The sequence below is a fragment of the Lissotriton vulgaris genome, chromosome 1_1 (assembly GCF_964263255.1).
Source record: "Lissotriton vulgaris chromosome 1_1, aLisVul1.2, whole genome shotgun sequence".
NCBI lineage: Eukaryota > Metazoa > Chordata > Amphibia > Caudata > Salamandridae > Lissotriton > Lissotriton vulgaris.
Window position 1 is genome coordinate 293,683,199 of NC_141685.1, and position 288,358 is coordinate 293,971,556.

The window sequence follows — 288,358 nt, forward strand, 5'->3', positions numbered from 1 at the left end:
AGCTTGGCTCGGCCGACACGTGTTTCGCCCTCTGGGGGCTTTTTCAAGGCTATTAGTTAAGATGCTGACAGTAGGGTGATACAGGTGTAAGTTCCGGTTTGATGGTTAGAAAAATCGCGTAAGTCACTTTGTGGAGATCAGTTCTTTGTGTTCATAGAGTTGAGAGTCCCGTAGACCATGATAAGTCTTGTTTGTTCCGCTCGTGTGGCAACGATCTCCACTGCTCGGCGCTACCCGAGCAGTGGAGATCGTTGCCACACGAGCGGAACAAACAAGACTTATCATGGTCTACGGGACTCTCAACTCTATGAACACAAAGAACTGATCTCCACAAAGTGACTTACGCGATTTTTCTAACCATCAAACCGGAACTTACACCTGTATCACCCTACTGTCAGCATCTTAACTAATAGCCTTGAAAAAGCCCCCAGAGGGCGAAACACGTGTCGGCCGAGCCAAGCTGGATAAAACTTTTTAATGTGTTTGAAATAAAGATCTTGAAAGAACTACATACGGTTTTGGATCCATGCTTTGAAGCCTCCCTATTACTCATGAACTGACTGTTGAAATTGGTGAAAAAGAACCATAATATTAACTTTGCACTTGGAAACAAAAAAAAGAATGGTTGTTCCTTGACTCTGAACTTCAAAGAGGGTGCTTGGTGTAACTTGATCTTCCTTTGAGTATTGATACGAGCATTTAGTTGCTCTGTGTAACACCCCGGGTGGTGGGTGTCTTATCAGGTTCCCAGTGCACCTCTTCTTATGACACTCTACACACGACTTGCCCAGAGGAAATAGTCTCTGACAGAAGGTGCGGACGCTTTCTCTCACTGAGAAACACTACCACCAACATCATTGTTTTAGATTGCCAGAGGTTCCAGGACTTCTTTGTGAATAAGATCTCCGATATTCTGGGAGAAATTGCTGCAACTACACCCCTCGAATGTCCTTGTCCACCTGACCATACTGCCCCGCCGGATATTATACCGTTAGTTGAGTTTGCCCCAATTTCAAAACAGGAACTATTTACGATCACGGACCGAGTCAAATCCGGTTCCCTGGTGGATCCATGCCCTCCTGATGTGTTCAAGTTGGCATTGCCAGGCATTGAGGAAGAAGTTTTGCATCTGCTGAACACTTCCCTTCACACAGGACAGGTCCCTCTAGCTTTTAAAGAGGCTCGCCTGATTCCTCTACTAAAAAAACCCGGATCGGACACGAAGTGTTTGAAGAACTTCCGACCCATCTCCCAGTTGCCTTTTCTGGCTAAGGTGATTGAGCAGCATGTGTTGGCATTGCTCTCAGGACATCTAGAGAGCAACAACCTGCTGGAGTCCAATCAGGCAGGGTTCCGCGCTAACCATAGCACGGAATTAGTCATGCTATCAATCCTGGATGAATTGAGGAGTCGGGCTGATATAAAAACACCGAGCGCCCTGGTACTACTGGATCTCTCCGCGGCCTTTGATACCGTGTGTCATGAACAACTTTTGTCGCGGTTGAGGTCTTTTGGTATCAGGGGTACAGCACATGCATGGCTTACATCATTCCTGCAGGGCAGGACACAAAGAGTACAGTTGGGGGATCTACTTTCCACCTCTGCTCCCATTACTTGCGGGGTTCCACAGGGCTCTGCCCTGTCACCCCTACTCTTTAATATTTACTTGCAGCCATTAATTGCACTTCTGAATAGGACGGACTGCCTAGTATACAACTACGCCGATGACACCCAGATAATCATCCGGCTGGATGATGGCCCGGGAGCATCTACCAGGTTGCAGGACATACTCAAAGCCACGGTTAATTGGATGTCCGAGAACTCCTTAAAAATCAACCCGGACAAGACGGAAGTGTTGCCCATTTCCATCACGGGCAACCCCTGGAGCGAGAAATTCTGGCCTGTGGAGCTGGGTGTGCCACCGAAACCGGCGACCGCAGTCAAAAGTCTGGGCCTGTATGTGGACGATAAACTCTCCATGAAAAAACAAGTCACTACGGTAGTGGGTACCTGTATAGGCCTGATGCGACAACTGAGGAAGATCTCTGCATTACTCTCATTTTCCACCTTGAGACACGTGGTCTCAGCCACAATCCTGGCTAGGCTGGACTACGGAAACTCCCTGTATATAGGTCTACCCCAGTGGTTGCTGGATAAGCTACAGGGGGTTATGAATGATGCAGCCAGGCTGATCTATAAGAAACCCAGGACTGCCCACTCTTCCCCACTGATGCGGGAGCTACATTGGCTCCCGATTCGGCAGAGGGTTGAATATCGTACATAAGGCGCTGTATGGTAATGCACCAAGATATTTGAAATCCCGCCTATCCCCATATACACCGAGCAGGACTTTGCGCTCGTCGGACGCTACCCTCTTGTCCCAATCCCGTTTCAAACTGGCCACGGTGGGGGGACGTGCTTTTTCCAACACACTCCCAGCTTTGTGGAACAAACTGGCCCCAGAACTAAGGAAGGAATGCAATCTGTTATCCTTTAGGAAAAAGTTAAAAACTGTATTGTTCAAGCAAGCATGGAGCAGCCTCTAGGCGCACTGCTAAGATCAAGTAAATGCCAAACCCTACTACATAATCTGGACAAACAGCGCTTAGAGACCCCGGTGGTTATAACGCGCTATACAAGTTAAATAAATAAATAAATAAATAAATAAAGGGTCAGTCGCCGACATAAGACGCCCACACGACGTGAAAGTCTTGTAGCCCAAAGGCATTCGCACACTGAACCACAAGAATATAGTACAATGAGGAAAGAAAAAAGGGCCCAAACAGAGACCGGATCTGGTTACACGCGGAAAAGGACAAAAACTGACGTGGGTGGGACTTATGTGACCTCGCTGACGTCACATACGCAGGCAACGCCTGGGCAGAGCCGCGCGATGCCGCCCCCCCCCCGGCGTGCAGGGATGTCCAGAGGCACAGAGCCTCCTGACCTAGGGTTTAGGACCCCACCCCGCCCTGTTTGTGGCGGTGGTGTTGTCCGTGAACACCTGCACTACACTTCCCCAGACAGAGGGAAGGAATGCCTTCAGTGAAAGTCGGATCGCCAGAAGCTCCAAAAGGTTGATATGGAGCCAGGACTCCGCCGGAGACCAGAGGCCTCTGATCTCCGCCTCTCCCAAGCGGCCACCCCATCCCAGGAGGGAAGCATCAGTCACTACTGTGTGCTCCGGTTGGGGAAGGGAGAGGGATCTGCCATTGACCCAATCGCCATTCGTGAGCCACCACTGCAAGTGTCGTGCAGTGCCCTCCGAGATCTGGACATGATCGGACGGGTTGCCATGATGCTGCGCCTACTGGAACTTCAGGTCCCACTGCAGAGTCCGCATATGCCATCTGACATGTTGCACTAACAGGATGCAGAAGGCCATCAGGCCCAGGAGCCGGAGGGTCATCCTGACTGAAACCTGGAATAGAGGCTGAAAGATTGGAATCATAGCCTGAATATCCCAGACTCGCTGCTCGGGAGGATAGACCCGAAACTGCGTCGAATCTAGAACCGCTCCGACGAAGGGGAACTTCTGGGTGGGGCTCAGGTGCGATTTTGGCAAGTTGATGGAGAAATCCAGCAAATGCAGGAGGTCGCCGTAGTCAGAAGGTGGGTGACGACTGCCTGGGGCGAGCCCGCCATCAACAACCAGTCGTCGAGGTAGGGGAAGACTGATACCCCTGACCTGCGCAGATGAGCTGCGACCACCGCCAACACCTTCGTGAACACCCGAGGGGTGCTGGTAAGGCCAAAGGGGAGCACAGTAAACTGAAAATGCTCCTTGCCTACCGTGTACCGCAGGTAACGCCGGTGGGCCGGCAGGACGGGGATGTGAAAATATGCATTCCAACACCTGAAGGATTGCGGAGGGGATCGCTTGCCACATCTGTGTTCCCTGACAGCGCTGGGTCCCTGAGGCTGTCTGTTCACCCGCCGCCGAGTAGGTTCCATCACTCGGCTGCGGACAGGGGCGAACTACAGCTCCCAGCCTGCCCTGCGGCAGAACCACGCCCACTTCCGGCGGAGCGCGACCGGAGGCGCTGAAAAGGAGAGAGCTCCCACTGAGGAGCGGGAGGCATTCCAACACCTGAAGGATTGCGGAGGGGATCGCTTGCCACATCTGTGTTCCCTGACAGCGCTGGGTCCCTGAGGCTGTCTGTTCACCCGCCGCCGAGTAGGTTCCATCACTCGGCCGCGGACAGGGGCGAACTACAGCTCCCAGCCTGCCCTGCGGCAGAACCACGCCCACTTCCGGCGGAGCGCGACCGGAGGCGCTGAAAAGGAGAGAGCTCCCTCCGCGTCGCGGACGCGCGCGGACAGCGCCGGGCGGAGCCCGGGCAGAGGGCGGGCCGTCTGTGGCCGTCAGGGGCTGTCAAAGGCTGGGCTGGGCCACCCCCCTGTGATCTGCTACCCGGTTTTGGACCTGTGATTTCTCTACCCGTAGCGTGAGTATACGCCCTACCCCTGCCTCCTGGACCATGACAACCTGTTCAGGAAAGAACTTAAGGGGAGTAAGTGGAGGGTGCTCAATTGGTGCAATAGGCACTATGGACAAATTCATAACCCGGGTTGCTGCCGTCATTGAGAAGGAGATAGTCATGACGGAGCGGCGGCTTTCGATGGACTTAAATCAGTCAAGAGATCATCCCTGGGCTCCATAGCTCGAGCCGAATCCCCCATGAGCTCCTCGGCCCAATTGTCAACCCTACCTTGCACACACGAGGAACCTCGACTTGTTTCACTAAGGGCTAGTATAGACAGGCTGGAAAACTTGGCTGCTCTATCTATTCCCCACTCCGAGGTTGCTGATTCCGAGGTAATGCTTCCAACACAAACACATGCAGTTGCTCTTTCAGCATCAGCAACAGACCTTGGGCCCCCAGACAACCCAATACCGGACCCTAAGACTCTGACCTCAGGGGAAACAAAAAGGAAAAGGACTGCCAGCACGTCCAAAACGAATTTCATGAAACGTTACAGGACTCTGCGGAAAAGGGGTCCAAAGCGCTTAGCCTCCAAGCATCAATCCAATGCCCCTTTTGTTTTTAAGGGAGCAGACTCCATTGCTGATACTGCTAGTGCTATTCCCTTCATAGCCCCCCAGCCTGTGCCTCCCTGTGCCCCGGTTACTTTTGTCCAGATGGAGGGGCTGCTGAAATCTCTTTTGGCCCCGATTGTTGATAAAGTGGCAGGGATGGGAGAAAGGCTTGACAGGCTCGAACAATCGACCCTCGACAGCTTTTTCTCACTGAAAGCATTGATTAAACTACACTTTAAGATAGGGGAGGAGGTGAAGGGAGGGACCCCCTCTAATGGTTCCACCCAGGTACCACAGCATGCTCCTCTCGACATGACATCCACGCCCAACGTAATATCTTCGGACCCACCTAATATTATACTAGTGGAGCAAGGGAGGACCTCTTCCTCTGCGGGTAGCACTGGTCAAGCAGCGAAAGCTGCTCCAAGTACTTCCAAGCACTCAAAACCAGCGGGTGGGGCAGAGCCCCCGGGGAGGAAAAACCAAGCATCAACTAAGGGAACAAGCAAAAACATCCCGAATGCCCAGTCAGTGACTACCTCACATACTAGCAATGTCCCAACGCGACCGCAAATTCCAACCCCTAAGGCTAATCATGAGGCCACTCGGTCCAAATCTGCGCCGAAACCTCCCCCAGTCAATTTGCCGCCAGGTTGCCACCCTTATGTTGCCGTCCTGATTAACGTACCCACACTAAAGGCCGAAACCAACGAAACCCCCCAGGCACTGATTAATAAAACTATGTATTGGCTTAATTCCAACAAACCCTTAGCAAGGGGCCTAGATGGCCACATCATAGGAGCAAGAAGGGTGAACTGGGTGGGCTATGGGCACAAGAAAGTGGAAGGTGATTGTGTGGTGGTAAACTTTAGAGACAGTAGAGTAGCACAATCCATCTGCGACTCCAATCCCAATCTTGATGGGCAGGGAATCAGAATAGTGGATCTAACATTCTTCTACCCAAGAACAACCCCACTTATGAATGGTCGAGATTTTGCTTTTGGGTGGAATACCAACATAAACTACTTTGACTTCCCTACCAAACATCTGTCCTATCCTCAGCCAGCCTGGCAATCAACCGGCCGGAACCCTTTGGGATATTGAACCGAACCAAATTCTGAGAAGTTGGTGGTAGATGACACTGCTGCGGGAGACCCCGATCTGAGCAGTCTGATGGCTGTCTCTGATACTCCCTTTACGTGCAGTACAACCCCCACACCCACGCATGAGAGAAGCCAGGGCCAAGCTGAGCAAGATGGGGTTAGTACCCTAGTGATACATGAACCTGTGGCGGGTGAGAATGACCCTATTCCCGGCGCTGCTCCAGCTGTGACAGATCCAGTTCTTAGGATTTTCAGCTGGAACATCGCGGGAATTGATAGGAAGATGGAGTTGCCAGAATGGAGTGCCCTCGTGGAGGGCTACTCCATCTGTATATTCCAAGAGACATGGGCCAGGGAGGCCCGTCACAAGGTGGGATACTCATCACATTTTATCCCTGCAGTCATGCCCCTGACAGGGAGGGGGCGCCCTTCAGGGGGTCTCCTCATCTGGGTTGCAGTTTCCCTGGACTGCAGGGTGGAGGAGCACTCTACAAACTCCCCTGATATACTCAATATCATGCTTAAGGATTCCCGGGGTCGTATACAGCTAGACATTTACAACGTCTATGCCAGAGGCACCAGGGGGGGGGTTCAATCGGCCACCATAGCACTTCTGGAGGACCTTCTAAGAAAACGGCCTAGGCACTTGAACACCATGGTGACAGGTGACTTTAATTGCACGTTCGAGCCCCTTGGTCTTGATGATGTGCTGGGCGTGGAGGAGGAGGATGCGAAAAGAGGGATCCCGGCCCTGGCCCTGCCCCCCATCAAGAAATGGGCCCAAGTGGCACTCCAGATCAATGCACTTAATTTGGAATTTGACCTAAGGGCGGTAAACGGGAGGTCAAAATCGGATGTGCAGGGTGCACACACATACAATAGGCCCAATCATACATCGAGAATTGATTATATTCTTCTTGATGTATGCCTGTGGAGTACCCTGCGTGACATGAGGATCATTGAAAGTATTGACAGCGATCACAACCTGCTGTCACTTGATCTAACCGCAGGGTGGCTGGGGGACAAGGACAGGCTCAAACGTTCACTGCCGGCACCAAATATCCAGACATTCACGGTATCTAACTGTGAGAGACGGTTAAAATGGTCCAAAATCGCCCTGTCCACCGAGAAACTCTCCACTATAGGGGTCCTGTTGGTCGAGGCCCAGAGCAAGCTGAGTCTATTGCGTAGTGCACCGGAGGAGGCAACGCAGGTTTTTTGTGCCCTAACTGGCGCGCTGGGCAAACTCTTTGTTTTACCCAGCGGTGCCCGGACCACGTCCAACAGGAAAGACTCCGGGAACAAACAGGGCTGGTATACAGCAAAATGCAGGCACAAGAAAAGGGCCCTGATACAGGCAGTTAAAGCTAAGTCCCCAACTGCTGTTAGATCAGCCAGGAAAGAATATTCCCTGACCATAAAGGCGGCCAAAATCGAGTGGGAGGAAAAGTTTTGGGATGATCTTCTGATCGCAAGCAGGGGTAAGGACGCAAGGAGCTTCTGGAGTATGATTAAGAACAAGAATAGGCCAGATGGGTTGCTTATAACTTGTAACATCCCCGCCCAGCTCTGGTATACTCATTTTGAGGCTCTCTATTCTCAAACTTTAGGGGCTCTTAGCGATTCCTTTTCTCAGGCGAATGACCTAATGGTTAGTAATACGGTTGACTTCACTGAGAGTGAGGTAGAAGCAGTAATCAAGTCCGTAGTCCCACTAAAAGCTGCGGGGCCTGATGGGTTACCCGGTGATTTGCTCCGTGCCAATCCCAAGGTATGGGGCAAATTGGTTGCCACTTTACTAAATGCAATTATGAGGGGTGCATCAGTACCTGATTCCTGGAAGGGGGCGGAGGTTGTCCCGATTTACAAGAAGGGATGTCGGGACAGCCCGCCAACTACAGGCCAATCAGCCTGATTGACTCTTCTCAAAAGGTGGCAGGGAAGGCTATCCTGGGGAGGATCCTACAATGGGCTGAGGAACACAAGATATTGTCAGACTTCCAGGCGGGCTTTCGTACAGGCACGGGTACGATAGAACAAGCTTTTAGGCTGACCCTCCTGTACTGGAAGGTGGTGGTGCTGGGCAAGGGCAGTCTTTACTTGGCCTTTATAGACCTAAAGACTGCCTTTGACCTAGTACCAAGGGAGGAGCTTTGGAGGGTCCTGCAGGGGTTGGGATTACCCGCCTACATCCTGTCGCTTCTTGTCAAACTCCACTCAGATAACTATGCACAGGTGCGGTGGGGTAAGGATGGAGAGAAAACCAACAGAATCCCAGTGCAAAGGGGTGTCCACCAGGGCTGTGTGCTGGCCCCCACACTATTCTCATTATATGTCAATGGTGTGGTTGAACATCTGCTTAAGGAGCCAGTAGACGCCCCGTCCCTGGCGGGCACCCGGATACCAACTTTGCTCTTTGCCGATGACACTTTGCTCATCGCCAAAACACCGCAGGGTCTCCAAAAGCTCCTCACTCGTTTCCAGGAGTTCTGCTCCCTCAGGGGCCTCATAATTAATGTGGATAAGACCAAATTTCTATCTATGAATCCCCCAAAAAACCCTGGTCCTCCACCGGTCCTAAATTCAGTTGCACTCGAAAGGGTCCTCGAGTTTGATTACTTGGGGATTCGCCTTAGTAACACTATGAGCTGGACCCCACACATCAATAAGATGTTACTTAATCACAAAAGGGTGGCGGGTGCTATACTCAGGGAACACCGTTCTTCCCCCAAACATTGCATCTCCCCAGCAATAGACATTTACAAAGCCAGAGGGGTTCCAGCGGCTTTGTATGGGGCGGAGTTGTGGGGCTCTAATAATTTAGAAGCACTGGGGAAAGCAGAAAACAAATTTTTGAAAGACCTTTTGCTACTCCCAACCAGCACACCTACTATCCCAGTGCTCCTCGACACGGGCTGCAATTCAATCATGGACCAGGCACGATTGCGGCCACTGCTCCTTTGGGGCCGTTTATGGAGGGTACCGGAACTAGCCTCCTATGCAGCTGGTCTGTCCGAAGTACTTGCAATGGACGGATGGCATCGGATAAAATGGTTAAGAGACATCAAGAGTCTCCTGGTGGAGTTGGGTTTGGTAAATTGTTGGGTTACCTGTTCTGCCCCACCAAAAGTCACCCTGAAGAAGATATATTGGGACTGGGTAACCAACAAACGCATTTGCTACCCCCGTCACTGCAACTCAACCACTGCATTTTTACAAATTAAAGACGCTGTAGCATTCGAGCCCTACCTGGATTTAATCTCCATCTCCATGGACAGGGCCCTCTATTTCAAATTTCGAGTGGGCACTTTACCCCTGGCCGACCTGGTGTCCAGGTGGAGATCAACAACGGCTCAGCCCTCTGCTTTTTGTGCGGCGTGTCCTACAAGGGTCGAGTCAGTGGCACACTTTCTGTTCGAATGCCCCGAGTACCGTGCCCCAAGGAAGCGATGGTTGGCACCCCTGTGCAGGCTCCTTGGCACCAGACAACATTTGGTGGCACTCCGCATTTTACTAACTGACACTTCCCCTTCTACAGTTTGCGCTGTCTCCAAATTTCTAAAATGGGCTTGGATAATTAGAACAAAAAGGCTTTCCAGTTCAATTTATTATTTTTAACTATTTATTGCATTTTTTATCTGAATGGTTTATGAAATTATAACTGTAAGCCCCTTTTTTTTAATGCTTGATATTGCATGTTTGTAATGTATTGCTTTTAAGATATTTACTTATCGAAATAAAGCCTTTTTCACTTTCAAAGAAAATATGCATCCTGCAAGTCCAACACTACCATCCAGTCTCCAGGGTCGAGGGCAGCCAAGACCTGACACAGAGTCAGCATCTTGAACTTCTCCTTGCGGAGGAAACAATTGACGCCCCGGAGGTCCAAGACAGGACACAGACTCCCTTTGTCCTTCTTGGGGACCAGAAAGTAATGGGAATAACAACCACTCCGAACTTCTGGCCCAGGAACCCACTCGATGGCCCCCTTGGCCAGGAGGGCCGTGACTTCCTGTCAGAGAAGAACCAAATGATCCACCGACATGCGTGGCACCGAGCTGGCATGGCTGGAGAGGAGGTCTGAAAGGGAAGGGAGTAATCTTGGCAGATTATCCGCAGCACCCACTTGTCTGATGTAATCTCGCGCCAGCGGGGAGGTGGTGGTGGATCCTACCACTCACCAGCATGGGGTGCACCCCGAAGCTCAGATTAGGAAGGTTTGGAGGTGGAAGCAGCGGGGGTGGAGGTGGACGGACCCGCAACCTGGTTCCCAGACCCACCCCTGCGGAAACCACAACCACGGCCGCGCTGAGGCTGGTTCTGCACAGGCCTGGTGGAGGGGCATGCCTGGGTGCCTCAACCCTGGCCACGAAAGGAACGAAAACCAGGAGTGGCCGGGTTTTTAGTAGAAAGACCCAAGGACTTGGCCAGAGTCCCTAAAGCGCTCCAGGGCACCATCAGCCTTGACACGAAACAGGCGGGTGCCATCAATAGGCATGTCCAAGAGTGAGCTCTGGACATCAGACGAGAACCCAGTCGAACGCAACCAGGCATGGTGCCGCAATGCCACAGTCGTAGAAATCGCCCTGCCTAATGAGTTGGCGGTGTCCAACCCACACTGGCTGGCGAACTTAGCCGCATCCTTACCCTCAGCAATCGCCTGAGAAAGGGCAGCCTGCACCACCTCAGGACACTGAGGTAACACCTGAGCAACGGTATCCCACACCGCTTGGGAGTAGCCGCCCAACAAGCAGGCTGTGTTCACCGACCGCAGCCCCAGGCAGGCCGAAGAGAACAACCGCTTTCCAAACTGGTCCAGTCTTTTAGAGTCCTTATCAAGCGGGCCGTGGGAAAGGCACTCCGCGATGTCGAGGCCTGAATGACCAAGCTCTCAGGCATAGGGTGAATGGTAAATGTAAAAAAATGTAAATTGATACTTGTATAGCGCACTACTCACCCGCAAGGGTCTCAAGGCGCTTGTACGAATACCGCTGTGGAACCCATCCTGGCTTTCCCTGTGAGGCGTCCACTCCTGGGCACCCCCAAGGTGGAGGCCAGGCATCCTTAGCGTTGTGCGGGGCCATTGTGGAGATTAAGCAAGCTATTGCCCAGAGTTGCAGAGTGGGATCCCATGATTAGAATTGGCACCGAGGCAAGAATTAGGTAGAGGGCCTCAGCAGCCAGACAAAGCACCATCAGATAGGAGGCACCCTCTTCCATCGTAGGTGGGGGAGAGGCAAACCCCGGGTCAGAGGAGACATCGAGGTCATCTGCATCCTCCAAGTCGTCCACCCAATTTTGCTCGGAGTCACATTGCCGGGCAAGCAGGTCTTCGGACCCTTCTCAGTCTTCGTCTGCCTCTGGTGTAGAGGGGGCCGGTCGCGGTGGCAGAGCCGGAGAAGGGACGAATGGTGTCGGAAACGGCGCAGAGAACGGCGCCGGCAGGGGCCGGACCAGCGCCACCTCCCAATGCGGATCCCAGGTCGGAACAAAATTGTCTAGGAACCAGGGCAAGGGTGGGATAAACAGCACCCAGTGTGGCACAGAGGGTGGAGCCAGAGCCGGCAACGCCGCACCTCGTGGCGCTGACGGCGTAGGATCCTGTGGCGCCGGGGCTGGAGCCGGTAGGCCAACAGGATCTGGACACGGGACCGCAGGGCCCAAAGGCGTGCCTGCGGGAGCTGAGGCCTAAAAAGGCAGTCCATGGCAGCAAGGAAATCTTGCATCTGTTCGGGAGCCACCGATGGACCCGGGTATAGCGGGTAGGCCACGGGACTCCAAGGCTCAAGAGGAGCCGCCCGTCGTCCGCCTTCGAGGAGCGACAGGGAGACGTCGGAGAGTGAACACGCTTCTTCGACTTCTTTTTATGGTGTCGCTTACCGGAATCCGAAGGCGAAGACTTAGAGTCCGAGCAGAGACGGCTCCGGTCCACGAGCAGTATGGGAACGGCCCCTAGACCCAGAGCAGCAATGTGACAAATGCTGGACCTCCAGCAATTTCCGGCGCTGCTCCCGCAAGACCTTGGGGGCCATGGCACCACAGTCCCGGGAGTCGTGATCTGTCTCCAGGCAGTAGAAGCAAACATCGTGGGGGTCCGCCACAACATATTCAGGCTACAGGCCCCGCAAGACTTAAAGCCGGGCATCCCTACATGCATCAGGACAAAAGTGGGGAGACAAAAAGTCTCAAAATAGCAGTCAAAAAGTGACCAAGGCACGTGCTCAATCCGGATCTGTGATTACGGGCGCAGAAAAAGAAAGAACTGAAGTAGTCTCCGTGATGTCACCTTGGCGCTTACGACGCCAGTGCCGGATGCGGAGCCGCAGGACGCCACCTACTGATGTGCAGGGGTACTGCTAAGCAAAAACTTTCCGGATCCTGTACGATGCCTGGGGATATTCTAAGGTAAAGAATCTATCACTAATGTGTCTTTTTCAGATACAGGACGCCAGAGGTGTGTTGAATGCTGGTTGTGCCTGCTGTTTGGCTAAGAGGATGCATGTTTAGTTTTGATGTTATGTGCATCCCAAAAATAAGGTACTATCCACAAACTGAGATGAGCTATGTGGACGTGTAATGGGAGGCATGAGCTCCTCAATGATGGGGAGTCAGTCTTAAAGAGGAGGAGCAAGGCAAGTATAACAGACACACACTGCACAGTTTAGTTTTTAGAATCATAGCAACCTGGATCAAAGAGGTGGAGCAATTGTTATGAACAATAACATGACTGAGATGGATGAGTAAAGTGATAAGGATGCTCCAGACTCTACCGCTGAGAGCAGGCCAATCCGAAGAGAGGATTCACAAGGAGAGGCAGAGCCAGCCCTATATATAGCTAGACTATAAGGCAGTTTCATAGTCCTACCCCATGACCACATCAGCTTCCATTACAGGCCACTCCCAGCAAGTATCATATCTTTGGCTTACTTGCCAACCAGAGAGGGGGGAATTCAGGAGTGAAGAACAGGATAGCCGATCGACGTGCAATTGGCCCTGAGCCTAATTTAATAAATTGCCCTGCTTATCATAACTTGTGTAGAATTTTTTGGGTGTTTAATAAAGTGCTTTTCTTTTTAAAAGTCATCACTAAATTGGACAATCTGTTATTGCACTCCTGTATAATTGAGGAGTTCTGAGCTTGAGCACCCCCACATTATATCCAGAAAGCTAGGACTACTCGCCATCACAACCAATGTGAGTCAAGTGCTGTAGTGGTTTTACTTGGTCCAGTTTGCAGACCAATAGCAGGAAGGATCCCGGGACATAAGAGTACCCCTCCCCCCCAACTCTCTTTCACCCACCCAGGGTTGAAGCTCAGTGGCCCCTGCTCGCCCCAGATCAGTATTTTTCCCGAAGGTTGTCGGGGACACACACGTGTACATATTTTCTTTCAAACAAGGATTCCCGTTGCCGCAGAGTCTTGCCCTCTTGAGGTGGTGCGGCTAGAGTGGTCGACCTCGAAGCTGGGGAACCGGGTTCGAGTCTCGGGACAGACGCTAAACATCCTGTGATTCTGGGCAAATAACGTAATCTCCCCGTGCCTAACAAAATGAATGTATCCATCTGTAAGGCAACTGGTGCTCAAGTAAAACTGACACTCTCGGGTTGAGTTTGCGCTATATAAAACTAAAAAGAAAGTTACTGTGCAAGGCTCTCTGATTACTCTGCAGAAACAAAACCCTAATACACCTGATGCCTGTGATAAAAGGGATTTAATGTGTCCGCTAGTGACATACACAACATATGAGTTGAACGTCTTTTTTCTCATTAGATTTCATTTACTCAACAGTGACGAAATACTTGAGTCTAACTTTCATTATTTTTCAAATACATGTAATGACAAAAAATATGCTCACTGTTTGTAAACATACCGTACATGTGTATATTCCCTTTATCCACAAACAAGGGTAGTTCCATGGTTGCTGTATATTGTCCCAACCATGGATTTACCACAGGAGACTTCATCCGTACTGCATACTCCAATGTGGAAAAAGGCAGCGCTCAACTGCTTCCTATACATCAGTAGCGTGTGCCAGTTCTCTTCTAACCAGACCGTATTCCTTGCAGGTCCTGCTTATTCAGTACTTCGACTCACATGGAGCAAATGAGAAAGGTATTGCCGCTCATGTTCAGATGTACGGCCATTTCATTTTGCAAGTTTCTAATTGCAATTTTTTGCAACTCGAAAAATGAAATGTACCAATGTGTCTCAGACACATTAGCGATTTCCAATTGGGGTCGCAATGGACCTGCCTCATCAGTCGCAACCCATTGGGAGTGGGCAAAAACCCAGGGATGGTGGCCTACTGGGGACAACAGACCACCAGGTCGGTTTTCTTTTCAATAAATCAACTATCTTTTTTTTTTAATGCAGGCTGTTTTCCATACTTTCCAACTGCGATTGTTTTGCAACTGCATTCCGGTCACAAAACAATCGTACATCCTCCCGCGACTCGCTATTGGGCAGGGACGCCCCCCTTCCCAAAAGTGACTAGCAAACTCTATTTTGTGAGTCGATAATGGGTTACTGACTCATATGATAGGATTTTTACATAGATAAATGCATTTTACCGATCGCAATCAGCTCCTAAATTGCGTCATACATCTGGCCCTATGTCCATTGTTGGCTCAAAGGGCTGTCTTCCGTGTGGCAAAAAGGGCTGGCTTAGTCGTAGATTAGTTATAATCTCTCACACAAGGATTCTCGTTGCCACCAGCTCTTGTCCTTTCGAGGTAGTGTGGATTAGTGTAAAGCTGTATCAACATATGTAACTCAACACTGCCCGCTCTGCAGGAATAAAACACCCACACGCAAATTGCAGAGAGCGAAGTTACTGAGTCACTGCATCTCCTGAGGGCAGCAAGTCAAAGTTACCGTACATGCTTCCTTCGAGGAAGGCAGGCAGCATGACTACATGGTATTAATACACTAAAACAGACTCGGATGGCTAGTGCTACAGTCTGAACTTACTACAGCGCCAATTGCGGTTTTGCCGCCCGCCTCCTGAGTCCTCCAGAGTCTAGGCTGCTTTAAGGTTCACACTCAGTCTCCCTCACCTCAAGGCCAATTGAATTGGCAGGCGAGGGGAGGGGACAGAGGTGGCATCGGTTTTAATTTTGCAGCACAGCTGAACCATGACCCGGCCGGTGGAAGCACTGAGGCAGCACCAGGAGCGCCATGTGCAAACTAAGCCAGCCACAACAAACTCTGGCACTGCTGCCTGCAGGACGTGACATCGTCTCAGTGGCGCCAGAGTCAATACCACACAAATTGACTGGACTTGGTCATATCTCAGTAGTAGCCATTGGGCCCTACCTCGACATGGCGTCACAGAGAGCCGGGTCGCAGGAACACGATCATAAATTAACATTGTAGAATTTGAAGGGAGGGGTTAAGGTGGGGAGGAATGTGTTAATGGGGCCGTTGCAAAGGGCCGAGCCGCTGAAAGCATGTCTTTTTCAAACATTGGGGACTTATCTGGAGGGCTTGTTCATGGGAAGCGAGGCGGAGTGTCGCCTGTGATGCACTTGGTGATGTATCGGTACCGGGAATATCAACATGTTCTTGGTCTCCTGTCAGGGCGAGATGGCCATGCTGTTGGAACTCTCGGCCACAGTGCCGAAAACCGCTTCCTTCAGCTCCGTTGTTTATGCCTTTCAAGCGGTATGCAGCCGAAGCCAGACCACAGGCGAGGATGTCTCTTATGCTACAGGCAAAGGGATGTTCTAAGTAATGTGAAAAGTCACCTATAATGTGAAAAGTCTGAGCTGACAAGAGTTTTGCTTTACTAAATGTATCTAACACGTTAAAATCCCTAACCTCAACTCGTATGTTCGTCCCAAAGTACCATCCCCTTGGACATATGAGCGGCTTTACCAGGGCACAAGTCCTATAAACAAAAGGGCTTCTTTCCTTCGTGGCAAGGAGAGATCTCAGTCGTTCTTTAAAGCAGTTTTGCAAACGTGAAAAACGCAAACCAAACCGGGAGTGGTGCGCGCGCTGTAAGGAATGCAGCTGCCATCGAAACCTGACCCAGAACAGATGGAACCCTGCACGCTCCCGAGACCCCTAGGCCATGGGAGTGCAAGTTTTGAGGAGAGGCAGGACATACTCGAGCCTTTGACCATTTGCATGCTTTTTTGTGGAGCCATACGCAAATGGCCAATCAAGTGCGTGGAGGGGGAAAATAAACATGAGGAAAAGATGTGTGAGATGGAAGTCCTTACTAGAAGCCTCGCAGGGCGGCGCATGCACGTGGGCTCAGGCGAGACGTAAAAATGCCTACCAGTATGGATGACATGCGAATCCTACACCTTGTAGTCCCCTTTGCCTTATGTAACATTTTCTTTACACTGATTTACACACTTATGATTCATTGTCTCGGTATGTGTGTGATGTAAAGTGCTCCAACACCTTACACGGCTTGAGAGGTGCTATGAAACAAATGAAATACATGTCACGGAGACACTATGGAGAGATGAGAAGCACTGTTGGAGGGTGATAGCGAGGTAATCATTGAAGAACAAAGATTGTCGTATTCTGGTGCATAGCAAGATCATTTACTATTCTTGAATAGCGAATCCAACTAATATATAATTACAAACGGTTTGCACAATGACAATTTTACCCCCAGATTTTCTTGAGGGCATCGGGGGAGAAGCGGGAGTGGGGTGGGGGGGGTGTTGAGCTAGGCAAATTGCTTGAAGCTAAAAAAAAAAAAAAAGTTGATTTGGAGCTGGCTTTTTGCTGGAGATCAGAGGCCCCTGATCACCATCACCGAGCGCAGCGGGAGCGCCGTTTGCGCGCCGAAGGCGCGCCTAGGGCAAGCCCGTCTGCGCCCGTCCGCGACGGGACCGCGACCAGCGCCAGCCACGCTGCAGGTAAGAGTAGGGACGCTACGCGGATCGTTTGGTCTAGGTCTGCATTACTAGCTCTGAATTCAGACAATCACTGTCATTCGCTCAGGTATGACCTGGCCAACGATACACCACCGCGATCATGTCCGGTGTGCTACAAGACACTTCGCGACGCTCCGCCCCCTAAAACAGCATTTTTAAATTCCAAAACAGGCTCCCCGATCAACCACCCTGATATCACTATTAAAGCCGCCCTACTTAATTGCAGATCCCTCCCTAGGCATGCGGATGATATCTGGCTGCTACTGGAGGACTCCGATTGGGACGCCCTATTTCTTACAGAAACATGGCTGTCTGTGGATAGTGTAGCTTCTATCTCACTGGCTGTCCCACCAGGCTACAAAATGAGCTTCTCAAACAGAGAAAATGATAAAAAGGGCGGTGGGGTAGCGATTATTTTTAAGGACAAATATACACTGTCATCCTCAACGCCTACCACCATCCCAGGCATTGAGGGGCTTCATTTCTGCTTTCAAATAAACCCCCATTTGTCCCTAGCCGGCCTGATTATCTATCGGCCTCCGGACTGCCATACCAACTATACCTCTGAACTGATGGACCTTATAGTCCAAAGCTCAATAGTTCACCCCCATTTTATTGCAGTCGGCGATTTTAATGTTCACGTTGACAGTCCAGACTGCCCCCTAGCCACCCAACTTATTTCTACACTGGAAGCTGCGAACCTATTCCAAATTATCTCGGAACCAACGCACAAGGCAGGCCACACGTTGGACCTGATATTTTCCAATATCCCAGACTGGTCAGCTAAAACCGCACAACCATTGCTTTGGACGGATCACTTTTTAATCCCTTTTTCTTTCTCCCTCCCCTCCCACCACCAGACAAAAGGGAGACGATCCTATGTTCGCAGAAACTGGGTTAATATATCACCAGAGACTCTCTGCCCTGCTCTCTCAGCTACTACTCCAACTCTGTCATTAGATGTGAACACGGACGCTGTGGCTCTAAATCTCTGGATAGGTAATACGTTGGATACCATCGCGCCTGCAAAAATCGCTACATCACGCAGAGAATCCCCTTCTGCCCCATGGTTCTCGACTGAGCTATTGGCTGAAAAAAGTCATTGCAAAAAACTAGAACGTCTCTGGCGGATAAACTATTCCATATCAGCAAAAATTTGCTATAAAGAAGCCCTGCGTGATTTCCACAAATCCATAAAAAAAGCAAAACAATTGTTCTTTGTGTCCTCCATTCAGCAAGCTGAGCAATCTAGCAAAGAAGTTTTTAAAATTGTTCAATCCTTCTTTAAACCTCGGGCAATTGAAACTGAAGTGACTCAGTCGGAGAAACTCTGCGAGGACATCTCGGTCTTTTTTGATAAAAAGATCGAGAAAGTCTACGACACCTTCACCAGTCCCGAGCCCACAATCATGTCCGACACAAATGATAATGTGGCACCCCTCCCCGCCTTAGCTCAATTCCATCTTATTTCCCTCGCCGAGGCCAAAAGGGAACTACAAAAATGTAAATCAGGGGCTCCTGATGACCCATGCCCGCCCAAGCTCTGGAAAATGATGTCGGACTCAATTACCACCTCACTGTTACATATCTGGAACACATCCATTGCAACAGGTCTATTCCCTGAATGTTGGAAACATGCCACACTCCTGCCTTTAAAAAAGAAACCAAACGGTGCCCCGGATGATCTTAGCAATCTCCGCCCAATCTCCCTGTTGGCAGCCCCCGGCAAAATGCTCGAAAAACTGATACAACGCCAACTAAACAGGTTCATAGAAGAAAGAGACATACTGCATGAAACCCAGTCAGGTTTCAGGGCGGGCTTTAGCACCGAGACCGCTCTGATAGAAGTGGCTGAGTCGATCAGGTGGTCCTTAGATTCAGGAGCATCGGCTATGTTGGTGCTCCTGGATCTATCTGCCGCTTTCGATACTGTGGATCATGGGAGGCTACTGTTACGGCTAAAAAACACAGGCCTGGAAGATAAGGCTCTGGGCTGGCTACAGTCTTATCTCACTGATCGTACCCAGAAAGTAGCCTTGGGCCCCCTTTCCTCAAAACCCAAACCCCTCTGGTGTGGTGTCCCTCAGGGCTCGGCCCTCAGTCCATTACTTTTTAATATTTATCTGGCTCCACTCTTTTCTCTTATTGCTAAATGGGGCGTCAAGGCGATTTCATACGCCGATGACACGCAACTAATTTTTCCCTTCTCGGATGTTTCAGAGGCAGCCTTCAGCAATATGAAGGGATGCTTGCGGGATGTTGCCAATTGGATGAATGCAAACAAACTCAAACTGAATGCGAGTAAGACGGAGGTCGTCTTCTTTGGCAAACATACTCGGCCCCCCCCAAGCCTGTGGTGGCCCTCCGAAATGGGTTTCCCTCCTCTACCCAGCACCAATGCGAAAAATCTGGGAGTAAGATGGGATGAGAGTCTTTCCTTCTCTTCACATATACAGCAGGTCTCTGCGTGCTGTCTCCATAAACTAAGAAACCTACGCAAATTTCTGTCCCTTCTGCCTGAAGACTGTCGCAAGACGGTGGTCCATGCTACAGTCACTTCCAGACTGGACTACGCAAACGGCCTCTACCTTGGCCTACCCAAATATCTGGTGCAACGATTGCAGATCGTGCAGAAGGCGGCTGCGAGACTGCTAAAAAACATCCCTTTTAAACAGCATGTCTCTCCGCACCTGCGCGATCTGCATTGGCTCCCTGTAGCCTGCAGAATCAAGTTTAAAGCTCTAACTCTGGCGTTTAGAGCTCAAAAGGGGACCTGTCCCTACTATTTAAAGCTCAGACTCCCCCGATACTATCAGGAGAGATGCTTGCGCTCTAATTCACGACACCAGCTTTCTATCCCCCGCGCCAGGAGAGCCAGACTTGGAGGCAGGTCCTTCTCTGCCTGCACGGCGACACTCTGGAACGCCTTACCGGCCAACATCCAATTGGCTACAACGGAAGCCAGTTTTAAGAGGCAGCTAAAGACTTGGCTCTTTTCCCAGAATAACTAAGCACTCCCTCCCCTTTTTTCCGCCCATTCTGCCTGGAAAAATGATCACTCAGCGCCGGGACACCTCCTTGCGAGGTAGCTGTTCGCGCTATACAAATATCGGTATTATTATTATTATTATTATCTACAAAAATGTCCTTCTCAACCCAGTAACAATGCACCCATTAGAACTGACATCCAGGTGGCAAATCTGTTCTTAAGAACTAAAACCAGCCACAGCAGGCTTAGGGAATTATGCTTGCCCAGATGATACAACACTGAATCAAAGGGAAAAGAACATCCTAACTCACTGGAAACAAGCAAGGAAATTATGCAGAAAAATGTAGTTGCTTGGGATTTGTATTTCTATAAATTGTGAAACAAAGACATGGGGCTAGATTTACAAGGCATTTTAATCGTTACAAATGCTTTAATTCTGCGTTTGCGATTGTCAAAATGATTTTTGTATGTATGAGGTATTTCAATAGCATGAACCTAGCAAAGGGACCAGGACAAGCAAAAACTTAAGTGATAAGGAAGGTACCTGGTCTGTGGACGGTTAATCATACGGATTGTGAAAGTGGTTAGTCTCCAACTCTTTCACAAATTAAAGCAGCACTGAGGCGGTCCTTACAGGTACAGAGAGGTTATTCAGGTCCTGGGTGTATAGACTGAAACGTCCTGCAGCATAGTTTTTTCCTTTCTTACACTTTTTAGTTTTCAGTCCGATTCTCCTCTGGCTGCAGGTATGTCGAAAACCAACTGAGATTGTGAGAGAGTTTGTACGTTAAGCCGAGGTGCTTGTCATGATGGCCTTGTAAATGATGCAGCCGGTATTTAGGATCATGTGGTCCAGCAAGGGGACCTGATGGAGTTCTATCATGATGGGGGTGATATGATAAAAATGTCTTCAGGCCCTGAATGAAACGTACTGAGGCATATCAAATGCAATACGGTGTGCTATTATGAAGTCTGGGAGACCATGTAGCAGGGCGTTACCACCACATAGAGGAGAGTAGGAGGGCTTTAACAGTAGAAAACAGTTACTTATGTATGTAGTATTTGCTATGCACTAATCTAGTTTTATAAGTCTAGAAAGATTTTCGGACTCCTAAAAAGGAAGTCCGAATGGAGAATGATTCATATCTGGAAGGGCATGTTGTAGGTGTCCTCTCCAAATACCAAATTTGTATCATATATATATATATATATATCATTGTTTTGCAACCGAAATCCATTTGCAAAATACCGAAATGTTAGCTTGTACGCAAAAAGGGTCCTTTTTAGAACCTTGTTAGTCTCAATGAAGGCATGAAGAGCATGGCAGCCTGGATGAAGAACAGCTGCCTGAAATTAAACTCAGAGAAAACCGAGGTCCTCATCCTGGGTCCCTGCACCTCCGCCTGGGACAACACCTGGTGGCTCCCTGCCCTCGGAAACCCACCCACCCCTACAGACTACGCTCGGAACCTTGGCATCATCCTCGACTACTCCCTCACCATGAACCGCCAGATCAACTCCGTCGCCTCCACTAGTTTCAACTGCCTATGCATACTCCGGACTGCAGAAGGACCGTCACTCACGCACTCATCACCAGCCGACTGGACTACGGCAACTCCCTCTACGCCGGTATCAACAAGACCCTCCTACGCCGACTACAAACGATACAGAACACCGCAGCCAGACTGGTCCTCGGGACTCCGCACCATAAACACATGACCAACACCTACGAGGCCTCCACTGGCTCCCAGTTGAGAAGAGGGTCACATTCAAACCCCTCACCCACGCCTACAAAGAGTATCATTCCACATACCCAAGAGAAACCTCCGCTCCGCCGACCTCGCCTTGGCAGAGGTCCCCCGCATCCGCAGAAACAGAACCGGCGGGAGAGCGTTCTCCTACATCACAGCCAAAACCTGGAATGAGCTTCCTACTAACATCAGACACTTCCAGACTGCACACATTCAGGAAGGACCTCAAGCTCAGGCTCTTAGACTGATCTGGAGCAGCCCCCACTCCCCCCAGCGCCTTGAGACCCTCACAGGTGAGTAGCGCGCTTTACAACCCCCTGATTGATTGAATGAAATAAAAAAGTTTATTGGCAAACAGGCAGTGGTCCACAGGACCACTACCAAAAAAAAAAAAAACTTTTTTTAAAAGCATCCCTTTTACAAATCATTAAAAATGGTTACTTTACTGAAAGGCAATCAGAGGCATTGTGGTCACCTTCCATGTGGTGGTTCCAATCTGAGTAGTTGCAATTTGCGACCTACCTTATGAATACTGATGCTGTAGGTAGGGTTGCGGCCCACTCAGAATCTAAATTTTCCAAACTGACCTCTTGACTGACCAGTGGAGAAGTGTGGCTCAATGATTAGAGCGGCAGACCCCGATGCAGAGGTCTAGCCCAGGACCAGGGTTCAATTCCCCGCCCCGGCGGGTCTTGGGCTCAAAAATTCCCCGGACCTGATAATTCTCGCCTCGGTGCCTATTCCAATCATGGAGTCCCACTCTGCAACTCTGGGCAGTAGATTGCTTAATCTCCACAACGGCCCCCACAACGCTAAGGATGCCTGGCCTCCACCTTGGGGGTGCCCAGGAGTGGACGCCTCACAGGGAAAGCCAGGATGGGTTCCACAGCGGTATTCGTACAAGCGCCTTGAGACCCTTGCGGGTGAGTAGTGCGCTATACAAGTATCAATTTACATTTACATTTTACCTCTTTCTATATAGGCTGGTTTGGAAAATGATGTACTGATTGTAAGCTGCAACCAGTATTTTGCGAGCAATAAATAGTACATCTGGCCCTTAAATAGTAACAGACAACTATAAGACAGTTTCAACAATTAAGGGCAGACACTAACCCCATAGATCGTACCTTTCATTTAACCCTTTTTATATTTAAATTTCACTCACCTGAAACTTAATATAGTCCACATTACTGAAAAAAAAATCCACCAAATTGACCTCTGCCCCAACTGTTCAGCTTTATCTGGGGCTACATACAGGCAATTTATCTTCTTTGGCACCTCATCAAAAGTCTTGCAAGTTTATTCAAATGCCAAACATTTTCTAATTACTAAACACTCAATAAAAAAATTTGAACCAAGAGAAAAGGCCAGGTATTTTTATTGTGGAAGTGTTTGTTCACTCAATTCGCTCTCTCCATGTTCAGGATGTTGCAGACTGTACTAGCACTGGTGTAGGTTATCATCACCTTCAGATTGATAACCATATGGTCTCGGTCCTCAGAGTAGAATTACCCATGCAGTTCCAGATACGCCAGAGTTACATGAAGCAAACACTGATATGCCCATTGCCCACCATCATTATGTAAAGACCACATCTGCATGTTAGCATCCACATAGTCCCTAGGTTTGTAGAACACATGCTGGCAGCCAACGCAATGTAACTGCACCGTATGTAATGGTAGATCTCAACAACTATGTGTGCTGCATTCACCTACCAATGGCTGTGAGGGGAGTACCGGAGGAAATGAAACTGGGAAGAGTGGCAACTGCTAGAAGAGTGTAGGATTCTATACGAGTGTGAGCTTCTCTCCAGTACAAAGTATTAAATACCTCAGCAGGCATATCTCTTCCTTCGAGATACACATCTTCCACACTCATTCACTCCAACAGCATTGTGGGGCATACAAACGAGCCACTGATTTGCAAGTCTCGCTAGAGAATATCTGGTTGCCCAATTCAGAGGCGGTAGGCAGATTAAGAAGATCTCCACATTAACGGACACTCCTCTGCGGAGATATTCCCTCCTAGCAAACCAGTGGACCATCAAAAGGAAATGGGCAGGAGGAGCCCAATGGGATACTCTACCACTGCTACGAAGCATACGGCAAAGAGGCTTTATACCGGTTACTTCCCATCCACGGATGACTGATGAACTCTTCGGTCTTCCCTGTGCTGCTTAAATTACATAAGGTTAATGATGAAAGAATGACAGGAACACCTCTCAAAAAAAAACGCTCCCAGAAACAGTCCTGTAATAACAGCTGCTCCGGCACAGTTAAATAGTAAACACGACCGATGACAGGCAGTTCAGTGGCATTTTTATTTCAACAACTAAAGAAAACTCTCTCAGGAAAGTGATGCAAAATTTCACAGACAAAAGAACCACACATTTTCATAACAAATTGTACCAGTAGTGCATACCTCCCCTGTGTGATCCGGTCTCCTCCCTCCCATGTGCCCCACTAACCCCATCCCAATTGCAAACACACAGCAGAAATGTACCAAAGAGTGATGCACACTTTTAAAAGCATGTCCAAGTCTGAAACGACTGGTCATTATTAATCGGAGGCCTTTGGGACTGAAAATCCACCCGGACAAACAATACACATTGGATTTCTAGGCATGGTGGTGCATTCATCATTGCATGTGTCTAGCCAACCTTTAAAGGAATGCTAATTGTAATGGAAAACATAAAAATAAGACCACAAGCTGCTTAATATCACATAAAGCAGAAAAAGCACAATTCCCCAGGACACGTGTTCAATGTACATTAGGGTTCAACAGTGGGTTTACAGCATCTGAACCCAGCGAAGCACCATGAAAAATCGAGTTTATTAAATGTCAGATAGATCTGCTTTTAACAAAACATTTGCTTGCTTTTCAACCATCTTTGAAAGTGCACTGGTGCTCCACAAAGTACCGCACAATCTGCAGATGTACAATTCTTAGGGAGCTCCAACTACTTCCTAAACTGATCATATATTGCTTAAAAAGACAAACTTGCATTTATTATTGCTTACATATGCTACCAAAAGCAGACCTAAAATACCTTAATACGGTGTAATACTTCATATTTTTATTTAGAAGAGCAGAAATATATGAATGTGTTTTGTAGGTTTTTAAATTGAAGATTTATGTAGTACATGCATTAATCACAGTTTAATCCTCATATAAAGTGTTCCAATTCAGAAAAACAGAAATCAAGTTTGCAACAATAGCTTAATGCCATTTTTTAACAAATTTCCTTTCACAATCTTAATTCAAACCATAATGACACGTCAGGATTTCGGCAGCGAACCACTACATAGTTAGACATTACCAGAATAACTTTTTAAGGAATCTTAACAAACCTCCCTTTGCATCTCCAATTGGAGTTCAACTTCCATTTCTTTTGCAGCAGAATTTAAGAAGGGCAATCCAAAATGGTGAGTGAAATTGTGGACGTCAGAACTGCGTTGAAAACCTTTATGAGGTATGTTCGGTCAAAGACACCATATAAACCCCAAGAGGCATCAGGATTACACATGAAGAGCTTATGATACGAAACTGCACAGCAGAACTGTTTCCAGTAGAGAACTGGATAAGTGGCCATGGGCGAGCTGAACAGACTGAGAAACTGACAAGTTCATCAATCCTATGGGGGTAAAATATCGAATGGGAGCAAAATGTAGAAGTGGCCCATATTTTGGGTAGATGGCAAATAAACAAAGAGCCAGATGGATGAGTAAATTCAATTGTAATATTGCCAAGGCTTTTTTTCTGTACTCTTCCAACACTTGATCTTTAAAGCATCATTTATTTCAAAAACAGACATGCAACTTAGGAACAGTGATAAATAAGTGTGAAGTTCCTTTTTTGACCTTAGATGGGAATGCAAGTCAGTTTCGTACTATTCTGCCTAGAGGATATGATCCATCAAATGGGTGACTGCATGGAAGTCTGACGATCTCTTTATAGGATCTGCCATAACGCTCTTTGGCACTACATGACGTTTTGTAGGAACATGCAAGATCTTGCCTTAAGATATCAAACAACTTTAAATACAGACAATCTTTTTTATTTGATGATTTTGCGTGATGGTTTTTCTCTACACAGTTAGTATGAAACTTGAGTACAGAAGAGATTAGTGGAAGGCATGATACTATGTCTGCCGACCTGAGACACGGGGATGGGTGGCAGACTTTAGCTTGGTCATTGTCTGGAGGAGGAAGCTTCCCTGCCCAGGACAAGGAATGACTCCATATGGAAAGAAACCCACTTGCAGGGCATCTTGCTTGATGTACACTCATTGCTTCCATTTATCTAAAGCCAAAAGCAAAATTTACATATGGGCAGCCATGCACTTTAAAAATCCCAAAGAAACATACATCTGCACGGAGGATGGCTGTCTGGGGCACCATCAAATGCATAAGTAACACACTCCAGCAGCAAAAGTGGTTTGCAATATTTGAACATTAATAGCGCTTCCTAGTTTCCACTACAGAGAAGCAGGGAAACTACATATACTTTACTTAAGATAGGAGAGGCAGCCGACCACAAGAAAAAAAAAAAAAATAGAATGACCTTAATAGAAAAATGAGTGGAAGTGTATTCTTTGCAAGGACAATTAATTTTCAGATTTAAAATGTAAGGTCACTCTACAAAATATTTCTAAACTCGCTGTTAGATGTTGGTATAATAGCCTGTTTCTAGGACACCTTTTGAAAGAACAATGTCTGATCAAGCATGCTCTGTATTTCCTAGTGCTGAATGACACAAATGGAATATTTTTGAATGTCAATGAAAAAGAAACGTTGCCTCCACGTCATGCTATCAGGATGGGCTAATTGAAGCCGGGAGCAGCTATCTTTTAGCTTTGTCTTGCTCAGTGTGCGTTTGCAAATGTCGAGGAAGACAAGGTTATCGTGTTGGAACAGGCTACAGTAAACACTCCAAAAGTGATAAACCAGGAGCCAAAACAAGTTCCCCACTGCCATGGCCAGTGCAGATAAGGTAATGCCAAGGGGCTAACAGCAGGAAAGACCACCATCTACATTTCACAGATGCACAAGCCACAGATCTAAGGATCCAAAAAGCAAATTTAGTTGTGACAAACATAATACCGCTTCATCTCGCTCGCAAATTATATGACGAGAAATTAGGAGGGTGGGGAATGGAATTGTGTTCTGCTTACTCCCCCAAATGATGCCAGAACGAATTTGCCTTTGAGAATGGCTAACAGCTTTCCAAGCACAAGATACTATATACAGCCAATGGCAGATAGACTTAAACAATAATAATCTGTGCACCCATCGATCAGAAAGTGCTTTGGAAGCGCTCCCAAAAGACAGTGTTAAACTTTCGATCATGACCGCACCAAAATAGCTGGCATGCTCTCCTGTATTATAGAGAAATCCAATTTTAAATCTGCGATGTCTAGCTGGTCCAGTGTCACGTTCTCACAGATTCAGGCTCAGCGGCAAATGAAAGGCCACCAAAGTGAAACGATATGTTTTTCCATAAGTAGCCCCTTATCCAAGCAAATAAAAAAAAAAAGGGGGGGCCATTGCTGTTAAAAATAAGGGTCTCTGAACACTTTCATCAGCAGTGTCTCCTGCCAACAGTGGAGGCTTTTAAGTCTTTCTTGCAATAGGGGAAGAGAAAACCCTTTTTTCTCTATGTATGAACAGAGCATCATTTCACAGTACAAAATAAAGGAAACTGCCGAAAGTAGCTCAAAGGCAGCGCGCTGCCTCCATGCAGTGCCAAAGGCCAGGCTTTCATCCTTTCAACACAAAAGGCAAGCCGCGGCTTCCGGTTAGTGTATTCTCCAATGCTTGCTGATAAACTCGCGGAACATAGGTATGGAAATGGCTCCTGAATGTCACACCATGGCTGGGTAGACAGGCAACGTCTGTGTCATTCTACAGACGGAAGAATGTCCTGCAGATGCGCACAAACCGAGACTCATCTAAGAAGTTTTAGGTGTTCCAACAACTGGACAGGAGGGCTTCAAAAATAGCCAAAAAGTCAAAGGGGTAAAATAAGACAATGACTAAAAATCACTGCCAGAAGCGGTGAAAGGAGACTGAAAATCATCATGCGAGGTTCCTTCCACCCAGAGAAAGACAGCTACACTCCCTAACAGCTCGAGTAGGCAAACAGCCAACCTGCTACAGTACGACAGCAGAACCCCAAAGAACCATCAAAAGCTGGTCAGAGACGCGTTAATAATATTGCAAAATGTGAGTCACCTTCATAGCGGTATACATGTATTCGGATGAGAAGGGTATGCACAGTTTATACCCTTCACGCAGAGAACATCTACGAAGCACTACATCATGAAGTCAAATTTCGGTCTTTAAAAACATTTATATGTGCTTGGGAAGTTTCTTCAAAACATATTTAGTCCACTCACGCTCTGGAATAAATGAAAAAGCTGTCCCAGGCCTGCATGTATCATCCTAGCGACTTTCAAGGTCACCTTTGGCGCCCAACAACTGCATTTCTGAGATGTATGTGTAGGTAGTAGCGTTGCTATCAGGAAGCAGTGGGAGGAAAGACGAAGGATGTGATGGCATGCGCCGATAGAAAGATAAATCCATTTATTATATACACATACAAGGTTTTGTGGTATGTCAAACTGCAAAACAAAGGGGTGCAAAGGATCTCAGCGGGAAGAAATTACACTAGACAGTCCAAGAGCTAGAAACAAACATCTCCCCTGATTGCAGAACAGCAAGTCTATTCGTGAGGGAGGAGGCTGGAGGAGGGATGCTGCTGTCATATGGAAATTAAACTTGGCCCAACCTTGGCATCTGTCTTTGAAGAAAGTTCAGACAAACTGCCCACTTCGTAGTACTGGCAGCTTGCTTAATGCCCTCCAACCCGCCCTTCGAAGAGTGGTGGTCAATGGTCAACATGACTTGAAAGCTTTGCGTGTGTTCTGTACGGGCGCGTGAAACAGTCCACAACCGACAATGATCCAGGTCCACTGAACACGCAAGCCCAGAATGGCCACCTCATTTTAATTCACTTTACAGGTCCGATCACATTTCAGACAAACATTATTTTAACACGCAAACTGTGTTCGTTTATCACACTATCCATTTAAAACTTATCAAGGAAATGCCATACACTTTTTACAGCTGAAAAGGAAGCTAAAATTCACAAAAAAGAGATATATATACATATATATTATTTCTTCTCTCACAAAGGCCACCAAAAAGGTGCCTGTGGAATCACACAGGATGAATAAAATTATATACACCATTTTTACATCACTCTTCAGCAATGGAGGGAGTTAAAAAAGAAACAGACTGGGACGAAAGGAATAGAGAACATTCAATAAATACAAGTCATCTTTCTCCTTCTGGTCTCCAGGACGTGAGAGGGAGGAGGGAGAGCCGGAGCCTGAGTGGATCTCACACATTGCACATGGCTTTTGCAAGGTGCATTTTTAATCTCCCATTTTTACTTTGGAAGTCTGAAAAAGAAAGAAACATTTAGAATTAGAAGATCCTTTCTCATCAGTTTAGGTTAGTTTATTTTAAAATGCTTACTCTGCAAAGGGCATGGCTAAACTAACCTTGCACAAACACGAGCAGGACATGCGATTTTGGACATATCCACTCAGAGCATGAAAACACTTATCCACCCAGCATTTGAGCTTTCTGCCTGCAGTGATTCAATCCCTAAGGCGCTTAGACACAGCAGGAGACCTCATTACCCCCCCCCATTGTCGGCTAACGGGTAACAAACTTCATGGAGACACAAGCAAAAGAGGGTTAGTCCTTGCATTGAATTGCCATGCTGATATTACCACCAGTCTCGCAGCTTTCCTCTTTATCCTCTCCTCTGTCCTCCAGCTCTCTCCACACCTCAGTCTCTACCCTCTGATCCCAAATACTCATTGAATCTCAGGCCAGGAATCTCCCTTAGCTACCCCACCTAGCTTCCCTGACCCCATCTTCTAACCTTCCTAAGTTAACTAAATGATCCCAACAAAGGCTGTGATCAGAGAGAGGCAGGGGTTCTGGGCAGTAATAGTGTTCTTTTCCCAAGCTCTCTCACCAACCCTCAGATGATCACAGTATTTGAAGCAGCAGCATAAGTAGGAATAGGATTACATATCTCACACACACTCACCCACACATTCCCCCCTCTCTACCCCCTATGCCCCCACCCGTCCCGCCACCCCCTCGAGAACCCCTAAAGCATATCACAGCACAAGAGGAAATTGCCTACCTTCGATAACGTTCTTTCTATGAATACTCTAACCACAGATTACTCCCCTTGCGCACATCTCCAAGAACTAGACCTGATCCGGAGTGTGTAAAACATGGTGCGCCCGCATGCCTGTAGGTGCCACTATGTCCATACATGCAGACTTTGTTCTGCTCTGAAAGTGAGAAACAGACCCATGTAAGCGTCACTCCTGCGTGCTGTCAGTTTCTGTCATAGGTTTGGTCTCGCCCTCATATGCAGAATCCAGCAGCAGTGTGCGGTTTCCTAAACTGACTATTTAGATGGAAAAGGCCATTCCATAGAATGAGGAGGTGAGATGGTGATAAGGAATCTGCAGTTCGAGTACCCACCAGAAAGAGCGTTGCAGAAGATAAGTAACTTGTTCTTCTCACAGATACTTTTAACCACAGATACCTCAGCCTTGTGAATAGATACCAAAGCAGTACCACCCAAGGTGTGTGGTCTGTGAAGTACTTCAGATCAAAAAGTACTGCCCTTACCATCAGACCTGGCTGTCACAGTAGTACTGCTTGATGAACATGTGCACTGATGCCCACCCAACAGTCTGACAGATAACCTGTACAGGCACTCCATATGCAAACTCAGTGTTAGCAGCCTCAGCTCTGGTGGAATAAGCTTTCAGGCCTTCTGAAGGGTGAATTATAGCCAGTGCATAACAGATCTTAACAAAGAGAACTATCCATAGAGAGGTGGTCAGTTTCTGCAACACCTTGCCCTTCTTTGCACCAGAGAACACTACAATGAGCTGATCGGTTACTTGGTGTTCCTTGCTACAATCAATGTAAAAGCATATACCTATCCCAAGCAGCGGTCTCTCTTCCTCTTTCGAAGCATAAAGTGACACAAAGAAAGTCAGAAGAGTAATGGATTGTCTGACATGAAAAAGCATCACCACGTTCAGTAAGAATTCTGCTCAAGTCCATAACACCAGTTTGTTCGGAAAAAAGGGGATATAAGGAGGCTGGACAGAGCAGGACTGCATCTCGCTCAAACACGGACTATGTCATCACAAATATAAAAGGTTTTTAATGTGAGGAGGCACAATGGACAACTGTGCACTTGTTTGGAAGAGATACACGAGGACTGTAAGGACCATGTCATCACATAGGAATTTGATGGAAACAAATGATGTAAACTTTTTAGAAAAAGTATCACATAAGGTTGATTTGAACAAGGGCGGCTTGACCTTTACCGGTAAAAAGGCCATAACACTGGCAAATAACCTTTCATCGTGCCCACAGCAAATCCTTGCTGGGCCAAAGACAAAACAAAAAGCACCACATCTGACACTTTGGCATGCAACGAGTAGATCTAGCGGGAGTTACACCAAGCCACAAACTTATTCGACTGTCCACAATACACTGATTTAGTTGATGGGACACTCGGCTGCCAAGATCCCATCAACAACTTTAGAAGTAAGGTGGAAGGAGGTCAGATGCGGCCTCTCAATCTCCGTGCATGGAAGTGCATATTGCACCAACCTGAGTGCAAGTCTCTGGCCTGCTTCTGCCTGCTTCTGCGACAGAAGATCCTCGTGTAGCAGCAGCCCGATTGGAGGACAAATGCAGAGACTCAGACGTTCCAGGTAAAACATTCTCCTGTTCTAATCTAGAGCCACGATGGTGAATTGGTCCCAGTCATTCCTCATCTTCTTCACCACTCGGGCTGAAGAGGCAGGAGCAGTAAGGAGTACAGGAGTCCTGTAATTCACTGCATGTGGAATGCGCCTCCAAGAACAGCTTCCTTGGATCTTCAACATGCAAAACTGGTGACACTCCGCATTCTCGATGGTCGCAAAGAGATCGAGCCAGGATTTGCCCTATTACTGGAAGATGCCCTATGTCACCTGCAGAAATAACTACCATTTGTGATCCTCTAGGTGTCAGTGGCTAAGCTCATCCGCCTTGGCATTTAACCTCATGCGTGCTAGCGGAATTCCGCTCCTGCGCTGAGATTTTTTAAAACGCATGTTACGTGACGAGCTGGGCTCGTCATCAGCGTGCGAGGAGGCTACGCCATGACGAGCCCAGCTCGTCATCAGCGTGGAAGGGGTTAAAGATCCTACCATGTGCTGTGTCACCAGAGAAATGCACCGATGGCTCAGCCAGCTCCAGGGGTGCAGAACCTCATGAGACAGGTCCCACAACCCCACCTGCCCTGCTTTTTGCAGAACCACATGACAATTGTGTTGTGCGTGAAAACCTGAACCAGCAAGAAGGTCTTCAACGTCAAACAAATCACCCACAGCTCCAACAGATTTATTTGGAGTTGAGACTCTGCCGGACACCAGAGTCCCCTGATGTCCACCACTCACAGATGGCCTCCCCAACCCAGCAGTGATGTGTTTGGCACCACCGTAAAATCTTGTTGGGCTAGAGAGAGGGGCCCGCTGCTGTTCCAATTGCAGTCGAGCAACCATCACTTCAGGTCTTTTGCAGTCTCATCCAACACTGGGATAGAATTCAACTGGTTTCCTAAGTCCTGGGACCACTGAGACTTCAAATTCCACTGCAGATAGGGCATATGCCACTGGGCATGGTCAGCAAGCAGGATCCAGGAAGGAAGCTGACCAAGAAGCCTCAGAACCATTTTCTCTGAGACCAGGCTGAACTTGGTGGGTTTCAGGACCAAAGGCCGAATCAGCTCCTCAGTGTAACGAGAACGATGTCTGGAGACACAGTACACCTTGGTGCCTTCTCTGGAGTGGCAGGATAGTGCTGAGCTACTCTTGTGCTTATGTTTTAATCTTTAACTTATCAAAACTTTGATGGCAAAGAAATAAGATCTGCTTTGGGAACGACTTCAGTAGTAGATCTGCACTCATGACTTCGATCTGAAATAAGCATTGTGTGGAGTCTTGCAGTGCTTTGCCACACAAAGCTTTCCCTTTTATTCACGAATGGCATGAGGATTCGTCTGGGTGCAGTTGTCACAGCTCTTCAGAGTTGTGCGCCGAACCCAACCACCTGAGACAATTTGTGGGGCTGTCACAGACATCTGTTAACAACTGTCCCTACAAGGCTTAAACAATGCAGTGTTAAGGGGGCAACATGTTCCCTTGCATACTAGAATTTTTTTGGGGAAAAAAATGACTTCACAAAGTGAAGGAAAAAAAAAAGAAAATTAAGAGCAGAGCTCCGATTCAGTGTTTTAAAGGCACAGAAATGTAGGAACTGAAGTCAGCATCCTTCGGGGGTGCTTATATGCAGCTCCATGTGTCACTTCCGTAGCAGGGCAGCTTTGGCGAGAGCTCGCATGGCAACACCTACCGGTCTGTAGGAACACTGCTTTTTGAGTTTCCAGATCAGACTGGCACCTGGAGATACTCGCATCGGGAGGAGTCTGCAGTTAGAAGTGTTATATTTACACAACGCAAGGCATTTATTCTTTGCATGTTGGAAGGATGAATAAGCAAGAATGGCTCGGTCAGTATTGGAACATTTTATTTCATGCATAGGTTGCAATCCATATGTGATCTTAGTCGACTTTCATACTGCCTCCAAGTAAATCCTGGTAAAGGCGCTGTGCCTCTAAATAAATAGGAGAATTTATTGAGGGCCCTGTTCTACAACCCCTACTTTCATGGGTGGTATATGATCTAATTCTTGATCACTCAGCCCATCTGAAAGGGTACACACAAGTCATGAGATTCCATCAGAACATATGTGCTAGACTCGAATGGTCGAAGTGCCAGCAGAGAATGCATAGCAAAGCTCTTTTTGTCTGGCCATGAAAATATCCATCTACAATATGAAATTGTATGGAGTAACTTAAACCAGGAGCAAGGGTATTAGTAAACACCTCTCGCTGTGTGAATCTGTGCACCAGTCACTGGATAAAGGAATCTGTGCACCAGTCACTGGATAAAGGAATCTGTGCACCAGTCACTGGATAAAGGAATCTGTGCACCAGTCACTGAATAAAGACTAGATGGATAAAGACTTCAGAAGGGCTAAAAAGCAAGTACCTTGAACGAGGAAGGAGCTTCAGATTGTAATAAGTAAACAACATTTAAAACTAATGTCTATGCTCCGAACGAATGATTAGTAGAGTTGGGTTGACTAGTATGGAGAAGATAGTAGTAAACTCTGTGTGTACTAACCTTGAACTGCCTAAGTAAACAAGCATTTACAATGCTATGGTCTCGGCATTATTAAAGGTAGAGCTATTGGCATTGCTCATTACATTTTTGTTTAACATTTTCTTTTAAATCATAAATAAATGGCATTGTCATTTACATTGCCAACAGTTTAATCGTTAAATAAATGGCATTGTCATTTACAATGTCAATAGGGGCGGGTTCAAACCCCCTAACTAAGAAACATTAATAGATTATTACTCTTTTCCTACGCCTAGTTTCTCCTTTTCCTCAATTGTACAAATGGAGCTCGAGATACCCCCCCACACTCACACACCCAACAACCGAGGCTCATCTTTCACTCTCCTCCTTATGCATTTATGCTATTAGGACTTATTTCTCGAGTGCGCACTGGGTCGGCACATTAGTAATGTTTGTCATGTTATTCACAAAACATTGATCTAAAGTGTGAGAAAAATGAAACGTGCTCGTGTAACCTGAGAGCCGGTTAACTAACTAAGAGAGCTGGTGTGCACGAAACAAACAGAGAAAGAAGGAAAGAGAGAGAAGAAAGTAAGTAGGATGAGAAAGCAGGACAAAGACTGAGGAAAGCCTCAGAGAAAAGGAAGAGCGGAGGGAATTGGGGAAGCTAGCAGAGTAATGCGGGAGATGGGAAGGGGAAAAGAAGACAAAAGGAGGTAGTGGCAGTTACAGCAGGACCGGTTTATATTTGTTGCATCACACGTACAACAGCAGACTCTCACTCTGTGCTCTGGGCACAATGTTGAATGTATGTCGGTCTAATTCGGCCATCTGAGTGAGTCATACAAAATTATAACGCGCCCTGTCACCCCCAGGCTCCCCCCGTACCTATAGATATGCTCTGAAGTGAAGGACAGACACAGGAAGTGAAGGAAGACACAGGTACCGAAGCCAGGTTTTGGTTTTTACTGACGTGATGCACTGCAAAGAGAATACAGGGCTTCGAATCTCATTCATGTAGAACGGTTCCCTATGAAAGTCATAAAGAGCACTTCAAGAGCAGCTGGGAGTCATGCTGTCAATACAAACTGCGGGACTCGCGGGGGGGGGGGGGGATGTGGGGTGGGGGGAACAATTCCACGAACCATGAACAAGCCGTAACCCAAGTCTCTCGGGACACAAGGGAGGGACAGGTGTTAGGACAGTACTTTCATCGCTTATGTTAAATAGCTGAGGTACAGAAAGGCATTCTGCAGAAGAGAAAACCGATACAAAGCCTTACACAGTCACATGAAGAGTGAAGTAGATTTCGAAGAGCAAAACATTGTAGACTAGGCAAACCCGGACCATAAACCCACGCTAGTACACGAAAGATTCAAATGTAAATTTATTACCAAACATATTGGAAACAAGGAGGGTAATGGGGGGGCATGGAAGGAACTAGGCGGTGCAAACACGACACTCAAATGAAAGATGAAGGAGAGGGAAGCGGAGGAGGCGCGTGTAAGGGCACAGAGGAGCAGGGGGGAGCAGCGGGGGGGATAGCAGAGGGGGGGGGGGGGGAGCACAGATCATGCGTTTAACCCTCACTCAAGATGAGCAGTAAATGTGCCACCACAGAAGGGCAGGGGTAACCCTGGCCTAGTGCGGATTCAGCGCGCACAATCAGCGCATGCAGGGACCATTACTGAGGGACAAAGAGAGTCAGTCAGCAGCAGGCCCGGGCTCCGTAAATCCCTAGACTAGCTCTGTGTGTGTGTGGCATTTAATGCAAAAAAAAAAAAAAGACGCTACACAGCTTCCCTTAGCGCCTCAGCTCTGTACACGAGGTGAGGAAGTAAGATTTGCGAAATGCCCCCTGTAAGCAGGCTCCGGTACCAGACGCCTGTAATGGCGTGCATGTGACCCGGCCAACCCAGCTCCCAAATCAGCAGGACATGGCCCGCCGGCAGCGCTACCCTCCACAATGGTCTCAGGCTCAGGTTCCGACTTCACTGAGGGCGCTGCATGGGAGCCCGGAGGCGAGGGAGAGCTGAGCCAGGAGTGGAGGAAGTAGGCAGGGGGCAATGTATGTTGGCAGAGCGCCGGATACCAGCTGCTACCCGCACTCCAGTCTAGCACCCCCCCTCCCCGATGCTGAGATCCTGTGCGGGCGGGCATAGACACCAGACTATCAGGAGCTCAGGCTCGTGTTCCAGAGCTCAGCTGAGAACAGAGCAGGCTGGGACAGGCAGCGAGTGGAGCGGACTGTGCCTCTGAGAGCACGCTCAGCAGGCAAGAGGCAAATTAGAGAACCTACCACAAGGGAAGCCATGGGGCACATCAACCGGAGCAGGAGGAATCCGGAGCAGGGGCCTGCATCGCCCAGCCCTGGGAGCAGCCTAATGCGGCTCCTCTGGCCTCGGGCAGTCGGCGGTGAATTTAAAGCACTTCTGGAGATCGACGGCCGGTGTCGATACAATACCGGCCCTCGGGGCTTCACTTTGATCACGGACCGGCCTTCATTTAAGACACTCGCAGGGGGGACGGGACTGGCGCGCGGGGGGGGGGGGGGGGCAACGGGACTGGCGGGGGGAGGGGCCGGGCCTGGCGCGGGGCATTAAAAAATACAATTAAAAAAAAAGAAAACTTACCTGACTGCCCGTGTCAGAGCAGAGGAAGCGGCACTAGTGTGGGTGGAAAGCGGCAGCATCACCGTACTCGGCGCCGGCTGGGCAACAATGGCTGCCTCGAGCTTCTAAAATTTTTCGGATTTGGGGGCGTGTTTTGCTGTCCTGAGTAACGGACAACGTCACGAGCTAAAGAACAGCAAAAATGACGCCCCCAAATCCGAAAAAGACGGGGCTTGTTTGGAATGACTCACTTCTCTTTCAATGGCTGGCCTCTGTTTAGGAAGCCAGCCAATGGAAGCGAACGGAGCTGAGAGGCGGGACTAAACTGTCTACTACACAGCATACGATCTCCTCCCGGAAGCTGGCAAGCCAGCATTTCCGGTCCTCGACCGAAAAAAGCAGACTTTGAAGCATACATTCAGCAGTGCTGCTACTCGGCTAGGATAACAACGTCCATCAAAGTAACTCACACTGTGTACACACACTTAAAATAAATGTAGACTGTCAGTCAAAACCCCTCTACAACATCCAACTGCTATTTAAGAACAGCAGCTCCATTTTGTGCATACCTTTATCATGATATAGACTGGCCAAGAAAGGAAGCGGTGTGCTTTTCTATAGGTCGCTGCCACCAGACCGTCTCTAGATGCTTTGTCAACCTGCAAACTACAAACCCTGAGTAGCAACTTCTATTGTTGATTTTGAAAGTTCTCGCCACCTCAAAACAGGACGTCTCTTGTGAATGCACAGATTCGTAAGAGTTTTAGGTCAGCATACGATACGTCGAGGAAGAGATTTGCCTGCTCAAAGAGAGTCCATGTTTAAGGTAAGCTTGTCAACAGCAAACACCACTTGCAAGTAGTCCTGGATGAGCCAGTCAATCAAATGTAGGCCTACTGGCATGTGGACTTGTCCCAATCTCCCTAAACCAGCATTCTGGGCGACCTCCTGTTTTTCTTTTTATAAAATTCTTTTTATTTTATTTTCACATGTTCATCTAACATTGATGGACACAACATACTGCAGGCATAGGTCAACCTATTCATGCAACTCCAACGCTTCTTTCAATACAGTACACTGATCTCAAGGGCTGGCTGACAAAGTCCATTGTATAGCAGGAGGATTAACCCAGCAGACTCTTAATATATTACAATCTCATCATAACTCAACTAGATACCTATGTTATCTAATGTTGACTACCTGCAGTTTAAACTTGCACTTTGCTGTGGTTCTCCATTCAATTGGCATCACAGTAGTCAAGCCTGCAACCCTACTGGCTCAAACGATTACTTTAATGCTTGAATGAGAGCACTTGCATGGTGCGTTTCAAAGTGCCCATTGACACTTTTTGAATACTTCAGGTATTTGGGCCGAAGAGACATGTTTAAGTGATGGGTCATGCCTGGATTACTTGTCAGTTTGCTCAATTAATTGAGGCGATGAGGAGCCAAGGGCACAATTCGATGCTACTATAAGGATCAAGTAGAAAAGAACTTGCAGTACAAACTCAGAGGTCAGATGGCACTTACACCACTTACAGAACAAAGAGGTCTGAGGGTGAACACAATGACCGGCCCAGCTGCTCCTACACACAGGAAGGGATGAGGAGAATTGGAGGGACTAGTTACACACACCTGGGAGAGAAGCCAATCTACTTTATAATGGGAGGGTAAGGAGAAACCACACACACTCCAATTTGGGAGACTCTACACTAAACCAAGGGATCAGGGCAAAAGCTACAGACATGAGGTGTAGAGCAGGTGACAAGCTTTTATGACCGTTTTTTGGTAGGGTAACTAAGTATTGCGCAAAATCAGGGGTAAAGACAAGGTACAAAACAGTAAAGCGGGTACAAAACAGGTAGGGCATAAGAGACACCAGGTACCTGGTAGGGTCATAGTGACCCGTGAAAGAGAATTTCAAAAGGCACCTTATACCACATCAAACAAGAAAATCTCAGTACTAGTAATCTGGAAAAAGAGAGCGCAGAGAAGAACATGGACGTCACGGTGAAATAAAGGGAAGCAGGGATCCAAAACTGTGTGACGTGACTGGTATTCCACAGCAGTTGAGGAACAGTGAAACCATCCATCTGTTACACAGTAGACGGCAGGAGACACATGCTTCACCAAAACTGGATTAAAAAAAAAAAAAAGAGGATACAAAAGACCAAGTGCAAAATAAATGGGAAGGAAACTAACAATCCACAGAAAGAGAAGGGGCTTAAGTAAGCAAAGTGTTACAGAACATGGAAAAGAGGCCAGACGAGACTACACAGCTTAAAAACAGGGGAGAACAGGCACTCTTGAAACTCTTAAAAGAATGTGGTTTGCAAACGTTTGACCCAAAAGGCAAGTATTGGAGTGGGAGAAGGGGAAGAGAACAAGGGCAACATGAAGAGGAGGTACTGTGTGCAGCATTTAAAAGATGAGCTACAAAGTATGTAGAAAGCATATCACACGCCTCAGAGTTGAAGCTAACAGAGGTGCCATAATGTATAGAACGTGTGGGATAAGTGTCTACCATTGATTCTGATAGCAGTATCACACACTGGTAGAACACCCGAACAGACAAACGATTATAGTAATAAGATCGCTGCTAGCTATTTAAGTTTTTTGTTCAAACCAAAAGTGGATCGTGCTGCTAAAGTTTGAAACCTAATAAAACGAAAAGACTGGCAAGTTAGTAAAAGAAGTGAAAGGGCATAACTAATGGATAGCCATGTTGACAGACTTACCTGTAGAATGGCCACAATGACCCCAAACAAACCGATGGCACTGCCAAAGATTTCTACAATTAGAATCTTCACAAAGAGGCTGGCGTTCTGGGCATCGGCCAAGGCAGCACCACTCCCGACAATGCCCACACACACTCCGCAGAAGAGGTTGGATAACCCTACAGTGAGACCTGCTCCAAACATCGAGAAGCCTAAAAAAAGAAAACAAGGGTGAGTCTAAAGTAAGTTGTGTTTCATAAAGCTACAATTTTACCATAGACTTATTTACCTATTTTAACGAGAGTATTACACAGAATGGTATATACAATATTTTACAAGAATAGTAAGCTGCTGATGCAGCTGAATAAGGCTCAACAGATTTCAGCTGTCTCCCTTCTCATCAGGTTACATGTAGAGGTAACTTTATGATCTAGCGCAGATTGTTTTCAAAGATTATCAACGCTTTCAGAACTACAAACAGGGCTGCAAGTCCTAAACGTTTTTCAGAACAGTTTTAATTTACAATAACCGAGCACAGCCACTAACTCAAAGTTTAACATGTCCCCTAGCACATACTTCTTGCAAACGCACCAGCATTCCTAAGGCATGGACACAAACTAGTCAGCATTCCTCAAGCGTTGAAGCAAACTAGCCCAGGTAAACAGAGGACAGGTGCTGGTAACAGGAGAAAACACAGAATATGGAAACCTAAGTTACACAACAGGGAAGGAAGTTAGTCACTAGTAATCTAAAAACCCCATCCATGTATCTTTAAGAAATTAATAAACACTTGGTTATATGTTATTTGCGATATTGGTTATCAATTATACTTGTGATGGAAGACCTAAAATATTCTCCACCCCAGGTCCTGCAGCACTTCACGAAGATCTCTTGAATTGTAATTAGATATACTACAAAGGCAGAATCAGAGTCTGGACAAGTAAGGGCAAGTAGAGTAGCGGGCAGCCTGGAACTGTCGGAGATTCCATGCTTTTACACCTCAAGAAAATTTCCCCCACACCGGTAGCAGCAGGGACCAAGGAAAAACGAAAAGGAAACACTAGGCCCACCCCCAGGGACTCATGATGGGTCTATGTGGCCAGAACAGCCTCCCCGAATAGGCTTGGAGAGAGGCGGCCTCAGAAAAAGGAGGTACCATTTGCCACAGATGACGGCAACGAAGGTGAGAAGCCCTGGTAGACTGAAAGTCAAAGTACCACCGAGAAGAGACTAGGAGGATAAAAGCAGAGCTCTGGCCATACAGAAAAATAAAGTACAGGCATCAAGATAGTCTAAGGAGGAGAAGCCGGCGTAGAAGATTTTTGGGGGTTTATATTTTATTTGTGCACCAGTAATATAGTACTGATGCTTTTCAAAATAATTCCGTATACTCCGTAGAAGTGTTTTTTCTGATGTATGTTAACTAGGCCTCAGTTTAATTATAAACATTACCTATCTCAAAATAGAAGTCACCCATCACTTACACTTCTCCGCCCCTGCCACTTCTCTCGGCAGCACAGAATAAAGCCGAGAGGATTGGTTTGTTTTCACTGGTATTGTTGTCCTGCACTCGACGACCTTTCAGTCACACCCAGAAACATCCCAGGGTCCTTCTGATAATTCATTGTAGCCCATTCATTCAAAACACATTATTATTCATATACCTGGTTATGTTCTAGAATCTCCGAATGACAGTAGCATAAAAGGTGCTAAATAATTAACCATGTATTGGGGATAGTTCTTAGGTGTTTATGCAATGTGATGTGCTCTGATTTGCTGGTGAAATACTACATTTGGTCACACCACAGTGATTCTACAGATTATGAAATTTCATATGCAAAAATAATGTATAAAAGTCCTTTTCTGTTTTATTATGGTGTCTTTACCAATTTTGCTGCCCACTTGGGTTATAGAATAATTTGTGATTTTTGCTTTATAATTCTGCATGAGGAGCATTAATGGCATCGAGTCTGTACCGCTTTAGTCAATTCAAACAGGTCTTGCACCGGGGCTTGAGGAAGGAGTAGTTTTTAGTGGGGTCCTTCTTCTAAGTCAGTGTTATAGGGTCCCTGCTTCCCTTGGAGTATGACGTAGAGAATGTTCTGTCTCTTGGTTGTGAGAGCATCAGTTATTAAATCAGGCTTTCCTAGAGGTAGATGTGAAGTACGCTACAATTGCTTGTGGTATCTACAAGGTAGTCAAATGTTCTACATAAACATTTAATTGCGGAATAAAAGGATGTAAAAACATTCCTCCAGTAATCATTCAGCATGCGGCTACAGAAGGTATCAGTATGTCAAATGCTTTAGAGACAACAATTTCTAAAAGAAGGACAGTGACAAACTTAACTTACACAAATTCAAGACAAATGAAGCTAGGATTGCAACAGAGCACAGGTATGTGACCGGCTGCTATAAAAGCGGGAAGAAAGAGCTATAAAACACCACCATAACATATGTATATTTGGTCAATGTCGCACAATTAATTAATTTGTAAAATAAATACAATTGTGAAACAGTTTCTGAACATTAAATTACTATATTACACTAGAACATTAAACATTTGGTAAATCATGCTTATTTAAAGGCTAATGCACTTGGTGGCCCAAAATCTGATTGTGTGTATGCTTACCAGTGGGAGCACTTGAAACCAGATTCCTAAAGGACTTTTCACAAGTCAGTGAATCCAACTATTGTATATGTACCAGTGTAACAACACTCTGCAGAGCGAGATAGTGAAACATTTACAACAAATGTATTATAAAGGCAGTTGTTTTTCAAGCAGATGGTGGAAACAACACCATCTCTGGAGAACATCTCTAACACACTAAATGCAACGGGATCCTATGATTTTCCCTCTGCAATGGAAATCCATCGACTTTGAACGGTTTCAAGTCTCAAACAGAGTTCTTACTTTGCTCTTATGATCGGAAAAAATGGATTGGACAGGGCACCTGCAGAGTCCGAATGGTATGTTTTTAAAACATTCGTGACTGGATGAATGTTAACTTTGATGCAAAGAGGAAAGCAACAATGTGCATTATTTCTCATAAGAGATACTGGTCAAACTAGGGGCTCCAACTCATAATTTTGTTTTATTCAGATTCACCTCTTGGTTCCAAAATCTCTGCTCTTTAAACATTTGTGGCATCAGTGACCACTCCAAACTCCGATATGCAATGTGAATGGTTTTGCAATGAGACAATTCAGAGAACTTCAACCTCTAATTCTTCCAAAAGGCCTCACATACATAGATAGTGAGTCAACCTACTGGCAGAGGCGGATGTGCAGAGACCAAGTTAGAGGTTATGGAGACCCCGATACAGATTCTGAAGGTTGTTATAAGATGGCAATCAACGCGGTCACAGGCTTCAATACCAGGTGAGCCAGACCCCAACTCTGTAGGCATAAACATTGCAGATGTATGTGTAGTGGCAACCTTTCTAAGGGTTGTGGAAAATGATATCTTCTAACCAAATAGCATCCCAGTCTGTGCATCTAAAACCTTGTGAGAGGAGAGTTGACCGGTTCAGAGCAGAAAGTGCTCTGACAAGCGGATGGCCTCGAGATCAATACAAAATTTACAAGAGATCAAGTAGCTGTTCTTTTCAGAATCAATCATTACATAAATTGGTCAGGGTCAATTACTTTAGTATGCAAGAACTGCATAACTAGGAACCTAGATTACTTAGAAGCTGCATTCAGATTCCAGATGTGCATAATGGTTATATAAAACCAACAGTGTTTGTGACGTCCCTTGACTGTACATGTGTGCTTTCTAAGCCATTCACAGATGCGAGCCCTCTGATAGCATAATGGGAGCCATGAGTGCCTGAAACCCAGAGAGTGGGCTATTCTTTTGAAGGAAATTGCTTGGTGGTAGTGCGGCTCTGCAGAATACTGAGCAAGTATTACAATTACTCTGCCACTCCAACTGCATTTATTGGCACTTGCAAACGGATTTGGCCACTACACAAGACAATCACCATTTTACTGATTCTGTAGCAAGTAGAAGAAATCTGGCCACATGACCCAAATGAATTCACAAGCCAGGGTGAATGTAGTATTACTGACCAGTGAGACAATCACTACCGTTCCTGCACCTAATCATCCAAAATATGGACCAGTGCCACAGGGATTGGTGCATAAAGAGTGTAATACAATAACTAAAGTTATTGACTGGCTGCAAGAGCAGTAAAGCGATCAGTCCATAAATGTGGTGAACCCTGTTTTCCATCCTCTGAAAAAAGCACTTTCATATTGTGAACGTACTAGCTATTTTATTAACAATTGTTTTATGAGGAATACATATGGTTATGACATTAATATTTCAATGAACGTTCAAATAATTACCCAATAAATAGCTTTGAAAAAGTAGTGGTGCAGAGCATTAACATACTACATAGCTCTAAAATGATGGAGCCGCTAACGCCGTAGCTAAACTCCTAACCTGTTAGAGAATATCCCTCACTCATTACACAAACAATAAAAACAGAGCCACATGCCAACAGAGCAGACTGTTCTAGGCTAGACTACCTCAAGCCACCTTCCTTTTGATAATACTATTACCACTTTCCAAGCACACAACCACTGCAGACTTACTGAAATATTTGCTCATGGGGCCATCTATAAATACTGTACCTACCTGCATGGTAGTTTTTAGCTCCAATTGTCTCCGGAGTAGTTCCCGAGAAGTTCTGAAAGAAAGAAAAAACACATATCCGGTATAAGCACGTGGGCCAAGCATAATTAAACACTAAATTCACTTTAATTAAAACAGACCTTGATAATTCACCACCCCCAAATACCTCAAACCACATGGAGAAGGAGTGTGTCAAAGTTAACCCATGGAGCGTAACTTTTCACGTTGGATGCCATCAAACCAAAATGCATAACTCCTTGCAACTCCTCTGCAGGATTTGCAAACAGAGAAATGTTTGAGACATCGTGCCATTAAGACCCCTTACCCCAACGGAAGCGGAAATAATAACATGATAAAGAAAAATACTAATAGAAAGTGGGAATAGAAGAATAAACGCTAATATCAAAACAAAAAATGGACCCCATTAAATGAAGTAAGACCCATCATTCTGTTTCACAGCTATCATTTTGGCGTTGGTGGTCTGCACACAGAAGCCTTGAGAGTTTCTGTCATGGCAATACTTTAGCAGTGTTAAATGGCACAGCAAATTATAGCAGAATAATCCTAAACTGAAAGGCATCTAAGCACTTTTAAATACAGTAAAGTTACTGGGCCGGTTTCAATGTTGTGTTTGTACTGATAAAACAAATCTAAAAGTGAGTTGTAAAATTTGGGCCGTGTCACAGGAACAATAATCCTATGATATTTCAAGACCTAAAATATGCACTGGCTGTTCCTTCAGACTTGCCAAACCAGTCCAGTTGGTCACAATGTAGACGCTTGCATGTCTGGCCAAAGTGTTGGGGATACTGCAGAATTGCTGCAGGAAGCAGCTGTAGTAGTCATGGCTTGCATCCACTACAGGAGGAAGTCAAAATCGAGAACCACTAATCTGATCCCATCAATGACCACATCGTACCCCAGGCATCTACAGGTCCACCAGCCCTGTATGCTAAGGAATCCAGCAGCAATCCCCTGCCACTTACCACTCTCATCATCCAAGAAAACTATCTTGAACTACAGACTCCTTCTACTCACTCCAACAAGGGTTTAAAACTCTTTAGGGACTTGAGCATCAAGAAATAGATTACCCTGATGCGCTTTTCTTTTCCAAAATCCTGAACACTGTGTAGCATTATCAGCAAACCAACGTATTCCAAAGGGAACACCCACGGCCTGATCAAAAGATCCTCTCGATCATTAGAATCTAACTTACAACAACCCTGAAAAGAACTATCTTGTTAGATAATTCTCCCACACATATGCTACCAACCAATACGCATGCCTCCCATGTGTGTAATGCTGGGCAAAGCACGTGGAGCAGATCCACTCCACCCACAGCAGCGTCTGTCCGGTGAAAACAGATTTATGTTGGCAGGTGTTAGGTATGCTCCATGTACGATATAAAACTGTATGAAACGAAACTTCACATTCTGTGGGATGTGTGTGGGTCCAGCCAGGATTGTTGTCCATTCCCTATCTGTCCAAGAATGATCGTGGTCTTCATCCCATTTGGTTCGTAAGAGTGTGAGTGGAAGGTTTTGTGTGTGCCAGTAAAGTAGCAGTTAACCATTGTACAATGTGACTACCTGTCCCCCTGACCTGTAATACTGTACTACTAAGTGTGAGTGTGGTTCCACTGCCAGGTCGACCCATGCTCGTATCAGCATGGCAAGTAACGAGTTGTGCATCAGAAAATGTCCCAGAGGGAGGTCTGCACCCCCACCAGGCCTGGGTCCAGGTCGAAAGGAAAGAGGCAGGACTTCCTCCAGTTAACCCGAAGGCCAGACAGCCTCGCAAAGTGATGTAGTATTTCGGCTATCACGCACAGTGGAGAAGTGTGGCTCACTGGTTAGAGGAGGCAGACCTGGAAGCAGAGGTCAGCCCGGGACCAGGGTTCAATTCCCGGCTCGGCGGGGTCTTGAGTCCAAAAATGTTCATGGACTCGACAATTCTCGCTCCGGTGCCTACTCTATTCACGGGTTCACACTCTGCAACTCTGGGCAATAGCTTGCTTAATCTCCACAACGGCCCCTCGCGGCGGGATGCCTGGCTTTCACCTTGCGGATACCCTGCAGGGGTTATCTCACAGGGGAATACCAGGACGGGTTCCGTAAGCAAGCGCTTAGAAACCGCTCGGTGATTTGCGCTATATAAATTCCTGTACATTTACATTTCATTTACACTGCGGACATCCTGGAGGTGTACAAGTAAATCATCTGCATACAGAGAGATACAGCAAGCAATCGCCCCAGTTAGTGCCCCTCCTGCGGAATTCTGCAGCTAGCAGTCGAATAGCCAGAGAGAATGCCAGAGAAAGGGCATCCTCGTCAGGTGCCGCGGCCAATCTGTACCAATTCAGATATTAGCAGGCCAGTTTTTACCCTAATGAGGGGCTGTGCATATACTAGTTTTATTAATTGTGTGAAAAGCACTTTGAGACCATATGTATGTGGTGTTTTGTATAAGAACGGCCATTCCAACAAATCAAAAGCCTTCTTAAGATCCAACACTAGGCATCTGGTTCGAGCCCAGGAGGAAGAAGTAACTGAGACTGAAGGCGGTGCCCCGAGCTGGCACAAATCTGTTTTGATCTGGATGTACCAAAAACGGAACAAATGGAGCTCGACAGGCCACCAAAATCCTCACCAGGATTTTGTGACCCGTTTTGATCAATGCAAGCATTCAGAAAGATCCAAGTTCCATCGGGTCTTTGTCAGGTTTAGGGAGGGAGACAAGCAGGGCCTCACGTTGGGATCCGGAAATGGTGAAAATAAGTCGATAATGCTTCTTCATACAAACGTTTTAACTGTGATGCAAGCAATGTAGCATACGATTTATAAAATTCAGTTGGCAGCCCGTCAGGGCCCGGAGTCTTCCCAGTAGCGAGGGCCCGGAGTCTTCCCAGTAGCGAGGGCCCGGACACTGGACAGAATTTCTTCTTGAGTGATCAGCTCATCCAGCTCCAATTGTTGCTCAGGGGTGAGCCACGGTATCTCTAGTGAAGATAGGAATTAACAAATTTGGTCTGGGGTGGCCTCAGTTGACGATCGATATATAGAACTCTGAACAGTATTGCGTTAGTTCTGCATGTATCTACTTTTGCACGTAGAGTAACAGGCCACTGGATGAGTGGAGCGTCACAATGGGTCTCCGGAATTCTTCCTGACGCACGATCCAGTCCAGTAGTCGCCAAGTTCGGTCAGCTGTAGCGTACGTGCGGAATGCTCAGTGTAATTTAAAGTACTTAAGCCTTTCCAATGGGGATTTATGTTCCGCCAGTTGTTTCGCTAGCTGGCATATTGCAGCTGCAGCATCTACAGCTCAGGTTCCTTCCGTGAGAAGCTGTTTTCTACTCACTTAAGGTCTGCTTCGATAGATATGCGTAAACCAGATTGTGTACTTAAGCAGTGCCCCTAAATCACTATTTTAAAAGCATCCTACTCTAAGAGGCGCAAGGGCGCTGTGACATAGTTGTCCTTAAAAATAGGGGATTACGGCAGATCTCAAAGCTTCTCACAACAGAGAGGCTTCCGTTATCTCTGGTTGCAGACCATCAGCATCCTATGTTATTTTCAAAAATTGTGGGTTGAGGTCAGAGTGGGTCCTGCCCATATATTCGGTCCTAGTCACAGACAAGGCAATAGGATAAGTGTACACTAATTTGTTGAGCCTAACATGCATTTGGTGTGAGCCCGAGTAGTAAGAGTATATTCCATCTGTGGGGTGATAATGTCACCAGACGTCTACCAACTGCCAGTGCTCCAGCCATTCGTAGAGCGCCTTTGCTGCTAGAACCATGGGTGTCCCTGAGAGCGGAGGAAACTAGCGATCCAGTGCTGGATCAACAACGCAGTTAAAATATACACCTATTAACCACGGTAACCCATACCAGCAGGATACTTTATTAGATATGGTATCAAGAAATGTGGCTTGGCCAAAGTTTGGTGCATATATTGAGCCCAAGAGTATATGTAGTCAGTCCAGATGACCTTTCACTAGGACGTATCACCCCTCTATGTCTATGGCAGTTTCTTCCACTGCAAAGGGTGTCCCCAGTTTAACACATTTGAGCACCCCGTGCACATAGTGTATATAGCAGGTGGCGAACAGCTGCCCCGCCAACGTCTTTGGAGTCTGGCTTCTGGCTACTACGGGGAGTGTCAAGTGTGTTTCTTGCAGGAAAGCAATGTGGGCTCAATGGCTCTTAAGGCAGGAGTAAATAGAACATCTGCGTGCAAGTGTGTGAAGGCCCCGGTGTATATATTAGTGGAGATCATTAGTATATTGGGAGATGATCTTGGGGAGTGGTGCATAGTGGTGAATGGAGAGTTTGCATGTAGGCTTGTGCCTGGTGCGGGTAAGGGAACCTTTTCAATCGCAGATTCACGCACACAACATGACAGAAGAACTCAGTTAAACAATCAAAAAAAACAATAGGCAACAGACTCCAATAATTCCATAAGAGCGGGCGTACAACACATATCTGTCCAAACTGTTAACCAAATGATTATGCCTCATTTGGCGAGTAGGGGCACGCCCTTGGGTATGGCAGGGTGATGTGGTACATGAGTGTAGTCGCCCAAGATGTAATGTAATGTATCGAGCAATAGAGTAATTGGGAATTAGTCAGAGGCACTCTAACACCCCTCTCCACGCTATCTCACCTTTCCTTCGCCAGCCTAGCCGCTTTGATTGATTGCAGGCGGCGGCGGGCGCCATCTTGGGTGTGGGCTGGGGCTGCGCTCTAGTCGCGCTGGCCTCCCGCCCTCCCAGACTACTTAGCTGGCCGTTTCTCAGTCGTTCGCTGCCTTTCTGAGCTCTCCCTGTGTGAGCACTAGGGCTGCGAGCTACCTGAGACCAGTACCTTTCATTGCTGTTTTTAAATGTGACTGCACTCGTTTTTAACGTAATTTTTAAATCGTGCTGAAAAATCTTTCTGGGGGCATTTTAATTCTATCAGAGTAATTGGGAATTAGTCAGAGGCACTCTAACACCCCTCTCCACGCTATCTCACCTTTCCTTCGCCAGCCTAGCCGCTTTGATTGATTGCAGGCGGCGGCGGGCGCCATCTTGGGTGTGGGCTGGGGCTGCGCTCTAGTCGCGCTGGCCTCCCACCCTCCTCACAGCCTATAAATGAGCACTAATAACAGACGGCGCAGCGGGCTGGCGCAGCGGGCGCGCGCCGAAGCCGCGCCAAAGCCAAGCCCGTCTGCGCCCGTCCGCGGCCGGACACGGCCCTGGGCCATAACCCCTGGCTCCCGACTGCTGTACTCATCCCTCCACTTAAGAGAGCTGAATCCTGGTAAAACTCATCAGGATTGTACCCCCGTCTCTCTCACTGCTGGGAGGGACACTAGTCCCCCCCCCCTGTCCAGGCTGCTGCTACCAACTTCCTCATTCCCACCCTCTAGCCCATCTAGATCCTAATTATGTCTCGTCACACGCTCCAGACAATGCTCCTCCGCATGGCTGTCGAGCCGCGCTTATCAACACGCGCTCACTTTCTTGCCACAGTTTTCACATCAAGGAGTTTATCATCGCTCATAACCTAGATTTACTGTTCGCTACTGAGACATGGGCAGATGCCGGCTCAGGTCCGGATTTTTGCGACGCTATCCCAGATGGATATAGCGTTGCTAGACATGATAGGCCCATAGGAAGAGGTGGTGGCCTTGCAATTATTTACAAGGACAAATACCGGACCACACTCGACCCTATAAATTCTGCTAATTGTGAGTCAGCTGCCTTTGCGATTAACATTAACCCCAAGCAAGCCCTAAAGGGTATAATATTATACCGACCCCCTGGCCCTCGTAGCGCCTTTCTCTCCACTCTCTCTGACCTAAATGACAATGTTGTCGGCTCAGAAAACTACACGATACTTGGAGATTTTAATTTCCATTTGGAAGAGAAGGATAATTCTGATACAATTCAACTAACGACTGACCTCTCTAATCTAGGACTTCACCAATTAGTTAAGGGCATTACACATCGAGCTGGACATACCCTTGATGGTCTGTTCACCAATGATCCTGACATTTCTGTGCTGGACATTATTCCCATCACGTGGTCAGACCACAGGGCTATTATATTTCAGCAAAATATACGGGCCCTACATCCTTCACTTCCGAGACCCCGAACTAGGGTGGGGACGCGTGCTTGGAAAGACGCTGACATTCCTCAGATGCTAGATTCCCTTGCCTCCTCCCATCCTCAGGGAGGAAATCCTTCAGCATTATCAGCTACAGATTTCCAAGATTGGATCCGAAGTGCCGCCGATCTAGTGGCCCCGGAGAAACTCACGAGACCCAACAGAGCATCTCCTCGGCTGCCTGGTATAATGAAGACTTAAGACTCCATCGCCAACATTGTAGGAATCTAGAAAGGCGCTGGAGGAAAGCTTACTGCCCCGTAGCCAGACAAATTTATAAAGATGCCCTTATGACTTACAAAAAGGCAATTGTGGCCCAAAAAACGGTCTTTTTTTCGGCACAAATTGAAACCGCTGCCAACTCTGCCAGAGAGCTGTTCTCCGTTGTTACGACCCTGTCCACCCCCCCCTCTGGCCCTGGGGTAGAGCCCTCACAGACCTTTTGTAATGATTTATCCACCTTCTTCACCACTAAGGTGGCAGATATATATGCTTCATTTGAAGGGGATATCAAAACTGAACACAGAGGTGGTAATGTGAAAGAGGCACCTTCTCATTACAATTACGACTTTCTTATGTTTTACACCTGCCTCACTTGATGACGTTATCACTCATCTCAACCACTAAATCGGGTTCCCCTTTGGACCCTTGCCCTCCTTCTGTGATGCAAAAACTCACAGAGGTGATCTCACGCCCCCTTATGGAGATCTGCAACACTGCATTTCAGACAGGCCAATTTCCTAGTATATGGAAGAAGGCGGTTATAAAACCCCTTCTGAAAAAACCCTCCCTAGACCCCACAGCCGTCGTCAGCTATAGACCCATTGCGTGTCTACCCTTCGCCGCCAAAGTATGCGAATCTATGATGAATAGACAGCTTTCAGAGTTCGTTGATACCTACCAACTTCGATGAAACGCAGTTTGGCTTCAGGAAAGGGCATGGGACAGAGCCCGCCCTGATTAAGGCCTCTGACGAGATCAGGGCGATCATGGATCGGGGGGGGGCGGCTGTCCTCATCCTTTTGGATTTGTCAGCGGCTTTTGACACGGTCGACCATGCCACCCTAGTCGACCGTGTCACAGCTCTGGGCATAAGCGGTCTGGCCAAGGTTCTCATCTCATCTTTCCTGGCAGACCGTACCCAGACTAAGGCTGGGAGATTTCTATTCACCCACTTCTGCACTCCCTTGTGGAGTTCCACAAGGTTCCTCGCTAAGTCCCATGCTATTTAACATTTATGTAGCGGACTTAGCGAGGGTAATAAAGGCACATGGAATACGGCTAACATCTTATGCAGATGATACCCAGCTGGTCCTGGGCATCCACAAGGATGGCTGCACTGTTGCAGCCAACTTCCAGAGAGCTATGCTTGAGGTCAGTACCTGGATGGCCTCTAATTGTCTTAGACTCAACTCGGACAAGACCGAGGTTATGACCTTTGGAAAACTCTCTCCAGAATGGTCTTCTAACTGGTGGCCGGAAAAGCTCGGCCATCCACCTGTCCCAGTGGAAAAAGCCAGAAACCTGGGAGTCAGCTTTGACAGCAAGTTGGCCTTTGACCTTCATACAAACAAGGTTGTGTCGTATTCATTCTTTATCCTGAAAAAGATTAAGAAGCTGCTGCCTTATCTCCCTCCCTCAGCTGGGAAGACTTTGGTTTCCACCTTAGTCTTCTCCAAAATGGATTATGGAAACGCTCTCTTTCTCCATACCCAGAAGCGTGCCATAACAAAGCTGCAATCCATCCAGAATGCGGCAGTCAGGATTCTCCTGAGCATTCCTCGCCGCAACTCCACCACTCTTGGCATTCGTCAACTCCACTGGCTGAGAGTTGAGAGCCGCATTAAATTCAAGGCCCTCTGCATTGCATACAAGGCAGTACACGGCATAGGACCCAGGTTCCTGACAGAAGCCTTTCAGCCATATACTCCTAGACGGCAACTAAGATCGGCCAATACCAACCTCCTCACTGTGCCACGCACAAGAACGGCTACCTGGGGAGATAGACGTTTCTTGGTGGCCACCCCAAAACTCTGGAATCTTTTGCCACATTCCATCAAATCTGCCCCGAACCTGATGAGCTTCCGCAGGCTCCTAAAAACGTGGTTATTTAACCAGTAAAAGGATGACTGACCCCAGTAGCTCCACAGCGCCGAGACACCCCAGGGTATTTGTTGCGCTATAAAAATTACGTAAATAAATAAATAAATAAAATAAATAAATATCAGGTGACAACCATGCCCCTTCCAACCCACATATGAGTTCCAGCATAGCAGCAGAGTTTGACCCTTACAGGGGGGACAAAAGCATAGGAATTGTGTGATACACATTACACAATGAGAAAATTATTATTCTGCTAAACATTGCTACTAGATGTTCACTGTAATGTACTCATTTAGCTACTTGCATGGGCCTGGCAAGGGATAGACAGCGGGCCACGCAGTCCCCTTCCAGCCATGTAAGGTCTGCGGTTTCTCGGGTTACTTCAGGTGGTGCAGAGGAACATGGAAGGAAGAGGTGGCATCAACAGAGTCCTCGGCACAGCCACGTTTTGCGGGGCTATCGCTCGATTGAAAGACCTGCTTGGAATCCCCCATAGGGCCCTACTTTGGTCCATATCATTTGCTCTATGTCAGGTGCATGTCCCTGTTTCGCTTTGTGCATCATTTCCCTCTGCAGTTTCCACAGGATGATACGACCCGTGTTTCTCCATAAAGTCCCAAGGATGGAGGTACTTGCCTCAAGCATACAGAGTCCAACCACTCCCAGGCTGCAGGAGGGTGTCAAAGCAGTGTGTCTTTCCATGTGCAACAATTCTCAGACATGCTGGAAACAACAAGGAATATTTGAGATCAAGATTACATAGGTGGTGCTTCAACGCTACAAATTAGTTTTTGTACTGCAATGGTGTACTCTGGGAAGAGCATAACACCGGCATGATCGCCTTTTATAGAATGAAGCTCACGAGTTTCCCGTAGCCCCAGTCTTTATAGGTAGTAAGCGAAACAGAAAGGGCCTCGGGCTTGAGCCCGGTGGGGTGAAGGGGTGTGTTAGAACTTTATGCGCCCTCTCCACCGAAAAGTATTGTGACAGTGCCTCTGGCAGGATCATGCCTCAAATCCATCGCTTAACAATCTGTGGTTTCCTTTCCTTCCACTCCCTCTGGCAATCTGCCACTCGTATATTATTTTGCATGGAGCGCTCCTCCGCATCGTCCCCTCTGCAATCGAGGGCATGCACCCGGGCCGTTAGTTCCGGCAGGGAGGTCTCCGATTCACAGGTTTTCGGGACTACTTCCCGAAAATGATCCTCCATTGAGCGAGTTTTGTCTGCTAACTTACGATTGTCTGTGTACAGTAAGCGAACACCTTGTCTGCTCCAACAATGTCCCCAGCGTTTCCACCGCCGCAAGTACTGCGTCCAGTTTACTGCCACTTGAGTCGGTGGGCTCAATGTCTGTAGGTTTGTCTAGTGGAGTTCACGAGGCCTGCACCTGAGTGGGCACCCGCTAGTCCCAGAGCACAGGCAGACATGGGCTCAAACACTGTCTAACAGGAGAATACCCCAAAGGGTCCCGTCGATAGTCACCACTGGGTCAGTCCCTGTGGCTTAGTAGGAGCTGCAGTGGTCGGGAGCGGAGGTATCATGAGAAGAATTGGAGGGTGAGGGGAAGCAGTGAAGACTTATGGCCATAAATATTGAAGGGTTCACTCAGATGAGTCTTTTGAGTAGCAGTGGGCTGGTTGTGACAGTGGTGTTCTGTAATAAAGGTGCCTGTAGTTGTGGCGAGGAGCTGGGTGTTATACAGTAGCGTACCTCGCCCCTTTACTTCCAGGCTTTAATATGCGATCTTTAGTTACACAGGGTCGGTGCATCTTAGACTCTCCATATATGAAATTACAGGCAGGGCCAGATTTTAGACCAGAGGTGGGGAAGCAGCAGGAGGTAACACGGGACTACACGTATATATTGCTCAGACTTGCCCCCATTGCCTATCCCACTCAGTCTCATCGCAGTAGACAACTGTTTTGCCTCCTACCAGGTGCAATACGTCGACAGGCAGGAGCCTGTTCAAGGCTTGGGAAGTTGGGCCTCACAGTAGCTCACTCCCATCTGAGATCGCCAGTTAGCGGAGGACAGGGTCGCATCTTCCAGTTCCAGTGCGTCCAGGTAACAAACCAGTTTTTCTGAGTCAAAACCAGGTTCACCTGTGTCCGTAACCAACACCAGTGGGTTGGGACATCGCAGTAGCTTCCCTGCCGCTCAACTGCTAGATGCGACAGGCCCATTCGCCTCCTCCAGCCCCAGCAGTGTAGGCCTCACAGGTGCCTGATGACGCGGACTCTCAATGCTCGGGAGCACAGCAGTGATCAGTTCAAACTTCTGCAGCGATCAGCGGTCCCATGCAGGGATCGGGCAGGCATGCCCAGTGCTGCTCCGCAAGGTCACATTGCCGAGATCGCCTAGTCATTCTGGGGCTAGCCTCTGTAGTTTTTCCCAGTCCTAGACTGCGGCAGTTAACTCTCCCCAATGCCGGGTTCATCAGTCTCCTTCGGCCTCAGTATTGTGGGCAGCACCGGGCCTGGTGATGCCAACATCCCTCCCCTTACCCCCCCCCCCCTCCCTTAGGCCCAGGGGTGCAGCAGTGCTTTGTTGCGCCTCTTCTGTGCCCGGTGGTCCCCTGCGGGCCGCGTACGTCCACTCAGCACCGTCCCGCAGGGTCGAGTTGTTGGGATTTCACAACTTCGGTCAGGGCCGGTAGCAGTAAAGCTCTGTCCATATCACTATGCGCCGTTCAATACTCTCTCTAGGCCAGTGCAGTGCATCTCGGGCCCGGCCTCAGTTTCCATAGCCACTGAGGCAGATAATGATCCCATCAAGAGCGGATATTGGGGCTCTCATCTGCTCAGCGGTATGCAAGAGGAGGATAGGTGCATTCTGTGTATAATAATTAACAGATTATGGGGGATAGATAGCGGAACTTCAGAGAAGTTTGTCCGCCATCTTGCCTCCCCTGCCCCAAGGAGGAGTGCATTTCATTAACTCTTCTGGCTGTCTACATGGTTTAGACCTGCGATGACCATTCATAAAAAAAAAAACGCTCTCTCTCTCGAAACATTGATGCGTAATCAAGTTCATGTCCTGAGTCACTTCACCTCTCATCAATAATAATGTCGAAACAAGGTGGTTGGGGAACTCCATACACTTAAAAAGGATGGATTTCTATTTATGTGCATTATTTATGTTTTATTGAATTTTGTGTTCATTAGCAAATTTGTACAGAACGTTTTGTCACATTAGTCACTTAATTTGTATTGCTTGTCCTTTGATTTATTTGTGTAAGCCATTTATAATAGCAGACATTTAAATGAAATATGTATATTAAGTATCAAGTGCGTCTATTGTGTGATGTGCTTGGACTTACATTTCTGCTTAAAAAAAGATTGAGTAAATAAGTTTCCGCTAAACGTTCATTAATTGTGATCAATTGTCATTTATACTGAGCAACTGTATGACCCAACAGAATACACTGTAGACTTTACTCCTCAGACCACACAGACTGGAACCTTTCAGGTAGCTTACAATGCTCACCGTATCTCCACCTAGAACGATTCATGTTTCAACCTTTACAGTCTTTGACACAGGGGAACCTCAAGCATTGATTCATACATGCTCCTGCAGTGGATCACCTCCTACCTTACCAACTTCTGCCAATTATTCCAGATAAGAACCTCAAGATGCCAGAGACTATCCATCTCCAGAGGCGAACAAGGGCTCCATCATTTTCTATATTCATTTTCAACACTTGCATCTTGCACTTGCATCAAGATCACCCAAATTAAGGATTAAGTACTACTCTACCTGAACGGATCCACTACACTAACATTTAGTAACTGAAAGCCCGCCTCAGTCTCATTCAATACTGGATATCCAATTACTACCTGAAATACAACCTCCACAAAATATAAATTCTACTGTTCACCAACACAGACAAGCAACAAATTCCATTATGTCGCACAGAAATATAGTTGGACAGCTGCATCTCCAAGCTGACACCCAGCAATAAATCATGTGGATGCTCCATTAACACCACCTCTGCATATAGTGAAGAAAATAGAATGGTAACAACTCGTGTAGACAATGAAGCGTTTCTTTTCTAAAACAGACTTGATAATAAAAGTACAAGCCCAACTTCTCTTGTAACTGCATGGTCCATTTGCAGCTCCCTGCATCCAGGCTGGGTCCCCTGAAATTGCGGAGTTTGAGCCTCTAAATGCCAAATAACAGCTAAAAGACCTAACAAAGGTCTACATATCACCTAAACTCTGAAGGAGCTTCCCGGGCCAAGGAAACTGGAAATGGTGGTACTGCATACCTACCTGGGAAACTAACCCACAGGTACATAGTACTAAACTAGAAGCGAGAACAGCAGCCGCCTCCTGGCAGTACCACCATGTCTACTGTCCTTGGCTAGCACCAAAAACCTGCAAAAATAGTAAAACAGAAGGCTAGCCATCGTCTATGCTTCCATGAACCAGAAGAAACTCTGAGTCAGCATTAGAAGTGCCCAATTCCTCTTGCACATTCAGAAAGGAGTTGAAGACCCACCTTTTCAGAAAATACTACATCTCTCCACAAATAAGTGACTTCCCATGAACGATCTGCCTCGTTGTAAAACTCTGCTTAATTGGATCTCTGGGCTTCCACCCATTATCAGTGTGTTCCCTAGCTAGGTTTACAAATTTGAAGACACATATGCATAAATATATAAACATATTTGCATACATATGTTCACTAGAAAAAAAAAACAACAGTTACAGGGATGTTATCTTTAGGAAACTGCAAACAAAAAAAAAAGGAGAAATTCACTAAACAAGAGTTACAGGGACGTTACAGTTAGGTTCAGTTTACACACGCAAAACCACAGAAATGCAACAGTTAAAGTGACTTAAGCTAACTATAAGTTATGTCCCCGCAATACACTGCCTGACCTCGCATAATACATCTCATAACATGAACCGAGACATCAATGATGGCATCATCCAGCAAATTAAACTTCAAAATACTTCATAAAACACCATTAGGATAGATATATGTGTGTGTGTATATAGGTTACCCCTCGTGGGACTCGTGCCTTCAGGAAAGTATCAGCTCCTGTTGGAGGCAGTAAGCAAAGGCATTGTTCCGCATTTCCATTCAGTTATCATCACCAGTCCTACGCGTTTCAGGCCACCGCCCTTAATCTTGGACTGCATTGTAGAAAAGCACGACATGCAGACATACTAGCGTTTTCCCTTTTTATTATTCAATTGGTCAAGTGTCACTCTTGAGACATTTGCATTATGGGGCTAGTAGTGTCAATATTCTATCCCATGTGGGACGCTGTAGCGAGTTTAAATAAGTCATATTTAGTTCAAGGAAGCTGAATGTCTTTGATAATTGCTCACCCGTGAAAGAGCTCTTCCTGTTCCATTTGTAATCCGCTACTGTGAGCAGACTCGGACTCGCACTTAATGCGGTGGCGTTCGTCCCGTGGCCAGGGCTAGCCCCATAATGCAAAGGTCTCAAGAGTGACACGTGACCAATTCAATAATTAAAAGGGAAACGCTAGTATGTCTGCATGTCGCGCTTTTCTTCAGTGCAGTCCATGATTAAGGGCGGTGGCCTTAAACACGTAGGACTGGTGATAACTGAATGGAAATGCGTTAAAAGCCTAAGGTGAAATTACTGCAAGAGAACATACAAGAGAAAAGCCAGTAAAATAGTAGGACATGGCTCCATGCTGTTTATTAAGATTACTATTTGGCTTACCAAATCCTGCCGTATAGGCCCAGATCGGGCTCAAATATATTCTTACAAACAAACTCAGGCGAGGGAAACCAGCTTACTCCAGACTCAGTTTAGGATTCCCAGTGCTGGATACTTTAAAACCAATGCACTGGTCAGAACGTCAAAAGCGGAATTGCATTAGGTCTCATTCAAGGACCTCTATTTTGACGAGGGCACTGAAAAGTCTAATAAGGTTACGACTAGAAATCATTGCGTTTTTAAAACTATACAAAAATATCACAGTTCACATGAGAAAGATTCTATAATATTCACAATGAAAATAAAATCTAATATTGTATTAGACTTTTAGTTCAACTCCAAGTCAGAACTACATGCATGAACCTCTCTCAATGTCATTATTTCATGCTAAAAGAAATACTTGTGTGCTTTTAGCATTAAATAATGACCGCGTAAGGTTGAAATAAAAATAATAAAAAATAATGATAGTCTACACGCACAGCCTTAGGACACTTCTTGCTGTACGAACGGTGGTGCCCCATAGCTGGAAAGCAGATATCTTACATAATGGGTACAATTTTAAGATCGTGTAAAAGATGTTTAAATTACAGTAGTTAAGATAGTTTACATAAATATAGTTCAGGGACTGCCTAACAGAAAAGCCATCTCGTGATTATCAATTTGAAGGTTCTACATTGAGGCCAAATGAATTGGTCAGTACTCTGTAATCGTTTTAAATAACTACACAAACACAATCTTTGAACCAGCTGTCCCTGAAAAGTATATCCAACATTCAAAGTAATCAAGTTCAGCATCTGTTTCGGACAACCGCCTATCAACCAAGAATGTCAAAGTTTCAGTGATAGTACTTTTTTAAACAACTATTCACATTCTAAAATTAATGTTTATTCTTTCTTTGCTAGCAACCCAAAATGCAAGTATGTTGGAGCAACATGCCTTTTTAGGTCTCGCCTGTCGATGCGCATGCGCATCGAGCAAGGCGAGAGTATTGCGAGTTATCAACTCTTTATCTGCACTGCAAGGAATCGTGGCGATTCCTTGCAGTGCCCGTGACTTTTAAGGTCAATGCGCATGCGCATTAAGCTTATGCGCATGCGCATTGACCTTAAAAGTCACGGGCGCGTGCATGTCCGTCTTTGTTTACCCGCTCCGCCCCCTCCCCTTCCCGCCGTGTCGCATTTCTCCTCCCCTCTCCCCTCCGTCTTGTTTATTTTACCCGCTCCGCCCCCTCCCCTTCCCGCCGTGTCGCATTTCTCCTCCCCCCTCCCCTCCGTCTTGTTTTTTTTTTTAGCTACTTGTTTTCTGTGGGCCCTTAACGCTCTGTCAGTGGGGGAAAGTCTTTGTTGTCAGTTGTGCTCATTAATCATCAATGCCGCCGGTTGCGCCAAATCCCCTGGTTCTACGCTCTATGGGGGTCCCCCAGACACCCTGACAATGGGGTCGCACGACCCATAAGACTTCGCCCTCGAGGGCTCCCACCGGGTCTTCTCAGCAGCACCAGGTCTTTCTTCCACCCTGCGTCCGCGGCACCCAGCAATGTCGGCCGCCAACTTTAAGTTGTCCTCACCAATAGGGCAACCCGGGGCAGTGAAGAGTCGCAGGCGCCGGTGCGTTCAGCAGGCGCTCCCACTACACCAGCCCTTAAGCGCCAGCGCCTTCTCTGCAGCGATGTCCGGTTGTGAGCTTGGCGCTCTGACTATTCACCAAACTCTAGTCCGCCGTATGGTTAGGCCACTCCGCACCAGGCCGGTCCTCCACACCGAGTTTACTCTATTCGCCCCAGCACGCTGATCAGCAGACTTACTCGCTATCTTTGTCCCCAGGCATCAGCACTTTCTCGGCAGCGGTTTCAGGCAGCTGGCTCTTCACTCGGCAGGTTGGCAAACTTTAGTCCGCTGCTTCATCCGCCGATGTAGGCCGCCCCTCGTTGCACATCACACCTGGCGTTCAGCTCGGCAGAGAAACACCGGAGTCAGTCCAATCTGCTTTGCTAACCTTCAACTGGTAATACACGCCATCTGGGTACAATTCAATGAACGGATTATGGGGAGAAGGTCTCACCCTCGGAGCTCCGTCAGACTGGACGTCGGCAGCAAGGCACGACCCCCCCCCATGCTATTTTCAAGATATTTCTGGTGAGTGCCATTCCCCCGTTGTAAGTTGATTTAGTTCCAGACTAAATTAGCCAGGGTGTTTGCAGCTGCTGCTTGTAGATTGACAGAGCTTTACGAACGCCTCTGGCCTGGCAGTCACCTTACGATTCTCCATAAGCGTTCTTTCCGAGGTGGCAGGTCATATAAAGCCTTCCATAACTGTTTTTTATTGATGTTTAACTTCTAGTAGTGCAAGATAGGGAATCTTGGTGCCATTATTACTAGTAGTGCAAGCTAGTTTGTTCACCTCTGCTTAACTGTTTCCCTGCTCATACCGCGTATTTCAGAAGATTCAGTGAACACGAAAACGAGAGCTTTGTGTATTTGTTTTTGAGTTTGCTATCCCTACTTAATGTTGGAATATATTCATTGTAATCACAAGCATTGCATGGCTTATTTAATTTATTTATTTATAAAGCGCCAACTAATACCCAAAGGCCCCCTCACTACTTGATTGCACGGCCGCTAGGCCGTGCCTCCCCTACTCTCCTCCCCCCTCCTCCTCTCCTCCCCTGCCTGCCTGCCGCTAGGCCGTGCCTCCCCTACTCTCCTCCCCCCTCCTCCTCTCCTCCCCTGCCTGCCTGCCGCTAGGCCGTGCCTCCCCTACTCTCCTCCCCCCTCCTCCTCCTACTCTCCTCCCCTGCCTGCCTGCCGTGTCGCACCTCTCCCCTCTCCGCCCCCTCCCCTGCCCGCCCCCTCCCCTGCCCGCCGTGTTACGGTGAAAGGCTTGTTTATTCTGGTTTTTATTTTTTCTCCCATTTCTTCGGCATTTGTTTAAATCTATCCTTCGTCCTATGCTTTTTTCATTGTTTTGTTAATTTTGCGCTTTTGTGATGTTATGTTTTGCTGTCGCGCTACATTGGAAATAAGGTTACGCTTTTATGTCTGCTACAGGGTGTCCCACAGCTTGATTAACACAGAGCCCAGTGTATTGTGCAGTAGATAGCAGAGCCAGGTCTCTACATACTCAGAACAGATGTTTAGTCCTCAGATAGCTGAAGTAGTCCCCCGGGAACAGACCGCGTTCACGGTCAGGCCTCAGTCACTAGAGCTGTCTCACAGGCTACCCCGCAGATGTCACTGTTGTGACTGCCTTGGACTCTAAAGTTTCACTGCACTTACATGGCCGAATAAACATAACGTGGATCAATCAAAATAATTGTCAAGGGTCACACGTGCCAGCAAGGAACAGTGATCTCATAAAGCAAAGCGCAACCTCTGCGCTGCCTGTCTGCTGTCCACCCTGCAGAGCCCCCTCCTTCCTTGGGCAGTAGGATGAATGTTCTGTATTCCGAGTTCATTTCGATTGTTTTGATTTCGCCTTTTGTTTTCATTTATGAAGCAGCTGTCACCACCATTCCCTTCAGTACAAACTGTCGCACTCAGCCTCTAGTTGATATTTCCTCTGTCTCTCCGTCTTACTTTGCTTCTTACTGTTTGCATCTCTCTCACTGACTGCCGTTAAACCTAAAGGTGTTTGGAAGGGGTTGCGGGTCTTTACACAAAATGCTCCTACTAAATACGTCTCCCGCCTTTTCTCCCCCTCTTTTCTTTCTCCCCTCTTTTCTTCCCCTCCTCTCTTCCCCTCCTCTCTTTTCTTCACCCTCCTTTCTTTCTCCTCTCTTTTCTTCTCTCCTTTCTTTTCTTCCCCCGTTTTTTCTTTCTCCTATTGTTCTTTCTCCCCGCTCTTCCTTTCCTCTCTTTTCTACCTCCCTCTTTTCTTCCCTCCCCTCCCCTCTTTCTTTCTTCCCTCTTTTTCTCCCCTCTTTCTCCCCTTTATTTCCTTCTTTTCTCCCCTCTCTTTTCCTCCCTCCCCTACTTTCTCACCCTCTCTTTCCCTCCCCCCCTTTCTTTCCTTTCCCCCTCTCTTTTCTTTCCCCTCTCTTTTCTTTCCCCTCACTTTTCTTTCCCCTCTTTTCTTTCCCCATCACTTTCCTTTCCTGAGGAAATGCGATGCAGCTGCTGGAACATACATTTGTTTTCTGCAGTTGTGTATGGAACTGGCTAAGAGCGGTATTTCTTATTAGGGAGTTCACTCTTTGCTATGGTGATACCTGTACGACTATCTATATGGCATTAATAACCCCCATTGCTTGTCCTTTCCAATCCCGGAGAGCTCATATTTCAGTATGACATCTTCACTTTGAGTTAAGAAGGTTATAGCTCACTTGGTTAATGTACCTAAAGTTAGAATTTCATTAAGTTATCACCAGGAATGTTTATAACACTTATGTGACATAAAAAAAAGCATTGGCATAGCCAATAGGTCTCGCCCTTGGGACCTTATAAGTGTTTAGTTATCTAGCACAATATCCTTGGTGCAACAATATCAAGTGTTGCATGGCTAAACACTTATAAGGTCCCAAGACCTATTGGCTTTGCCAATGCTTGTTTAGTTTTTTTTTTCTAAAAGCAAAAGCACATGTGCTAAATGTTATAGTTGGTAAAGACACCGGAAGTTCCTCAAATGACGGAGAAGCAGAAAAATGTACCATCAGCCAACCATCTCTGACAATTAAAGGTCATCAGCCAACATTGAAGTTTAAATAGTGGTTTTTCCAAACACCCACACTCACCCACACTCACCCTCACTCACCTTCACCCTCACTCACCTTCAACCCTCACCCTCACTCACCCCCACTCACCCTCAACCCCTCACCCTCCCTCACCCTCAACCCCTCACCCTCACTCACCCTCAACCCCTCACCCTCACTCACCCTCAACCCCTCACCCTCAATCCCTCACACTCACCCACCCTCACTCACACTCACACTCACCCACCCTCACTCACCCTCACTCACCCTCACCCTCACTCACCCTCACCCTCATGCTAAAGATTTACAAAAAAAACCCATTAACAATTCTAAAAGCACTAACTCTAATGCTGCGAGACCTATTGCATTTCTAATGCTTGTTATCTTTCCGGCTATTTACCATAACTAACTCTGGTAAATGCAGAAAGGTGACAAGATTTTCAGCAAAGCTCCATGCTGTTGGTCAAAAACTCTGGCATAAGTTACCACTGAATTGGAAAGCAACTGGGGCTATGCTTGCTGATTTCTTGAATTTAGTGAGATTTTCTCTAATATGCATGGGGTACATGTTCATGTATTGAATTTCAATGAAAGTTTTATTTTTGGACATTCTGAATGCTGGATCAGGTTTTACTATTTGGCGAATGGACAATACAACCCTATTAGTAATTAACTATGGAAAACTAAGCATTACAAACACCTAGTTAACTACAAACAATTTAAATAAGTCAATGTAACTGTGGTAGCTAATCCATTGTGCAGATACTTTATATGCTTTGTGTCCTTAAAGCATTGGGCACACAAACACTTTTGTTGTCAGATCATTCTGGGTTATAGGGAGCACACACACACATTTGGTGAGGCCCATCAGGGAGAACAGTCCTGCTAAAGCACATTTCCATAATGAATTGGGACCATCCAAACCTCAAAGAAAATATTCCAAAAGACGAAATCAAAGATGGTGGAAATTCGAACCTACCTCTGCCATGTTGCTGATAACTATGGCCATAATAATTCCGTAGATTGCCACAGCCTCACAGAAAATGATACTGCAAAGAGAGAAAAAATGTTGATGGGCAGCACAAAGAAAAACAATGCAACATTGTGTAATTTCTGAAGTGGTTAGTCGTCCAAGGAAGCTACATAGCTTGCAATATACCAGAATTCAAAGGTTGCTCCTTACCATAAGAAAGTGTAGTATATGGAATAAAATACAATTTGAAATGGACTGATCACAACAGCAGAAAAATATAGCTAACCAAAAATCAAGCCTTAGTTAAGTGATGTACAGTTTAATTCTCGAGGACAACTTAAGAACAAACACCTGTGCACAGTTGAAAGGAGTACCCTTTTTTTCTCTTGTTTACCCCATCTAACAAAGAGATGGAGAGTGGACTTTGCTTTTACAGATTCCAGCCAGGAAAGTACCTGAAAAATAAGTTACTTAACATTCCTTCTGATGGATGTGAGCGGTCCTCAAAGTGACCAGGTGAACTATAATCTCAGGCATCAGACTGGATCTGAAAACTTTTCATACTAGTTCAGTTCACTGTTGCATGATGATGTTGGGCACTTCCAGCAATAGGTTTGTGTGGCCCCCAAAGGGATGCTGTCCCGTCAAGAAAAGTCTAGAACTGTTTTTCTGAGCTTCACAGACCAAAACAAGTCACAGCCAAAGAAATAAAAACACAAATCAATATATTCGAATATTAACAATTCGCATAGAGGTGGTGGGCGAGTGATGAGCAACACGTTTTGCATCCATTGGAAAGCAAATTGATAAAACTATTCTCCAAACTGTTCTCCAAAGGAATACTGCAAACGGCATGCTAAAGGGCCTTCATCTGTGCATATGGAAAAGTGTCAACATAGCCATCCAATTAGCCAAATCTGACCAAGGGAAAGGTCCCTTGACGTTGTTGCATATCATAAGACAAGTGGAGGTGCTCCCTATGAATTGTCCCATATTTTCTCTTACACTCCTGATGGGAAAAGGAAGATTTTTTATAAACCTTTTTTCCGGGGACCACAGTCTCATGGGCATCCGAATTTAGATCAAGACTTGGAGCTCTTGTTCTTTAGAGCTGCCGCGAAAAACCTGGCTTTCTTTTCCCAGGTTTCCTAGGTCAGAGCTCAGAAGTGCCTGTGAATGCTGCCACACCACAGGCATCTTGAATACCAGACCCATCCGTCAACAGTTCCCACAAGGCTGGTGCCCTGAAAATATCAAATGACTTGGCACCCAAGGTATTACACAAAATCTGATTATATAGTTTTTGATCTGTTTAAGAAACTTGGCAGCTCCGTATCCTACATATGTGGTGCAAGAAAAAAGGAATCAGTTTTAAGTTCTTGCTTCATCGTCTAAAGATCCATCACATCACTTTTTATGTCACTTTGTGGAACAGCCATTAAAGTCTCATAGTACCATCCTCCATTAGTGGATGGTTATTGCTAGAAAGGAATATTCATGCTCTGTGATACATGAACTGGGGGTTCAAATGAGGAACATGCAGTTAGTAGTACCAAGTTCTTTCATCCCAGAAGTTGTTATTCAGTGGGCCACATATCGATCCCGATCATGTGTGTAATGAGCAGTGAGCATTTAAAACAGTCTAGCCACCAGCTTTCATTTTACATGTGACTAGGTCTACACAGACATTTAGAAACAAACTAAATGCTGGCTCAGTGGATGGTGTTCATCTTGTATCTACCCCATCCAAAGGAAACAAGGCACTGGTAGACTTCACAAAAATCCTACTCTGAGTCTCAAGGTGGACACATCAATTCTAAACTACAGTGAGCATTTCTGTAAGATCAGAACAATGCCAGACAAGAGTAGGGACTATATCTTAGGAAGGGGTTGGAAAAGATGATAACCCACAATGTGATAGAGGGGTCACCTACACCTTTGAGCAGGCCAATGGTTCTTATGTAAGCATTGACAGGTAGCACAGTTTGTGTATGAATTAGAGGATCGAATGCAGTCATCAAGGCCAATGACCACCCAATAGCTAGCGCAGATAATTTGAGCAGCAGGATGGGAAAAGCCAACTACTGAGAACCTACTACCACCACCATGTTTGACTTACAGAATTGAAGAAAATGTCAACATTCTACAGCTAAAAGGGCATATTTAAGTTCATGACGATACCCTTTGTTATTGTCACCAGTTGAGGAAAAAACCTTCAACCTCGTCAAGGTTGCCTTCAGTGCTCGAAGCATCCTGCCAGACTCCCAACATGACTTGGGATCAGTGACATACATTGGACACAGGTTTGTGGGACTGGCATACATGTTGCATCTACCTTTCTGATCCAATATTTTCCAGCAGCAGATTAGTGTGTACACGCTGAGAAATGGAATTGCAAAAATGCATTAACAAGGAAGACCCACATCAGAGTTGTACATGTTTGAATTCAAATGTTGGTTATTAGATGTCTGGATTGTGTGATTAGGCTACATGGAAATTCTAGAAAACACACAGGTTGAATTAAAAATAAACTATACATGGATAAACTTACCTGACCAGATTCTTAGTTTTAATCCTGGGAGCTTTCACACCACCTCCAAGGATACTTGAGCCGGTCACATATATTCCCCTAAAGAAGACAAAAATTATTGCATTTTATAACATGGTTCTATTTCACATGAATGAATAACCATTTACATGCCTTCCTGGAAGCGCTAACAGTACTTCTTTAAACAACTTTCACACTTTTAAATTAATGTTTATTCTTTCTTTACAAGAACCCAAAATGCAAGTCTGCTGGAGAAACAGACATTTTTATCTTTCTGGCTATTTACCATAACTAACTCTTGTAAGTGCAGAAAGGTGGCAGGAGTTTCAGCAAAGCTCCATGCTGTTGATCAAAAACTCTAGCATAAGTTACCACTGAATTGGATAGCCCCTGGGCTACGCTTGTTGATTTCTTAAATTTAGTGAGATATTCTCGAATATGCTGGGGGATACATGTTCATGTATTGAATTTCAATTAAAGTTTTATTTTTGGACATTTTGAATGCGGATCAGGTTGTACTATTTGGCGAGTAGACCAATATTATTAGTAATTAACTAAGGAAAACCAAGCATTACAAACACCTAGTTAACTATGAATAATTTAAATTTAAAATGGATTAACGTCCAGATAAATTTAATAAACAATGACAATGCATTGATATATTAATGCCCCTCCAAGTCATTCAATAGCTTGTAATTCGAGGTGCACCTAATGAGCTGCAAAATGGCTCTGGGCTATCTTTCCAACAGCAAACCGTACAGTCTATATACGGGCACCACTCCACACAAACAACTGCACTGAAACTGCTGCATGCATAGAGGTCAGTGGTCCAATACGTAAACATCAGTTTACAAACCTTGAAGTATTCCACTTAAAAGACCACATATGTATATGAGCTCTTTTAAAGGGGAAAGTCAGTAGAAAACAAACCACCTGCAAGCCGCACCATTACTGAATTCCACCTATTCAAACAATGAAAGTCCCTACACGCAGCCCCTTAGCAGTACTGGTCTTTTCTTTCAACTCACTGTGGTTTGTAAAAAGATTAGATTGGTTACTGCGGACTATGGTCTGGAGAGCTGCTGGGCTCTCGCCAAAATAAAAAAATAAATATTGGCTAAAAGCAAAAATATTTTTGACCTCACAAAGTACCATACAGCCACTAATTCTGAAGGGAACTACTTTGATCAAAACACGTTGATGACAACAAACCAATGGACAAAAGAATGCAGACTGGAAGGGCCTACAAGTAAGTAAAATAAATACTTACATACAAATAATCATTTTTGTATATTCAATTGGTATTGAATAATGAGACATAAAAAGATGGACCAAAACTTTGCAACGCAAACTACAATCTCAGAAGGAAGTTTCACTCTAGGTGCCTGGAAGCACCCAATGAAAGTCATTGAGTGCAGAGAAATATTTATCCCCAAAAACGGTTTTTCTTTGGGTAACTATCAACAGTTAAGAAAAGGACAGAAAAATGACAGACTGAAAATAGGTCAACAGGATTCATTTTTTAAATATTATTGTTTTTAAGTTTTTTACAATCAACTCCATTCTGCGGTCATTACGCGGGGCAGAAAAAAAAAAGTGCCAAAATTTATAAATGCAATAAACACAACAATCATATTACAATCAAGATGAAAGGAGTAGAATCCAAGCACAAACATGTAATGTGGCAAAGCTGTGACAAACTAACCACCGAAATGTACTGCTGAGGCGATATCAGATATATACAAAATGCACATAGAAGCTCAGAGTGTAATAAGCAATTTATTACCCTTGTGAATGGTGGGAGAGGCCATTACTCAAACGAGGTGGAGTCTAAAGTGGTGTCTTTAATTTAAAGCCGTGTGCAAGGAGGCACTTTATCCCCAGTGCAAAATCACTGTATCATGCAAGCCAGTTCATAGTTTTTCTCGTGTAGGTTTTGCTATACTGTGTGGTATTCATTCAAAATTGGACCTCTTTTGTACTGTAGAAGTAAATGTGTGAATGTGCATTGTTTATTAGTACAGTTCTAAACAGTATGTGCTACATTTCTCCTCACTTCCATAGCATAAATACATATGCAAAACCCTCATATTTCACGGGGGGAGGGAAAACTGTGGAATATGGAAATATTTCATGGTTCCTATGAAATATGGATTTCATCATGACATCCTGACGAAACTGCAGAACTTTAGGATTGTCAGCCCTACTAGAATAATGTCGCTTTTAGGGACTACATTATGCAGTGAGGTTGGGTAAATTATGTGGCAAAAACACACAAATTATGAAGTACCTTCTCTGGAAGTACACTTTTCATCCATTTTAGCCTGAAACAACAGTTTGTGAAATCGACAAATTAAATAGAAACTGAAGTGGAATATACAGAATTATGCGGTCACAGAATTCCATATATCCATTTCACCGCTGTCCATTGTTTTATCAACAATTTATTCATGATAAGTAAAGAAACCCTAAATATTCTGATTCAGTACCCACTGTTTGCATCCCTTTGAAGATAACAGCTTTTTCAAGCATTCTCCCCTCCCTTCTTCAAGTCTCAACCTTGAGTCTTACCTCGTTTTTGCACCAGAGACTACTTAAGTCAATAAAGGGGAAAAGGGCAGCTCCTTTGGTTCCTTTATCCAATGGCGCTCTCAGTGGATCCCATATATACAACTCTTTCAGGTATTCAGGTCAGTTAGGCTTTCACTGCAAGCAACTGACCTGCAGACAAGGGCTCATCCACTCCCCCCGCCACAACTGGTCACCTCTATGCCCGGCATCCATCACCAACAGTGGATCCTAAAGCTCCCCCACTTACTCTGTTTGCTCAGAGTAGGGTAACAGCAGGCCTTCATTTTAGTGGGGCATAAAATCATTTAGAAACATGCCAGCAACAATCACTCTTACTTGGGGTGTGGCTTTGCCGCGAAGCGGAATGGCTGCCTGCTAAGGGAGATCCGTGCGCCGGAAATATTATTCGCTTAAGACCATCCTGAAAAGGCCCCCTGCGTGCCAAGGAACACTCGCAGGGCACTGCCCAAGGGTTCAGGTGTGTATTGGTGTGTCAGTCATCGTACCTAGGAAGCTGTAATTATACTGAGCCAATATTTGCATCGCGGCTAGGGGGAGAAAATGGTGCAGACTTGGTGAGCGCAGCCCGTAGACTGCGGTATGCGCCTGTCGGACTGGACCTGCCTTCCAGCGGCTAGATAATCACCGGGACATCTTTTCTGCTGCGAGAGGTGAGCTGGGCTGTGGATCGGTGTTGGCGGTGGACGAATATCTGAGACAGTGAAGGCAGAGGAGCGTCCTGTATTTCTGCGCACTGAGTAGGCCCGCATAGACACGGAGCGCGGCCCCCTCCTGGTCCGGCCGGCTGGTCGCGGCATAGTGCGGAGGAGCACACCAAGGAGAGGCCTGCATTCGATCCTGCGAGTGGCGCTGAGAAAAGGAGGAGGCAGCGCCGGGGTTGCGATTGAAGCAAAACAAATTGAGCCAGCATCACAGGACAACGCTTGAGACGGCCTGGCAGGGTAAGAGAAACGCCAGAGCGGGCAGGGCCTGGGCTGCTAGGGCGGCGAGGCCAACATCGGGCGCTGCAGTCGAGTGTGTGGTGGCGCTTGGTGGGGTTTGAGCTGTTGGGCAGAGGGGCACAGGATCGAGGTGGTGTCTTCGGGGTGCTCTGGGCAATGGCTGAACTGCCCCTCGGGGGCTAGGGGGCGCCACCCGGGAGGCTCCTGGACTTCCGCTGGCCCGGATTTGTGGACTGGCGGGGTTGGGGGGCCCCGGGAGACCACTCGGCTAGAGGGGGGCAGTAGTAGCGCTACCTTGTGTGCACAGTGAGACTGCCCATATCTGGTGACCTGCTGAGGAGCGGAGACAGGCCTTGGAGTTATCGAAGGGGCCTGGGAAACTATCGAACAGTGGGTCAGCGAGGAAGTGCGGTCGGCTGCAGAAGGGGCGCGTGAGGATCGGCAAGAGCACCTTCTGGATTTGACGTGCTATCAACCCTAACTAGCTTCAAGAGGTGCATAGCTGCACATGAGCAGTGGAGCTGCCCTGCTGGTCTCAATCCTCTGCATAGCTAAGTGCGGACGCGGTGCGAGAGACTGCTACTGTAGGACGGCTTGCTGACCAGATCGTCGGTGTAGGCACGGAGCTGGGCGGTTTGTGCCAATCAGTGTCTCTGACTTTCAGCATGGGCAAATCGGAGCCCAAGCAGGCCAAGTTGCAATTTGAAAATAAACGTGCTACTCGTGCTGCTGACAGAACGGGCGACTCAAACGAGTAGCGGAGTGCCTCTGGACTTGCAGTGGGTGCGGAGGAGGACACCAGGACCATTTTGCTGGAATTGCGTACTGGCATGAAAACCATAGACAGCAAGATCGACATGGTCAAAAAGAAGGTGGATAAACAGGAGTAAAAATTGGACGTCCTAGAGAATCGTATGTCTGACACGCACGATGCACAGGCTGAATCACGAACACAGATCCTTCAGATGGAGAAGATCTTGGAGGTCATAAGAGCGAAAAATGAAGAATTGGAAGGGCGCTCGAGGCGCAATAATCTTCGCATTATTGTGCTATCGGAATCAATGCCTATATCTAAAATGGAGACGTTAATAGATGGGCTACTGCCAGAACTCTTTGGGTCTGTACTTTCCACCGTGGTGATTGTAGAGCGAGCTCATCGATCGCTGGGACCAAGGCCTAAACCTGGCGTACCACCATGCCAGATTATAGCACGTCTCGTAAATTATGCGGACAGAGACGCTGTGCTGAGAGCGGCTAGGGCCAAAGATCCGGTTGTCTATAAAGGAGACAAGCTATCTTTCTTTCCGGATTATACCCCCCGGTGGTTCAGGCGGCACGAAAGGAATTTGTGCCAGTAAAGAAACTGCTGAGAGTGGCCTCAGTACCCTACGCCATGCTATACCCGGCCAAGTTGAAAATCACTCATGAGTAACAGTCACATTTTTTCACGGACGCAAAGTCAGCTTTGAAGTTCACTAAGCATATTTGCAAGACCAGGCCGCGGCAGAATATACAGGAGGAAGCGATGGTGGAATCGGGACTGGATGACGCAGACTAATGACTGGGCAGCTGATCTGATAATGTTACATGCTGATACAGATGGCTTGTCTGCAGCTGGGCTGGGTCTGACGGCAGAGGATGATTGCTTTATTGTCTGGGTGGCATGATGGGTGGGGGGCAAGGACTCACTGACACTGAACACTGTTTGTTCTGGGTGGGTAGTTGTTCCATACTGACTGCAACATGTTGTCATGAGGTACGCAAGGGGGCTGAATAGTGATATTCAGACGACCGCATTTCGGTGCAGGTATCCGTCGCTGAACCTCTTCCCCTGGCGGGTGTTCCCCGAATGTTGAAATGGATGGATCGGGGTGATGTTCGAAGGGTGGGTGGTGGGATTCGGTCTCGACCTGATTGGGAGGTTGGAGTGGGAGGCAGGAGGGGGGATTTCTGTGTGGTTTCTGATTTTGTTTTGTAGCACATCTATCAGGATGCACACAGGTGAATATTGGGTGATCACTTGGGTGGAAATGTGCTATTATGGTATAGTCAATGCTCCTCTGAGACAGGCTGGGAAGAAATTGGACGTAGAAATCAGGTAACTGATGGAGGATAGATGCAGGTTGTTGACCTAGAATGTTCGTGGCCTCAATTCGCCTAAAAAAGTGAGACCGGTATTGGCATATCTGAATCGCCACATAATACATGTTGCCTTATTGCAGGAAACGCATTTAACGAAGCATACAGAATGTGGTATTGCGGGCAGGTTTTCGGTTGTCTACATCATACTCTTGTTATGCGAGGGGAGTTGTGATCTTTGTCAAGAGAGGCGTGGAGTTTCAGCCTATTCATACATATGCAGGTGAGGAAGGTAGATGCGTAATGGTGTGTGGCAGAATGAGTGGTAGATTGATTACTATAGTCCATATGTCCATATGACCCTTCTTGTGTTGCCCGCATGTGTGGGGTTCTGAGAGGCTGGCCGGAGACATCTGTTCTATAAGGGGGTGGGGGGGGGGGGGGGGGGGGGGATCTGAATACGTATCTGAACGCGGAGTTGGATAAGTCTAATCCCATTTCTCACTGTACCCCTAAGGTTGCTAAGAGTGTTACATGTGTCATGGAGGAATTTGGTCGGTGTGATGCTTGGCGAGTGCGGAAGGTACGCATTCGACACCACTGCATGGAAGTTGGTCACGATTGAACTATTGGCTAGTAGGGACAGAGATGATGGATCGGGTGGAAGGGGTAATGCCTCTTGCTCGAAAATAATTGGATATTACCCCGATGCAGTTGGATGTGGTGTTTCCGACGGCTGTACGTCCCCCTTTACATGGCGATTGCGATCTGAGGCGCTACTTGACCTGACATATGAGTCGGTGGTGAGGGAGGCCATCGTACAATATTTTGAGCTCAATAAGGGCATTGTGGATGAGGCTTCTACACTCTGGGAGGCCTTTATGGTCACAATCAGAGGGGTGTGTATTAGCACTGCAGCGGGTATACTGAGGGATATACGTACTCAACTAAAAAACACTGAGGAAGTGCTACAGGAGTTGGAAAGAGGGTACGAGGATGAGCCGGCAGCGGACAAGTTAGCTCGTCTGCAGGATTATGACGAGCTCGCCGACACAGATAAAATACCTGTCGCGCAGACACACAGCCAGACGATATGAGGAGGGGGGAAGGCGGGACGTACACTAGCGTGCAATATTAAGGAACGTCTTGAGCAACCGCGAATAGATAGAATAGTAGATGGGCAGGGGAGAGACTATCATAATCCAATCAACATTACAAAACAGTTTCGTCGTTTTTACACTGATTTATATACGTCGAGGGGAGTTGTTCCGGAGGTAGAACTTGAAAAATATCTGGAAAACGTAGCGTGTGCCTGGCTTTTTGATGTGCATCAAGAGTATTTAAGTGTGCCTATTGATGAACCGGATGTTAAGACAGTGATTGCGTCGTTGTCGAATGGTAAGGCACCAGGACTCGACAGGCTCACGGTGGAGTTCTATAAGAAATACGCAGATCTCCTTGCACCGCATCTTTTGGAGATGTACGCGGAGGCGTATGACTCAGGGAAGCTACCGCCGTCCTTGAGAGAGGCAATGATAATTACCTTGCTCAAAAAAGACAAACCCCGGACAGATGTGACTCTTACCGTCTGCTGTCATTGATCAACATGGACGCCAAAATCCTGGCTAAAATTCTTGCGACCAGACTACAACCCCTGATGCAATGTCTAGTACTGCCGGATCAATCGGGATTTATACCTGAAAGATCCACAGCGTACAATCTTCAAACTGTTTTCTCCATGTTCCACATTCTCAAGCCGACTTCACCAGTGGCGGCAGTATTATTAGATGCTGCCAAAGCGTTCGACTCGGTTGAATGGCAATATATGTATTAAGTGTTACGGCGTATGGGGTTTCCACCTTTGTTCCTGCAGTGGATAACGGTGCTATATACGGAACCGTCTGCGCGAGTGCGTGTTGGGGGTCTTACATCTGAACAGTTTCAAATAGAGAGGGGTACACGCCAGGGGTGTCCTCTTTCATCCCTATTGTTTGCAATTGTGTTGGAGCCCTTTGCTTGTGTAATTCGGCAACAACATAGGGCGACCGCGCTTAATTTCGATTATCGACCAGTAGCCATTTCACTTAATGCGGATGACATGGTCCTTTTCGTCCGTGACCCATCTAGATACCTCATTGAAAACAATGGGGTAGACACAATAAGTCAAAGGACCTGGGTAATCGTATATATAAGAAAGTGGTCCTAGACAAAAATTCAGTTAATCAGATTAAATCTGAACCCAAAAGGAGATGTATTACTAGCATATTATGCTATGAATGCAATAAACCCAACACAACAATATCAAAGAAAAACATTTATATTGCAATTTTATTTACATACTCATAAAATGAATGAAAAGGAGGATAGAAAAGGGGTGCTCAGGTGATATGGAAAGAAAACTCAAGGCACAAGATTTAGAATAATTCTGTACAACACGAAAACAATTTAAGTTGCACAAACAAAGCCTACCCATACAATTCTATGTACATTATTTTACAAAGGGACAGGGGAATAATGGTATAGGCTTTAGGAAAAATAAAAGGGGCGTAATCGTCGACGTTTCGACCCTGACGCAATACGGGAAAGTCACGACCTCTGCTGCGGGTCTTCTTCAGGACAATAGTGGGGAGGGGGAGAGGAGCACCTGAAAAGTAAGTTTAAACGCGATTTAGATATAATTACAGTCTAAAAGGTTTCTTATTAATGAATTAGGAAGGTGTTGGGTACATTACCACGGGAAATTGGTGGAGGTGTGTCAGGCCAGATCTGTTGGGCGGGCCACCTGAAGAAAGTAAAGACAAGGGGGAGACTGTCAGCCCATCTCCAAAGGCGCAGTCATCCCACTTCAATTGGACCAGATATCAAATATTCAACCCAGTTCAGACTCACCTCTGACTGGTGCGTCCGTTGTATTTCAATTAGAAGGGATGATTAAATTGGATATCAAGATGAATCGTTCTGCATGATTGAAAGGGCCAAAATCAATCACAGTGCACAAGGGCCTTTAATGCAGTCGAATACAAAAACCTAGGATGTGAAACACAAGTGTAACTCACCCTGGTCTGTTGACACGATGGACGTATGGCCGGTCGCTCACGAAAGGAGAATTCTTCAACATTCCATTTAGAAATGTACCTTTAGTCAAATAGAACCGAGTGGCTGTCTATTCCAGCAATGTTGTGCTTTATGTAACCAATGTTCTTCCTATCGGGTAATCTAGTCCCTCTTTTACCTCTACCCGGTATTCTCTAGACTTGGTATACAAGGGAATTAGTCCTTTGTTTAGTTTCACAAGTCAATTCTTCTACTAATGGATGTAATTGGCGGCGTCTATCACGTGGTTTCCTCTTACGTGAGAGACGGGACGTGCCGCACATTCATTGCAATACCGCGAAATTGACCCGGTTTGAGTGTGCACTTTGTTGCCTAACCTCCCGGTGGAATTATCAAGCAACTGACGATTTGACTAAAGGTAAATTTCTAAATGGAATGTTGAAGAATTTTGGCTGGCTGGTTTCCGGATTGTTGGACTCAAACTTCGGTTTGTGTGTTCCGGCACAGGTCCTTAAATAGAACTCCTTTCGTGAGCGACCGGCCATACGTCCATCGTGTCAACAGACCAGGGTGAGTTACACTTGTGTTTCACATCCTAGGTTTTTGTATTTGACTGCATTAAAGGCCCTTGTGCACTGTGATTGATTTTGGCCCTTTCAATCATGCAGAACGATTCATCTCGATATCCAATTTAATCATCCCTTCTAATTGAAATACAACGGACGCACCAGTCAGAGGTGATTTTGAACTGGGTTGAATATTTGATATCTGGTCCAATTGAATTAGGATGACTGCGCCTTTGGAGATGGGCTGACAGTCTCCCCACTTTCTTCAGGTGGCCCGCCCAACAGATCTGGCCTGACACACCTCCACCAATTTCCCGTGGTAATGTACCCAACACCTTCCTAATTCATTGATAAGAAACCTTTTAGACTGTAATTATATCTAAATCGCGTTTAAACTTACTTTTCAGGTGCTCCTCTCCCCCTCCCCTCCCCACTATTGTCCTGAAGAAGACCCGCAGCAGAGGTCCTGACTTTCCCGTATTGCGTCAGGGTCGAAACGTCGACGATTACGCCCCTTTTATTTTTCCTAAAGCCTATACCATTATTCCCCTGTCCCTTTGTAAAATAATGTACATAGAATTGTATGGGTAGGCTTTGTTTTTGCAACTTAAATTGTTTTCGTGTTGTACAGAATTATTCTAAATCTTGTGCCTTGAGTTTCCTTTCCATATCACCTCAGCGCCCCTTTTCTATCCTCCTTTTCATTCATTTTATGAGTATGTAAATACAATTGCAATATAAATGTTTTTCTTTGATATTGTTGTGTTGGGTTTATTGCATTCATAGCATAATATGCTAGTAATACATCTCCTTTCGGGTTCAGATTTAATCTGATTAACTGTTGTGTGAAAAACTAAGATTCACATTAATTGACTTTCAGAATTCCATCTAGATACCTGGCACAACTGCTCAGGGAGTACGTTAGGTTTGGTCGCCTGTCGGGTCTTTATATAAACTGGGATAAATTGTTTATAATCCCACTGAAGACATCTACTACATGTCCTGACTTGGAGTTCCCGCTGGTGTGGTCGACAGACCCGGTAAAGTACTTAGGAGTCTGTGTACATCGGGATCCGAATATAGTAGTCAGGGAGAATTATGGGAGGGCATATTTGAAGTTAGAGAGCCAGGTAGATATCAGGATTTCGCTACCATTATCGTTAGCAGGTCGTATTGCACTTATCAAGATGGTGGTACTGCCGCAGTTCCTCGACCTTTTTCTAAACATCCCAATAGTACTAACAGTGGGGTTCTTCAAGAATCTTCGAAGTCAGTTGATTCGATTAGTGTGGGGGGCAAAAACGCTAGTGTACAATGGTCGGTCCTCACTAGGGGGTACGAGAAAGGATGGTTCGGAGCCCCAGACGAATGTGTTTTTGAGCGCACAGGCTCAGTACATATTCCACTGGTACGGAACACATGCATTCACCCCCTCATGTTGCGGTGGAGGGAGGAGATGCTGCCTCAATTCTGCTACACAGTGAGATTACTCAAACACGCTGTACTTCGAGAACAGAAATTAATACAGTTGATACTACCATTGCCGCCTGGCGGAAGATAGGAAATCTAGCACAGAAGCTTCGGCTGTATGCACCATGTATGTATCTGGAGCATCATGGAGCCATGTCTGTGATGCACGAGGCACCATCAATGCGTTTGCTACACGAGGCAGGTCTTAGACGCATGATGGATGTTTATCCAGATGGCTTGTTTAAACACAGGCTGACCTGCAATATGTTAGTAACCAATCATTACTCTTCAGATTTGCAATCCATCGCCTAGGACAGGCGACCAGGTTACACTACACCACTTATCCGCAAGAACCTCCCACATTGCTGTCCTTACAATTTGCACTCACTACCCCTACTAATAAAAGGATAATATCGATGCTCTATAAGATGATTAAAGATGAAAGTGTGGATGTTTCGGACAGGAGCTGGGGACGATGGAATGAATGTCTGCCTGAGCCGATTTCGGAGGAAGATTGGAAATATGTCTATGGATTGACAGGGACGCTTAGCATGAATGGTAACCTGAGGATCATACACTTTAAATACATACGTCAAGTGTATTATACTCCTGTACGATTGCACAGGTACAGATTGCGTGCATCAGACCGCTGTGAGCGTTGTTGGCTTGGGGGTGTCAGAGGGTGTTTGAGTTCTGGGAGGAGGTGGTGAGATGTTTGAAGGATATGGTATCTGCAGATCTTCAGTGCACTCCACTTATATGTTTGTTATGCTGCGTGCCACATATCAAGGGAGTCAGAGGTAAATTTGTGCATCTGGCTTTGTTACTAGCGGCACGGAGAGTGGCGGTTACGTGGGGAGGCAGATGCAGACCGAAAGCAGATATGTGGATAAAAGATTTGGTATACTGTAGGGACAATCTGGGAACGTATGCGGAAGAGTTGCCAGCTATTTCGAGGCCAAGAGACATTTGGGAGCCACTGCGAATATATTAGCTTAATAAAAGGGATTCAGGTTACGCATAGAGGAGAGTTCAGGTGGGCGGAAGATATATCGAGAAATGTTTGATGTACTGCCAAGTTATGATAGCACAACCCAGGATCGTACAACGTCAATGATGTGAATTGTTTGTTTTTATTTTAATTTCTATTTTTGGATGGTTTGTTACTTTCATTTAATGTGGATTATTTTACACCAGGAATACGGTGGTCTGCACTCTGGGAATTGGTGGACTGTGGGTACTCTTCTGTCATATGATACTAGCAGATTCACTGGTACAATATTATGTATGACTATTTTATTTGTCTTTTGTATTGAAATAAAATTTTACAAAAAAAAAAACCAATCACTCTTACTTAGGCTGCATAAGAGGGTCAACAAAATCTGTTTGTCACATATGCAATGCTGAAATAGCCATGGAGGGATGCCACTTGTCATTGAATAATGCGTGCCACTTGATTTTATTTATTTTTAGGGGGAACATCACAAACCCAATTAGCTCTAAGCACAATTGATTAAGTCCTGAATAGGCAACATCAGGAAAGTGTACAATGCTGTTGGCCAAGAGTGACAGAACGAGAAAGGCTAGGCAATCTAGCCCCTTTCTGAAACAAGGTGGTTTCTACTTCTTTCCTACAGTAGAGTGATGTTTGTTTCTCTCCGTTATCCAAGGGTAAATAGCTCTAGAGACACAGATCGAATATAGAGAACCTCTCATCTCCCATCCATCATGTGGAGTAGCCAGCAGAGTTTTTTGGACTGCACTGCTAATGTAGATATGTAGCAGACTACTTTTTCACAGATATGATCGGGCTGCTCCTGAGAAACACTTGAAATGAGGTATATGCTTTAAAGACAATCTGTTTGCCAACAGGCTGCAGTCTCCAGCCCATGAACAATTTGTCAGACTTCCCAGGATTTAGAATTAAGAACCTTCTGCAATAGTCTAAGGCAACCAATCTAACTTTGGGTAATACAATCATCAATCCATTTCTATAATCTAATTTTGTAATATAATCGATGTGTGGGAGGAGCTGATTTAGTTGCCTCAGGTAAAATAAAACCTGACCACACTACTGGCAACTGTGGGCCCCAAGAGGACTCGCCCTGACCGACCACACACGGAACCGTGGCATCATCCTGGACAGTAAGCTCACCATGAGAAGACAGCTCAACACAGTGGCATCCACCTGCTTCCTCACCCTCGGCGTGTTGTGCAAGAACTTCAACTAGCTCCCCATCGACACCAGACAAACCATCACACAAGCCCTTGTCACCAGCCGACTGGACTACGGGAACTCTCTCTACGCAGGAATCACTTCTCACCTCCTCAAGAGACTGCAAACAATACATTACTCAGAGGCCAGGCTCATTCTGGACCTCACAAACGGACCCACATCAAACACCAACTCCATGAGCTCCACTGGCTCTCCATTCAGAAGAGATGCCAGTTCAAGTTGCTGAGCCATAACTTCAAGGCACTTCTCAACCTGGGACCAGCCTACATCAACCACCAACTGAACTTTCACCTCCCCTCCAGACAGCCCACTCTCCGCCTCACACCGTCCCCTCGCATTAACCGCAGCAACAGTGGAGGATGCTCCTTCTTCCTCACCGCAAGATCCTTGAACGTCCTCTCATCACCACCATCAGATTGCTTCCTCACTGCTGGAATTCAGAAAAGGACTTAAGACCTGGCTATTCAACGGAGTCCTCTACAGCAGCACTCCAAGCACCTGGTTATCCTACAGGAGGCCAGCCGTGCTATACAAATCCAGATGGATTGATCCTTGTAGGCAAAAGCTTTAGTGCCCCACACTGGGGTAGCAAAAACTATATAAAAGTTGCAGTACAATAACACATTTGATTGTTCCTTCATCAGCAAACAGGGTGATAATGTAGAACAAACGGATAGGGTCCAGAGGGTGCTAACAAGGGGTAATAGCAGCAGATCAAACTATGAAGCTGGAACCCAATATGCTTTGGACTGAATACGTTTGGGGCTGCTGACGTTTATCAATGCAGCCAATTCATCCATGCCTTGTGATGGAGTGAAAAACAAATAATCAGCATAAGAATGAAATTATAGCCTTCCATGTCTTAAGATATGAAAGAGTATTTAAGAAAATATATAAACAGGGAAAATAAGTGAAAGCCGATGAATTCCACATTTTAGAGGAGCTCAGAAGATTGAAAAGGTGCGAAGTGAACGCAGGGATCGAAAACAGAAATAGTAGCTTCTGCTATTGGAAGAGAATTTTGGAAATTGTTTGGCTCACAAAAAGGTGATTTTAATTATACAGCTCACATTGCCATGCTCCCTTTCCACATCCATGTCAGCAGGAAACAGCAAGAAATTGAAAAACCTCCTTAACGGCCGGTCCAGTATATAGTGAAATGGGTCTCATGACATTTCTTCTATAGAAGGTGGACAATATTAAAAATTACATCTTAATTTAGGACACCGATTAAAGTGAAAAAATTCTCTTTGCTTCAGGCAGTGGAATCACAGTTTGCTAAGCACAATCCTTGCTTTGATGGAAAAAGAAACACTGATTTTTTTAAGCAATGCATACCAAGCTTCAACCATTAACTTGAAAGCCGGATTGAAGAGGCACAAACACTTAAATACCAAACAGAAGTCATTAGCTCACCCCTTGGCAACGAAGCAAAATAACATATCACAAATTAAGGAATTTCTCTCACTGAATGTGAACCTTTAGGGAAGGAGAACAGAGACAATGTCTTAAGGCATGCTACCGTTCAACTTTTAAAAGAAGGTATATTAAAGACCGCAGCCATATTAAAAGAGTACAGCCATCACTGTCAAATGGAACTATTGCCAGCTGACATGAGGAGGGTCCGATTTTTATTGAGACTAAACATTTAGGGCCCCATTAGTATGGCGGGCAGACTTTGTCCGCCCGCCATACTCTCCGGAAACTGGACCGCGCTGAGGGTACGGCGGTCCCACACTCCCGATTAGGATGCGCCCGCCACACTGGCAGGCGCATTTGCAACATTACGGCGGGCGGTGCAGATAGCACCGCCCACCGCAGTACACAAAGGCAGGTTGTGCGTTTCAATACACGTGACAGACACCGCGCGGTGCCTGCCATGTGCACTCCCCATGCCGCCGGAGTCCATGGGGGCCCGCAACGGTCCCTGGCAAGTGGACTCCGCATGCCTTTCTGTGGCGGCAATGCCGCCACGGAAAGGCATGTTCACTGCCACATTGTAATATGGCTGGTGGTGTGTTTCAGACACCGCCCCCATATTGAACCCTTTTCCACCTGGTCAACTTGTTGACCGGGCGGAAAAGCGGCAGACGGTCTTTCCGTCCGCCGCGGACCCCCCAGCCATTGTAATATGGCGGGGGGTCTTTGCTGCAAGGATGGCGGTCGGAACGCCCCCGCCGACTACCGCCAGCCCGTCGGGGGCGATCCGCCGGCCATCCTAATAGGGCCCTTAGTGTCTGCACTGTGCACTTAAGCTGAGGAAGGTGCTTAGGGGTTCATTTGTGGGAGCTGCAGACTAGTTTCAGTCATATGGTAGACCTACTGATCACTTGTACCCGTCTAATCCCATACACCACACTTTTATCCTCAGATGGCTCAACAGGCCAAAGGCAGACAGCCAGAACTCTCGACTGTTTTACTATTGCTTTACTATTGCTCGTTCACCAACTTGGTGGTAGCAAGTTTATTTAAATTAGTAATGACTGGTACTTACACAGTATGGATGGTGGCTCTAAACAGAGGCTGGGCAAACTCAGGCTTCCTCTACGTAGCCAGCAGAAAAAAGCCTGATGCGACTATCTATACCTCTCCTTTGGGGATTTCAATGAGAAACTTTGTGGAAAAACATTTTTTTCAATAAAAAGCCAAACGAATATGTATGATAATCTAGGCAATAAGGAGTCTTTGGGGGCATTCTATTGTAAGATTGAACCTAACTCTCATGGTAAAAAGGCAAAATATCAGACATACATTTACCTTATCCTCTTTTGTATAGAGGCAAATTAAATTTTTAATACAAAAGAAAATTTCATGACACTTTTTAGCTTTAACCGGAGTAAGCTTTAACAAACAAAATAATGATTTCCTGTGCAACCTCCCCATTCCCCTAGGATTATGGGACAGATTGTCTCTTTCAGTTACTGATAATATGATCAATTTATCAACCATTCCCCTGTATTAAATTATCGACCATTGACACAATCAACCCTTCAAGAGTTCTCGGACTGCTTGTTACAATTAATGCCAGCCATCAGTCCATATTATGATGAATGGAGGAAGTTGTGTGAGGCAAGCTACTTCCAAGATTGTTACTTTATGCGATCTGCTACCAGCACTCCATGAATCTAATAAGATCAACCCAAAGTCCATGGTTGGCAGTGCAATTGCCAAAGTGTTCATCTTTTAGACCTTGAAGGATCGCAAAAGATTCTGTATGGTACTGGCATAAATTGTTTACATCTATCATCTCTAAAAGTAAGAAACATAGAAGTTGGAATAATATGAAAAGTACATTGGTAACTACTGCCAAAGTGGAATAACATCCCCAGAGCAGTTAAAGTCCAAGAGGCAAGAAAAAAGTTTGGACTATGTGGTCTCTTCCACTTCCAAACGCACTAGTTGTAAACTGAATAGGAATGATGGAAAAGAGGGTTAGATTTTAGGGAAAAGCAATCTATGATGACATTGTACTTTCGATAAACTTTTTTGTGGTCTTAATAAGTTAATTCTTTTTACACAGACTGTATCATGGGTCTTCATTGTTTGCAAATATACTTGTGCATTAATGAATGAATAAACAATTTGATTCGTAAAAACTTTTCTTTACATGAAGCTTGATATCTGCACAAGATAACTGATGGCTAGGTTCATCCTTGCTCTAGGAGATGTTAATCGGTGAAAGAAGACCTGGAACATTTTACCTATGTCTTTGCAAGATCAGATTAAATATATAAATCAGTAACAAAACATAGTTTTTATATAACAGAAAATATTGTTTGAAGAGATGGGAAATTGTGCAACAGGTAATATTGCAACAGTTTACAACTTATCACCTGTACAATCATGTGCTTTTTACAAAATGTTATATAGCGCGAACTAGACCCGAGACATCAGGTATCGGAGCGCTTTACATGAGCACCAGTTACGTTTCAGACTGACACATTCATTTTTGCTAGGCACATGAAGATTAAGTGATTTGCCCATAATCACAGGATGTGGAGTGTCGTTGCTGAGACTGAACCAGGTTCCCCAGCTTCGAGGTCGACAGCTCTAACTGCAAGGCTACATCGTCTCCCGTGGCTTTGTCCAGGTTGCCTTTTTATCTCAATTCATCCTGGAAAAAGTGGTATGTGTGCTGCAAAACACATTGGCTGGGGCTTGACTGACCTAATTTTATATTAACGTTTTAAATTAGTTATAATTAACATAACTTGTCTGAAAATGCACTTCTATAAAATTGAGAAAAACGTAAAATTCCTCAATAAATTAGAGTGATAAATCCATTCTCAATTGGCAACACTAACTGTAAATTGTTTCTAGTGTTTCATTTGCTGTTCTTTATATTTATGTGACACAAGAGAGGAAACTGGTGGTTTGGGGTATGTCATGCTGGACACCTTGTCCCTGGTTTGCATTTACAATTGTATCATTTATTTTTGAAATATGGTTGTACAGCTCATATACAGGATCCTGGATTCATTTGTGATATGCACTTTATTGTATTATGCCCTCTGCAATGTTATTTGGAAGTAAAGAAATATAGTTTATGATTTGAAAAGGTTGATGTTGCATATGAAGAATTCTTTTATATGATCACGAGTTAAATTTTCCTTTTAATATGTATGCTGTTGATTTATTTCTAAGAGCGTTGCTCAATGAAATCGATAACTATACACGAATCACCAACATAGAATTATTCTCTTTCAAGATTAATGCCCCAATGAGTCCCAAGGAGGGAAATGATGGATTTGCCCAAGAGTCAATAACCACAGCATAGCTGTTTGCCGAGCAAAGATGGGAGTTAAACGGGAACAAGGGGTTTTGATCATGATTATGTGCAGAATATATGTACTGTGTTGTCCTGACACGACATGAAACCAGCAACCTAGGACAGTTAAGCCAATTCGTCAATTAAGAACCATCTTCAAACTGGTTTGCATTTTTATGATTTTTGTGCAGTATTGACATAAGAGCTGAAAACCCAACATATTAAGAAAACATTCTGAGAAAAATCAGCTCAACATGCCAGGTATAAAGCTCGCCATTAACAATGATTTTTTTTCCAACTTATTAGACTACATTGTTTCATTTTCATCCCTTGCCTTATCCACCAGCTAAAAGGTGAGACAGTAAGATCACAACCAAAAGACGACTCAAACATAATAAAAGAAAGCAAATGAAAACGGTGGCGGGACAACAGAAGGTTTCAGCGCAGGCTAGCATAAACAATGTGCAACAATGAACAAGAAGACAGTGGCTTACATGATGAAATGGTTCAGGGAGGCGAACAAGTACTGACGATAAAGAAAGCACAGTCTAGCAAAACCACACACAAAACAGGGAGAGCTGTGGATTCACTTACCATGCGGCTCCAACCACAGAGAGAGAGATAGATAAGCCAATTCCAAGGTTTGCCCACATAAATGGGGAGGTTTCCGTCAAGAACCTACAAAGAGATCATTCACAAATGAAAATCATCACATTGTGCAACAGCGTTCCAATTATATCCTAGAAAATAACTAACAAAAGAATTGTCACCACCACCATGCAAGAGCAACAATTCCTACCTGGGCAAGAAAGGACTTCTCACGGAGAAATATTTAGATTTTGCTATTATAAATCCAAAGCTAGCAACACGTTCCTCAATCTTTCGAATGTTTGCATTCTAGTTCAAATTAGCAAGGGGGTTTACAGGACCACTTTCGTGCACTCCATTGGGAGCAGAAAAATCTTTTTTCTTTGTTTCGGTTATAGCTTGAAAGCAGAAAAGCCCTTCCAACATCATCTGTTTGTTAACCTGTCGTTATATGTCTGATTTGCGCTGTGTTTTATTTGATTGTGCTGTTTACAACGTTATTTGCGCGTTTGCCTCCAGCGCTCCGCTCTGCTCCCCCCTCTGCCTCCATTTTGTTTGTTGTTGTTGTCGTCGTCCTCGTGTGCCCGCCCCGCCTCCCAGCTGAGCCGCCCTCGCCCCTCCACTATCCATATATGACAGTTCTCCCCACGCGCAGCGACCGCGCCCCATTCGCGCCGAAGGTGCGCCAAAGGTACGCCCGTCTACGCCCGTCCGCGCCTGGACCGCGCCCAGCGCCAGACCCCCTGCCCCTCGCGCTGCCCAGCCCTCCCGCATTACCTACGATGCCGCCACCCTCCTAGCCCTTAACCCCGGTCGCGCCCCCAACTGCCTCCAAGCCGTTCCTGGACACACCCATGGACCTTTCTCTTGCTACTCCTGCAAATTCATCGGCACCGACAACATCTCCGCTACGACCACACCACAGATTCCCGACCCCAATCACCTACAATGCATCCTTCTCAACACCCGATCGGTCCACAGACACGCCATTGACCTATGGAATCTACTAGACACCATCTCTCCAGACGTCGCCTTCCTAACAGAAACATGGATGAACGCTTCCTCCGCCCCAGACATCACCATTGCCATCCCTGAAGATTATAAGATCACACGCAAGGACCGTACCGGCCACACAGGAGGAGGAATCGCTATCGTCCATAAAAAATCAATCCACATCTCAACCAGCTCTGACGCCAACCTCGCCAACTCTGAACACCTTCACTTCCAGATCCACATCGACCCCAAGACCACACTCAGAGGCACCCTCCTCTACAGACCACCAGGACCCCGCGCAAAATTCAGTGAAGACATCACGGACTTCATCACTCCACACGCGCTCCCCTCCAAAGATTACATCCTTCTGGGAGACCTCAACTTTCACCTTGAAAAGAACAAAGACCGCAACACCACCACCCTCTTGGACAACCTCGCCAACCTCTGACTTAAACAACTGGTCACTTCCCCCACCCACATCGCAGGTCACACACTCGACCCCATCTTCACCTCCAGCAATCATGTCTCCTTCAGCCACACTTCGGATCTCCTCTGGACTGACCACAGCTGCGTTCACTTCACCTACAACAAGCCGAAACCCTTCAACCACCTCCAACCAACTCTGCAAAGAAACTGGAACAAAATCACCATCGACCAGATCTCCTCATCGCTCCTTCTAAACACCCCAGCCCACTCTTCTAACCCAGACCAAGCCGCCGCCAACTTAACCCTATGGTTATCCAAGACCGCCGACACCTTAGCACCACTGAAAAAACGTCAAAGCAAACCTGGCAGCGGGGGCGTGGCTTGGACGCCGATCGGGATGGCGGCGTGAGCTCGCAGCTCCGCGCGGAATCCCGCTAATTCTCCTGTTTTTCGGGACCCTAGGCGACCCGGAGACGACGCTCCTGCCCTCTGAAGTGTAGGGGGGACAGCTGGGCGTAATCGGAGAGTCGCTGGGGGACTGCTGGCCCCGAGGAGATCGAGAGAGGAGGCGGCCGAGGTGTAGCCCAGGGTGTGAAGAAAATGGCGGCGAGGAGGTCGGACGGTCCCGAACTTCAGCCCTGAGCCCGGTTGTCGCCAAGTAGCAAGGGACCCCACACCCGGCTGCCCGACGCACTAGGATTGGCGGGGCGATGCCCTGTGACCAGGGGACGCTGACCCGATTCACCCAGAAGATCGGGGGCCCTCGTCGGCCACCGCCCTAAGACTCATACTTCCCCCCGCAGGCCAAGGGGGTGACGGAGCGGAGCTCGTCCGCCTGGCCATTGTTCCTGTGAACGTCGTCGGGGACATAGCACTGCCCGGTGCCCGGTGGCCGGCACGGACCCACGGGCGTACTCGCAGAACGGGTGACCGGACTTGTGACGCAGCGCCCTGACATGGCGGCTATCGGAGGGCCGACGCCCGGGAGCCGCGAGGGGGACTCGGCGACATCGACTCGGCTGAGTGAGAGTCCCTCCACGGAGCTTGACCAGGAACAGCGGCTGAACCGGCGTTTGGATGCCATCCTTGAGGCGATCACCTCCACCAAGGAGGCATTGCACAATGACATTGCCCAAGTGGCCACGGGCCTGGGGCTGCTACGCGCGGATCACGCGAAGCTGGCGGATCGGGTTAAGGATCATGACCAACTGTTGCTGGACCTGAAGCCATCGGTGGTGACAGCGGAGCACAGGATCACGGACATTTTGGCCCGACTGGGCACACTGGAGCGGAGGGCGGAGGATGCCGAAGGCCGCAATAGGCGGAACAACGTGCGGGTCGTAGGCCTGCCGGAACGGATTGAGGGGGAGGATGCGGTGGCCTACATGGAGAACTGGTTTCGCACTGTGGTGGCGCCGGAGGGGCTTACTCCATTTTTCACTCTGGAGCGAGCTCACCGGGTGCCCGCTCGCCCGCCGGGGCTTGGCCGCCCCCCCCCCGACCGATGGTGGTGCGGCTCCTCCACTACAAGGACCGAGATCTCCTCCTTAAATATTGAGAGTCACTTTAAAAATTGTATTTTTAGCACTATTATCTGTCACTCGCCTACCTTCATTGACGCTTTTGATGCACCCGTGCAGCCGATATAAACGCTGACTCGGAGTCACAAAGCACAGAAAGGCTTCCCCCGCCGTCACCGGCGCGAAGCTCGGACACGCCCCCTGACGAGGACACGCCCACAAACATCGCAGTATAAAGGCGCCGCTGACCACTAGCGACCCCACAACCATTTCGTGTCTCCTGAGGCGGAAGCCGGGAGCTAGGCCAGAAACTTTTAAATATTGAGAGTCACTTTAAAAATTGTATTTTTAGCACTATTATCTGTCACTCGCCTACCTTCATTGACGCTTTTGATGCACCCGTGCAGCCGATATAAACGCTGACTCGGAGTCACAAAGCACAGAAAGGCTTCCCCCGCCGTCTCCGGCGCGAAGCTCGGACACGCCCCCTGACGAGGACACGCCCACAAACATCGCAGTATAAAAGGCGCCGCTGACCACAAGCGACCCCACAACCATTTTGTGTCTCCTGAGGCGGAAGCCGGGAGCTAGGCCAGAAACTTTTAAATATTGAGAGTCACTTTAAAAATTGTATTTTTAGCACTATTATCTGTCACTCGCCTACCTTCATTGACGCTTTTGATGCACCCGTGCAGCCGATATAAACGCTGACTCGGAGTCACAAAGCACAGAAAGGCTTCCCCCGCCGTCACCGGCGCGAAGCTCGGACACGCCCCCCTCTTTCTCGCTTTCCTGTCCATAAAATAATGTGTCATTTCCGGACGCGCAGCGGACGGGCGCAGCGGGCGCGCCGTTTGCGCGCCGAAGGCGCGCCTAAGGCAAGCCCGTCTGTGCCCGTCCGTGCCTCGGCCGGGCCCAGGGCCTATCATGCTGCCCTATCTAAGGTATGTACCAACCATATACCTACCTATACAAGAGATCAAATACTTGCCCTCAATCATAATAAAAATCACTGTCACAACATGATCAATGTCGAAAAGTGGTTAGGACCTGTATGTTGTCATATCTGTAGAACACTCCTCACCCCGGAAATACAATCACCCATTATGAAAAACGCGACCGCTCTCCGAGGAGCCCTGATCAATGCAAGGTCAATATGTAAAAATGGCCAGCACATATTTGACCTTATTACAGAGAATAACATTGACCTACTATTCATAACGGAAACCTGGCTAAAACCATGGTGCAACCCAATCATAACTGAAACTGTTCCCCAAGGATACCTCATTCAGAGAACCGATAGACAGGAACTGAGAGGAGGTGGACTAGCCATTATCCACCGCGAATCACTGAAATGCTCGACGTTCGAACTCTCGGACGTAAAAGGGGCAGAAAGTATGGGATTCTGCTTTCAGATCAATGAGGAGAACACTTTCGTGGGAGCCTTAATCTATCGCCCCCCAGGACCTCAAAACGGCTTCTTCGAAAGCTTCGAAGATGCACTTAGCACCTTAACCCTGAAATATGCCAATTTCACAGTCTTAGGCGATCTAAATTTTCACCTAGACAAGCCCAACGACCCCAATACAATATGGCTTAATGACTTCACTGATATACTGGGGCTGGAAATACTGACTAAAATGCCCACACACAAAGCAGGCCATATATTAGACTGTATTTGTACCAACATCAAAACCTTAACTGTCGAAACCCCCCTCATCCAAACATGGACGGATCACTGGTTAATCCCTTTCAAACTTACAACCAAAAAGAAAAGTCTGAACACTGCCAACCTAAAAATCGACCTCGACACAGAAAGATTGGAAAAAACTTGCAAACTCACCTAATCTGCACCACATCGCAGAGGAATCTAAACCGTCCATTACAGGATGTACTGAATCCGATTATAATAACTTCTGTAAATGGGTCACAGATTTCTGTGGTCCTGCAAATTCAGGAAAATTACGGAAAAAACAAAATAAAAAATCTGCACCCTGGTTCTCCCCCGTTTTAAAAAACAAACGTACTGAGGTCAGATCCCTTGAAAAGAAATGGCGCCATAACTATGATGTTACGGAAGCTCTCGCCTATAAAACCGCTAGGAAACAATATCATCTTATGATAAAAAATGCCAAAAAAGACCATTTCCTAGAAGCCATCAATTTATTCAATAACAAACAGAAGGAAAATTTCAAAATAGTTGACGAGTTCATGAATCCCAGAATCCTCAGGCAGGAGATACCACCGTCATTAACACTTTGTAATTCCATAGCAAACTACTTTGAAATGAAAATACTAAATATCACCAAAGATTTCCCAGATCTTTGAGAACCCCCCGCTTTTGAAAATCTACAATTATCCAACAGTATATCTCAGTTAAATAACTTTGCCCCCATTAGCCTCGATGAAACTCGACAAGCCATCCTCTCATGTAAATCAGGCTCCCCTTTTGATCCATGCCCCCCACTGCTGCTCCACATGTTAGTAGACATGGTAAACCCAATTATAAACTCCATCATAAATTCCTCTCTAGCCACTGCCGTCATTCCATCTGAATGGAAGCGTGCTGCTGTAAAACCGCTACAGAAAAAGCCCCTAGCTGATCCCACCACACTCTCTAACCTTCGCCCAATCTCGCTGCTTCCACTGCTATTCAAACTGACTGAAGCAGCAGTAAACAAACAGCTGACTAAACACCTGGAGGAAAATCACCTCTTACACCCTAACCAGGCAGGTTTTAGGGCAAAACACTCCACAGAGTCAGCCCTTCTACATACTGTAGAGACACTTAAGATGGCATTGGATCAAGGAAAAAAGGCTGTCCTGATCCTGCTCGATCTATCGGCGGCCTTTGATACGGTTTCACAACCCGTATTAATTGGCCGCCTGGCAGAATCAGGACTAACAGGAACCGCTTTCAAATGGCTGAAAAATTTTCTAAGCCATAGAAAACAAATCACCATATTAGGAAGCTATTGCTCAGAGGAAAAAACTTTAACAACAGGGGTACCACAAGGCTCAAGCTTGAGCCCGGTCCTTTTTAACCTTTATATGTCCCCTTTGATTGAACTGATTACATCATTCAACATCAGTACAATATCTTACGCGGATGATACCCAACTCATCCTTGTATTGGACAACAACTCAACTAAAGCAGAAGAAAATCTGAGAGATTGTCTCACCGCAACCTTTGAATGGATGAGAACTCACCACCTTAAATGCAATTCAGGCAAGACTGAGATCCTCCCTTTTGGTCAGAATAACCTCTTTTCCCCTAACAACTGGTGGCCCCAAGACGCCGAAGTTCCACCTAATACCATCACGTCAGCCCGCAACCTCGGGATAAGGTTTGATGAAGCCCTATCCTTCAAAAAACAAGCAGGGACTGTGGCAGGGTCCTGTTTCAACATTATTAGAGGCCTCAGAAGGTTCTTTGACCTCCTCCCCCTGACAGCCAGAAAAACGGTAGCAGTAGCCCTCATTACATCGCGGCTAGATTACTGCAACAGCATCTATGCAGGTTCCAACAAAGCTGTCTTACACAAATTGCAGATGGTTCAGAATGCTGCTGCCCGCTTAGTGCTAAGACTACCCAGGAAATCATCTGCATCCATGGCACTCAAAACCCTGCACTGGTTACCCATTCATAAGAGAGTTTTATTTAAAATCCTACTCATCACTTTCAGAGCTTACCACCAGTCGGGCCCCTCATACCTATCCCAAAGGTTTGGAAGATACACTCCCTCCAGGTCACTCAGATCATCCAACTTAAACCTATTAGCTGTCCCCAAATTCAGACTGACCACAAAAGGTGGAAAATCCATCGGAGTGCTAGGAGCTAGAGCCTGGAACAAGCTCCCACCCCAGATGCGTCTGATTCATTCAGAGAATCTGTTCCGAAAAGCCCTTAAAACATGGATTTTTAAGGCCACTGACACACTATGTCTAGCGTTAATTTAATTTAATATCACTCACCCTCTCTGTATTAAGTACTTCTCCACTTTCCTTTATGTTTTCGGACAACTCTCCCTCCCTTCTCACCTATGACACGTGATGTTTCTAGCGCCAAGATGCTCCATGGAGTGTAAGTTGCGCTTTATAAAAGCCAATTCATCATCATCATCATCCAGCGGGCCAGGATGTCGGGCCCTTATGAGGTGGAGAACAGCAAGGTAACGATCTTCCCGGACTATACGCAGGCGGTCCAGAAGGACAGGGCATCGTTCCTTGCTGTGAAGAAGGAGCTCAGGGAGGAAGGCATCCAGTACTCCTTGCTCTACCCGGCCAAGCTGCGGATTATCATGGATGGCACCACGCACTTTTTCCAGACTCCGGACGAAGTTTGGCAATGGCTTGAGTCGTACAGAGCGGGGACGGACAGATCACACCAAAGTCGGCGAGACCAACCCAAGCAGCCCCGGGTGCGGCAGTCACAACACATCAGATCCCGCAACAGGCGCCAGCGGGAGAAACGGGAGGCTCAAATGGCGGCGGAGAAGAGGGATGCACTCGCAGCGACGGCGGCCATTACAGGGTCGCAACAGAACAGTGAACGGGCCGAAACGGACTCGGGAGGGGAAGGCAGCCGAACAGGAGAGGAACTTTCGGAGGCGGAGAGCCAGAAAGGGCCGATAGTAACCCCACAGACTTCGGAGGTTATTTTTTGCGGCTGAGAGAGAACTGGGACTAGATCGGGACTTCATGGTAGGGTGTTATCCTGTTGTTGGGGGGCGGGTTGCCGGGAGGGGGAGCTGTGTGTTTTGGAGGGGATGAAGTGCGGGACGCGGGCTCCGCTAGCTGGGGTCGGCGACGACTCACCCCCCTTAGGCCCTTAAGGTCGACTGTGGTGGAGACCACAGGTAAGTGTGTGAGGAGTTGGACCAAGGTTTGGATGGGGGCGGCCATTGGGTTCGTGTGCTCTGTCCTGGGGAGTGGGGTTTGGGGAATGTTTCAGTTTCGGGACCGTTTGGGGGGGGGGCAACTGCATTGGGGGGGCCATGGACCGTTGTTATTTGATTCGGACTGTACGGAGTTGGAATGGGGACATTACCTAACTTGAAATGCCTAACGTGGAATGTCCGGGGGCTGCGGACTATGGTGAAACATCACAAAGTACATGCATACCTAGTACGCAGGGGGGTTCAGATTGCCATGCTCCAGGAGACTCATCTCACCAAAAAAGAGTGCGCTGCCTTGCAGAAAAGATGGCGGGGCCAGGTCTTTGGCACCACTTATTCAGCGTATGCCAGGGGGGTCTTGATCTGGGTGAGGGCGGGGGTACCCTTCCAGGTGCTGAATCAGGCAATAGATCCGGATGGCAGGTTTGTGGCGGTGGAGGGGAGGTTATATGGACGGGATGTGGTTTTCTGTTGTGTTTATGCACCGAACACTGACCAAGGCCGATACTTTGATGGCCTCTCGGGGTCCTTGGCCTCTTTCCTGGCGGGTCCGATAGTGCTAGGGGGGGACTTCAACTCGATTACTGATGTTGCTCTGGATAGGTCCCATCCCCCCCTAGTAGACTCTCCTGTGCGCAGGCTGGCCGCGCACAGGAAGGACTGGCAAGAACGATGGGGGTTGCTGGATGTCTGGCGGGAGAGGCACAGGGGAAGAAAACAAGTTACTTACCTGTAACTACAGTTATCCAGTATTGGTATCTTTCATAGATTCACATGCCTGAATCATTCCCCGTCGTCGAGGCGGGAGTCCCACGGTAAATTATATATATATAGCAGTGCCTAAAAACCATTAGTAGTAGGCTAAAAAAGGATATAGGCCCAACTAGGCCCAAAACTTACCAGCCTATCTACCTCATTATGTAAAAAGAACTGAAAATGTAGCCTCAGCCAATCAGCTAACCTCACCCTCTAGAACCTTCCCAGCCCAGGCAGTTCTCCTCAGATTTTCCCAGCACAAGTGAGAAGTAGTATCCTATATAAGAACTGCCTAGCCGGGGAGGAGGGTGGGTGCATGTGAATCTATGAAAGATACCAATACTGGATAACTGTAGTTACAGGTAAGTAACTTGTTTTCTTATCCAGTATTGGGGTATCTTTCATAGATTCACATGCCTGAATCAGAGTAGCAAGCAGTAACAACCATAACTGTCGGTAGAGGAAGGTGGGAGACAATCCAAACCATATATCCCCACACAACCTGGAAGGTACTAGAGCAATAACATATCTCAATACATATGCAAAATCATGACAATACCTTCATATAATATGTATCTATATATAGAACATTAAAACAGTATATTAGTAAACATGTAGCAATAGAAAAAAGAAAAACCATAACAGTCTGACCTCCGTGAAGAAGATGCTGCAACACTGCTTCTCCCACTGACGTATCTCCATGTAGTACCGGCTGCAGGCAATAGTGCTTCGTAAAAGTATGAAAGATACCCCAATACTGGATAACCAGGGATTATTCCTTTTATTCCGCTCTCCATGATCTACATGTCAGGATCGATTCGGTGCTTTGCGGGGGATCCCTAGCCCCGTTGATTACCCATGCGGAGTACCTGGCTAGGACTATATCCGATCATAACCCCCTATTGGTGCATATTCAGTGGCAGAGGGAGCGCTCAGTAATACCAACATGGCGGCTTCGGCCGGAGACGCTGGAGGATTCTGTGTTTGACGAGGCGGTCCGGCAAGGCATTGATAGTTATTTCGGTGTGAATGAAGGCACGGCTGCGAGTAGATCTACTGAATGGGATGCAATGAAAGTGGTGGTGAGAGGGGTGTGTTTGGGCAGGTTCTCGAATGCTCGTACGACTGTGCTGAATGACCTAATGAAAGCGGAGGAAGCTTTGAGGGACTTGGAGCGCCGCAGGCCAACTAGGCCAGGTCTACAGGCCCAGTTGTTGGAGGCGAAGGAAGTGGTAGCCGCGGAGACGGAACGTTTGAGATGTTACGACTATAGGCAGTACATTATCAGGGCACACGCAGAAAGGGACAAGGTGGGCACCCTCTTGGCCAGACTAGCTAACCCGGAACTTAGGGGCTGCCCGATCCTCAGCATCAATAATGCGCAGGGAGAGATGGTGTACTCCCAGGCAGCTATATTGGACCGGTTCAGGGGATATTATGAGGAACTGTACCGGAGTCAGCTGGGGGTGGGGGTTCAGGACATCGCGGAGTACCTGGGGGAGAGGCCGCTTCCGGTCCTGGACGAGGAGGACGCGAAGGACCTGGGTAGCCCGATCACGCTTACGGAAATTCGGGTGGCCATTAAACATATGGCCCGTAACAAGACGCCCGGGGTGGACGGACTGCCAATCGAGTTCTATCAACACTATGCGGACATTCTGGCGCCCAGGCTGCTGGTGGTGTATACGGAAGCCTTCGAGAAGGGGGCATTGCCTGGCTCCATGCCGGAGGCCTTGATAGTACCGCTCCTCAAGCCTGGCCGGGATGCCGCGGACGTGAGGTCTTATCGCCCGCTGTCCATGCTGACGGTGGACTATAAGATCCTGAGTCGCATCCTAGCCACCAGACTGGCCCCGCATATGACGGGCCTGGTGCACAGGGACCAGGCCGGGTTTATACCCACGAGGAGCACGGCGATGAATATCCGCCGCCTGGTGGGAATAATGGATGCCATCTTGGATAGGGAGGGAGTGCCGGCGGTTCTGTCTGTGGACATCGAAAAGGCCTTCGATAGCTTGGAATGGCCTTTCCTGGATGGAGTGCTGGAGAGGTTTGGCATGGGCGACGGGTTTCGAAGGTGGACGAGGGTCTTATATACCTCGGCGACGGCGAGGGTACGATTGGGCGGCATGGTGTCCGCGGCGTACCCGGTGGGCAGGGGAACACGACAGGGATGCTCTCTCTCCCCTCTGTTGTTTGCCCTGGCGATGGAACCCTTGGCGGTCCGTGCGAGGTCAGGCGACCGATACGCGGGGATAGTGAGTGATGGGCAATGGCATTATATATCGCTCTATGCGGATGACTTGCTCCTGTACCTAGCTGACACCTCGGGGGCGTTGGTTGGAGCGATGGATCTGTTGTCCGAGTTCGTCCGGCTGTCGGGCCTTAAGGTCAATTGGGCGAAGACTTGCGTGTTCCCGCTGAGAGCGGGATCGCCAGCCCCTAGCAGCGATTTGGGTGTGGTATGGGAACCCTCTTGCATCACCTACTTGGGTGTCCGCATTTATCACTCGGCTGCTGACCTTTTGGAGGGTAACATTGGCCGCTGTGTCCGGGCGCTGCGGGGCAGCTTGTCTTTCTGGTCAACCCTCCCGCTGACAGTCCTAGGCAGGATAGCACTGTTGAAAATGGTGGCGCTCCCCCGCTTCCTCTATTATTTCCGAACGCTGCCTGTCTGGATTCCCCAGGGGGTGTTTAGGGAACTGCGGTCAATGATAATTGGCTTTCTATGGGGGCATGGCCGCCGCAGAATAGCCCTGAGCACGCTACTTCGCCCCAAGCTGGAAGGGGGCATGGCCGTGCCCGACCTGGAGCTGTATTATCTGGCGGCGCAGTTGCAGGTCCTTACGCAGAACGTAGCCAGGGTGTTCCGGGGACCGGAGGAGGACCGGGATCGGGGGATACAGCGCCACGTGCTGTCATACATCGTAATGCAGCAGCGGCTCGAGCTACGGGCCCTCACCATGGAAGAGCGGACGCTCCGGCTGTGCTGGCAGAGGAGCCTTCGGAGAGCGAGGGCATCGGGGCCTTATGCCCCGGAGATACCGATCGGGATGTTGACGGCATTGCCGCACGGAGGAGATTGGTCCCCGTTGTTGGATTGGGAGGAGGCGGGGTTGCAGGTGGTGGGCGACTTGTACATAGATGGGGCTCTGGCGCCGTTCGAAGTGCTCCGGGACCAGTTCGGACTGCCTGAGGGGGGCTTTCTCCTACATGCGGCAGTTGTGGCTGCCGTACAAAAGCACTGGAGAGAGGGGCTCTCGGAACCCGCGACGACTATGGCGTGCCAATATGTGGTAATGGCAGCTGGTACATTCAAAGCTGTGACGTGCCTACATAATAGGATGCTGAACGAAGGGCTGGAACCACTCCACGGACTCAAAGCTAAATGGGAGGCGAGCGTTGGCCGGCCCATACCGGATACGGCATGGGGCCATATCCTGCGACGCACGTGGAAGGGCACTAGGAACGCGCGCTTTCAGCAGGTCCACTTCTATGTGCTCCATAGGGCCTATTTAACTCCTGAGAAACTACAGCGGTACTTTCGGGTGCCGGATGCCTGTTGCCCCCGGTGTTCGTCCCTAGGGGCGGACATGGACCATTTGTTTTGGGGGTGCCCGCAACTGGGGACCTATTGGGCGGAGGTAGGGGAACTCCTGAATGAAGTGACTGACAGGGAGGTAGAATTTGACATGGCAGCGTGCCTATTGCTCTGGTTCCCGCACACTAAGCACACCAAGGTGACAAGTAAATTCATAGACCTGGGTCTGATATTGGCACAGAGGGAAATATCGTGGCACTGGAAGTCCAGGGGAGGTCCCTCACTGCGTAGATGGAAGAATGAGTTGCTGCGGTGGTCTGACTGCGAGAGTGTGCTCCGGATGAAGCAAGCAGTAAAGTTGGGGAATGAGAAGGTACTGGATGCGGCGCGAGCATGGGAGTTAGTGGTACAGGCTTTGCGTGATTCTTTGGTTGAGGATGAGGAAGGTGAGAACTAAGCCGCTGGACGCCGCGGGGCGAACACAGAAGTATGGTACTACGCACTGTAGTGGACCCATCCAATTCGATAGGGCGAAGCACACACCTTAGCAGTTGCCAGGGGGGGGGGGGTTGGTTATAGGGGGTTTGGGGAGGGCCGGAAGCCATTGGAGGGTTGCTTGTTAGGGCCTTGGACCTACTGGGACGGTGGCACTGAGTGGAGGGTAGACTGATTGGGAGGAACGGCCAGGTGCGCAGGCCCATATAGTTTAGGGCAGGCCCTGTAAGGGCGATATCGTTGATTACCACGGAGATGGCTGATGGGACTGTTGTTGTGGGTGGGGGGGTAAAAGCAGATACACAAAACGACCTTCCGCCAGGGTCCCAATGGGACGTGCACTGTGATGTGTTCCTTTTGAGCGATGTGATATGCCGCCCGGCCTCCGGGATGCGGGCTGAATGGCTGTGTACAACTGTGAACTATCATTGGATGGGGGGAGCCCACAAGTGCACTGGCTGTTTAATTGTATCCTGTGGTTTGTAACTCTGCAATAAAAATATATTTAAAAAAAAAAAAAAAGCAAACCTGGCAGCAAGAAAGCCTCATGGTTCAACGATGATCTTAAGAAGTCCAAGAAACTCTGCCGCTCCCTTGAAAAGGCCTGGAAAAAAGACCCAACCACTAGCACCAAGGACGCCTTCAAAAACGCCACCCGCACACACCACCAACTAATCCGAAAGGCCAAGAAAACAGCATTCAAGGATCGACTTGACAACAACGCCCACAACAGCAAAGAACTTTTCAACATCGTCAAGGAATTTACCAATCCCTCGGCCAACTCCAACGACATCACCCCCTCTCAAGCCCTCTGCGACTCCCTAGCCTCATTCTTCCACAACAAAATTGCAGACATCCACAACAGCTTCGACAACCAACCCGGAGACCAACCCACCCAACCATATGCTGAACATTCTCCCCCCTTGAACACCCTTAACGACTGGAACCCAATCTCCACTGAGGACACCATCCGCCTGATGAACTCCATCCACTCAGGATCCCCCACAGACCCATGTCCTCACCACATCTTCAACAAAGCAGACTCCGTCATAGCACCGCACCTCCGAGACGTCATCAACTGCTCCTTCAACTCCGCCACCTTCCCGGAAAGCTGGAAACACGCTGAACTCACCGCCCTTCTGAAAAAACCCACAGCGGACCCCACCGAACTCAAAAATTACCGCCCCATTTCGCTCCTTCCTTTCCCGGCCAAAGTCATCGAGAAAGCTGTCAACAACCAGCTCGCCGCTTTCCTCGAAGCCAACAAATGCCTCGACTCCGAGCAATCTGGCTTCCGAGCAAAACACAGCACTGAGACCGCCCTCATCGCAGCAACAGACGACATTCGAACTCTACTGGACAATGGAGACACAGTCGCCCTCATCCTCCTCGACCTCTCTGCAGCCTTCGACACAGTCTGCCACAACACCCTTTTACAACACCTCAGAAACATCGGAATACAAGGAAAAGCACTTGAATGGATCACCTCGTTCCTCACCGGAAGAACCCAGAGAGTCCGCCTTCCACCATTCAAGTCCGAGGCCACTGAAGTCATCTGTGGCGTACCACAAGGATCCTCACTCAGTCCCACCCTCTTCAACGTATACATGAGCCCCCTCGCGGCCATCGCCCGCCAACACAACCTCAACATCATCTCTTACGCGGATGACACTCAACTGATCCTTTCTCTCACCAATGACCCCAGCACCGCCAAAACTAACCTACACGAAGGAATGAAAGAAGTTGCCGAATGGATGAAACACAGCCGTCTGAAACTGAACTCAGATAAAACAGAAGTCCTCATCTTAGGTACATCCCCCTCTGCATGGGACGACTCTTGGTGGCCGGAATCCCTTGGAAAAGCACCCATCCCGACAGACCACGCACGGAACCTAGGCATTATCCTGGATTCTTCACTTTCAATGAACAGACAAGTCAGCGCCGTATCCTCATCCTGCTTCAACATTCTTCGCATGCTCAAAAAAACATTTCGCTGGATCCCCACCGAAACCAGAAAAACAGTCACCCATGCTCTGGTCACGAGCCGACTGGACTACGGAAACACCCTCTACGCAGGTACCACCGCTAAACTCCAGAAGAAACTCCAACGAATCCAAAACGCCTCAGCCAGGATCATATTAGACATCCCGCGCAACGAACACATCTCTGGTCACCTGAAAGACCTCCACTGGCTACCCGTCAATAAGAGGATCACTTTCCGACTGCTAACCCACGCACACAAATCACTCTACGACATCGGACCAGAATGCCTCAACTCACGACTGTCCTTCTACACCCCCTCCCGCCAACTACGTTCTTCCAGCCAAGCCCTCGCCACTGTACCTCGCATCAACAAGACCACCATGGGAGGCAGATCCTTCTCATACCTGGCTGCTAAAACATGGAACTCACTCCCCACTTACCTTCGCCTTACCCAGAACCACCTAGCATTCAGAAAGCAACTTAAAACATGGATATTTGACAAGTAATCCTCCTCCCCTCCCTAAGCGCCTTGAGACCCTCTGGGTATGTAGTGCGCTATATAAATTCTTTGACTTGACTCTTACTCCAGTCAAAGTAAAAAGGGGCAGTAAATGCAAAATCTGCCCACCTGTTAAAGGGGAGTTCCACATTCACAGGGTGGACAGACATTGAAAGAGGTGATGAAGGGACCTATACCTAACAGAGCAACAAACGGCTCAGAGACATAAACCACAATGAGAAATCTCCCAGCGTTATGAAGTACTCACAGAACACTACGAAAGAAAGTCTTTACCAGTATGCAACGTGTTAATCTGTACAGTCTGCCGAAACCATTACTAAAGAAAACTGAAATGATGATTTAATGGAGGCAGTGGGGTGCAAAATAAGGGGACCATGCAAAATGCAGTGAACACATACAAACTCAGAAGGTAGGATCGTATACTTGCCATATGTTTGTGGACAGCAACAGGATTTCACAAACAATTTGCAAGTATTTTCTCATTGGGAAATGTTAAGTACTCAGACGTGATTGTAAGGAGGCACAAAAAGCTTTACAAAACTTCCAAATAAACCAATATGCAAAATTGCTCTTGTTCGATGCACATTTCCCGCAAGTGAAATGGAAAGGATCATATTCACATTACATAGAGGTTTAAATTTCCCACAGTGAGAAATTCTCGCCGCAGGGGAAAATAAGGTGTTAAAATGTGCAAATGCTAATTCTCTCATGTACATTTTTTACCTACTGCTAAAAACTATACGATGAGCACATTTTAGGCATTAAGCTTAACATTGGAAACAGTGGCAGCTGGTAGGGAACGGTGGCGGGGGAAGGTAGAAGAAAAAATAAAGAAAACTTACCTGCTGGTTGCGTCGCCAGCCGCCGCCTCTCCTCTGTCGCAGGAAGCACCCAGACTCCCTAAGTCAATGACAACACTAATGCAGCATTTTGACTGGTTCCCCTGAGCCAATGACCATGTTGCAATGCAGCATTGTGATTCGTCTGAGCGCCGTGTTTCACGCTCAGATGGGGACAGGGAGCCTGTGCATGTTCCCCACCAGGTCTTGTAATGCAGCCTGGTGGGGAGCATGCAAAGTGTGCATGACTGTTTGGCCAGCCAACAGTCATGCACACTTTGAGTGCTCTCACTACTCCTCCCCTTGGCCCCTGCCACTCTCCCCACCTGTTAACAGAAAAATAAAATGATAACTTTCTGTAAACATCATTATATTTTTCCTCTGCACTGCTCTTAAAGCAGACAGACTGTGCACCTCCGCCTTAGTGGAGGAGCCACCACTGGTTGGAAATCAGCAATGGTCATCTATTTCCAAGAGTACAGAAATCCTGAGATGCTGCATCAATTGACGAAAAGCAGGAAATGCACTGCACACGAAGAAGGAAGCTAATAGGAATTCGTTTTTTCAATGAAAGGCTTTGTGAATTAGTCTGATAAGAATTGCAGGACCAGTACGAAGAGTTCGGAGGCCTCTGAAAGCTTAAACAAATCTAGTTTGGTAAGAAGCACTGATAAATACAATCAGTCTCGCTATGACAATGCTTTGAGGATGTCACTATAGACTGTGCCAATGCAGAATGCTTTCAAATGCAATAGCAAAGACACCAGTGCAAACCAGCCATTTTTAAAACACATTTCTTATACTTTGAAGATGCCTGCCACATTGCGTGATGCAATATGGCATAATGCAAAGCACTGGCCGGGTTAGGAAATGTTTTCATATTTCAAGATGGCCTCTGCGTTGCATCACATCATACAGTATCATGCAACATAGTATTAATATTGCCTGCTGTTGATTTTGCAAATGCTAGTGCTTTTTTTATTTTTTATTAAATTATCTGGCATTATTAAAGCCAATAGCAACGGCAAGCTTGTGGCAGGACATGGGGGCATGATAGAGAGATGTGGCAGGATAGTGAAGGGGAGAAAGGGCAAGAGACGATGTACTCTTGGGGCACCATCAGGGTATCACTAAGGTGGGAAGAGCAGCGCGAGAGCGCTCGACTAAGAGGAAGAGTGTGAAGAAAAAGATCAGTGGAGGAAAGGTCGAGAGCACACTCTGACAAAGAGCAAGAGGATATAGCTGGACATGCACTCACATGGATTGCTAAATGGGAAATGAAACTCAAAAATAGATCTGTCTCATCATTGGTTGGAGGGTACAATGCAGTCCATCAAAAGAGAAGGTTAAAAAAAATAATTCACAAGGCACCTGAAAAGCTATCCAATAAAGAGCTGAGACAGACAAGACAGTCATCCAATCATGAGCAACGGGCTGCACCAAAGCCCAATCTAGGTTGTATTGTATGCAATGATTCCGTAAACCGCATAAAGAACTGCACTAGCTCAACAGAAGTTAACACCGTTATTTCTTTCTTTAAAGAAATGTTATTTTTGGCTGTGAAGAGCTCTGAATTAATTATATTTAAGCTAAGAAAAATATTTTAACTTGAACTTGCTCAAACTATTAAAAAATGCGAAAATAAAAAGACTTCTCTGCGAGTCTTAAAACTGAACTCCGTTGGATTGAAATAAGTTGCAAGCCCTTGTTCAGCCACAAGATGTCACTCTGCTGCAAGCCATGATACGATTAAAAAAATATATCGCTACATGTTCGGTCCTACGAAAGCGGAACTGTTTTTTTTTTTTAAATAAGCAGGAGAGTCAACCTCACGCTTCTGTTTCACTGTTTCCAGTACAAACATCAACCACAAACACATGAACAAACTATCCGGTTCCGACAGCGAATATGAGGAAGGAAAACTGGTCAAAAAGCAGAAATGACAGAAAAGTTCCCCTGCCAAAAGTCCATTCAGGAGGCAGTTTCACGTGACTGTTGATCATGCAGGGCAAACCCTATGAAGCCGATTCACATACTGTATATGATTTGTCACATTTACCGGACTGGTTGTTGGATTTTAGGGCGGTGTAAACAATTCCAGTAATCTGTCATGGCGAGGCTCACAGCTTGAGGCCAAGTAATCAGTGGTCCAGAAAACAAGATTTGACACGGCAAGGAAACGGAGCCCCTTCACCCCTCTTACAACGGTTACTTGTGCACAAGAGTGTGAACTTAAAGCTCTGGACTTCCAGTCATGTCAGGTTAACTCACCGGCGCCCTGCTCCAGGTCGATCCCACTCCTGTTGAGCCACCAGTGTCCTGCTCCTAGCCCTACAACACGAGGAGGCAGCGCTTGCCCCCTTGCTGCTGCCTGCTCTGGGCCTTTTCTAAAGCAAGTGAAGGTCAGAACACAACTCAAAGGAACTTGGAAAAAGTCTCCCACCTTCACGAAGGCTTGGGTTTCCAGGTTACACCAGACTGTGGATGACATTAAAAAATTAATCTAACGCCAACATGCACACATCTATTAAGACGTATAATTTGTTTGTTAATCAACACTTAATAACTAAGAGGAAAACAAGGGCAAGTGGTCAACATGAACCATATACGCCGATTAGGGCAGAGGGACATGAAACGAGAGGCAAGCTTACATCTAGGCCTGGGCAAAGCACTACGCTAACGTTTTTGTAGTTTGCGAAGTCTGTGCAACTTCGCACTAACCGAACTGCACATAGCACAGTGCAAACACGCGTAGCAGTCATTTTTTGCTTGCTCGAAGTCCTCAACGCCAAGTTGGCGACCGCAAGCAAGCAAAATGACATCCTGACAAGACTTTTTCCTCGTTCGCGATCACCAACATCAAGTTGCCAATCGCGAGCGTGGAAAATAAACCTCCCTGCGAGATTCTCAACGCGGGGAGGTCTGGTTTCTCATTGCGAGTGGTCGCGTATGCTCGCGATGAGAAACTACCAGTCCGCGTTGAGAAAGATCCCACTCGTGGAAAAATCTCCTTGAGCGGCAGAAAACTACAGCTCGCACTGTGCAAGATGCCGTTTTCAATGATTGCACAGTGCGGACAAGCATCTGGCACTGTGCAATCATTGAAAACGGCATCTTGCACAGCGCAAACATGCTGCTACGCAGTTCGTGTAGTGCTACGCATAGCGTGCGAAGTGCACTTTGCGTAGCTTCGCGATGTGCTACTTCGCAAACTACGCCCAGCCCTAGTTACATCTTCATATAACGTGTGCTATACTAGGGGAGTCTCTTAAAAGCTGTGAACAGGGGACCGAGTCAGGAACATAGATGCAAGGTGTTTGGATTCTGGGAGGACAAACACAGAACAACTGAAGTAGGATCAGCTTTTTTTAAAAAAAAAATGTTTTAAAGGTTGTCTCTGATCGTAGTAGCTCAGTGCTGTGGAGGAATCGCCGAGCTAAGTACAGGGGGGATATGAGAGAGGAACTTGGAGAACCAGGCAGTCAGTTCAGACTAGGAACCGTGCTTGAACGGTAAACCAACTCCTGATGAAAACTCCACTTCTATATTTGGTTTTAGGCCACTACAATTGCCCCGCACCATGACACCCCAGTGTTATCAATAGTCAATGCTCACAGCCTTGCAAGAGGCGTAACTTAACAGATAACCAACTCGAATTATTAATAAGGATCTGAAATACAATCTGGTGCCCCGGGAGTGATGTGGTAGCGCATGCATGAATGGAATAAATTGCGTTAAGGGGTGGCCATGCTGAAATGCAAGCGCACAGAGAATATAAGAGCCATTTTCGAAAAACTTCAACAAGAGCCCCAAGACTCAACTGAACTATTTAATGCAGGGGTCTCCAAACCGGTCCTGGAGGGCCGGATCCATGCCAGATTTTTGAGATATCCCCATTGAGATACATGTAGTAATTTTAAAAATCTGTCATGGATCCAGCCCTCCAGGACCGGTTTGGAGACCCCTGATTTAATGATTTCGAACTCAGTCCCAGCACTTTTCTCCAACACAACTCTAAAACAAGAGAAATTCTTAACTAGACCCTGAAGGGTGGGAAAAAGTACTTTCACAACTTGAATACCGCAATGAAGTGCAAGGAGGGATTTCAACACAATCGCTATTCGATCTAAAACACATTTTGTTTCTTCCTTAAGAGCAGCAGAACTGCCCTTCTAGAAGTCCAGCTGAACCTGCCAATGCTGGCAGCAGCCTGCGAGATGCAACACTAGGGCACGACAAACCAGGCGCTGGCAGCTTGGAATGGGAAAGCAGCATTAGGCTGCTTGTTGACAATGTACACATGAAGAATGAAGTAATTTGTTTTGGTTGTTTTTTTTTTCTTACCAAATCTCTACCTTTTGAGTAGATCACTCATCTAGACAGGGGATTTAAGACATTTCTTAGGCAAAGGTCAAATCAACTCAGAGCCTGGATGCTCCTAGAGTAATGCTAAACGATAAAAATATTTGTAGAACGCACACAAATGCATGTCTGTCTTGCAGGTGATTCCCACTGAGTATTTTGTTTACTTTGCATCACAAACAGCACCAAGAAAGGAGCTGCCCCTCTATCAACATTTATGTATACTCAGTCATGTCAGTATGTCACCTTACACGACTCCACTCACACAGGAAACCACAGGTACCAAATATTGAGTGGTCTAATGAATACTCCACTACACCTAGAAGAGGGGCTATCCAGGGCACAGGTCTTACGGAAATAAAATACTTTTAATGCCTGCACAAGACCACATTACAACAGTTCATTTTAGTGGCCAAGAGAAAGAAATGGTCTACTTATGAGCTGAGGCAACAAGGAAACAATGTTAACACTCAATACCAACGTAACATCCGAAAAGTGTGATTGCCTTACCAAAGGTGAGAAGATACAGAGCTAAGGGGTGATCCACATTTAATATCGGCAGAGGGGGAGAACATATTGATAATTTGACAATAATGACATTACCCGGACAGTGCAGCACCAATTACTTAGTTGTCTTCCCGGTCAACCCACACGCTACACAAGGGGCCTCCAACCTCTCGTGCAATAAGAACTGCTTATGTTAATAGAAGTAGCTCGCAATGATTAGGGCTCGCCTGCTGTGCGCACATGCACATAGCTGGCGAAGCTCTAATGTGGCTTATCCAGTGGTTAACCACCACTGGCGATTTCATGAAGTGCATGTGCTTTTTAAATGATTGCGCAAGCGCAAGCCCTAAAAAGCGCGTGCACAATGCCACCAGCCGCCTGCCTGCCTGCCTCGCATTAGCACATTAAAGGCAGCCCTCCCAGCGCATTTCTCACCCCCTAATTATTCACGGCCGGCCGGCCGTACTTTCAGTTTCACGGCCGGAGGCCGTGTCTCCTTTTAAAAGTTGTTTAACTTGTTTCTTTCAAAGTCCGTCCTGATAAATTTCGGTAAACTTTATTTATTTATGCGGTTTTTATATAGCGCAGACTTTACCCGAAGGTGTCAGAGCGCTTCCAGGAACAGAACTGATACATGAGAACATTACAAGCCCCATCCCACCAGAATTTCAACGCTTCACAAGCAGCAAATTTGAATACACCAGAAACATTATTTGAGAATAATTCAACTCCAATAAGTCTGCCTACTCCACAGACGCTCTCCTTCTGCCCAGGTGTGGGCCTGCACTGGCCCCTATGGGCTGGCTTGAAAAATGCATGCGGGGGCAGAAAGAAGGGTGGAGCTTGCGAGTCTACTGCTGCCATGAGACTCCCGGACCTCGTTGGAGTCTCTCAGAGTGAACGACAATCTCATTATCTCACTCGTTCTCGTGTGACCCAAACCTTTGCCTAAATGGCCGGAAATTATCTCAAGTCCAGTTTAAATAATACGAAATGTGTCCTTTGGAGAAAAGGCCTATGTTTGGTAATCATGTGCGTGCACGTCTGTGGGAAAGTAGGTGTAAAAAGCATGTGTGTGCCTCTGTGTGAAAGAGCACGTGTGTATATGGATGTCTATTTAGATTAATAAAATGCAGGATGTGTATGCGTGTCTGAGTTTGTCTGAAATTCGGTGTGTATAGATAGGTGTGTTTGTACCTGTGTATCTGTTCGTGTGCCGGTTGCGTACGCGTTTTTTTATTTTAAACTTTTTATATAGCGCTATCTTGACCCGTAAGTATCAGAACGCGTTACATACACACAGTAAACAGCAGAAGTGTTTGCATTACTTTATCTGTGTGCGGTGTATCTGCTCCTGTGTGCGTGTGCAGAAAAATATTGAGTGAGTGCATGTGTTTGTGCCCGAGTTTTTGTCCGTGCCTGGTCGTGTCTCTTGTGAGGGTCTTCTCTTACTGAGATGTGTGTGACTGTGCTCCCACGACTTTCTATTGGTCTCTGGTGTCTGTATTTGATTGAAAGTGGCTGTTAGCATGGTCGCGTGCATTTGTGTGCGTTTTAACTCCCTGTGTTTTTTTCTTTAATTTCTTTTTTTAATGCAGTTTTATATAGCGCGGACTTTACCCAAAGCAAAGGAGCGCATTACAATAGAACCAAGTACGATGCATTAGGAGAATTACACACTAACAAGTAACAAATACAATCAGGCTAATCAATAAAAAGGTAAAGATCAATTAAGAGGTGCAAGAAATAGGTTAATTCCGGTATAGGAGACATATTTACAGTGTTGCATTCATGTGTGTGACTATTGGTGCACGGAGTGTGTTTGTGTGTGCTCGTTTACTAATATGCGAGTTTACATATGTTTGTCTAGTCCGACGAGCGGGCCATGTACCTTCTTTTGTGTGCAGGTCTCTGACTTTAGTGTGTTTGTGTTTACATCTGTGTGCAATTGATACCTGTATGTGAGTTCGTGGATGTGCGTGCCCCTATGACGAAGTGTTCGTTTCTGTGTCTCTACCAGTCTGTGGAATTTCAAACTCACACCCTCAACCCCCCTCACACCCCTCACCCTCACACCCCTCACCCTCACACCCCTCACCCTCACCCTTAGACCCCTCACCCTTAGACCCCTCACCCACCCACACCCTTACCCTCACCCCCTCACCCTGACACACCCCGTCACCTCACACCCCTCACACCCCCTCACTCACCCTCACACACCTTCACACCCCCTCACACACCCACTCACCCACTCTTAGCCTCACCCCCTCACCCTCAGACTTCCTCACCATCACACACCCTCACATCCTCTCACCCTCACCCACCCTCACCCACCCTCACCCACCCTCACCCACCCTCACACCCTCACCCACCCTCACCCACCCTCACCCACCCTCACACCCTCACACCATCACCCCCCTTCACCCTCACACACCCTCACCCACCCTCACACCATCACCCCCCTTCACCCACCCTCACCCACCCTCACCCACCCTCACCCACCCTCACACCCTCACCCACCCTCACACCATCACCCCCCTTCACCCTCACACACCCTCACCCACCCTCACCCACCCTCACACCATCACCCCCCTTCACCCTCACACACCCTCACCCACCCTCACACCATCACCCCCTTCACCCTCACACACCCTTACCCTCATCCCCTCACCCTCACCCTCACACCCCCTAACCCTCACACACCCTTACCCTCACCCTCACACACCCTTACCCTCACCCTCACACCCCCTCACACTCCCCCTCACCCACCCCCTCACCCACCTCACCCCCCTCACCTTCACCCTCACCCCCTCACCCTCACCCCCCTCACCCTCACCCCCCTCACACCCCTCACCCTCACACCCCTCACCCTCACACCCCTCACCCTCACACCCCTCACCCTCACACCCCTCACCCCCCTCACCCTCACACCCCTCACCCTCACACCCTCACACCCCTCACCCTCACACCCCTCACCCTCACACCCCTCACCCTCACACCCCTCACCCTCACACCCCTCACCCTCACACCCCTCACCCTCACACCCCACACCCCTCACACCCCACACCCCTCACCCTCACACCACTCACCCTCACACCACTCACCCTCACACCACTCACCCTCACACCACTCACCCTCACACCACTCACCCTCACACCACTCACCCCACTCAGTGCTACAACACATATTGTGTTACAATAGGTGTCACATTTGCGAAAGATAAAACTATTGGCATTGTAAATAACAAAGCTATTAATTTCGCTATTTTCAAAACAAGCACATAAATAAAAAAGTGTCCTTTACAATACCAATAGCTCAAACTTTCCTAATGCGAGACCTATTGCATTGCTGTGCTTCTCTCCCCTGCTGCACTCTCCTGCTCTCTAGAGATGTGGCCTAACGACCAGAGCTGCCATCTAAGTCACGGAAATACAAAACATGTTGCATTCCAAATGCTATAGGTGTCACATCCGCAAAAGTTATAACTATTGGCATTGTAAATGACAAAGCTATCAATTTAGCTATTTTAAAAAGCAACAAATAAATAAAACATTTGTCATTTACAAGACCAATAGCTCCAACTTTTCTAATGCGAGACCTATTGCATTTTTTTTATTTATCAACGTTGTAGGGTTGTCATAGTGACCACATCAGACAAGATTACCAGCAGTGATGACCTCAGTGCACCAGGCAGGTTTGCCAGGATTAATGTAATAAATCTGTCAATTTGGAATGCCTTCACGTAGGCAATACGTGCCAGTCACAGATGCAGTACCCCTAGCAAATAAGTAACATCAGTAATGTCTCACCACATGATTTATCACTCAAAACACAGCTTCGAATGTATTTTAGAAAATCAACAATTTTTCTCCAAATAACAAGCCTATGAGTTCTGAATATACACACAGTTTCATCTTCAATACACAATTTTGGTAGAAATATATTTAACTCTACAAGCTAGAGGTTGCAATATAGCAGCTGGGAAGCACACAGGAGAGCTACCAAGAAATACCTGGAGAGCTAGCAGTAGCTCACATGCTACTCATTGGCGAAGCCTTTGTTAGGACGAAGGGGCTTATTACGAGTCTGGCTGTCCACGGACCACCAGACTCGCGGGGACATTATTCCAACTGCCTCATTAGGACTAGGGTGGTCAGGCTGTCCTGGGACAACCGCAACTGCCCGAGATCAGTGATCTCCGGCCGTGGCGGTCTGGAGGCCGCAAAATGCTTTGCGGGGCTGCTGCGACCCCGCCAAGCATATTATGAGTTTCCTCACTGTGGCAGTGTGACTGCCAAGAAAAGTTTAATATAAACAATAAATGGTCCTAAACTAGTACTGATGTTGCAGTTCCCATTACAGTGCTTACATATAAGCATCACCGTGGGAATGCCAAAGAACCCTCCACCGTACAGGAGACAACTCCAAATTTGGCGGGCATTTCAAACATTGATTTGGCAGTGCAGGAGCGAGGCGGTTACGCATCGGCAAACTCATAAGGCCCTAAGGCTCACAGTTTTACGTTTTTTACTGATTTTTTAAGATAAATACAAAGAGAAAGCTATATGTTTTCGGTCTGCATTTAAATTTTTAAAGCAGAAAAAGTCAGTAAATTGGGCTTCTTTTAAGTGACTTTCCATGCGCTTTCATGATTTTGAGGTAAACAGCTAAGAAACACAGCATGCGGAGTTACCTTAAATAACAATATACCCACACTTGTTACTTTTAGCATTATATTAATATATGCCAAGTTATATTTGTCTGCTTAACTTAATATATGACAAACATCAAACTATGAGTGAATGTTTATCAGTTAAATAAACGTCGTAATATACAATTTTACAACTTCATTTATTCACAAAACAAAAATGGATAAATACCAATAAGTTAGCCAAAAAATAAATATGGATTAATATATACAGACACGTTAAAAAAAAAGAAAAAAATAGTTATAATTAAGGCGCCTGATTTTAGAGTATTTTTTACATTTGTGTGTATTTATTCATTTTTGTTTGCTAATTTTATCAGTATTTATCCATATTTATTTAGTGCTCAGTGATTTTTTTGTTTAACCTGCAATTGGTATATTTCCACAATAACTTAGACAAATGTTTATTTTTGTTTGAATGTCGGATGGGTTTAAGCCATTTACAGTACAATATAGTCATTTGGAACTAAATGCATTGTAGCACAACTCAAACCGCTGTACTGCTGCAGTTATTGAAGCTTCAATAGGACCTTTTTAATCTTCCCTGTCCAGCTGCACAGCTATTGACCTAGCACTTATGATCAATAGTTGTGAAAAATTGGCGAAAAGAAAAACTATTTTCTGTATTAATCCACACTTAAAAATAAATACAGACAGGCAATGGATGGTTTTCGGTATGTACTTATCAGTAGAAAACAGTAGCAAGCATTTGCAATGCAATAGGTCTCGCGTTAGTGAAAAATATCCAATCAGTATCAAAAGAAAGCAAATGCACGAAGCAAGGAAAGGATGCAGTACCATAGGCTGTTACTAGGTTTCCCTGTGGGTGCAGTGCCTTATGTGGCTAATGCAGGTTCGTTTACAACTCCACAGGGACCCCCCAGTCTGTGGTACTGCACCCTTTACTTGCTTTGTGCATGGGGGGGAGAGAGGGGAGATGCAGCGCTGAAGCTGCAAGTAAAAGCTCGAGAACGTAGTGCTGTGTCAAAGAAAGGATGGCCCTGGTATGTTACTGAGCCTCTCAGCAGGTACTTTCTCATCTGGCAGTTTTGCGTTTCTTCGTTCACGTGTTGCGGCCCAGGTCACCATTGTTTTTTAGCACAATTGTACTTTGTGTATTTTAATTAAGTTTTAACAGACTGTAATTTCTGCTCACTTTTAGAATTTTAAAACGAAGCTTACTTGCGCATTTTGCACAATACTTTCCGCCGTCCCCGGTCCACCGCAGCGTCAGCTGTTTGCGTGGAGAGCCGCCCTCATTTCTGCTACCGGGGGCATTACATAAGCAGCATGGGTGCTCGGCCGTGCCAATTTTGATAAAATGGGTCCACTTACGCCCGGAATGAATTGCTTGCAATCAGGATGCGGGTTGGCAGGTGCAAACAATCTGGTCTGGGTGGTGTAGAGGGTCCCTTCAGCTGCAAACACTGTGGCTTCATTTCTGTTGTACCGGCACCGCTTAGCAGCCGCCATCACCCCCCCCCCGCACCGAGTAATTACACAATTATTTTTCACCTAAATTGCCGCTCCCTACCCAAAACACTTTGCCGATGTTCATGATCTCCTGGTAGCTGAGTCGCAGAGCTTGCCTCAGTCTTCGTCAGGAAGGTAGAAGACATTTATAAATGCTTCCCTACGGTTCAACTCGGCCCCCTGAGGTTTCTTGCAATCACACCAATGTCACACTAGAGGCTTTTTTCCCTATTCCTCCAGATCTATTACTCGCCCTTAGTTCCAAAACCAAGTCAGGCTCTCTGGCCGATCCACAGAAGCCCGACAAATTCCGGAAAATTCTATCCACTATCTCACGTCCTTTAGAACAGGACAATAATGGGTCCCTCAGTATGTGATCGTGGCTACAGCTTGGAAACAGGCCAGGATGACACCGCTGCTCAAAAAACCTTCCTTAGAACCCCAAAAGACAGGAAACCTTAGGCCAATTTCCATGCATGGAGGCTTATGTGAACTCCCTCCTCACGAACCAACTAAACTCCAACAACAGTCTCGACCCTCCCCAAAATTGCTTTCGCCCTGGCCCCAGCACAGAGTTGGCGCTCTTGGCTGTGACAGGACATATCTAGACAGCTTTAGACGCTGGGCAGACGTCGGCACTGATCCTTTTGGATTTCAGTGCCACGTTTTATACTGTATCCCACGCCATCCTGTTGCGACGCCTGGAGGAGGCGGACATCATTGGCCCAGCCTTGAAGTGGCTGGCCTCCTTCCTTGATGATAGGATGTTTCAGGTGATAGCTCCACACGTTACCTCTGGCATCTTTCCCATCAGGCAAGGGGTGCTACAGGGCTCCTCCATGAGCCCTCTGCTTTTCAATCTTTATGTACAACCCCTGGCCGTAGTAGCCAAGAGCAGAGGGTTGACCATGGTCTCCTATGCCAACGACAGTTGGTGGTGGCTCGCTTGAGCGACTCCAAGCAAGGCGCCTTTAAATTCCAAGGTGTTCTTGCGGCAGTCGCCGAGTGGATGACCGCAAACTGTCTCCAACTGAATGCTAACAAGTCGGAGGTGTTGTTGGTGGGAAAGGACGATGGCCTATGGAATGAGCTCTGGTCGCCCAAGAGCCTAGGCACTGCCCCTGCCCCCAGACTCGAACTAAAAAAGTGACGGGAACCTGCTTTGGATTGTTGCGAGAACCCAAATCCATCTGGGCTTCTTTAATGCCCCTACCAGGCAGATCATCATCCAGGCCTTGATGATGTCGAGACTGGATTATGCCAGCTCACTGCATCTGGGATCGAACAAGACAGAAATACATAGGCTACAGAGAGTTCAGAATGCGGCCGCAAGATCTCTCCTTGGTCTGCGTAGAGCCTGCTCAGTGACAAGCGCCATTCGCCGTCTCCACTGGCTGCCTGTGGCTAGGCGGATTGAATTTAAGGCTCTCTGTATAGTCTTTTAAGTTCTGAAACTTGCATCTCCGAAAAGTTTGACCGACTTGCTTCTACCCCATGTTACCTCCTGCCAACTCTGCTCCATGGGACAACAGCTGGTGGTGGTCCCGAGTCAGGGGGGTTCGTGCCGGAGGTCATTCTTTCCTAACAGAGCAGCCATTTTTTGGAATTTGCTGCCAGCCCACATTTGGGGGCTTAATAATTACCTCTAATTCAGGAAAGCCATAAAAACCTCTCTTCCCCACTCCGTAGGTCTCCTTGGGCCCTCTCTGATCTTGGTCACCTCATTGCTGTTCAGCGCCGGGACGACTCTTTGCTGGGGAAGCTGTTGCGCTTCATAAAACCCAATAACATAATGCAATTAGCTGCAGAAGCAGTTTAATCATTGCTCTCAGACACCAGTCTGGCTGTGGACAAAGCTTTGCTCTACAGCTCCTTTCTTGCTCTCCAGTCTCTTACATCTCAGTTCTTTCTCTTTCAACAGTTAGTCATTTGGAATTATATGCATTGTAGCACAACTCAAATCGCTGTACTGCTGCAGTTATTGAAGTTTCAATAGGACCTTTTTAATCTTCCCTGTCCAGCTGCACAGCTATTGACCTAGCACTTATGATCAACATTTGTGAAAAATTGTCGAAAAGAAAAACTTTGTTCTGTATTAATCCACACTTAAAAATAAATACAGACAGGAAATAGATGGTTTTCGGTATGTACTGATCAGTAGCAAACAGTAGCAAGCATCAGTACTGCCGTAGCTTATAGTTTCCAAAGATGTCCTCATTTTCCTATACATACACTGTGGATACATCACTCAACCTCTTCACAAGTACATGAAGTTGTTCAAAGAATACAGTTGTTTTCACTCTATATTACTTATCAGCTCCAACACTAAGGGGGTCATTAGGATCGCGGACGGACTTGAGTAGGTCCGCGACCCCAGAGAATGAGGGAACGTCCGCAGGGGCTGCGGCGTTCCCTCAGTGCAGATTAGGATGTGACCGCCAGGGTGGCGGTCACATCCTCAATCTTTAACATTGCGGCGGGTGCAGCTTCAAGCTGCACCCGCCGCAATGTTAAAAATGCATGCACAGCATTTGCGTGCACAAAGCAGCAGGCACCGCGCGGTGCCTGCTGTAATGTGCCCGCAAATGCAGGGGGGTACCATAGGTACCCCCCATGTGCACCCCCCACCACCCCTTCACCCAGGGGGCCCGCAACGGGACCCCGAAGTGAAGGTCCGTATGCTTTTTCACGGCGGTAAAGCCGCCGTGGAAAAGCATTGTATTGCAGACATCCTAATATGCCTGGCGGTGTCTGATAGACACCGCCAGACATGTTAGTGCTTTTCCGCCGCGGTCGCATTCCGACCGCGGCGGAAAAGCTGCGGACAGAATATCAGACCCACCAGCCATCCTAATTTGGCGGTGGGTCTGTGGAGGCTCCGCAGCGGATTTCCCACATCCTCCGGGCCGGTGGTGGCTTCCGCCGGCCCGGAGGATGCGGGAAATCCGCAATCATAATGAGCCCCTATATACGAACTGAATAGGAAAACCCCTATATTGGTCCTCGTATTGTACTGCTTTGCTTATTTTTCTTGCCTGTGTTATAATTGCCCTGCTTATGTTATTGTGAGCTAAACATTCTATAAAAATATTTGAATATAAAAAATCTCTGTATGCATCCACCCATGCAGAGCCTACCACACCATGGGAAATGTCAGAAGCCAGTTCCAGGCTTGACCTTTCTCCCGAGAAATCTTCACTTCTTTGAAAGTACTATTCTTTTGACACATGAAGGACACCTGAATCCTCCCTCAATACAGCAAGTGAACTGCAACTGCCACTTTCACCATAGATAATGCAAGAGAAATCTCTGCAGATTGGAGGTAGGTTTTCCTTTGACTTGATGATGGTCCTACGCTGATGTGGTAGATGGACCAAAATGCTGACTTCGCTGGGCTGATGCCCGTTTGCATTACTATACTGGAATTCAACCAGTCAAAAGTGCTGAATTGTACTCTTGAGGCTATTGGAACAGATAAACTCCCAGCATTGTGTACCGTTGTGTTTCCCTGACTTGAGTGCCCAACTGAAACTACCTGGTATCATGCTTTTGATTTTAGCTTAACCTCACAGCAATCTAGTGTGAGCAGAGGCCTAAAACAGCCTCTTTATGTGAACGATGCCCTAGACCCGTTCAGTGACCTGAAGGATTGCCCCAAGTATGCTCTCATTTGGCTGCTAGAGGACCACTGTCCCCATCAGGAGTTTAACATGTCGAGTGGTGATGGTAGCATACTACGTTTGTGGATTAATAGTTGTGACCATACCTTTTTAGGTCTCTTCTACCAGACCGCACAAGCTGTCTAGTTGTGAAAGACCTTTGTGAACCCACAGGAGGCCTACATCCCGTCCACAGCTTACCACTGATTGGTTTTGCCCCTCCCCAAGAGCATAGCATTTTTACAATCCTTTTTATTGTCTGACTTGTATCCTTCTACTGTACTCCCCCACCCCCCGCCACACCCATCATCCATCACCACCACGCCATACTGTGTTGTTCATCCTCTTTCACAATTTGTCTGTAAAAGCACAGCAACAGGGATATTTTTCTGGGGTTATAGCTGAAGAGCAGACTTTAAAGGTTATCTTTGTTTTCTCTCCCGTATATGGCATGATCATACAAACTTTGGCACGCAAAGGCTTTTATGCCACAAAAGGAAGAACCATCTGCTGCACTCACTCAGCTCCTTAAGTTCCAGTTGAATGGACTTGCAAAGGGACGCTGTTGCATTTCTCTACTTTGAGGGGAAGATGACTCCAGAATTTGGTGGTGTCCAATCTGCACTTTTTGGCTTGGTAATCTAAATAATAACTTAATTCCTTGCAGGGATATGTTTACGGCCTGGTTTCTAATGGTCTTCAGACCGGGCAAGTTCTTCATAGGCCTGCATGCTTTACTCAGGTGCAGGTTCTGAGACAGTAATATAATACAGCATCTCAGTCTCCAGTTTAAATTGACGTTTTTAGAAAACAGTCTGTGGGGCACAAGCAAAGCGTTCGCCAGAGCCTGTTACCTAGATGGGGACTTCTCAGGTATGTTGTGTACTGTGTTTAGAGCAATAGGGTTTAATGTTGAACCACAGTATTTCCAAATTTTGGTTTTTACAGTTATTGCATGGGATGTGTTAATGTATTACATTTGATGTGGTTTTTATGCTTTTGTGGCAATCCTGCTTTTTGGTGTTCTTAAGTCCTATACCTGGAAACTGAAAGTGCAGGATATTGAGAAATATGACAGAGAAGAGCAAGATGGCTTGTGAGCGCAGAGCAATAGAGCTCTAGGGACAGAGGGCTCAGGCGGGAACAAGACACAGGCTCACTCCTGTAAAGGCAAAAATCTGGAAATGCTATAGTCCAACATTGAGCCCCACTTATTTAAAGAGAGTTCAAAACATACTTGATATGTCCTTTGCTTGTGGCTCAAAGAGTGTTTGATAGAAATGTAAATTTTAGCTAGAGGCAGCACTGCTGTAATTTATTACTGGCTCAGAACGTGCTTCTGAATGAAGCACATAGGCATACAAAGAAACTACCCTGTCTGAAGAACAAAAGATATAGAGAGGGAACTTGTTCACTGTTGGGAAATTAAGTTATTAATTAGATATTCAGGTCAAAAAATACAAAGAGAACACTACCAACATCAGGAGTCATCCTCCCTCAATGTTTAGGAATCCAACAGCAGTCTTTTGCAAGCTGCTCAGCTTAAACGCAAGGAGCTCAGACGGCTTTGCATCAGATAGGACTAACATATTATCAGTGCTGTACCACACAGGTTAGGTTTATCCCTACCTTTCTCATCTTATAAGAGCCAATGGAAATCTTAGGACCAGTAGAAACATTAATGGGTTAAGTGAATAAGGAGATTATATAATATGTGTATTCTTTTAGTTTTTGTTTGGTTTCTTTACACTATTTGCATGTCTAGTTCAGTCTCTCAGATAAAGTAGAAGGGGACCATTTTATATTTTCTTAAAAACAATGAAGACAATGAAGGAATCACACATTTCTTATGTGATTAAGAAAAAGGGGCTATCCCCGACTACAGTTCCTAATTCGGGATAGATAAATCAATTGGAATAACAGGAAATTAGGAACAAGGATATCATATGGACATGAACTGACATCAGACAATAATAACTATATGTTAACAATGTGCACGGTACAAAAATATATATTTATTTTATTTGGTAATGATCTAAAATACATACGTTTGTGTCTCCTATATATTTGTGATATATAATCTACATATACATAATGTTGTACAGGTTTGTTCTTTTTAGGTTACAGTACATTGCATTACAATTCATTGTATGGAGACTTTGTTTTGGTTATTTATCCAACTAACATTTTAATCTAAAAACATGGCTAAAGATTACTACGCGCATTTCGGCTATTAGCCTTCATCAGGAAGCCATGATGAATTTTCCAAGTATACCTATGAGACCAGGATGTAACGGACTCACTAAAAGGGGCAATGTCGTTATAGATTAACTTTGATTCATATTCGGCCATATATATGTTGGCTACTGTGGGCGCACACGAAGCCCCCATACTTACGCCTTTCGTCTGCTGATAGAGTGAGCCATTGAAATCGAAAGTGTTCTCCGATAAGACTATTTTCAGACAGTCTAGAATGAATGCTTTCGGGCAGTCTATTCAATAAGTGTCTATGAACCAGGAGACAGCTGTAATTGCTCCTGATTGAGGGATATTGGAGTACAAGGCCTCTATGTCCATAGTGACCATCCATTGCACCTCTGAATTGAAGGGCTCAATAATATACTAGAGGACACTGCAGCCGCAGTTTTTGGTAAGCACACATTTCATTTGCCTAATTACACATTTCCCTTCATATGCCTGTTTGCAACCTTTCCAACATCCCGTTTCATTTCTTCTATCACTACCCCCCAACCTTTCCTACAGCTCCATCATTCATGTTCCCGGTTCAGTTTTGGTTCCTCTGAGACCTTATCCTATGTATCTTCTAAACTGTCAGGACACCCTGTGAATTTATTGACTTCCACAGAGAACTTAGACGATGTATTAGACCAAGAAGATAGAACTTCTCCGTAAAGATAAAAAATGAGTCAGGATGTGTAGGAGAGTAGGGTCTGCAATCCTATGATCACCCAGATTTTTTGCTTTTGTTTCACTGGTTTACGACTTTCTCTGGCTGTGGGCCTGCCAATCAGACCCACAGCCTGGCTGTTCTCTTTCTAAATTACAACATGTACCCTAGGTGCATTTACCAATTGGTACTGGGCCACCTTATCAGACCCTGTAACTCAGGGCATAGGTGTACCCAGGGCTGCCAGGGGCTGCAGCATGTATTATGCCACCCCTGGCTGGCCTCCTAAATTTGACACAACTGGCTGCATGACAGCTGGGGCAAAGTCGTGTAATCACCCTTTGCTGTAGGTGTAGTATACCTATACCTAAGCCTAAAATGGACACACAGATTCCTATCAGTCACTCCTATGGCAGGCCTTGACAATCCTGAAGGCAGAGTGCTTGGAATTGTGTGAGATGGTGCTCTGGCATGAGCTGAGCCTGTCTGCAGCTTGCGGAACCAAGTCCTAATAGCTGTTCCATGATAACGCATACCATATACTCTTAAGTGCATTATAATCCTCGCGGTTAAATGCTAACTTTGGTATTGCTTTATCAAAACATGTCGAGTAAGGTGTCATACGAATTGGAATACTAACCCCTCGCCAATTCTGGCGACAGGGTTAGCATTCCACCCTTCTAGAGGGACACGACATGTATGTAACTGTGAACCCCGGTTAAAGTTAACTAAAGCCTCAGCTCCACAAAATGGATGCTGCCACCACAGACACGAGTCTGACCCCCTGTAGCTGGGAGTCCTTCCAGCGAGGGGAGCCTGGACAAAGGGTTTCCTGTCAGGGGCGGTGCTAGCACCGTCCCAGACATGGTTTTGTGTATCCTGGGTAGGCAGGGCTTTTCAGGAAGGTGACTGCTGAGTGGCACCCCGGTGCTCACTACGCATAGGCCGGTCTGAACCAGTTCCAGGGGCACACCAGCCCCTGGCCTGGGGAAGTCCGGCATGGCAGAGGGGTGTAACCACCCCCCTCCTAGTCCCACCCATAGGCAGGACCTAGTCACCGGGTCAGCCCCCTTTTTTAGTATAAAGATGGGAGCGGGCCCCCTGTTCAAATTAGATCATCTTTGGAATCAAGACACGACTTTCTGCGAAAGGACTTCAAGATTTCTTCCTCAAGATTCTCCCTTGTGGCTAAGGAGTAGTCACCCTGCATCCGCAGGCACCATCCTAAAGAACACTGCGGTCTGCTGCAAGTCCTTCATCACGAATCCGACGACCCAGCTCGACGAGACCCGGCTTCCCTGGCACCTCTGACCTCTACTCACCTCTACAGCCAAGCTGAGAACCGTGAGTGCGACGAGACCTCGAGGGACCGACGATCGCCAAGACTGCACGACATCTTTACTGCAAGCCCACCGTGTCCTCCACGGGTGAGTGCTTTGGGGTCCGAGAAGCCCCGACCCTGCGCAGCTCCAGCACCCAAGATCAGCCTCCCTGCATCTCCACGATCTGCGTGGGGCCCTTCTGCTGTTTGCTGTGCACCGCGTTGTTTGGCTACTAGCCGGCTGGCTTGTGGCCTTCTGAACGACGCCCGACGACATCACTGCTGCTGGTCTGGTTGCTCCAGACTGGCCCTTGCTTCCTTCTTGAAGAGAGGCACCCCGGACCCTCCTGGTCCACTCCAGACGCCATTTTAGGTCCACCGCGTGGGCTTGAATTTGCCAAGGCTTTGTTGCCCAATCCTGGGTCCAGCGACGCCGACAGCTTCTATCATCGTGGGACAGCTCGATCCTCCTTCCTGGTCGCCGACAACGCCTCCTGGTCCGTGAGATCTCCGAGCCCAGCGTCACCCACACGCCTTGTCGAGGTGGCTACCATCCGGTGCCCTCCTGGTGCCCACTGACTACTGGCTAGTAGTCTCGAACTTGGTCCCCTCTGCTTTCAGGTGTCATCTTCCATCGATCCAGGCTTGGATCCACCGAACTTTCTTCACTGGTCGCCTGCCAGCAACTTCTTTCTTCCAGGCTCCTGGTCCGTCAACGAGGATTCCCGACGTCTTTTGAGTCCTATGCAGCTGCAGCCCCTGGGCTAGGTAACTTCGGCATTTCGGTGCCCCAGCATAGCCTCACTATCCAAGGGTCAGAATCTACTTTCGTTTTCTCCCTACCAGGTCGGGTTCGCCCGAGAACACTAACTTTGCAAATTCGAGCTACCATAGACTTTGTCCCGCATCTCGCGTGAGAGTGCACACACTGCCCCCGAGTCCCCTGGGTCTCCTAGAAGTAATCTAACGATTCTATAGTCAAGTCCTAGCGATTCCAAAGCCTATTAGTACTGTACTTACCTGCTAGTAATTTCGCATTCCACTTTTCAAGTATATGGTTTTCCGTGCCCCTCGGGCATTTGTATATACTGTGCTAACTTAAGTATTTTTGTAAGAGTTTTGGTTTGTGCTTAGTACCCTGTCCTCATAAAGAGTACAGGGCTGTTGTGATCTTTAATAAATAACTGTTTATTTTCATAACACTTGTGTGGTGTCCTTTCACTTGGTGTTCAAGGGGTATATGTGGTATAACAGCTGGCTTAACACGCCCTCTCGAGTCTTTAGCCTTAGACTGCTCGTATCCACGCTACTAGGATAGCTGGTCTATAAGGTTGACTTACAACCAATCATCAATAAGGGTTGCTGGACTGATACATAGTGTTCACTAGAATAGTGAGCACTGCATATCAGGCCACCTTCTCACAGGATGTGCACTAAGTTGAAGCAAATATATACCATCAAACTTGTATATATGTATATAGTAGGATAGATTTATGTACTTTCAGGGCAATTTCCCTTTTGTTTTTAATCACGATCTTGTAAATATTGAAACACTGTATGTTTTTGTAATCTTGCATGATTAGGACAACACACTGACACGGATATGTATTCTTATGTATTTTTTGTTTGCATAGGTACACTTGGAAAATTCATCATGGCGATGAAGGCTAATAGCCGAAACCCGCGTAGTAATCTTTAGCCATGTTTTTAGATTAAAATGTTAGTTGGATAAATACCCAAAACAAAGTCTCTGTACAATGAATTGTAATGCAATGTACTGTAACCTAAAAAGAACAAACCTGTCCAACATTATGTATATGTAGATTATATATCACAAATATATAGGAGACACAAACATATGTATTTTAGATCATTACCAAATAAAATAAATATATATTTTTGTACCGTGCACATTGTTAACATATAGTTATTATTGTCTGATGTCAGTTCATGTCCATATGATATCCTTGTTCCCAATTTCCTGTTTTTCCAATTGATCACACATTTCTTAGTTAACGTACAAATGTGATTTAGCTAGGACAAGACAGAATGTGCCGCAAGTACTATGACAATGTGCAGCTCCTTTACAGAACTGAGTTTGTGGTTACAATAATTCGAAATGAGCGATTTTGTTCTCCAAGGCACTGCTAACACCTAGTTGGAGGGAGGAAATCCTCAAAGGGCAAGAATGCAGACATATAACTAGATACAGAGCAAATGTAATTCTTTCAGTAATACGTATATTTAACATACCATATCGTGCTGAACTCAGTCCTAGCTTGAAAGGTGCAAGAGGAAAAAAAAGACCGCAAATCTTACGGAAACCAGGAAGAGCTACAGGATATTCTGGATTCAGGTGGTTACATTGAGAAACAATGGCTTTAACACTAGGTTCATTTCCAAGTTTTTGATACAAAGGGTAAGTGTTCTCAGCCATTGCCTCTTAAAAAACTTTCACTTTATTGTTGGTGCTAATCTGATATCTTCTAGTTCACAAACACCAAAGACCTAATATATAACAATAATTTGTATTTTGCTTACTTTGCCATTAGGTTTTCCTCAAAAAGGGTGTTTTAGCCCATGTAGGCTTTTGCTAATCCACTATTACCCAACTTTCTTACACAAATATAGTTCTTGGTTAGCTCCCATTTCTCACAGTTTTAGTGGACTCCAAAAATGACAGAATTTCGAAGAACCACCCTAAAAAACATCACTTAAATCACTAGCCAGACAACTTTAACTAATTTGCTTGTACTGAATAGGTTGTGTATCACAAACTCTGGAAAGCATGCACATAGACAAACCCTTTTTCGGACTTCCCCAATCTTTAGCATAAAATTGGTGTTGATCATGAAAGCTGCTGCAATAAGACGAGTGGAATCATAAGCACTTCTTGAAGCCATGGGCTTTTCAACCAGTAGTATGCAAAAAGGTTGTTTTAATTCTAAATACCCAAACAGGTTCCATGTACGTACATAATCCAGATCTGGAAAGACCACCTCTAGTTGGAGTATGTAAAGACTTAATGTACAATTGTTAGTACTCCAGATGTCAACTCGTAACACAAAGAATTGGCAGCTTAACTTGCCCACTTTGGAACAGGACAAAAACTATTAAAAGTTTCTCAGGAGAAAGAAAGATGAGGACATTCAGCTGGTGACCTACAAATTATGTTACAATTAAATTATTTTGAATCTTCAGTAAAATAGTTCATGATATGCTGAAACTGGCTGTCACGGAAAAGAGTAAAATCTCTTTCAAGACACTATAGGGTCAACATATTAAACAATTTTCACATCAATAACAAGCATTTGCAATGCAATAGGTCTCGCATTTACGCAAGACCTATTGCATTGCAAATGGTAGTCATCACAGACAACGGGAGGGGGGAGAAGGCACAGACAACGGGTGGGCGAGAAGGCACAGACAATGGGAGTGCAGGCGTAGGGAAAGGCAACCGAAGGGTGGGAAGTGGGAGGGAATAAACAATATGGGCAATAGAACAAGAAGAACATGGGAGGTGGAAGGAAAAAAGTAATATGGAAGAAGGAACACAGACAATAAGACAAATAGTACCTGAATCACAGCAATAGCAGCAGAAAGACACTAATCAGTACTTTGTCCATTCTCCACATTAAAGAAGAGAAAGTGGAACTTGCACATGCTGTCCAATTAGGAAGCAGCAAATAAGAGTGAGAGAAGAGGAACCTAAAAACGAAATTCCAATTTCACAAAGATTGGTGTATGAGTAAGTGTGATTTGCTCTTGTACTCGTGAATTTCAGAAGGGAGACCGGACTACTATTGATTACACTTGACTTATTCCTAGAATTCAGGCGTACTACAATAGAAAGTCCCTGCAAAATTGCAGCGAATCAAGACCATAGATTCAAATGGATGAGTTACATTGTTAACCTATATCACAATCATATAGCACCATCTCTCTTCAAGTCCATGAGTACAAGACGTGCCTTTTCAGTTTGAGTATTAACAAGGCACGCACATGGTAGAAAGAGGACAACATTTCTGGAGGGCCTATAATAAGACTAATGCGTTCAGTTCAGAAATGTTTGTTTGACACAAAGATCATAAATTCGTATTCTGGTCTTTTCTTCTCAGCCTTTTGTATTTCTGAAGGTCATAAAATGGGTATCACACAGCTGGTAAAAATAAACATCTAGGACCTGAATTACAAAGATTGGAGTATGAGTAGTTACTTACTCTTTTACTACTACTGGTTTTCGCCTGAAATTCAGCATTACAAGAGTAAGTCATAACAAATTCTTTGTGAATCAGCAGCGCCAAGTATCACTGGGCGGAACTTTATAAATATGTCTTATGTCGATTTCAGAGCGATTCGATGGGATGCGGATTGTTTTATGTTCCCCTTGAAATGCACTCATTCTATGTAGCTACCGACCTAGTTACCACAGTGTAGCCATTACTCCCGACCCGTCCAGCTTTACATACTTAAGAATTTCAACCTCACTTAGATCACTAGACGGGGGCTAGTTGAGGTAAAGCTGAAACAGGGAGGTTGGCCGAGAGCCAAGTATTTCTAAGCATAGTCGCTGCATGAGGTCTGCCACAGCTGCAGCCAAAGAGCTTGCAGGTGGCTCAGTGGGCAAAAGATCACACAGTGCGGCTCTGTCGCTCCATGTCTCACTCCCTCGCCCCGGCAGCAATGAGGGAGAAACATCGGAATGTCCACGTTGTCAGACGACGAGCAGGAAATGTCTGACAACCTTCCCTAACCAATGAGGGTAAACATCTGAGCGTTGTCGGTGCCTGCAGCGGTTGATTCGTTACACTGTACATGTGTACACGTAAAAAAAAAAAAAGGATTTTCATTTAAATGGAAACATAAACAAGTACTCTCCCGCTGAAAAAAAACAAGCTGTTCAGGCATTTTGAACTGCATTGCAATATTCCAGTGCACCCAGTGTCTACGATCTGCTTGTACAGAAGAGGTAATACACAGAAACGTCTACTACTAACCTTGACTTTTTTGCATCTCAGGGTTGGTCTTCTTGAGAAGATTGTTTCTGATCATTGCGCCCTTACATAGCACTACACTAGGGTGTTTGCGCTCTCACTTCCGTGACATTCTCTGGGACAGGAAGTGATATTCAGAGTGAAGGTCCGCGAGCACCCTTCCTCTCAGGATCACAGTCAGAAAGGAAGAGGCTGAGGCTTCGCTGCTCTCTACACTCATCAGTTGGATGGAGAACTGTGGAGAAAGGTGCCTTAGAAAGAGACTCCCAGGGAAAATGGGACATTACAAAGAGAGCAGTGATTCTAATAGCTAACCAGAAAGTTTTTTTAAATCAAAATGCCAAGCTCGCGACAGGAAGCAGACGGGAGCCCGTGAAGGAAGCCAGCCGACGCAAGCGTGTGAGCCAGTGGGTTCTGTGGAGAGCCCCGCCTGCTGGAGGAGTAAAGACCTGCTTGGACAGCAGCGGGGGGGGGGGGGGGGGGGGTGGGGGGGAGTCCTGCCCGGTGAGTGAGGGCGCGTTTAAATACAATGGCTATTGACTCACCCTGCATTAAGGGAGACAGGAGATGAACAGCGCCTGACTGTACGTGGTGAACGCGCGTTCACATTTCCAGTCCAGCGAGCCTGCGCGTGCCAATCTCCTGTCTCCCTTGAAAGCAAAGTCGACGGCAATAGGTCTCGCTGGCGACAGCGCTTCGCGCTGCGTCGCCAGGTGTGGGACCTAAACAAGGAAAAAGTACAAACGAAGACAAAGCAGAGTAAATCACCTTGTTAAATCATAGATTCCAGTTTGTGCTCCGGTCTGACAAACTAAGCGATGGATGTCGAATTTAAGTGTAAACTTTGGATTGGTCAGTGACTGATCTGTACTCAAAGGAGGTTAAATGTTTCAACAAATCTCCGCCCAGTTTTACAGCAGTTTGTTTTCAAATCTCAATTCCATTTTCAATTCTTGATTTCACTGTACATTTCAGCGATGTAATTTTATGAGCAAGCGAATACTGATAGAAAGCAACAGAAAATACAAAAGATGGACTTACCATCCCACATCAAAGCGAAATCCAAGGTCAAATATTGTATAGCAGGTACCTACAAAATAAAAAGAACACAATTAACACTAGTTTTTATGTTAATTAAAACCAACATATTCAAAAAGGAGATGTTCCAAGTGCTGATCTGGCTCTTTATTATCTTCATCTCCAAATACTGAAAGGACAAAAGCTAGAAAGCGGAGTGTAGAACTAGGAGTAATAGAGAGGATCATAAATCCTTTTTATAAATAGTAAATGTAACAGGAAAGTGGTAGTTGATGTTCGCTTATGTACATTTCTAGGCACAGTAAATTGAAATCCAACACAAATATTTAAGATTTTATCACAAAGAGGAGATAGGAACACTGAGTGAAGCTGCACTGCCCCCTCCCCAGAGTGTAGGATTATTTCAACTTTTTGTAGTATTGAATAGCCAGAATATCCCCTTCAATAATCTGAAAGAAGGAGAACTCGTGCTGTCAATATCACGGCATGGGAAGACATTATAGAAGAATTGGGAGTCATCCACTTTATGAAATACAGAGACCCTTGTGGTCCTACAACTAAGGCCAGTAGTTTCTGAAACACAATGTGTGTGATGGAACTAAGCATTTCTTATGCTATTGGCAAGAGGGGCGACATCTGTAGGAACTGGGATCGTGCCCCTTTGAAGAGAGAGAAGTGCTCAATTTGGAAATAGGATTGAGACTCTCCAGAAACATAGTCCATTAGCTTCTCCAAACTATTGTTACAGTATTTATTTATTTATAAAGTTTTAAAATGATGAGGTGAGGCGACAGCGCGCCACTCGGCAATGTCACCATTGTTTTTTAGCACAATTGTACTTTGTATGTTTTAATTGAGTTTTAACAGACTGTAATTTCTACTCACTTTTAGAATATTAAAACAAAGCTTACTTGCGCATTTTGCACAATACTTCCCGCCGTCCCCGGTCCACCGCAGCGTCAGCTGTTTGCGTGGAGGGCCACCCTCATTTCTACTACCGGGGGTATTACATAAGCAGCATGGGTGCTCGGCCGTGCAGCTGGCGTGCCAAATGCAAGCCCGTCCGCATCCATCCTTGCCAGACATGCTGCCAATTTTGATAAAATGGGTCCACATACGCCAGGAATGAATTGCTTGCAATCAGGATGCGGGTTGGCAGGTGCAAACAATCTGGTCTGGGTGGTCTAGAGGGTCCCTTCAGCTGCAAATGCTGTGGCTTCATGTCTGTTGTACCGGTACCGCTTAGCACCCGCCATCTCCCCCCCCCCCCCTTGCCCAGAGTAATTACACAACTATTTTTCACATAAATTGCCGCTCCCTACCCAAACACTTTGCCGATGTACATGATCTCCTGGTAGCTGAGTCGCGGAGCTTGCCTCAGTCTTCATCAGGAAAGTAGAAGACATTTATAAATGCTTCCCTACGGTCCAACTCGGCCCCCTGAGGTATCTTGCAATCACACCAATGTCACACTAGAGGCTTTTTTCCCTATTCCTCCGGATCTATTACTCGCCCTTAGTTCCAAAACCAAGTCAGGCTCTCTGGCCGATCCACTGAAGCCCGACAAATTTAGGAAAATTCTATCCACTATCTCACGTCCTTTAGAACAGGAGAACAATGGGTCCCTCAGTATGTGATCGTGCCGACAGCTTGGAAACAGGCCAGGGTGACACCGCTGCTCAAAAAACCTTCCTTAGACCCCAAAAAGAAAGAAAAACTTAGGCCTCTATGCATGGAAATTGGCCGATGTGAACTCCCTCCTTACGGACCAACTAAACTCCAACAACAGGCTCGACTCTTCCCAAAATGGTTTTCACCCTGGCCACAGCACAGAGTCTGCGCTCTTGACTGTAACAGGACATTTCTGGACCGCTTGAGACGCTGGGCAGATGTTGGCACTGATCCCTTTGGATTTCAGTGCCACGTTTTATACTGTATCCCACGTCATCCTGTTGCGACACCTGGAGGAGGCGGACATCATTGGCTCAGCCTTGAAGTGGCTGGCCTCCTTCCTTGATGATAGGATGTTTCAGGTGATAGCTCCACACGTTACCTCTGGCATCTTTCCCATCAGGCAAGGGGTGCTACAGGGCTCCTCCATGAGCCCTCTGCTTTTCAATCTTTATGTACAACCCCTGGCCGTAGTAGCCAAGAGCAGAGGGTTGACCATGGTCTCCTATGCCAACGACACACAGTTGGTGGTGGCTTGCTTGAGCGACTCCAAGCAAGACACCTTTAAATTCCAAGGTGATCTTGCGGCAGTCGCCGAGTGGATGACCGCACACTGTCTCCAACTGAATGCTAACAAGTCGGAGGTGTGGTTAGTGGGAAAGGACGATGGCCTATGGAATGAGCTCTGGTGGCCCAAGAGCCTAGGCACTGCCCCCGCCCCCAAGCAGGCAGTGAAGAACTTAGGGGACTGGATGGAATGCTTCTCTTAACTTCCAGACTCAAACTAAAAAGGTGGCGGGAATCTGCTTTGGATTGTTGCGAGGACCCAAATCCATCCTGGGCTTCTTTAATGCCCCTACCAGGCAGATCATCATCCAGGCCTTGATGTCGAGACTGGATTATGCCAGCTCACTGCATCTGGGATCGAACAAGACAGAAATGCATAGGCTACAGAGAGTTCAGACTGCGGCCGCAAGATCTCTCCTTGGTCTGCATAGAGCCTGCTCAGTGACAAGCGTCATTCGCTGTCTCCACTGGCTGCCTGTGGCTAGGCGGATTGAATTTAAGGCTCTCTGTATAGTCTTTAAAGTTCTGAAACTTGCATCTCGGAAAATTTTGACTGACTTGCTTCTACCCCATGTTCCCTCCTGCCAGCTCCGCTCCATGGGACAACAGCTGGTGGTGGTCCCCGAGTCAGGAGGGTTCGTGCCGGAGTTCTTTCATTGCTAACAGAGCAGCCATATGAACAAGTTACTTACCTTCGGTAACGATATATCTGTAAGAAACATTAGTTAGTATTAGATTCCTTACCTTAGAATATCCCCAGGCGTCAGTATGGATCCGGAAACTTTTGCGTAGCAGTACCCCTGCGCGTCGGTAGGCGTCGTCTGCAGGCATCCCCTGCGGCTCCGCATCAGTCGACGGCGTCGTGAGCCGTGATGACGTCGCTGGAGTATATAGACGCCGCCTCCGCGCGCTGACGTCAGTTCTTTGCACACAGCTTTTCCGCGCCAGAACACGCAGAGCCATGTGAGAACCAACACTGGTGCCATTTGAAACTAGGGCCCTGAAAGGGATGTCCCTAACCCTAGGTATCAGTTCGCAGAACGGGGAGGATGGGTGGGTCGGTAAGGAATCTAATACTAACTAATGTTTCTTACAGATATATCGTTACCGAAGGTAAGTAACTTGTTCATCTGAAAGAAACACATTAGTATTAGATTCCTTACCTTAGAATAGATACCCCAGCAATACCAACCCCGGTGGAGGGTCTGCGAACCAATACATTCTACACCAGAAAGTCCTGGAGGACAGAACGGCCAAAGAAGCCATCCCTCCGGACTTGACTGTCCAGGCAGTAGTGCCTCGCAAAGGTGTGCAGCGAGGCCCATGTAGCCGCCTGGCAAATGTCCTGCAAGGGGACTCCCCGGCCCAGGGCAGTAGTAGCCGCCGTGGCCCGAGTGGAATGGGCCCTCAGCCCAACAGGAGGCTCCTTCCGAGCCAAAGAGTAGCACGCTTTGATGCACAGAACGACCCACCGAGAGATGGTCCGTTTATGTACCGCCCGTCCCTTCTTCGCACCCACGTAGCCAACAAACAGTTGGTCATCCACCCGGAACTGGCGTGTGCGATCCATTTAAATGAAAGCGCACATTTTGGGTCCAGACGATGGAGCCGCTCTTCATCCTTTGAAGGATGCGTAGGCGGGAAGAAGGAAGGGAGGGTGATGGACTGCCCGATGTGAAAAGCAGAGACAACTTTGGGCAGGAAAGAAGGCCTAGTTCTCAGAACCAACTTATCTGGATGAATGGACATGAAAGGAGGTTTGACAGAAAGAGCCTGGAGCTCACTCACCCTCCTGGCAGAGGTGATGGCAACCAGGAAAGCCGTCTTTAAAGTCAGGAGACGAAGAGGACAAGAATGAAGCGGCTCAAAGGGAGCACACATTAAGAATGTTAGAACCAGGTTCAAGTCCCACTGAGGCATCACAAACGGAACAGGTGGATACATGTGTGTGATGCCCTTCAAGAATCTCGTTACAATGGGGGACTTGAACAAAGAAGGTTGATCAGGCAGCCTCAGAAAGGCTGAAAGGGCAGAAAGGTAGCCCTTGATAGTGGCCAGAGCAGAGCCCTGCTGGGCAAGAGAAAGAAGGAAGAGAAGAACCGCAGAAAGAGGGGCAGAGAGAGGATCCACAGCCTTTGCTGTGCACCATGCCACAAACTTGTTCCACCGACAGGCGTATACCGATTTCGTGGAGGAATGCCTGGCTGCCAGAATCACATCACAAACTTCAGGAGGCAAGTCAAATGGCCTCAACTGCCGCCGCTCAATCTCCACGCATGGAGGTGGAGGCTGGACAGGTTCGGGTGGAGGACCGTCCCCTGTTGCTGCGACAGAAGGTCCTCCTGAAGGGGCAGGCGGATCGGGGGACCGACTGACATGCTGAGTAGCTCGGGATACCAGTACCTTCGAGCCCAGTCCGGAGCCACGAGGAGGACTTGGGCCCGGTCGCGCCTGATCTTCTTCAGCACTCTGGGCAGAAGTGGTATAGGCGTATAACAGACCGCAACTCCACTCGCGCCGAAAGGCGTCACCGTGCGAGTGCCGTCTTGGAAACTCCAACGCGCAGAACTGATGACATTGCGCGTTCTCTTCTGTGGCGAATAGATCTAACCAAGGCTCTCCCCATTGCCGAAAGAGGCCTTGCGCCACGTCCGAGTTCAGACGCCATTCGTGATCCATCGAGCACCGACGGCTGAGTTCGTCCGCCCTGGCGTTCAGAGAACCTGCCAGGTGTTGAACCGTCAGAGTCACGCCCTGACGTTCCAGCCATTGCCAGAGGCGCAGAGCCTCCTGGCAAAGGGTCCACGACCCCACCCCGCCCTGTTTGTTGCAATACCACATGGCGGTGGTGTTGTCCGTGAACACCTGCACTACACTCCCGCTGACAAAGGGGAGGAACGCTTTCAGTGCCAAACGAATCGCCCGCAGCTCCAGCAGGTTTATATGGAGCCGGGACTCCGCCGGAGACCAGATGCCTCTGATCTCTGCCTCTCCCAAGTGGCCTCCCCAGCCCTGGAGGGACGCGTCAGTCACAACAACGTGCTCCGGTTGGGGGAAGGGAGAGGGATCTGCCTCTGACCCAATCGCGGTCCATAAGCCACCACTGCAATTGTCTCGCAGTGCCCTCCGAGATCAAGACATGGTCGGACAGGTTGCCCTGATGCTGGGCCCACTGAAACTTCAGGTCCCACTGCAGAGCCCGCATCCGCTACCTGGCATGATGCACCAGAAGGATGCAGGAAGCCATCAGCCCCAGCAGCCGCAGCGTCAACCTGACTGAAACCCGGGATAACGGCTGGAAGATTGGAATCAAAGCCTGTATATCCTGGATTCGCCGTTCCGGAGGATAGACCCGAAACTGCGCCGTGTCGAGAACCGCTCCGATGAAAAGGAGCTTTTGAGAGGGACACAGGTGTGATTTCGGCACATTGATGGAGAACCCCAGCAGGTGCAGGAGATCTGCCGTCATCTGAAGGTGGCTGACGACTGTTTGGGGCGAGCCCGCCTTCAACAACCAGTCGTCTAGATAGGGGAAGACTGAGACCCCCAATCTGCGCAGATGAGCTGCGACCACCGCCATCACTTCGGTGAACACCCGTGGGGCGCTTGTAAGGCCGAAGGGGAGCACGATAAGCTGAAAATGCTCGAGGCCTACTGTGAACCGCAGGTAACGCCGGTGGGCTGGCAGGACGGGGATGTGAAAGTACGCATCCTGCAAGTCCAACGCTACCATCCAGTCTTGTGGGTCTAAAGCAGCCAAGACCTGAGCCAAAGTCAACATCTTGAACTTCTCCTTCCGGAGGAAGCCGTTGACGTTCCTTAGATCCAAGATAGGATGTAGGCCCCCTTTGTCCTTCTTGGGTACCAGAAAGTAGTGGGAATAGCAGCCACGACCTACTTCTGGCCCAGGAACGCGCTCGATGGCCCCCTTGGCCAAGAGGGCCGTAACTTCCTCCTTCAGAAGTGCCAAGTGGTCCCCCGACACACGGTGGTTCTGCGGTGGCATGGCTTGAGGTGTTGTCTCGAAGGGGAGAGAGTAGCCCCTTCGGACGATCTGCAGCACCCACCTGTCCGACGTGATTGTGCGCCAGTGGGAGAGGTGATGGCGAACCCTGCCTCCCACCGGTGTCACATGGGCCTGAAAGCTCGGACTAGGAGGATTTAGTGGCAGATGCTGCGGGGGGAGATGTGGCCTGACCTCGCCGCTGTCCCCGACCGCCACCACGGCGGTTTCCACGGCCGCCACCGCGTTGATAATTCTGTTGCGGTGCGTGGCTGGCCACGAAAGGAGCGAAACGAACCCGTTTGCTGGCGCTGGGTCGAGAGGCCCAAGGACTTGGCCGTGACCCTGGAGTCCTTGAAGCGCTCCAGCGCGTGGTCCGCTTTGTCGCCAAACAGGCGACAGCCATCAAACGGCATGTCCATCAAAGCATTCTGGACATCAGCCGAGAAATTGGCGGATCTCAGCCAGGCGTGGCGACGAATCGCCACAGTCGAGGACATCGCTCTGCCCAGCGAGTCGGTCGTATCAAGACCACACCTGATGGAATATCTTGCTGCGTCTCAGCCTTCAATCATAGCCTTGCCGAGCTTAGCCCGTACCTCCGCGGGGCATTCAGGCAGCAGATCTGCGACCGTGTCCCACAGAGAGTGGGTGTAACGGCCCAAGAGGCATGCGGTCTTGCAAGACCGCAGTCCCAGACTCAGGGACGAGAAGACCTTCTTACCATACTGGTCGTACCTCTTCGATTCCCTGTCGGGTGGGGCCGACGGGAATGCGGTCTGGGAGGTGGAGGCCTGGATCACCAGACTCTCAGGGGTGGGGTGGGTGGACAGAAACTTAGGGTCGTCCGCACACGGACGGTGGTGTCTGGCCACGTTCCTATCAACAGGCGAACCTGAAGCGGGCCTGGACCACGTGCCCAAAAGAACGTCCGTTAAGGCCTCGTTAAACGGCAGCAGTGGCTCCTGTGGGCATGACTGCGGTTTGAGTACCTCAGTGAGGATGTTAGTCCTCACGGCTGCGACGGGGAGCTCAAGGTGTAAGGCCTTGGCAGCCCTCATCAACACCACTGAATAGGCAGCCCCCTCCTCCGGAGCCACGGTAGGAGGCGAGACAAAACCAGGGTTGGGGGAGTCATCCAGACCACTGGCATCACCCAAGTCACCAGTCCATGTCATACTGACACTCGCGTGTCAGAGGGTCCTCGGACACCTCCCACCCCTCTCCGTATTTTACATCCTCACCATACTCGGAGTCAACAATGTAGACCGGCTCCTCGGGGTTCACAGGCCCCATCGGCGTCGATCGACGCCGGTCCGACTCCGCGTCCGGATTCGGAGAGGGAATGGGGACGGCGCCGCCCGGAGCCGGATCACCGGAGCACCAGCGCCAAGCGTTGCCCCGATGGAATCGGCGCCGGAGAGGCCGGTTGACCAGCCGGCGTCGACCCCGAGGGTCCCTGCGGCGCCGGGATCGGAGCCGTCAGCGGCGCCGGGGCACCCGACTGCGTCGAGGCAGGGTCACCCGAGCCGCTAGGGCCCCCCAGACGGGTTCACAGGCCCCGAAGGCGCCGCAGAACCCGCCGGAGGAGAAAGAGCCCTCATGGCCACGAGGAACGCCTCAATCTCCTCGGGGGACGCGCCTTGCCCAGGGACCGCAGGGTATGGGGCAGGCCGCGTCGGCGACTCACGCAGAGCCGCGGGGTGGGGCTACCCGAACCCCCGGCCGCGTCGCGGGGAGTCGGGGGTACGATGACGACGCCTCGACTTTTTGTGCTTCCTACCTGAGGAACCAGAAGAATGGTGACTACTCCCGGAGCGCCCGTGACGGCTCCGCGACCGCTCCCTCGATCGCTCCCTCGACCGCCGGCCGGACCGGGACCGCTCTCGACGCGGGGCCGACACCAGGAGCTCGAGCAGCTTGCGGGACCGCTCCCGCCTAGCTTTATTAGTCAAGGCCCGGCAGTCGACGCAGGCGTCCACGTCGTGGTCAGGGGCCCAGGCACCGGAGGCAGAGTCGGTGATGATCCGTGACCGACATCGTCCGGTCACAGTCGTCACAGTTCTTAAAACCGGGCATCCTACCGGCACCGTAGAAGACTCAGATCAAAAAAGATCAAAAAACTTGGTCAAAAGACCGGAGTACTGCTCTTCGGATCTGCGCTAACTGGCGCGGAAAAAAGAAGAACGGACGTCAGCGCGCGGAGGCGGCGTCTATATACTCCAGCGACGTCATCACGGCGCACAACGCCGACGACGGACGCGGAGCCGCAGGGGACGCCTGCAGACGACACCTACCGACGCGCAGGGGTACTGCTACGCAAAAGTTTCCGGATCCAGACTGACGCCTGGGGATATTCTAAGGTAAGGAATCTAATACTAAAGTGTTTCTTTCAGATTTTGGAATTTGCTGCCGGCCCACATTTGGGGGCTTAATAATTACCTCGAATTCAGGAAAGCAATAAAAACCTCTTCTCCACTCCGTAGGTCTCCTTGGGCCCTCTCTGATCTTGGTCACCTCATTGCTTTTCAGCGCCGGGACGACTCTTTGCTGGGGAAGCTGTTGCGCTTTATAAAACCCACTAACATAATGCAATTAGCTGCAGAAGTAGTTTAATCATTGCTCTCAGACACCAGTCTGGCTGTGGACAAAGCTTTGCTCTACAGCTCCTTTCTTGCTCTCAAGTCTTACATCTCAGCTCTTTCAACAGTTATCGAACAATGCAAACCAAGAGCATCAAAGAAGATTGCCAGCATGGCTTTTGTTTTTACAACTATAATCAAACCAAGTCCACTAGTGATGGTACCTGCCATTCGCCAACAGAACTAGTATGCTTGTAGAAATGATTGAAAGCTGCAACTCAAATATTTTACTGCTTTGAATACATAAAGACGCATCTCAAGACAACTTAATATGATAAATGCCTTATGGACAATTGCAATTAAGACACAAATGGGATCAAACAATTTCCATGATAATCTTCGGGCGCCAGAATGAATATTTGCAATAGGACACATAAGGAAGAACAGAAATATTGCTTGTCAAACTTTGAAGAACCAGTCAATAGGTTTGTGGTTACTCTATACAGTTCTCAAAACTAAACCCACTGACAGAACAAACATGCTCAAGTCAATTCATGAAATTACCAATGGTACAGGCCTGAGCTCTAGCAAGGTATGTAAACTTGGCAGGAGCAAAAAAAACAGCCATTTAGGGATATAACTAATAATGACTAAGAGGAGATTACAGGTAGTAACAGTACGAGTCTTAGGAATTACGTCACCCCAATCATTGAAATTATCATACATTTTAAACATATGTACATCAATGCGTTAGCTAAATAGGGGTAGTAGGTCGTAAGATCATTAGCAGTTACTGCATTTGAGTGGGTAGAGGTAGACCTTAGGCTTAATCTTAACCAAATGGAGCTAAGAGTTTGCTTAAAGGCAAGTAGAAAAATAGTTTCACCGAAGAGACCAGCTCATTGTGGAACCTCGCTGCAACAAAGGAGGCAGCACAGGAAGGTACTAAGCGACTCTTTAATGGTGAAGTACAGGTTGCAACAAATAAGGGTTTTGTGAAAGAACTGGTGGAGATGATCATTTACAACTTGCAAAGAAGTCAATATTTTCAACAATTTTCTGTTTTTGGAAGATGGTGATGGGTAAAATACGAAGAGCCACAAGTAAACCATTGCAAATGTTAACTATTAAACAATTGCAACAGTTTACAATCTGCTCTTCCTTTTCACTCCTTGCCTTCACTGGACCAAGTGTTAAATTAAAATGATCAATAAATGTAGGCATTGAAAGAGTCATTGTTGGCCAGAAAATGTAATTGAGAAGTATTGAAAAAAGTTGGAAAAGTCCTAGAGAAATCAAAAAGGCAGATTCCTCCATCTGTTTGTATAAAAAAATAAAAAAAATCACTTTACATTAATTCTATGCCAGAACAGGAGGCACAGAGTAGGCCTCCTTTTCAATATTTAGCATTCTCAGCAGCCTTGTAAACAGCAGAATAAAATAAGCAACAGAACGGAACTTGATGACAACATATCACTGAGGCACAAGCCATGCTTCGATTTTCTTAATCGAATTAAACATTTTCAGACACGAAAGAAAGCTAGGACGTGTTATAATCTCCTGTTAACATCTTTCTGTAATGCATCATACAAAAAGAAACCCTCAGACCATCATATCACACATTCAAAACACAACACCTACCTTGCCCACACTGCTAACCCAAGACATCACCCATAGTTATTTGTAAGAAATATTTGATCTTCCCTTCACCACTGAGAAAGCAATGACATTTCAGCGACTATAGTGACCACAGGGGGTAACTTCTAGCAAAATTATTAGGCATACAGACACTAGTGACAACTGTTCTGCACAGAAAAACATAGGCGTTTGAAAAAGCAAAAGGAGCTAATGCATCCAGGGACCTTAGACATAAAATGATTTAAAGGGTCAATAGTTCAACCATGTTTCTGAACTCTAAGAGGTTTCAAAGGGTTTATACATTATATACTTTCCAAATTGATATTTTCCATCATATTCTATGACTTTTTGGATCTCATGTTCGTCAATGTTTTTCGTTATGTAGGTCTTTCTTTAATATCTTAATATATTTTGCTGTTATATTAATCTTAATAAAAAAGTTTTAATTAAAAACAAAGCGTTTAGCCATGTCAATCGAACGTGTGTCTCTGGCTGTAAGTGAGAGTTTTTTGTTCTCTTAAGTATATAGTACCAAGAGGTGTTACTGAAGTGCACTGGGAATAAAGTAGGAACATTGTGGGTAGAAGTTAGTTAAAGTAATTCAAATAAGTCATACCTGGGCTGAATCGAGTAAAATGTTATGACGGTAGATACTGATTGGGATTAGATTAGAAGATTAATTCATCCAAAGATTATGATGTTAACTTAAATGGAAAGCCAAAGTAGTAACTATGTATTTGAAATTTGCAGCCATGCTGGACTGTTCAAAAATAAACAACAAAATAAGTTGCAAAAGTGCAGTTCAGTTAATCCTAAGAGTTCATTTAAGGACTCGATGGGAAACTAAATGTGGTTCTTTTCTTGGCCTTACTTCAGATGACATTTTCCGTGGGGTGGCTTCAGAGGTACCTAGAGAACGGTTTGATTTCACTACATCATTTGAGAAGCACAGGGAACACAATTTAAGACCCGAATATTGTTGCAGCCGGCCTCTGGAGCAATGAAGTGTATAACTATAGACTCTAGGCCCATAACTGATGGGATTTTTTTTTCTCAGGTTACGATCCCTAGTAACAGTTAAAAGATGCAAAGGTTGACATTTAAATAATACACATTGTTGTCTTAAGCTGTTTTAATTACCAAGCCCAAAAACTTGTGGAAAAAAGATGCTGTGATTATTTGTCCAGTTTCTGCAATATAACATCAGCGTATTGTTATAACTTTTCCCAATTAAATTCAGTTGACGTAAAAATAAAACAAAAAAAGAAAGTCATAAGGTAAGATTCACTAGGAAATATAAAAGGATCATGGAGCATTTCCTCAATGTAGAGACACAGACTACCTAGGGTAGGCTGACAGAAGAGACAAGCCGTGGGCAGACAATTAGGGTGACATACACTATACAAATTAGTGCTTTATAATTCCAGTTCCCTATGTATTAGCTGACAGATTCGGAGGAAACAGAAAATGATATACTAGTATTTTGCTCACTGCTACAACATATTGGATCTACAGGTACCTCAAACACAGGTCTCTAAGAACATAGGGCACAAATGTAAAAGCTAAGAGACGAATGGAGGCTCCGCATCTGGGACCACCACCCAGAGGTCAAGGGTCAGGTAGCAGGGACGCACCTCGGACTGGCAGATGCGTGCATTCAAAATAAAGAGCGGCCCAACAATTCTCAGGAATCCAGCAGTCAAGATGCTACTCATGAAGGCCATGTGCAACCACTTTTGCGGGTGATCTTGCAGAGACAACCCTTCACAGCAAAATTCAACAAATATGTGTGAGGAGGTCAGTGGTGGTGAAGTCCTGATGTGCAGAAAGGTCAGGGCAGTGTGAACGTTTCCAAGAACGATAGATCTGAGTAGCTACTGAGCAGTGAGTAGCTACTGATGTCGTACCGTTCTTACTATTTCAGTAAGAATGTGCGTTTGGTAGCCTCTATCCTGTACTTGATTACGATTTGACTGAGGCTATAGTCCCTATGATTCTACTATGTAACTATGTCCTGTCCGCATTCCTTGGAAGTGACACCCGTGTTGGTTTTGATTTTTGCAAATAAAACGATTTTAAAAAAGAATGTGCGTTTGGGAAACATAAGCATCAAAGCTATTTGGGACTCAGTACATACATACGATCAGAATATACTGACCTAATTCCTGGCTAGCTCACAGTGCGCCACCTGGACCTCTAAACCTTACAAGGTACCAGATGGTGTCTGCAACTTCAGAAAATGATAACCCTGATTCCTCAAGGAAATGGTGAAAAAGGATCTAGCCTTTTATTTGTTAATTCAGGCAAGCCCAACAGGAGACAAAAAGTACATACATTGGCATTTAAAATATTTATTGAAGCAATTGGATTCTTTTGTAAAATACGTGCACTGCATTAATAGAATGGAGCAAAATAATGGTACCAGCGTTACAAGAATGGTGAATAGAATAAACAATTCAACCATTGTGCTTTTGAATTGATTATATCCATACATATAATTGTACTCCTACCAAGCACTACCTATTCTATTGAGCATAGGGCGTGCAGATCTGCCAGAATACTTTAGAGTGGTCTAAATCTCCATTTACCTGCGGGTAGGTGTCATCAGATTGCCAGTCTAGTGTAGAAGAGGCCGCCTTCCCTCTCAGTATGATGACAGGATTTAGGAGGGCTAGAATTCTGGCATGGGGGCAACCTTCACAATCCATCGAAAAGCTCCTCTGCCTAAACAAAGACTTAGTGAAGGTCCGCCCGCCTCGATCGCCGATCCAGCCCGGCGCCCCAGCCGCCGCAGGGCCGGCCGCCTGGATTTTCGCGCCGGTTTTTGCCGCGACCCCGCCCCCCCGCCTGCCGATAGGTCCACGCGCTCCCCGCCTCCCGCCTGACCCGCCCTCCCGGCTCCCTTCTTATGACGCCCCCTCAGCGACCGCGCAGCGGACGCGCCCAGCGGGAGCGCCGACTGAGCGCCGAAGGTGCGCCAAAGGTAAGCCCGTCTGCGCCCATCCGTTCCTGGACCGCGCCCAGTGCCAGGACCCCTGGCCCCCGCAGATCCCAGCCCACCCGCCGGACGTACGACGCCGCCACCCTCATCGCACTCAACGACGGAGGAGTCCCGGGATGCTACCGTGCCACCCCGAGACGCTCCCACGGACCCTTCTGCTGCACCGCCTGCAAGCTCACCTGCATCCGGACCTGCCTCGCACCAGCACCCGCCAAGACGAACACCAGCAGCAACCACCTCAAGTGCATCCTGCTCAACACCCGCTCAGTCCACAGACACGCCATCGAACTCTGGAACCTCATCGACACCACAGCTCCTGACGTTGCCTTCCTCACGGAGACCTGGATGAACGCCTCTTCAGCGCCCGACATCGCCATCCCAGAGGGCTACAAGATCACCCGGAGGGACCGCACCGCCAACCAGATGGGAGGAGGCATCGCCATCATCCACAGGGACACCATCCGCATCACGACTTACACCGACGACATCCTGACCACCGCCGAACACCTACACTTCCAGATCCACACCGACCCGAAGACCACCCTCAGAGGCACCCTGATCTACCGACCCCCGGGACCACGCACACAATTCAGCGAGGACATCGCCGACTTCGTCAGCCCGCATGCCCTCCCCTCCGCTGACTACATCCTCCTGGGGGACCTCAACTTCCACCTGGAGAACAACAACGACCGCAACACCACCACCCTGCTTGACAACCTCGCCAACCTCGGACTCAAGCAGCTGGTGACCACCCCCACCCACCTCGCCGGACACACACTCGACGCCGTCTTCTCATCCAGCAAAGACATCACCTTCAGCCACGCCACAGGACTCCACTGGACGGACCACAGCTGCGTCCACTTCACCTTCAGAAGAACGACGATCCACCACCACTAGCATCAGGTCGCCCGCAGAAACTGGAGCAAGATCACAGTCGACCAGCTCGCCGCTTCCCTGAGCCAGCACCCTCCCGCCAGCTCAGCGAACCCCAGCCAGGCCGCCGACAACCTCACGAAGTGGATCAACAACTGCGCGGACGAACTCGCCCCACTGAAGACCCCGCCCAGCAGACCCGGCAGCAAGAAGGCCCCATGGTTCACCAACGAACTCAAGAGCTCCAAAAAGAACTGCCGAGCCCTCGAGAAAGCCTGGAGAAGGGAGCCAACACCGGACAACATGACCACCCTCACGCTTGCCACCCGGAAGCACCACCAGCTGATCCGCGACACCAAGAAAACTGCATTCAAGGACCGACTGGACAACAACGCACACAACTGCAAAGAACTCTTCAACATCGTGAAAGAGCTCTCCAACCCCAACGCCGGAAACAACGACATCACCCCATCGCAAGAACTCTGCAACTCCCTCGCCTCCTACTTCCACAACAAGATCGCGGACATACACAACAGCTTCAACACCCAACCGACGAACGCCACGTCCGACTTGACCGAGCCACCGCCCCCCACCACCACCCTCCGCGCCTGGACTCCTATCAGCACTGAAGACACCGTCCGCATGATGAACTCCATCCACTCCGGTTCTCCGGCCGACCCCTGCCCTCACCACGTCTTCAACAAGGCCGACGCTGTCATCGCACCCCACCTGCGGGACATCATCAACACCTCATTCGACACCGCCACCTTCCCTGAGAGCTGGAAGCACGCGAACTCAGCGCTCTACTCAAGAAACCAACAGCGGACCCCACCGAACTCAAGAATTACCGCCCCATCTCGCTCCTCCCGTTTCCAGCCAAAGTCATCGAGAAGACCGTTAACAAGCAACTGGCCGCCTTCCTCGAGACAAACGGATCCCTCGACCCCTCACAGTCTGGCTTCCGAGCCAACCACAGCACCGAGACCGCCCTCATCGCTGCCACCGATGACATCCGAACCCTGATGGACAACGGAGAAACAGCGGCCCTCATCCTCCTAGACCTCTCCGCGGCCTTCGACACCGTCTGCCACCGCACCCTAGTGCAGCGCCTCTACAACGTCGGAATCCAGGAGAAGGCACTGGAATGGATCATCTCCTTCCTCGACGGAAGAACCCAGAGAGTCCGCCTACCACCGTACAAATCAAAGGCCACCGAAGTCATCTGCGGCTTACCCCAAGGATCCTCGCTGAGCCCAACCCTCTTCAACGTCTACATGAGCCCCCTCGCGGCCATCGCACGCCAACACAACCTGAACATCATCTCCTACGCCGACGATACCCAGCTGATCCTCTCCCTTACCAACGACCCCACCGCCGCCAGAGCCAACCTTCACGAAGGAATGAAAGAGGTAGCCGAGTGGATGTCGACCAGCCGCCTGAAGCTGAACTCGGACAAGACGGAAGTCCTCATCCTGGCATCCTCGCCCTCTGCCTGGGACGACTCCTGGTGGCCCCCCGCCCTGGGAACCGCACCCAAACCGACAGACCACGCACGCAACCTGGGCTTCATCCTGGACTCCTCCCTCTCCATGACCAAGCAAGTCAACGCAGTCTCCTCGTCGTGCTTCAACATCCTGCGCATGCTACGGAAAATCTTCCGGTGGATCCCCACCGAGACCAGGAAGACGGTCACCCAGGCCCTCGTCACCAGCCGACTGGACTACGGCAACGCCCTCTACGCCGGAACCACCACCAAGCTCCAGAAGAGACTCCAACGGATCCAGAACGCCTCAGCCAGACTCATCCTCGACATCCCACGACACAGCCACATCTCCGGACACCTAAGAGACCTGCACTGGCTCCCGGTCAACAAGAGAATCACCTTCCGTCTCCTTACCCACGCACACAAAGCTCTCCACGATCAAGGCCCGAGCTACCTCAACAACCGCATCAACTTCTACGCTCCCAAACGACACCTCCGATCAGCCAGTCACGCCCTCGCCGCCGTCCCCCGCATCCGAAGAACGACAACAGGAGGAAGGTCCTTCTCCTACCTGGCCGCCAAGACCTGGAACTCCCTCCCTCCCGACCTGCGCCTGACCCAAGACCACCTCGCCTTCAGGAAGAAGCTCAAGACCTGGCTGTTCGGGCAGTAGCAGCACCCCCCCCCCCCACCCCCCCCCCTAGCGCTTTGAGACCCTCCGGGTAAGTAGAGCGCTCTATAAATGTCTATGATTGATTGATACAATAAGCTTCACCCATTCGTTCTGTCTCCGAGTTCTGGTCTGGTTGTCTTTGTGGATTCTACCTATCCACAGCTGTCGCCGAACAGACAAAAAACGACATTTTGCGCAGTGTACCTAGTCCTTGTACAGAATATCCTAAGGCCTGATGATATGCCTATGAAGAAGGGTTAAGTAAACCATTTTCTCAGAACATTAAGCCTACCAAAGCAGTTATCCCCCTAAGCAATGCCTAGTTATTTGAGGTGACAATATCAACTGTTTTCACCAATTTGTATCCACGTACAAAAACACCATTATCTCACAGTCTCATATCCATACTTTTGCAGGCCCTGTACTATTTTGGAAAGTCATCTCTGAACAGGGCAAGATGGCCTCTAGAATTAAAAGCACTCAGAGTTTCAAGTATGACTTCTCCAATGGGGTTTATACAGAGGCTCTTCCTTTTGTCAGCTGATTATGCCTATCTCCGTTCTATAGATTTGCTCTTTTCATCCTCGTGGTATTCTTTTGATTTGTAAAGTGTATGTTATGAGGTACAATGCATTGAACTTTAGTAGCCTATCTCAACAGCCAAGTGCAAGAAAAAGGATTTTCATTTGCAGCTTACAAGTTGGCATCATTAAACATTAGTAGTCACTGCCATAATAAAATATTTCTCAATTAAACCACTCCCTCTGGGCTATCGACCTGTATCAGCATTCAGTGTTCTTTAACTTGCATATGTGCAAGAGTACAACTAAAAACAACATGACCCTGAATTAGAGTCCTTGTGCAGGTTATCAAAGTAACTACCATTTGAACGTCACCTGGCATAAGCATGACCTCTGGGCAGAGTTGTATTTAAAGGGTTGTTAAAATCCAAGCAGGGTGAATGTAGAAGGCTGACCCAGTTCTGGAAGGGGAGGTTGTGTCCTGTTTGGTGGAAGTGTTGGCGTGTGATGTCCTCTTTGACCCGAAGATTCTCCTTCATAGCACTGATGCCAAAGGCAGATACATCTATAAGCGCCAATGTATTAATTCTCTGCCTTGCACTAGCAAAGCAATACATTGCACGAAAATGGAAGGCAAATGAACCATCGCTATCAAGGGGTTTGGAGGGGGCAGGGGGGTGGGTGGACTACTGCATGGGGCAAAGTTTGCAGTTTTCTAGGAAAGGGGATGTCCTTAAAAGCATCCCAAGACTTGGCAGAGGTAGGCGGATTATCGGCTATTGATACTAGAACCTGTACGAACTGCTGAACAACAGATGCAGAAATTAGAAAGTATGGCCAAGATGCATGTGTTACTACAAAGACTTCTGGGACCACAATTGCATAAGATTTGTGACTGCAGGTCTGCAGGGTGAGGGGCTGGGGCTCAACGTGCATTGGTTTGTGTTTTTCATGTTTTATTTGGTTCCATTTTCTGGGTGTGTAGCAACACAGTTTATCCTGCAGTATGTTGTGTATGCATGCAACCGCGATGGGTCATATCAATTGCAAAAACCCTATAAAATCTGTTGGGAGAAAAAAAATTAAAGCAGGACACATCAATTACTAATCATGGATGCAATTCCTTGGCCGAAAACATTTTTAATCCGATTTTAGTTGGACAAATTTCTCCCCTTCCACAAGTATTCATGATGGCGTGGGTCATGTCTTCCTATTGCTTCAAAGCACTATTATCTACTTCAAAAGCAGTTAATAAAGCTGAATATCAGAGAAGGAATACATTTGCTTTTCTTCAATTTCTTGGATATACGCTTTTGAAAAATTCAATTAAATGTTTATTGGGGTTGCCACCTTAGTTTGTACTAGCCTGCAATGTTACTTAGGCGTGAGAAAAACAGTTTTACTCCTAGTGAAAACACAAACCTAATTAATAAGCATGTTCTAGATCTTCAACATAAACCTTTCGAATTCCTTCTCTGGATTCACTCACTTTAACAACTTATCTAGGACAAAAACCCCTGACTTGCTTTCTTGGCTAACTGGACTTGGCCCAGTGGCATGAATACCCACACTGACATTCACACAGTGAACGGTCACGAGAATCCCAGCATGGCCGTTCCAGCCTTCCATCCTTCAGAGGTAAGTAAATGGAGTATCATTAAACTGCATAATAGTAAAATTGTTTATGTGTAGTCCTTAGCAATACCAAAAACGAAGAATGAATTGCTTTCTAAAAAAAAAAAAAAGTTATTACATTTGAAAGTTTGCTCTCCGAGCGTCCCCCGTAAACTTCTAATACTTTCCAAAATGTATGTCTTCTCTCTATGGCAATTCCTTCAGCCAATGAAACAATTATGTTTTGCACTTCTTCCTGGTGTTTTACATTTGTTTTCTATTTTGATTTTTTTCTTCTGGAAGACTGGGTCTGAAGCTTTAAAACAGCTCACTATCTGACAAGCCACTGTGAGAATCTAATGTCCTGTATGGTGCCAGAACTACTCAAGAATGCCAAAGATTCTACAGTCCTAAAGCTAAAAGATAGACCTAGAGCATCCACCAACAGTCTGAAAGTAGTTCCATTGGAAAGGGAAGGTTTTATTTCTGAAAGTGACAAACCTGCGAGTCAATGTAGTTATTTCTCTCCACTAAAGGTCCCCTTCAGTTAACAAGCATCTAATTTCAAAGATGGAACTGTGTGTCCCAGGGAACGGTCTCTGCTTGGACATTTAGTCGATAGTTACCAGTCTGAGAATTCCCTCTTAAAAGGAAATACAGAGATACGAGTTGGATATATAAGGAGCACCATGCACATGCATCCATTCCTATACTTCCAAAGAGGTTTTTAACGAATTCCTCGATTCGGGCTGGGCTGTGGCAACACCAAGAAATTGAGAATAAAGAGACAGAGGGAGAGATCAGACATTGGATGGTTCATTCTATTTAGTAGATGACTAACAGCCTGCAGTTTTATGGTCAGAATTCTCCAACAATAGTCAGCTCCTGCACTATCTCAACAAAGTGATGGCTTTTCTGAGGTCTACCAAAAACAACCCTTCTTGTTTTAAAAGATGAATTTAAAACTTGGCGTTTAAAAACAATTTACCTTCTGATGGAGTGAGAATTTCTTCCCTTCAAAGGACGGCCCGGGACCAGGGTTCGATTCCCGGCGCGGCAGGTTTCTGGACCAGGGTCAGCGGACTCGATAATTCTCTTGCCTCGGTGCCCACTCTGATCAGCGATCACACTCGTCAACTCTGGGCATTAGCTTGCCTCATCTTCACTAACGGCCCCACCAGACCGCCGGGGATGCCTGGTCTCACCCTGGAGATACCCATTAAGGGACCATCTCTCAGGGAAGCCAGGAAGGGTTTCGCAGCGGTCGAAGCGCCTTGGGACCCTCCGGGTAAGTAGTGCGCTATATAAATGCCTATACATTTACATTTGTTTTTCATCGAAGCTAGTCTAAAGCCATTTATATTCTGACATAGTGCTGCTTTTTTATGATGGAATGGACGAGTACTGAGCCCAATATTTTGATAAAGGCACAAAAGTAAAAACTACATTAGTTCTCCGAAATAAATTCAGATTGCATTTGTAAAATGAAATTCTTATGCATACTATAACTCTTTCAAACATCAAAAGAACATAGAGGAAAATAAAGTGCAGCAACATGTTTTCAGAAGTATTGAAAATTCTACGCATAGATGAAAACAACGATGAAAGTCTTGCACGGCCTGACCTAAGAAGACAAAACTTGCAATTGTCAAGGTCTAATATTATAATATTTCAGTTGTTGCTAACTTATTCAAAGGTAAGAAAGTAATTCGAAATAGTCACTGTGTATTTATTAAATTTCTCCAAAATTTTACAAGTGCAAAAATAATACAGATGCATGGAAATTATAAAGCTTGAAATATAACTAACAAAATTAATGGTCTAGAAATTGGGACTACTTTAGTTCAAGCGCTTCAGTGCCCCACATAGCACTATAGTAATATTCCAATAGAATACAGTACATGCATATGATATACCAGCCAGGAAACTAAAAAGGGGTTTCCTGCATTTGGGAGCCCAATTATGCTTTATGGGTCTGACACAAAAAAAGACAAAAACATAACGAGTTCTGGTTGGCAGCATGACAGCTATTAGCGAAAACAAAATCAGTGTTACAAAAAAGTAGTAATAGTTAGAGAGAAGCCATGGTAAGACAAAAGACAAGGCAGCGACATCAAGTGATGGAAAAGATAGTAAAATGGGAAGATTTGTGGAGGCAGGTTGATCTCAAATAGTTCTTGTTAAGAGTAGCTACCCGTTTGAACTGGACCCAAAGCTTCAGGGAAAGCCAATACAGAGGGCAGAATATGGGGTTACATTATTAAACCAAGTGATAAGCCTCAGCACCCAAGTACCCCTGATATTCTCTTGCTGGAGTCTCTAAGATCTAAAAACATTGTTATGATAGTCAGAACACTCGCAGGTACAGACAAGTGTGAAATACTTAAGATACTGAGCGGAAATGTTCCACTCACCATCTGCACACAAGACAAATGGTCAACTTAACCACTACCATGATTTAACAACAGATTGAAAATATCATCTACCAGCAATCCTGGTGTGAATCTTTGACTCGGGAAGAACAGGAACCAGTCTATCATACCATGCTTTCACAGTAACAGCCTCAATCAGCTACCACATAATGACTACTTTAGTTCCCTCAGATATAGCCATTTTTCCTGCAACATGGTACCATCAGGTACGCAAAGCAACAAGCATGATAATTATGCATCACATGAGCCTAATAAGAGAACAAGTTGGAACATCACAAGAATACCAAAATCACATTAGATTAAGATTAGGGCTCCCGGGTTTCAGTTTTTACGGATTTTTACACACAGATAGAAATCTATATTTCCTTTGTCTGTATTTAAATTTAGAAACCGCAAAATACTAGCAAATTTTGCCACGCTGACGTCGGGTATTTTGCTACCGACGTTACAAATAAACAATTCTGCTGTCCCGTGTAAAAAGCAGCTCTTTATGTTTCGGTGTTTAAGCCACTGAGCACAGGGTGGTCCTCTAGACACCTCCCGCAGTCTGGTAAGAAGGGGTGAAAAACACAAAGCCTCGTTAACTAGTGAATGGTCTTTTTAAAGGCATGTGAAGTACTCGGGCGTGTCTGGCGGTCACTCACACTTTGAGATCTGTTTATCCGCATGTGGCTAAATGTGTCTTTTTGGCTGAAAATGCTCCTGAAGCTATATTGTACACGACCCCGCAAGCGTAGATCCCCACAGGCACATTTTGCAGCTAGTGAAGGGCTAAAAGAGATCTTTGCTCGTCCATTGACTGTGAGATGGTTAAGAGGGGCATGGAACCAAAACGAAAGAAGACGGTCATACCGCAGCGCCTTTGTGCGGGCAAAGGGACAGGAGTCACGTTTGCGAAACAAATCCTGAAAATGCGGACTATTTTTCACTACTCACCTCCCTTGTACTCGCTATACATTCAGTGGCGTCGTCTTGTTGCTATGGTTATCACCCATTAGCAGCATTCATCTCCCTGTAACACCGAGGCCCTTCGCTCCTGTAAGTCTGCTGTCGGAGTGGCTCCATCAGTCCAGCCACATGGGAAGTATAGTTTCAAAAAGGTTAAATATAGGACATCTAGTTCCTATTGGAGAAAAAATCCTGTGGCGTTCTTAGCAACCACACAGCCAAGTTCCTAAATGGAAGTTAGACCAAATGCCTTCTATGCTATATTTCGCGAAGTGAATCGGAGATAAGGCAGCAAGAGAGTTGTAAGAACTGTTTTAGAACTACACGCCCTGTTCAAATGGATGCAAGAAATTTAAGTTAACCATTCATACATTTCACTTAATTATCATCTGAAATCGATGCGTTGAGAATTAGCTGGGGAATCATGCAAAAGAATGATGGACATTCCATAGGTGATGATCACAGGACCTATGTGGTGCATGAAATGGAATAGCAAAGGCTGTTGCTGCGCTGGTAAGGGTCGTTGCAGCCCAAGGTAAGGGTCGCATTATATAGGCTCAGAGTTTTTTGTTACAAGCCCCCGGGTTACCAAACACCAAAGGCTCTATAGTTATGTTTCCACCTCGCGCTTCTCTCTCCACCCTACACTTCCTGGCCTTTTTTTTAACCAATTTTTTTTTCGTTTTCTAGTACAATATAGCCTATATTGTTCTATCTAGACAAAGAATACAATTGTCAATTTAAATAAATGTGGAAAAATACTAGCTAGAGCTATGTTAACGACAGTGAAACAGCTGCCATAGGGCACCGCCACAAATGGCAACAAGAAACCGACAGTTTAACACCTTAGCTGCTTTGGAACGTCCAGCTCCAGTGCTGAACGTTCCATTGCGCAGGTGCAGCTGGAACGTCCAACGGCCGACGGCAGCACTCCCGAGGTAGTGGTGCCGTCGGCCGCTGGACGGGCGCAGCAGCTATGAGGTTAAAGCGAATGGTCTTGTTAATCAGACAAAGGGAGCATCAACCTGAAATATTTAATTTTGTCTTTGGCTCTGAAAAGCCTTGTATCAGAGCATGTTGGCCAGAAGGTAACCAGTAAATTTCAGTTTAAAATGAGTTTTACTCAAAGAAAACATTATTTAAATGTCTGTGAGGAGACAAGACCAAAGGATCCAGCTTTTAGGCGGTCAAATTCAGTCTACTGAACAGTAACAAGGTGTCCAGGATAGAATCTGTAGTACAGAAACCCACAACGATGCCGAACATACCATCAACAGTCGACAAGACTACTACCAATTCGGAACAATCATATACACAAAAAGCATTGAATTGACTGGATCTCTTCAAACAGAACAGTCAAGTCAAGTCAAGTCAGAGGATTTATATAGCGCACTACATACCCAGAGGGTCTCAAGGCGCTTAAGGAGGGGTGGGGAATTACTTGTCAAATATCCACGTTTTAAGTTGCTTTCTGAATGCTAGGTGGTTCTGGGTAAGGCGAAGGTAAGTGGGAAGTGAGTTCCAGGTTTTAGCTGCCAGGTAGGAGAAGGATCTACCTCCCATGGTGGTCTTGTTGATGCGAGGTACGGTGGCAAGGGCTTGGTTGGAAGATCGAAGCTGGCGGGAGGGGGTGTAGAAGGACAGTCGTGTGTTGAGGCATTCTGGTCCGATTTCGTAAAGTGCTTTGTGTGCGTGGGTTAGGAGCCGGAAAGTGATCCTCTTATTGACGGGAAGCCAGTGGAGGTTTTTCAGGTGACCATAGATATGTTCTTTACGCGGGATGTCTAATATGAGCCTGGCTGAGGCGTTTTGGATTTGTTGGAGTTTTTTCTGGAGTTTAGCGGTAGTCCCGGCGTAGAGGGTGTTTCCATAGTCCAGTCGGCTCGTGACCAGAGCGTGGGTGACCGTTTTCCTAGTTTCGGTGGGGATCCAACGAAATGTTTTTTTGAGCATGCAAAGAATGTTGAAGCAGGATGAGGAGACGGCGTTGACTTGTCTGTTCATTGAAAGTGAGGAATCCAGGATGACGCCCAGGTTCCGTGCGTGGTCTGTCGGGATGGGTGCTTTTCCAAGGGCTTCTGGCCACCAAGAGTCGTCCCATGCAGAGGGGGAGGTACCTAAGATGAGGACTTCTGTTTTATCTGAGTTCAGTTTCAGACGGCTGTGTTTCATCCATTCGGCTACTTCTTTCATTCCTTCGTGTAGGTTAGTTTTGGCGGTGCTAGGGTCATTGGTGAGTGATAGGATCAGTTGAGTGTCATCCGCGTAGGAGATGATGTTGAGGTTGTGTTGGCGGGCGATGGCCGCTAGGGGGCTCATGTATACGTTGAAAAGGGTGGCACTTATATATATACAGATGACAAACCACACTGTATCATGTAGAATAGTCAAGTGACAGGGGCTATTCTTGTAGTGGCAAAAACATCCACTGCAAAAAAAAAAAAAAATCTTGATGTACTTTGTACTGCAAATTATTACCCATCAATGTTTAGTTGTGAATTATATAACAAAAGAGGAAGGGGAAAGTAGGGATCAGTTGTGATCCAGAGGGCTGAGATTACCACTCAAAAGATGAGTGGAAGGTCCAGCCACAGTCGGAGCCCTGGATAATGAGACCAACAAAAGGAGACTGGGCTGGTCCTAGGGGGGAGGCTAAGAAGGTCACTTAGGTGCAGGGGGCACTGCTCATTGGAGAACTAACCCTGGGTATCCATTGTGTTGGATATAATGGCCTCGCACACCCTTGCGAGTGTCATGCTTCATCATAGTCAATGCTCCTCGTTGGGTAGGCGGTGCAATTCCCAACGGGCAACACCTCAAAGAGGGGCTCTTTAGCGGAGATCTTTTTATCCAACTGCCTATGGGTGAAGTGTGGGTGAGGGGCCAGAACAGAGTAGACTGTGTGAGCGGGGATAAAATGAGGCAAGAGGTACCGGAAGACAAATTTATTCTGGTGGTCCTCTGCCACAATTAAAATAAAGATTAGTCTGTACTCGCTGGAATTTAAGTTTCCAAGTGTGAGACCGTACTAAGGTGTGGAAAGCATGGTCAACATGTTTCTCGCTTAAAGTACATTGACATGCGATTCTTCAGGACCATAACGTGTGCAAAAGAAAATCATTTGCATGACTAACCACTGGTCAAACAACAAACGTGTTCTTTGGTCTAGCACCTACTGGCCCCCCTGAACTGAATAGGCCTCCTTTCCCCAAATTCTCAGCTAAAAGCTTGGGGGTTGTGATGGGCAGTCATCTTACCCTGGTAGCCCAGGTGGGTGCTCTTACATTGAGCAGTGCCTTCCTTTTGAAATCTATCAGGAAATTAGCATGCCTTCTACCACAAGAAACTCTTTAAATCTGTGATAGAAACCACCATCCCGCCAAAGCTAGACTATTCTAATTCCACCTAGGGTACCTGTCACAACTGCAAATCTTCACAGCATTCAAAATCTGGCCATTCCAGTGAGGGGGTGGGAACAAGACATGGATAAAAGCATGATAGTGGAGAAGGAAGTCTTTAAGAGCATAGGATGACCCAAAAAATGGGATAAGAAATGGGGAGCATAGAATTCATACCAAGGGGGGCTTTGTATCTCCCTGACAACCAAACTGGCAAGGAACAATAGAGACGCGTACCACCGGAGGCTAAGAGAGACACTGTTTTAATACCCTTGATGGAATGGAAGAGCATTTATAGAGCGCATGGCTACCCGGAGGCCTCCCAGCACTAAGTCACCAACACAAGGAGCCATGGAACAAGGAAAAGAGCAAGGTCTTTAGTTTCTTCCAGAAAGCCATGTGGTCCTGAGTTATGCATAGGTGAAGAGGCAGTGAGTTCCACAGTCTAGAAACATTATATGAGAAAAGTCTGCCACCGCTCCTGGATCGCTTGATCCTAGGAGTCTCTGCCAGATGAAGATCGTCTGAACGAAGGTTCCGACTGGCTTCTATGGGTGAATCATAGTGGAGATCGAGGGTGGGCTGAGTCCTTGCAATGCTTTATGTACAAGGCACAAAGCCTTAAACCTGATCCGCTCTTGAACCGGGAGCCAGTGGAGGGTGCGGAGGGCTGGGCTGGCCAAAAGCCTGTTGGAAGTACCTGCCAGCAGCCTTGCTGCGCTATTTTGAACGGTCTGAAGTTTCCCGACTGCAGAAATGGGAGCGCCTAAGTACAGTGCATTCCCATAGTCCAATCTGGAGAGTATTAGGGATTGGACCATTACTTATTTTATTTATTTATTTAGAGAGTTTTATATAGCGCTACTGGGCCCGGGGGTATCAGAGCGCTTTATAAGGTCGGTATACATACAAGAAATAGTTAAAAGTGTGTAAAAATCATGAAGGATACAAAAAATGACATTTGCATGGATAGGAGGTAGCATATAATGACATAAGCAGTGTATACATATTCACGGAGGGTAAGAGAGGATGGAGAGTATAGAGAATCAGAGAGATAGGGGATAAGAAACAGGAGGAGAGGAGGAAAGAGGTAGGGAAAGGGGGTAGGGTGAGAGGATAGCAGGGGAGCGGAGTGTGTATAGTAATCGTGTCATGGACGTTGGGGGCCCCAATATTTGTTGAGAAGAAGTGATTTGAGCCTTTTTTTGAAGAGAGGGTAGGAGGGGTTGCAGCGGAGATCTTTGGGGAGAGACCTTTCGCGCCGTTCTCAGGAGGACGTAGCACAGTTCTGCTGTTTTCCTGGCTTGGGTCCTTTTTTTTTTTTTTAATCTTTTTATTGAGAGTTTTTTTTACTGTTACATACAGGGCACGGCAATATTACTGACAAAATAAATCACATTGAGAGAAGAAAAGGAAAAAAAAAAGCAAATAAAACAGCAACAATAATAAAAGGCGCAACACCCAGTTGAAAAAAAAAAAACAATCAAAACTAAGAAATAGCAGTCCAAGTTCTGAAAACATAAATCTAATCAAGCAAAGTTTCCATTCTTTAATATTTTCATAACTTCACTTATTTACAATTATATCCTAATCAGCTGTCTCCCTCCTTCCATCGTGTAATGGGACCCCATATTAACTTACCCAGCTTCCTTACCCTTTTTCCTTTCCGTGCATAGATCTCTTTCTCAACATTATAAGTTGTTATTAATTTGGCCAACCAATTATGAAAAGTGGGTGGGATAGGGTCAATCCATGCAGAGGCTATGCATAGTCTCATAACTGGTAATGCTACAAATAAAAATTCCCTCCCGCTTGATAATTGTTCATCCTCCACATTTACTCCTAGTAATATTGTTCCGGGAGTTAACACAATTTCAGTTCCTAAAATATTATTTATGAAGCCTTCAATATCTTTTTTAAGTGAATATAGATGAGGGCACGTTGCAAATACATGTTTTAAATCAGCTTCCAGGCTTCCACACCTATAACACTTAATACACACAGTACCTCCCCATTGTGCTATTTTTGCAGGGGTATAGTATAAATGATACAGCGTTTTATGGCTTGGGTCCTGAGGCTGAGATCCTGGTCAAACCATAATCCAAGGCTCTTAATTTCTGATTTTAAGGAAGGGGCTGGGCCCATGCATGAAGTCCACATCAGACTGGGGTTAAAACTGAAAGGGTTACCCAAGATCATAATCTCAGTTTTTCCCCCATTAAGTTTGAGCTGGGACTCGTCCAACCAGTTTGAGATGTCACTCAAGCAGGAGTAAAGGGTATGGGTTTCCTGATTGGGTTGATTTAGCCCTACCACCAGCTGAGTGTCATCAGCATAGGTGACTAAAGGAATACCATGTGGGTCTATTATGTCTGCTAGCGTGGACATGTAAACATTAAAAAGGGTTGGGCTGAGCGAGGAGCCCTGAGGCATCCCGCACTGAAGAAATGTGGGTTTGGAAATAGTATTTTCTTCAAAAACCCGATAGGTTCTACCCTCTAAGAAGGAGGCTAGCCATTGCAGCGCCGTGCCATCCACTCCTATGTTCCTGAGTCGCTGGATCATAATCGAGTGATTTACCGTATTGAAAGCGGCGCTCAGGTCAAGGAGTAGAATGGCCGCGGAATCTCCTGAGTGTAGGATTTCCATGCTCGCCTCTACCACTGCCAGTAGAGCCGTTTCAGTGCTTTGGCATGTTCGGACGCCCGTTTGTGAGGGACGGAGCAGGTTGTGGCTTTTGAGGAAACCAGAGAGTTGAGTTGACGTGTTTCTCTATTACCTTGATTATGGCCGGGAGAAGGGATATGGGGCGGTAGTTGCCTCAATCTGCCTGGTCCAAGTTGGGCTTTTTTAGTAGAGCTTTGACCCTTCCCTCTTTCCACTTGGGGGCGGGCACGGGGGGTGCGGAGAGGGGGAAGACTAGTCCCGCAGTGAGTGAGGTATTGATCAGATTAGTCAGGATGGGGGCTATAATAGGCATGACCTGTTTCAAGATGTTCAAGGGTGCAGGGTCGGTGGGGGAACCACTCTTTACCGTGGTCGCCAGAGAAGTAATGGATTCTTTGGTCATAGATAGGTGGAAAGTTCTCTAGGAGGTGCGCAGGGGATCCTACTTGGGGATTCATAGGGAAGTGAGGAGGAAGATCATCATTGTCCTTGGTAGGGAGGGATTCAAGGATCGGCTGGATTTTTTTATTAAAGTACTCTGCAAGTTTGTTACACCGTATGCCAGAGGGGTCTGAAACTGATGTATATGCCTGTATAAAAAATGTGTTCTGGTATATTAATCATATATGCTACAGTACTGTTACATACAATGTTACATTTTGAAATGTTAAGAAGATTTTATTTATTTTAATCTGGCAGTTTCGCTCATTCTTCAACTGCCAAGGAAGTCTCATGTATCTCTGGCACTAAAACAAATTCAGTGGCTACTTAGAAGACAGAGTTCACCTGAAATTGTGCTACTTAATACTGAAAGCCTGCCACACCGGGCTTCTCAATTCCTTAATAATAAAATTAGGAAATATGTGGCAGGATGTGTACATAGGTCCATGGCCAAAATCTTCTAGTCACGCCAAAATACAGATGGGCAAGAATAGGAGGACGCAGTTTTTTGGTGATGGCCCCACACTCTGGAATTCCCTTTCCCTCCACTTGCCTTCGGAAAATATCATCATTCAATTCAGAAAGCACTTGAAAACCAGGCTCTTTAGGCACGCTTTTAGGGATTAAATCTCAGCCCAGACTTTAGTCACTTGGTAAGTCTCCCGTCTACCAGTTAACAGCGCCATGAAACCGGATGGCGACGGTGTGGTTTACTAAATGAACATTAACATAACTATTGATTCTATGAGGTCTATTTGAGCTAGATTAAAAACATTAACGATCGCCCATCTGAGAGCAGGAATTCCAAACATAGGCTACAAATCTGGGGGCATATTTACCAATCCCCAGACGAGACAATTTATTGACAGAGGGACAAAACGTGCAGAGTTCATAGCATTCAGAGTGTCTTACAAGTGGCCTAGCTGGTCTTTAAGTGGTATATCTCACTGTTCCTTCATTTCTCACTCACCATTTGCCTTGCCATTCTTTGTGTTGGTTCGTTCAGAGTCCATTAATGATGCAAACTATTTACTAGATTATTTTAAATGTTTTTGTTTTAAGTGTTTTCCAGGAATAGTTCCATTGCTCAAAAGCCATCTTAACTCCAGATCCTGTGCAGTAACTTTTAGATCCTCTTTCAGAAACGCTGATGGATGCTGTCGGTTTCTTGCACTCAATTTAAAGATAACCCCATTGCCCTTTTTTGCAACACAAATTAAAATATATTTAGGAAAAATCGGATGCGTTTCACAGCAGGCACATAGGACATGTTGATGCTAATACAATTATATAATGTGTGTTTATATGCTTTGTAACGTCACCCAGGTCCAGGAGTGCAAGCGTGATTGAGAGGAGATTATACAGTAGATGAAAACACATCACATACATTATATTCCAGATAGGAGCCAGTTACAGATTGCAGGGACGCCCCCAAGAAAATGACAAATAAACGGGAAAGAGGAGCTTAAAGTGATCTTAAAATCCACGACAAGGCAGTGACACAATAGTTTAGTAATGACCCAAGAAGCAGCTTGAACTAACGTCCAGGAACGGGATACTATAGCATCTCATAGATGTCTACCCATGATGATGTATTTTCAGGTCTCTCTTCCAAAGGGTAAAACACTGCCCTAAGTATGCAGCTGGAGCAGCAAGGCTCACTCAATATATTCTTATTAAACATTGTGGATCAAAGACCACGGCCAAAAGCAGAAAGAGGTCATAATATCCGAATACGGTCAAGAACACTGACAAGCACTCCTCATTTCCATGCCGTTCCTTCCAAAAACGCATCATATTCAAAGACTTTTAAGCCAGCCTTTAATTGCTGTGCTTTTAGTTATGTTTATAAGCTAGAAACTAGGACTGTTGGTAGACTATGAAAATAGGAAAGTACGCACCAATGTAGGTGCTACAGAATGTACAATGAAGTGACATAATAGCACATTGATTCAAACCTACTAATTGTTTCCGGCAGTCTCCTCTTATAATGGATCACACATGGACATAAGTAAGCAAAACAGTAGTTCAATTCAACAATGGGGACGAAATTTAAAGCACCATGAAATGTCAAAAATCAAGACTCCAGCACTTGCTGGAAAAAGCAACAAAAAAGTTGATTTGTCAAACTTCATAATAACATATTTTGTTAATTATTGTGACAACCTTTTGCCATTTTCAAGCACTGTAAAAGGCCCTGGAGCGGTTAATATATTGGTACTCTTCATTGAAGGTTTAACTTTATTTAGGTTTCAGTGACGAGGACATCTTTTATGTCCGTCAGTCCTAAAGTGGGGTAGTAGCCGAGTCATCGGACAGGGGAGAAAAGCAAAGTAAGGAGTGAAAGTTAAACAAACAGAACAAAATAAGAGAAATACAATGAAATGCAAAGTCGTCAGCATCAATATTGCTTGCCAGAAAACGGCACTTTTTGTAGTTTTGGGAGAAAGCCCAAACATGGTTTTATCCTCGAGAATGCTTGGCTGTTACTTCCAGTGGTCAGTCACGCCGTAGAAACGTTTATAATGTTCAAGTTTAAACCCGATCACAGAAAGAGTAAGCTTCCAGCAGACCTCATCTGCTGACAGAAGTTACCGTACAAAATGTCCATTGTGTAACTCTTGAGCAATGATCAGGAAAGAGGTGTGGCTGAGTGCGAAGGCAACACGATGTAGAGAACAATTCCCAATAGGATAAATCACTAGCTCACTGCTATGTAAAAGGCACACATAAAAAAGAAAAAATATATATATTTTTGTTTTTTAATTAATCTCTGACGTGCAAAATGTCTTGAGCGGTACTCCCCTCAGGCACTGAGTCAGGATGACATCTTCTACTTAAGATGCCTGTGAAATGTGACATCCCAGATTGCACGAGCTACACAAACCTCCCAGGCTATTTCTTTTAAAAAGGCATTTGTAGTCTCTCCAAGCTGTATGTACAGTCATCATTCTTTAAAATAATGACATTTTAGGCCGTATAGATCGCACAACTTTGTTAGGAGTAAATAAAAGAATTATTGAGCAGTCCTGCCAATCAAAAATGAATATGAAATCTCAGGAGGAGGAGGAATAAGGAACATGTCGAGGGAAGTGCAATTTTACCCAGTCATGAAAACATGGCCTCTCAGAGAAACCTGAAAAAATCTTGCAAAACAGAATTTTAATCAAACTTAATAAAGTTGAACTTATGCCACACATCGCCTCTGCGTGTTCATCTTTTAATCAATTGAAGCTGATGAGTTTGCTGGAGAAAGATGGCTCTTAAGTGTTCGGTTATTCACCGCCTAACTCCATGTCACCAGGGCACCAGGTTTTATTGCTTTGCTTTTTTGCTACATGTCAGTATCAGACGTGTCAATCCAATCAGCTCAATGTAAGTAAAACCCATATTATCCCTCTTGAAACGCACTAGGCTATCAAATGATAAACATGTACAGTAAACATGGTGTCCTGGAGAAAAGGAGAAAGGTGTTACCGGGGGCGGGGGGGAGGGGTGCTGACTAAGGTCACACAGAGAACTTCTGGTACATGGTTCAAGATCTTGGCTGCTTGAACAGACAGCAAATCCAAAACGACACACCCTCTACAAGGACGGATGTCAAGTCCGGTGGGCGTTAGTGAGGTTGGCACCTAGGATGGTAGTGAAGAATATTCAATCAATCAGAGATTCCAGAGAGGTTAAGCACAAAGCCTTATACTTACCAGTGAGATGCTATGTGTGAGAGGCAGAACTTCTGCAGGTCTATTATCTTCCGGCACAGTGAATGTTCACCGTTTCAGTGATGTACACTCTAGAACCGATCAGCAAAAACAGAACAGATTCTATGAACCAAGTCTTTTTATGACAAAGTATTAAAAACCGTAGGCGATTTATCAGCGGGCAGGTTGTTATAGCACCAAAACACCCACGCTCAATAAATCTCACTAACATAACATTAAGCTATACACTCATTGATGTAACATGCTGACCTTTACTTTCAGAGCTGTGAATATTCATTTGAAAATAAAGAAAGCGATCAGATTACTTTTAGCCTGCAAATATTCTCAACTTAAAAAAATAAATTAAAATCAGCCTCGAGTTTAGAGGTTACACGTCTATAGCCGAGTTGTGTTGCACCACGCATTGGTGCGACATGCATTTCATATGAGATGAGATGGCCGCCATGGGCTGTATGATATCTCTGGATGTGCGACGTGCCTTCAAGCCCAGAGGTGTTGCCCCGTCTTGTGGCAAGTTCCTAGAAGAGTTGTGTTGGACACAGAGCGCAGGGGTGACATGTCTCTCCATCCTTGTCTGACAGAACAGGTTCTGAAAGGCTCTGCTAAGGCCCGTCAGGTCTGTCTGCACAAGAAACAAAGCCGTGTTTACTGTTTTGGTTTCAGGCGGGACGGAGGCAGTGAAAACGAAGACCAAACTGGTGCCCACTAGTCACAGCAAGTGTGTCACGGGCAGCAGCGCACAGACAACAAGGACTTGAAGGAGGTTTTCAAACTGGCCTTTACAAAAAAGATGCAGCTCTTTTTACTGCTCACTCTTGTGGTCGGCAACGATAATCATTGGTGGCGATAAAGACAATATATGGATTGGGTCACTAGTTACAAGCATAAGAACAGCAACGTCTGACAGACAAAATAAAAACCCGCACAGCAAATCACAACGCCAAAAACCTGTGTACTAGGACTATTTAAATGGTCCCACACCCTGAGGTAGTGTCGTGGGTCCTAAACCGCGTGTTTTCAGTCAACTCTGCATCCTTTCAGCTGCAGCTCAAGGGCGAGCTGAGGCCTGCCGGTATTTAACTGGAAGGTTACGCAGTTCTCTGCAGCGAGTGTTCAACCTGCCGAGCTGTTTTATCACCCACAAATACCAACGTGCTCAGGGCATTTCAAAGGTATGGGGAACACGTTCCACAATTTTTTTTAAATGGAGATTACGGACAAGGCAGATGCAAAAAGAACAATTGATGGACAGAATGCTGATCAATGTCAAGCCTTCACCCCAGTAAAGAGATCAGGGCCTAAATCCATTTGGTTTAGCTCCCCATGCCATGCCACTTTAAACCCAGCCATAGGTAAATCAGTCTTGCCGTTGTTCCCTATGGGAACAGTCCAGACCGACCTGCCAGGCCAGGTCCTCCCTGCACCCTGGGACCGGTTTCGGGACATCGCACCTCATCAGCCAGGCTAGCTGGACTCCAGAGGCAAGGAGAGCACGGGACCCACATCTGGGCACCATCATTCGAAAAAATATTATTACCCAGACTGGAATTTGCAACCAGCCTGAAAGCAGAGAATGGCAGCATTAGAGCCTCTAAACTTTCCAAGAAGGCAACGGGTGTTTTCTATGCAACATATGGTTTGATAACCTATTTTTGTTTATCTCCACAATTGCAGAGAGGTTGATGTGACAGCCAGCAGACAGTATTGTCCGCACCCATACCTGAAATCTCCAATCTCCATGTCCAAGCTCTATCAGTGAACAGCCCAGACAGTGACAGGTGTTAGATTCCAACATGGCGGTCAGAAAGCATCTCATCCAGCAACACAGCGCATCGTTTGAAACCCTGTTTACCCACAAACAAACAAGGCCAGAGGTCTCATGTCTGCCGACAGAACTAGAGATATTTAACGACACCAGGCCAGGATTGGGGGTGGAACGAAGGGTAACGTGCCTTCTATTGACCCTTCTTTGGAATGTCAAGGACTCTAAAACCTCCATATGATGACTATTTCTGTACAGAAGATTGCCCAAAGTAGTGCAGGAAGAACCAGTAAGTCTAAAGCCCTTGGTCCCAAACGAACCAGTACGTAAATGAGACGTGAAAGAAAACATTAACAAAAAAAAGAAAAGCCACAAGACCAGTGACTGAAGAGGCAAGGAGGTGCCTACATCTCGAATCAGGTTGAGTAATAACTTGTTTTTTATGATATACTTATTAGCACATTGCAATTCAGACGTTATTATGCATTAATTAAGGACATACTTTATAAATCAACTACAAAAAGAAAGTGTTTTGAGTTAACCGTACAGCAAATTTAGATGGACATCCTGAGCTGACGTAAGTGGCATGTGTTTCTCTGAGCTATATTGCCAATTTCTTTGAATTTGTCCTTCTAGGCAGGGCTATATACAAAGGACAAACTCCAATAGCAACAGCCACTTTGCGTACCTTTAATGTTTTCAGATTGAAATTTACCCAAAACTAAGCGGGCCGTCTCATGTAAGAAACCTGAAAGTCTCTTCTTCAAACACAAATAAGTTCAATAATTGACACTGTGTCAACCCAATGTCATCTGTGATAAATGGCCCCTGACTGAACTGAGCCACGAGGTAAGCAGCGCCAAGCATTATTCTGGCAGCTCAGACTGAGTCCCCAGCTTCATCTGCATGCCTACATTCTTACCCAGATAACCAGTTGCAAAACTGCATGCCTGCTATCCGGCGAGGGGAAGCTGGTCACGAGCCTGCAAGTCCTCAGTTCTACACAGGTAACAAGTTGTAAGATGGATGTATGCAGTCCGGCCCATGTAACCAGTCGGGAGGCTGCATGCCTACAACACTATCCAGAGAACCAGTCGCAAAACTGCATACCCAGGTAACCTGTCGAGAGACCACATGCCTGCAGTCCTACCCAGGTAACCAGTCATGAGACCACAAGTCCTCAGTCCAACCCAGGTAACCAGTCACAAGACTGCATTTCCACAGTCCTTACCAGGTAACCAGTTGCGAGACTGGCACCAGGTAAAAGGGAAGGGTAGGACCTTCTAGTACACTCCCATGTGAAAGATAGAGCAAGGTTCGGTGTGCTCTCATTGAACAAGGCTCACACATGAGACCGAGAAAAGCAATTCAGACAGGATGCAACTATCACCTCTGTACCTGTAGAACAACAGTGTGCAGAACAGAGGAAGGAGCAGGCAAGCAACGCCTAGAATGTGGCTTTTGGGAATATATTTATGTATCTTATGACAAAGCAAACAGCATTTGAAGATCCAAATTTTATTAACATTGCTATAAAATAACTTTTTTTTAAATTGATCTGTGGTGTCTTAAACTACACTGTAAATGAAATCCTGCTTGTAAGCGACTTGTTTCAGATGAAGCAGTAAATCTCTGCACAAATACACCAACAATTGTTTTCAGCCCCACACCTCCCTAAAACCACGTATACACTGTAAAACTTTATAACGTACTAAAGAGCATAATGTAGCAGAGGTCCAAGCTTATAGAACAGGAATGATAGATATAGTTAGTATCATTCACTGTAAGTTGATAAATACAGGCTCAGTGGCCCAGATGTATTACTAATAATCAATCTTTGCTGTTCAGTAAATAAAACGATTAGGAGAATGCAACAACTAATGCAAGGATGCAAATATAACGACAGCCACAGGACCTGAATGAGGGCCACCTCGTCCGTACGATTAGTTCATTACGTTTTCAGATTGTGTTCTGGATTACACTACCTCTTTCAGTAGCTGGGCGCTTGGCACTGGCAAAGACTGTCAGCTACCACGCCAGCTTTGTTCACCTTCCAACTGTGGTGCAGGCGTGGATGTTCAGATTTGTTATTGGATCTCACTTGGGGAAAGGGATGCCGTAGAGTGAGCCCAGCGAAGCTGCAGTTGCCGACTGATGGAGGCGGGCAGCTAAATATGGCTTTTCTACTAGTTGGCTGGCGGAATACGACGGATATCAGCTATACAGTGGAAGAAGAGGCCAAGCTCATCTCCACCACCTCATTTGCCGGATACAGAGGAGACGACTACGGGCTCATGCATATAGCCCTCACATATTGGAAGCTAGCAAGAAAATACACGGGCTCAATGGTTCCGTATGAGCAAACACCCTTGTGTGGCCTCCCCACGTCCTCAGGTACACTGACAACAGGCAGGCTAGGTAATTGGGAGCAGGAAGGGGTAGTGGCAGTGGGTTCATTGTTCTAAGATGGGGTACTGCTGGCACACTCATTTTGTGCACGCACCTAGGCTGACTGAAGACCTATTTCTTACACTGACCAAAATGGTCAGTTTTGTGACACCAAGTTGGGCATAGGATTGGAGGGAACCAGAGACACTTGCCCCACTTCAGGCATTACACACTATGGGGCACAGCAGGCACCTAGTACGCTGCCTCTACTGTGAGTATCATACCCATCTCCTGATATTGCTCTCACCTTAAGAGCCAAATGTGATGAGGATCTATCCTGCGAGCTTTCAGACAAGGACTGGGCTACTATATTAAATTATCCTGCAAAGTCTCACTCCTATTGATTACCAAACTCCAGTTATTGTCAGCCGCATATTACCATCGGCCTCTTCCACATGCTTGCGCTACCTTACAGCAGATGCCAATCTCATGCACATGCTATGGTCATGTCCATCACCATCTGCTTACTGCGCTGAGATTTCCACAGCCTTAACAGCTCTGACTAGCATTACTTCATGGGACAACCAGCACGGTGTCTTTTTTGCTTATATCCTAGACCAAAAACCTCCAAAGTGGCATTGCGCTTTATCGATTTGGCCCTAATACTGGCAAAGCGACTAATAGCCAGACACTGGAAATCCCAGAGGGATCTACAGGTGGTCCTATGTCGGAAGGAGGTAATCCACTGGGGACAGGCAGAAAGCGGAGCAACATGGTGGGAGGAATACAGATGAATGCTCAGAAGACTCATCTCACTCGATTGGGATGCCCTACTAGAAAGGTTCAAGCTACAAGATGCGACTTTCGATGAGGAGTAATAGGCCGGCGGCTCCAGCTAAACATGCAATAGGTATCTTGCCCTCTTTGAATTCTCTCACACTACTGGTCTAGGTACCTGTGGCGGCCTTCTTCTACATATCACCGCCTGCCATGCGAATGAACCCCTTCCTACGGAGCACCAGTTACAACCCGGTATTCTGCTAGTTTCATACAAACATAAACATAGCGGACGCACACCAGTGCTACCACGCTGGATTCATATTTTTTGATTTCTTGCACCAGGACTCTCGGATGGGCGATTTAACCTAGTTGGTAGTGAGAGGGGTGGGGCAGGGAAGGGGGAATTTAAATAGCATAATCCTGTGGCAATGGTTTCCTACACAGTAGAATGCTCAATGAACAGGTGATGAAGTCTCATGTGTAATGACGACCTTAGCTCATGATGAAGCGAACACAATCTGGCACTACTTTTCATGGGTGTAAGAAGGTAAAGCAGTAGTTCGTACTAAAGTGAACATAGGACTCACTCATGGTCAAGAAACCAGAACATCTGCAAAATAACAGGTATATATCTTTTTTAATTTATTTTTTCGAGAATACGTAGAGTAAATAAATACAAATATATTGAAAACAGATTCTTAAAAGCTAGAAAGGATCTCTCTCTCCAGGGTAATATGCTAGATTTAACACACAATTCTTTAGAAAGTGCTACCACATTGACTCCATCTTCACTAAAAGCCCCTACTATAAAAGTCACCAACATTAAACTTATAATGCAGGGGAATTGGAGGAAGTAACCAAAATAAGGGGAAGAATGAGATTAAAAATAACCCAACAATGTGTCTTTCAAGCAAGGTCAAGAGCATGAAAGGCCCGAAGGTCGAAAGCCAACATTCAAACTATTTGGTTGGAAGAAATGATTTTAAAATCAAATTAAGACGCTTCTCACAAGTAATGTGAATTTGTTCCCCAGAAAGGAGTGTGTATCAGTGAATTCTGTATCTAGCCTAACATCTTGACCTTGAGATGACCTGGGCACCTTATATCACCTTCCTGCATCAGTCAATTTGCGTCTTCGCCAGAAACTGGATAAAGACTAGTTGTATGAACTGCACAAGCACTAATATTTCATATTTAAATGACTACTACTTTTAAGAAGCCCCAGCAAGTTGCATCTTAAAGCAGGCACAAACGTGTCTACACTTACATACACACGAGTAAAATGCTCACTGCAAACAGTCCCTACATATTTACACCTTCAGCTAAAATTCCCCAACACAGTACTTTGCTCCCCATGTATATTATTCTTCTCCACTTTGGGGGTAGAAGACTAGACCTTCCACAAAGGGCCATGTGCATTGGAATTTAACAAATGCCTTACAAACTTTAGGACTTAGAATTGTAACATGCCAAGTCCGCCATCACACTGCTCAATCACTAAAGACCAACTGCAAATCAGATATTATAAGAAAGTAACACTCATTAAATAAGCTACGAAACAGCAAGACTCTTTATAAATGTGCTATAATAAACACATGCCAAGTATTTATCAATAATGGATTCTTTGTCTTCTTTAATAATAAATTGTCAATCACAAACGTGATGATTGCTATAAGAATCAATACACATTTATGAGTAGCAATTGTGGGTGAAACACGTCAATTGAGGAAGTATCAGCAGTGGAATAATAATTAGCAGTTAAAATAAGAAGGTGTACATGTTATCATCAGTAGCAGCAGAACCTACAAAGAATTCTGAAAACATTGAATGCATGCATGCGAAGCGTCCATACACCGGCCGCACGATCACAAACTTGTAAGCGATAGGTGCAGGACAAGGCAGATATAGCAGATTACACTTTAAATCCAAAAGTGAATAATCAGCAATGGCAACTAGAGTGGAGTAAGGGCTGGAACATGTGGCTTGCAAGAATCACACATTAACTGCTGTACTTTAATTGGCCAAGCAAACGAAGTAACACAGCACATAACCCGTCCAAAATATGTAAAAGAGTATTGAAGGATGTTCCTGTCTTTATTACTATACATAACATGTATAAGCCCAGAACACGAAAGGATTCAGCGGGTTCACCCTGAATCAGTAAAGAAAGCGAGAGAGGATACCGTAAAAGACGAAATGGAGAATGAGATATTATTAAGTACATTTCAGTTTTTATAAACTTAGGACCTAATGTTATGCGAAAAAAATGAGCCAAATTATACATTGAATGAAGATAGTTGGAAATTCAATCTGAACAGAACACATGCAGTTGGGGTTCTTCCAAAACTTGAGAAAGCAAGCAAGAAAGAAGGCGAGAGAAACGGAAAGATTCGCAAGGATCACTATGTCCCTTCAAGAAAAAATGGAAACGGGGATGGAAATCAATATATATGAAAAGGGAATATGCTATTCCTGGCTCTAGGTGGGGTATACTTAGGTCCACACGAGCTGTGTGCGGGATGTAAAGGATGCAGGGTTCTGAAATGAAGATGGTTCAGGGGGTGACAGCAAGATCTTACAACCCGGAAATAAAGAGGGACGCAGGGGTGCTCTAACTAACCGTTTAAAGGAGAAGCTTACACCGACCTTGAAAACAACAAGGTGGGCCTTATACTGATTTTGACATTAAATTAGGATGCTACACCCAGAGACGCTAGAGGGGTGAGAAGGTGGAGGGAGTGGGGGTGTCATGGAAGAGCTTAGCTGCTCCCCTCCCGTTTGCCTGGCCGGCTACAATAAGAGCCCCCCCCCCCAAAGGACCAGCCCACTGCCTACCAGTAGGGGAACTTCGATGCAACCGGCAGTAATGCACATTCACCGTGGCTCTAACGCCTCCCATTGCAGCTCAAACTCAATGTTCTTACCCACGATGATGAGGGTGCTCCAAAAGGCCACGGTGATCCCCGAATACAGCATCAAGTGCCCATTCATGGCTGCGGCGGACGGGAAGCGGTGATGGGTGCTGAAGAGGGGGGCCTTCTGGGATCACCCCCGGGGAGGAATGCGCCGCTCGGAGCTGGGTTACCAGCCCGTCGTTACAGTGGCAGGGTGATGCCTTCGGCAGGTAGCACACAGAAAAGGGGGCAAGGACTCCAGGCCATCAGCTGATCCCTCCGCCGCCGACTCGTGACGGAAGAACACCACGTGACCCGATCACATTCCGTAACGCTGCCGTACGTAAAGGAAGTATAGTGTTCTGAAGTACGCTTGTCTGCCTAGAGAATCCGCACGTACGTTTTACGTCAATCCTGACCCTAACATGGCCGCCGCACAATCACTAGCGCAGTGCTTGTGGGTAAAATGGCATATTTGACTACCGAAACCTTTCATCTTTAGAAACAGAGAAGGGACTGTGATGGGCACTTAGTTGCCATCTTGAAGTGGCAGGCGGGCCAACTCTGGTATTTATGATAATAAACTCTATTCAAGGGGGAGGTACCCGATTGTTGAAGCCAAAAATGCTTTATTTTAGGTGTCTCCTACCTAAAATTGCCTCTGCTGAAATATAAGCTAATGGGGAAGATAGAGTTTTAAAAAAAATCTCCCACTTGCTGTTAATGTGTATGTTGAATTTATACATGGGATAGTACCTCCTGCTATATATCCTAAGGATAGTGCCTCGACCATATAGAGGAAACAAAGCTGCTGTTATATAAGTAAGCATTCATGTATTCCTTATTAGAACTGGTGAGGTATTAGAATGTATTATAGCTGGGCACAAGTCCTAAACAAGCATTTACAATGCAATGGTCTCGGCATTATTAAAGGTAGAGCTATTGGCATTGCTCATGACATTTCTTTTTTTTTTTTTAAATCATAAATAAATGGCATTGTCATTGATATTGCCAATAGCTTAATCGCTTGCATATGCGAGACCTATTGCATTAGCACCCACACACAGAGTAAGTAGTAGAGTAGAAGAGTGAGTAGTTGATAGTGAGTAGGAGAGAGTTATTAGTAAAGAGAGTATTAGAGAGCGAGTAGTAAAAAGTGAAAGAGTGAGTATTAAATAGTGAGAGAGTGAGTAGTAAAGAGTACTAGAGCCACACACATTTACATGCACAGCCACACCCTTACATATACAAAGTGTATTTTTAGTTTCAGTAGTAAAGAGTGAGTAGTATAGAGTGATTAATTATGAGTGAGTAATTTTGAGTAGTAGATAGTGTAGCAGAGTGTGTAGTACAGTATTACAGTAAGTACTATACATTAGATGCTATTTAGTAGAGAGAGTAGTAGCGAGTAGTTGATATTGAGTATTACAGTGAGTAGAGTGTGTTATGGAGTTGTATAGTAAGTATTCAAGTGAGTATTGATAATATTTGATAGTGAGTAGTATAGAGTGACTATTTGAGTGAGTATTTGTGAGTAGTAGAGCGTGTAGCAAAGGGTGTGTAGTAGAGTGTGTAATAGAGCGTTATAGTGAGTACTGTAGAGTATTTATTTGTGTACTAAAGTGAGTAGGGAGTATTAGAGAGTTGTTGAATAAGTACTTTAGTAGTAGAGTGAGTAGTAGTGAGTAGTTGATATTGAGTAGTACAGTGAGTATAGAGTATTAGATATTTGTTGTGTAACTAGTAGAGTGAATAGTGAGAATATTAGAGAGTGAGTAGTAAAGAGTGAGTAGTAGTGTGTATTAATTTGTGTGTAGTAGACAGTTTTTTGTAGAGTATTACAGTCAGTACCTCACAGCATTTTTTTCTCATTACTAAATCTATTAGGCAGTATTAGAGAGTTGTAGAGTAAGTAGTACAGTATTAGAGTGAGTGGTAGAGAGTGATTAGTAGAGAGTATTAGTAGAGAGTCATGAGCGGTACTGCCAAGTAAATATAAACAATACGGTTAACCGATGCGACAGAGGCTAATGTGTATTAAACAGCTGAATAAAAAAAACATAAGCAAAGATAATCAATTTGTTCTAGGGTATTGTTCTTAAAAATATATTTCACACTAGACACGTTTGCGATGATTTAAAATATGCACAGTAACAACGAGAATGTCACGATCGTCCGTCCCCAAAATACCGTCTCCGCATGTCTCACGATTTTGATAGGAATTACAATCTGATAAACAAAATACAATGGTTGGTTTGAAGACGGTTGCAACGATGCAGCTGTAACCCTCCTTTGTTTGAACACCAATCTTCTCTCTCCAGCCCACCTCTTCCAGAGGAACGGTCAGTCCTCTGAGTATTTTTAATGCGATTTTATATAGCGCAAACATTACCCGAAGGTGTGAGAGCACTTTACATAAGAACCAGTTGCGATACATAAGGATTTAGGATTACACGAGTTACATAAAAGAGGCAAACAGAAAAAAATTGCAAATGTACAAGTGGTAAAGTCACACAAGGAAGAGATACAAGCCGAAAAAATTGCAAATGTACAAGTTGTAGAGTCACAAGGGAGAGATACAAACAGAAAAAAATTGCTAATGTACAAGTTTTAAAGTCACTCAAGGAAGAGATACAAGCAGAACAAATTGCAAATGTACAAGTTGTAGTCACACAAGGAAGAGATACAAACAGAAAAAATTGCAAATGTACAAGTTGTAACGCCACTCAAGGAAGAGATAAAAATGGATAAACTCTAAGAGTCATATAGGAATGGTAGAGAGTACAGGTCTACTACATATACTAGTGGTTAGAGTTATCGCTATATACAAATAGTAACATTTCTCAGGTCAAGGCCCACATTTTTTTTTTTAAATGGCATTGTCAATAGCTTAATCTCCTGCAAATGCGAGACCTATTGCATTTGCACCCACACGCACACACAGAGAGCCACACACACACACACACACACACACACACACACACACACACACACACATAGATGTGGTGATGGTGTATCTGGTGGATGTGGTGGTGGATGTGGTGGTGTTGGATGTGGTGGTGGATGTGGTGTTGGATGTGGTGGTGGATGTAGTGGTAGTGGATGTGGTGGTGGTGGATGTTGTGGTGGTGGATGTGGTGGTGGATGTGGTGGTGGTTGTGGTGGTGGTGGATAAGGTGGCGGTGGATGTGGTGGTGATGGTGGTTGTGGTGGTGATGGTGGATGTGGTGGTGATGGTGGATTTGGTGGTGGATGTGGTGGTGGATGTGGTGGATGTGGTGGCTCAAACAGCTCTCACAGTCCACACAGCTCAGACAGCTCTCATTCCCCACACGGCTCTCACAACTCAAATTTCTTACACAGCGTACACAACTCTCACAGCATACACAGCTCAAACAGCTCTTACAGCTCTAACAGCCCACACAGCTCACATAACCCACACAGCTCTCACAACTCAAACAGCTGTCACAGCTCAAACAGCTCTCACAGTCCACACAGCGCTTACAGTCCACACAGCCCACACAGCTCTCACAGCCCACACAGCTCTCATTCCTCACACAACTCTCACAGCTCCTCTCACAGCTCAGTCGTGAATGTAATGCAAGATCAAAGACAACATTTTAGACTATGTATCAATTATAATGTTTTATATACCACTTGACAATACTTCTAATGACGGTAAACACCAGGTGTTAATTTTTACCAATTTATAGTACTCTAGTTACCGACCGCAAAATGATGAAAGGCTGAGTCTGGCTTGCTAGAAATCAAAGTAGTGGCCCCTAATCACAGCATTTGTTGCCAGCCAGCGTTCAACTCGCTGAGCCGTCTTGCCAGCTAGACAGCGTCTTATGTTGTTTTTTTAAAATCAGGGATAGTGACGTCCAGCGGTGATTAACTATCAACTGTCTCCCATTAACATGGGATTAAATCAAACATAGATGAATACACAGTGCGCGGTGAGTCGGTCCAGGGTTGGGATCAGTGGTGGTTAAATCTGTGTTTTTGACGCGTTTTCTTGAGTGCTTATGTAACCTGGGGGACCCGCTGACCCAGCGATGGACGTCCTATGTAACCCCTGTTGGGGACTTATCCCGTGACCCACCCCTCTTTTCTCCACAGCAGCCAGAATGGAGGCAGACCGGCGAACCCTGGTGTATATCTGACGAGGAAGAGGAAAGCGGCCTCTTTAACTGGTCGAAGCTGGGTGAATGGGTGGAGCCAGACGTGCCGTCAAAAAACGAAGACCACAAGGAACAGGTGTGCTTGTACACCAGAGGTGATTGGAGGCGAGGAGGAGAGAAGGCGTGTGGAGATTCGCAGGAGGAGGGTAGAACAGACGGAGTAGAGTTGGGAGCAGAGGAGCAGAATAAAACCGAGGAAACATATACGGGAGTCCGGAAGCAGAGGGAGGAACCGTCGGCGGTCCGGGTGCCAGGAGGCCAACGGCAAAACGAGCCTCCCAGCCGCACACCAGGAGGAGGTGTGCGGCTCCGCGAGGTATGAGATCGTATAGCAGGTTGGGTGGGACGTAAGGGCGAGTTAGTTATGTGACCGCTTCCCTTGGATGTTCCCCGGTGTTCCCTTCCCTGCACTGAACTTCCCGCCCCCCTGAGCACTCGACGCCGAGCTGAATCACTAAAGGTGTCTCCCTCACTCCCTCCCCTTTACACTGTAAATAAGTGAACTTGGATTGATTCTTCTCCTCACCTTTTTCCCCCGCCTCGAGCGTGACCCTGAAACACGGAGCCAACGGAGACGAGAACCCGGAGAAGTCCCGCCAGAATACAGAAGGCAGAAGGTGTTTCAAGGAGGAGAAGGCAGACGGAAAGAAGCTGTTCCACGAGAAGGGTGTCTACCCGTAAAACCTGCACTGATTATCTGTTGTCTCGAATAAATCCATCTAAAACGAAAACACATCTCTTGCCCATTCCTGCCGCTACCGTTACAGCTTAAGAGACGAGTGCTGTCTCCCCAGGGGGAATACCCAGTTTGTACAGGGGCTCCTTTGATTTTATCATCGACATACCACGAGTAGTGAGCTTGATTTGAACCAATTCCAATCTTTGCATAGAACAGGAGTGGGTGGCTAAATACAAATGTCCAAAATTAATCCTTTTGAAAACTGAAGTGCACTTCCATTAGACTTCCGGGATCACCGCTCAAACAGCTCTCGCAGCTCAAATTTCTTACCCAGCTCACACAACTCTCACAGCATACACAGCTCTCACTGCTCGCATAGCTCACACAGCTCTCACAGCCCACACAGCTCTCACAGCTCCAACAGCCCACACAGCTCTCACAGCTCAAACAGCTCTCACAGTTCTCATTCCTCACATGGCTCTCACAGCTTACACAGCTCGCATAGCTCACACAGCTTTCACAGCCCACACAGCTCTCACAGCCCACACAGCTCTCACAACCCACACAGCTCTCACAGCCCACACAGCACTCACAGCCCACACAGCTCTCACAGCCCACACAGCTCTCACAGCCCTCACAGCTCTCACAGCCCTCACAGCCCTCACAGCTGTCACATCTCCAACAGCCCACACAGCTCAAATAGCTCCAACAGCCCTCACAGTTCTCATTCTTCACACAGCTCTCACAGCTTACACAGCTCTCGCAGCACACATTTCTTACCCAGCTCACACAACTCTCACAGCATACACAGCTCTCGCAGCTCGCATAGCTCACACAGCTTTCACAGCCCTCACAGCTCTCACAGCCCACACAGCTCTCACAGCCCACACAGCTCTCACAGTCCACACAGCTCTCACAGCCCACACAGCTCTCACAGCCCACACAGCTCTCACAGCCCACACAGCTCTCACAGCCCTCACAGCTCCCACAGCTCTCACAGTTCTTACAGTCCACACAGCTCTCACAGTCCACACAGCTCTCACAGTCCACACAGCTCTCATTCCACACAGCTCTCACAGTCCACACAGCTCTCACAGTCCACACAGCTCTCACAGCCCACACAGCCCACACAGCTCTCACAGCTCCCACAGCCCACACAGCTCTCACAGCTCAAACAGCTCTCACAGCTTTCACAGCCCACACCGCTTTCACAGCCCACACAGCTTTCACAGTCCACACAGCTCTCACAGCCCACACAGCTCTCACAGCTCCAACATCCCTCACAGTTCTCATTCCTCACATGGTTCTCACAGCTTACACAGCTCTCGGAGCTCAAATGTCTTACACAGCTCACACAACTCTCACAGCAAACACAGCTCACATAGCTCACACAGCTTTTACAGCTCAAACAGCTCTCACAGCTCTAACAGCCCACAGAGCTCTCACAGTCCATAAAGCTCTCACAGCCCACACAGCTTTCAACGCAGTGTTTTAATCTGTAGTATAGCCAAACGCTTCCGAATGTTAAATACACTTTAAAAAAAAGAAGATATTTTAACATATTTGTATCTGATGTTTGTTGCACGAGTAACATTTCCAGGACTCGGCTCCTCAGAGCCCGGTAAGATTCCTGCCTCGGTTCTCCCTCGTGATTGGTCGATCGCCACCTCTAGGGATCTAGCCGAAGAAGCTCTTCATGACACACTTCAAAACCTGGCTCTGCGTCTGAACAGAGGATCCGCCTGAAACAAAGCCCATAATGCGGCAACTGCTTAAAGCAGATATTTACTACTGCGCACTGACAGAAATCCACTGAACAACAAATGCTTTCGTGATGACAACAACATTAACAAATTACTTCCTGTACACGTGGAATCGTTAAACGAACCAATTGTTTAAAGTAATGGTATGTAAAGTAGTAAATGTTCTCATTACATATGTAGGCCAGAGTCCCTTCAGTTAGTAAATCATATTTTTTCCTACCATTTTATGAGCTAAGAAATGCAATGCATTGTACTAAATACTAGTACAATTGGTGCTCTGTGCTGTATAAAACAAGGATGGGGAAGTAGTAAACGCGTTAACCCCCTCTGCCCCCTAGAAAAAAACAGCGATGGGGGGTGAGGGGGTGAATTGTTTGAAGGAAGGTTTTCATTTTCATCGGTGTCTTTGGTGCAGGCTCTAGAGGGAGATTGCATTTAGCCTGTTGTAAAGTCGACTCCTTTTCAATTTAAACCAAATCTTCTTTATTGGCAACTCCTCTACCAGAGATCATATAACAACATGCACTTAACATGAATTCCTCATCAACTGTCCCACCCATGAATATCCCGTACATTCCTATTCTAGTAATGATGCCCCTAGCATTCCAAACATGGAATGCTCCAACATAACTCATCTTCCCCCTTACAAAAAATAAAACAAAACTATATACAGTATAAGGATACAGAAAATAATCTTATTCTAACATATAATCTCTGAGTTTGTGAGGAGTATGAATAACTCTTCCAAATCTTCCCAATCTTCTTCAATCCGCACAAATTTGTTATTCATCCAAATCTCCATTTTCTAGATCATTCTCCTCTTCTATTCCTACTTCACCTTCCACCTCATCCTCCCACAGTCATTCATCAAACATAGCTGTAGTTTCCCCAACATCCTCCTCTTGTGCTTTTTTAACATTTCTACATTTTGCTATACAACTCAAATGCCAAACCCGACCATCACTAAGTCTGGCCGAATTCCTTAGACATTCCACCACCTTAAATGGTTTTGAAAATACACTTTCTCCTTTAGCTACCTTTCCCCACTTCTTAGTTTTTACCCAAGTTCATCCATCCTTGTGACATGTTTTTTTATCAAAATTCCTTTTGTATACTTGTTGTGCGTTTATAATGTTCTCTTTGACTATCTTTGGTGACCATTGAATGTGTCTCATACTTTCCATCCACCCTATACTATCTTTCGTAAATGGCTCTCTACCTCTCATCATCACAAACGGACTCAAACCCATGAGAGAGGGTGTGAGATGATAACCCCACAACATCTTTTTAAGTTCAACTTCCCAATTCTTCCTACTCTCACAAGCAATTTGGATTGTCCCCTTTATAACACGATTAAACCTCTCTACTGCGCCATTTCCTTCAGGATGATATACAGACGTCAAACCATGTGTTATTCCATTCCTTTTTAAAAACTCCTCAACTTTCACTGCTGTAAAATGCGTTCCATTATCACTAATCATTCTTTTAGGCAATCCTTCTCTCAAAAATACACCATTGAGAAATGTTACTACTGTTTCTGCATCAGGTTTTTCCACAACTTCTAAGTCAACCCACTTACTAAAGTAGTCTATTAAAACTATAATAAACCTACTTTCTCCATTCTTGTTCCGAATTCGACAAACAAAATCAATGGCAATCAAATCCCAAACCATATCTGGACACTGCACAGGCAACAATTGTGGTCTCATTGTCGTTAGACTTTTGTCAGAATCAGCACATTCTTTGCATTCCCTCACGACCCTTTCCACCTCTATGTCTACGCCTGGCCACCAATACGAACCTTTAACCCTTTTCTTTGTCCTAACAATGCTAAAATGTCCTTCATGACATAAATCAACTATTTTCTTCCTCAAACTTCTTGGTGGTACCATTTTTCCTCCCCTCAACACAAATCTTGATTCTACACTCACTTCTTACCTCCCAAAAACGTATCTCTTCTGCTACATCAGGTTTCTTTTCTTCCCAACCTTTCAAAACCTTATCTTTGATTTTCTCTATCAACTCATCTTTTCCATAATGCAAAAGCCATTCTTTCTTATCAATAGATTTGACAGTCACTTCCTCCACCACAGCAATTTGATAATCATCCCACTCACTCTTAGGTACTTCCTTAATCGGTAAAGGCATCCTACTCAAACAGTCTGCAATTTTATTTTGCACACCAGGAACATATTTTATCCTGTAATTGTAATTCTGTGATCTCTTTAAGAATCTTGCTATTCTTGCCGAAGCTCCTATCATACCACTAGTAGTCAATAAATTCACCAAAGGTTTATGATCTGTTCTCACATCAAACTCATTGCCCCACAGATACGCTCTAAAATGTTCCATTCCTCACACACAACCTAAAGTCCCTCTTTCTATTACAGAATAAAGTTCTTCAGCTGGTGTTAAACTCCTTGATGCAAATCCAATGATTACTTCCTTTCCACCACTTTCACTCTGTGTCAAAACTGCAACCAAACCTTTTCCGCTGGCATCCACTGTTAATACACTCCTCAAATCTGGATCAAATCCCTTTATAGGTGTTGCATTGCATACTTCTTTCTTCAATATTTCAAAACTTTCCTAACACTTTTCACTCCAAACAAACTTACTCCTTTGTTTCAATAGTTGTCTCAAATCATAAGATTTTTCTGAAAAATTTCTCACACATTTTGAGTAATATTCCGTCAAACCTAGAAATGAACTGAGTTCATCCTTATTCTTCGGCTCCGGTGCCTCCCTCACTGCCTCTAACAATTTTTCCTTTGGAGATATACCATCCATACCAATATTATGTCCTAAATAGGCCACTTTTTGTTTTGCAAACTTGCATTTCTCATACTCTGCTGTCAGTCCTTTATTCCTCAAAACATTGAACACTTCCATTAATCTTTGATCATGTGCTTTCCTGTTCTCCCCCATGACTAATATATCATCTCGAAAATATAATACTCCTTGAATACCTCTCAAAATCTCACTTATAATCCTTAGGAATACTGCTGCCGCAGAGGCTAACCCAAACGGCATCCTAACATACTGGAAACATCCAAAAGGTGTAATAGCTGATGTTATTTTCCTGCTTTCCTTGTGTAATTCAACCTGATGGTATGCTGATGATAAATCAACCGTTGAAAACCATCTCATACCTTTCGTTCTTGCCAGTTGCTCATTGATCTTTGGTAAGGGATACTTATCCACTTGAATCTCCTTGTTCACACCTCTCAAATCTACACACAACCTGATCTTTCCATTCGATTTCCTTGCTACTACAATCGGAGACATCCACACAGATGACTCAATCCTCTCAATTATTACTGATGTTTCCAATCTGTTCAATTCTTACTCTAATTAACTCCTCACCGCAAACGGAACATTCCTCACTTTATAATTCACTGGAACAGCATTTTCCTTCAACTTTATCTCATGTTTAAATCCTTTAAGCACACCAATTTTTCCTGAAAAAACATCACTATACTCTTCTTTTTTTAAAAAAATTGTATTTATTAAAGATTGCATAGTAAAAATGCAGCATTTACATATTATGACAACATGTGTATATCAGATGAATCAATCAGTGTGGCGCTGCTGCTACACATTTCAAAAGGATACAATTTTTAGTTTTTCCGTAACCAACCAGCAAACAGGCAAACGTCAGTATAGTTATAAAACAATTCTGACCTTACAGCATTTAAGTATCAAAATTAGGATGAGCAAACATATCACATGGAGTCAATAAGCAGTATTCGGACCAATCTTATATCTTTACATGTAAAGACAAACGGGTGACTATACCTTACTTTATCAGTTACGCGTTGGGGCGGGGAGTAAAGCACTCCTTGGCCATTCACATCCCATCATCTCCACATTTGTTATAAGTACGGTACATTTATGCGGACAAAATTGAGGGCAATCACATCACATCAGTTCGGAATTATGCAGTCGGGTTTGTGGGTATAGCCAGGGGGGAGACCACTCTATCATGTGACCACTGCAAGAATGGCTCCCAAATGTCTCTAGGTCGTGAGGCAGTTGGCATCAGATCCCAATAGGCTCCCAGTTGCGTGTTGCCATATGTAACATCAGCCAGCCAGACATTAAATTTAGGCTTGGTTTTACGCCCCCAGTTCATGGCCACTCGCCTTTTGGCATACAGTAACAATAACGCATGTAACTTCCGACCTTTGGGCTCAGTTTTTTCTACCAAACCCAGAATGCCTAGGAGCGGAGAAGGAGCACCTGCTCTATTCAGGATTTGATTGATAGCAACAAAAATTTCAGACCAGTAATCAAATAAAGCCGGGCAGTACCAAGCCACGTGTAAAAAGGAAGCACCCTCCTCCCCGCATTTTCAACATTTGTCATCGTCTCTAATGCCCATGCGAGGGAGAGCTAGCGGGGTGCAGTAGAATCTGTGGAGGAACTTAAGTGTATAAGTCGGAGTTTGTAGTTTGGGGAGAGTTCCAACAGCTGTCTACAGCAGAATGACCACTGTTCGTCAGTCAGGGGCGTCTCCAGTTCATTGTTCCACAGTTGCTGAGACTTGGGCACCACTATGGGGGATTGCTCTTGCATGGAGTTGTATAGACGCGACACCAGTTTCTTCCAGGACGCCCTAGCTAATATGTTTTGTAGAGCCTGCAGGTGTGGCGGCTCCTCAGGGAACCGGTCCCATATCGCCTTGCAAGCAGATTTGAGTTAGTGGTGTGTGAATCTGTCTCTAAATGACAATGGTCCGTCCTCGTCTGCGACTGGCAGATCCAGGAATGTGCCATGAGGGTATATGTTCGCGAATGTGTGCAGTGTGGATCGAGCGATGGTTACCTCACCTCCACCGTCTTCCAGGCACGGAAACATAGGATTCTGTTTAAGGGGGATCGCAGGCGCATATAACAGAGGTAGGGCAGCTCGCTTTAGCAGATCACGCCAAGTCCAGCGGAGCATATTGGCTGAGTCTATGTCATGCGATGGCCTGGGAGTTTTGTGGTAGAGGGCCACTCCTAGGGGGGGTGGAGCATACATGTTAATCTCAACTGCCACATGAGGTTGGTAAGGTGTAGGGTATGCCCAAAAGTGTAGGTATTGGGCTTGTGCGCAAAGTGCGTACAAGTGCATGTCTGGAGCGCCCATGCCACCCTGCCTAAGTGGAAGTGTTAGCAATACCCATGAAAGTCTAGCTTGACTCCCAGCCCATACCAGTGTCAACAAATGTGAGCGCAGACAGGTGAAAACATTTTGTGTCAGTGGGATCGGTATGTTTGTAAATAGGTAGAGGAATTTAGGCAGCACAATCATTTTTACCAGTGCAATTCTACCTGCTAAAGAGAGGGGGAGTTTCAAACATATCGCCACCTTGCTTTCCAGCCAGGATATCGCCCTGCCAAAATTGAGAGTCTAGAGATCTTGGACGTTTCGGCTAATCCAAATGCCTACGTATTTTACCTCATCTGCTTCCCATCTCAGAGGGAGGTCAGAATGTACCTCGGAGGTGTTATCAGTGAGAAGGAATATAACTGACTTAGACCAATTTATGGAAGCGCCTGACAGCCCCCCGAACTTAACAAACTCTTGCAATAGTGGGTGTAGGTTCTCAGTTGGGTTGTTCACATACAGAGTGACATCGTCGGTGTATAAGGAGATAAGCAAACTCCGGGTACTGAATCCAATACCTCTGGCAGTATGGTGTTGCCTAATTCTGGCAGCCAGTGGCTCCATGGCAATGGCGAACAATAGTGGGGACAGTGGGCACCCCTGTCTACTGCCTCTGGAGACTGGGAACGGGTCAGACACTATGCCGTTAACTCTAACCCTGGCTTTAGGGGCAGTGTAGAGTAAGCGGATTAGATTTACGAATAACGGGCTAAATCCCATACGCTCCAGTATAGTGCATAGATATGGCCACTGAAGTGAATCAAATGCTTTCGTGGCATCTAGAAATACTACTGCCGCTTGTGTATCAGAGTGTAGATAATGTAGTGTCGAAAAAACATTCCTTAGGTTATGAGTAGTTGCACGGCCAGGTATGAACCCTGATTGGTCCGGAATGGCCACGATTGGGAGCAAGAGTTGGAGACGATCAGCTATTATTTTCGCATAAATTTTGACATCCACGTTAATCAGTAAAAGGGGCCTGTAGGAGTCTATATGTTGGCCATCCTAATCTGGTTTCGGCAATGTGATGATAAGGGCCTCTCTCATCGAGTCCGGCAACTCTACCACCTCCTGAGACTCAGCGAAAACAGCATGTAATCGCGGAGCAAGCTCCTCCACATACACCTTGTAAAAAGCCACCGTGAGACCATCAGGTCCTGGAGCTTTGTTTAGCGGATAGTAGTGGCAATTTCCTGCACTGTCACGGGTCGATCCATGTACTGCCTGTGCCTATTATTAAACCATACAAGTGCTATGGACTCTAAAAAGGACTCAAGGGCGTCTTTCGACTCAGCATGAGTGGACTCATATAGCTTAGAGTAGTATGTAGTGAATGCCTGCAATATTTTTGTGTTGTCCCGTTGTCATTGCCCCTGCAGCGTCTACAATTGTGTGTACATGTGTAGGTGGTGAGGTGGTATTTATCATCCTGGCCAGTGTGCGACTGGGTCTGTCTCCCTCCCCGTATTTATGAGCTTCGGCCTGTTTACCAAGGAATTTTAGCTCGCGTTGTGCTTCCTCGGCAAAGTCTAGTAGTTTGGTTTTAATCTGGGAAGCCAATTCCGGTGTAGGATCCTCACAGAATAATTGTTCAAGAGCCTTAAGTGCCCTCTCAGTCTCAGCCAAGGTATTTCTTATGGCTTTCAGAACCCCTGCCTTACGTGCTATGCACTGCCCACGTATAACAACCTTAAAGGCGTCCCAGAGAGCTGCCTCAGTAGTAACCAAGCCTGTATTGTTAGTGAAGTAGTCTGTGATGTCACGTCTGATTTCCTCCGTAAAGGCAGCATCCTGAAGCGCATTAGGTGGGAGGCGCCAGGTAAAGGCCCTAGTAGGGGCACCCGGAATGTCCAGCTCTAAGAGACAGGGAGCATGGTCTGACAGGGATCGGGCCAAAATGCCAACAGTAACAGTCCAGGTAGCCACATCCTGAGATACCAACCAGTAGTCTAACCTGGACCAGGCCGCATGGTGTCGAGATATGCATTTACCCACTCTAACACCCACATTTCGGGATCTCCATATATCTATAAGTGAGCCCTCATTCATTATGTCTCTCAGAGCCTGGCTGGCATGCGGGTGTAATTGCCTGGATGTGCCCTTTCTATCCAAGGAGTCGTCTATTACCATGTTGAAGTCGCCACCCCATATAAATGTAGAGCAATCCAGAATAGTAACCTGAGCCCACACTTCCCTGAAGAACTCAGGGTCGTCAGTGTTTGGCCCATACACAACCATAGGGTCACGTTTTTGCCGAGCAGGGCGCCATGCAATATTACATATCTGCCCTCAGTATCACTGCACACAGAGTACTCCCTCCAATCCACACCACGGCTTAGAAGGATAGTTACACCCCTTGCGTAGTTTGAAAATATAGCTGAGTATGTGGATCCCCACCTTGAGTGCTTAAGTTTGGGTGAGCACGTGGAATTAATGTGTGTTTCTTGCAAGAAACAAATATCTATGTTATGTCTGAGCAAGAAGCTGTGCATAAGCCTTGACTTTCTGTTATCATTTAGGCCCCTTATGTTCCATGTTAAAACTCTAGTCACCCCCATTGTCTGTGCTTTTCTGCAGTGCGCCCGTACTCCGCCTGACTCACCTTGGGAATATGTAAAGCAAAAATAGCATGTAGATTCGTATAAAGTTGACGATATACCAAACATCCAAATACCCAAAACCTCCCCCCACCCACACCAACCCCCCCAATCAGGTTGTGTCATAAACCCCCTAATACCCGATGGCGCAAAAACAATAGAACAGTTTAATTGTGGGAGACACCCCTCGGAGGTGCGGCATCTCAAGCGTACACCCCTGTTCGCACAGGGTGGCTGCATTATTTCCGGCTGTTTCTCTAATGGATAGAAACAGGAAAAAAGTAGTACACAGCCCTTAAACCAGTCATCTTTGGCATCTTATAATACAGTAATAGGAGCAAGATGGCAGTTTCGGTGTTTCCAGGACAATGACATCATTGAAACGGTAAGCAAGCCCTGGGGCATGACAACAGCAGGGTATTTAGAGTTCTGTCATTGTCACTCATTTGGCTCTCAGCTTCAGCCCCAGTTTGAGCCTTCCTCTTGGACCTGGGTCTACATATATGCTTCGAGAATTTCAAAGCGGACCCCGCATCAAGGAAATGGTGTGTCGTACCATCGTGCACGACCCTTAGTTTAGCAGGGTACATAAGAGAGTATGGGACTTCCGCTTGGAGCAACAGTTTTTTGTCAGGCAAGAATTCTTTGCGCACAGCCTGCACCAGCAGCGTGAAGTCTGGATAGAAGGATATGTTATTCCCTTTGTGTGTTATCCTTCCTTTCTCCCTTGCCAAACGTAGTATTAGGTCCCTGTCCTGGTAATTGAGCAGTTTAGCTAGGATCGGCCTTGGCGGGGTGCCCAAGGGCGGCTTTTTCCCCAGTGTTCTGTGCGCCCGATCCACAGTAAAGACCGGGGAAAGGTTAGGGTTGAAAATTTTGTGTATCAGTTCCGTTACAAAAACCTTCATTTTCCACATCGCCGTGGTCTCCGGAATACCTGTGATACGAACATTACATCTCCGAGAGCGCGCTTCCAGGTGATCCGCCTTGGCGCATAGCGCTTCGATTTTCTTTTCCATGTTAGTGATGTGCGCTTTGGTATTTTGCTGGAACTCACAGCATTCCGTGTGTCTATTTTCTAGGCTATCTAGGCGTGTTTCATGTGTGGCAACCTGGGATCTCACATTTTCAAGCTGGGCCGTCATGTTATTTAATTTTGCATCGATACTCTTTTGGCTGGAGCATACCTCAAGCATTAGTGCAGCTACATCGATTTCTTGAGGGGCCTCCTGTGATGTCCCCCCCCGCAGCCATGGAGTCCTGCTCAGCCTGCTTGGACTGTCTTTTCTGCTCAAACGTGAGCTTCGGCTGGCGAGTGTCGCCCTTTCCCATGGTCAAGTGCCTGAAGTCGGCGTTTCCTGTAGTATATTGCGTCCTACTTAGCTATCACTAAGATGAACTCACTCCTCAGGTAGCTCAATGCGGGGTAGTGCATATCGCGGGTGATTTAGGCAAGCAGGTAGCACCTCTCCACTCTTGATGGAGGTCACCCAAGCCCTCAGGATAGCCAATCAAGGAGTCATGCCTGAGTAGCAGCGCCGCGGTAGGATGGACCCCTCTGGAAAGGCAGGGCTAGCGAGTGTCGAATACCACCAGGGCCCCGAGCCCCACAGGTCAGTCTCCCCAGCAAACAGGTCTCGCGGTGTGCAGGGTGCAGCTCCGGTCGGTAGCACGTACACATCAGCAAGGTCCAGCGCACTTAAAAAGCATGAGAGCAGACGGGCATAACCAGCATTGAGATCTGTCACACTAGAACAAGTCAGAAGCGGTATCTTCCTGTAGCAGTTTTTGCAAGCCACCCCGCCACTCCGGCCCGTCTCAACAGCCAGCACCCACACCTGCCAGGTGCGCGGCGCAATAAGCGAAGACGTTCTGTAATATGGGGCCGAATCACCAGTTTACTGTTCACTCAGGGTGGCAGTGGGTCAGTGGGTATCCCGACTTTCATGCTCACAGATTGGAACCTGCCGGTTCAGTCCCGCATTCGGCGCCGATCATGGCAACGCAGCCCAATCCAAAATGGCGGCAACTCTCGCTGCCGCTTGTTACAGCTAATTTTGTAGCCGTTTGGAAGTTCAGTGGGCTCTCATAAAGGCTTTATTTATGTGAATTATCCTCTGCTTATCTCAGAGCCATACCCCACCTCTACACGTTCGTGTCCTGGTCCGTCTCACAATGTACTGCCTCACCCTCGATCAGGCCTGTGGGGCCGCTCTCTCAGTTAGCACTCCGCGCCCGTGCAGGCTACCAGCGCCGTCGGATTCCATCGCGAGCTTCAGTCGGACCAAGCGCCGGGTCTCATCCAAGTGGTTTCAGGTGACACAGGGCGCCAGCTCTACGGTCGATTGTGCCTCAGGTCCTCCGATGTCGTTGCGTACTGGTACAGGGTGTATACGATCAAGAACAGCCAGGATTTTGGAAGGATTTATCTTGCAGCCGGCGGAGCTCGCTGGTTGAGCGGCCATCTCGCTGCTCGTTCGGCCACGCCCCCCACTATACTCTTCTTTAATTTCATTCCTCAAATCATCACTCTCACCTAATACCATAACTTGTTCTCTAGCATTCGGATTCAGTATCATATCCAAACTTGCCTGATCTCTCCATCCTAAAACACTCGGTCCATATTCTGCATCATACATTCTACCCTTTGCCACTCTTCCTTTGAATTCAAATCTCACATCTCTACACCCCAACATAGGAATGCTTTCCCCAGTGTAACTTCTTGGATTGATGTCATTTTCCATTAACTCAACACCAATTTGCTTCTCAAATTGTTCTTTCCACATATCCAAATTAACAATAGTATATGGTGATCCCGAATCGGCTACCAAAATTACTTTTACTCCCGAAATATCAATTTCACATTTTGGCTTACTTCTTCCCTTACTCTTAACATCTAATATAAAGTCTCTTATTATAAAACATTTCATCATCTTCCTCTGAATCTTCTTCTTTATCTCTTTCTCTCCTTTCTCTTCCTTCTTTTGTCACATGTTTTATCGTTGTAGTTTTATCGCTCCTGTAACAAACTCTTGCATAGTGTCCAATTAAACCACATACCGTGCACTTCTGATCTCTTGCCCTACAGGCTTTACTATCAGCTAAATGTGTATAGCTTCCACATCTGAAACATGCTAAATTGGTTTGATTTCCTCTCCTGTATTCACCTTTAAATGGTTGAAAATTTTTCTTCTTTGTCCTCCTTTCATTACTCTTTTCTTTTTTTCTCTGCACCAACACTGCTTGCTCTTATAGTCTTCCTTACAACACATACTTCCTCTTTTTCTTTTCCTTTCTCGTCATCCAAAGCTTCTTTTGCACATCTGACAGATACTTCAGCTTTCCTTACTACAGCCAGTACCTTATTCAGTGTTCCATCTCCATTAGTCCATAACCTTTCTTGTACTCTTTTGTTATTAGTGAGCTTGATGATTTGATCTCTTATCAGTTCCTCTTCTATTTGTCCAAATCTACACTTCTCCGCCATTTTTTTTAAAACACTTAAGTAATCATCTATCTTCTCATTCTGCTCTTGTTTCCTCCTGAAAAAACTTTTATCTGTCAATAGCTACACATACTGTTTGTCATGATGCCGATTACCTGTAATCACTGCCTGCCATCTAATTGCACAGAGTACGGCAGGGGAACGCCATGAACTACAATACCCAGAAACATTGCGGGCCAAGTATCACGTGGGCGGCGTCATCTCCCAAACCGCGATATAATGGCGGCCCGCTGAGGAGAGAGTGCCGATAATTCCATGTTGCGGATCCTTTGTTTGGCGGTTCCTGACAGCGACTCTCCAGTGCTCCTTGTGAGGCTGTAAGGGTGCACCTGCACAGATCTACCGATCGCCTCTTTCTAAGAGCCGTCTGGAACATGGTGTTTTTCCGAGCCGCTCGAAGCGTTGAAAGAGAGCGGGTGTCTCGCTATCTGCAGGTCCGAGGGCAGGACCGTTTCCTCTGTTAGAACAGACCGTTTTCCCAGGGTCTCGTGCAGAGGAAACTTGTGCTTTGGTTTCTTATGTTACTTTCGACATTTGTTTCTCTGTTGGATGGATTCTTTATGCTGTAGTCTCAAACAGAGAGACTCCTTGTTGGCTCATAACAAGAAGTGCTTTATAATCAAAAGGAAAAAACAGTAATGAATGGGGATTGCCTATGTGAATAATAGCGATCCTTACGCCAGACACTTATAGTCGTCTTTAACATTCCTAGTGACAATAACTAGGGGTGTTTGTTGCTTGTGGAGTCATTTCCTCGTTGTTCCTTATTACGTTTGAAGCAAGACCTCAGTATTTTCTTTGCTTCTATTTACAGGAAAGAGTAGGGGAGGCAAGTACCCTCGGGAGTCTATGGTTGAATACTTCACTGCAAATTATATGGTACGCTCATGCAATCTATCGTAGGAAATGTGATGTGTTTCTTTTACTATACATGTACATAGGTGACCTTGTGTTCCTTTGTCTTTTTGATTGCCAAATAGTGTGTGAAGCAGCCTTACCTCTGCCCTCTTCTCTCTTCTAGGGCCTAAGTTCATCTTATTTTACTTTTCAGGTGAGGGGAAAGCAAAAGTTATGGTAGCACTGTTCAGGATATGTGTTATATGTTTATAGTGCTTGGAACCTACCCTGTGTTTACCTTTTGTCTCCTTCAGATCTCCCTCCCCGCAGCCCCCTCCCTTTTCTGCCCCTCGCTCGATTTCCTCTAAGTCTGTGTTGTTATACCAAGCCAGATTTGAGGCGATCTAGAGGTGGGCTCCTTATACAACATCAACACCATCCTGAGGATCGAACCGTGGAACCTGACACTCTTGGTGCATATTATCTTTCTATGTCATCCAATGCATTTTCATATTCATTTGTTTCATCTTCACCTCTTTCTTTTTTTGCATTTGTTCATATTGTCTAATTCCTTCTGGTTCTAATGAATGTAGTAGAATTCCTTTTTTTTATTTCCGGTGTCATATCATCATTTTTTATAGTAAACATGTAGTTTTTAAAATACACTTTCCACTCTTGCCATCTTATTTTCGGTTCTCCAGGTTCTGCCAGGAAAGGTATTGGTTGTGTCAATGTGAAGGTTTGCGCCGCACACATTTTCTTTAAAAAAAAAAAAAAGTTATATTATTTTTTAAATTAATTAAAATTCTTCATATTCCACACTGTATTTAAATTAGTCTGTTTTAACAATTCATGTGACCTTTTCCTTCCGTTTTACAACACTTGCTGTGTTCCTCCTCCTTAACGACGTTTCCTCGATACTCTCGATGCTATTTTTATCGTAGTTTCCTTTTATTCAATATAAATCTTCCCAACTCCTCAAAATGGCCGCCAAGCGTGATGACATCACACGCTTTTACTTCTCGCGCTATTTTGCAGCTGCACGCGATATCCTTTCTGTTAGATCTCGTGTCTGCGCGCGATACTCTCTCCCGTGAGATGACAACGCTGGCGCTGCATGAGACACTCCTCTCTCGTGCTTAACTTTCAAATCACGCTCCACTCCTCACACGCTATTCTCCTTGCGCAAGGTATCGTAGCTTTACTTTTCCTTCCTTATGCCACTCATTAAATTCGCATCATTTCTTTTATATCTCCCCGTCCTCATTAAATGCGCATCGTTTCTTTTATATTTCCCCGTCCTCCTCACCTCAGTACTTTTCTCAATTCAGTCTTTTATATGTACCACTTCATGTTCATGAATTCCTTACTGAATTCCTCCTCAGTGGGTCCACGCAGAGTTGCCTATCCTCTGTCGCTAATTTGTAAAGTTGACTCCTTTTCAATTTAAACCAAATCTTTATTGGCAACTCCGCTACCAGAGATCATATAACAACTTGCACTTAACATGAATTCCTCATCAACTGTCCCACCCAAGAATATCTCGTACATTCCTATTCTAGTAATGATGCCCCTAGCATTCCAAACATGGAATGCTCCAACATAACACCTGTCTTTGGGACAGATTCCCTCTGACAGGAGGATGATGGATGACACAGCCCTGCACCCCCAGCCCTCTCTCCGCCCCCACCCCTGCTCTCTCAGAGCGACCTTACAGGCAGAGCCCGGACGAGTAGAGGGGAGGGGGTAAAATAAAAACAGCAAACGGCCCCAGAGCCCCAGACATCGACCGAGCTGCTATCAGAAATTAACTAGCATATCAATGTTTCCAATGTCGCTGGTGGGCGCTATACTGCTCACTTACTACAAATTTGCATTCAAAATCTCCACCACCCGTGTTCCATTTAAAGCGCACACGGTCACCCTTTGGCCTCCAAGGGCTACTGTTGTTGACATCTGATGTTCTCCCACCCAGGAACAGCACATTCACGACTGCTGGAAAAGCGCTTCAGCACCGGATACAGCGATATCACAAGACACGGGCTGCCGGGCCGGGTCCACAACGTATTTCCATCGGGGGCCCTCTGCGCAGCTCATTTATCACTGCCACCCTCTAATGACGGCCTCGGCAGAGCTCTATTGACGGCAATAATTACATTGCAGGACCGGGCCGTAAATGCAGGAGCTAAGCACAAAACGACTCCAGAGCCCAACTGGCCACAAAAAGGGCAGGGGGGCCCTGGGGGTTACATCCCCACATGCCCAGCAGCTAAAGAAGAGCTTGCTTTTTAGGTTTCGCCTGGGGCCGGAGCTCCTATCTCCGCCCAGGAGAAATCTATTGTCCCTACAGTGTGGGGCTTAGTCCCGCCCTCTGTTCCATTGGCTAGCTCCATAAATGGAGGCTAGCCATCGGAACAGAGATCTGTCCGTCATGGCCGGACCAGATTCGTGGGCGTTCCCGTGATTTTTCCCTCTCCACCCACTTCTGACGTCATGTGGCTGTGGGCGTGTACTTTTTTTTTTTGTCCCGTGATGTTTTCGTCATTTTGGAAAAGCCTTTGGCCGAAGTGGTTGGCGAGTTTGAAGTTGTTGCTATTTCTAATTCCCCGTCTCATGTTGTCTTTTGTCCGAGCCTTTCCCGCCCCCCCTCCCGCTGTCCGAGACTTTCCCGCCCCCCTCCCGCTGTCCGAGTCTTTCCCGCCCCCCTCCCGCTGTCCGTGATATAACCCTGTCTCCGTGTAGCCGCCCGCCCCTCCCGCTGCCGTGTAGCCGCCCGCCCCCTCCCGCTGTCCGTGTAGCCGCCCGCCCCCCTCCCGCTGTCCGTGTAGCCGCCCGCCCCCCTCCCGCTGTCTGTGTGCCCGCCCGCCCCACCTCCCGCTGTCCGTGTGCCCGCCCGCCCCCCTCCCGCTGTCCGTGTGTGTGTCCGTTCTTTAACTCTTTGCATGAGCGGCGGAAGAAGGGAGGATATTGCCAGAAGGCTGCAAAGTCCCTCGTTTTTAAGAGAGAGTAAGGAAGACCGGAGTAGAATTGACTCTAGCAATTTCAACACCCACTTGTGTTCTTTACCACAAGCTCAGAAATAAAGCCACATTGAAGAAAGCGCTCCCATCTCTTGACAGTCGACACATGCCCGAAGCATTTTGAATTTTAAATGCTGCGATAGTATTACTCGGCGGTAGCTTCCCGTCTGCATTATTTATAGAGGGCGGGAGGATACAGTAACACCCGGGATTGCCCGCTGTATGACCGCCCTCCGGCGCACACGGCGCTTGACCTTTTACACAGTCACTTAATCAATCAATCAATCAGTGACACTTATAAAGCGCGCTACATACCCGTAGGGTCTCAAGGCGCTGGGGGGGGGGGGGGGGGGTTGCCGCTACTGCTCGAACAGCCAGGTCTTCAGCTTCTTCCTGAAGGAGAGGTGGTCTTGGGTCAGGCGCAGATCGGTCGGGAGGGAGTTCCAGGTCTTGGCGGCCAGGTAGGAGAAGGACCTTCCTCCTGTAGTCGCTCTTCGGATGCGGGGGACGGCGGCGAGGGCGTGGTTGGCTGATCGGAGGTGGCGTTTGGGAGCGTAGAAGTTGACTCGGCTGTTGAGGTAGCTCGGGCCTTGGTCGTGTAGGGCTTTGTGTGCGTGGGTGAGGAGGCGGAATGTGATTCTCTTGTTGACGGGGAGCCAGTGAAGGTCTCTCAGATGTCCGGAGATGTGGCTGGATCGTGGGATGTCGAGGATGAGTCTGGCTGAGGCGTTTTGGATCCGCTGGAGTCTCTTCTGGAGCTTGGCGGTGGTGCCGGCGTAGAGGGCGTTGCCGTAGTCCAGTCGGCTGGTGACGAGGGCCTGGGTGACGGTCTTCCTGGTCTCTGTGGGGATCCACCAGAAGATCTTCCGTAGCATGCGTAGGATGTTGAAGCACGCCGAGGAGACGTTGTTGACTTGCCTGGTCATGGAGAGGGAGGAGTCCAGGATGAAGCCCAGGTTTCGTGCATGGTCTGTCGGTTTGGGTGCGGTGCCCAGGGCGGGAGGCCACCAGGAGTCGTCCCAGGCGGAGGGTGTGGAGCCCAGGATGAGGACCTCCGTCTTGTCCGAGTTCAGTTTCAGGCGGCTGGTCGTCATCCACTCGGCTACCTCTTTCATCCCTTCGTGCAGGTTGGCTCTGGCGGCGGCTGGGTCGTTGGTCAGGGAGAGGATCAGCTGGGTGTCGTCGGCGTAGGAGATTATGCTGAGGTTGTGTTTGCGTACGATGGCCGCGAGGGGGCTCATGTAGACGTTGAAGAGGGTGGGGCTCAGAGATGATCCTTGGGGGACGCCGCAGATGACTTCGGAGGCCTCTGACTTGTACGGTGGTAGGCGGACTCTCTGTGTTCTTCCGTCGAGGAAGGAGATGATCCATTCCAGCGCCTTGTCCTGGATTCCGATGTTGCTGAGGCGCCGTACTAGGGTGCGGTGGCAGACCGTGTCGAATGCCGCGGAGAGGTCTAGGAGGATGAGGGCCGCTGTTTCTCCATTGTCCATCAGGGCTCGGATGTCATCGGTGGCGGCGATGAGGGCAGTCTCGGTGCTGTGTTTGGCTCGGAAGCCGGACTGTGAGGGGTCGAGGGATCCGTTCGTCTCGAGGAAGGCGGCCATCTGCTTGTTGACGGTCTTCTCGATGACTTTGGCTGGAAACGGGAGAAGCGAGATGGGGCGGTAATTCTTGAGGTCGGTGGGGTCCGCTGTTGGTTTCTTGAGTAGAGCGCTGAGTTCGGCGTGTTTCCAGCTCTCAGGGAAGATGGTGGTGTCGAAGGATGTGTTGATGATGTCTCGCAGGTGGGGTGCGATGACAGCGTCGGCCTTGTTGAAGACGTGGTGAGGGCAGGGGTCGGTCGGTGATCCGGAGTGGATGGAGTTCATCGTGCGGATGGTGTCTTCGGTGCTGATCGGGGTCCAGGCATGGAGGGTGGTGGTGGGGGGGGGTGGTTGGTCGGTCATGGTGTGCGTCGGTTGGTTGTTGAAGCTGCTGTGTATGTCCGTGATCTTGTTGTGGAAGTATGAGGCGAGGGAGTTGCAGAGGTCTTGTGATGGGGTGATGTCGTTGTTTCCTGCGCTGGGGTTGGAAAGCTCTTTCACGATGTTGAAGAGTTCCTTGCAGTTGTGTGCGTTGTTGTCCAACCGGTCCTTGAATGCTGTTTTCTTGGCGGCGCGGATCAGCTGGTGGTGTTTCCGGGTGGCAAGTTTGTAGGAGGTCCTGTTGTCCGGTGTCGGTTCCCTTTTCCAGACTTTCTCGAGGGTTCAGCAGTTCTTCTTGGAGCTCTTGAGTTCGTCGGTGAACCATGGGGCCTTCTTGCTGCCGGGTCTGCTAGGCGGGGTCCTCAGCGGGGCGAGTTCGTCCGCGCAGTTGCTGATCCACTTCGTGAGGTTGTCGGCGGCCTGGCTAGGGTTCGCTGAGCTGGCAGGAGGGTGCTGGCTCAGGGAGGTGGCGAGCTGGTCTGCTGTGATCTTGTTCCAGCTTCTGCGGGCGGCCTGTTGCTGGTGATGGTGGGTCGTCGTTCTCTTGAAGGTGAAGTGGACGCAGCTGTGGTCCGTCCATTGAAGCTCTGTGGCGTGGCTGAAGTCGATGTCTGTGCTGGATGAGAAGACGGCGTCGAGTGTGTGTCCGGCGAGGTGGGTGGGGGTGGACACCAGTTGCTTGAGTCCCAGGTTGGCGAGGTTGGCGAGCAGGGTGCTGGTGTTGTGGTCGTTGTTGTTCTCCAGATGGAAGTTGAGGTCTCCCAGGAGGATGTAGTCAGCGGAGGGGAGGGCATGCGGGCTGACGAAGTCGGCGATGTCCTCGCTGAATTGCGTGCGTGGTCCAGGGGGTCGGTAGATCAGGGTGCCTCTGAGGGTGGTGTTCGGGTTGGTGTGGATCTGGAAATGCAGGTGTTCGGCGCTGGCCAGGGTGTTGTCGGTGCTGGTCGTGAGACGGATGGAGTTCCTGTGGATGATGCCGATGCCTCCTCCCATCTGGTTGGCGTTTCGGTCCCTCCGGACGATCTTGTAGCCCTCTGGGATAGCGATGGCGATGTCGGGAGCTGAAGAGGCGTTCATCCAGGTCTCCGTGAGGAAGGCAACGTCAGGGGCTGTGGCGTCTAGGAGGTTCCAGAGTTCGATGGCGTGTCTGTGGACGGAGCAGGTGTTGAGCAGGATGCACTTGAGGTGGGTGCGGCTGGTGTTCGACTTGGCGGGTGCTGGAGCGGGGCTGGTCCGGATGCAGGAGAACTTGCAGGCGTGGCAGCTAAAAGGTCTGTGGGTACGTCTAGGGGTGGCTTGGTGGCAATCTGGGAGTCGGCCGGTGTTGAGAGCGATGAGGGTGGCGGCTGAGTACGTCAGGCGGGTAGGTCGGGATCTTCGAGGTCCAGGGGTCCTGGCGCTGGGCGCGGTCCAGTCGCGGACGGGCGCAGACGGGCTTACCTTTGGCGCGCCTTCGGCGCACAATCGGCGCGCCCGCTGCGCGTGACCGCTGCGCGTTCGCACGGTCGCCATTTAAGGCGAAGTGCGCAGGTGGGCGGAGCAGCTGGGAGGCGGGAGCGGGGAGGGTTACAGAAGACAAAAAAGGGGCGGGGACAAGCGGCGGTGGCGGGAAGGGAGGGCGGTGGGCGGCGAGGTAGGCGGACAACAAGGAAGGAGAGCAAACACGGGGAAAATGAAATTACAAAAAAACAGGCACAAATAAACGATAAAACAAGGGAAAAATGCGAGTTAAACCAAGCAGGCACAAATTCGCGTCAAAACAGGGCAAAAACAACCGCAGCGGCGGTAGCCGGCAAACGAGGCAGCAGCGAGGCAGAGGGCAGGCAAGGGGCACACGCAGCAGCTGGTGGCCGTGCGGCGCGGGGGTGTCCCACAAGTGGGTCACACTCACCTGCGTCGCACGGTCGCCATTTAAGGCCAAGTGCGCGGGTGGGCGGAGCAGCTGGGAGGCGGGAGCGGGGAGGGTTACAGAAGACAAAAAAGGGGCGGGGACAAGCGGCGGTGGCGGGAAGGGAGGGCGGAGGGCGGCGAGGTAGGCGGACAACAAGGAAGGAGAGCAAACACGGGGAAAATGAAATTACAAAAAAACAGGCACAAATAAACGATAAAACAAGGGAAAAATGCGAGTTAAACCAAGCAGGCACAAATTCGCGTCAAAACAGGGCAAAAACAACCGCAGCGGCGGTAGCCGGCAAACGAGGCAGCAGCGAGGCAGAGGGCAGGCAAGGGGCACACGCAGCAGCTGGTGGCCGTGCGGCGCGGGGGTGTCCCACAAGTGGGTCACACTCACCTGCGTCGCACGGTCGCCATTTAAGGCCAAGTGCGCGGGTGGGCGGAGCAGCTGGGAGGCGGGAGCGGGGAGGGTTACAGAAGACAAAAAAGGGGCGGGGACAAGCGGCGGTGGCGGGAAGGGAGGGCGGCGAGGTAGGCGGACAACAAGGAAGGAGAGCAAACACGGGGAAAATGAAATTACAAAAAAACAGGCACAAATAAACGATAAAACAAGGGAAAAATGCGAGTTAAACCAAGCAGGCACAAATTCGCGTCAAAACAGGGCAAAAACAACCGCAGCGGCGGTAGCCGGCAAACGAGGCAGCAGCGAGGCAGAGGGCAGGCAAGGGGCACACGCAGCATCTGGTGGCCGTGCGGCGCGGGGGTGTCCCACAAGTGGGTCACACTTACCTGTGTCGCACGGTCGCCATTTAAGGCCAAGTGCGCGGGTGGGCGGAGCAGCTGGGAGGCGGGAGCGGGGAGGGTTACAGAAGACAAAAAAGGGGCGGGGACAAGTGGCGGTGGCGGGAAGGGAGGGCGGAGGGCGGCGAGGTAGGCGGACAACAAGGAAGGAGAGCAAACACGGGGAAAATGAAATTACAAAAAAACAGGCACAAATAAACGATAAAACAAGGGAAAAATGCGAGTTAAACCAAGCAGGCCCGGTAACAGGCAGGTCAGTGGCGCAGAAGCGTTTTCCCTTTCACTCTGTAGCATTTCCCCAATCTCTTTCTTTTTATCCGACCTTCTATGTTACAGTTGTAGGTTGATTGGGTCGTGAAATGCAAATGTGCCACCAGATCACAGATCTAAATAAAATTCTGAAATCGTGTTCTGTTTACCGCTCCCTTGATACGTTGTTTGCCTCTTCACCTGTGCATATCCGGGTGCCTTTTAGTTCTGCTGACGCAGGTTGACACGGCATGTCCACGTCTAGTGTTGGACGGTTCTGAGGGTTTTAATTACGCAAGTGTAGGTTTGCGGAGTCCCTAACGACTTACTTTAGCAGAGCGCCTACGCTTTCTTGCTTCTCTTCCCCCGACACCAAATTGCACTCGCTTTCAAAGTGATTTTAAAGAAAGCCTGCTGCATATGGAATTCAACCTTTGAATAGTTCTTATAATGTTTGCATGAAATATGCGAGGGTAACGAGTGAAACTTGGTGTAACTACAGTTCTTAACCCCTAGTAATCAAGGGGTGGGATGGTCAGTGGCATAATGCGATGAGTGGGCCCTGAATCTCGCATACCTCAGATGTTCCTTGGTCCGGGTCCCATGATGCCCCCCCCCACGCTCCCCCCCCGCCCCAAGGGTTGGGTGGCCCCATGAAAGGTTGGGAGTCCCCTGCACTGGGAATGGTCCATTCACTAAACAAAGTACTGCGACACTTGCAACAGGACAGCATTGTATTTGTGTTGCTTCTCCGCATGATACGAAAATGAACGCAAAAGCGTTTAAGTGTAAAATATATCAAAATAGGTTTTACAGTAGGCCAGAGCAATCAGTTTAAAAAGATGATAGTAAACCTAAGGCCAGAGTCGATGCTCATAGAAAGGTTATTAGGATTAAATGTGTATTAAAATCTGTGTGTCGTGCAGTGGAATGTGACTATTTAATGGACACTGAAAGATGGAGTGTTTGTGTTTAGTTTCATTCAGTTCGTTTGGGCTCTTTGCTAACAGGGTTGGACTGGGAAAGAAAATACCTCGGGCACCAACATAAAAGTGGTCTCTCTATTAGCAAATCACCTAAAAAAGTGGCCCACGTTTGCAAATCGGGTGAACTTTTGAACTTGTAAAAACACGCTGTAGTGCAATCTGGAAAAAAATCGAAAAATGACATATAACTAAAGCACTTTTTAATCTTTTGCAAGGAAGCTTTGCAGCAGGCCATTCAGTAAAATCAAGGCTTTTATTAGTCGAATAAAAAGTGGTAGTTATAATTTCACTTATATGTTGGAGTTTAAACAAAACTAGTATTGCCAACTTCATGGGGCATTTTTTTAAACCATTGCTGAACCCTCGTTTTCTTGGGAGAATTATCTTGCACAATTTTTTTGTGTGAAGGTGACAGAACTTTGCCACTTCGCAAAAACTTTCTTGTTGAAGTCATATCGCTCGCTATTTTTTTGGCCTAAAACTTTATTTAGCAGAATTGCATTTGTATTAACAATTTGTAAAACTGCTAGAAGCTTGAGTCACAAGACAAGCAAGATTTTTGCTTTGAAATATAAAAGTTGTCTTTGGAAACGTGTGCCTTTTATTCACAGGCCACTCGGTGAATTGGAACGAAGTGAATGAGTAATAAAAAACAGGACACTCTCGGTATCTGTTTTTGTGCAAACTGGCTTGCTTATTTGTGATTGTGGGTTTTAAAGCTGCGTGAAGGACCCCCGACGTACTGTCGGGCAGCCTACTATAAGCTACAAGAAAAGAGATGTGGTAGATTGGAAGGGGGCGGGGGCAGTGTTTTGAGTGGGCCGGGTCTTGCATGTGGTTCCAAAAAACAGGTCCTGAGACTTGTCTCTATCGGGCTCCCCATGTTTTGTCTTCACTCTCAGGGTGGAATAAAAATCTTAACTCTGCAGCAGTACCACTGCTTAAAGCCTATATGATGTAACTACAGAGAGGCTATGTATAGTTCTTTGACAGTCTCATGTCAGAACTGAAGTATTTTTAATTAATATATACAACAAAGCCGTAGTTGTTGCTTATTGCTCTTATACAACTAACAATCATTGACAAAAAGCTAATATTCCTAGGTTGTTGTAGGTGTAATGTTACTTGCTGTATTATACATCTGGATGCAATGAAGCAGCAAAATACCATTCGGGCGGCTTTTGCTGCCAGCATTGGTGTTAAAAGGCTCTTCTACGCAGCAACGTCACTACAGCTCCCTTCTGTACGCAATGACGCAAAACATTTCCCAATCTGGGCCACTTTTGAAAGGCGCTCTGGCCACCTAGCTTCAGTGGCATTTGGCTTCTCCCGCTGTCCGTGTGCCCATTCCTGCCCCCCCTCCCGCTGTCCGTGTCTCCAGCCCCACTTGTAAATGCTTGTTTTATTTTTGCAGTATATTTCCTTGGGAAAGCACATGTCTGTAGTTGCATTTGGGGAATGAATCTCTGAAACTGAGATCTGTTTTGAATTTGGGAAGTGCTTCTCTTAGAGACAGCAGCATAGTGTGGGCTATGAGAGCTGTGTGGGCTGTGAGAGCTGTGTGGGCTGTGAGAGCTATGTGGGCTGTGAGAGCTGTGTGTGCTGTGAGAGCTGTGAGAGCTGTGAGAGCTGTGTGGGCTGTGAGAGCTTTGTGGGCTGTGAGAGCTGTGTGGGCTGTGAGAGATGTGTGGGCTGTGTGGGCTGTGAGAGCTGTGTGGGCTGTGAGAGCTGTGTGGGCTGTGAGAGCTGTTGGCAATGTAAATAACAATGCCATTTATTTATAAGTAAAAAAAAAAAAAGAAATGTCATGAGCAATGCCAATAGCTCTAACTTTTCCAAAGGCGAAACCATTGCATTGTAAATGCTTGTTATTATTATATATCAGAAGTTGTCGATCACAGCTCCGCAACTACAGCCAGGAGCTGACGCAACTGGTAATCAACTGAAATCACAAAGGTCAGGGCAAAAAAGTAAACGTAAACGTTAACCAGACGTTCGCCACGCACATGTAATATATTAGACAGTATCATGAAATCTTCACCATGATGCTGAGCTCGAGCCAGACAGACAAGAAAAAAACATACATCCAGAATCTAGAAACCAGCGAAACAGGCGAGGGTGCAGTATATTAAGACAAAGGCTGCCTTTTCAATCAATCCAGCGAAGCATAAACCTATCATGTCCCCACAGCCCGGTTAAGCAGCGCCAAAGAAGCGATGAGGTCGCCGCGTGATTCCCGGCCATTTACATTACCGAGGGCGGAGGCTGGAGGCAGCAGGGCGGGCTACTGTAGCCGTAGCCGGGTGTCCTGCTCCTTTTATTCAGAAATGTCTTAACAGCTGGAGGATCCGACGTGCCTGAAGCGGGGATGCTGCCTGTGAGCAGACCTTCAGTAGAGCAGGCTCTTTTGTTTCACCCAGGGAGGGAAAGGAGAAAGTGTTTCAGAGAGGGGGCCCGCTCACCGAGACCGTGTAATTAATTAATGCATTTTAAATATTCTGACTTCGCCCACTCCCTCTTCCATCCATGTCCAGGACTCCAGGCTCTTGGAGCCTTTTACAGGACCTGTGCTAACAAGCGAGCTCCGCCATGATAAGACCATGTTTCTCCGAGGCGAGGAAGAAATGCCTCGGAGAAAGCATTGTCTTTTTCAGATTCGGGGCGTGGTTTTCGTTCTCTCCTCTTCCCGTTGGCTGGAAGATAAAATTCCAGCCAATGCAAAGAGAAGAGAAAGAAAACAAGAAAGAAGTTTTAAAAAACGCCCCGAATCTGAAAAAGACGAGGCTTGAACCGAGTGACGCCCCTCTCCTCCAATGGCTGGCCAGCATTTACTAGGCCAGCCAATGGAGAAGAGGGACGGGTTCAAGCCCCCTTACTAAAAAACATTAAATCTTCGGAGCTCCGCCCTCACTGCTTACAGCAGTCGACGAGTCCTCGACCTAAAAAGAAGTGGGGGGACGCTGACATCACGACAGGAAGTGACGTCACGAAAGGTGGCTTGCACCATCAGACTCACTGCCTCCCCTTAGCTGCGATTGCATCAGAGAAGAAAGCTTGAGAGCAGCATTCTGAATGAGAGAGAATTGAGTGGTAAAGCTTTGATTACTTGTCAGCAATAATTAACCTGAATAATTTTCCTACTCTGCCCAGAGCTCCCAGTAAAATAAGTGGGGGGACACTGTCCACCCGCGTGGTACCCCAACTCGAGCCCTGTGTTATAGGTTGCCACAGTAATGGAATGTATTTCAATGTTGCCAGGTGATGTTTGTATTCCTGCCAGTACGGTTACTGCTGCTGAAAGAGACACACCTGTTTCCTGTGTGCAGAAATAAAGAAGCTTAACTAACCTACTCCTGCCTGGATTTATACTACAATTTGTGGCGACGAGCTGGAGGAATGAACCTTGACCTCAACTTCGGTGTTTATTTTTTGGGAAAAAACGTTTTTTTTATCAACCCAAGAACTTTTTTCAAAGATAGCGGCGAAAGGAAGTTACACCTTACAAGAAGATTACATGTCAGGTAAAATCTTCATAAAAGAAAATTTTTAAAACCTTCACAGCGTGGAATTTTCAATCTGCTGTGTTTGTGGTGCAGTTGAAAGTTAAGTTGGGCCTGCATCTTTTGACTGAGTGCAGGATTCGGATGGCTCGCGCGTCTTGCATTCTCATGCCTGCTTGCAATGACGCGAGCCGTCTTGATCGTGCACTGAACACTGGAGTGTTCTAATTACGCGCCACGCTACGCAAGGAATTTACGAGGTCTCGCAACGTGACCTGTGGCAGAATCCATTTTGTTTTTTAATTCAAGTCAGTTTCAAGGAAAATAGATTACAGATGCTTGCTGCATATGGAGGAATATGAAATCTGACTAATACAACTACACTTAACACAGGAAACAGGTGAGAAGTTTTATACTATTTATTACAAGTCTCTATGCAGATATTTCATTTACAAGAACAATTTAAATTGAGCAACTTAAACTTTATTATTAAAAATTAATTCTCCTATTGAACAAATGTGGCTCAACAAAGGTTTACCATCAATCCTCCTCACAATTTTTGGGCTACTGGTCGTGAACCCACAATGAAATAGTCAGAGTGGAAAGAATATTTTGAAAACTATATTGCAGCAATAAATGAAAACAAAAAAAGGTCAGCAGATCAAAAGAAAATAATTATTTTACTTTCTTTAGGGCCAATTGCGTTAAAGACATAACAGACTGCCTAAAACTGCTGTTGGTGGGGACGCAAATGCATTTTCTATCGCTTTACAAGACCTAGACAAATACTTTACTTCTAAAGTTTCATTGGTATCACCAGGTACACATTTTTTCAACGTAAACAACTCAAAAGGGAGGCAGTAGACGATTATATTGCGGAACTTAAACAGCTTGCCATTGATTGCAAATTTGGAACTATCCACGACAATTGTATTAGAGACCAACTACTGATGCATAGTAATAACAGTACCATACAAGATAGTTTGTTGATTAATGGAGATTCACCTCTAGAGGGGGTAGTTAATATAGTGCCAAAAGCAGAATTATCTGGAAGGTGTGCAACTGAATTGCTACAGCCAGAAAAGTAAGACTTTTGTGTGTGCGAAGTTGGTGATCGCAAGTTTGATCACAAAAAGAAGTATGAACAAAAAGTGAAAACAAATAACACTGATTGGAAAACTAATAACTCAGATTGGAAATGCTATCGATTTGGTAGTAAAGACCATTTAGCTTACAGTAAATTGTGTCCTGCTTTAAGACAAAAATGCATGAATTGTGGTGTAGTTGATCACTATTCCAAAGTTTGCTGCAAGAAGAATTTTTTTAGTGAAAGGTGTTCATGAGATCCAAAGTTCTAGCAGTAACGAGGAAGAGGAGGATAACAATAAATATGGAAGAGTTTTAAACCTCTCAGAGAAGAAAAGATTGGTTCTCAATATTGATGAAAAGAACACCAAATGAAATCCTGAATGCAATATGTCTGTTGGTGGCGTTAGAATTAATATCTATGTGGATTCTGGCTCACTATTTACTATCATGAATGAAGAAGTGTGGAGGGAAAAATGAAAAGGGAAAATTGGAGAATACTTATCATCTTCTGATATTAATCCAGAAAGCTTCACAGATCAATGTTTTTAAAGAACAATTAGTCACATTAGAAGGTTTTGAGCATGAAATTGTTCTTAAAAAAGATGCAGACCTTAATATACATAAGATGAGGATGGTACCTATTATGATACGAGAGAAAGTCTCAAAAGAACTCGAGAGATTAAATCACATGGGTGTGATTGAACCTATAGAAAGTTCAGACTGGATTTCTCCAATTTTGGTAAACCGACAGAGCAGTGGAAAAATCAGTTTATGTGTTGACTTACGCTATGTTAACCTCTTCGATGCTATTGACGGTACGGTTCCGTCATGAGCGTCGGTTGGCCTGTGCTCATGACGGAACCGTTCCGTCATGAGCCCGTTGGCTCATTAGAACGTTCAGCACAGCGCAGGAATCTGCGCCGCGCTGAAGGTGTTAACAATAATATTATGATTGATCGTTTTCTTTTGCCTAAAATAACAGAAATGGTTTCTTCCCTTAAAGGTGCTTCGTGGTTTTCAACCATTGATCTCTCAACTGCATACCACCAAATCCTAATATCAGAAAAGTCTGGGAGAATCACAGATTTTATAACACTCTTTGGATGTCTTCAGTACAAGCACATGCCATTTGGATTGGCTTCGGCCGCAGCCGTATTCCAAAGACTTATGTATAATTTACTTGGCAAGGAGAATGGTGTGTTATTCTTCCAAGATGACATTTTAGTTTTTGGAGATAACAAATGTCAGCATGATGAGAGGTTACACAATGTATTGGATGCACTAAATGGGAAAGGTCTGACTGTCGAATTGAGCAAATGTAAATTTGCAGAAAGGAATGTATCATATTTAGGCCATATCATTGGAGAAGAAGGTGTCAAGCCTGAACAAGCTTAAATTGATGCTATAGCAAGTCTTCCGTCACCCACTAGTAAGAATGAGGTAAGATCCTTCCTGGGTATGGCGGAATACGGTGCAAAATGTATTCCAAACTTTCCAGAAAAAGTATTCAACATTAGACAACTTCTTAAAAAACATGTAAAATTCTGTTGGGATCCCCTATATAAAGAAGAATTCCAATAAATCAGAGTTCTTAGAGAAAGTGCCGCATTTAACACATTTTTATCCTAATTTTACACAGCTACATCACGGTAGATGCTAGTAATATAGGTCTAGGAGCAGTTCTTTCTCAAAAGAATGCTCAATGAAAAGAGAATATCATTTTATTTGTATCTAGATCCATTTCAACTACTGAAGAAAAATACCCTCTAATTGAAAAAGAAGCTTTAGCTTGTGCTTGGGCACTTGATGATTTTAGAGCATTCATTGGGGTAAGCCTGTAGTCATTCGTAGTGACCATAAACCACTAATTAAGTTACTCTCCACAGAAGGCATTTCATCTTCATCGGCTGGATTAGCTAGAATGTTGGTGCGGATGAAAGATTATATATATAAAATGGTTATGTTCCAGGAAAAGAGAATTTAATAGCTGAACGTATATCAAGACTAACTAATCCTTTAGAAATGTGTGAAGATTATCCATGGATTGACTATAAAGTTGCATTAGTGCATGGTTCTGGCACTTCCGCCATTGAACGTAAAGATTGGTTTGAGAAACATTCATTAGACAAACACTTATTAGAAATTATTAAGTACATGTCGGAAGGGTGGCCAGATAGAGTTTCTTTCAAAAGAATACAAAGCCTTTTGGGGTGTTAAATCTGAGTTTTCAATAGATATTGATATAGTTTACTGAGGTTGCAAAGTTATTCCACTTGAGGGAATGAGAAATTGGATGTTAAATCTATGCCATGAGGCACAGAAGGACATTTTGGGATGGTAATAACAGAAACATAGTCAAGGAGTCATTTTGGTGGCCTTCTATAGATAAGGCAGTTGAAACATTTGTAGACAACTGCACTGTCTGTTCCTCTTCTGATAAAACTTTCCACACTCCCATGTCTATTGTAGAAATTCCAAATCAACCTTGGGAAAATGTTGTGATGGACATTATGGGTCCAGTTGGTGAGTGTCAGGAGTAAATTATTGTGTTAATGGATGTATTTACCAAATGGCCAATTTTTGATATTGTAGGTAAAGCAGACACAGACATTGTTTTGGAATTTTTAGATGGTATCTTTTTGTCTGAAGGTATCCCTATCACTCTCCTAAGTGATAACGGAGTATAATTCACTTCTTCATCAGCTAAAAATATTTTTCTAGAATTGGTTTAAAACACAAAACTACTGCACGTTATAATCCAAGTGGAAACGGCACAGTTGAAACTTTCAACACAGTATTAAAGGAAGCAATTCAAGGTGCAATTACAGAAGGTACTGATTGGAAATTGGCTGTAAAGAAAGCTGTGTGGGCATTTAAAAGAACCAAAAATGACATTGTGGGATTATCTCCTTTTATGAGAGGTAGATCTCCTAGATGTAAATGTAATCCAAAATGGTTAAGTGATAGCACTGTTTTAAGATGGTCTCCAGAAGTGGTGAAGAAAAAACTTGTAGAAAACCAGAAAAAGAGCAAAGATTATTATGACACGCGCAATAATGTGAAATTGGTTCATGTAAAAATTGGCGATTGGGTAAGAATCAAAAAACCAATAATGGTTAAAAAAGGTGTAAGCCAATTTTATGAACCTGAAAGAGTTATTGAAGTTCATAAGAATGCTGTTCGTTTTGCGAATGGCAAAGTTTGGAACTTAAAAAGAGTTGTGCTTTGTAAAAAGAGTCAATCGAGAGTGGAAAGTAAAAGTAAACCATTTACAGATCCTCTTTGGTCCACTAATATTGGCGGACCTAGTTACCAGAATCCTAATAAATCTACGGTTGGGTAATCATCTTGGAAATGAGAGAACTGAAGCTGTTGATGGGAGGGGTGGGCTAAAAAGGTATTTATCCACCTGGTTGAAAGATTTCGTTGTAGGATGATTTTATGATAGTATATTTAGTTTTTCTTAATTTCATTTTTTGTTGTTGTTTTTAGGTTTTGCCTAGCAATGCGTACGAAGTACGCATGCGCTAGCAAAACCTCTTGAGTTCTATGTCGGGTGATGACCCGCCTCTGTCTATCATTGGCTAGCTCCATAAATGGAGGCTAGCCATTGGGAGACAGAGGCTGTCAATCGCGCTTTCTCTTGAAAACGCGATTCGGGGGCGTTTCTGGTGCTTTTTTTAAGCCCCGCCCCTTTGTCCCGGGCCGCGCTGCGATTGGCTGCCGGTCCGGGACACCCCCGTGATGTCATTCCCGGGCCGCGCTGTGATTGGCTGCCGGCCCGGGACACCCTCGTGACGTCAGCTAATCACAGCGCGGCCTGGGACCTGACTTGTTTTTTTTAGCCGTCTCTCTCCCGCCCGCCCACTGTCCGTGTTCGATGCCTTCGGGTAAAGTCTGCCTCCTGGGAGCAGTCCGGTGAGTTTTAAAGTTCTCCGTGTCCCTCCTCCCGCCGTCCCCCCTCCCGCCGTCCCCCCTCCCGCTCTCCGTGTGGTCTTGTCTTCCTCCCGGAGCCTGGTAATGAAAGCCTAAGCAGTCCCGTGAGTTTTAAAGTTCTCCGTGTCCCTCCTCCCGCCGTCACCCCTCCCGCTCTCCCACCTCGTGGTCGCACTTTGATTCCAGCAATGCAAATAGGGGGCTTGGCTGAGGACTATCCAAGGGGGCCTTATGGGCAGTAATTTAGATTGGTGCAGTTTGGATTAGACGAGTGCCTGGTCTGCGGCGGAATTGAAAGTATCTCAAATGAGAGGGGTATGGATGACAGGGGTATGGCTGAGAATGTAGCAGCGATTCAAAGGAGATGTTTGTAATTTAATTAAGTGGTGGTTACAGGAGAAGGATAAATGCGATTGTGGTTCAGCTGAGAGTGCTTTACAGGAGTGTGACTTGGCCGAGAGTGGCTTCGATGAGTGCGGTTTGGGTTAGATGAGCAGTGGTTCGGAGGAACGGGATTGAGGTGTGACTGAGAGTTGTTTACATGAGTGCTGTTTAGTTACACGCAACCTCCGATCTTCACCCCCGCCACGGCGCCTCAGATGTGGTGCTGACATCGCATTCCTCCAAGCGCATTCCTGGCTCGTGCCTCCGGGGCACTGTTTTGGAGTTGAGCTCTGGCCCAGTTAGATTTCTGTAATTGGCAGGGCTCGCCGGAGAATAGGAACAGAGAAGTCTTTAAATCAACACCACATTTCGGAATACTACTCCCTCTGTCCTCCTCCTCCGGCGCTGGCTTCAGCTCCGCCCCGGGCCGCAGGGATGGGGGCTGTGGGACCCCCGCACTCCCCGTCTAAGAGCAGCTCTCTGAGTCTCTCTGTCTCTCTCATACACACGCCGTGCTCTGTCTTCTCTGTCTGCCTCGCTGTTTCTCCGTGGCTCACTCGTCCCCTCGCACTCTCTTAGTCTTAACCCTTCCCTCACCCTGTCTCTCTGTGGCCGCCCCTCTCCGCTCCTCTCCTTTGCCAAGGCCCTCCCGCTCCTCTTTTTTAAAGCTTTTCTTATCTGTCTCTTTCTCCCCTCGGTGCCCCTCTCTCTTTCCCCGCCCTCCGCCACTCCCTCTCTGCCCGCCCCTCTCACCCTTGCGCTGTCGTTTTCCTTCTCTTCTTGTTGCTCGCTCTCCCTTCTTGCTCGCTGCCGCCTGTCTGCCCCTTCCTCACTGTCAGTCCTGGCGCTCTGCACACTCTCCCCTCCTTCGCCCCAACCGACCTCCTTCTCACTGTCCCTCACTCTCTTCCTAGTTCTCGGTTCCTGCCCCTCACACTGTGCCCTGCTGCCCGAGCACCGCAGGGGGCACAGACAGGCACGGCATGGGGGCATGACCGGATACTGCACGGGGCACGAACTGTCAGCATGGGGGCAAGGACTGGCACAACACGGGGGCACGGACTGGCAACGCAGGGGGCACAGACCGGTACAGCATGGGGGCACGGACCGGTACAGCATGGGGGCACGCAGGGGGCACGGACAGGCACAGCAAGGGGCATGACCGGATACTGCACGGGGCACAGACCGGTACAGCATGGGAGCACAGACAGGCACAGCATGGGGGCATGGCCGGATACTGCGCGGGGCACGGACTGACACAGCATTCGGCCACGCACTGGCACAACACGGGACACGCACAGCATGGGGGCACAGACTGGCACAGCATGGGGCATGGCCAGGTACGGCACAGAGGCACGGACTGGCAGAGCATGGGGCATAGAAAGACAGTGCACAGGGGCGTAGGCAGGCGCTGGATGGATTCATTATCAGGCAGTGCACAGTGGCATGTAAAGGCAGGGTACAGGGGGATAGACAGGCACTGCATTGATACATGTCAGGCACTGCATTGGCATGGAAAGGCAGTGCACAGGGCCGTGAGGAGGCACTGCAATGATACATTGTCAGGCAGAGCACAATAGCATGCGAAGGTAGTGCACAGGGGTGTGGGCAGGCAATGCATTGATACATTGTAAAGCTGTACACAATGGCATGTAAGGTCAGGGGCTAGACAGGCCCTGCATGTGCACAGCAACGTGGGCAGGCACTGCATTGAATCATCGTCAGTGCACAGGGCGTGAGCAGGCGCTGCATCGATACATTGCACACTAGAGTATTAAAGGGCTGCTGAGACCCAGAGAATCTGTTGTGACCAGGTTATGAAGGCACCTAGAAGGCCAGAGTCAAACAAGCAGACCGTGGGCACCCAAAAAATGCCATTGCAATAGAAAACTCGATCATAAATTGCTCTTACAATAGTGGAAAATCTGCCAGAATGGCGCATTTACCACCGCAGGAAAGGAGCATTGCGAGGGCCGTCCGTGCAACATGCAGTGAGAAAATACAAGCTCAGGAGTGTGTGAGTTTTTGCAAACATTTTCCAAACTGTTTGACCATCCTAGAAGTGGGCGGATGGATGAGTGGGCGGATGGATGAGTGGGCGGATGGATGAGTGGGCGGATGTATGAGTGGGCGGATGGATGAGTGGGCGGATGGATGAGTGGGCGGATGGATGGATGAGTAGGTGGAAGGATGAGTGGATGGATGAGTAGGTGGAAGGATGAGTGGATGGATGAGTAGGTGGAAGGATGAGCGGATGGATGAGTGGGCGGATGGATGAGTGGGTGGATGGATGAGTGGGCGGATGGATGAGTGGGCGGATGGATGAGTGGGCGGATGGATGAGTAGGTGGAAGGATGAGCGGATGGATGAGTGGATGAGTAGGTGGAAGGATGAGTGGATGGATGAGTAGGTGGAAGGATGAGTGGATGGATGAGTAGGTGGAAGGATGAGTGGATGGATGAGTAGGTGGAAGGATGAGCAGATGGATGAGTGAGAGGATGGATGAGCAGATGGATGAGTGAGAGGATGGATGAGCGGGTGGAAGGATGAGCAGATTGATGAGTGGGCGGATGGATGTGTGAGCGGATGGATGAATAGGTGGAAGGATGAGTGGATGGATGAGTAGGTGGGCAGCTGGAGGGAGGGACGAGGGAGCGGATGTATGATGAGGTCGGCGGGCGCCTGCTTTGATAGATGAGTGGGTACCGGAATGGTCAAGTGGGCAGCTGGGTGGGTGAATGAAGAGATTGGCAAGCGCATGCGTAGATAGATGAGCGGGTGGATCAGTGGCTGGGTGTTCAGATGGGTTAGATGAGTGGTTGAATTTGCTATTGTAAATGACAATGCCATTTATGTTAAAAAAACATAAATAAAAATAATGTCAAGAGCAATGCCAATAGCTCTAACTTTAACAAAGGCAAAACCATTGCATTGTAAATGCTTGTTTTCTCTTCTCTCCATAGAGAATAGTGGTTGCAAGTTTTGCATTTTATCTATTTCCTTCGGTTTCATTTTTATTATAAAGAGGGGGATAAAATAGATACATCCCTCCAGGAATGGAGGCCTCAATATACATATTAATGGGGGTAGCACAAGGTCTCTCTCTGTAAACGTTCCACTAGTCCCAAACCCTCTCCCACTTCTTTGGACAATCCCTGCTTTCATAGACCACTTTTTCTGCCACCATACACCAATCCACGTGCCTTCTCCAGACTCTTTAGAAGTGGTGCAAATCCTGCCCCCCACCAGCGAGCCATGTTAAGTTTGACTATTATCATTCCCAAGGACATCCACATTTGTACTGTGCGAACCAGGTCAATAGCATCCCACGCATTAAGAAGAAACCATTTAGCTGAGAGTGGCAAATCACTACCACATATGCCATTCAAGCACTCCACTATGGATTCCCAAGAGGTCCGGATCATCAGACAATTCCAAATGATATGGAAGATGGAACCCTCCTCACCACATTGTCTGCAACAAAGCAGGGTTCCCTGCCCATTTTTACCATTGTGTTGCAGGATAAATAAGATAAATAAGATCTGTGAAGTATTTTGAGTTGTACCAATCTGAAACGGGCCGGAAAATGTAATTTTTTCAACGCTTTCTTCCATCACAAAATCAAGGCCATCTATGACAACTTCGATGACAACTACCCCCACGAGGACAACCCTACAACGGTCCCCAGCAGCACACAACCAACACTCAACAGCTGGATCACCCTCAGCATCGAAGACACTCTGAGGATAATGAAGACCACCCACTCCGGGGCCACCATGGACCCCTGCATCCACCACATCTAAGTCGCAGATCATCGCCCGGATCTCCAACGTATAATCCACCGCTCCTTCGAGACCGCCTCCTTCCTCGATGACAGGAAACACGCCGAGATCAACCCTCTCCTGAAGAAACCTTCAGCGGACCCCACCAACCTCAAAAATTTCAGCTCAATATCCCTACACAGCTATCCGGCCAAAATCATGGAGAAAGCTGTCAACAACCAACATCCTGCCGTCATCGAAGAGAACAACATTCTCAACTCATCCCAATCAGGATTCAGGAAGAACCATAGCACAGAAACCACACTCCTCGCAGCAACAGACGACATCCGCACCCTCCTCTACAGAGGAGAGACTGTGGCCCCCATCCTCCTTGACCTCTCCGCGGCCTTCGACAAGGTCTCTCACCGCCCTCTAGCCCGCAGACTCCATGAAGCGGCAATCCAGAACAACGCCCTCTACTGGATCCTCTCTTTCCTCACCGGCAGAACACAGGGAGTCAGACTCCCCACTTTCTTCTCAGAACACACACAGACCACCTGTGGAGTCCCCCAAAGAACCTCCAACATCCCCACTCTGTTCAGTGTCTACGTGGCCCCACTGGCATCCATCTTCAGATCACACGGACTCAACATCGTGTTGTACGCAGACGACACTCAACTCGTCCTCTCCCTAACCAATGAACCCAACATCTTGAAACACAACTTTCAAGAATGAATGGAAGCGGTCGCCAGATGGATGAAGAACAGCTGCCTACAGACAAAACCGTAGTATTCATAATAGGAACACATCCCGAAGCCTGGAACGAATCCTGGTGGCCCCCCACCCTCAGAAACCCACCCACGAACCATACACACAGCCTTGGAATCATTTTGGACTCCAAACTCAAAATGGACCTCGAGATCAATGCCGTCATCTCTTCCTATTTCCACACCCTCCAACGAAAGACTTTCAACTGGATTACCATCGAATTCAGGAAAACCGTCACCCACGCCCTCTTCAGCAGCAGACTGGACTACAGCAACACGCTCTATGCCAGAATCAACAGGAACCTCACCCGCAAACTCCAGAACCTCTAGAATGTCTCCTCCAGACTAGTCCTTAACCTACCGCACCACTGCCACATCACTCAACACCTGCAGGCGCTACACTGGCTTCCCGTTGAGAACAGAATCACCTTCAAGCTCCTCACCCACACTCACAAAGCCCTCCACAACACAGGCCCCGCCTACATGAGCACCGCCTCATATTCCACACACCCCAAAGATCCCTCCTCTCAGTCCAGCTCTCCCTCGCTACCGTGCAGCTCATCAAGAAGAACAGATCAGGAGGCTGCTCCTTCTCCTTCCTCGAGGCTGAGTCATTGAGCACCCTCCCTCTCCCCCTCCGCCAGACACCATCTCTCTCCAAGTTCCTGACAGGCCTCAAGAACTGGCTCTTCGCTGAACCCCCTAGAGCCTCAGACTACTGCATTAACACTGGTGAGCCCTCGAAGTCCTGCCTGGCCTCTCGACTCACCGTGAATGCCAAGGAGTTGCAAACGTTCCTCCCACTAGTGCATTAAGTGAGTAGCTGCGCTTAATAAATCCTTGATTGATTGATTGATCGATTGTAGCCAATAAAATTTAACACCGAAATGCTTTAAGTGGTGTGATAATTCTCAGCTATCCCATGTTCTGAATTGAAAATGGGCCATAACATGGATTTCTGTGTGTACTGCACCAAAATCCCCCAGTCCTGATATTTTCTGGGTCTTTTTTACTCTTTAAATTCTGGGGTGTGGACTTTACCGCACCTGGTAATTACCAGTTGTGCTAAGCATCGCACTACTTATAATTACAATCCTACACAAACAGTTAATCAGGCCCATGAACTTGTGTTGTCTCCGAACACCACCCATTAATGTACAGCATTTCATTGTTCCTCGTTAGGATTGGCCGATACGTATACTTGAATAAAGTGGAGCGCACCCTGAATATTGAATCCTGAATATTGAAGCATGCAAATATGAAGGACAAAATATTGAATCCAAAATATTAAAAGATAATTAGAAGGAAAGGAAAGTCTTACTTTTCTATACTTACTCCAGATTTTGGTAACTGGGGGGCATATTAGCAAGAACCTCATTAAAATTATCGCCGTTTTAGCGGCAGGAAACTGCTGCTAAATTGGCGATAATGGCCTTGCTAAAATGCGTTATAGAATTCCAATAGAATCCCAGGTTAGATGTCCTGCACATCTAACCTGGGCTGCTATTAGAATTCTATAACTCATATTAGCAAGCCGGTTATCGCTGTTTTAGCCGCAGTTTCCTGCCGCTAAAACTGCAATAATTTTAACGAGGTTCTTGCTAATATGTCCCATGGTGATTATACATATCTTCATGGTACATAGACATGGACTTAGGAATAGTAAATGTTATTTCCCTCTATGCACTTACCTTTAGATATTTTATCCCTCGATTTTCTGTCCATGACATTCTTGTATGGCGATATTCTTGGGCTCAATATTCAGTAGTGCAACCAATATATTGTGGGGCAATTGAGAGATGTGCATTTAGCGTTAGAAGCGCAGCCCACAGCCATAAGAAGGATTCAGCCCGAGTCAGGCGTATGTCAGTGTTTACTTATGTGGTATCCCACTACACTTCTGCTCAGTCTCATATGGACGTGGTAGAAGAACAATCACTCTGTAACTTTACCCTATGCTTTTGAAGCTTCTATTTATCTATTTATTTTCTTATATAGCACAGGATTCGACCCCCATAGGGGTATCCCTGCGCTTGATCTAGCCTCCTTAATCTGGCACTTCACATGAGTCAATTCTTCACAGCAGTGGTGCTGCAACAATTTTCAGTGTTGGGGTTGCTGCCATCAATGTTACGTTACTCAAGAAATAGAGAGGGTGGGAAATCCTGGCATCAAAGAAAGAACAAAGGTAGACAATAAGCCACACCCATTCATCGTGAGAGTGGTAAGAGGGGTATGTATGTAGCTAGTGATGTATTTTGGAGCAGGTTTGGGCGGTAGCACACTGTTGCTTACAGCCAACATATTTTCCATTGAAATGGGCACTAAATTTGCACAGACATGCATTTTAACTAATTAAACTATACATCATTGGAATAATGTATGGAAATCAGATTTTAGTGAACGTCATTTGCACATCATAAAGTAAAGTGTTTTCTTGAAGCTATTAATATCTCTGTTGCCAGCACATGGCAGGGTTACAGAAGTAAGTGCTTCATTTGTGCTTCCTTGCTGGTCGTATAGTTTGAAATATTTGTGCTGCTCATTTACAGAAGTTTAAGTTTTGTTGTGTGTCAGAAAAAAACGAAGGGGCATATTATCAACGGCCAGCGATATTTACCGCTGGCTGTACATAGCGATAGAAATATTATCGCTGGCTATCGTTGAATATTATCGCCACAATAGAGCTGTATTTGCAACACATAGCGCTATGGCGATAATATTTCAGCGATAGCAGTGTTTTCAATGGAACATCGCTGGTTTTACAGCGATGTTCCATTGAAAACAGCGATAACATTGCTGATATGACCCTGTGGTCGAATCAGCATAATCGATCTCCCATTAAAAGTATGCCTTAGTCAGGAATTTAACAGACGTCATTCCTGAGTTTAGACTGAGGTAGCGCGATTTTTTTTATCGCTGCACCTCCTTGTTAAAGCTGCCTTCACGATATTAACATGTGGTGTTTTCACAGCCACGCCTTCTTTGCATCTCATTAGCGATGGGAGAAGAAGCTGTGAAAAATCAGGCTCTACATCAAGGAAACACGCTCTAACGTGTCCTTGATGATATTGCGATATAATTATCGCCACTTTTCGCCCAAAAAACGGATGCTAAAGTGGCGATAATTATATCGCCAGCCCTTGCTAATATGCCCCTAACATCCTTTCACGCCCCTGCACCCCAGCTAGATTGTCACATAGTTCACTTTACAAACTTCTCTGACTTTGCAGTTAGAGAAAGAAACGTAAACACCAATCTACATATTAAAAGAAGGAGCAGCAATTTGTCAGAAAACATAGCCTGACATTTGACCTCTGTGACAAGATGTAGGCAAAATGTAAAGGTTTCTGTATTGCTTATTCACCTTCTGGCCTCCAGCTTGGTTGTTTTGGAGGTGCTGCAGCACCCCGACCCCCAGCGCCCATGCATACAAGCTTATATCAAACCCAAGTTCAAGCAATTGCCACCTAGTGGAATTAGGTCACTTGTGAAATATTGTGAAAGGTGAGTGGATGGAGTTGTCACGTGCTGTACAGTGGATATGGATGCCACGACGTTTACACTCAAGCCTGGCAAGCTTACGTGACTGGACACTGCTACAAATGTGTTTTGAGATGCTCTCACAAACATGGGTTCAGTGAAAGAGGAAACAGAACAGGGCTAAACACTGAGGAGCAGATTTACAAGGCCCTTGCGCCACTTTTGCTTCACTTTTCCCATGTTAAAAGTGACGCAAAAGTGGTGCAGGGGGCTTTTAAATCTGCCCCTGAATATTGGAAAGACATTTTGGAATAAATGGGACATTTTTGGGTGCAGTCTGTACGGGGTGGGAGGACCCTGCAGAGAAAGTTGTGCCATATTATCAAGAACGGCGATAACATTATCGTTGATTTAGCGGCAGGAAACAGTCGATAAAGCAGCGATAATGGGCTTGATAATATGCCCTTGTGAATTCCAATAGAAGACCATGTTCACACCAGAACCTGGGCTTCTATGGGAATTCATAAGGGCATATTATCAAGCCCATTATCGCAGCTTTAGCTGCAGTTTCCTGCCGCTAAAGCAGCGATAATGTTATCACCGTTCTTGATAATATGGCCCGTAGTTACATATCTGACTGAAAATTATTTTTCCGTTGGTGTAATGGTAAGTTGAGTACACCTTACGATGGTAGGTTAAAAAAATATGATGCTTCTTTTCATTCTTGACTTTAAAATAAGGGTGTTTTGTGGTCTATCCTGGATGTGTAAGTGTGGCATGTAAGTTTTTATTTTTTAAACAATGCCGCCATCTACTGGTTACTGTGGGCTAAGTGCCTACTAGTTAATCACATAGGGCCACATGTATTAAGCAAAATGTGGTGCAAAACAAGGAATCGCAAAATTTGCGATTCCTTATTTTGCAATTGCATTTAAGGAATTGCAAATTTTGTGATTCCTTAAATGCAATGTATGAAATCGCAAATTTACCGTGTTAAGTTGCGAATTCCTTGAAAAATGCACATTTTTGCATTTTTCAAAGTGCCAAGGGCATGTATGTGCGCCACATGTGCACCCATGCATATTTCAGGGGTGCAACAGGGTGTCCTTTGGACACCCCTGCACCTTAGAAATTATTCTCAATTTGCGATTAGCAAATTGCGAATCGCAAATTGAGAATAACTTCCCATTCATTCCTATGGGCCTCCTGGCCCATAGAAATGACTGGGAAAGTATTCCTTAATTGCGATTCACAATTTCCTAATCGCAATTAAGGATTTTTAAGAAATCTAAAAAAAAAATGCGATTTTGTACATACATACCTTTTTGCGATTCTCAAATAGGGATTTCTTAAAAATCGCAATTTGAGAATCGCAAATCAGCATGATGATACATATGGCCCATGGATGTGTAAAAGCATCTTCTGGTGGCAAACCATGCCATTCGTGCTGTTTGAATCTACTAAACCCATTTAGTGATTTGGTATTAAATTCCTAAATGGTTTAAGGAAATCATAACAATCGGTTTTTGGAAGGGTGTGTTTAGGGCGTGTGGAAAAAGGTAGGGCTAGGACCTTTCTCAAGATTTGCCCGGCGCTAACCGCCCTTGTACCATTCAAGTTTACCAAGCAATGAGGCAGGCGCCGGAGACCAGAAGGCAGGAAACAGAAGTTTATTCCGACGGAGCAGAACACATCAGATCAGACAACAAGGTATCGTCTCGAGGTGCTCTAACAGCCTCTCGGAGGCCTGGCCTCTTATACACTGGTTTATGGCATGTGACCTTTCTTTATTACAATCAGAACTTTGTAAAGCAAGAAAAAGACATCCCCGTAATCCTCGTGTCAATCCCACCCCCATATACCTTCACAATAGAGGTCCTCAACCTGCTGATAAGAGGAGGGGGTCATCACGCAGCTGAGTGTTCCGTCGAGTCTTAGGATGTGTGCGCCTGATCATTCACAGGGGGTGGGGAGGCCTGGATCAATAGAGGGTCCTTTGAAGGAGAGCGACCTCATACAATAAGGGGCAGTAAATGATATCTCCCGGCTAAGGCAATGGCCTCGGACCTGTGTGGACAGTCGGACACGGGGTGAGGGGCCATCAATGGAGTGGTATTCATGCTGCGTGGACAATCCAGTGCAGAGGGGAGGTTTATCAACAGAGGGGCATTCATGGGAGGAGAGGAGGTGTTGGTCAGGCGCTGGCGTGACTCCCAAGGACAGGGTCATGCAGAAGGGTCATGCTCATAAGGAGGAGGGAGGGGGAGCCAGGGTGCGCGGAGGATGCTTGCTGGGTCAGAGGGGCGCGCTGGCGATCGATCGTGGACAGGGAGACCATGATATCTAAAATGGATGCCGTGCACGTAGTACATAGGTGACAAGCTGGCGCAGATGATGTTCAGATCGCAAACTAAAATTCCACAGTCCTCCCTTTTAACATGTCTCGCCAACTTGTCAGTTTGGATTTATCCCCATAAGGCCACGTATTTCTACTTCATAGAGGGGGCTCATGTGCTCATTTCGGAAGTCCAAAGTCTTTGGGCACATACAGTTAGAAACAAGGCCGAACAAAGGTGGCAGACATTGGATACCTAGGCAACACCCACATAATATTACAACAGGTATCAGCACGAAGGAAAACAACTTCCAACCCCAATTCTTCAAAGTGTCCCAAAACCAGCTCCCAAGCGACCATCCTTCCTGCTCTTGGTGAACCTCTGAGGAAAGTCTGTGGAGGTGCTCAATGGCTTTGTAGACTGAAGGCGAGTTGTCTGGCACGTAGGTGCAGCAGCTGGATCCGATGATGCGGCATGCTCCTCCTCGGTCGGCTAGGACCACGTCTAGGACAAGACGATTTTGAAGGGTCACGAGGCGGACCGCCTGAAGCTCCGCAGTGTTGTTGGCGAGGATGCCAGCCGTGATGTTGATCGTTGTTTCTACTGCCTGGGTCAGGTGTCGGATAGCTCGGCTGTTTGCCATTGGGCCCCACAGAGGAACAAGTCCCTTTGCTGCATCCAGGAACTCTGCTCCGGTGGAGTCGGCTTGTCCAAGGTCGTCTGCACGCCTCTGCCGGTGATGGTTGGCAGGGGCTACATATGTGGGTGGAAGGATGAAGGCAATGTAACAGATACCCCCCCAACCCTTCGGGAGCCAGGTGTAAGCTTTGGTGCCACACACAAAGTACATGTTCGGAGAAGCAACAAAGGAAGGGGGGTCAGCTGAGTCCAATGTTCTGGTGATTCGGCAGGCGCTGTGACCCACCAGCTGCGTTCCATGGCCTTCGAGACACACGAGACCTGTGACGTTGATAACAGACAGGGCCACAGTCAGAGTGGCGGTAGTTTGTTTTTGCAGATGAGTGAAGGTGGTTCTGGCTGGATTGTGGAGCACCTGTACTTCGACTCGTTCTTTGGCTGGAATGTCTTTGATGAAGGTGGCGCCTGCGAGCGCAGGACACAGGGCAGCAGGGGTCTTTCCTGTTTTGTTCAGCCAGAACCCAGAGTAGAAGTGTGACACTGTCCGGCTGGAGGTGGCGTTGTCCTTGTGGCTCTCTTGCATGAGGATCAACCAGGCGAGGCAAGAGCCGTGAACTGAGAAGGGTGAAGGGATGAAGGGGATGGAGTGTCCAGTGGCATGCGGGAGCAACCCGCAGATCCAACAGTTCGTAGCATTCGCAGCAAGGTTGTGTTGGTGCAACAGTTGCACGAAGGAATTGTTCCAGAATTCCCTGCGCCTTTCTCGGAGCTGAGGCGACAGAGAGATTAGGTGATGCTCTTTCAGGGGTGTTGGCTGTGCAGTAGGTAGCAATGTCTCATGAGCCGGTGTGCTTTCCTCCAGAATCCAGAAGGAGGTCATGAGGAGGAGGCAGAAGAGGAAGACAATGAAGAGTGCGATTGTCTTTGATTTGTGCAGGTTGTCAGTCTTTGGATTTCTATACTGGGTATTTCCTGTTGCTTCCATCATCTTCTTATCTGGCGCTTCCATCATCTTCCTATCTGGCGCTTCCATCACCTTCAAGGGGCTCGGTAGTGGGCAGAACCACAGACTTCGTTTAGCTTCTCTCCCGGCAACCCTTGATTGTGTTTAGGTCACCGTTCTGAGATTTAACTTAGTCCGTGGCCTACTTAGCCGAAACTCCCTCCTTTCGACGCAGGAAATACCCTTCTCTGGATGGCACAGTGGGATCAGAGAATTTTGCAAGTTCGAGTGCCTCAGTATCGGGATAACAGTCCAATATCGGTCGGTCTTTGCTCAGGAGCTCTTCTTGGGCGCTGACGTTTTCTGTCGTGGCCAGGTTTGCAGAGACCTTCCGGCAATGATGCGCGTGCAGCCAGTGCTTCTTCCCCTCCACTCGGAGTGCCGTTCGGGTGGTGATCAGCACTTGCCAGGGGCCCGTCCACCGAGGTTTCAGACTCTTGGTTCGCTGGAAATTTCGTATCAATACGAAATCTCCCGGTTGGATGTCATGGCCGGGGCCCCTGGAAGCATCGGGGATGGCCTGCTGCACCTGTTGATGAATGACAGACAACGTTTTAGTTAACTTGCACAAATAATCAGACAGCAGGACGTCCGGGACGTCATGAATGGAGGTCGGTTTGGGAGCAGTTCAGAGATTCATCGGTCGCCCAAACACGACCTCGTAGGGGGTCAAATGGTGCTTGGTGGGAGTGGAGCGCATCGATAACAAAGCCAGTGGGAGGGCATCCGGCCTGTTAAGTCCAGTGGTGGCCACTATTTTTGCCAGTTTCAGCTTCAGTGTGGCATTATGGCGTTCCACTAGACCGGCGGATTGGGGGTGGAAGACTGCATGAAATCGTTGCTTCACCCCCAACCCCTTTAGGATTAATTGGATAACCTCAGCTATGAAGTGGGGGCCATTGTCGCTCCATAAAATTCGACAAAGGCCATAGCGAGGGAAGAATTCCTTCAGTAGTACTTTGGCAGTAGTCATGGCAGTGTTGTCACGGGTCGGATAGGCTTCTACCCATTTGCTGAAGGCACACACAATGACTAGTACATACTTCAGGCTTTGGCATCTCTCTAGTTGGATGTAGTCCATCTGAAGGACCTCGAAGGGGTGATTGGGGGTCCCAAACCCTCCCCGGGGCACTACAGTTCCTTTCCCGGGGTTGTGTTGCAGGCAGATAAGGCACTGCTGAACTAGGCGTCTGGCTGAGTCAGGGATTTTGTCGTTATGCCAGACTTTGGAAATGAGTTCGATCATGGGTGCAGATCCTATGTGTGCGGGGGAGTGAGCCATTGTCAGTATGGGAATCAGGTATGAGTCGGGTAGCAACCATTTGCTTGCATCCTTCGTTCGCCAGCAGCCCTCCTCATCCTTCAAACCCACCCTTGCCCACTTAGTCAGCTCGTGAGGGGTGCTGGCCGACTGTATGTCTCTGATCATTATCCTTGTGTCACTCCATGTTTCTGCTTGTGACCTGGTCATGTACATGCGTGTCACCGTCCTATTCTCAGCTGTGGTTCGTGCAGTGATGTCGGCCAATGCATTCCCTTGTCCGACCAAGTCTGTCACCCTTTTGTGTGCCTGACATTTTATCACCGCTAATCGTTTGGGGAGGAGAACTGCTTCAATCAGAGCGGAGACTAGATCTCCGTGGAGGATCGGGGTGCCGTGGGACGTCAGGAATCCCCTCTCCCTCCACAGGAGCCCAAAATGGTGGACCACTCCGAAGGCATACTGGCTGTCCGTATATATGTTCGTGGTGGTCCCTGCGGCTATGATGCATGCTCGGGTGAGGGCTATCAGCTCTGCTGCCTGGGCAGATCGTTGTGTGATGCAGGCTGTCTCAACTACTGTTCGGGCTGTTGTTACCGCATAGGCAGCTGAAGTGGTGCCATCTGGGAGTTTGATGCATGAGCCGTCCACCCATAGCTCTCCATCGGGGTCAGGAAAAGCAGTGTCTCGGAGGTCAACCCTACTCCTAGTTTGTTCGTCCGTGAGGGTCACGCAGTCGTGGATGGGAGGAATGTCGGGGTCATTCTCAGGCAGGGGTAACAATGTGGCAGGATTCAAAGTCGTGCATCTCTTTAGGGTGATGTGGGGTGCAAGCAGAGTCAACTCGTACCCTGTCAGTCGTGCGCTAGTCAGGTGTTGGGACTTGGTCTGGTTCAAGAGGGTGTCGACTGCATGGGGTACTAGCACTGTGAGGGAGTTGGAAAGTACAATTCCCTCGCTCTGACGGATAGAGACAGCAGCGGCGGCTACTGCTCGAAGGCAGGCAGGCAAAGCTCTGGCTACAGGATCAAGAGTGGCGGAGAAGTAGGCACAAGGGCGCTGCTTAGGACCAATTGATTGAGTTAGGACAGACAATGCGCATCCCTCCCTTTCGTGGGTGAAGAGGGAGAAGGGTTTGGAGTAATCCGGGGTTCCTAGGACAGGCGCTGAGCAGAGTGCATCCCGTAATTCCTTAAAGGAGGCTTGACACTCAGCGGTCCAAGGAAGCGGGGAGGGGACATCTTTGGTCAGCAGGGCAAGTAATGGTTTCACAATGAGGCTGTAATTAGGCAACCACTGTCTACAAAAAGAGGTTAGGCCAACCAAGGAGCGGACCTGCTTTTGTGTTTTTGGGATGGGGGTGTCTAGGATGGTTTGGATTCGGTCGGGTGTAAGTTTCCTCCCTTCTTTGGACAGAAGATGGCCTAGGTAAGTCACCTGTGGCTGACAGAACTGTAACTTCTTTTTGGAGACTTTATGGCCATTTTCCGCAAGAAAGTGTAGGAGTTGGACGGTGGCTGTCGTTGCAAGCGGGGTGGTGTCGGCCGCCAGAAGGATATCATCGACATATTGGATCAACACCACTCCCTCTGGTAGCTGGAAGGCATCCAGCTGTCTTTTGAGGGCCTGGCTATAAATGCTGGGACTTTCAGTGTACCCCTGGGGAGCTCTACAAAATCGGTACGAGCGGGATTTTAAAGTGAAGCCGAAGAGATAACGGCTGTCTGGATGAATGGGGATAGAGAAAAACGCGTTCTTAAGGTCGATAACGGAGAAGGTGGTGGCAGTGGACGGGATGAGGGTCAGAATGGTGGTGATATCAGAGACCACAGGACATTGGGGTACAACCACTTTGTTAATCTCTCGTAAGTCGATGATGAAGCGGTACGCTTTCTCATCTCCTTCACCTTGCTTCTTAACAATAGGTAGGATTGGGCTGTTGCAGACGTTGCTAACCACCTCTTCAACCACTCCTGCATCTACCAGAGACTGAATGATCGCTACCAGTGCCTTCTCACCTTCTGGCGATATCCGATATTGCGGGAGTTTCGGGAGCATAGCGTCCTGTCGTACAGTTATGTGAATAGGATCAATCATCATTCGCCCCACATCAGAGTCATTTTTGGCCCACAGGTACGGAGGCAGGGTGTCAAGCAGGGACAGGTCAGCGTCAGTTATGGAGCACATGTGTCGTGGGGGACGGGATCTGGGCATGTCTGGGTTGTCGTACAGGATGACTCGTATTCCATCTGGGGAACACCTAATGGTAGCTCGAAAATGTTTCAGTAAGTCAATGCCCATAATGGCGTCAGGGGAGTTGGAGGAGAGTAGAAATGTTGCGTCAGTGGTGTTGTTTTCTAGGTCAAAGGTAATAGGTACGGACAGGGGGTTAGTGGAGGGCGTTCCATCGAAACCTATCGACGTTATGTGTGAGCCAGACAAGGGTGCCCTTGGAATCAGTCGTTTTGATAGCACACTACGTGTCGCCCCAGTGTCTACCAAGAATGGTGACTCTGTACCCAGGACCTTAGCGGTGACATAAGGACCTTGCTGGTCAACACAGAGCTCGACTGGATCCCTCCCTTGCCCCTGGCAGTCCTATGCAAAGTTGGGGGCATTTTCACCTTCGGACAGCTGATATTGGTTCTGTCGGGGACGGTCAAATGTGTTCAGTCTCCCTGATCTGTCATTGCTGGTGTCGTTGGTGTTCCCTCGTCCTTGTACTCTATTTCTCGGACCACCTGCCACATCCCTGGAGTCTCTATTTCTATTCACTTCTAGCAAAACCGGACACTGGGATTTCCAATGGCCGAGCCCTTTGCAGAAGGCGCATTGGTCATTGCTAATGTCTCTCCGTCCAGTGTGGGATGTTGGGGTGTGATCTCTAGGAGGTAGATCTCTGGGGGTGGTTGATTGGTAGTTCCCCCTTTGGTGTTCCCGTCCTACCGTTATACCCTGTATCTGGGCTATCATTACCCTTTCCTTTAAATCTTTCTTCTTTTTCTCGGACGCCCTATCATTCTCATTCTTTTGGTGCTCGTAATACTGAGCCATCTGAAGGATAGCTGCGGGTTTGGAGGCCCCCCAACTACTCTCACTCGTCTGCAGTTTTTGGGAGACTTCTTGTGTTAGTCCCTTTACATAATTTTGCACAAACAGGTGCTGTCCGGTTGCGGTGGTCATGTCTTGGCCACTGTAGTCAAAGAACACTGTCTCGAATCGGGAGAAGTATTCTGACACATCTTCCTGGGGTTTCTGTCGACAGGCCGTGACTATCGACCAGTCTACTTTTCTTTCCGGGACCAGTGTTTTTAACTTCTGAACCAGTTTGTCGGGGAGTTCCAGTATGTCTTTCACTGGTTTACTCCCCGGCTCTCGCTGTCTATCTAGTTTACCGAGTTGGTCCCAGGTATGTCCAAACAGATCCGTGTGGTCAGCCTTCCGGATTTGCTTCCACACATCAGCTGGCAGGCATAACCCAAAGAACAAGTCAATGTCCGCTAAAGTCATTATTGTCGAACCCAAGGCTGTGCCTAATTCGGTATAAAATGCCGTCGGGTTCTTTCTTAAATCGGGCAGGGTTTGTTTGAAGGTTAGGATATCCTGTCGGTCCCATGGTTGGTAAACCCAATTGTACACAACCCTCCCTTTTGCATTTTCATTATTAATATCATCGCTCGTTCCCTGGCCCCGTGGCGGGATCCAGTAAGGAGCCGCTTCTCTGATAGGCATCATAGTATTGGCTACTTCTGCCGAGGTTGTTTCAGGGACCGCAACCTTGGCTTCTGGTTTCTGTTCCGCGAGGTGGCGGAAGACCTCAAGCATTTGCATGAAGAGCTCCGTCGCCTCACGTTCGGTCCTATCTCCAACATCAATCTTCCTATACAGTGTTGTTAGTTTAGCGGGACCCTTACTCTGATACCTATCTTCATATGCGTTCAGGGTGTGGTAGCTGAATCGCAAGATGAAATGCCGTCTGTGGCTGTCGGCATGTGAATTATATATGCTCATTGTGTATTCTTCGCTCTCCCTTCGTTCTACCAATGTCTTTGCTATTTTGTTGATCCCATCCCGCTCATCTTTGCTTAACCTACTTAGCCTGGCTGATGATTGTTTGCTAGCCTCGGGGTCGTCTGACGAAGTTATTAATGTGGCTGGTGCGGAGGCCGTGAGGGCCGGTGCACTAGCACTAGGGTCACTTTCACTCACACTCGGGGCTTGCAGGTTTGGTTGGCTGGGAGCATATGGAGGGGGCATGTAGATGATTGGGGGACCTAGCAGTAACTCATCGTTTGCCCGTTGTTTGGAGGGCAGTTCAGGGTAGAGCGCAGAGGGGGTCCTAACAGGACATTGGCCTGTTGACCCTGATTCTTTGTTTTGTGTAGCTTCTTTTCTTTCTTTTATTTCCTCTTCTAGTTGCTTTGTGGCCAGGTGGGCTGCCTTTCGTAATTCTTTCCCTATTTTTGCTTCTTCTCTTTTCTTTCGTTGTTCCGTTTCTTTGCGCCACATGCCGATACTGTCGAGCATAGTGGGCGTGGTCTTATTCTTCTGGAGCGCTATTTCTAATGTTTTTATTTTATTTTCATTAAAGGAACCTATCAGTGGCCACTGACTTTCAGGGTTCTTTTTCGTATATTTATGCCATAGTTTAGTGTAAGCTATAGCGACTAGTCCATACTTAGTGAACATGTCCTTATTAGGGGTGCCCTCCAGTGGAGCTGGATGGTTCATCTCTAATAAGCGGTCCGGGCTAAACAGGCTACCAACCAGTGGGGAGAAGATAGGCATGACGGATTACAACGGGGACAAAAGTCTGCACTACCTATCTTATCACGGCGGGCAAAGACTAGACAGAATATTTCTATTCTCCGTTGTTTGCCGGCGGTGAATACCTCAAACGAACCAATACCGAACAATCGGTCAATCAAAACAATTCAGTGGGGAGAATAAGTGGGCACGAAAAGTTATCGTTACCTACTCTTTCTCTCCCTGCAAAGAGAGACCTTGTTCTTCCCTGTTTGCAGAAAAAGAATCTCCAGACAATAATCCACGAACGACAGTCCGGGAAACAGTGGGGGAGGAAGATAGGCACGACGGATTACAACGGGGACAAAAGTCTGCGTTACCTATCCTTCACTGTTTGCAAAGAGAGAGCCTGTTGTTTTTCTCCGTTTGCAGACAGCGAATCTCCAGAGGTTTCGACAAAGCGTAATACTAGTATTATCCAAACAAAACAATTTTTTCTCAGTTCGTCGTGTTTACACGACCTTACCCGGACCGCATGGACGGTTTCCTGTCCTCTGGATCCAGCGCCCGATCGTCCTCTCTCCTTCGTGATGTTCGCGGCACTCCTGATGGTTCCCAGTCAGGACCGTAGATCACTCGAGAGAGGTCTGTTCAGAACTAGTGAAGGTCGGATGATCGGCTGTCAGACGAGGGTCTATCGGACACGAGCTCTTCCCGATCGTTGCAGTCGTTCACTCTGTCATCGGGACCTCTCCCACTGGATCCACGTGTCGCTGATGGGCCCCACGCTTTGGGACGCCAATTGTGGAAAAAGGTAGGGCTAGGACCTTTCTCAAGATTTGCCCGGCGCTAACCGCCCTTGTACCATTCAAGTTTACCAAGCAATGAGGCAGGCGCCGGAGACCAGAAGGCAGGAAACAGAAGTTTATTCCGACGGAGCAGAACACATCAGATCAGACAACAAGGTATCGTCTCGAGGTGCTCTAACAGCCTCTCGGAGGCCTGGCCTCTTATACACTGGTTTATGGCATGTGACCTTTCTTTATTACAATCAGAACTTTGTAAAGCAAGAAAAAGACATCCCCGTAATCCTCGTGTCAATCCCACCCCCATATACCTTCACAATAGAGGTCCTCAACCTGCTGATAAGAGGAGGGGGTCATCACGCAGCTGAGTGTTCCGTCGAGTCTTAGGATGTGTGCGCCTGATCATTCACAGGGGGTGGGGAGGCCTTGATCAATAGAGGGTCCTTTGAAGGAGAGCGATCTCATACAATAAGGGGCAGTACATGATATCTCCCGGCTTAGGCAATGGCCTCGGACCTGTGTGGACAGTCGGACACGGGGTGAGGGGCCATCAATGGAGTGGTATTCATGCTGCGTGGACAATCCAGTGCAGAGGGGAGGTTTATCAACAGAGGGGCATTCATGGGAGGAGAGGAGGTGTTGATCAGGCGCTGGCGTGACTCCCAAGGACAGGGTCATGCAGAAGGGTCATGCTCATAAGGAGGAGGGAGGGGGAGCCAGGGTGCGCGGAGGATGCTTGCTGGGTCAGAGGGGCGCGCTGGCGATCGATCGTGGACAGGGAGACCATGATATCTAAAATGGATGCCGTGCACGTAGTACATAGGTGACAAGCTGGCGCAGATGATGTTCAGATCGCAAACTAAAATTCCACAGGGCGTCCCTTCAAAATGTGTGTTAATTTTTGCCACCAAAGTCCAGTCACAAAACATTAATATTTTACAGACTACTGAAGGTCGCAGTAACCCATAGAAGGTACCAGGGGTCCTCTCCTTTGTGAATGGTCAAAAAAGGCCTTTTTACGAGCAGGTCCGGCAAGGGGAACACTGCCTATTCTTTAAAAAGTTGTTCAAAAATGTTTTTTTGACACAGCTCATTTTCTTTTCAGGGAAGTGAGCTTCATTTAAAAAATACTTTATTTAAAAGCAATCACAGGTGGTGTCTGCTGACTCAAGCAGGACACCATGCCTGCGAAGGCAACAAATCATAGTGGGTCTCAGTTTGTAATCTGTCTTATTAATGTGCATGAGGTCGGTCAAATTTCGACCCAGTGCGATACGAATTTTTGAGAAGCGAACTATTAGTACGTAGGTCAGATCTTAGAAATCTTTACTGGTGACAAAAATACTGGTTGCAAAGTGCGATCAGTATTTTGCGACCAATAAATAGCACATAAAGCCCATAGTTATTCTTTTTCAAATCAATAGATTCACTACCAAAAATGGTGTTCGCTAAAAAAAGCAATCCTGAGTTTTTCCGTGCTGTGGACGCATTTTAAAAGATTTGCTAGCAGATTTACAATAACTGGCGCATCCCTGCATATCAGCAGGGATACACCAGTTATTGTGTATCACGGCCCCGCCACCATGGATGCGCCGCATTTGCAATGCGGCGCACCATGGGGCAAAAATGGTCAGATGTGTGACGCACCTGCTGCCGTAAAGGCGGCGCATTGCTGGCCACTATAGGTGTGGCAGGGTATACTCAGACATGAGTCCCTTGCTCACTGCACCATCAGGATTCAAGCAAGCCGGGCCGACGACGGCTGAAATGCCAGAAACCGGTCCCCGGAAGCTTGTCTCCTTTCTGGTGAAGAATTGGCTTGGTAGTTTAGTCTGCCCTGTTCCCATGATGCACTGGGCCAGGGACAGACTAATTTGCATATAAGGAGGAAGGAACGAGGCAGAAACGCGGCACTATCCGGATTCAGAACATATCCAGTTCTGGGGAGGAATTGATTTACCCTATGCCCGTTCAAGGAAAGTTTTAACACACTATGAGAGATATACAACAAGATACTGTGAAATAGCTCGACAAGAGAAAACAAGACACCACAAGAGAAGGAGCTCCTATGTTAGGAGAGAGGAAATATCTACAAAAAAGTTTGCAGAATCAAAATTGCAACACAACGCAGATCCCATGTTGGATTGTCTTCCACATAAAGTGAGGATATGGTGCAATTAATCGCCTCTTGAAACCCCAACAAGAGAAGTCCTGAAGAAGGTGCCACAGAATCAAATGTACTGCACCGAAACGCGTCGACGCATTTTTTCGGACACAAAGAATCCAAACAGGGCCTGGTAAACTCTAGAGGGATACCCAACATTATCACTAGTGTTTACTTAAATCAAAGTGCCTTAGGCCTGTGGATCTAGTAATCTAAAGTGGCAGAGACATTCGGGAGCCACATTGATACGAGGGGTTTTGTCAAAGTATATTGGTTTGTTTTATGTCCATCAACTGCTGAAATGTTGCATATATGTCTATATTAGTTGTGTATTTTTTAATTGTACTCGTTGTATTGAATTGCTTACGTTCGTTTCAAGGAACCTTCCTTGGATTTTAAATTGTTTTGTACTAATTTGTCTTGTATTTTATTGCTCAGATATTGGTTTTTAATAAAATTAGATTGTGAACGATTTTATTTCTTTGTGGAAATCCTTACTTATTCCCTGATATACAGTGGACTACTGGTCCTTCCCCCTGATGTGACAGGGGCGAGGTAAACAAGTTGACTCCAGGGATTCCCCTTTTGACTTACTAATTTGCATATAGCCTGGTTCTGAGCTGGGATGGTGCAGTGAGCTAGATAACGGTAATGGATCAAGCCCTGATCTTTGGACTGGGTTAGAGTGGTCTGCTTAATTCAGACACTCTGTTCATCACCACCCCCTTTTCCGAATCGTTTTTGGCCACTATAGGTGTGGCAGGGTATACTCAGACATGAGTCCCTTGCTCACTGCACCATCAGGATTCAAGCAATCCGGGCCGACGACGGATGAAATGCCAGAAACCGGTCCCCGGAAGCTTGTCTCCTTTCTGGTGAAGAATTGGCTTGGTAGTTTGGTCTGCCCTGTTCCCATGATGCACTGGGCCAGGGACAGACTAATTTGCATATAGCCAGGTTCTGAGCTGGGATAGTGCAGTGAGCTAAATAACGGTGATGGATCAAGCCCTGATCTTTGGACTGGGTAAGAGTGGTCTGCTTAATTCAGACGCTCTGTTCATCACCACCCCCTTTTCTGAATCGTTGCTGGAGTTGAGTCGCAAGCGTGACGCAGCTCCAGCAAGGCTCGGGGGTTTCCCTATCCTGAAAATGAGTGTCAATCCTTATGCCTGCTTCAAGCAGGCTCAGGGTTTTGACACAGCATGGCCTGCAAAGTGACTGAGTAAAATCTTGTAAATTTCACTCGCCCTCTTTTCGGAGGCGTTCCTGCGCTGGAACGCCCCCCCCCCCCCTGCACAGGAACGCCAATATGTGGCGCAGGGCATTACAACGTGACGCATCTCCAAAATGCGTCACGTTGTAAGTACCCCGCACCATGGCGCTGGCTTTACGCCGCCGCTGCGTCACATAAGTGACGCAACGCCGGCGTAAAAGAGGCGCAAGGGGCTTGTAAATCTGCCCCTACATTTCTTGCAGTAAATTCCACTTGGTATAGAGTCAAAATATCGAGTTGGAAATGTCGACTTGATTAATATCGACTTTGAAATAGCAAGGAACAGAAATATCGACAGTAAGAATATTGTGGTCCAGACTATCAAGTTTAAGGTAAGAAATATCGTTTTTTTAAATATGAAAGTCATTATTATCGTTTGCAAAATATCGTTGTTAAAAAAAGTTTTTTTAGTGAGTGGTATGTGTTTTAGTGTGTATTTTAAATGGAAGTGCTCTGTTTTTTTGTCTAAGTATTGCTTTTGTTTTTTAATATATGTCTTAATGGTTTTAATTTAATTTTAATAACATTTTGCGTTTTAGTTCTGTAGCTGGTTGCGGGTTGTGAGTTTATAGGGGAATAGGGTGGGAAGTAATTTAATTATGATAAATTAAATATTAATTTGTATTTATTCGTATTTATTTTATGTAGATTTCATATTGTTAATTGTGAGAATTAATGTATTATGAATTAATTAATAGCTGATACTTTTTATTAATTTATTAATTGGTAAATATGTTAATTGTGTCATTTTTTAGGAGCTGGTTGTGGGTTTATAGGGGAACTGGGTGGGTAGTAATTTAATTATAATTTAAAAAAATGTTTTATTAATTAAAATGTTTTTATTTAATATTTTATGCTGTTAATTGTGGGAATTAATTTATTATTAATTATGTATTAATTGGTTGTTAAATATTAATAATTAATTGGTAATTATGTTAATTGTGTCCTTTTTTTTAGGAACATGTTGTGGGTTGATAGGGGAGTAGGGTGGGAAGTAATTTAATTTTAATATATTCATTAATATATTTTATATAATATTTATTTAATTTAATTTTATAGTATGAATTGGGGGAATTCATTTATTAATAATTATTTATGATTTATTTGGCGATCATTATTAATTAATTAATAGTTAATTAATTATGTCAATTGTGTCATGTTTTTAGAAATGGGTGGTGGGGTTTTTGGGGGAATATAGTGGGAGGTTTTTAATTCATAAATAATTCATTATTTGTTAAATAATGCTAATTATATTATTACAATTTAAATATGTCAATTGTGTAATTAATTTGATGTGTGAGATGTGGAGTGGTAAATGGTGGGAAGTATTTTTTTAATTAATTAATGATTTGTGGTAATCGATATTAATACATTAATGTGAGATTAGTTATGGAAATTGTGTAATTATTTTTAGGTGTGTGTTGTGGTGTTTATTGGGGTATCGGGAATAAACTAATTCAGTTTAAATTAATTAATCATTACTTGATCATTAAGATTCATTTGTTACTTGATAAATATGTTTAGTAAATGTTTTCTTTTTATTTTGTTTGTGGATTTTGGTTCCATAGAGGTAACGTTTAGTTAGTAAATTAATTGTTATCTGTTTTAATATGTTTTTTAATTAATAACTATTTGTTTAATCAATAATTATTTGTGTTAATTATGGCGGTACCCTTTTTTCAAATTTAGATGTGTGTTTTAAATTGTGTGCTGTTATAGGGTAGGTACACAAAATATGATATTTATGTAATAGTTAATGTTGATGATTATGAATATTTTGTATTACAAAATATTTATTTGTTTGTGATTTATTTAAAATTTTTAAAAAAGTAATCTTTGGATGTGATTTTTAGATATTTTTAACATTATAATATGTTTGTATGTTTTGTAATTTTTTATATTTTATATATGTTTTGTTTTTTTCTTTTTTCTTTCTTTTTGCATTGTAATTAATATTTTGTTTGTTTTTAAATTTGACTTTTTTTCAGGTGGAATAGTAATTTATACCCCACTACTATCCAACACTTTCCTTACTGTTGCATTTGCTGGAGTAGCAATTGTAATTTTTATTCTTCTGCTATCCAACACTTTCCCTACCGTTGCACTCACTGGAGTGGGAATAGTATTTTTTCCCCTCCACTATCCAACACTTTCCCTACTGCTGCATTTGCAGGAGTGGGAATATTACTTTATACCCCTGCACTATAACACTTTCCCTACTGTTGCAGTCACTGGAGTGGGAATAGTAATTTTTTCAATTCCGCTATCCAACACTTTCCCTACTGTTACACTCACTGGAGTGGGAATAGTAATTTTTTCCCTCTGCTATCCAACACTTTCCCTACTGTTATATTCACTGGAGTGGGAATAGTAATTTTTGCTTCTGCGCTATCCAGCACTTTCCCTAATGTTGGACTTGCTGGAGTGGGAATAGAAATTTTTACACTTCCGCTCTCCAACATTTTTTCTACTGTTGCTCTCAATGTAATGCAAAATGTAGGTTTAAAAAATATTAAATATTTTAATATTTAATTTATAACATATATACTTTTTAAATGTTCATGTTACATATGTATGTATATATATTTATTTATACTTTTTAATATATTTATACAAATTTTAAAATAATAAAATGTAGTATTTATTAATTGTTTTAAGTAAATATATATATATTACATTTGATATATGTATGTTTACATTTTTTTACAATAAGTTTATTACTTATAATTGTTAGCATTACTAAAACAAATTTTTAAATGAAATTTACATTTATTGTTTAATGCATTTTACATTATTTTTTATACATATAATAAAAAACAATATTTTATACATCGATATTTTTTACAATGATATTTTCCCCCTGATATTTTTTTACTTATTATTATGAAGATAGGAGGTCGACATTTTTTACAACAATATTTATGTTCTGATATTTCTGTAGGTGGATATTGTTGTTGTTGATATTCTGTCAGTGATCCCCATGTTGTCTTCATTAAGCATTACATATTTATTACTTAGGGGAGCAGAACATGTTTCTGTCAGGACAGCGTAGGTACCTGAAAGATATTTTGAAGGGCAAACCATCGTCATCTGCAGATACAGTAAAACAAGACCCATGTCACATTTTACAGCTCACTAGTGTGACTCCAGCCAGTGGGCCTGTGATTGGCTGGCAGCACCATTAGGTCAAGGGATGGCATTAGATTGGTCACCTCACTCCTCATCAGGACATGTTGCCAGTTTTGGTGTGTTAGTCTAATTAGTTCAGTGCAGTGGCGTAACAATGGGGTGGGGAGGCAGCACAAGTATTGAAGCAGTAGCACTTTTACTCTCGTCATCTGTCTTCCCGACCCACTCAGGGCCGGACTGGCCATAGCGGGCACCGGGCAATCCCCCGGTGCGACGCACGGGTGGGGGCCGGTTTTGGGTAGCTGCAAAATCGGCCCTATACCAAAATCGGCGGCACCTTCAACCCCCACCTCATCTCCCCCGAGTGGGGAGGGGGGGTGAGCACTTTCCCAGGGCCGGTTGCGGTTCCCAGTCCGGCCGTGGCCCACTATTTGCTCTTACCTGCAGCTGTTGCGCGGCAGCGAATGCAGGGACCACCACAGGCAGCAAAAGGTCTAGCTGGTTAGGTGGATGACAGCCAGAACTACAACACCCACAATACAATAGATACACAATAGGTTGTCACACGAAACCCAAGACTGGAAACAGATGACATGGAGTGAGGTGGTCACTTTAGGTGGCCTGCTGTTCTAGGGGGGCATTCTCGTTAAGTGATTGCTAGACCCCTGCAGGTGAGCCTGCACATGTGAGAAGGTCTTGGGAAGGCCACGGCTTAAAACAAATTATGCGAGACAAACGCTGGCCTAATCCTTTTACATTTTCTACCTCACAAACCTAAATATTTAAATTGAATTCAACCAGAGTAGATATCATGATTCCTTTTTTTTGTCATATTTTTTATTTCACTATTAACAGAATTTCGTGCTCTCTGACACCATTCTAAAAGCTGCAGTTATACCTGAGGAAAATAACGAATATGCAGTTTTGCAACTTGTCCATCATATACTGGATTATGTGGCAAATTCATATTTACGTAGAAAACAACACAGCTGCTCAATAGCATTAGCCATGGCAAGGGTAAAATAAGGAAAAATGTAAAAATAGCAAGAGAAACCCATTAAACATCATTCAAACCAATTCAAGAATTTTAAAGATGCAGCTGTAAATTGTTCAAGAAGTTCATTAAAAGTCCTAGAAATATGGGGGCATATTAACAAGGGCCATATTGCTGCTTTTCTGGCTTTAAAAGCCAGGAAAGCGCCGAAAATGTCACCGCCCTATCAACAATGCGGTGCTAACACGCATTAGCACATGTTAGCAGCCGTTCTCCACACGCCTATCATCGCTTCTCTAATGAGATGTAAAGAAGGCGTTCCCAAAGAAAACCACAGGGAAAAAAGTTGGTAACCGCACATCGCGGTATTTACAAGCCATGCCCTGACACCCATAGCGTTATTAAAAGCTGCGTTAACCGAGGTTATCGCCGGTATCCAACGTCTGATAAAGTTAATACTTGTCTATCTGTTCAATGGGAGTTGCATTGAATGGCTGAGTCCACATCTCCCTATTAACAACATTTCCTTTAGCGCCGTCCTGTTGTTACTGGTTTTCGCATGATAATGTGGAATATTGCCGTCAATCGCCGGATTTCACATCGCCTGTTAGCCAAGCGTTGTAAATACACCGCTAACACGACGATGTGAACCGGCGATAGACGGCGATAATGACACATGCAATAAACGCTTTCAGCAATTATTATCGCCTTTTGTTGTTGATATGCCCCATGGTGAGTCCCAGGCTCTTCAGTGGTGATGTAATGTGAACAACACAGTGATGGAGAGAATGTCTTATCAAGGTTTTATATGACATCAGTCAGTGAATTTGCTAACATTCAGTGCTGTGGGAAAGACCCTCTAACCACTATAAGGACCTCATTATGAGGTGCCTCCTAATTCCTTTGGGGCTGATAACCATCGGATTAATCACAACTGCAATGTTCCCACCAGTCCTGTCTTAATGCATGGGCATGCTGGGCAATTACCCGGGGCCCCCACGAGCTTAGGGGCCCCATGCAGACCAGAATTTAATACACATTTTCGGTTAAACATTTTTATTCCTGTGAATGGTTGTGTAGGCAGGGCCAGTGCACTGCTTTGCCCGGGGCCCTATAAGGCTGTTGAGACGGCCCGAGTTCCCAGCGATCGCTTTATTTTCACAGTAAGATTTCAGCAGCTGAATTGACTCATCTTGAAAATCTGGGAGAAATGAGGATTTACAAATTACCGATTGTCAACCAGTTCCTCAATTCTAAGGAAAGCCTCAAAGTCCTACTCATCATGACCCAGATTTTCCTCACCTCTAGAGTTAGTAATACCCCCAGGTGCTTATTTATGAGCCGTTGCGTCACTTTTACGCTGCTGGTGCGTCATTTTTTGTGGCGCATCAGCAGTGTAAAACATGTGCCATGTTGCGTCATATTTACAAAGTGACGCATTTAGGTAGATGCGCCACTTTGTAAACCCCTGAGCCACATTATACCTGCGCCAGGTATATTGTATGCAGGATGGGCATTCTGACGCAAGTAAGCCTTGTAGAAGTGACGCAGTGAAGTCTATGAGATTTTACTGCGCCACTTCTAGGACGCAAATGCGTCAATATCTTACGCCTGCCTTATGGCAGGAGTAAGACTGACACAAGCACATTTCACATAGGACTTGCCGACGTGTAATGACCCATTGCTAGAGTTGCGTCACTTTTGTGACACACTCCAGCAATGCGTCATTTTTGCGCCTACAGATACGTCAGAAATACTGACGTATCTGTAACTTCTTGCGCGGTGACGCGTCATACTGGAAATATGATGCATCATTGGTGTTGCAAGGAGGGTGCAATGAAAAGTGACGCATCACTGTTTTCAGGCAGCGATGCGTCACTTTTCATAAATTAGGTCCCCAATGGGGTAAACCAATTGGAAGACTACAAGGCCATAAGAGGAGCGCTAGCGATTAATTATGAGACCATCTTGACATCAGCAGCCTGAACTCTGCACCTGCAACCTGCAGGGACCCACTTTCAAGTAGCGTGAGCACCATCCATGATTGTTGCTCCAACATCGTGAGGCCCTGATGATGCTGAGTTCAACAGTATAGCGCCGACAACATTATCTAGCTTACTACTGAGCCGGAGGCCATAAAAAGACCCCAAACACTAAAAAAACTCCATGACCAGTAAGATACAGGCTTCAAAAGAGTGTCTCACAAGCAGACAAAACACATTTTATTTTACGACTCGCCTAGGCAGCGCTTGTGCTGTCTCTTTGAGACATGCTGTATTCAGGTATGGACTTGAAGCTCTGCCCATGTTCTGCCCATCTTTTTAATTCACTCCTGTTACTTTCCTTTCTAAATATCAGACTTGTGTAAAGAGGCACCAATATTCCCACCAAACATATTTTTTCTTTTGATGTGTTCAAAACACTTGTGTTTTTATCCACCACATTTAAACACATCTCTGTTCCTTAACAAGACTCTTCACTTCTCTATCTCAGGGGCAACGTTCTCCACATATTTCGACACCCTCTTTCCTTAACAAGGCTCTTCACTTCTCTCTCTTTTTACTCCAACGTTCTCTACAAATTTTGAAAAATATTCAATCAGCCCCATGAAGGACCTTAATTGTTCTTTTACTTGTGATGGAGGAGACAGCTTGATGACATCAACAAGGTCTCTTTTAAATTTCAACTCTTCACCTGCAATATGTGTCCCAAATATTCTATTTCCTTGATTATGTAAACACATTTATCTTTGTGCAGGGTAGAATCTACCACAAGCATTCTGTTCAAAGCTTGTTTCAGATTTTGATTGTGTTGTTCCACTTTTGCCCCATAGATGAGAATATCATCTTGGACATTGATGATGTTGAACAATCCCTTGAACACCTGAGACATCATGTGTTGAAAGACACTTGTTGCAGATGATAACCTAAACAACATGTCAGGCTTCTCACTCTCCTCAGGGTCAGGATGATGCTATAAGTGTTCCGCTTCCAGATCGTTCAAACTCAGAATGTAATACACAGAGTTCTAATCAGATCAGGCAGGGGATAAAGGATGGAAGGGGGCTGCAGGGACAAAGGCTCTGTAATACATAAGCAGACAACATTAACACACTCCACACATATACTGCTACTCTCATTTAGGTCTCACTAAACCTTAATTACCTTTCTATTCAGAACATTGTGCCCAGAACTCATGTATAAATCATATGTCCTCTCCAGATTGACGTAATCAGCAAGGCCTCTTTCAGACCCAGAAACCAATGCCAAAACATGAACACCCAGATTCGGTCTATGTGAAAACTGTACCAGAATATAGGGAAGGGGTAAAAGGATGTCTCGTAGCAAACACTCTTTAAGGAAAAATGCCCACATCCAAAGTCTGAGTGCCCCTATAAAAGTTTCCATAAAGTAAGCCCAGCGCTCCTCCTCTTGGGAATCAACACGCTGTTCTGTGAAAGATTTACAAAACTAACAATACCTTAATTAGCGCTCCTCCTCACGGAGGATCAACACGCTTCCAAAAGAACTGTACTTCTCCAGGTGACGATTGTGATTTTCCCAGCTCGGCTCCTCCGTCCGGAGTACAAGTCCGCTGCAGAAAATACTTTGTTAAAACACTACGGAGCAAGAGGGAGGTTCTGTTACCTCACAGAAGATCTCGTGCCGCGATAGCTGTCCCGAAAATGCAAATTAGTACAGAGAGACAGAGCCGAGACCTGACTCTTCTCTCCCTACCTTGCCGCGATGTGTCCACGACGTTGCTGGTTCTAGTTAGGGTGAATTCTCTCCCTACTCCACGAACCGCTAACTCTCGATTCCTCGTGTCCTGGAATCTCCGCAAGAACACTGAATTGCGTACACGCAGAAGTGAGCGTTAGCTCTTTTTAACCGCGCCTCCCACTGAGCGTTCTGGGACTAGTAGTCCCTTTCCTTCAACTTTACTCTCGGCAGGCGCCATCAGCTGGAATCCTGACACAACATATGTATAAATTGAAAAGTACTGAATGGTGATGACTGCTGTTGCATGAATGCTTGAAATCCTTACGTAACCGAATCTGATGGTATGCAATCTTCAAATCAAATTTTGAAAAGAACTCACCACCACTCAACAACAAAATCTATACATTGATATTGGGTAGGGGGGAAATGTCAGTAACAATGCTCTGATTAACATTCCTCAAGTCTAGGAAAAATATCAACTGGCCATCAGCTTTCTGGAAACTACTACAGGTTCTGTAACTCCCTCCTTTACCATATCACTTAATATCTTCTTGACTTTATCACTGACTATAATAGGGATTTTCCTCAACTTATGTTTGGCTGGTACTGATCCTGGTGTGACAATTATCGTATGCACATACACTCATTTCTTCCACCGCCATAACTTGGTTGGGATCCCTTGGATTAATGATAACATGTCAAATTGGTGGCCCACTCTCCGCAACATAAACCTTTCACTCAATCTCTCTAGCCATAAATTTAAAGAGGGCATTCAGATAGCCTACAATAGCAATTTCATCTCCTTGATATTCACCCAGAAAAATGTTCTTGGGTAGAAGTTTCATGCCATGCTACTCTCTCTCAAATGTGTATGTCCCAGTATCCATCATCAATTCTATATCCGGTCCCAAAGCAGTAAACAATGCCTTGAGCCTATTTTTTCTCCTTTATCCACCTTCATCTTGACCCAAACTCATAGCCCGATCATTCAACTAATCATTTTGTAAATTCTCTGTAACTGTAACCTTTGATTTAGTAAACCTCCTAACACAAGTGTGCAAAGTGACCTTTCCGGCCATACTTCCTGCATTCATTACCAATAGAATAACACAACTTGGATTCTCCACCATGAAAACTACTCCCACACCTGTGACAAGCTCTGTAAGATTATCTGTTCCCTATATTGTTTTGTGTTTAATTGATCCTTCAGACACTGACCACCAGTGTACAAACCCATCTCTCCATGTTCTCCACTGTATTACTAATACTGCAACGAGGAGCCAGCCCTACAGTCATTCAGGCGACACACAGACCCACCAGACCTTCCCCTGCCGTGGGAATTCTCTGATCTAGTCAGTGCTTGCCCAATTCACCGAGTGAACTTAGGCTCAAGAGTGTTGCGTTCCACATTGGTGCCCTGAGGTTTTTAAGACTTTAATACAATTCAGATATTTTAACTGTGCTCTACATTAGTCAAGGAAGTTGGGTGTTGGGTGTCAAGCCTCTAAGTTAGCTTTGCGGAAATCAGCTTGTAAGCAAAAGGCCCTTGCGCTCGGAATAATTGCTGGAATCCCTTCCTTGTCTCTAAGTTGTGGAGCCAATACCTTGTGTATATCAGACTGTAGGTGCCTTTCAAGACCCTGGTCTCTACTACTCTTGACCGCACAAGAGCAGAACTATGCTAACTCCCAATGCCCCTCTCAGGTCGTTCCTGCTAGGTTTTTGTAATCCTTCACAGGTAAGTACTAAGGGGGGAAAGGGGATTGGGACAGAGAAGAGACAGCTCGGTGGCACTCTGCCTGTTCTGCCCTGTCTCCTTCTTTCTTCTTACAGTGCTGTAAACATACACATTGCTAAATAACAATTCTAAGTTCAAACTTACTTATATATTTTTTAAATAGATAACTTATCTTACCAGAATACCCTTGGAGCTAAACCTCTCTTCTTCTGCTTCTCTTGCAATGTTGATATTATTCTTTAAATGAGAAGATTTTTACTCAGCTCTCTTTTTGCAGGACCAGACCTGACGTCTATTAACTTCGACTCTTGATACACACACAGGAAAAACATAAGATAAGTTACAATGTGCCCTTATTTAACTTCAGGAGGGAGATGGGAATATGCAATTTTATCAATCTGGACTCACTGAGAATTGAGCTGTGGTATTTGTATACTTGCCGAGATTGGATATTATAATCTAGATCTATTTACTATATTCTAATTAGCTGGTAGGGAAAGATAAGGTAGTGGACTCTGTATTACGCCCTCTGAAACCGTAACTTATTATTTCCTCTTACTTAATTCTACAAACTCTGGAGTCAATGGTTCTATGCTGCGAGTGGAAGCTTTATGCCCGCATTTGCCAGAACTCTTGAAACCTCTGGTATAAGCTTTTTAAATTAATACACCTAAATTCTCTGTCAATGCGGAGTGAAGGGTTAAAATCCCGCAATAGCCGAGACGAAGGAACACCCCTGACAGGGACACTAATTCAATAGACATGCGCAATACCCAAACCCTTCGACTTTCAGGGCATGTGCTAGGAAGAATCACTGACCTGAACTTTGGAGAGATTTTAATACCGCCGGAACTAACCGCGACTTCCCCAAAATGAAAGTACCCTGACTAACTCACTCGATCCCCAGGGATAAGCTGCTGCTCAGGAGAAATCTTCGGTGAAGTGCGCCACAGAACGTTGGAGTGCACCTCACCAGACAGTGATTACTAAAGGGAACTAGACCACTGAACAGCGGTATGCTGCTGCACAGCGGGCATGCTGGTGGCCATTTTTGAAGTCCAGCCCCGCCAACATGCTCGCCAGCTCAGGTGACGGTGGATTCTGGAGTTTGGCTGATGGGTTTGAGGGGGAGAAACCATAGCCATAGCGGGACCACAAGAAGGAAACCTCCTGTGAGCCCTGACAGTGCACTCTGAATCATTCTTGGAATCCCTTCATTGCGCAGAATTGTTCTTGTAATCCCTTCCTTGTTGAGAAATTGAAGTAATAAAGTGGATTGGGCAGTGTGAAGGTAGAACAAGATAAGTTTAATGTAGTCTGCCTGAGTGTGACATTCCCTGAGTCAGTCACACTCGTAAGTGGCTCATATAGAACCCCACTCTTCAGAAGAAAACAATGGAACACTAATACATAGGGCCTCATGTACAAAATTTTGGCACAAGGCAGTGCATCAAGCCTTCCTGCTGCGCTGCCATGCCTCAATATAAAAGGGCAGGAATGAGCCATGTCTAAAAGATACTGCGCATTCCTGTCCTTCTCACCAGAGCCGGCGCATAAACAACAGCCGTGCGCCAACGCAGACTACCTTGTGTCACTTTGAAAGGGTCCCTGAGAGATGAAATGTATCTTTTTGTGCAGGAAGGGACACCTTCCTGCTCAAAAACAATCCTTAAAGGCAGTTTCCCCTTTCTATGTGTGCTGCAGAATGCAACAAGTATAGAAAGAGGAAAAAACTAGGAGAAATAAAATTTCTCCTCGCTGCGCCTTCTTACGCCACCCATGGGGAGGCGTAGGATTCTGAGGCAGTCCCAGGTTTACAAAATGTTGTGTAGGAACACCCACAACAACACCCATGAAATGCCCCTTTCATGTAGAGTTATGCCTGAAAGGGAAACATATTTAGAAGGCCATGGATAGTCACGCTGGGTGGCTTTACATGGCTCTGTAAATATGGGGAAGCCCATTGCGCCTACAGTGTGTCAATAAAATTGACTCACCGGCGGTGCAATGGGCTTGTAAATAAGCCCCATAAAATTCCATATCAAGTCTTAAAGGCACAACATAGGTCTTGCACGAGAAGGAAGTGAAAGGTCACAATCCTTCTACCCAGAAAAGTGAACACAGTCAAAAGCAGATATTTCATCCTAGGGCATACATCAACACACACTCTGACCGTCGCTGTTTGCTCCACAGTGATATCAGCATTTTTTTGCCCCTGCTCCCAGAGGTCAATCCTACCAGGCAGCAGAAGCTGCCTGGTTGTGGAAGACATATTGTACTCTTACAAAGAATATACTGTGTCTTGTAGCCGACCCATTATTTGCAAGTGGTTGGCTTTCCTGTCACTCTTATTTGCTTGATTTCAATTTGATAGCTTTCCCTGCTCTCTCTTGCCCATGTGCTTCCATCCCACCCACACTCCTGTTGCTCTCTCTCTCACACCAGGGGCCTCATTTATGAGGCTGTGCGTCACTTTTACTCCGCCGGTGCGTCACTCTTTGTGACGCATCAGTGGCGTGAAAAATGCGCCTTGTTGCGCCATATTTACAAAGTGACGCATCTAGGTAGATGCGTCACTTTGTAAACCCCTGCGCCACATTATACCTGCGCCAGGTATAATGTATGCAAGGGGGGGCGTATTGACGCAAGGAAGGGTCGTAGAAGTGACGCAGTGAAATCTATGAGATTTCACTGCGTCACTTTTAGGACGCCGTTGCGTCAAAATCTTGCGCCTGCCTCACAGCTGGCGTAAGACTACCGCAGGTCCTTTCACATGGGGCTTGCCCCATGTGAAAGGACGCATTGCTGGAGTTGCGTCACTTTTGTGACACTCTCCAGCAATGCGTCACTTTTGCGCTTACAGATACGTCAGAAATACTGACGTATCTGTAACTCCTTGCGACATGATGCGTCATACATTAAATATGATGCATCAGGAATGTCGCAAGGAGTGCGCACTGAGAAGTGACGCATCGCTGCTTTCACGCAGCGATGCGTCATTTCTCATAAATGAGGCCCCATGTACTTAGGTTCTCTCTTTCACCCGCGTGTTTCTCCCTTTGCCTCCGTGTTCCCTACGTCATGTTGTGTCTTCCCTGCCGTGCTGCATCTACTTCTGCTCACTGAGTTGTTTCATCTCTCCCTCCCCAAACCGCTCCAACAAACACTCATTCATTCAAAACATTTTTTAAAGATCTTTCATTCTAGTCTTTAAAAAAGTGCTTTTGCCCTACTTTTTAAATGTACTGATTCATCTTGGATCTGCAGCTAAAAATAAAAAAGCCTGTGTGCTTTTGTGGACCTGCAGATGCATGTTAAGCAATGCAGATGCCTACAAAATAAAGTTGCCATTAAGCCTTATTTTAAGATGTGCTATAAGTTGACTTTAGCTTTAATGTGTCAATACGTTGACGTTTACTGAGTAAAAGTGCACAGTGTTTTCACACGTTCGTTGTTGGCACATAATTGGCTGTTTGTTGAACAGAATTCATGTTCAGTGCAGATGGTCAGATATATTATACTATAGCCTTAGAGCACACGCCACGGACTCTACTGGCCATTTAAGGCCGCTCCAGTATTATCGGCCCAAACAGAAGGTGAGGGCCTTAAACAAGGGAATGGGTCTTTAATGGCCAGTAGTGCCCACTTTAGAGGGCTCTAATGCTACAAGAGAATTCTGCCCCCCTAGGGGGCAGACTGTCTTAATTTATAAAAACAAAAGCCTCATGGAGCCCGAGGGGATTGAAATCCCCTCAGACTCCGTGAGGCCTTTTGTTTACAATAACAGCTGTGAACAAACATTTGAATTTTTGAGCTCCGGGCTTCTACAGGCCATTAGAATACCGGAGCACTCCATTGTTTTCAATTGAGCGCCCAACATTCCAATGTTCTAATTGTGATTATTTTGTATGTTTTCACAAATTCACCCAGCACTGTGCTGTCTGCATTGTCTGGGTGTTGCCTGTATGTTGCTTACGATAACAAGTAAATACACATGATTTGATGAAATACAGCAACAGTTGGGTCCTTTATTTTTTTTGTGATTATATATGATAACGTGTATTATTTAAATTGCTACTAGCAACGACACTTAGGCATTATTAAGGTGCGCTATAGCAGGCACTGTACTTAGTGAACCCCAGGAAGAAGAGTGTATGTTTGTATTACAGAGGTTCTGGTTGGGTATAAGGGCATATTCTGGTTCCTCCGACTAGACCTTTCAATAAGGCAACGAGAAAAAGAAATATACCAGGGCCCTTATTTATGAGGCCTTGCGTCAGTTGTGCGCCGCCGGTGCGTCACTTTTGTGACGCACCAGTGGCGTAAAATATGCGCCTTGTTGCGCCATATTTAATAAGTGACGCATCTAGGTAGATGCGTCACTTTTTAAACCCCTGCGCCACATTATACCTGCGTCAGGTATAATGTATGCAGAGGGGGCGTTCCCCCGCAAAAAGCCTCGAAATAGTGACGCAGTGAAATCTATGAGATTTCACTGCGTCACTTTTAGGATGCTGTTGCGTAAAAATCTTCTGCCTGCCTCACAGCAGGCGTAAGACTGACGCAAGCCCTTTCACATGGGGCTTTTCCCATGTGAAAGGACGCATTGCTGGAGTTGCGTCACTTTTGTGACACACTCCAGCAATGCGTCACTTTTGCGCTTACAGATACGTCAGAAATACTGACGTATCTGTAAGTCCTTGCGACATGATGCGTCATACATTAAATATGACGCATCATTGGTGTCGCAAGGAGTGCGCAGTGAAAAGTGACGCATCGCTGTTTTCACACAGCGATGCGTCACTTTTCATAAATGAGGCCCCAGGATCTTGTCGTTACCGATCGAGGGGTATTAGTAGAGGCGATCACTACAGCCCCTGCACCAACAGAGGAGGAACATCTAATGTCATTTCTCAGGCTATGTGAATATTATTCAAAATGCATTCACTTTGTTGCAGATAAAACCGAAGTTTGAGACAGCTCATTAGAAATAATAGCTCTTTTATCTGGGACCAGCAAAAAAGAAATGTTCTAAGAACATTAAAAATATATTGTTTCTGCCAAAGCTTTAAAATGCTTCAACCCACCTCTAGAACGCATCATGACTTCTGATGGTAGTAGTTATGGTATTAAAGCAGGAAAAAGCTGTAAAGAACACATTTGCATTTGCCTCCATCTGAGTGCAAGTACTCTGTAATTGAAAAAGAAACCTTAGCTTATACCTGGGCTGTCGAAAATTTGAGCAGTTCATTCGGGGATAATAGTTTTATTTTACAGACACATCATAAGCCATTAATACAAATACTACCTGGAAAATAAACAGTAAAATGCTCTGGACATTTAATGCACCACATATCATGCATGAATAAAATCAGTTTGGGATACAACACATACCAGATAAAAATAATGTTTGTGCTGAATGGTTATTAAGGTTTCCCATTAACTATAGTTTAAAGGATAACATGGAACATGACCTTGATGACTATATAGTGGTCAGCACTGATGTTCATGAAGGTACAGAGAAATGCATAAAAGAACATGTGTGGATTAGAGCGTTGTAATCAGATACTGACCTAAAAGGGGTGATGCATTTTGTAAAAAAAAAAAGTGACTGACCCCCAAAAAATTGTTTAGTTGATAATCTGCAAATATTTTGGAGGATTAAGGATGAACTGTCAATTGTGAATGGAATGCTAATTATATAATTGAAATTAGTGTCACCCACTACGTGGATGCCAAGAAGGGATTTGTTCAAACACCAATTTAACACATACATGCATTAATCATTTGCGATGTTCAAGCCTGACATCACAACTTAATTGAAAATTATATACTTGATTCTTTAACAAAATTAATTTCAGCACCCATGTACATATATGTGTATCAAATTTGTATTGAAATGCAAAATCATAAGTACAGGGATTCAAACAAATCATCCTCAGCATACATTGACAGTGAACACTTCAACACCTTACTAAGTTAGTATGCCATTTGTCAATGCATGTTATAGCCCACTTTCCAAATGTATAGCAAGAGGTTGACTCACAAAAGACTAAACTCTGAACAGAAACTTAACATTGACTAAAGAGAAAGTTGCGTTAGGAGTCAACGTTTCGGTCTCTGTTGTTACATCTATACGACCACTGTGAAAGACTGTAGGACTGTATAATTGGATGAAGATTAAGGACACCCTGATAGGTCAGTCAACTAGTTATTCAGGTTTGTTAAATGCACTGTCGAGGGATCAGGCAATGTAGAGATACTGTGAGATTGGCACGTGGTCCCACTACAATTGGTGCGTGACCAAAGCCAGTGATGAATAACTGTGCATGAACTCATTAGAATTATAGTAGAAATGTGGCAAAGCAGTCTGTCTCAGTCCGCATTCAATGATAGTTTGAAGCTTTGTTGAATGCTGACCAAGACAGAAAAGTTCAGCAACATTGGGTTTTATTCTGTTCCTCTATCAAAGGTGCTGGTTGGAGTCACAAGTGACTTAGTGCCACTGTACCCTAAAAAGAGCGTAGGTGGGGATCCATATGTTGGATCATAATGTCCTCACACACCCTTGCAGGTGTCATGCTTCATCATCTGGGCGGCTCCTCGTTGGGTCGGCGGTGCAATACCCAACGGGCTCCCAAAAAAGGGGCTCTTTGTCAGAGATCTTCTATCCAGCTGCCGTGTGTTGAAGTGCGGGTATGGGGCCTGCACTGTGTAGACGCAGTGTAGTGATGTAAAATAGGACTGGGAGTACCTAGAAGGACACATTTTGTTCTGGGGGTCTCCTGTCCTAATTAAAAAGGTGTACAAGGCACTCGCCTGAGGAGTATCCTCGCGTGGTGGTGTCCTTGTTAAAATACGTGGGTCAACATGTTTCTCGCTACTGGTGTAGTAACCCCGCGATTCTTCAGGACCTAAGGAAAAACTGCTATCTACAATTTATGGTAAGAGGCATCCAGTATTGCACACTCGGGTAATATCTTTTACCCAAAATTACCTTTAACCTGCCTGGATCTACCCACTGGTTATGGTCCCCAGGCTTCAACAGTGCCCGGTGGATCCACGCACAAGGCTTTGCTCCTGTGTGTGAAGGTTGTGGCATTGTGCATGCGTCTTTTTGACCTGCCCTCATCCACCGGGTCCAAGACAGAAAAGCACAGTTTTTCACTAGACCTACGAAAGGCAGTGAAGTTTCAGGGCTGTTGCATACAGCTATAAAATGTTCACTGACGTCAAAAATCCGCACAGCCAGTTAGTCAAATATAGACACACAGGGTCAGATTTACAAGAAAGTGACGCATCTATAAAGATGCGTCACTATCCCTGCGCCACCCTGAGTAACCCTTGCACCACCATGGATGCTCCGTATTTACAATACGGCGCACCATGGCGCAAGGATTTACAGCAGCGTCAGAAATTCTGGCACATCTGTTGGGGCAAAAGTCACGCATTGCTGGAGTCGTGTTGCAAACACGACGCAACTCCAGCAATGCATTTTGAGGCATTCCCACTACACTGTGTCATTCCTTATGCCTGCATCAAGCAGGCATTAGGTTTTGACGCAGTGGTGTCCTAGAAGTGACGCAGTGAAATCTTGTAGAATTTACTGTGTCACTTTTACAAGGCTTTCCTGCATGGTAACACCAACCCTGCATACATTATACCTGACGCAGGTTCAATTTGATGCAGGGCTTCACGTTGTAAATTGGCCACATTTTTTACACAGCCACAGCGTCACAAAAGTGTTGCAGGGGGCTTGTAAATCTGGCCACAGTACTTAATTTGTGCCTTTGTTTGCCAGTACTCGACACCGCCACTTAATGTAAACACTAGCACTTATTTCTAACAGTCACCACATGGTGGCGTTGTCTGTCTATTTTTTAGAAGAGCACATCAGCCTTTTGTTTCGAACTTCAATATACTCTGCATTTGGGAGCATTCACAGGGTGCAAGCTGAGGTGATCTCGGGCGAAATAACTTGGTCCCTGGAACTCCTTTTTTTTTTTTACATATTAAGCACTGTAGATACAGTTTCAGACACAAACGCAGTGCCTGTCGCAGTGTGTTTTATTTGCAGAAGGGCACTGAATTTCAGACCCCTGAAAAAGCATAGGATCAGACGCTAAAATTTGTAGGCGGTAGGACTTCCTAAAATGAGAAATCCTAGGGGCTTATCTATGAGCCCTTGCGTCACTTTTACCCCACCGACGCGTCACTTTTTGTGACACACCAGCAGGGTAAACAAATGCGCCATGTTGCGTCCTATTTACAAAGTGACGCATCTAGGTAGATGCGTCACTTTGTAAACCCCTGCGCCACATTATACCTGCGCCAGTTATAATGTATGCAGGGGGGCGTTCTGACGCAAGTAAGCCTCGTACAAGTGACGCAGTGAAATCTATGAGATTTCACGGCGTCACTTCTAGGTTGCAAATGCGTCAATATCTTACACCTGCCTCATGGCAGGTGTAAGACTGACGCAAGCACATCTCAGATGGGACTTGCCCATGTGTAATGACCCATTGCTGGAGTTGCGTCACTTTTGTAAAACACTCCAGCAATGTGTCATTTTTGCGCCTACAGATACGTCAGAAATACTGACATATCTGTAACTCCTTGCGACATGATGCGTCATACTGTAAATATGACGCCTCCAGCATGTCACAAGGAGGGCGCAATGAAAAGTGACGCATCGCTGTTTTCATGTAACGATGCGTCACTTTTCATAAATGAGGCCCCTACTGCCTAAATCGATAGTGTTTGCAAATATGCCTTGGGGGCCTTTCTAACACGGGTGTTTACACAGGTGAAGAGATGCACATGGGGAAAGATCATCCCAAACAGGAAAGAAATGATTTGCTCTCTTGGGCAATATTGCTAGCCAGGTATGTATTCATCACTCGTTTGATTTGTTGTTTGGAAGTGTGTACAATTGGAAATAAATTGCAAGTTAAAGACAGTGGGCCCGATTCACAGAACTAACTTAAGGCAAAATCCTAAATTTACTACTAATGGTATTCACAGAAGTTAGGATTTTGTCTTAATTTTGTCTTAAGTCTGTCTTAAGTCTGTCTTAAGTTTGTCTTATGACAAACTTAAGACAAAATCCTAACTTCTGTGAATACCATAAGTAGTAAGTTTAGGATTTTGTCTTAAGTTAGTTCTGTGAATTGGGCCCAGTGACAACTGGTCTCGGTCATGAAACTGTGATCTGTAAGCAGAACCCCATATCAAAGGGATCAGAATTATGAGTTGTGAGGTGAACTCCACACACCCTACACTTTTCCACAGGTATACTTTTTTAGATTTGCCCTGCTGACATTTTCTGTATGAAAATTGCCTGATAAATATTGAAAATGGCGTGGGAAACCCCAGCTCTGCATGCCATTCTTCTTATTCTTGAGGAAAATCAGAATGAGGGGCATTTACCACAATCAGTTAATACCACAAGCCAAGGTATTGGTATTTACTGGGTGTTGTAAAAACCCCCAGCCCTCTCCTGCCCACTAGTCGTGGCCTCAGAGCAGCTCTCAATGCTACGTGCTAGATTTAAGGAGCATATATACTATTCATACGGGTGGCAATTGAGTCTTGCCCCTAACTTGAGCTTCTCCTAAAAGAAGATGGAGGTTTCAGGGTTCTGGCAAAGCTACAAGCATATTGGTGTCCCAATGTCAAGGTGTGCATATAATAATACCTATACACCACTTTTCTTCAAATTTTGAATGTCATTCACAAATGTGTTTAAGGAAATATATACAAAGAAACAAAGAAAAAAAGGAATATATATACTGGTTACAGTGGGCCTAATGTTTCCTCATTAATATGTCAGTCTGGGGGGGCATTTAGAGATTGGCTGTGCCTGTGGACTGCTGGAAATCCATTTAGAGAGCTGGGTTCCTGCGGGTGGACCCTTCGCTGCCTCGCTTGCTCCACCATAGATCTTGTTAAAACCTAGACTGCAGTGTCAACATTATCGGCGCCATCTTGCCCCCTTTTCAAGCCCATTCGTGCGCGTAAGCGCCAGCCATTTTAAATACCATGGCCTCTCTGCCCATCGCCGACAGCCAGCGCGTCTCTCTCCTGACCTCGCAAGCATCCCCCGCGCGCTGACAGCCCCCGCTCCCACATGCCTTGGGCCATAAACCCCTCTTCAGCACAACTCTGCCTCGGAACCCCATCCTGTTCCCAGCTCAACACCTCCCATCATTCCTTTCATGATCCCGGGTCCTTTGATAAAACCCCCTTTCCTCTGTGCCCGTTTTTTTCTTACTCGTTCCCAGGCCGCCACCTGGCCCTGCGGATGCTGTTTATTGCCCCCCCCCCGTACAGTAGGAAGCTTCTCCCATCAAAGGATCCACGAGTTGATCAAAGCCCCCACCCCATGAGATCCGATCAACCACATACATTCCGTGAGTCGGCGGAATGTCCAGCTGCGCGACAATCATCACCTGTTGTGACCGGGGTGGGGACTTCAACTGTAAATGTGTGTGGGAACGGGCCTGAAGCGGGGATTCCGAGGATGTCCTTTCATACTTCAAAGCATTTGCAGGAATGTGCCACATGCAATAAACTGTAATAAAGATCATAAACTTGTGTATAAGAGGCCAGGCCTCAGAGATGCGGTTAGAGCACCTCGAGAAGATACCCTGTTGTCTGATTTGATGTGTTCTGCTCCGTCGGAATAAAACTTCTGTTTCCTGCCTTCCAGTCTCCAGCGCCTGCCTCTTTGTTTGGTAACTTGAGTGGTAATAGAGGCGGTTAACGCCGGGCAACTCTGAAAAAGGTCATCGGCCCTACCTTTTTCCACAATTGGCGTCCCAAACGTGGGGCCCATCAGCGACCAGTGGATCCAGTGGGAGAGGTCCTGACGACAGAGTGAACGACTGCAACGATCGGGAGAGCTCCTGTCCGATAGACCCTCGTCTGACAGCCGATCATCCGAACTTCACTGGTTCCGAACAGACCTCTCTCGAGTGATCTACGGTCCTGACTGGGAACCATCAGGAGTGCCACGAAGATCACGAAGAATAGAGGACGATCTGGCGCTGGATTCGGAAGACAAGAAACTGTCCATGCGGTCCGGGTAAGGTCGTGTAAACGCGACAAATTGCAAAATGATTGTTTGATTTGGATAATACTAGTATTACTCTTTTGTTGGTTTGTTTGGAGATTCACTGTCTGCAAACGGAGAAACAACAGGCTCTCTCTTTGCAAGCAGTGAAGGATAGGTAACGCAGACTTTTGTCCCCATTGTAATCCGTCGTGCCTATCTTCCTCCCCCACTGATTGATTGTTTGGCCCGAACTGTTGTTCGCGGATTGTTTTCTGGAGATTCTCTGTCTGCAAACAGGGAAGAACAGGTTCTCTCTTTTCAGGTAGTGAAAGGGTAGGTAACGCAGACGTTTGTCCCCGTTGTAACCCGTCGTGCCTGCTTATTCTCCCCATTGATTGTTTGATTGACATAACATTGACTGTTCGATATTGGTTCTTTTGAGGTATTCACCGCCTGCAAACAACGAAGAATAGAAATATTCTGTCTAGTCTTTGCACGCAGTGATAAGATAGGTAGTGCAGACTTTTGTCCCCGTTGTAATCCGTCATGCCTATCTTCTCCCCACTGATAGGTAGCCTGTTTAGCCCGGACCGCTTATTAGAGATGAACCATCCGGCTCCACTGGAAGGCACCCCTAATAAGGACATGTTTATGAAGCATGGATTGATCGCTATAGCTTATAGCAAGCTGTGGCATAAATATACGAAGAAGGATCGGGAAAGTCAGTGGCCACTGATAGGATCCTTCGACGAGGATAAAATAAGCGCGCTAGAAACAGCCCTTGGGAAACACAAGACAACGCCCACTATGCCTGATAGTCTCGGCATGTGGCGCAAAGAAACCGAACAGCGTAAAAAGAGAAATGAGAGTAGGTTGGGAAAAGAGCTGCGAAAGGCAGCCCACCTAGCTGCTAAGAAATTAGAAGAAGAGATTAAGGAAAGAGAAGAAGCCAAACAGAAACTAGAGGTAGAGACATCGAGCCAGTGTCCGGTTAGAACGCCCTCCACGCTCTATCCTGAATTGCCCTTGAAACAGCGAGCCAACGATGATCTTTTGTTAGGTCCCCCGATCATCTACATGCCCCCTCCATATGCCCCTTCCCAAACCTTAGCACAACACCCGCTATCCCCAAGCACAGACGAGAATGGTACCAGAGCTTCGGTCCCTATGGCCTCCGCGCCGGCCGAACCCCTTGTACTAGATACAGCACAAGCGACAGTGTTAGATGACCCAGAGACCCGAAAGGCTGATTCTGCAAGAACAAACAGATTAAGCAAGGATGAGCGAGCAGGGAGTTACAAGATAGTGAGGACACTGGTAGAAAGAAAGGAAAGTGAAGAGCACATCACGGACATGTTCAACTCATATGCAGGGAGCCACAGACGACATTTTGCCGTACGACTGTGTTATCATGTCCTGAATGCGTATGAGGACCGATATCGAGACAAAGGTCCCGAGAGCCTAACGACTCTGTATAGGAAGGTCGATATCGGGGATGAGAGCGAGTGTGATGTGACGGACCTCCTTACGCGTACGCTTGAGGTTTTCCGCCACCTCACTGAACAAGAATCGGAAGCTAAACCCACGACACCCGTAGCAACCGAAACACGAACTGAGCGAGCTAGTACCATGATGCCAATAAGAGTGGCTGCCCCCTACTGGGTTTCTCCACGAGGTCTAGGAACACACGATGACGTCAACCACCAAGATGCAAGAGGGAGGGTAGTGTACAACTGGGTCTACCAGCCCTGGGATCGGCAAGATATTCTGACGTTCCGGAAATCTCTGCCCGATTTACGTAAAAACCCCACTGCCTTCTATACTGAATTAGGTACGGCCCTAGGTTCAACGATCATGACCCTGGCTGACATCGACTTGTTTTTCGGGTTATGTCTCCCAGCTGATGTGTGGAAGCAAATCCGGAAAGTCGACCACCTTGAGCTGTTCGGACATACCTGGTCACAACTCGATGGCATAGATAGAAAATTGTACAGAAATTGAAAACCCTGATCCCAGAAAAGAAAGTGGACTGGTCGATAGTAACGGCTTGTCGTCAGATACCCCAGGAAGACGTATCGGACTACTTCTCCCGGTTTGAAACGGTGTTCTCCGATTACAGCGGCCAGGACATGACCACTGCAACCGGACACCATCTGTTTGTCCAGAATTACGTTAAGGGTTTGTCGCCGGAGGTCTCTCAGAGACTGCAGGCCAGTGAGAGTAGTTGGGCGGCCTCCAAACCTGCGGCTATCCTTCAGATGGCCCAATATTACAAGCACCAGAAAAATGAAAACGATAGAGCAACAGAGAAAAAGAAGAAAGACTTAAAAGAGAGGGTGATGATTGCGCAGTTGCAAGGGGTGACTATAGGACGAGAGCAATACAAAGGAAACTACCAGACAAATGTCCCTAGGAACGCACCTCCTAAAGACCGCACCTCAACACCCCACATTGGACGTACAGACATTAGCGAGGACCAGTGTGCCTTCTGCAAAGGATTCGGCCATTGGAAATCCCAGTGCCCGGTCCTGTTGGAGATGATCAGAAATAGGGCTCCCAAGGACGTAGCGGGTGGACCGAGAAATAGAGGACAGCAATGGGGTCCCGCAAATGACACGACTAACGATAAATCAAACAGACCAAATACATTTGACCGACCCAGACAGAATCAGTACCAGCAGTCTGACTGCGACGATGCCCACAACTTCGCATAGGACTGCCAAGGGCAAGGGAGGGATCCAGTCGAGCTCTATGTTGACCAGCAAGGTCCTTATGTCACTGCTAAGGTCCTGGGTACAAAGTCTCCATTTCTGGTAGACACTGGCGCGACACGTAGTGCGTTATCTAAACGACTGATTCCAAGGGCACCCTTGTCTGGCTCACTTGTGACATCGATAGGTTTCGATGGAACGCCCTCCACTAACCCTTTGTCCACTCCGATCCCCTTTGACTTAGAGAACAATACAACTGACACAACGTTTTTGCTTTCCGCCAATACTCCTGACGCCATTATGGGACTTGACTTACTGAAGCATTTCCGAGCGACTATTAGATGTTCCCAAGACGGAGTTCGAGTTTTCCTGTACGACAACCCCATTCTGCTTAGACATTGCCCTTCCCGACGCATGTTTTCTATCACTGACGCTGACTCGTCCCTACTTGACACTCTGCCTCCGTATCTGTGGGCCAAGACAGATTCGGACGTAGGACGCATGATGATTGACCCAGTGCACATCACTGTTCGACCGGACGCAATACTCCCAAAACTTCCACAATATCGGATATTGCCCGAGGGCGAGAAGGCATTGGTAAAGATTATTCAGTCACTGATAGACGCAGGAGTGGTAGAGGAAGTGGTTAGCAACGTTTGCAACAGCCCTATCTTGCCCATCATCAAGAAACAAGGAGAGGGAGATGAGAAAGCATACCGCTTCATCATTGACCTTCGAGAGATCAACAAAGTGGTTGTACCCCAGTACCCCGTGGTCTCAGACATCACCACTATCCTGACTTTGATTCCTTCTACTGCCACCACCTTCACTGTCATTGACCTCAAAAACGCATTTTTCTCTATCCCCATCCACCCAGACAGCCGATATCTCTTCGGCTTCACCCTAAAAGCCCGCTCATATAGATTCTGTCGAGCACCCCATGGCTACACAGAAAGGCCCAGCATCTACAGTCAGGCCCTCAAGAGACAACTGGATGAGGTCCAGTTACCCGATGGAGTGGTGTTGATACAATACGTCGATGACATCCTTTTTACGGCCGACACCACTCCACTAGCAGTCACAGCCACCATTCAACTCCTGCACTTCCTTGCGGAAAATGGCCACAAGGTCTCCAAGAAGAAGTTGCAATTCTGCCAACCCCAGGTCACTTACTTAGGCCACCTTTTGTCCAAAGGCGGAAGGAAACTTACTCCCGACCAGATCCAAACCATTCTTGACACTCCTGTCCCTAAGACTCAGAAACAGGTCCGCTCCCTACTAGGCCTCACCTCCTTCTGTCGGCAGTGGTTGCCAAACTTCAGCCTCATTGTGAAACCGCTGCTTTCTCTGCTAGCTAAAGATGTCCCCTTCCCCCTCTCTTGGACCCCTGAATGCCAATCCTCCTTCATAGAGCTGTGAGAAGCCCTTTGTTCAGCCCCTGTCCTAGGTACCCCCGATTACACAAAGCCCTTCTCCCTCTACACTCACGAAAGGGAGGGGTGTGCCTTATCTGTCTTGATAACCCATTGGCCCAAAGCAACGACCATGCGCTTACTTCTCTGCCACTCTTGACCCCGTAGCCAGAGCCTTGCCTGCCTGCCTTCGAGCTGTAGCTGCCGCTGCTATCTCTATCCGACAGAGTGAGGGGATCGTGCTCTCGAATCCTCTCACGGTATTAGTACCCCATGCAATTGACACCCTCCTGAACCAGACCAAGACGCAACACCTGACGAGTGCACGACTGACTGGATACGAACTGCCTCTGCTCGCACCCCACATCACCCTGAAAAGATGCACCACACTGAACCCGGCAACTTTGTTGCCCCTACCGGAGAACGATCCCAATGTGCCCCCTGTACATGACTGTGTGACCCTCACGGACAAACAGACTAGAAGTAGGGTTGACCTCAGAGACACAGCTTTTCCTGACCCTGACGGAGAGCTGTGGGTGGACGGCTCTTGCATCAAACTCCCCGATGGCACCATTTCAGCTGCCTACGCAGTCACCACGGCCCGAACTGTAGTAGAGACAGCCCACATCACACAACGATCTGCACAGGCAGCGGAACTGATTGCCCTGACACGAGCATGCATCCTAGCGGCAGGAAACGCAGCGAACATTTACACCGACAGCCAGTATGCCTTCGGGGTGGTTCACCATTTTGGGCTCCTTTGGAAGGAAAGGGGTTTCTTGACCTCGCATGGCACCCCCATCTTACATGGAGATCTAGTCTCCGCCCTGATCGAAGCTGTCCTTCTCCCCAAAAGACTTGCGGTTATCAAATGCCAGGCACACAAGAAAGTGACAGACATTATTGGACAGGGAAATGCACTAGCCGATATCACTGCTCGAACCACAGCTGAAAATAGGACGACAACACGCATGTACGTGACCAGGTCACAAGCAGAGAAATGGACCGACGCTAGGGACACTATTAGGGACATCCAAATGGCTAGCACACAACACGAATTGACTGAATGGGCACAGGTGGGACTGAAAGACGATGAAGGCTGCTGGCGGACAAAGGACACGAACAAATGGTTGCTACCTGACTCATACCTGATTCCCATACTGACTATGGCACACTCCCCTGCCCACATAGGATCCGCCCCCATGATTGAACTTGTCTCCAGAGTTTGGCACAACGACAAAATCACAGACGTCTGGTCCAACAATGCTTGATATGCCTGCAACATAACCCAGGGAAAGGAACTGTGGTACCCCGCGGAGGGTTTGGGGTTCCCAATCACCCGTTTGAAGTCCTGCAGATGGACTACATCCAACTAGACAGATGCCAAGGCCTGAAATACGTACTTGTCGTGGTGTGCGCATTTAGCAAATGGGTGGAAGCATACCCAACCCGTGATAACACTGCTATGACCACTGCAAAAGTACTGTTAAAAGAATTTTTCCCTCGCTACGGCCTTTGTCGAATTTTAGGAGCGACAATGGCCCCCACTTCGTAGCCGAAGTTATCCAGCTCATCTTAAAGGGGCTGGGTATCAAACAGAAGTTTCACGCAGTCTTCCACCCCCAGTCTGCTGGACTTGTTGAGCGACACAATGCCACACTAAAACTAAAGCTAGCCAAGATAGTAGCTACCACAGGACTGAAATGGCCAGATGCTCTCCCACTGGCATTGCTATCGATGCGTTCCACCCCACACCACTTGACACCTTACGAGGTCGTTTTCGGCCGACCCATGAGCGTCTGGTCTGCACCAAAACCGACTTCCATTCATGACGTCCCGGACGTCCTAATGTCTGATTACTTGTATAAATTGACTGAAACTCTGTCTGTCATTCACCAACAGGTGCTGCATGCCATCCCTGATGCTTCCAGGGGTCCCGGACACAACCTGCAACCCGGGGATTTCATTCTGATCAAGAACTTCCAGCGCGCCAAGAGTCTGGAACCCCGGTGGACGGGCCCCTGGCAAGTCCTCCTCACCACCTGAACAGCTCTTCGAGTGGAAGGAAAGCGGACCTGGGTGCATGCGCACCATTGTAAAAGGATTCCCCCGACCCTGATGACAACCGAAGACGTTACCACCCAGGAAGAGCTCCTGAAAAAAAGACCGACCATCGCTGAATTGCTACCCAGACACAGAGACACTTGAACTTGCAAAGATTCCTGACCCTACCGTGCCATCCAAAGAAGGGTATAACCTGCGACGAAAGGAGAGAGTTTCGGCTAAGCAGACCATTGACTAAGTCATAATTCTCAGATCGGTGGCCTAACACTACAAAGGCTATCAGGAGAGAAAGCCAGACGAGGTCTTTGGTTCTGCCTGCTACCGAGCTCCCTCGAAGATGATGGAAGCGCCCGATAAGAAGATGATGGAAGCGCCCGATAAGAAGGTGATGGAAGCGCCCGATAAGAAGGTGATGGAAGCAACCGGACATCCGAAAATTCGCTACAGAAACACAAAGACAGACAGAATCCACAGCTCAAAGACAATTGCACTTTTTATCACGATCCTTTTCTGCCTTCTCCTCATGACCACGCTCTGGATTGTGGAAGAAAATGCACCTGCTCACGAAACATTCCTGACCACTGCACAGCCTACCACCATGAAGGAACATTATTTGATCTCTCTCTCTCCCCAACTCAGAGAAAGGCGAAAAGAGTTTTGGAACAACTCCTTTGTGCAGCTGCTGCACCAGCACAATCTTGCCACCAATGCCACCAACTGCTGGATCTGTGGGTTGCTACCCCACGCCACTGGACATTCGATACCTTTCATCCCTTCACCCTTCTCAATTCACGGCTCCTGCCTTGCTTGGCTGATCCTCCTGCAAGAGAGCTATAAGGACAATGCCACCTCCAGCAAAACCATGACGCATTTCTTCCATGAGGTCTGGCGAAACAAAACAAAGACACATTTTTGCCCGCAGACCTCCAACGACTCTATCCACATGGACATCCCTGCTAAAGAACGAATTGAAATGCAGGTGTTCAACAATCCAACCAGACCCACCTTCTCCTACCTACGGAAGCGAACAGCTGCCACTCTGACTGTGGCTCTATCTGTCATCAACGTCACAGGCCATATGTGCATAGAAGGGCTTGGGACACAGCTGGTGGGCCGCAGTGCTTGCCGCTTCACCAGAACTTTGGACTCTACTGATCCACCTTCCTTTGTATCCTCTCCAAACATGTACTTTGTTTGCGGCACAAAAGCTTACACCTGGCTCCCCAAAGGCTGGAGGGCCACTTGTTTTATCTCCTTCATCCTTTCTCCGACCTATGTGGCTCCAGCGAATCACCATAGACAAAAACGAGCCAAGGACATTGAACAAGCCGACTCAACAGGAGCACAGTTCCTCGATGCTATGAAGGGACTTGTTCCACTCTGGGGCCCGATGGAAAACAGCCGTGCCATCCGACATCTGACTCAGGCAGTCGAGACAACAATGAACATCACAGCTGGTATCCTTGCAAACAACACAGCCGAGCTTCAAGCGGTCCGCCTGGTGGCTCTCCAGAACCGCCTTGTTCTAGATGTGGTTCTAGCGGATCGTGGTGGAGCATGCCGCATTATTGGGTCCAGCTGCTGTACATATATACCGGACTATTCACCCTCAGTGTACAAGGCCATCGGACACCTCCACAGACTCCCCTCAGAAGTTCACCAGGAGCAGGAAGAATGGTCGCTTGGTGGATGGTTCTGGAATACCATTAAGAACTGGGGCTGGAGACTGTTTACCATTATCCTGATTCCTGTGGTTGTAATATGTGGGTTCTGCTTAGGAATTCAATGCCTGCCGCCTCTGTGTTCATTATGTGCAAATTGTATCTGCCCTAAGACTGTGGAAAAGGAACGCATGGGAGCACTGTATGATGTTGAGGTTAGGAATTTAATGCAGATAGACCTGGAGTAGACAAGCTGGCTAGATATGTTGAAAAGGGAGGACTGTTAAAACCTAGACTGCAGTGTCAACATTATCGGCGCCATCTTGCCCCCTTTTCAAGCCCATTCGTGCATGTAAGCGGCAGCCATTTTAAATACCATGGCCTCTCTGCCCATCGCCGACAGCCAGCGCGTCTCTCTCTCTCTCTCCTGACCTCGCAAGCATCCCCCACGCACTGACAGCCCCCGCTCCCACATGCCTTGGGCCATAAACCCCTCTTCAGCACAACTCTGCCTCGGAACCCCATCCTGTTCCCAGCTCAACACCTCCCATCATTCCTTTCATGATCCCGGGTCCTTTGATAAAACCCCCTTTCCTCTGTGCCCGTTTGTCTTACTCGTTCCCAGGCCGCCACCTGGCCCTGCGGATGCTGTTTATTGCCCCCCCCCCGCACAGTAGGAAGCTTCTCCCATCAAAGGATCCACGAGTTGATCAAAGCCCCCACCCCATGAGATCCGATCAACCACATACATTCCGTGAGTCGGCGGAATGTCCAGCTGCGCGACAATCATCACCTGTTGTGACCGGGGTGGGGACTTCAACTGTAAATGTGTGTGGGAACGGGCCTGAAGCGGGGATTCCGAGGATGTCCTTTCATACTTCAAAGCATTTGCAGGAATGTACCACATGCAATAAGCTGTAATAAAGATCATAAACCTGTGTATAAGAGGCCAGGCCTCAGAGATGCGGTTAGAGCACCTCGAGAAGATACCCTGTTGTCTGATTTGATGTGTTCTGCTCCGTCGGAATAAAACTTCTGTTTCCGGCCTTCCAGTCTCCAGCGCCTGCCTCTTTGTTTGGTAACTTGAGTGGTAATAGAGGCGGTTAACGCCGGGCAACTCTGAAAAAGGTCATCGGCCCTACCTTTTTCCACAATCTGACTTTCCACCTCAGGGCATACAAGAATTATCCCAAAATGTCTCCCACTCACAAGTAAAACAATTTCCTGTGTAGTGGAGTCAGTGATATTTTGTTTTCCAAAAATAAACTCCCATATTGAGAATTTATTGTTGAAAACTAAAAAAAACTTTGCAGAGGGGGTGCATCAAACCTGCCATCGTGGCAAATGAAGCCACCACTGCAGCTATTCCTCTGAAGGCAGAAAAGTTACCATCTGCTTGTTTGGTGGGCTGTGTTGATCTGGGAAGGAGGAGGCGGTAAACTCAGCCAACCTGATGGCTTGGCGGACTGCGCCCCATACATACGGTAAAATGCCCTCAATTACTTATTTTCGGTGAGCTTGTTCACCCTAATCCATTCCTTGATTACACACTCTTACCTGTGAAATAGATCCATGCAAGGGTTCCTTTCTCCATTTTTAGTTGGTCCACCAAATGAGCGTCATCTGAGCATTTTGGTGATCATCCTTGAATCCCCAAATTACATCAGCAAATATCTGGATACAGAAACACATCCTAAAGGGCAACATGTCCAGCTCTGTGAAATGCCACATGTTGCTGAAAAAAGTTTCCAAATTCCTCTTGTAATGTTTCTAGTGCACCCAAGGGGCTAGCAATGATATCCTGAACCAATGTCTTAATCAATCCAATAGGAAGTTCTGTTAGACAGTGTTGAGTGCGGTCAGCACATCCAATGGAATCAGGATATCCAGGTGCCCCTCATCTCAAGAAGTTGTTCGTCCACCATCAGCAGTGCAGATCCAAAATCATGGGCGTGAAGGAGGCATTGTCCATCACTGGGCGTGAAGGGATTTCTCTGCTCTGCTCTGCATGTGTTTGCAGATAAATGTTGTGACATCGATGTACTTCTTGTGCTCAATGAATGATTAGATGCAAGGGTTTCTGAATGCCATTCCGCCTCTCCCTCCCCCGCCCTGGGTTTGGCAGCTGGTTATTGGGACCATCTCCAACTTGTAAAGCCTTACTCAGAAACCAGATGACAAATGAAAAAAATTACAAAGAGCTAGCAGCAGCCTTCAAGCACATGGGTGAGGTATTGGCAATAACTAGCTTGGGCAATCCTACTCATAGAGGGAAAGGATTGTAATTCCAAACCCTTGCATCAGCAAGTCATCAATCTAGCACAAGAAGGTCATCAAACTCTCATCTCCTCTAAAAGGGCACTAATAGGACAAGTTTGGTTTATGATTGTTGATCAAGTTGTGGAGGAGAACCGAAGAAGTGCTAAATATGCTTAGCAACCAGCCGACAAAAGCACCACTTCGGCTACAGATGTCTATACTATCTGTTAATGTCCAGAGTCAGACCGCAGTTGACTTCATCGGACTCTTAAAATCCAGGAAAAACTATAATTATTACAATCATGGATGAGTATTCAAGATTCCCCCTGGTCAGACAGTTGTCGTCAACCAGTGCTTCTATTGTATTGCCAGCTCTCTATCAAACTTTTGCCACCAGGATATTGCTGATATTTCCGAGATGGACAGTGGCCCGCCATCCATTGGACAAAACTTTGTGGAATTTTCATTGCATGTGGATTTCAGGCATTGAAAAATCAAAATCACTGCACGCTAGGCTCAAGCAAACGGAATGGTGAAAGATTCATGGCCACTCTAAAGGAGAGCGTCCAACATGCAGAAATAAATAGAAGGCCACTTCAGCAGGCACTTGACCCAGTCCTCAGAGCATGCTGGAAAACTCCACCTAGCCCCATCCATGCTCATGCTGGGGCTGGGGTGGGTGCTGGTCGAACAGGAAATAGTCAGATGCCCGATACAAGAGTCAGCCCCTGCAAGTGACAAGTCGGCACAGAAGCATCATAACGAGTGACCAGAGATGCAAATGTCCAGAAACATTACTTTTTAAATAAAGGAAAGGGGGGCGCTCGGCCCCCACGAACGTATGGCTGGGCCAGGCCCCCCCTCCCCTGTACCCTCGGTGATGGGGCGTGCCCACACCCCAGGGTGGGTCGCGGCTCGATGACGCGACCCGGGAAGCCCCATCACAGTTTTTCACTAGACCTACGAAAGGCAGTGAAGTTTCAGGGCTGTTGAATACAGCTATAAAATGTTCACTGAGGTCAAAAATCAGCACAGCAAGTTAGTCAAATACAGACACACAGGGTCAGATTTACAAGAAAGTGATGCATCTGTAAAGATGCGTCACTATCCCTGCGCCACCCTGAGTAACCCTTGCACCACCATGGATGCTCCGTATTTACAATACGGCGCACCATGGTGCATGGATTTACAGCAGCGTCAGAAATTCTGGCACATCTGTTGGGGCAAAAGTCACGCATTGCTGGAGTCGTGTTGCAAACACGACGCAACTCCAGCAATGCATTTTGAGGCCTATTCCCACTACACTGTGTCATTCCTTATGCCTGCATCAAGCAGGCATCAGGTTTTGACGCAGTGGTGTCCTAGAAGTGACGCAGTGAAATCTTGTAGAATTTACTGTGTCACTTTTACAAGGCTTTCCTGCATGGTAACACCAACCCTGCATACATTATACCTGACGCAGGTACAATTTGATGCAGGGCTTCACGTTGTAAATTGGCCACATTTTTTACACAGCCACAGCGTCACAAAAGTGTTGCAGGGGGCTTGTATATCTGGCCACAGTACTTAATTTGTGCCTTTGTTTTCCAGTCCTCGACACCGCCACTTATTTGTAAACACTAGCACTTATTTCTAACAGTCACCACATGGTGGCGCTGTCTGTCTATTTTTTAGAAGAGCACATCAGCCTTTTGCTTCGAACTTCAATATACTCTGCATTTGGGAGCATTCACAGGGTGCAAGCTGAGGTGATCTCGGGTGAAATAACTTGGTCCCTGGAACTCTTTTTTTTTTTTTTTTACAAATTAAGCACTGTAGATACAGTTTCAGACACAAACACAGTGCCTGTCGCAGTGTGTTTTATTTGCAGGAGGGCACTGAATTTCAGACCCCTGAAAAAGCATAGGATCAGACGCTAAAATTTGTAGGCGGTAGGACTTCCTAAAATGAGAAATCCTAGGGGCTAATCTATGAGCCCTTGCGTCACTTTTACCCCACCGACGCGTCACTTTTTGTGACACACCAGCAGGGTAAACAAATGTGCCATGTTGCGTCATATTTACAAAGTGACACATCTACGTAGATGCGTCACTTTGTAAACCCCTGCGCCACATTATACCTCCGCCAGGTATAATGTATGTTGGGGGGCGTTCTGACGCAAGTAAGCCTCGTACAAGTGACGCAGTGAAATCTATGAGATTTCACGGCGTCACTTCTAGGTTGCAAATGCGCCAATATCTTACACCTGCCTCATGGCAGGCATAAGACTGACGCAAGCACATCTCACATGGGACTTGCCCATGTGTAATGACCCATTGCTGGAGTTGTGTCACTTTTGTAAAACACTCCAGCAATGTGTCATTTTTGCGCCTATAGATACATCAGAAATACTGACATATCTGTAACTCCTTGCGACATGATGCGTCATACTGTAAATATGATGCCTCCAGCATGTCACAAGGAGGGCGCAATGAAAAGTGACGCATCGCTGTTTTCATGCAACGATGCGTCACTTTTCATAAATGAGGCCCCTACTGCCTAAATCGATAGGGTTTGCAAATATGCCGTGTGATCCCTTCTAACACGGGTGTTTACATGTTTACACAGGTGAAGAGATGCACATGGGGAGAGATCATCCCAAACAGGAAAGAAATGATTTGCTCTCTTAGGCAATATTGCTTACCAAGTATGTATTCATCACTCGTTTGATTTGTTGTTTGTAAGTGTTTACAATTGGAAATAAATTGCAAGTTAAAGATAGTGACAACTGGTCTCGGTCATGAAACTGTGGGGCATATTACCAACAACTAGCGATAATTATCGCTATGTTGGTTTAGCGACGATATTTTTATTGCCGAGCTGCGGCGATTTTTATCGCTTAGGAACCTTGCTATTATCAAGGTTTATCTCCTAAGCGATAAAAATCGGCCGAAATGCATGAATATCGCTGAAAAGTCCGCGATATTCATGCATTACCGAGCTAATGCTCTTAGCCATGTTATCCACCTACCATTGGATAACATGGCTAAGAACTGCTCAGGGGCAGGTTTAGCTTTTGGAGATATTCGCGCTTAGTGTGAATATCTCCAAAAGTTGGTAAATGGAGATAGAGATGTTAGCGACTGTTTCCAGTCGCTAACATCTTGGCACGCCCACTTTGCATGTCATTAGTGATAAATATCACTGACATGCAAAGCGGGGCCAGAGATGGTCGCTATCTCCTACTAGCTGTCGCTAACTGGTGTTAGCGACAGCTAGGTAATAGGGAGATCATTTTATCTCCGCTTTCTTGGCTTTTAAAGCCAAAAAGCGGAGATAAACCCCCTTGATAATATGCTCCTGTGATCTGTAGGCAAAACCCCTCATCAAAAGGATCAGAATTATGAATTGTGAGGTGAACTCCACACACCCCACACTTTTCCACAGGTATACTTTTTTAGATTTGCCCTGTTGACATTTTCTGTATGAAAATTGCCTGATAATTATTGAAATGAAACGGCGTGGGAAACCCTAGCTCTGCATGTCATTCCTCTTATTCTTGAGGAAAATCAGAATGAGGGGCATTTACCACAATCAGTAAATACCACAAGCCAAGGTATTGGTATTTACTGGGTGTTGTAAAAACCCCCAGCCCTCTCCTGCCCACTAGTCGTGGCCTCAGAGCAGCTCTCAATGCTACGTGCTAGATTTAAGGAGCATATATACTATTCATACGGGTGGCAATTGAGTCTTGCCCCTAACTTGAGCTTCTCCTAAAAGAAGATGGAGGTTTCAGGGTTCTGGCAAAGCTACAAGCATATTGGTGTCCCAATGTCAAGGTGTGCATATAATAATACCTATATACCACTTTTCTGCAAAATTTGTATGACATTCACAAATGTGTTTAAGGAAATATATACAAAGAAAAAAAGAAAAAAAAGGAATATATATACTGGTTACAGTGGGCCTAATGTTTCCTCATTAGTATGTCAGTCTGGGGGGGGGGGGGGCATTTAGAGTTTGGCTGTGCCTGTGGACTGCTGTAAATCCATTTAGAGAGCTGGGTTCCTGCAGGTGGACCCTTCGCTGCCTCGCTTGCTCCACCATAGATCTGACTTTCCACCTCAGGGCATACAAGTCTTATCCCAAAATGGCTCCCACTCACAAGTAGAACAATTTCCTGTGCAGTGGAGTCAGTGATATTTTGTTTTCCAAAAATAAACTCCCAGATTGAGAATTTATCGTTGAAAACTAAAAAAAACTTTGCAGAGGGGGTGCATCAACCCTGGCATCGTGTTAAATGAAGCCACCACTGCAGCTATTCCTCTAAGGCAGAAAAGTTACCATCTGCGTGTTTGGTGGGCGGTGTTGATCTGGGAAGGAGGAGGCGGTAAACTCAGCCAACCTGACGGCTTGGCGGACTGCACCCCATACATACGGTAAAACACCCTCAGTTACTTATTTTCGGTCAGCTTGTTCACCCTAATCCATTCCTTGATTGCACACTCTTACCTGTGAAATAGATCCATGCAAAGGTTCCTTTCTCCATTTTTAGTTGGTCCACCAAATGAGCGTCATCTGAGCATTTTGGTAATCATCCTTGAATCCCTAAATTACATCAGCAAATATCTGCATTCAGAAACACATCCTAAAGGGCAACATGTCCATCTATGTTGAATGCCACATGTTGCTGAATAAAGTTTCAAAATTCCTCTTGTAATGTTTCTTGTGCACCCAAGGGGCTAGCAATGATATCCTGAACCAATGTCTTAATCAATCCAATAAGAAGTTCTGTTAGACAGTGTTGAGTGCGGTCAGCACATCCAATGGAATCAGGATATCCAGGTGCCCCTCATCTCAATAAGTGGTTTGCCACATTCAGCAGGGCAGATCCAAAGTCATGGACATGAAGGAGCCATTGTCCATCACTGGGCATGAACCGATTGCTCTGCTCTGCTCTGCATGTGTTTGCAGATAAATGTTGAGATCTCGAAGTACTTCTTGTGCTCGACAAACGATTAGATGCAAGGGTTTCTGAATGCCATTCCGCCCTTCCCTCCCCCTTTTGGGTTTGGCAGCTGGTTATTGGGACCATCTCCAACTTGTAAGGCATTACTCCGAAACCAGATGATAAATGAAATAATTTACAAAGAGCTAGCAGCAGCCTTCAAGCACATGAGTGAGGTATTGGCAATAACTAGCTTGGGCAATCCTACTCACAGTGGGAAAGGATTGTAATTCCAAACTCTTGCATCAGCAAGTCATCAATCTAGCAAAAGAAGGTCATCAAACTCTCATCTCCTCTAAAAGGGCACTAAAAGTACAGGTTTGGTTGATGATGCTTGATCAAGTTGTGGAGGAGAACCGAAGAAGTGCTAAATATGCTTAGCAACCAGCCGACAAAAGCACCACTTCGGCTACAGATGTCTATACTATCTGTTAATGTCCAGAGTCAGACCGCAGTTGACTTCTTCGGACTCTTAAAATCCAGGAAATACTATAAAAATTATAATCAAGGATGAGTACTCCAGATTACCCCTGGTCAGACAGTTGTTGTCAACCAGTGCTTCCATTGTATTGCCAGCTCTCTATCAAACTTTTGCCACCATGGTATTGCTGATGTGGCCAAGATGGACAGTGGCCCGCCTACCATTGGACAAAACTTTGTGGAATTTGCATTGCATGTGGATTTCAGGCATTGAAAAATCAAAATCACTGCACGCTAGGCTCAAGCAAATGGAATGGTGGAACGATTCATGGCCACGCTAAAGGAGAGCGTCCAACATGCAGAAATTTATAGAAGGCCACTTCAGCAAGCACTTGACCCAGTCCTCAGAGCATACTAGAAAAATCCACTTAGCCCCATCCATGCTCATGCTAGGGCTGGACTAGGTGCTGGTCAGACAGGAAATAGTCAGATGCCCGATAGAGGAGTCAGCCCCTGCAAGTGACAAGTCGGCACAGAAGCATCATACCGAGTGACCAGAGATGCAAGTGCCCAGAAACATTACTATTTTAAAGAAATACCATCACTCGAGTCAACTCTCTGGAGGAGCCTGAGCAGAACAGCCTGACATCATCAGATGATGATGACCTTAGTGTGACCACAGAATACCCCAGCACTGAGCAGTTAGGGCCAGATGTACAACCAATCATTGTGCGTGTCGCAAATTGCATCGAATTGCAACTCACAATTTGCAACGCTCAAAAGTGAATGTCTCAGACACTGTTAACGTTTCCCAAAGGGATCGCAAATTACATGCCTCATCAATATTCATGAGGCAAGTGCAATTTGAGACCCCATTGGAATGGCTAGCACTCACACGGGTGGTGGCCTGCTGGGGTAAGCAGACCACCATGTCTGGGACTGCTTTTTAACCCCTTCGCAGCGGGGGTAATTCCACCATCAGTGCAGTAGTGATACAGTAAACATCAGCGCAGTGGTGATACAGTATCCTTCAGTGCAGTGGTGATACAGTATCCTTCAATGCAGTATCCATCACTGCAGTGGCGATACAGTATCCATCAGTGCAGTATCCATCAGTGCAGTGGTGATACAGTATCCATTTGGGCAGTATCCATCAGCGTAGTGGTGATACAGTATCCACCTGTGCAGTATCCATCAGTGCAGTGGCGATACAGTATCCATCAGTGCAGTATCCATCAATGCAGTGGTGAGACAGTATACATCAGTGCAGTGTCCATCAGTGCAGTGGTGATACAGTATCCATCAGTGCAGTGGTGATACAGTATCCATCAGTGCAGTGGTGATACAATATCCATCAGTGCAGTGGTGATACAGTATCCATCAGTGCAGTGGTGATACAGTAAACATCAGTGCAGTGGTGGTGCAGTATCCATCAGTGCAGTGGTGGTACAGTATCCTTCAGTGCAGTGGTGAAACAGTATACATGAGTGAAGTATCCATCAGTGCAGTGGTGGTACAGTATCCATCAGTGCATTGGTGATACAGTATACATCAGTGCAGTATCCATCAGTGCAGTTGTGGTACAGTATTCTTCAGTGCAGTGGTGATACGGTAAACATCAGTGCAGTGGTGATACAGTAAACATCAGTGTAGTGGTGATACACTAAACATCAGTGTAGTGGTGATACAGTAAATATCAGTGCAGTGGTGATACAGTAAACATCAGTGTAGAGGTGATACAGTATCCATCACTGCAGTGGTGATACAGTATACATCAGAGCAATATACATCAGTGCAGTATCCATCAGTGCAGTGGTGATACATTATACATCAGTGCAGCGGGGAACAGTGAACATCAGTGCAGTGGAGGTGCAGTATACATCAGTGCAGTGGTGATACAGTATACATCAGTGCAGTGGTGATACAGTATCCATCAGTGCATGGGTGATACAGTATACATCAGTGTAGTGGTGGAACAATGAAGATCAGTGCAGTGGTGGTGCAGTAAACATCAGTGTAGAGGTGATACAGTATCCGTCAGTGCAGTGGTGATACAGTAGCCATCAGTGCAGTAGTGATACAGTAAACACCAGCGCAGTGGTGATACAGTATCCTTCAGTGCAGTGGTGATACAGTATCCTTCAATGCAGTATCCATCACTGCAGTGGTGATACAGTATCCATCAGTGCAGTATCCATCAGTGTAGTGGTGATACAGTATCCATCTGTGCAGTATCCATCAGTGCAGTGGTGATACAGTATCCATCAGTGCAGTGGTGATACAGTATCCATCAGTGCAGTGGTGATACAGTATCCATCAGTGCAGTATCCATCAATGCAGTGGTGATACAGTATCCATCAGTGCAGTGTCCATCAGTGCAGTGGTGATACAGTATCCATCAGTGCAGTGGTGATACATTAACGATCAGTGCAGTGGTGATACAGTATCCATCAGTGCAGTGGTGATACAGTATCCATCAGTGCAGTGTCCATCAGTGCAGTGGTGATACAGTATCCATCAGTGCAGTGGTGATATAGTAAACATCAGTGCAGTGGTGGTGCAGTATCCATCAGTGCAGTGGTGAAACAGTATACATGAGTGCAGTATCCATCAGTGCAGTGGTGGTACAGTATCTATCAGTGCATTGGTGATACAGTATACATCAATGCAGTATCCATTAGTGCAGTGGTGGTACAGTATCCTTCAGTGCAGTGGTGGAACAATGAAGATCAGTGCAGTGGTGGTGCAGTAAACATCAGTGTGGAGGTGATACAGTATCCGTCAGTGCAGTGGTGATACAGTATCCATCAGTGCAGTGGTGATACAGTATACATCAGTGTAGTGGTGGAACAGTGAACATCAGTGCAGTTGTGGGACAGTATCTATCCGTGCAGTTGTTAGTGGTACAGTAAACTCTAGACTCCACAGAACACTCAATATGAGAACACACGTGTCACAATCACGCATTGCTTACCTCTGAACCTGCCACTGTGAGTAAAGCTATTTTAACATTATATTTGTTAGATTTTTACAAAAACGAACATGCAAGCTCCCAGGTGGATTACAGTATGAAGCATGTTTTCCCCAAGCCAACACCAGCGTTTCACGTGAAATCACATGTAAGGAAAGGTTGTTACAACTCTGCATGTGGATAGAGAAGAACGAGAACACGATCTGGCAAGGGGGCAGAAGAGTAGTGCAGCTGAACAGCAGCAAAACCTTTTTCACGGACGAACAACTTCGTTAAATTTTGAAAATTCACTGAGCTGACAGCACCTCGAGCTCATTTTCCTCTGCAGTCAGATGACTCATCCTGTTTTCTGCTGTGTTGTCAAGTCATCAGAGCACTTCAGTGCTAGGTTTCTGTCTTTCTTCTCTAGGTAATTCCTCCTTACCACCCTTTATTTGTGGCTGTGGGTATTTAAAGCTTTGGGTCAGCTTCCATCTGTAAGGCCCCTTATGTGATTTCATCTAAGTTCCTGCCTACTTTCTGCCTCACCTAGTGGAGGCGGTACCATTCAAGGTGTCACTCTGAATTCCCCAAGGGTCCTGGTGTCCTTTCCTGACATCACAAGTATATGGCACCTCCCCGCATCTCCACTTGAAGTGAGTCCATGGGGCTCCTTTTCTTAGACTTGTTCAATGAGACGCACAGGTTTCTTTCTGGTTCTTGTTGAGCAGTGGGCCGTTGCGGTCTGGTCTCTAAGGGCCAGATGTACGAACCTTATTTGCACTCGTAAATGGGAGATCAGCCCTTTTGCGACTGCAAAAAAGGGTCATGGCATGTACAAATGCTATTTTGAAAGTCACTGACTCGTAAAATAGCGTTTGTGACTCTTGCTACGAGAAATCGGCGTCCCTTTCTAATAGCGAGACTCAATGCCTTTTACTATTATTTTGAAACCGCATTTGCGGCCTCAAAACACTTGCAGATTACCACCTACTTCAAGTAGGTGGAAAACCACTCGCAAACGGGAAGGGTAAACTGAAAAGTTTCATTTTTCTTATTTAAAAGCATCCTGTTTTCCTTGAAGGAAAACGGGCTTCATTAAAAACTAGTTTTAAATGCGTGCATGCTGTTTGCGTGGAATGCAGCTAGAGAAAGCAAATTTAAAATACAAAACACATGTGCAATGTTATCAAGTGGATTCTTGACGTAAAAACAGTGTTCAGTAAGTGTCAAATACTGACCAAAGACAAATACTGCAGCTTTCACATAGGACATGCAAAAGAATTGTCAATGGCAACGGGCGCCGACTAGCAGGAAATGCAGCAGGAGGTGGTGCGGGACAGCACGCAGCGTCCAAAAAAAATAAATAAATAAATACCGCCTTCGGGTAAAGTCCGCGCTATATAAAAATGCATAAATAACTAAATAAATAAATAGCGCAAATCACCGCCGTCACTCTGCCGGCCTGCGACCAGGAAGTCAGGCAGGCCGGCGCGACAACAGGAAACAGGAAGTAGGAGGGCGGGAGCCTACCCCGCCTCCCACGGAAGAGCCGCGATTGGACGGAGCCGGTGCCGAAGGAGGGAAGAAGAGTCCTGCTGCCGGGCCCTGCAGCTGAGGAGAGCCGCCGCACGAAGGAAGCCGGTGAGTGGGTTGCTGAGCGGGGGAGGGGAGGGGCGGGGGAAAAGCATGTGCGCGCGCGAGTGCGGGGGGGGAGCATGTGCGCGCGCGAGTGCGGGCGGGCGGGCTTTGTATGTATGTGTGTGTGTGTGACTGTGAGGGAGGGGGGTGTGTGTGTGTGAGCGAGTGTCTGTGTTCCTGTATGTGTGTGCCTGCGTGTGCATGCGCTCGCCTGTGTGTGCGTGCGTGCATGCAGAGGGGTGGGGGCTGCCTGCCTGCGTCTGTGTGAGCAAGGGCTGTGAGTTACTCTGCGCATGCGCGGGTACTCTGCGCATGCGCAGGTCAGACGCGCGCTCCCGCGGTGAAAACTGCGAGGAAAAACGCTCGTAACAGATTGGTGTCCTCATTCCCAATAACGGGCGACAAAAGGTCTGAAGCAGACACTCTCAATGCTCACGCATTGAGAGTAAGGTCTGCTCGACCTAAAAAACTGCTTTATTTAACCACATGGGTGCTCATGACGAGATCAGCTCGTCATGAGGCTCGGTGGCCGTGTGCTCATGACGAGCTGCACTGATGTTTAGTGTATCACCACTGCACTGAATTATACTGTATCACCACTGCACTGATGGATACTGTATCACCACTGCACTGATGGATACTGTATCACCACTGCACTGAATTATACTGTATCATCACTGCACTGAATTATACTGTATCACCACTGCACTGATGGTACTGTATCACCACTGCACTGATGGATACTGTATCACCACTGCACTAAATTATACTGTATCACCACGGCACTGATGGATACTGTATTACCACTGCACTGATGGATACTGTATCACCAATGCACTGATGTTTACTGTATCACCACTGCACTGATGGATACTGTATCACCACTGCACTGATGGATACTGTATCACCACTGCACTGATGGATACTTGATGGATACTGTATCACTACTTCACTGATGTTTACTGCATCACCACTGCACTGATGGATACTGTATCACCACTGCACTGATAGATACTGCACTGATGGATACTGTACCACCACTGCACTGATGGATAATGCACCACCACTGCACTGATAGATACTGTATCACCACTACACTGATGGATACTGAGAGAGCGCAATTTGAATGAAAAGTATATCCGTACCATATTTACAAGCCTATCGCATGAAGTTAGAAGTTGTAACGTGAAGTAGCACTTGTAGTATAAAGTTAGCCGATGTAACCTAAGTAATAGGAAATGTATTTGTATTTACTCTAGAATATGCATTGGAATTTGAAGCCGTATATACATAATGGGCTAATATAGAAATGTGGAAATGCTTAAGAACAGTAGAACGTGCTAAACTGAATATACGTATGTAATTATTAAACGGAGAAAGCAGTGAAATGTAAAGCGAAGAAATGTGCAGAACATATAGCACTGTGTAAGAATCGAGAGTATAACGTTGGATTTGCTTATAATCAATGATTTGCTAATTCGATTATATATATATGTGTGTTAAAAGTCATACCGTGTAGAAGAGTTTGTAGGAATTTTAGAATAGGGTGATCATATGTGATTTTAACCTAACGGACCAAGGGTTCGCAAGAGTGTAGTCCGCTGCATGTAATTTAGTGGGCTCACAGGAATAGGGGAATAGCTTTGATCTGTACGTGCGAGCCAAGAGTCAAAGGTCTTGTTAAATTTAAAGTGACAATGCTGGACGAAGTTTATGGCCTAAGTGAGATAAGGGACGCTTGGAATTTGGGGTCTTGTTTCTAAGTGTCTGTTCACAGGACCAAAAGAGGTTACAATCACAACGCGAATGAATAGAGTTCTGTTGAGGTGATAGACTTTGCTCTGAAAGTGTCAACTGGAATGTCATGAGGTTACCAGCACGATGACGAAGGTGGCGCCTAAGAAGCAAGGTCAACTTAACGGACGACGCGAAGAGATGAAGCTATGGAAAAACCCAGAAACGAGATCACGTGAAATGTGTACGTGGTGGGCGTCTCAAAGGGGCGTTCCACCCATACTGTGATTTTGTATTTAGGGACAGCACCCCGGGGAGAAGTTAGCGCAGAACAGAAGATCAGAGAAGAGCGCAGAACAGAAGATCAGAGAGCAGAGCGCAAAGAGCAGAGCGCAAGGGAGCAGTAGGCCGAGGACCCTTAGAGAGCGGATGGGCACCAAGAGCAGAAAGTTTGCAGTGAGTACCTCCGTCATTGACAAGGTTGAAAATTTTAATTACTTGGGAAACCTTTTTAATCACAAATTAAGTTGGGCACCGTTAATGAAGACACGAGTCCAGAGTGCTAGTCGCTCAATAGAGGGATTGTTCCGCTTTTGTGGCAAATTAGGCCAAAAACCCATTTCACATTTAAAAACTTTGTATAAAGCAAAATGTCTGTCGATTGCTACCTACGGGGCGGGGGTCTGGGGGACAGATAGCCCCGACACGATACAGATTATGGAAAACAAATTTTTAAAACGTGTCTTGGCCATCTCATCAGGCTCCTCAAATAAATTTGCCCACAATGAACTAGGTTTAAATCATGTAAGTGACATTATTCGTCTTTCTCCTCTGTTGTTATGGGGCAAAATATGGTTATCGGAGGATTTACAGCTCACTAAGGATATTATCCAGGACTGTTTGAAATTGTCAAATATGAATCAAATCCCCTGGTTATCCTACGTAAATGAAATGTTTCATAAAATAGGCTTGGGTGACACCTTTGACAATCCTGAAAACATACAGGGAGATATTAAAAATGTAATTAAATCGAATTACTGGAAATCATCGATTGTAAATTGCATGGACAGCCCCTATGCCCCCAAGGCTGTCTTACAGCACCAGTTTTATCTGACCTTTACAAATCATGCACAATGGCGTTTTTACTTGACAAGATTTAGGCTACATACTTTGCATTTTCTTTTTGCATTCCCCATACAGAGGGGCTGGTGTGAGGAACTCCCCCCTTGTAACTGTAACAACAAGGATAGCCAAAACACAATGCATCTTGTTCTTTTTTGTTCCTTATATAAAGACCCGAGAACCAGGTTTATTAAACCGATTCTCAAGGAAGAACAAATACGCCATTACAAAGAGGGTTATGATTTCTTAATATCTCTGTCATCCCCTGCAGTCTGTTGTGCAATGTTGAACTTTATACGCGTGTCACTCCAGATTAGGAAACGGTATTGCTAAAATTTTGCCCCAAGAACCAGACCACCTGATATGTGCACTTTATAATCCTGTACCGTGATTCTTTTTACTATTTATTTTATTTGTTCCTAAAAAACACCCTTGCTTGATAAATTATGTACTATCCAGAGATGATTAATTTAAATTAATAATATGGTTATGTGACTTTACCTGCCAATGAATTTTTATAGTGCCATAAACTGTAAAACTGCCTTTTATAGTGAACTTTTTACTGTGTGTTGTAAATGTACTTCTACTTTTATGATTCTTTGCATTGAATCGAATAAAGTTTTTGAAATGAAATGGATGGGTAGGCAGAAAGGGTACTGCTTCTCGACATAGAATTCCATCAGAGACTAAGAAAGTTTGAACTTCTTTGGAAGTCAAACTGCTGACACCTTTTTAGGTAAAGAACTTGCAGAGTAAGGATGTCACCTAGCATAGAGTAGGGACAGATTTAACTTGTTTATTCTCTTTTCTGTAAATGACGCAACAGATCCACTTTGTGTCTATGCTATTCAATTTGTTGATTCTGGAATTGGTTTTAATCGTTTTCTTTTGTAGACTAAGATTCTTTAGGGAATTTATGTTCCTTTTAGTTCCTGTATACTTGTTGAATCTTATCCTGAGAGGATTGTATATGCAATTGACATTGATTTTATATTAAACTTTTAAACTTTATCAGTCGTAAGTGGTTCTTCAGAGTTGCGTCAGTCTATGGGGTTGATTTAACTTATGCGGGGTTTGCCTTTTACTCAATGACAGTCAATAATCGATCCAAAATTGGATGAATGAGATAGGTATCTAGGTGATCAGAAAAGTTATCCAAATCTCATTCCCCGCAGTTGGTAGCAGAGAAAGATGGTTGGCTTCTTGAGGAAGGCAACCTAGGTTAGGTCTAGATTACCCCAAGGTCCCTAGTCATCGACGACCAGAAGAAGAATCCCTGCCGAAGAAGGTGCTGACGGTGCGAGAGAAAAGCAGCAGAGTCGGTCGAGAGTGAGTATAAGGGTCATGCGTTGCCAGATTGCGGTGTTTTGTGTTGTACCTGTGTTGTAATGTCAAGCGGAGTTGAATGCCTGTAGTGTGATTGTGGGAAGGTTGTGAGCGCGCGCAACCGGATAAAATCTTAAGTCCAGAGAAGGGCTTAAGTGGTTCGGGTGTATCGAACACCCAGAGTAATTGTCTACCATTGTAAAGGGGGTCATGAGGTACCATTGATCGCCCGTAGGACCGATAATAGGGGGAGTGTCAGAATGAGTGTATGAGTAACGGACGCTGGTCGGACGTTTACTGTGTGTAAGTAACCTATCAGTTAAGGCGAGCGTCTGAACGTGAGAGGGAAGACGTCTCGTCAGTTGAGGTGATAATTACAGTTAGACTGTGGACGTACAGTCAAGAAAAGTGATCGCTTGGTCGGAAGTAGTAATTTTTCGGTGTATGAATGAAACGCATGCAAGACCGCGAGACGAGCTGAGAAAGGAGGGGAACTGCTGCAGAGGGGACGAGTGACGTCAGCGTAGAGCCGCGCTGGGATTGGCCGGTTGGTGTAGAACCGCGCTGGGATAGGCTGGTCAGCGAGAGCCGCGCAGGGATTGGTGGTTTGTCATCGGGAAGTAAATAAGGAAGAGAAATAAGGAAAATCGTAGATTCTTGAAAATGAAGTGTTTTAAGCGTTTAAGGGCGATCTTTAAGAGAGATAGAGGAAACTCGTATGCAGGGGAAGAAGCCCCACCAGAAGGCACACCAACTTATTATATGGCTGTGAATGTAGGGTTACACTCAATACTATGGATCTCCGAGTGTAAGTTAACCGAAGGAAATGAGGAACTGACGTTCCCGAGATACGGGACGTTTAGGTTTGAAGTATTGAACCAACTGAAAGCGGTAATGCTCGCAACGAGACCTCTACCGAGGCCAACACAGTTCGAAGCCCTCAGTGCATGGTTCAGGGCGGCACATGACAAGAGCTTGAATAGGCGCCAAGAAAGAGTGAGACGATCGGTAAAAGCAGTGCAGGATGCTAAATGGGATGAGGAAGCTAAAAAGTGGAGGGTGCAAAAAATAGAAGCAGACAAACGGTACCCAATGCTAGAGGCTACGGGAGAAAAGAAACCTCTAGAAGAAGATGAGGACAGCGAGCCGGATGAGGATCTGATAGAGAGGCTATTATTTGACAGACCACCTACGTACAACAGAGAAGCCGAAAGTCCCGAACTACAACAGGGGGACGGGGCTAGGTGGGGGGAATATAAACCGCTCCCCACATCAGAGTGGGAACCCAAGAAAGGTGAAGAAGTATCTCAATCTAGTCCCGTACAGAGAGTAGTAGGAAGATTCGTGGTCCAGAAGGTGCCAGAAACGCAGTGTGCAAGGTCGTATCAACTGCCGGATGCTCTACAAGTACCTGTTACCATAGGTCCTATAGTGTCAATCTACAACCCGGAGGGAGTCCAGCAGGAGGAACAGGCACGGTGGGACAGGGAAAGGGCAGAGATGGAAAGTAGGAACAATACGATCAATTCCCAAAGGCAGTTGCTAGGACCAAGGAGTCGGAGTACCCCATTGGATCCAGTAACGGGTCCCTGGATAGAACAGGGGGGTCAGAGAGGACATATGGATCTGAGGGGACTGAAACCGAAATCCTTTAAGGAATTAAGGGAGTACTTGAAAGAATGGGATGCTGCCGAAGAGGCTCAGAATAAAAGAATAGAAACAGAAACAGAATGGAGAGATCAGGATAACAGGATCCTCTCTCACTGCGGAGCTGGCGAAAGCAGCCCGGAGTGGGAGGGAGGGAGTCAAGGAAGCAAAGGAGATACTTGCCATACCATCAGTGGCAATAGACAATTGTGTGAAGACAAGAGTACAGGGTGTGGGGGAGTGCCTCGCCTCATCCTTAGTGAGGGAGAACGAAAGACGCAGGAATACCGAGATAGTTTCAGGTGCACTCACCATGCCCCGGGCGAAAACGTGCGACATTGGAGTCACGAGAATATAGGGAGTCGCGAAGGGTCTCGCCATGCATCCGGTGATCATGGACGGGATCGCGGGAACATGGAGGACCGTGAGGGATCTTATCGTTTATTGAGCGACACCAGACAGCAAGGGAGTTGCAGTGATATAGAACAGAACGGAGGATCCTATCTTGCATCTAAAGAGTCCGAGCCGAAAAGACAGAACGCAGTGATGGGGAATAGAACATTGTTCCACCATACCCCAAGGGAAGATGGGAAAGCTTGGGATCTAGAGAGGTGGGAACAAAGAGAAGCAAGAAGGACGCCTCATAACTCACCTGCGCCTAGACGTAGGGCGCGTAGTGGGGGTGAGAGGGATGTAAGCGAACCACCTAGGAGTGAGGTACTGAGAGCTGAGATAAAAGCAAAACGGCTCGATGTAATGAGTTTAAAATCAGACTTGGATGAAATAATAGACGGCACATTGCCAATGGAAAGGATAGAGCTGTATGAACAGGATGAAATACTGTTTATGTCTAAGGATGTTACTCGGAAAGCGAGGTCAGTTCATGAAAAATTATCTGAGTTGGCAAACAGGTATATGATAGACCTATCACGAACTAAAGCTTTACAGGGTAACCATAGGCTAAATTGCACGGATCAGGATCTAGACGAGCGTAGGACGATTGGGCTGAAAATACACATAAAGGAACTGATCCTGAGTATCAGATTGTGGAGGAATTTGGATAAATGGGAAGAAAGATGGTCCAAGAGGGGATCCGTCAGAAGGAGTACACTTGCGATGTCCCCGGATGGAGAGCTAATGCGAATGGAAGCTTTCCCTTTGCGAGAAATCGCGAACGAAAGCTACGTGCATGTGCCCTGGAGTAGGGGGGATTTAGCGGCATTTACCAATTCCTTTCCAAAGCTAAGGGAGAATCCCGTCGAATGGTACAAACAAGTAGAGAGGTTCGTGAAGATCTCTAAGGTGCTGTGGGTCGACTTGAACACCCTGTTTGATATTGTAGTACCCGGAGATTTGTGGACGGCATGCAAACTTAGTGTCGAATGGCCCATTTGTGAACCCGAGAGGGATGCCCGGACGAATGGTCCATCAGAGAGAGTCATGGAAAAGTACGAGAGGGTAATTGCATGGTTAAAAGAGAAGGTGCCGTTGCAGGACATAGACTGGGTTAAGATAGATCGAACAACTCAGGAACCTAAAGAGACCGTTCACGAGTTCTATGAGAGATTGCTGAAAGCATTCAAACAGTATAGTGGATTGGATGTGATGGATCCTAAAGACATAGGACAGTTTGTGTCGAAGTTTGTCCTGGGATTGAGACCAGACATAAGCCTAATGATTCAACAGCATTTGATTTGTTGGCAAAACAAACCTTTAGATGAGATTCTGAGGTATGCAAGGTACTGTAGCGATGAAATAGATTCAAAGCCAAAGAAACTTAAGGAGAAGCTGATGTTGGTGCAGATGCAGTCAGCTGGAAAGGGTGGACAGCGGCAACAGGGAACAGGAACCCTAGGAAAGAAACAGAATAATCAAAGCAGAGATGAGGAGGAAAAACCGAGACCTAGGGTAGATATTGCGACGCTGAAAAAGACAACGAGGTGCCATCAGTGTAACGAGGTGGGACATTGGAGACGCGAGTGTCCCTATAATGTCGAGACGGGGGAATTAGAACAGGAGGAGGATGAGGTTCAGAACAGCATGGTAAAGGGAACAGCAGTCCCGAAGGGAAAGTTTATCAAAGGGGGGACTCAGACTCCTCGAGCCCCGTTCCCTCAACCGCCTCGCATTGCAAATGGAGGGAAAACCTATAGACAACTGCCACTGTTCGTAGGAGGAGAAGAATGCTACTACGTTGATCCCCTTACGGGACAACGAGTGAATAGAGAAGAAGACTGTACTCTAGGAGCAGCCCTGGAAGTAGACCAGAGAGGACCATATGTAGAGGCTGAGGTGGCTGGATGTCCTACGACCTTTTTGGTGGATACGGGGGCCACTCGATCCACTTTGAGATCGGCGGTAGTCCCAGGTTTGCCAATGTCGGGAGAGACGATCCAGGTGGTAGGAGTCGCGAATAGGAGAATGACAAATCCTCTGACAGAACCAGTGTCAGTGAAGATAGGGAAGTACAGTGATGAACATCAGTTTGTGATTTGTGATTCAAGCCCTGTGTGTCTGCTAGGAAGAGATCTGTTGTGTAAACTAAACTGCACCATATATTGCACACCTGAAGGAGTAGAAGTGCAGACTAACGATGATGATGCCGATTTTAAGGTTGTAAACTCGCAGGGTTGCGTGGAATTGTACCCTACCTTAACGGTGGAGGAGCTTCCACAGGACTTGAAGGAGATGGTGTCAGCTGAGGTGTGGGATTTTACCGGAGAAGAAATAGGACTGATCAAAGGGGTAGAACCAGTAAAGATCATGGTAAAACCCAATGCCGAGTATCCAAGAATACCACAATATAAGTTGACACCGGAGACAATTGCAGGAATAAAGCCTGTGATTGAATCCATGATTAAACAGGGAATACTGAAGGAGATCGTGGGAAGTCCATGTAACTCCCCGATTATGGGTTTGCAGAAGCCTAGTGGAAAATACAGAATAGTGCAGGACCTTCGAAAGATTAATAATATCGTTGTTTCATGTTGTCCAGTGGTACCGAATCCATCAGTCATATTGTTTCAGATACAGTTCCAAGCTGAATGGTTCACAGTGACAGGCTTTCTTTTCGATCCCTTTAGATGAGGAAAGCCAGTATCTGTTCGCTTTTAAGCTGGAAAATCGCGTTTTAACATGGTGTCGTATTCCCCAGGGGTATACAGAAAGCCCATCGATTTTTAACCAGCTGCTGAAGAAAAATCTTGAAAGTCTAGTACTGCCCATGAACTCGGTTCTGGTCCAGTACATAGACGACCTACTTGTGGCGTCAGAAACTGAGGAAGCTTGCAAAGTAGACACCATCACCTTCCTAAATCACTTGGCCGAGAACGGACACAAGGTGTCTCCAAGTAAATTGCAGTATTGTCTGACTGAAGTGCAATACTTGGGCCATAGGATTGAAAAGGGAAAACGGAAGGTGTCTCCAGACAGAATAGAGGCGATCATGAAAATGAATGCGCCTAAAACACAAAGAGAAGTAAGGATGTTTCTAGGCATGGTCGGTTATTGTCGGCAGTGGATAGCCAATTTTTCACTGAAGGCAAAACCTTTACAAAAACTGACGCACAAGGGGGTGAGTGATCCGGTACCATGGGACAAAGATTGTTTGATGGCGTTTTTGCAGCTGAGGGAGGACTTGTGTCGTGCCCCGGCTTTGGGAATGCCTGATTACGAGAAACCATTCTTGCTTTACTGCTGCGAAAGGGAAGGTTGTGCTTTAGCAGTTTTGGCCCAGATACACGGAAATGCCCGTAGACCAGTTGCATACTTTTCGGCTACCTTAGATCCAGTAGCCGCAGCGTTGCCTGGATGTCTCAAATCCGTTGCTGCAACGGGTGTCAGCATTGAAAGGTGTGAAAATGTGGTGATGGGACATCAGTTAGTGGTGTACGTACCGCATTCTGTGGAATTGTTAATGACTAGGACCAAGACTCAGCATCTGACGAATAGCAGGCTCACACGCTATGAGCAAGTCATATTGGCTGCTGAGAATGTGACCCTAAAGAGATGCTCTGTCTTGAATCCTGCTACTTTGATGCCACTTCCAAATGATATTGATGATGAAATTTGTACAGATCATGACTGCCTTGATGTGACTGAACTATGCACCAAACCGAGACCAGATATCGTAGATGAACCATTGACTGACCCCGATGAAATATTCTTTGTTGATGGTTCATGCGTAAGAGACGATATCGGTCAGCTGAGAGCAGCATATGCAGTTTGTACTATTACCAGAGTTGTGGAAGCCGCCTGCCTGGAAGGAGTACATTCCGCTCAGGTAGCTGAAATCATTGCTTTGACCCGTGCCTGTTTGGCAGGCAACAAAATTCGAGTCACCATATACACCGATAGCCAGTATGGTTTCGGGGTAGTTCACGACTACGGGCAGTTGTGGTCTCAAAGAGGTTACATGAACTCCTCGGGTTCTCCTATTAGGAATGGAGAATTTGTGAGATTATTGTTAGAAGCATTACAAGGTCCAACAGCTATAGCGGTTGTTAAATGCGCCGCGCACACAAAGAATACAGATTTTGTGTCGCAAGGAAACCGATACGCAGATGAAGTTGCACGTTACTGTGCCGAACAGGGGTATTCTCACACCAAGGTAGAAGTGGGGGGAATACAGGAAAGAACTGAGTTGACTATGTTGTTAGACACTGTAGACACGTGGGACGAATTGAAGTGTGTTCAGGAAAATGCACCAGATTTTGAGAAAAAGGCATGGGAAACAGCTGGATGTACCAAAAGTGAGATGAATTTTTGGATTTCTGCAGATGGGAGAGCAGTTTTACCAAACGAACTTGTTAGTCCAATGGCAAGGAGATTGCATGGACCAGCACACATAGGTAGAGATGCCATGGTGAGAGTATTCAGACAAACGTGGTACAATCCGAACTTTAGCGTAGCGGCAGAAGCAGTATGTCAGCGTTGTGCGATCTGTCAACAACTAAACGTAGGGAAGAGAACACCAGTCACATTGAGTCACATAGGGAGGTCTGGGGGGCCTTTCAATAGAATGCAGCTGGATTTTATTGAAATGCCTAAGTGCAATCGACTCAGATACGTCTTAGTGATTGTCTGTATATTTTCCAGATGGGTTGAAGCTTACCCTACACGTAGGTGCGATACACTCACAGCAGCAAAATTGTTGCTTAGAGAGTTGATACCGAGGTTTGGGGTGCCAGCCTCTTTGGAATCGGACAGAGGAACTCATTTCAACAGCGAAATAGTGAAGATGCTATGTTCAGCTTTGAGTATAGACCAGAAGCTCCACTGTAGTTATCGACCAGAAGCTTCGGGGATTGTAGAACAAATCAACAACACAATTAAATCCAGACCCGCCAAAGTTTGTTCATCGACATCCCTGAGTTGGCCTGATGCACTTCCATTGGTCCTTATGAGCATACGGAGCACACCAGATAGAAGGACAGGTCTCTCTCCACACGAGGTGCTAATGGGAAGAGCTATGAGACTGCCATCGGTTCCGACTGCAGCATTGTTGAACATCACAGACGATTTGATCTTGGACTACTGCAAGGGACTATCTGATGCCATTCATTCTGTGTCCCTCCAGGTCCAGGCTGCAGAGGTTCCATCAGCACAAGACTTGTGCCATGACCTGTGTCCGGGGGACTGGGTCCTGGTGAAGAAGCATGTCAGGAAGAACTGTCTAGACGTGCGCTGGCGTGGACCATTCCAAGTCATACTAGTTACGAACACTGCAGTAAAGTGTGGAGGCTTGCCCAACTGGATACACGCCTCACACACCCGAAGAGTTCCAGCACCTCTGGAAGAAACAGCTCCTCTCTCGGATGAAAATCCAGCTGAAAGCGGAGAAGCCACAGAGAGGGAAAGCCAAGCTGTAGAGGTGATCGAAGAGGCTGAGCCTGTGTCGGAACAGGCTGACGACGGTCAGGACACCAGTGAGACCGAAGTCGCCTCAGAAGAGGAAAGTAGCTGGGAGTTCGAGTCAGATACCGAACAAGCTGTAAGTGATCAAGAGACGAGTCCAAGAACAAGGAGCAGGAGGACATGGAATGGAGAAGCTAGTTGGCCGGAAAGAAGGAGAAGGTCAAGCTTGAGAGCAAATCCAGAGAGAACCCTTGTCCCGATCTCTGAAGATACGGATCTAGACGAAGAAGCTACGGACTCAGGCTCTGAGAGTCCGAGAAGATCAAGAAGGGTACGTGTGCCCTGCAGAAGATACGCCACCCCTGAGTGGACTTATCTAGCAGATGTCTTGGGGACAGAGATCTGGGAGAGTGAGGGAGGTGCAAATGATCAATCTCGATCCAATTGTGGCAGTGGAGATATGGATGTTGACGCCTGGAATCGAGACTGAGGGGTTACTGACCTTCACACTTCCCGTTCCCCTTTACCTAAGTCGGATCAAAGACCTAGTGCTGAATCGATTAGAGTTTCCGACTTTTGGTCATCAAATACCAGCACAAGAAGAAAAAGTCATTCGTTTAGAACTATTGGAATATGTCATTAGAGCTGCAGGTACGAGAATCATTGTAGATGCATAAAGACTTTTTAAGCTATAAAGAAGAAGATAACCTAGCGCCGAGTGGAAAGAAGAATAAAATTAGGGATTACATTTAGAGGACGGAGAAGGGTTAGGGTTGTCTTTTGCTGAAGATAAAAAGACATTGTTGTGAAAAGAGACTTTTTGTTGCTTAAGAGCGCTTCACAGACTGAGAAATCAAATAAAGCAAAACAAAGACCTGAAAAAGAAAACTTTTCCTCGAAAAAGAAAGAGCTACGCTGTTTTGATAACATGGAGAATGGCATCCCAAACCGAAAAGCCAAATGCATAATAGGTACACTAATAGCAGTAGTAATTTTTCTCATTATTACAGTAGTTACCATATCATACATGGTAGGACATACAGGCGTAAAGGAGACAACAGATGTAAAGCCTGTAACGACTTTGAAACCTGCTCTTGTTGGGAAGAAGGAGGAGAGCAATGTCATCCGTGAAAAGGCGTTACTGGCAGATGAAGCTCGTAGGTTACACGTAGACGAGTCGCAGGGAAATTTTAGGTCAAACGCTTATGCCAAGCTATTGTATGAGTATATTGATGCCATGGAGGCCAAGGATTGTTATGTTTGCATGCAATTGCCGGCTTCTGTAGATGAAGGCATCAGATATCATCATCTCCCACTGACATATGGGATAACATGTAGTTTATTGCTCAGTATATTTTATGGTAGAGAAGGGTTCGAGTACTACTTTTCAAATTATGATTCGGTACTGCCTGAAGTCCCGAATTATAAACAAATGAATAAGTGGGACTATTACAAAAAGGAAGATAGATTAGCAAAATTCTTTCTTCCTTGGGATACATTAGATACTTCATATGCACGCAGAAATAATCTGACTTGCAAAGTGTCAGAGGTAGAGAAAAGATTCATTGGACAAGTAGATGACCGGTACAGAAGGCAGAAGATTCTAAAAATGTCAGGACAGTGGAAAACTGATTGGACCGAAGAAGAAAAAGCACACAAAAGGAAAGGTAGCAATGGTCCAATAGCTTTGGATAGAACGCAGAAAGGAAAGTTATGTTTAACTCGAAGCAAGACATATTATGAGAGTGTATTTGTAGGTGAAGTAAATTGCGAACATGCTTTTAGGTTAGAGTACTATACGAAAGATTTTATGAAAGGGATGCAAGCGATTCCTAATGTATATTTTGTATGTGGAAGAAATGCCTATGTAAAACTGCCTGACAATTGGTATGGTTCGTGTTATTTGGCAATTGTCTTCCCCAAAATATATCATGCAAAGGATTTAGAGATAATAGACGGAAAGGCTTCGACAAGAGCGAAAAGGGAAGTAGGGGATGCTGAGGTAGTTGGAGAAATATTTGGAGCAATGTTTCCTCTTTTAGGTTTGATACTTAATGATGTTAAGATCAGGAGACTAGCTACAGTTGTGGATAGATTGTCTGCTAGTACTGCAAGGTCATTGATGCTAGTAGAGGGAGAGATGCAGTCGATTAGGGCAATGGTTCTTCAGAACCGTCTTGCTTTAGATGTTCTGCTAGCAAAGGAGGGCGGAGTCTGCAAGGCTCTGAAGGTCCAGGAATGCTGTACTTACATTCCAGACAATTCAAAACCACTTGAGAAAGTCATACAAAACATTACAGAGATTCATCAAGAAATCGAAGATTTAACAAGAGTAAATGTTTGGGAAAAAGTAGGTCATGGAATGGGAAAGGTTGGAAGTTGGTTTGCCAATCTTGGTAAAAGTGTTGTTTGGTACATATTGAAGCCTGTCTTAATAATATTGATTTGCATAATCACATTGTTGGGTTTAGTGAGACTGTACAAATGGTATAGGACGAACCGGTTACAAAGGTCCATGAGAGAGCAAGAAAGGAGATTAGCTGCTTTACAAGATCAACAGTATAAAAGTTTAAGAGCTCTCGAAACGATAAAAAGGGGGAGCCTTGTAACTAGTTCTGTGTAATATAACATTCAAATTGAAATTAGTGATGACCCCTAGAGGTCATCAAAGGGGGGAACTGAGAGAGCGCAATTTGAATGAAAAGTATATCCGTACCATATTTACAAGCCTATCGCATGAAGTTAGAAGTTGTAACGTGAAGTAGCACTTGTAGTATAAAGTTAGCCGATGTAACCTAAGTAATAGGAAATGTATTTGTATTTACTCTAGAATATGCATTGGAATTTGAAGCCGTATATACATAATGGGCTAATATAGAAATGTGGAAATGCTTAAGAACAGTAGAACGTGCTAAACTGAATATACGTATGTAATTATTAAACGGAGAAAGCGGTGAAATGTAAAGCGAAGAAATGTGCAGAACATATAGCACTGTGTAAGAATCGAGAGTATAACGTTGGATTTGCTTATAATCAATGATTTGCTAATTCGATTATATATATATGTGTGTTAAAAGTCATACCGTGTAGAAGAGTTTGTAGGAATTTTAGAATAGGGTGATCATATGTGATTTTCACCTAACGGACCAAGGGTTCGCAAGAGTGTAGTCCGCTGCATGTAATTTAGTGGGCTCACAGGAATAGGGGAATAGCTTTGATCTGTACGTGCGAGCCAAGAGTCAAAGGTCTTGTTAAATTTAAAGTGACAATGCTGGACGAAGTTTATGGCCTAAGTGAGATAAGGGACGCTTGGAATTTGGGGTCTTGTTTCTAAGTGTCTGTTCACAGGACCAAAAGAGGTTACAATCACAACGCGAATGAATAGAGTTCTGTTGAGGTGATAGACTTTGCTCTGAAAGTGTCAACTGGAATGTCATGAGGTTACCAGCACGATGACAAAGGTGGCGCCTAAGAAGCAAGGTCAACTTAACGGACGACGCGAAGAGATGAAGCTATGGAAAAACCCAGAAACGAGATCACGTGAAATGTGTACGTGGTGGGCGTCTCAAAGGGGCGTTCCACCCATACTGTGATTTTGTATTTAGGGACAGCACCCCGGGGAGAAGTTAGCGCAGAACAGAAGATCAGAGAAGAGCGCAGAACAGAAGATCAGAGAGCAGAGCGCAAAGAGCAGAGCGCAAGGGAGCAGTAGGCCGAGGACCCTTAGAGAGCGGATGGGTAGGCAGAAAGGGTACTGCTTCTCGACATAGAATTCCATCAGAGACTAAGAAAGTTTGAACTTCTTTGGAAGTCAAACTGCTGACACCTTTTTAGGTAAAGAACTTGCAGAGTAAGGATGTCACCTAGCATAGAGTAGGGACAGATTTAACTTGTTTATTCTCTTTTCTGTAAATGACGCAACAGATCCACTTTGTGTCTATGCTATTCAATTTGTTGATTCTGGAATTGGTTTTAATCGTTTTCTTTTGTAGACTAAGATTCTTTAGGGAATTTATGTTCCTTTTAGTTCCTGTATACTTGTTGAATCTTATCCTGAGAGGATTGTATATGCAATTGACATTGATTTTATATTAAACTTTTAAACTTTATCAGTCGTAAGTGGTTCTTCAGAGTTGCGTCAGTCTATGGGGTTGATTTAACTTATGCGGGGTTTGCCTTTTACTCAATGACAGTCAATAATCGATCCAAAATTGGATGAATGAGATAGGTATCTAGGTGATCAGAAAAGTTATCCAAATCTCATTCCCCGCAATACTGTATCACCACTGCACTGATGGATACTGTATCACCACTACACTGATGAATACTTGATGGATACAGTATCACTACTGCACTGATGTTTACTGTATCGCCACTGCACTGATGGATACTGTATCACCACTGAACTGATGGATACTGCACTGATGGATACTGCACAACCACTGCACTGATGGATAATGCACCACCGCTGCACTTATGGGTAATGCACCACCACTGCACTGACGGATACTGTATCACCACTGCACTGATGGATGCTGTATCACTATGCACTGATGGATACTGCACTGATGGATAATGCACCACCGCTGCACTTATGGGTAATGCACCACCACTGCACTGATGGATACTGTATCACCGCTGCACTGATGGATGCTGTATCACTATGCACTGATGGACACTGCACTGATGGACACTGCACTGATGGATAATGCACCACCACTGCACTGATGGATACTGTGTCACCACTGCACTGATGGATACTGTGTCACCACTGCACTGATGGATAATACACCTCCATTGCACTGATGTATACTGTATCACCACTGCACTGATGGATGCTGTATCTGTATGCACTGATGGATAATGCACCACCGCTGCACTTATGGGTAATGCACCACCACTGCACTGACGGATACTGTATCACCACTGCACTGATGGATGCTGTATCACTATGCACTGATGGATACTGCACTGATGGACACTGCACTGATGGATAATGCACCACCACTGCACTGATGGATGCTGTATCACTATGTACTGATGGATACTGCACTGATGGATAATGCACCACCGCTGCACTTATGGGTAATGCACCACCACTGCACTGACGGATACTGTATCACCACTGCACTGATGGATGCTGTATCACTATGCACTGATGGATACTGCACTGATGGACACTGCACTGATGGATAATGCACCACCACTGCACTGATGGATGCTGTATCACTATGTACTGATGGATACTGCACTGATGGATAATGCACCACCGCTGCACTTATGGGTAATGCACCACCACTGCACTGACGGATACTGTATCACCACTGCACTGATGGATGCTGTATCACTATGCACTGATCGATACTGCACTGATGGATAATGCACCACCACTGCACTGACGGATACTGTATCACCACTGCACTGATGGATGCTGTATCACTATGCACTGATGGATACTGCACTGATGGACACTGCACTGGTGGATAATGCACCACCACTGCACTGATGGGTACTGTGTCACCACTGCACTGATGGATACTGTGTCACCACTGCACTGATGGATAATACACCTCCATTGCACTGATGGATACTGTGTCACCACTGCACTGATGGATGCTGTATCACTATGTACTGATGGATACTGCACTGATGGATAATGCACCACCGCTGCACTTATGGGTAATGCACCACCACTGCACTGACGGATACTGTATCACCCCTGCACTGATTGATGCTGTATCACTATGCACTGATGGATACTGCACTGATGGATAATGCACCACCACTGCACTGACGGATACTGTATCACCACTGCACTGATGAATGCTGTATCACTATGCACTGATGGATACTGCACTGATGGATAATGCACCACCACTGCGCTGACGGATACTGTATCACCACTGCACTGATGGATGCTGTATCACTATGCACTGATGGATACTGCACTGATGGATAATGCACCACCGCTGCACTGATGGATAGCACATGTTGGAAAAGTCTTACCACAGATGGCTTTAGCAGGGAAAAGATGCCGCCGTATCTATCTCACGCTTGCTTGTATCACGGATCCACATATGCACCCCATCATGTTTGCAGCGACAAGACTGGAGGAGTCCCCTGTCCCTCACGCATGACACCCACATAGGTTACACTACACACACTCTCTGATGGTGATGCTCTCGTGAAAGGTGGCGTCAGTTGCCTGGCAGCAGTGGTGCAATGCTGTAGGAGGTTTTTTTACTCTTCTGCCTGCAGCATTGAGTGCGGGAAAGAGGTTCATGGGGGAGTGTCCTCGTGCCTACCCTGACCTCGGTGCTCCTCTTGCTCAAGGTTCCAGAATATGATCGTCTATCCCGAAGCTGCAGTCCTGGGTTCTGCTGATGTTCTTCCTCCTAAAGGGCCTGTCCCTGGCCCTGACTGTAATGGGAGGACAGGAAACTCTTCCAAAGGGAACCTGTGTTTTCCGAAGGAAAAGCTCCAGTAGGTGTTTGCACAAACTAGGGCCTGATGGGGTCTAGGAACCCCAACTGGAGGTCACTGATGACTTCTGCACACAGTACGAGGTGCCTGCTGCCACGAACTTGTTCTTCCATTGCATCCTTGTAACCCGTGAGAAACTGTGCACTATAAACCCATTGAACTAGTATTTTTGGTAAGAACTGGTATTTCCTGAATATCTATTCACATTGGGTTTGGACGTCTTCCCAAAGAAATGTGCATCATTGTTGAGGGAAATGTAGCATTCTGGGTCAGTAACAGCCATGACTGATAGGGCTTAAATACCCATTTTGACACAATGTAAAAGCCCCACCCCGGCCCCATCCCCCAACGAAACTTTGCAAATACTGTGGTAAATGATGCATTTTAAAACACAGCGGGCCAGCTTTATTGGGTGGAATTGATAAGGGTTCAAGTCCCCTTTCAGGGAAACTTAGCGGGTCTGTCAATAGAATTGCATCGGGACTTTTCTAGGGAATAAAGCATTTTAAAGGGCACTGGGTTAGAAACAAGGCGATATGACTTAAGCATAACTTTACAGATCGGTTTGTGGATTCTGCCCCTACTGCACTGATGGATAATGCAGCACCACTGCACTGACGGATACTGTATCACCACTGCACTGATGGATGCTGTATCACTATGCACTTATGGATACTGCACTGATGGGCACTGCACTGATGGATAATGCACCACCACTGCACTGATGGATACTGTGTCACCACTGCACTGATGGATACTGTGTCACCACTGCACTGATGGATAATACACCTCCATTGCACTGATGGATACTGTGTCACCACTGCACTGATGGATGCTGCATCACTATGTACTGATGGATACTGCACTGATGGATAATGCACCACCGCTGCTTGGAAGTTTTGGGGGAATGGAGCATTTTAAAGAATATTTATTGGTAATACTAGGGGCCCGATTCACAGAACTGACTTAAGACTCAATCCTAAACTTACTACTATTTTGGTATTCACAGAATGCACTTACTACTTTTGGCATTCACAGAATGAACTTACTACTTTTGGTATTCACAGAAGTTAGGATTTTGTCTTAAGTTTGTCTTAAGTCTGTCTTAAGACTGTCTTAAGTCTGTCTTAAGTTAGTCTTAAGACAAATTTAAGACAAAATCCTAACTTCTGTGAATGCCAAAAGTAGTAAGTTCATTATGTAAATACCAAAAGTAGTAAGTGCATTCGGCTAATACCAAAAGTAGTAAGTGCATTCTGTGAATACCAAAATAGTAGTACATTTAGGATTAAGTCTTAAGTTCATTCTGTGAATCGGGCCCATCGTCTTAAACTCCATGTTAGAGAGGTGTTTGTGGGATAGCTCACAAGAAACTATTTGGAAATAATGTAGGAAACTATGAATTTTATATTAAGGCATATTAAATATGTAACTTTGGTTAATATATGGCTCACATGCCACTTTAAGGGACCTTATTGGATTCTCAAACAGCTTTTTGGAAAATTGTTCCTTTAAAACCACAATGGGCAGGTGACATTGCTGAGAACTAGAGGACAACTTTACAGAGGTCTAGGTGAGTGTTTTGTAGGGTTATATTCATAAGCATTGGACATTATTAATTTTAATGTTCATTGGGCCAGACATATTTATCAGAACTCACTATGGTGTAAAAACCACTTTATGAACAAATGGGGGTAGTTAGAGGTTGTCATCCAAGGAATTTTCACACGTTGTGTAGGAAATGGTGTGTGACAAATTTACACAACCTCTGTACTGTGTCGATGATCACAACATTGTGGCCTTATCGAAGTGCGGTGAAGATTGGAACTCCCCATCAAGTAAGTTCATAGTTCTTGTAAATATGTTGCAGCCCTGCATTTCAAAAGTGGCGTAGCGTGGCATTAACTCAAGGAAACTAACGCCAACCTCTGCCACTTCTCTCGTAAATATGCCCCCCAGTATCAACAAAACTTCCTATGGCTGGTTTCAGATCGGATGGTGTAAAGATTCATGGAAGTGTAAATAATCTTTATTTTACTAGAAACTATTGATTCATTTAAGTGATGTTAGTTAGCATTACTAGGCCACAGCACATTGTATTGAAAATTATTCAGATTTATTGAAGAAAAGTGTTTTTTATGTGAATGAGCTTTTCACGTGCGTGTCTTTTTCTTCCTTTCAGAAAATTATCAAAATACAGCCCCAGTCATGCTTTTCTATTGAGTCATATTTGTTTTTGCCTCGGAAGGAAGGCAGGGTGTTCTTTCCGTTACATGTTTTTCAAGGCTGCCCATTCAAGATCCATTTTACTTAAACAAGGAAATATATTTCTTTATTTCATAAGCATGAGTTCATACCCCTGATTAAATATGTATATATTTAAACATTTAACTAATAGGATGTATTAGGAAGAAGGAGTTTCTAGAGGTGCCTTGTGAGCTAATAGATTGATTGGTTGTAATAATTGAAGCATTTCTGTTCCAACCCTTGCATGTAATATTATGTCATGAAATGCATTTGGCTTCTGGTCCTGAAACATTATTTTAACAAGCATTTGCAATGCAATAGGTCTCCCATTTATGCAATTTTGAGCTATTGAAATTGCAAATAGCAATGCCTTTTATTTATGTTTTCGTTTTAAAAAAATAAATAAAAGGCATTGTCATTTACAATGCCAATAGCTTAAACTCGAGTAAATGCGAGACCTGCAAATGCTTGTTGCTTTTAGATCCCCCATCCAACCTCCGCTGCATAAATTAAAGTAAGCAAGCTGTCCTGAGGAAGGTGGATTCAAGTATCTTTATCCACTGAAACATGCGTCGGCCTGATTACCTTCCAGCTGGCGGCATAACCATGGATAATAATGAAGGACTTTCGCCATGAGTTTTTGTTGCAAGCCATTCCAAGCTGGAAAACAATGAATGTGATGTGTGTATGTGTATGTGTGCTAGGGAAGGAAATGAATAGGTGAGGTTAGCGTAGATGTGATAATGGTCAGTATCACAGCATGGGGATATGTATAAATATGTTATTTTATATGTATAGATTGCACAATTATGCTTATTTTGCACATTTAGGAGAACTGGATTAATGTCAAACTATTTATGAATTGCACGGTATATATGAACACAGAAAAAATTATGGTTTTAAAATACCTGTAAAATTTTTTAAATGATACAAAATATGGTGTAGAATTTTTGCACTATACCTACAAAGGGCGACAACAAATAAAGGTATGAACTAATGCATTTTTGTTGTACCTATTGATATTTACAGTAAAGGGACAGACAGTTAGAGCTTACTATAGCCACTGTATGATAAATGTTGGTTGAGTGGGAGGTTGTGTATATATATTTCTGTTTTCCCCTTTTCTCCCAGACCACACATTCAAACACTAAGGGGTACCTTCGGTTTTGTATGTGCTACTTTCATGAAGAGCATTTTCTAATTGCACCTTAATATCAAACATTTGAGTTTAGGAGGCTTGTCATCTTCCATCTAGAACAATTCAGCAAACCTTCAAGTGAAAGAAAGTGCTGATGCTGCACACGAATAGAATAGAATAGTCATTTTTACCCCTACACTGTCCAATACTTACCATACATGCAATGCAATGGTATGCATTGTAATGGTATGCGTTGTAAATGTAGTATGCGTTGTAATGGAATGTGTTGTAATGGATGTTGCGGTGTAAAAAATGCGTTGTAAAGGTATGCGTTGTAAAAGTATGCGTTGTAACAACATACATCCGACTGTGAAGTCCAGGGTTCTAGCTTCCCTTAAAAAGTAGATTCCATGGAGAAGGAAAATGGGTCTCAAAGAGGAGCATGACTAGTTAACTGCATGAAAAGAGACCCACACTGCTTAGTGACCTAGCTTTGCACCAGGGGAGGGATTGTTTTACATAGCCCCCTTGTAAAAAGTACTAATTTTAAAAACTCTAAGTCTAGAAACGTTTCCTAAAAATCAATGTATGGCTGAAAACATTCCCTTTCACATACGTCATGTTGGATATTGTTGGTCTCAGTGGTCTGGACGCTGTCTCTAGAGAAGCACTCCTACCCAGATGAATCAACAGTTTCAACAACTGACTTACTGGCTCTTTTCATCTCGTGCTCCATTATTCCCCAAACTGAATTGTAATGACTAACTGTGCATACATTAGGAGGCTAAAAGCATGCTTGAGTGTCAACACAGTATGTAAAGATATTTATCTCAAAGTAGTGCTTTAAAATGTCAGGTACTGCCATGTACCGAGCATCTGCACTACTTTAATTTGAAAGAGTATCGTAGCAGAGGTGCAATACTTTTAATTGGAGAGAATCCCCACTTCTCAGTAGCAACCAGGTTCCCTGATGTAATAATTACCTGCACTTCTACGTTTCCATCTAAAGCACTGCGCTTAAAGCATTTTCTAAGGTGTTAATTGTGGATGAATCGATGTTCCAGGCTCATGCAAAGAAAGAGTAATAGGCAACAATTCACCTTCATCTGTAGTGGTAGCATTGAATTGCGAGACTGAACTGATATGCCTCAAAAGCCTGCATTACCCATGCACCTTTAATCAGCTGGAGAGTGAGTTCCAGAGCCCGTGCAATGTAATGCAAGTCAGGAGCAGCAGACACAGAAAATATACATCGAGCATCCCTGATGGCTGCAGTGCCTTACACCAGGGGACCAGATAGGGCTGAGGCACCTTTACTAAATATGGCCTGTTGCTACTCTCTTTTCCTGCGCCGACCTTCTTTTTTTTTTTTTTTATTTCAAAAAGTTTTTATTTAGAATATTTTCCAATACAGTACAGTAGTAATGCAGGGGGGGGATATTTACAGCGGGGAGTTCTTGGTATTTCTCTGGTTACATGTTTGCCCCGAGTATACATAGTTAATCGGCTGATTTTCCCCTGGAGAATCCTGCTTAACACCACACACACATGGTGAAAGCGTACCCATCCAGTAAACATTGCACATATTGACTGTATGCGTACAGTGCAGCACACATGCAATAACTGAAATGTAAGGAGAAATAAAAAAAATGTTTGCTACTTTGCGGCTGTTCAAGGAGAGGTTATGTTTTTAAGCAAAGCCCCAAAACTATTTTTGTAGATTGCGCTTTGCGGCAAAACCCATGAGGGGTTGCC

General features: G+C 46.3%; 1 protein-coding gene across 1 annotated transcript; it reads right to left on the reverse strand.

Moving 5' to 3' along the window:
* Positions 1 to 24,084: 24,084 nt before the first annotated feature.
* ATP6V0B (ATPase H+ transporting V0 subunit b) lies at positions 24,085 to 165,905 on the reverse strand. Its single transcript, XM_086952328.1, has 8 exons — positions 165,554 to 165,905; positions 125,469 to 125,517; positions 84,531 to 84,614; positions 66,234 to 66,311; positions 63,689 to 63,758; positions 44,063 to 44,114; positions 39,440 to 39,630; positions 24,085 to 29,248 (listed from the first exon to the last, which is right to left on the reverse strand). Exons 1-8 carry the CDS (start codon positions 165,618 to 165,620, stop codon positions 29,222 to 29,224), a joined length of 618 nt encoding a protein of 205 aa, XP_086808454.1. The 5' UTR covers positions 165,621 to 165,905; the 3' UTR covers positions 24,085 to 29,221.
* Between the last annotated feature and the right edge of the window lie 122,453 nt (positions 165,906 to 288,358).

Coding starts and splice junctions, on each gene's coding strand:
- ATP6V0B (XM_086952328.1), bottom strand. CDS start 165,620: ATGAATGGGCACTTGATGCTGTATTCGGGGATCACCGTGGCCTTTTGG. Junction 44,115..63,688: donor TTATCAGCAACATGGCAGAG/GTAGGTTCGAAT, acceptor TCTTTCTTTCAG/AACTTCTCGGGAACTACTCC. Junction 29,249..39,439: donor TCATTGTGGCCATTCTACAG/GTAAGTCTGTCA, acceptor TTTCTTTTTCAG/ACTTCCAAAGTAAAAATGGG.